General features: G+C 36.7%; 2 protein-coding genes across 9 annotated transcripts; one reads left to right on the top strand and one right to left on the bottom strand.

Annotated features, from left to right (window-relative positions):
- Nucleotides 1-326: 326 nt before the first annotated feature.
- On the bottom strand, nt 327-84,204 carry SLC38A9 (solute carrier family 38 member 9). Of its 4 annotated transcripts, XM_080804143.1 has the most exons (16): nt 84,090-84,181; nt 83,191-83,311; nt 64,583-64,732; nt 47,890-48,022; nt 43,035-43,156; nt 42,837-42,900; nt 42,507-42,600; nt 40,803-40,973; nt 35,939-35,998; nt 32,538-32,732; nt 30,424-30,531; nt 18,402-18,508; nt 8,367-8,480; nt 6,572-6,720; nt 2,555-2,644; nt 327-1,124 (listed from the first exon to the last, which is right to left on the bottom strand). In XM_080804143.1, exons 3-16 carry the CDS (start codon nt 64,687-64,689, stop codon nt 959-961), a joined length of 1,680 nt encoding a protein of 559 aa, XP_080660269.1. In that variant the 5' UTR covers nt 64,690-64,732; nt 83,191-83,311; nt 84,090-84,181; the 3' UTR covers nt 327-958. The 4 variants fall into 4 exon arrangements, with proteins under 4 accessions (XP_080660269.1, XP_080660270.1, XP_080660272.1 ...); XM_080804144.1 differs by lacking the exon at nt 83,191-83,311 and having other exon boundaries at nt 84,090-84,204; XM_080804146.1 differs by lacking the exon at nt 83,191-83,311 and having other exon boundaries at nt 47,890-48,150; nt 84,090-84,175.
- A 13,817-nt stretch (nt 84,205-98,021) lies between these two features.
- Nucleotides 98,022-170,335, top strand: DDX4 (DEAD-box helicase 4; the record flags this gene model as incomplete). 5 transcript variants are annotated; one of them, XM_080804596.1, is made up of 21 exons in its annotated part: nt 98,022-98,093; nt 106,963-107,023; nt 126,469-126,546; nt 130,019-130,096; nt 131,480-131,530; nt 135,597-135,656; nt 145,279-145,384; nt 146,374-146,450; nt 148,031-148,078; nt 150,038-150,085; nt 150,192-150,239; nt 150,460-150,602; nt 151,234-151,386; nt 152,899-153,053; nt 157,024-157,153; nt 158,632-158,798; nt 163,432-163,577; nt 168,149-168,248; nt 169,025-169,295; nt 169,448-169,561; nt 170,258-170,335. In XM_080804596.1, 21 exons carry the CDS (start codon nt 98,022-98,024, stop codon nt 170,333-170,335), a joined length of 2,184 nt encoding a protein of 727 aa, XP_080660722.1. The 5 variants fall into 5 exon arrangements, with proteins under 5 accessions (XP_080660722.1, XP_080660721.1, XP_080660724.1 ...); XM_080804595.1 differs by having other exon boundaries at nt 170,249-170,335; XM_080804598.1 differs by lacking the exon at nt 126,469-126,546 and having other exon boundaries at nt 170,249-170,335.
- Between the last annotated feature and the right edge of the window lie 33,153 nt (nt 170,336-203,488).

Raw genomic sequence — 203,488 nt, 5'->3', positions numbered from 1 at the left:
AAAATGATTAGTCCTTTCTCGTGGTAAAGAGATACTTCAACCCCTCACATATGCTGGGAAGGAAGCCTCACTCTTCTGCCCCCTTCTCCATTTCTTTCTTCTCTGTAGGGACTCATGTACCCAACATTCTCTTCCATGCTTCCTACATGCTTCCCCATTGGTCCTGTCATGACATCTTATGCAATGCTCAGGGATTCAAAAAGCAAAAGAGCTCTTGGGCCTATGGGGATAATTATACTGGTTCCTATGCAAAATATGGCTGGGGGAGCTAGAATTTTGACCTAAGTTACTAGTACTAGATTAGAAAAAAGAAGTCAGACGCAAAAAACTCTCCCAGTTCATTTATTTTGTGTAAGGTTCATGACCAAAGAGCCTGTACCGACATTCTTTCTTTCTCTCCTTTATATAGAGATTAAGGATGCAGTTAAGAGTTCACTCTATTAACACTGATGCCATGGAGATTTCTTTTTACAAATGAGGTATTCAGTTTACTGACCCAAACAGTACACGTATGGATAAACTGCGGAAATTGTCTAGCAAGTAATAAAATGAAAGTGAATACATTGAAACATAAAACAGAAATCGCATCTGGCAATAGTTGCTGTGATACCCTGAGAATCTTTACTCTAGTCAAAATAAACCCACCCACCTTATATCTGTAAAAAGCAAAAACCAGTATGATTTTTCCTAAGGGCATACACTTCTGCTCAGAAAAGACAATGAGAATGAAGGGGTGGTGCATATGAAGAGAGACAAAGATCATTCTTCTTGCCCCTTTCTCCTCTCTAGTCAAAATTACTTATTAATGGACCACTATTTCCTTCCCCCCCACTTTTTCAAATTATCTTAGGAAAAACACTTAGAATTACAGCAACAACAGCATTTACAAGTCAATTTATGTGGAACTGTTGTCAAAGTTCAAAATGCCATGAAAGATCTTAAGAAGACATTGAGTATTTCACATAAAAAACTGAACAATCAGGTTAGCCAGGCCCAAAATGATGATGAAAGTGTGAAAGATTAACTTCGGCCAGGTCAGACGGTCTTCTTGGCGGAGGGAAATCATATAGATGAGAGACGGATATATGAATACAAAGGCCAGGCCGCATGCTGCTCCTGAATACCTGCAAAATACAAACTTTTTGGGTTAATTATTCATCTTGCATTTTCTTTTTCTGATTTACAGTTAAGGTTAATACACTACAATTTAAAACCTCTTCAGTCTGCTATTGCAACAAAGTTATTTGTGATTCAACTGTTGTTGCATAAAGCGTTTGAGTTGAAAACATTTTACTTCCTAAGTTAATATAAAATATTATTTCCTGTTCGTCTTTATAGCATCTGCCTGACAGAGTTTTTGATTCATCTCTCCAATCTCCATAGTTCTTCTGTGTCTCCATGTTTGTGGCTGCTTCCTCAGAAACATCTGGAGATAGGCTTCCTATCTTTGATCTTTTATAAACTAATTATGCATTCTGAGTTTCTGAAGGACTGCTAGCATCTGTTTAAGAATGAGAACAGATGAGTACCTCTGTGGTGTGCAGCATAATTATCAAAGATAGTAACAAAAATAACTCAACACAAGACTGACAGAGGAACCTGAACTTCCTTGTACCTTAATCTATCTCCAGCTTCACATAAATTTGTAAGTCTGATTATATTCAATAAGCATCAGGCTAATACTCTTTCCTTTTGTTTCTTGCTACATTTTAGGTAAGGGGCTTCAGAAAAGTGACTCAAGCCCTGCTTTCTAGAGGGTAAAGGAAGAGAAATTAGATCACTGGAAACCCATCCTCCTTGAGAATCTGAGTTCACAATTTTATTCCCCATCTACTCAACCTACCACAATATTTTTAAAGAAAGTATATTAAGTAAAGAGCTACCTGGGATCTAAACCCCTACCTAAACACTTACTTTCCGACTGCAACTCACAGTAAAATTATGTTCTTAAGTAGAAATGGGTTAAAAAAGTTAGAATACAGTCACACTGAGATGATCCTTACTGAAAAGAAGCAGACTGTTCCTAAACCAGAAGAAGAAGTTGCACAGGAGAAAAAGATCCCAGGAGAAACCGAAGAAACAAAAACTTACGTCCCATGAGTAAATTTTGCATAAAATAAATGCAAATAAAAGTAAAAACAGCACAGTGGTTGTCTTTATTATTTAACATATTTCAGGTATCCTCAAAAAAAAGTTATAATGCAGTCTTAATAAATGAGAGACCTCCAGGTACTCAAGAAATTATATACTATATATTAAAAAATTTTTTATTTTGGATAAAGAGAAGAAGGTACAAAGGAAAATGATGAAAAAAAGAAAAATAGAAAGGGAAAGATATCTAAGGGATAATGGGGCTTCTAGAATCAAGAAGAAGCAGTGTGATGTAAGAAAATGAGCACCTTAACTGATACCAAGGAACTACATTTGAATGTTACCAGTTTTAAACACAAGAATTTCATACAATTAAATTAACAACACAATGGCAGTATTGACAGGAAAACCATACAAATAAAGGACAATACATGAAGGGGCACAGTTCCCTTATAGGGTGTACCTTATGATTCCTCCTATGTTTGGGTAGAAGCAGGCCATGATCACTCCAGCTCCCACAATAATTAGATTAAGAGTCAGCACGTGAAAAATGCTAGAAGTTGAGGAGAAAATTCGGAGGAAAAATAAAAACAGGCAAATTATAACGATTAATATGAGAATAAAATTCATTATTAACATCTTTCAAAAGAGAATGTTCTTAAACTTGACAATAAAATCACAGAAAAAATAGAAGACAACAATAGTACTCAATGCTGGTGATGGCACAGTGACCCTGGACCTTTTGTGCATATATATGAATAGATTAAGATTCACAGATCAAACTGGTAGTATGTATCAGACTTCACGCTCTTTATTCTTTAATTCCATTTGGAATACCTTAAGACAATAAACAAAAATAAGAAAAGAGCTATTAACATAAAGATATTTGTGGCAAAACCGAAGTATCCTATATATACAGCAAGGTAACAACTTCCTTGATGGAATATATTAAAGATTACTCAAAATAACTTATCATTGTTACCTAGATGGTAAAAATTCATCTGGGCAACCTGGAAAAAAGCTAGCTAGATTTTTACTACAAGAATATCTGAAAACATTAGAAAAAATATCAGAAAGAAATACACTGAAAAGGCAGTAGTGATTATGTTATGATTTGGAATTTGGAGCAATTTTTCCTCTTTTCTGTATTGAATAAACTTTCTATATCTTATAATATTTTTTGTATATTTTTATAATTAGGAAAATAAATTATATTAAAGGAAAGGCAAAATGGGCAGGTTTTCATTTTTCAGATTCAGCCACTTAAAGATACTCAGTGTTTATCATGAATAGAAAAATAACGTAGATAAAATTTGATGCTCAAGAAACAACTCCATTTTCCAAAAAGATGATTCTTAAAAGCCAAATTTATGCATCAAAGCAACTTTGTGAGCTCATGTTATCAGAGGGTAATTAATCCCAGATAAAGATTACAGAGAGAATTAAAATGAGGAAAATTATTTCCACAAATAAATAGTTAGTCATACATCCTGATGAATTACAAAGATATTCAGGCTTCCAGATCTTGCTATTTATCCATAAACTCCAACTTTAAAATTGTTCCAGAGCTTTGAGACAATGGCTGGGCCTCTGTTATTTCTATATTGTAAAAGGAAATAATTCTGTGTATTTTCCAAAGAAGTGGTTCTCATAGTGTAACCACGAACCCCAGGGAAGTTCCCACTGCCCTTTCAGGAAGTCACTGAGATAAATATTAATTTCAAATCATAAAAGACATTTGCAAAAGCAATTGTGGGTAAAACTGCTGGCCCCTTAGCACAGGGAGAGGCAGTTGCACCAATGTGTATTTTATACTGTGTGCCTTACTGCCAAATGCTGCCAAAAAACAGAACTTCATAAAAAAGTAAAAATTATTAGTTTTATTAAATCTCATGCTTTGAACACACATCATTTTTACTATTCTGTGTGATCAATTAGGAAGTACATAATACAGAGTATCTGCTACACAGTGAAGTACAATGGTTGTCTTGAGGAAAAGTGCTTGGGCAACTGAGCTGGAGAGCAACCTAGCCCTTTTTTTCCAAGGAATGCTATTTTTACTTGAAAGGCAGACAAAAACTGTGGTTCTTCAGACTTGGGTGTTTGACAGACCTTTTTTTTTTTTAAATGAGTGATTATGAGCTTGTCACTTCAAGGAAAACAACTAGTGATATGTGTGGACAATGATAAAATTTCAGCTTTCGAGTAAAAATTAGAATTTTGGACAGCTTGTATTTGCCACCCTAGCTTGACAGTTTTCCAGTACTTAAGGACTTTAGAATGAAACTGGGGGCAATGTTATGAATGTGGGTTTTAATATTATATAATGAAGTGTGGAAGATCTGCAGAACTCAGTGAAATGATATTTTCCAAATGCTTAAACATGGTACAAAAACATGCATAGGTGAAAGGATCCAAAGTGTACAACAGACCAATGGGTTTTAATATTAGTGAGTTTCTGATTCAATTAACTTATTAGAAACTACCACTTGTTAAGGTTTGGCATAGTATCAAAGAATAATATCCACAATAATCTGAAGAGGCTATTAAAAGTACTCCTTTTTCTAACATGTCTATGTGAGAGTAGATTTTCTTCACATATTTAAAGGAAAACAACATATTGCAATAGACTGAATGCAGAAGATAAGGGAATCCAATTACCTACTAGCAAAGTAGGTCACTTGGCTTGCTTAGTTGGAAGGACAGACAGCTCTTGATCTCAGGGTCGTGAGTTTGAGCCCCACACGGAGTACAGAAATTACTTAAATAAATGTAACTTTAAAAAAAAGTTTTGAAAATATGAAACAAAAATTTTTTTGGAGACAATTATTTTTTATAAGTATGCTATTTTTAAACAATTAATGGCTTTATTATTGATTTTTAAATAAATTAATTCATATTTTAAAATTCTCAGTTTTGATTTTTCGTATGTTAAATATTAATAGATATAACCCAGATAAGCTAAAGTGCAGGGGGTCCTCAATAAACTTTAAGAATGTAAAGCAGGTGCCAAACCCAAAAAAAGTATGCTCCAAAATATGCAGTCTGTAGAAGATTTGTAACTGTAGGATAATGATAGTGTGTTGTTGGTGGTAGAGAAAGAAATGTAATGTGAACACGAAAGAGAACTTCCAGATTATTTCCAAGAGGAAAAAGCATCCTAACAGCCACCACTATGCAAAATAATGGCAGAAAACAGAAATAATGCATTTACCTAGTATTTTTTTAATCTATGACTTCACTGTATTTATTTTACTTTGGTGAATGTAAATACAACACAGGGCATAATATACACAACAGGAATCTTGTATGTACTAAAATCCAATCTTCCAGATGAGCAATGTTACAACTGTAACTATTGATACTGTCAATGCTAGAGAGGCGGTAGCTCTTGACTTTTGCTTTTATGAGTTTTTTGTTTTTAAACAAACATATTTATGCTAATTATTTACTTAATGAGGGAACAGAGTGCATCAATTCTCTTCAAGGAAAAACTGATGAAGACGTCTTGTTTAATTGGTTACTATAAATGTTAATTTAAGAAGTTTTTATCTGAAAGCTTTCTTCATTTAAGACCACTTATTTCGGGGTGCCTGGGTGGATCAGTGGGTTAAGACTCTGCCTTCGGCTCGGGTCATGGTCTCGGGGTTCTGGGATTGAGTCCCTGTCAGCCTCTCTGCTCAGCGGGGTGCCTGCTTCTTCTCTCTCTCTGCCTGTCTCTGCCTACTTGTGATCTCTCTCTGACAAATAAATAAATAAAATCTTAAAAAAAAAAGATCATTTATTTCAAGTAAAATAGGTTAGGACTGGGTATTTTTTACTAGGGTGAATCTCTGTTAAAACTTCATGTTAGAGCAGGAGTTAACCAGGAATCCAAAATGAAGTTCCAGGGGAACCCTGAAGCAGTATATGGAAATTTCTCCAGGATGAGAGTAAGCAGCTTTGAACAGATTTTCAAAAGGACTCAAACCAGTCCATCACCAGTAAGAGATTAAAAATTATAGCAGTAATTACAGAAGCAAATAGGAATTTAACCTTGTTGTATATGTTACCTTCAATTCTAAACAACTACGATTTAGGTAAAAATGCAAGAATGTTAATAAATATACAAGAACATATCAATAACCAATAATTAAAAGCTTTGCTTCTCATTAGCCATACATTGCTAATATAGGTACTAGGTACTATTAACTTCTTGGCAATGTGTAGATTAATGGCAAATAAATCATAAGATAAATATAGTTGGTATCAGAGCTGACATAACTACACTAGAAGGAACAAACTTGAAATCATTCTGGACAAGGAAGTGGCTTCTAATTTTATAGCTCTTCAGGGAAAAGAACACCTGTGATCTATCCTTAGTAACCATTTTGATTAGGCAAATTTTTATAGCAAAAGGATCAGTCACATTTTAAACTGACCTGTTTGCACAGTCATTTGTTGCTTGGCACACCTTGCTGGTCAAGAGAAGAGCCCTTACCTAGGATAAACGTCACCGAAGACATGGCCCAATAGTTGAACACGAGCCAAATAGCCTAGGAGTGGGTATACAGTCATCATCTGGAACAGCAGGAATATCCTTGCAATGAAGGACAGGATGTCACTGCTAGGGAAGTTGTCTAAAAAATTCTAATCCAAGAAAGATAATGAAGTAATGTTAAAAATCAACTTAGTACATACAAATTTATAAAACTGAATGTCTTTTGCTTATTTGGAACACAGGTGCCACTCAAGTTTTGGTTTGTGGACCAGCGCTCATCCACAAACTCTATGTGAACTATTATTTTTCAGTAAACTAAGTACAAAAATTGAAATGTTTAGAAATTTTTACAGAAATTTGACATTGCTACATTATTATTTTATTTTATGAAAGTATCAGTCTGCAATTGATCTGACATTAAAACAATAACAAAGAAAACCTTGCCCTTCACAAAGTCACAGAAGCAATGTTCTATAAGGTACAAGCATAAATCTGTTTTAGTAGATTAAAATGGCTATTTATTAATATTAATTATGAATTATATATTAATTCATATAATTATGAATTACATATTAATTATGAATTAATATTAATTCAATGCTATTTGATCCTCACTAGTTCTCTTGCTTTTCCTTCCCTGAAACATCATAGCACTTCCAAAGTAAAGATTATAGAATGTGAGAGTATACATATCACCTAGTATCATTATTATCTATAGCCTATAACTAAAAAGAAAGGATTTATTTCTATTTCTTTTCATGATTTTCTGCATTTTAGTTTGGCATCTAAAAAGAAAGTTAATTACTCAGAATTTTTTGTTTCCTTTCACATACGAATACCATAGATATTCCTATTCTCAAGAGAGTGGGCTTTATATGGGATTGTTCACATCAGGGGAATTTTCAGCGAACACTTGGCTGCCAAAGAACTTCTGGAATCATGGAAATCAAGAGAAGAACATTTCAAGCTATCCTAACAGTAATAATTCAAACATTTCTCTTATAAAGATGAGAACATTATTAACACTACTATGTGGAAATAACTCTTTTAATTCATCCATAATAAATCACACTGTATATTCCATTATACTCTTATTAGAGGAATTTCTTCTGGCTAGAAAGAAATTCATCTGTAAAATGCTATTTTTGTGAGAAATTTGTCAGTCACATTAAATTAGAAACTACACTGTTCCTAAGTTTATAATGGGTCAAATCAAAGAAAGTATTACTTATGGCAACTTTTTTGGTAAAATCTTTTCTTCTAGTCTTTCTATCCTTCTCTCTTTTTAACAGCCAAACCTTTGTTTTACTGCCCGCCATGCTGTACAAAAATGTGTGTCAGACCTATCATTGGGGACTGATAAGCAAAGACACCAGATTATCCAGGACATTCCAGATCTGGGCTTTGGAAAATAAGGAGGTTGCATGTATTCTCAGCAGAGGTTTTATAAATCATGAATAGCACCAGTAACTGTTTTCCAAACAAGGAGAAATACTATGTACATCATAATAGTAATTACCTATTCCGAGTACCACAAGGGTCCAGCATGCAGTATACCTTCTCAAGAATCTCTTTAAAAAATCTATGGTGTGTGTATTATACTACTTAATGGAATAGGAAACTGAAGTATAGAAAGGATGGGGAAGGTGCCTAAAATCTCATATGCAGATTAAACAGTAGAGAAGGTATTCAAACCCTGGTCTGTCTGGTATTGTAACTTGCTACTGTATCACCCCACCTGCTCTGCAGATAGGAAAGTATAAAAATCACAAAGAGGGTATACCCGGTGCCTTACCTGCTCTATGCAATCCTTGGTTAATGGCGGTGAAGGAAATGAAGCAAAAACCAGGACTCCAATATAGAGGTAAGTTAATGTCACCAGCATATAAGCAATGGACAAGTCCCTCACCTGTAAAAAGAGAACAAAATTCCCATAACACTGAATAAACCTGCAGTTAAGTCTGCCTGAATAGACTAAAAAAGAAAACTGACCAAAATTCAAGATTTATCTTTTGGCTGTGTGTGTTTTTATGTATATGCCTTCTAGGTATCCAATCTGTTCACAGAAATTAGATAAAACAAAATCCACATACTTCACAATTAGTCTGACAATTTTTTTTTTGGTAGTGTTTTGGAGCATGTAGATTAAGCTACCCTATCTTTTGACAGATTTAGTAAATTAACATAAATGGTGGCTTAACCAAAAATTATGACTAATTTCTAAGGTAATTTATTTTTTATTTTAAAATAAAGATTTTATTTATTTATTTGACAGAGATCACAAGTAGGCAGAGAGGCAGGCAGAGAAAGAGCGGGAAGCAGGCTCCCCGCCGAGCAGAGAGCCTGACGTGGGGCTCGATCCCAGGACCCTAAGACCATGACCCTAGCTGAAGGCAGAGGCCTTATCCCACTGTGCCACCCAGGCGCCCCTCTAAGGTAATTTATTTACCACATTACAAAACATTTGATTACAAATAATAAAGCTAAGGGACAAGAAAGCAAAAACAAGCCACCTTCAGTATGACCTACACAATTAAAAAAGTTTTCTTTTAGTAAATTGACTTTGTTAAACCATCAAAGCATGCCTGGGCTGAAAGAAACTGGTACAGTATTAAAACATATTTAATAAAGAAGAAAAGCTAGTTAAAGGGCAGATAGTAAGCAGGTATCACAAACAAGCTTAACAAACCTAAACAGTAAACAAAAGGAAATCAAAAGGCAACTGTTCCAACAGCTGTACAATGTTATTATTAGAATCAGTAAACAAATGCAGCATATTAAATAAAGTGGGTTGCTTTCTTTCACTGTTGTTCCCACCCTCCTGACCTCCTACCCCCATGCGAAGGAAAAAGCTCCAAGATATTTAATGCAGCCAGCTGTCAGATCCAAACAGAACATATCCCATGGCTCACAAATCTGGTCTCCATCATCGTTAAAGTTACAGCCAAACAATTTAGCACAACTAAATTATGGCAATAAGCCTATTCATTTTTCATTTTAAACACAAATTATTTTGAAAGTTAAGAAAACAGATAAGAAAAAAATTATATACAATTTTACTTTAGTTTGATAACACAATTAGGAAAGTGGATATTTGGCATTAGGGAGCATTTGTGATTTTTTGGACAACTCTTCTTAAATGGGCTGAGCAAGAATAGAAAGTTATAGACTTGAATGTTGATAAATTCACTTAAAACGCAAGTAACAAGCTATGAGAGATCCTAAGGTTAGGTTTAAATGGACAATCAGCTTGAAAACAAACCAGGGATTCCAGACCCTGAATTAGATGCTGGACATACCTATGAAGAAGCCACAGGAACTTGGGGTTATGCAGGTTGGTTCTAGCATTCTCAAAGAGCTTCTAATTGTTTAGGGTTGAGGAAGGAAGCTTCAGGGGCTTTCCAAGTCTTTACTCTTTTTTTATTTTTTAAGATTTTGTTTATTTATTCTACAGGGAGTGGAGACAGAGAAGCAGGCTCCCTGCTGAGCAGGGAGCCTGATGTGGGGCTCCATCCCAGTACCCTGGGATCATAGCCTGAGCTAAAAGCAGCCACTTAACCAGCTGAGCCACCCAGGTGCCCCAAGTCTTTCCTCTTTAGTTCATGAAGCCTAAGGGCCCATTTCAGGCTAGACTTTAGTCACTCCTAAGGTTGTCTCACAGTCCTGTAGAGAATGAACAGAAATGAACAAGGCAACTCTACCTTTCATATCAAAGGGTAATAGTCTCTCATCATGATGTTTAAAAGTCATTCTACTTTCAACCTACTCAATGAACTCAAGAACAGGTAGTCTCATAAAATGCAAAATCATGGGAGTCCAAAACAGCTGTGTCAGAGACAGCTATACATAAAGTGGGACAGCTACCATTTCACGGACAGTCTTTAGCCTCTCTAGGATCACCCATTTCTGGTCAGGCTTTCCGCAAAGACGTGTATCTTAGTAGCCTTTGGGGGAAAGTCTGATGAAGATGATAAGGCTAAGGTGCAAGGGCTTCCTGATAATAAGTCAGTTTTCCCTTCTGCTTTCCTGTTCTTATAGCACTGTACACATACCTGAAATACAACATCTACTAGAGTGTACTGTGGCTATTGTTAGTTTTTATTATTAATCTATGTTCATGAATGAAAGCTCACAAGCGGAAAAAAAACTGTTCCTCAACACCCAAAAAGTAGCCAAGGTTAATAGTTTTTGTATCATGTTGGTATTTTAATTTTTCTATGTCTAAGCTCGTTCATACCACTAGACTATGAGATCCTTGAGAGCAAGGGCTGTGTCTTTTTCATCTTTATATCCTCAATACCAACAATAATACCTGGGACAGAGGTGGAAACTGGTAAATAAATGCACAGAAAAAATAATAACCATGCTGGTTACAGTTAGTAGCCGGTTATTAAACTGGCTAGGTGCTAGGCTATGCACTAAGCACTTTACATGTATAATCTCATTAAATGCAGTTGCATTTATTTTCTTCATTTTATAAATGAATAAACTAGTACAGCAAGGTTATAAAACTTGTTCATGGTTATAAGTAGCTGGTGAAGTCAGTGTTCAAAATAAAGATGTTATGGCTCCAAATTGCATGCCCTTAGCTATTACAGTGGAGAAATGATCAGTCTGGAATGCATCTGTGTCACAGTTAATAAACAATAATAAAGAAAACAAAAATGGGGCGCCTGGGTGGCTCAGTCAGTTAAGTGTCTGCCTTCAGCTCAGGTCATGATCTCAGGGTCCTGGGATGGAGTCTCACATTGGGCTTCCTGTTCAGCAGAGAGCCTGCCTCTCCCTCTCCAACTCCCCCTGCTTGTGTGTACATGCTCTATTTTCAAATGAATAAACAAAATCTTAAAAAAGAAAACAAAGATAAAGAGGTAACAAGTTACAAGTAACAGAGGATACAGCAGAGTGCACACACAGATGCAAGAGAAATACTAAAATCAGAAAAGTTCTTTTTTGTAGTAGTCTAAATGTACATTCAATGCAACTAGGTCAAGAGTTGCATATCTATTTTCATCTGAAACTACTCTAATGAACAGAAAAGATGTTTTAATATGAAAGCAGCTGAGGTTTAGCATGTTCCTGGGAAACGTGCCACCTACGAATACCATGAACACATGTGGGTTTTGCTATTCTCTGGCTTGAGCACAAGCTATCACTGTACTAGGCCTGGAGATTTAGCCTCTTAATAGTCCATTTAGTGGAAAAGGGAGAAAAAAAGCCATCTTTTAGACGAGTCTCAAAGTAAAAATATACTTAAAAAGAGGCACAAGTGACAATATGAATCCTACATATTAGGTTAGGTAATCTACTCTGCCTTATGAATAAGCAGCCGCTGGCAGGGTGATGGGAAAAATGCCACGTCAGAATGAGGACTAGCTTTACAAGGGGGCACAAGTGGTGCTGGAAGCACATTCTGCTTCTCGAATATGGTTTATAATTTGTTCCACATACCGTTCATGGTGAAAATACTATGCAGTAGAGGATTTACTAACAAAAATGACAGAAACTGACCACATAAACCTACCCTAGACATTTACATAAAACTTCTAATAATGTATAGTTAAGTAAACTACACAGATTCATATGAAGAAGCAAAAAGTAAATAACAAATTGAGATATAAGGCACTGCAAATTGTTTTTAAAGAACTAGCACGGTGTGAAACTAGACAAAGACAGGCAAAACAAAACAAAAAAAGCACTGTATAGGTTCTAATTCAAACATGATGAGGAAATACCAAGAGGTTAGTCCACATATCCAGGATCATTTCCTAGATGGTTATAGAGACTATATATCTGATGATAAAGAATGAGTTAGACTCTACAACATTTTTTTTTTCTTTTGGTAAGGTATGCCTTACTAAGGAATAGAAATTATATCCCATTTCGTGACACATGAAAAAAACTGTTTAGTGAAAAAAAAAAAAAACACCATGAAATTAAGCTGAACTAAACAAAGCTGAAAAATCTGATCGTTATACCTGTTTAGAAGCCACATTATTTTCCTCCTTCACAAATTTCTTTAGATCCAAGTCCTACTGTTGTTTATATAGAAGCAAATGAGGCCTTTTTATTCTTTTGTCTTCTGCACTTTTAAGCCGTTATTTACTGGCTCTGAATGACTAACACAACATTAACAATTCAGAGTCCCTGACAAGCTTCACATTTTAAAATATTTTTATTTATTTATTTATTTGATAGAGAGAGAGATCACAAGTAGGCAGAGAGGCAATCAGAGAGAGAAGAGGAAGCAGGCTCCCTGCTGAGCAGAAAGCCTGATGCGGGGCACCATCCCAGGACCCTGGGACCTGAGCCAAAGGCAGAGGCTTTAACCCACTGAGCCACCCAGGCGCCCCCAAGCTTCACATTTTTTAAAAAAATTTTTACTTATATATTTGTCAGAGAGAGTTAGAGAGCGAGTGGCAGGCAGAAGGAGAAGCACCCTCCCAGGTGAGCAAGGAATCCAACATGGAACTAGATCCCAGGACCTGCAGATCATGATCTGAGCTGAAGGCAGACGTTTAACCAACTGAGCCACCCAAGCATTCCAGCTTCATATTTTCTGACTTAAATCTCAAGAAAATATATATTAACAGAACTTCTATGAGTAAAATTACTTACTGAAACCTGCTGAAAAGTATAATCATTAAATAAACCAAATGACAATTTTTTTTCTCAGAATATTTTTTTCTCAATCTTTTTTTCTCAGCTACCCATTTAGCTTAATTTATGCAAATATCTAGCCAATTAGAGTGCAATCAAAGAGTATGTATTTACATGTATTTAAAGTGTTTAGAATTTTGTTGGCACAAAGTGTTAGCTTTATATTACAGAATGTTAGCTTTATCATTAGTAGTTACTAATATTTTAAGAAGTTAACATGAAGTCCAATTTTTTTTTTAAGATTTTATTTATTTATTTGACAGACAGAGATCACAAGTAGGCAAAGAGGCAGGTGCGGGGGGGTGGGAGGGCGGTGGGGGGGAGCAGGCTCCCCACCGAGCAGAGAGCCCAATGCAGGGTTCCATCCCAGATCCCAGGACCCTGGGACCATGACCCGAGCCGAAGGCAGAGGCTTTAACCCACTGAGCCACCCAGGTGCCCCAAAGTCTGATTTTTTTGAAAGCTAGACTATACCTCATACCCTAGTTTCAATTAAGACAATAAGAAACCATCATCCATTTAAACTTTTAAGCTTCTTTTTAAAAAATATCTCCCACAAAAGACAAAAGTTGAGTCAAATTTTATCAGCTGAACCTAACATACTAGTTCTACAAAGTGCTAGTCCCAAAAGGGAGCAGAAACAGGAACCCATTCTATGGTATTTCCATATAAAAAACAGATTTCAAGGCCCATTGAGTGTTCTAGTAAGAAAGGCAGAGAATCTTCCTGCAATCCTTGGCAGACCATGAACTGAAATGGCTCTATTTCCATGCAGTCCTGAGCCTCTCCCACTGGGGAATGCATATCTCCAGATACACTGGTGTAATTTTCCAGAAAAGTGATTCTACTTTGCAGTTTTAGGAAGCACAAATAGAGGCCGTCCTCTTTTTTAATAGCAGTATGACACTAAAACTGCCTGGATACCTCTTTGAGGAAGATGTGGGGGCAGATGTAGCACAGCTGAGGTCCACCTGCTCCTGCCTCACTGCTCTTCGCTCTCACCCAGGAACAAGCTGGTCAGAAAGCTGTGCACTGCAGCCATGGCTTACAGATACCAGAAAGACTCCCGTAAAACCTGATGTAGGGATCCACTGAATGTACATATGCCCTGGAGAATCTGTGCTGACTTGATCGGAGGCAAAAAAGGAAAAGAATACCAAAGTAAAAGAACGAGTCTGGATGCCCACCAAGACTCTGAGAATCACTATGAGAAAACTCCTTGGGCTGAAGCTACTAAGATTCCCAAGATTTTCCAAAGTCAGTTCTAGACAAGGATCCACAAGCCACTCATTAATTCGCACCGTCCTTCAGAGGTTATTAAACAGATTACTTCCATCAGTATTAAATGGTTAAAGTCACTACTGTAGATACTTATACCAACTATTTCAATAAATTATCAGTTGTTAAAAAAATGTGTGATGCGATCATAATAATCCATGAGAAAAAATCAATTGTTCCATGACTTAACAATTTTTGTTGAAACATTAAAAACCTTCACTGTATAGGAAATGAAAAAAAAAGCAAAAGTACTATTTATTTAATAAATTATTTTATTTTTTTAAAAGATTTTTTATTTATTCATTTGAAAGATCGAGCAAGAACATGAGCTAGGGGAAGGGTAAGAGGGAGAGGGAGAAATAGATCTCCCTGCTGAGCAGGGAGCCGATGTGAGACTCAGTCTCAGGACCCTCGGATCATAACTTGAGCCGAAGGCAGACACTTAACTAACTAAGCCATCCAGGAGCCCTAATATACTATTTTAAAATATCAAAAACATCAAGAATTAAAGTGTGTTTTTTTTTTTAATATTTGTAAAAATTTACCAAGAGCACTTTGAATTGTTTCCTCCTTCTCATGGTATAATTACAATACAAAGCAAGCATCTTTTCCATGTTTTAGTGAACTGTCATATTCCTTTCTTCTAAGTTTGTATCAGCTTCCATCACTTCATCCACTGTGCCTTCAAAGTTGTGAAGTATCTCTCAGAATTCTTTCAATGTGAAGTTTTCTGACAGTGCTACTTCCTTGGGGACAACTTCATTCTTCTTATCACAACCACTTTCCTCATTCATGTTGGTAAGTTTACTTTCCCCAGGTCCCCAGGTTCCTCTGGCTGCACACTGAATGTCTCTTGAACGTCTATATTTCCACAAGTGGGTTTCTTTTATGATTCTATTAATGTTTCATTCAAATTTCATTTCCAGCATTTTCACTTTTTATTTCATTATTGCATTTTCACCTTTGTCAATTTTCCTCTCTTGATTTTCCATTTTTGTAAAATATTATGTGGATTTACCATAGGGTAAGAAGGAGGTGACTCAACTATCCGCTTGGCAGTCTGTGTGTAAAGTGAATGACAGATGTGCAGTGACCAATCAATAACAGACTTTGAAAGAAGTGATGTGATTGGTAACAGACCATGATATAGGTCTGTTATTTATGTGGTGATTTGTGAATTGAAGGGCTGGTAGCTAATGCTTCATGTAAGTACTCAAATTTCAAATCCTGTGGTAATTGGAATTTGAGCCACAGTGTTCAGGGGACTGAGGTAATTTAACTAAACCACAGTAACTGAAAGTCATGCATGTAGGAACTGTGTAAAGTGAGGTTTGCCTGTTATTTAACTCATTAAGACTTTTCTACTAAGACAAACTAATTTAGAGTACAGTAAAAATGTGCATGCATGTTTAAGGTGAAATATGAGACTTCAATGAAACTGTGCTCTCCACCTGCAGATTCCCAGATATATGAGGCATTTTCTGTCATTAGGAGACTTTAGTGGTAAAGTCTGAGAAGTAGAGCCTTATGAATAGAATGATCCAATATATTACTTGGTCTAAGTTGGGCTAAGAAAAGAATTGATTAGTGTGGACAGGAGACTTTGATGACACCAAGAAATACATTAATGAGATTTACATTATTTCCCGTGAAGATGAAACAGGTATTTTCCACATAGCTTTCTAAACTTCCTAAAACTTGGAGTAGGTAGCTTTGTTCAAGTGACAATGAGTCAGGGAATCTGCGAAGGAGGAGGAAGAGATTTAAAAGTACAGAGCTTTAAAAGTACATGCTCATTTTTCCCTTACATTGCAAAGCTCCAAATGCTTAGTTAGGATAAACAAGACTTTCCTCCTATTCCCTCAGAAGATTTTAAAACTGTTTTTGACAAAAGTATAAGTATAATAAAACTAAAAATTTCCAAGATAAAAACTAAATATAGGGGCACCTGAATAGCTCAGTCTGTTAAGCGTCTGGCTTCAGCTCAGGTCATGATCTCAAGGTCCTGGGATCAAGCCCTCTGTCCTGTCCTAGGGCTCCTTGCTCAGTGAGAGCCTACTTCTCTGTCTGCCTCTGTCCCTGACCCTGCTCTTGTTCTCTCTCTCAAATAAATAAAATCTATAAAAAAAAATTGAAAAATTAAATTAAAATCTAGTACACTTATGAGAAAAAAGGTAAGGAAGAATTGACACGGTTCATTATGTATTTTTCTGGGGATCTACTTTAGCATTATAGGAAGAAATCCTGGAGAAGAACTGATAACATTCTCATTGCAAAACAAGTTTTAAGGCACTGAAAAGAATCTGAAAGGGAAAATATTTTCGCCTGTTAGGTGAGAGATCCACAGTCCAAATGTAAGGAAAGAAGGTAAGAGGGATATAGAAACAAAAAATTTCTAGCTGTTACTATACACCACAGCATGTTAAATATTTTTCCTATTTTATAATGTTTAATTGTGATTAAAACCCTGAGAGATAGGTATAAAATAATGCTATGAAAAGGTCACTAGGTTTGGAAAACCCAGATTAACTGAATTCTAACCCCATTCACAGGTAATATGCCAGATGTGTTAACATGTAAGAGTAAACATGAAAATGTTAGAATTTGATTTATATTCTTGGCCTAATTTGAGAGCTAACTTCCTTCTCCTTAGAAGGATTTTTGCCTTCATAATAACTCTACCAAACATTACTTGAAGTCTTCTCAGAAACCCCAGGCTCAGCGAACCCTTCTTCCTTTGTATTTCAGTAACAATTGTACATAGCTCTATTACAGCTTCACCATGATTTTCATTTACATGGTTAGAAGCCATCAAACTGATTTCAAAATCTGCAGACAAGGCCACAAGTAACTAGTTAACTTCTGCCTGCTTTAGGTTCAGTTCACTCTTCTTTCTCTAGTGTCATAAGGGAGAAGGTTAGGCTATTGATTTGAGATCTTTCTTCTTTTTTAGTGTAGTTATTTATAGCTATAAAATCTCCCTTCAAGCACTGCTTTTGCTGCATCCCATAAGTTTTGCTATGGTGTGTCTTCATTTTTAGTTATCTCAAAGTATTTTCCAATTTTTCTTGTGATTTCTTCTTTGACACATTGCTTATATACGAGGCTGCTAATTAAATAAGGTCCATGTATTTGTCAATTTTCCCAATTTCTTTGTTAGTGATTTTTAAATTCACTTCACTGTGGTCAAAGAACATACTTGGCATGATTTCAATCCTTTTGAATTTATTGAGATTTATTCAATTTCCTAGCATATGGTTATCTTGGTATATGTTCCGAGGATTTGAAAAGAATGTGCATTCTTTCAAAAAAAACCAAAAAGCCATTTTGTTCAAGGGTCAACTGTAGTCAGGTTTTTTTTTTTTTTTTAATCAGTCTGATATCTTTTAATTAGCATTTAGACCATTTATACATAAAGTTATTATCAACATGATTGGGTTTAAATCCATTATCTTGCTACTTGTTTTCAGTTTTCCCATCTATTCTTTGTTTCTTTACTTCTTCTTCTTTTTTTAATCTTTTAGATAACCTGGATATTTTAAAAAGACTGTATGACCACTGTTGGCTATTAGCAATGCCTCTTCATTTTTTTTAGTGATTATTCTACAGCAGGGGTTGACAAGCTACAGTCCATGATGAAATCTGGCCCACTGTCTGTCTTTGTAAATAAAGTTTCTTGAAACATAGCCACGATCCAGTTGTTCAAATATGATATATAGTTACTTAGGACACAGAGGCAGAGTTAGGCAGTTATAACAAAGACCGTAAGGCCCACAGGCCTAAAATATTTACTATCTAAATCTTTACAGAAAAAGTTTGCTGACTACTGTTCCATGGTTTAAATTTAAGAATTAAGATCCAATAACAAAATTCAATTCCTCTGACAATTACTCACATTTTTTTCTTGATTCTTGTTGTTCTTCAAGAGTGTAATAATACAATTATGAATAAAGAAAGCAAGGGTAAGCACTCCAGTCAGCTGTGGAAACTGAAATCTTATCTCTAGGAGAAAAAGAGAGTGAAAAAAAAATACAAAACATTAAACTGACAGCTAGAAAACGAATGTTAGTAGCCAAAAGTTGACTGCCAAAAATTAGTTGTCTCTGCTTTATCCAGGGAATAAGAATATTAAAATGTCTTTACAAAGTTCTTCAAGGCTAGCATTATACTTGAGCAAAATACTTGAAAAGGGAAAGAAAAGCAATGAAGAAATGACTACTCTGTGAGGGTACTTCACATCGGTTATTGCTGTTTGAGGTCACAAAACTAGTGTGTGGCAGGCACAGCAGGATTCAAACTTAGAACTCTAAAGGTCTCCCTCTTCTAATACTTGAATTTGCCAGAAAAACACCTTTAGAAAAGGAATCAGAAAAGGGAGAATTGGTCATTTAACATTTTTCAAAGGCTAATCTAAGAAGCACTGCTTATTGGGCTCTCTGCTCAGCAGGAAGCCTGCTTCTCCCTCTCCCATTCCCCCTGCTTGTGTTCCCTCTCTGGTTACGTCTCTCTGTCAAATAAATAAATAAGATCTTAAAAAAATAAAAAAAAGCACTGCTTAAAAATACTCAAAATAACAAACGTCTACACAGAGGGGAATGGTTAACTATGATACAGTTGCTCTGTGGTATATAGTATATTAAAAATTATGTTCTAGAGAAAGATTTTATGCTATGGCAAATGTTATGACTCAAATAGCATGTAGAGTATGATTTTTACATTTATTTTAAAAAGTTTGGGGGTATATATATGTATGTATGCTAAGAAAAAAGACTGGAGGGATAACCACAAAAGTTTAAATAGCGGTTATCTGGCTAGTGGGGTTTCTTTTAAGTTAATTACTTATCTATATTCTCTAAATTTTCTAGAATAAATTCAAAGATAATATGAAATAAGAATAAAATAATAAATATTTCAAAAGCACTGCCAATTTCTGTCTTTGAGGTTTGCTAACACAAAAATGAAAAACTGCTTTTATGTAGAGTAAGACCAAGAGTTACATGAAAACAGTGCTATATCTAGGCGAAGTAGGTGGCAAAAGTGAAGAACAACCTGTCTCAGGGGATTCCTTAGTATAAAAAATACAAACAAGAAAATAAAGTCCACTGACTTTTTGCCATAGATTTAGGAAAGGAAATAAGAATAATTAAGAATCAAGCACTGGCTCTGAAAGAAATCAGGATGTAAGAATTTTAAAATCAATACTATAGTTTTCCATTAAGTTTTTGTTGTTCTGTCAGCTTTTATCTAAATTTTTACTTGCAAAAGCAATTCAAAGTCTATTTTTCTGGGGTGCCTAGGTGGCTCAGTCAGTTAAATGTCTGACTCTTGGTTTCGGCTCAGCTCATGATCTCAGGGTTGTGAGACTTAGCCCTGGGGTGGGCTCTGCACTAGGCATGGGGTCTGCTTAAGATTCTATCTGTATCCCTCTCCCACTGCACCCACCTCCCTACCTGTGCACACACAGTTTCTAAATAAATAAATAAATATGGGACACCTGGGTGGCTCAGTTGGTTGAGCCGCTGCCTTCGGCTCAGGTCATGATCCTAGCGTCCTGGGATCGAGTCCCACATTGGGCTCCTTGCTCCGCAGGGAGCCTGCTTCTCCCTCTGCCACTCTGTCTGCCTGTGCTCACTCACTCAGTCTCTCTCTCTCTCTCTCTCTCTGACAAATAAAGAAATAAAATCTTTAAAAAAAAAAATAAAAATAAATAAATAAATAAATTTTTCTCAGGAAAATTCTCCCCTTCTCTGTCTATAATTTTTTAACTTTTTAACATCTGAGCAGTAAAATAAAATGTGGGGGCAACTCCCACTTCTGTTTAAAAAAAAATTTCATTTTTTAAAAGATTTCATTTATTTATTTGACAGAGAGAGATAGTGAGAGAGGGAACATAAGCACAGGGGAGCTCGAGAGGGAGAAGCAGGATTCCTGCTGAGTAGGAAGCCCAGCGTGGGGCTCGATCCCAGGACACTGGAATCATGATCTGGGCTGAAGGCAGCTGCTTAACCGACTGGTGGGAGAAATAGACAGCAATATAATAATAGTAGAAGGCTTCAATGTACCACTTTTAACAATTATAGATCACTCAGACAGAAGTATACCAGATGTACCTGATAGACATTTACAGAACATTCCATCCAATAACAGAATACACATTCTTCTCAAGTGCACATGGAACATTTCCAGGATACATCACATGTTAGCCCACAAAATATGTCTCAACAAATTTAAGAAAACTGATATCATACCGAGCATCTTTTCCAACCACGATGGTATGAAACTAGAAATCAATTACAAAAAAACCCCAAAAAACAAAAACCAAAAAACTGGAAAAATTCACAAATATGTGGAGATTAAGTAACATGTTACTGAACAACCAATGAGCCAAAGATGGAATCAAAAGATAAATCAGGATATTGAGATAAATGAAAATGGAAATACAACTTACCAAAACTTAAAGGATGAAGCAAAAATAGTTCTAAGAGGTCATTTTACGGTGATAAACATTCACATTAACAAACAAGAAAGATCTCAAACCTAACTAAATGCCTGGGTGACTCAGGTGGTTGGGCATCTGACTCTCGATTTTGGTTCACGTCATGATTTCATGGTTCTGGTATTGAGCCCCAGGTCAGGTTCTGCACTCAGTGAGTCTGCTTGAGGATTCTCCCTCCTCCCCTGTCCCTTCCCCAGCTTGAGCACATGCTCACTCACTTGCTCTCTCTAAAATACATAAATAAATCTTTAAAAAAATCCAAACAACTTTATACCTCAAGTAATAATGAGAAAAATAAAGAACAAATTAACCTAAAGTAGAAGAAAGGAAGCAACAAAGATGAGAGCAGAAATAGAGACTAAAAAGATAATAGAAAAGATTAATAAAACTAAGCTGGCTTTTTGAAAAGATAAACAAAATAGATAAATCAGTAGCTAGATTAAATAAGAAAAAAGAGAGGACTCAAATAAAAAAATTATAAATGAAAGAGGAGACATCACAACTGATACCATTATAAGAGATTACTGTAAACACTTATACACCAATAAAGTGGACAACCTAGAAGAAATAGATACATTGCTAGAAACATACAAACTACCAAGACTGAATCATAAATGGAAAATATGAACAGATCAATTTCGAGTGAAGAGATCGAATCAGTAATAAAAAATCTCCCAATAAAGAAAAGTCCAGGCAGGACCAGATGTTTTCACTGGTGATTTCTAGCAAACATTTGAAGATGAATTAATAATAATCCTTTAAAACTCTTCCAAAAAATAAAAGAGGAGGGAACACTTCCAAACTCACTTTATGAGGCCAATATTATCTTGATCTTGGTATTAAATTCAGACAAGGACACTACAAAAAAAGAAATGTATAGGCCAATATCCCTAATGAGCATAAACGCAAAAATCCTCAACAAAACATTAGCAAACTTAATTCTATACCATGATTAAGTAGGATTTATTTCAGGGATGCAAGGATAGTTCAACATCCACAAATCAATCAACGTGATACACCACATTAATAAAACAAGGGATAAAAATCATATGATCAGCTCAATGGATGTAGAAAAAGCATTTCACAAACTTCAACATCCATTTATGATAAAAATTCTCAACAAACTGGATATGGAGGGAATGTATATCAACATAATAAAGGTCATGGCCAACATCATACTCAACAGTAAAAAGCTGAAAGCTTTTCCTCCAAGATCCGGAATGAGACAGGACGCCCCCTCACCAGTGTTGTTTCTAACTTGTCAAATTAGAATGAGTAAATATCCAGCTTTTTCCAATTAACCAATAAAAACTCTTTTTGAGTAACTTTCTTAAAAACCTGAGATTCTTTTCAACAGTTTCAGTGAGATATAATTCATATGCACTTCATCCATTTAAAGTATACGACCATTTTGGAAAGCTATTTGGAAATTATCAACCAAAGGAGAATATACACATACCCTTTAACCTTGCAAATCCACTCTGAGGTTTATACTCAAGAGAAAGGTATCATATTTTTACCTTAAGATATGTGTAAGAATAGAGTACAACAATAAACATAATACTAAACAACTGGAGACAGATGCCCCTGAACAGTAAAAGATAAACAAATTATGGGTATAGTTACACAATGAAATACTAATGAGAATGAACTACAAACAGACACAACTACATGGATCAATGTCACAACTTAATGTTGATTGGAAGAAGCCAGACACTAAAGAATTCATGTTCTATATTTCTCTTATATGACTTAAAAACAAAACAAAACACAGACAAAACCATCCTTTGGGGTTAGAAGTTAGAACAGTGGTTAACTTTGCAGGGAGATAGCAGCTGGTAGGCAAAATGACAAGGACTTCTAGAGTGCTAGTTTTTGGCCTGTTCTGGGTATCTGATACGTTGTTTGTGAAAAATAATCAAACTATATACTTAAGAGTTGTACACTTTTATATAGGTATGTTATGTCTCAATAAAAAGTTCAAAAGCGAAAACAAAAAATGGTAGGGCCTACGTGTAAAAAAATATGAAAACAGAAATTCCATTATAATTGGAGGCATTATTAAGTATCAATGAGTGCATGGTAGAACGTAGTCTGCTCCTAATGGAAAGTTAATAACAAAACTATTAAAGCATATATGGTTAGAAAATTATTTTTTTCTGGTTGTAGATGAACACAATGCTGCTAACAAACGGCAAATCACTGCATAATCCTTGCAGATCAGTGTCTGAAGTCTTTCTGAAATCAGTTTCAAAGCATTTAACAGTTTTTCATTTTAAAAATATAGTCCTAGGGGCGCCTGGGTGGCTCAGTGGTTTAAGCCTCTGCCTTCGGCTCAGGTCATGATCCCAGCGTCCTGGGATCGAGCCCCGCATCGGGCTCTCTGCTCAGCGGGGAGCCTGCTTCACCCACTCTCTCTCTGCCTGCCTCTGCCTACCTGTGGTCTCTGTCTGTCAAATAAATAAATAAAACCTTTAAAAAAAAATAAAAATATAGTCCTAGATGTGTACTAATTGTTAAAAGTTAAAAGTATTACAGGGCTTCCAACAAAAACCAGCATTCTCTTGCTTCATACTCCCAACCTGAAGCCTGTTTCCCTGAGGTAATTATAGCTCTTATAACTATTCAGCAGACTTCAAATTTATAATCTTATGTTTAATATCCTTATATTCCTTTTCCTTTATTTTTAAAATTTTAGACATAATCCATTGATTTTCCACCAGAAGACTTTAGTCCTACCACCACTCACATTTTCCCATCCTTTATCCCCCCAATATCTTAATTCTAACTTTGATTTTGTAAAAATCAGTATTCAGTGTTTTAATTTTGATGATTATTCTATATTATTCACAGTTAAGCCATGATATGTATTATCATTATATTTTCTTATATAAAAATATTTTTGTTGTCCTGTTTTTATGGAGATTTATGGAGATTTGGAGGTATTTCCTTTTCCATTGCCTGTCTACTTAACACTAATTTTTCCCCAAACTCTACAAAAGAATGGTAAAGCTCCATTCTATACAACACATCAAATAATCTTTTCTTTTTTTTCTTTTTTTTTTCAAATAATCTTTTCCATTTCATTTTCCTTTTGGAAAAAATGCCTAATGGGGCCCTCTGTCTGCTGCTGTGATCCAAGTGGGCTGCTGCACAGCTATTTCCTAAGATTTTGTCATTCACTGCTTTTTGGTGGAACACATTTTGCAGGGTTTTTTTGCTGTTGTGTGTGTGTGTGTGTGTGTGTGTGTGTGTGTGGAAAAAGAGAGCATGGAAGGTAAAATTTTGTGAGACTTTACCTTCTGAAAATATCTATTGTACTACACTTGATTCAGAATTTTAAGTTAAAATAACCTATCCTGAGACCTTCATGACACTTCTCTCTTCTAGTTTTAGGAGTTGTTAAGAAGTCTGAGACTATTCTGACTCCCGACCTTTTGTGTAAACCTCTTCTTCACCCCTAGAAGCTTTCAGGGTCTTCTCTTTATTCATGGTGTTCTGAAATCTTATGATGATATGCTTCGGTGTGGGTTTTATTCACAGTGCTGGGTACCGTTGGACCTGTACCTCTAGAAACCCATGTTCTTTGGTTAGCAGGAAACTTCTTAAATTATTTCTTTGACAATTTCCTCCCCCTTCATTTTCTCTGTGTTCCTTGGAACTACTTTTAGTTATTAGGCTACCTGGATTAATGCTTTAATTTTCTTATCTTTTCTCTCCTTCCTTCCTTCCCTCCCTCCCTCCCTCTTTTCTTCCATCCACCCAGGATTCCTAAACCACTTTTTGGGAAGTGGGCTTTATCTTCCAAATTTTCTTTGCATTCTTAACTTCTATTATATTTTTGGTTTCTAAGACCAATCTCCCTCCTTCCTTCCTTCCTTGGCACCCAAATACTGTTTCATGGATGTATTACTTTCTTTTGTCACCTTGAGACAGTAATTTTTTGCAAGTTTTCTTATTCTTATTCCCTCTTATTCTCTTTTCCTTTCAAGGTCACCTCCCCAACCCCCCACCCCCCCACCGACTGAGTTTTGTTTTCATGTAAGAGGCTTTCCACAAATATCTAGTGATCTTTGCCTATTTTTTTTTTATATTGAAAAGTGAAGCACACAAAAATGTATACTTAGTAAACATCTAAGTGGTCTGATACAAGCAAGGTACCTGCTATTTCTTTGGTAGAACCCAAATTGCTCAAGACTCTAGGTCTTTCCTCTTGGACTTGTTAGTTTCTCCAGAGGAGAACCCTCTGTTATCCTATGCTGTCAGCATTCTGGGAGCCAAAGAGTAAAGAAAAGAGAATTGGAGGGGTACAGGGAGAGAGGAGAGTCTTACCACTCAATATAACACTTTCACTTAGTTCCTGTTTTCAGACTAAAGCCTTTATCCTACCCTTTGTTGTGTGTGGAGAACCTGAGTCCTGAGGCTAACCATTTCAGTTTCTTCCATCTCCTGCTAAGTTGAGGAGGAAAAGGGATTTATAATCTAACTATCTATCTATTCCTTATGTAAACTTTCAAAGAATACTCCCCTTTTTAAGCTCTTTTCCTTACTCTTGCTTTCAGAATGACCCAAATGCCTCCAAATACTGAGGGTTTTGATGTATAGATGAAAATGTTCTCCTCTGTGATAGAGTCACTCTCTGCAGGTACTTAAATTTCAGCTCTGTCTGCTTTGCTGTCAGTCTAACCATCTACCAGTTTTCTAGTATCTAACAATCTGTTGCCATCTCTTGCCTGCTATTGTCTCTGCTATAGTCTCTTTGTGTCTTTTTTTACATTTCTTGCTTTCTTTTTTTCTTTTTTTAAGATTTATTTATTTATTTATTTATTTGACACAGAGAGACACAGTGAGAGAGGGAACACAAGCAGGGGGAGTGGGAGAGGGAGAAGCAGGTTTCCCACTGAGCAGGGAGCCTGATGCGGGGCTTGATCCCAGGACTCTGGGATTATGACCTGAGCCGAAGGAAGATGCTTAATGACTAAGCCACCCAGGTGCCCATTTTTACATTTATTTCTTAACTATTGTTTTAATGAGATTCAGGACGGAGTAGGGATAAACACCTTTATTCATTCAACATTGTTTATACACTACTTGCAATGCCCTCAGAATTATTATAGGCCTTGGGGATATAACAGTAATAGAGAATTACAGAAAACAAAAACAAAGAACATCCCTTTTCTCAGGAGCTAGCATTTTTTTTAAATATTTTATTTATTTATTTGACAGACAGAGATCACAAGTATGCAGAGAGGCAGGCAGAGACAGAGAGGAGGAAACAGGTTCCCTGCTGAGCAGAGAACCCAATGTGGGGCTCGATCCCAGGACCCTGAGATCATTACCTGAGCCGAAGGCAGAGGCTTAACCCACTGAGCCACCCAGGCGCCCCAGGAGCTAGCATTCTTATTAAGGACAACAGATACACAAGTTAAAAAAAATAGAGGTATTCCTTACCAACTGAACTTTCATTCTCTGAATTTAAGAAACAAATAGATTAAGAAACATTTTTAGAAAGTCCTTTGTTATCTTAACTTCTGCTACTTTCTATCTGAAACTCAGGAACCAAGTAGATTAGAATAATAGATATCCCTTAATATCTCAATTAATATCTCAATTTATTATTAGAATTAGGAACTTAATAGATTTAGATAACCAGGGATACCTGCATATAAGATTTGGTAGTGATGAGAGCACTGAAGAAAAATAAGCCATAAGAACTGGGAGTGGGCAGGAAGCCCAGGAAGGCCTCTCTAATGATAGTAACCATGTGGCTTCCTAATAAAAGACAAGTCATTTCATCTGCAGGTAAAACTTAGTGCAAGGGGGCACCTGGGTGGCACAGTCAGTTAGGCGTCTGCCTTTGGCTCAGGTCATGATCCCAGGGTCCTGGGATCGAGCCCCATATCGGGCTCTCTGCTCGGCAGGGTGCCTGCTTCCCCCCCTCTCTCTCTGCCTGCTTCTCTTCCTACTTGTGATCTCTCTCTGTCAAATAAATAAAATCTTAAAAAAAAAAAAGTTAGTGCAAGGATTCTGAGCTAGGAGTATGCTGTGGAACAGCAGGGAAACACTGTGGCTTGAGTGGACTGAATAAGTAGAAAGGTAGTAGGGAATGACAGCAGACAGGAAGCCAGGAGTCAGATCACGTAGGATTTGTGGACTATGACAGAAGCTTGCTTTCTTCTTCTTCTTCTTTTTTTTTTTTTTTTAAGATTTTTATTTATTTATTTGAGAGAGAAAGAGCGAGCATGAGCAAGGGGGAGTAGCAGGCAGAAGGAGAAGCTGACTCCCGGCTCAGCAGGGAGCCCAACACTGGGCTCCATGCCAGGACTCTGAGTTTAGGACCTGAGCCAAAGGCAGAGGCTTAACCAACTGAGCCACCCAGGCACCCAGAGGCTTGTTTTATTCTGAATGAGATGAATGAAATGGGAAACCAGGCTTTTGAAGGTTGTGTTTTAAAAACCTCACTCTGGGGCGTCTGGGTGGCTCAGTGGGTTAAGCTTCTGCCTTTGGCTTGGGTCATGATGTCAGGGTCCTTGGATCGAGCCCCACATCGGGCTCTCTGCTCAGCGAGGAGCCTGCTTCCCCCTCTCTCTCCGCCTGCCTCTCTGTCTACTTGTGATATCTCTCTGTCAAATAAATAGTAATAAAAGTCTTTTAAAACCTCACTCTGGCTGCTAGGTATAGAACAGACTACAGAGGGGAGGCAGACTGGCAAAGGTGAGATTAGTTAAGAGGCTATTATAATCATTCAGGTGAGAGATTAGCAGCTTGACTAATTCTTTCTGGTGCAAAAAAAAAAAAATAGATTCTCAATTTACTTTGAAAGTACAGCTGACAGGCTTTGCAGAAATGGAAGGTGGGGAAAAAACCAATCAAGTATGATTCTAAAGTCTGGGGCCTGAGCAAGCAGAAAATTGGAGCTACTACTTTTTGAGATAGAGAAACCTGGGAGAAGAGCAGATAAAGTAGTTTGGTGGGATGGGGAAACAAATATTTGGTTTTCATAAATGTAAGTTTGAAATACCTAGTGGATGTCCAAGTGGAGATGTAGAAGGGGCAAGGAGATATATAAGGGTGGATGATAGTGGAAAGATCTGGCCTAGAGGTATAAAATTGGGACTGGTCACCGTACAGACAATATATAAAGCTAGGTGACTACAAGATATTACTTAGGGAATAAAGGTAGAGAGAAAAGATGTTTGAATAAAACCCTGGATAGCTCCATAACTAACTGGTCAGGAATGTGAGAAAGGAGTCATGCAGAAGAATCAAGAGAAAATGGGATTTTGGAAGTTCAGAAAATGTTTCAAGATGGAAAGAGCGACCAAATGTTATGCTGCTGATAAGCTGAGCAGGAAGAGATGTGAGAACTGGACTTGGCTAAGATGGAGTTACTGGATACAGTGGAGTGACTGGGGCAAAAGCCTAGCAAACATGAGTTTAAGGCAAAATGGAAGGAGAAGTAGAAAGAGTGAGAACAGACAACTCTTTCACAGAGTATTTCTTTAAAGGGAAGTAACAGCTAGAGGGGAATGTGAAATTATCTGAGTTTTTGTTTTTAGACTGAGAGATTTTTATCTGGTAGAAATGGAGTAAAGGAAATATTTGATGGTACATGATTAAGGAGAAGGAAGGGATAACTACAGAAATAAAGTCCTAAAGTCAGGAAAGGATAAGATAAAACACCCATGAGTAGTTTTTCCTACTTTTCCAATTACCTGGGAAGAAGGGCAATAGGATCCACTGCATTGAGTTACCAAAAGAGAATTTTGGTAACAAAAGTATATAAATAAAGATTTAATCAGAACTACAAGTTTATGTGAATTCTTCATCAGGATAGTAAAAGTTCTCTGCTTCTTAATTAGCTTTTACTGAAAAAGATTTATGACATATTTTGATTCCTAAAAAATTCTTCACTTATAATAACGTAACTAATTTCAGAACCATAAATATAAACACAAGACTCCTTAATCCTCATGATTCTCCCTTTGTATCATTTAGAAATGAAATAAAGTAAAATAAATGGCTTAATATGTATTTAAATATGCTTTCTTTTGCATCTTCTAAATATTTACACTCTCTTTTTTTTCATATTTCTCTCATGTCCTATTATCAGCAGAAATGTTTATCACTAAGACTCTTAATATAAATCAGTATGGACCTAATTTTAGAAAAAGCATCCCAGACTATTTTTATCGATGAATGGAAACACTAGCCTTAAGTGGTCATTTTCATTCATATCCAATTTTAAATACAATACGGAAGAGAAGGATGCCTTTCAGTCTCTAGTATTTCCTTTATCCTGAATTTACACTGACTTTTTAGTCTTTATGGGCTTCTTACAGAAATTAAAAAAAAAAAAAAAATCAAAGCTAATGCACCCAGATGATCTAAGTAAACATAGTAACAACTTCCAACAAACAACTCCATATACTCGGAAAACCTAGGCATGTTGTAACAAAAGCAACAGAAGGAATGGTAGACAATTATAATTGCTTCAGAGAGTAGACAGTTATAATTGCTCAGAATAATACCAGATACTAAATAGACTTGAATTCTAGACTACCTGAATTAACAGGTGAAGAATGGAAAGAAAGTTGTCTTTCTAAACAAATAAGAGAATTTTGTACTGCTTTCTCTTTACGAGTTTTCAGGATACTAGTGTAATATTCACTTCCAATTTCTAAGGTCTTCTCACTTAGCATCGTCCATTCATTGCTTCACGGTGCCTTTATCATACCCCAAATCCACTAAATTTGGGTGAAACTTAAGATAATTGCCAAGTTATAACCATGAGAGAAAAAAGGAGGGAGGGAACACTTAATAACCACCATCTTAATTAAAAGCAATTAATAAAACCATAAGGGAACAATGATGTTAATGAATAGTATTATCCACATATGTTAATCAGTGACTAGGTTCTAAGCTTCTGAAACTCTAGGGGTATGCTTCTCCAGAAAAGTCTAGGAAATGAGTTTGATTTTTTAATTGCATTATAACTTCAAGAACTTCAGTTCTCAAGCAGAAATGACAAAGGGCCCTAGTTACTCCTGAGAGAAAAGTGGAATAAATTTAATTGCACTCCCGTTTTTAGCTTAATAGGATTAATAAAAAGTGCTCATCCAAAAAATGCCATTTTTTTTTTAAGATTTTATTTTTACTTTTTTTGACAGAGATCACAAGTAGGCAGAGAGGCAGGCAGAGAGAGAGAGAGGAGGAAGCAGGCTCCCTGCTGAGCAGAGAGCCCGATGCGGGGCTCGATCCCAGGACCCTGAGATCATGACCTGAGCCGAAGGCAGAGGCTTAACCCACTGAGCCACCCAGGCGCCCCCCATTATTTGTTTTATAATAACAATACTTAACAATAGTTAACTAACAGGTCACATTTTTGTAATTTATTGATTATTTGGCCAAAACAGCTTACCTGGTACAAAATAGTCTGTTTGCATAAACCAGTGAAATTCCAAATGAAATCCCAAGTGTATGGCCTTAAACGTGACAAGGAAAATCAAATAAAGAACGGACACTGTGCCTGTGAGACAAAATTCAGAAACCATTTATCATCTTTGTGTGTTTTACAGATTATTTTAAAGTTAAGCTTTGTTTCTAAATTTCAGTGAAGTGTGGAAAATTATTACTCTCATTGATTATTCCCACTAAAACCCAGGTGGGATCTAAAGAATAGAAAGAAGCTACATGAGTTTTCAGAAAGCAAAACACTATGTAGTAGGCCTAAGAACTAAATGAAGGTAGCTCATATACTGAAGAATGCAAAACTGTTTAATTTATTTAAGAGCTGAGTTAAGTGGAGGATACATGCAAAAAATTTCATTACAAAATTGTAAGATTACACGGAGGAAAAAAGCAACATGCAACTACTCTTATTCTTTGTGTTGGAAATATTAGAGATGGTCAAAATGCTGGAAAAGTCTGTCAGCATTTACTATAAGATGGTAAGAAAGTAAAGAAAGAAAAGAAAAGTAAGAAAGAAGAGAAAGAAAAGATGTGGCTCATAAGACTATTTGAGAAAGGTGATAAGCCAAATAATCCATGAATAATCTGAACTAGTACCTAGAGAAGGGTTTGACTGGGTAGTACTACCTGCTAGATGATAAGATTATAGATTCCATTCATAGCTATTCATACACAGGGTGAAGTGGGTATTCAGAATTTTTAGTAATCTAGAAGTTAGAGAGTTTTCCTTTTAAGGAATTAAGTCCAGTCATTATGGAATAGAGTCAGGAGATTCAAGTGGGTTTCGTTCTATAGGAATTACATACTAATTTCTGTAAAGAGACTATAGTTTTAAAACAAAGGGAAAGTACCAAAAAAAAAAAAAGGCAAAAGCAAAATATTCTTAAGGAGGTAGAGAATAATCAACCTGGTTATAAGTCTAGTGATTGTTTGAGCAAATACTTTTCCCAGTTTATACGCTAACGTTAAAAGATCTGTTCCATAGGAAAGTCGGCAAGCAAATCAGGAAACCACAAATGAGATATATAAGCTCTACTGTGGGTTTGCAGAGCAGCTGATACAGAAACGATAAAAAAAAGAGGCCAAAGCTTATATCCCAATGCTTGATTTTCTGTGTATGTCTGTGGCAGTCTTGCAGAGAATCCTATTGTGAGGCAGAGAGGTATAAAGAAACTTACCTCCTCCTTTGGTTTTCTGAAAACCCCAAAAGCTAACTCTTTGATGTGATGAATAATCTAATTATTTTATATTCTACACTGCCTACCAGGAGATCAGATCTATAGGGAGGAGGTGAAACCCTATGGATTATTTGGGGTTATCAATTTTTTATGAATATTATCCTTATCTTTAGTTAACCAGATCTAAGTTTTCATTGGGGATTTCTTTTGCCATTTTAAAGTTCAGTATTGCAAATGAAGATGGGATAAAAAAACATTTCTTTAATGATGCAGAAATTTGCAAAATTTCTTCAGTGATTTCGGAAATTTCTGAAAAACTGGACTCATGGTAAGAAGTCTGTACTTTTAAGGAGGCAACAGTGTTCCAGTAAAGAAAAAGCAATGAGGAGGACAGCAAAAGCAGAATAAACCTCATTAGGGTCAGTTAGAGAATGATATCCCAGGTTGAAAGCTAGGTGATAATTCTGTGCTATACTCTTAAGTAGAAACTGTAGGAAAAAATATTCCAGTAAATTCTTATGTTTCCAATCCTTAATATTGAGAATCCCTGTATTATCCAGTTTGGATCTCTCTCCTGAAATCTTAATCTGTTTCCTCTCGTTGTACCCACCAAGGAAATGAGGAACAGTGGTTCAGTCAGGCTAGAATGGGACAGCTAATAATTCATCTTTTAAAAAAAAAGAAACTGGACTTGAAATGGTCATCTACATTTTTCTCTGTGTCAAACTCCAAAAGAAAACCACAAAGCAGGGTAACATATAAGTGAACAAATTAAACATAGGTGAACAGGCCTGGTAGGTAACTCTCCCCAGCCAGATCATACTTCCACAGAATCCAGTGTGAACTCTATTACACAGAAGCTCCATAACACAGTGTCTCAGCTTACCTAGAATATTAAATTTTGAAAAAAATGAAGGAGATTTGAAATTGAGCAGTGGCAGGAGGAGTCCTATGAGGTAAAAGGGCACTGTCTTGGACTTATTCCACCACTTTTCAAACTGTTCGAGTCCTGTGTCATTGGCATAGAAAATCATAGAGCCATTGTTGGGATGGTCGCCACTCCCAGCACTTGGACAAATCACTGCAACAGAAAAGCATCAGGTTAGAGAAGACCATGAAGAATACAAAATGGCTACCCCAGAGACTGACACTTGCTCTACCAACCTCAACTTGTATCATGAATAAGTTTCTGCTTTCTGGAAAAAAAATAGAGGGTTATATTTGAACACATTAGGAAACTTTTACTTACAAATAATTAAAGGTGGGAGAATCTTAGAAAGTTCTGAGGCATATCCTTAATTTCTATGAGAAGCTACAAAATCATCCTACCAACTATCTTTTTGTTCCATTGCCAGAGAGAAAATATTGAACTGAACGGTATTTGATCTTATTTATACAATAATGTAAGAAATATTCAGGGTGACTGTTTGCTACCTTTGTGCTAATAACCCACACAAAGTCCAAAGAACAGGTTTGTTTGTTTCCTTCTTTCTTTTTAGAGGTGGGAGGGGCAAAAGGAGAGGGGGATAAAGACAATCTCAAACAGGTTCCATACCCAGTGCAGAGTCCAACATGGGACTCAATCTCACAACCCCGAGATTATGACCTGAGTCAAAGTCAACAGTCAGATGCACAACTGACTGAGACACCCACCCGCCTCAGAACAGATTTCCTTAACAATATACAAAATATATGGGTTTGGAATAAAAAGTGGACATCATTGAAACAGATGACATGTTAGTGCCAAAACCCAACTTGCTTATAGCTTACAAATCTTGAATTCCAGCAATATGGAATAATTCTCGTGTGAGTTTATCACACAGCCAGAGAACTGCTGAGTAAAATACATTTTTCCTAACACTGATCTTCAAGTGGCTGGCAATTTCTTCTGTTAGGAGAGATGATAAAAATCATCCTGTGTTTCTAATTTCATAATACTACTTTCCTTAATAATCAGCACTTTAAAAACAACTCTTAATGCTGGTGAAAAATACTCCTAATAAGTAACAAGCATTCTCATCATTAGCTAAAGAGAAAATGATATATTCATTTTAAGTTCTGTTTTTAATTTTATTCTCTATCCATTATATATTTGGCATGCCACAAAGGCAAACACTTACTTTTCTTGTTTAGTCTGCATTTTAACGTGTATTTTTTTTTTCTATGTCTGGACAGAAGTAAATTAACTTGAATTTTTTTTGTGCTAGTAATTACAGTGGTAAACAGCACAGGCTATGGAACTAAACTGACTAAATAATGAATCTTGCCTTGTCCCTTAGTAGTTGTATAACTTTGGGCAAGTCATTAACTTCTCTGTGCTTTGGTTTTTCCACCTAGGAAGTGAAGTTAACATAATCTACCTTACAGAAGTGCTATAAAACATTTAGGATAATGCCTGCACACAGTAAGTATCCAATAAAGGTCAACTATAATTTTACATTAACTGAAATGGATTGTTTCATAGTATTTAACACATCATTCAAAGAGAAGAACGCAAAGTAAACTGACTTTGCTGATGGTACTCTCCAAATCATCAGTGTAATCGGGAAACTTATGAACATATTTTAAAGTTATACCAAAATATGTTAGTGTAAGTATTCAAAAGTGTGTGTGTGTGTGTGTGTGTGTGTGTGTCCACAGAGATGCTGGTAATGCACCCACTCATTTGCTAGTGTTAATAAAACACAGGTTAATGAGTTTAATTAAGGAACAAAGACACTGAACAGTAAACACTGAAACATTTGCTTTAAGAGAGGAGAGACTTCCATCTGTTCATTATATCCTCAGAGCCTAGAATAGTTCCTGACACATAATAAGCTTAATAAATATATGTTGAGGGGCGCCTGGGTGGCAGAGCTGGTTGAGCTGTTGACTCCTGGTTTCGGAGTAGATCGTGTTCTCAGGGTGGTGGGATGGAGGCCCTCATCGGGCTCGTGCTCAACATAGAGTCTGCTTAAGACTCTCTGCCCTTCTCCCTGGCAGTCTGCTCTCTCTCTCTTAAATAAATAAATACATCTTAAAAAAAAAAAACATATATATATATATAGAATGAATTTTCTTCTCATTGATCAATGTGTTCCTCCATCGGAATGATATCAATTTAGTATCTCTGAAATCTAAATATATAAATCTAACATAAAGATACATTAGAAATCATAACATAAAGATAAATTAGCGTTTCTGAAATCTAATACTCTGACATCTAAATCATTAATACATAAAGCTTTGGGTGATGTTAAAGATTAACAGTAAAACTGTTAAGAAGGTTACATTAGCTTTTACCTTTTTTTGTTTCGTAAAGGTTTTACCTATTTATTTGAGAAAGAGAGAACTGGTGAGAGGGAGAGGCAAAGGGAGAAGCAGACGACCCACTGAGCAGGGAGCCCTACTTGGGGCTCTATCACAGGACCCTGAAATCATGACCCGAGCCAAAGGCAGATGCTTAACTGACTGAGCCACCCAGGCACCCCTACATTAGCTTTTAACATTCACTTTCCTCATGACTGCCACAGTAGATAAATCCACAAACCACAAAGATTTATTTTTAACAAATTAATTAAAGGAAACCTTTCTAAGAAATTAAGATTTTTTTTTAAGTCATGCCTTCAGTTTATTTGTCTGTATTTACTAACTTTTGTTCATTATTAGGAAATTATTTTCCAGGATACAGATTTGTGTATTTTTTTTTTTAAGATTTTATTTATTTATTTGACAGACAGAGATCACAAGTAGGCAGAGAGGCAGGCAGAGACAGACGGGGGGAAGCAGGCTCACTGCTGAGCAGAGAGCCCGATGTGGGGCTCGATCCCAGGACCCTGGGATCATGACCTGAGCCAAAGGCAGAGGCTTTAACCCACTGAGCCACCCAGGCGCCCCTAGATTTGTGATTCTTAAGCATTAGTAAATAATACAGCAAATGTCTAAAGAAGTTAACAACTTGAGAACTATGCTTCTAGACTTCCAAAAATATTAGCAAAGATACAAGCTCTTAAAAATATGTATTGACTATTTATAGGCAAACATGGATTCTATAGATGTGAGCTACCATTGTGAACTGTATAATACGAACTCAGTCTTGTTTAGCTCACATTAATACAACCTTTCATGGAGTTTCTTTTTTTGAAACACATTGGTTGCCATCAATTTAATACTGGCTCAGTTAATAATGGTAATAATGTTGCACTAATTATTTACCTAAAATAAAGCAATATGTTCCACCTTAAATTCCTTCTGAAGCAAAGTGGAAAATAAAAAAACAAGCTAAACTTTAAATTTCAAACTACTTACCAGGGTTGCTATCGTTGGTACTCAGTACAGCATCCGTGTCATTAATGTGATGAATAAAATCTAAAAATTACAGAAAAAACACAGTTTAATATCAAATGAAAGATGCTAAATCAATCACTCCCTAAAATCTTTGATCTACAAAAATCTTTTAGAACTACTGTGTGGTAGTATTACCTAGAACACTGAACCAGGCCTGCTTCATTATTAACACAGCTTAACCACTCTCAGCTTTCTTCTCTACTTACAGGAATGATGTCATGGGCTTCAGTTCCCACTATGGAAAATTTTTACACGATTGCAGATTTAAAAAAAGAAAAAAGATCTACCTACACAGCAGAATTTAGTTAAAGCCCTAGAATCAAGAAAAAGTATACAATTTTTTTCTTCTACTCATTCTAGTTGATATAAGTATAGTTACTTCTTACATAAAATTCTGAAGCCTGCAGAAGGTGAAAACCAACACTTAAAACAGCAAAACTTATTTGGAGAATCACTTAAAGCTTTTATAAAGTATTATATATGTTTTAATAAACTGAAGATTATGTAGTAATTATTGCTCACATGTACCACTAAGTTATACTAAAGGAAGTAGCAAAGTAGAAAGCATATGCAGAATGGGAGAAGATATGTTCAAGTGACATATCTGATAACGGGTTAGTATCCAAAATCTATAAAGAACTCATCAAACTCGGGGCACCTGAGTGGCTCAGTGGGTTAAAGCCTCTGCCTTCGGCTCAGGTCATGGTCCCAGGATCCTGGGATCGAGCCCTGCATCAGGCTCTCTGCTCGGCAGGGAGCCTGCTTCCCTTCTTCTCTCTCTGCCTGCCTCTCTGCCTACTTGTGATCTCTGTCTGTCAAATAAATAAATAAAATCTTAAAAAAAAAAAACCTCATCAAACTCAATACCTAAAAAACAAATAATCCAATCAAGAAATAAATGGGCACAAGACATGAACAGACATTTTTTTCAAAGAAGGCATCCAGATGGCCAACAGACACATGAAAAGATGTTCCACATAACTCATCATCAGGGAAATACAAATCAAAACCACAATGGGATACCACCTTACACTGGTCAGAATGGCTAAAAATAACAACACAGGAAACAACAGATATTGGCCAGGATGTGGAGAAAGGGGAAAACTTTTATACTGTTGGTGGGAATGCAAAGTGGTGCAGCCATTCTGAACAGTATGGAGGTTCCTCAAAAAGTTAAAAATATGGACACCCGGGTGTCTCAGTCTATTAAGCGGCTGCCTTCGGCTCGGGTCATGATCCCAGGGTCCTGGGACCGAGCCCCACATTGGGCTCCCTGCTCAGCAGACAGCCTGCTTCTCCCTCTCCCTCTGCCTGCTGCTCTGCCTACTTGTGCTCTCTCTCTCTCCCTCTCTGTCAAATAAATAAATAAAATCTTTTAAAAAAAAAGTTAAAAATAAGACTACCCCATGACCCAGCAAATGAATTATTAGGTATTTACCCAAAGGATACAAAAATACAAATTCTAAGGGGTACGTGCACCCTAATGTTTACAGTAGCATTATCAACAACAGCCAAATTATGGAACAGCCCAAATGTCCATTAACTGATTAATGGATAAAGAAGATGTGGGGGGCGCCTGGGTGGCTCAGTGGGTTAAAGCCGCTGCCTTCGGCTCAGGTCATGGTCCCGGCGTCCTGGGATCGAACCCCGCATCAGGCTCTCTGCTCAGCGGGGAGCCTGCTTCCTCCCTTATCTCTCTGCCTGCCTCTCTGCCTACTTGTGATCTGTCTGTCAAATAAATAAATAAAATCTTAAAAAAAAAAGAAAAAAGAAGATGTGGTGAATACATATGTATGTGTGTGTGTGTTTGTATACATATTACCGGAATATTACCCAGCCATTAGAAAGAATGAAATCTTGCCATTTGCAATGATGAAGATGGAGCCAGAGTGTATTACGCTAAGCAAATTAAGTTAGTCAGAGAAAGACAAATGCCATATAATTTCATTCATATGTGGAATTAAAAAACAAAAAAGATGAACTAAGGGGAAGGAAAAAAAGAGGGAAGCACTGATAAGAGGCTCTTAACAATAGAGAACAAACTGAGGGTTGATAGAGGGATGGGCCAAATGGGTGATGGGTATTAAGGAGGGCACTTGTTATGATGATCACTGGGTGTTACATGTAAGTGATGAATCACTAAATTCTAACCTGAAATCAATATTACACTATATGTTGACTAGAATTTAAATAAAATTTTGAAAAGAAAAACAAAGTATCTGACTGCTTGAAATCTCAAAAAAAAAAAAGCATATGCAGATATCTAAGCATTCAAATCACTCTATAGTTAATGAGAGAATGGATAAAGAATGTGTTTTCTTGTTAGACTGAAGTTACTTTATTCTGTTTGATGTTAATCTTTTATAACCTTAGTAAGCCTTAAGTGTTTAATGTGAAAGTTAAATGAGATGATAAAAAATGTTGGATTAGATTTTCAGGTCATAAGTAGGTTAAGTATGTGTGAATTATTCACCTCCACTGTATGCTTGTCAAGATAAAAGCAGGAGAATAGTGCTCTAGGCTTTTGTACTATCTTTAAGGGTTATTAGTGATAAGATTAGAGGTGATCAATTTTTATCTATTTCCTGATGCCAAAGACTCAAATAAGGCTTGTAAAACCTTAACACCAAGTATGGTAGGGTGAATATTCTACCCTCAAATCCACATCCATAGGAACCTTAGAATGTGACCTTATTTGGAAATAGGATTATTAAGTTACATAATTAAGATGAGGTCATACAAGTTAGGGTAGGCCCTAAATTCAATGACTGGTATCTTTAATAAGGAGAGAAAAATTTGCACTAAGACACACTGAGGGAAGATGGCCATGTGAAGACAGGCAGAAATTGGGTGATGCAGCCACAAGCTGAGGAATGCCAAGGATTGCAAACAGTCAATCACCAGAAGCTAGGACGAGATAAGGAAGAAGTATTCTTCCCTAAAGGCTTCAGAAGGAGTGAAGCCCTAGTGACACTTCAATTTTGGATTCCAGTCACCAGGATTGCGAGAGAATAAATTTCTCTTGTTTTAAGCTGAACAGTTTATGGTAATTTGTTACAGTAGCCTAACACATCAAGGCTCAACAAGGACAGTATGAGAAAACAAAACAAAACAAAACAAAAAACCAAACTACAGGCTAATATCTCTTTTGAAAAGACACAAAAGTAGGGGCCCCTGGGTGGCTCAGAGGGTTAAGGCCTCTGCCTTTGGCTCAGGTCATGACCCCAGGGTCCAGGGATCAAGCCCCGCATCGGGCTCTCTCCTTGGCGGGGAGCCTGCTTCCTCCTCTCTCTCTCTCTCTGTCTTCCTCTCTGCCTACTTGTGATCTCTCTCTGTTGAAAAAATAAATAAAATCTTTAAAAAAAAAAAAGAAAGAAAAGACACAAAAGTTCTAAATAAAATAGTAACTCTATTCCCCTTGAAAGTAAACTGAATCCAGTAAAAAATTAAAAAATAAACATCATGACCGCTAAACTAAGTTTATCTAAGAATATAAGAATGATTTAAATAATACAAAATGTATTCATTTAACTTATCATATTAACAATTTTAAGGAGAAAAGATTGGGGTGCCTTGGGTGGCTCAGTTGGTTAAGTGTCTGACTCTTGGTTTCAGCTCAGGTCATAATCTCAGGGTTGTGAGACAGAGCCCATGTCTGGCTCTGGGCTGGGCATGAAGCCTGCTTAACATTCTCTCTCTCTCCCTGTCCCTCTGCCCTGCCCCACCCTGCTCACACTCTCTCTTTCCTCTCTCTAACAAAATAAATAAATAAATAAATATTTTTTTTAAAAAAAAGGAGAAAAGATTTATGATCATCTCAAGGGATATAGAGTATTAAATGTCTGATAAAATCCAGTATACGTTAATAAAAATTCTTAAGAGAATAATAGGCAGGAACATCTTTAAATTGCTAAAGGATATAACCAATATCCCACAACAAACTTAATATTTAATGGGGAACGATATCCACAGGAACAATATAAGGATGTCTACCAGAGACATTATCTAGATAACTTTATACTTTAAAAAAGATAAACATGTATAAATATGTGTACATATAAACATATATGTTGTGTGTGTTTGTGTATATATATATATATAAATATAAGGATATATGTATATAAATATAAATGTATGTATATAATGTATGAATCATTTAAAGTAATAACTGGATGGGAAGTTTTCATTACTCATGAATGACATAACTGTCTAAACATAAAATCCAGAGTGAATCTATAAAATTAGAATCGATATGAGTTTAACACATTTGCTAGATTCAAGACAAAGTTTCCAAAATTAATTAGGTTATTTTATAATAGCAACAAATAACTTGAATTTTTATAGTTAAAAAATATATCACTACTTTCTGGGACGATGGAATGGTTTCATGAAGGCGGTATGGTTACATGGATATATTCATCAAAATTGTATGACTAGGACTTATGTGTTTTTATGAATGTAAATTCTATCTAAAAAAGAGAACTATATCTATAACAACTGAGGTGGGGAGTGGATATAAACATAGACCTTTTTTTTTTTCAGTGGATAAGATAATGACACCAAGTGGGGGGGGATCTGTTCCTAGGCAGTAAAAACTTCTTTTTACATATAAAGCACAAATACACAAATACACAAAGAGTTTATAAATGGATAAAAGTATGTCTATGATATTAAAACAAACTGAATCAACTATATCTTCCAGAATTACAAATGACTTTTTACTTTATTTATCCCAAGTCCAGAATTTAAGGCTGAAACTAAAACACTGCAGTAGTTACTGTATCTGAAAGTAACTACTGTTAAAGCATATGATGTGGATACTTACTAAAAATAAACCTTCCAGTATTAAAAAGAAAATTAGACATAAGCACCCAATAAACTATCATTGCTCCAATGAGAGATACCAAGGAGAAAAGGAGACTTGACCACTGTCCAAAGGAGCCAAAATAGTATCTGCAGACATCTGGATATTCCCAGGTACTGGTATCCACTGATGCTAGATAAAACAAGAGAAAGAATAAAATCAGATGTTACTAATATATCCATTAATCATAATCTGTGTTCTCCCAATTAACTCAAAATATTTAGCAAAATATTAAGAATATTCCATCACCAGATATTAGAACACAGAATGATGTAACAGAAATTAAAATATTACAGAACAAACACATAAGAAGATATATAGGTCAACAAAACAGTACAGATAATATAAGAAACAGATTATAGTATCATAATATTTTGTAATTAATAAAAAAAATGAAAAATCAAGGCTAAGCAAAATCATGAGTAAGAGTCAAGATATTATTCAATAATATTTGGCATACTTAAATGACATATGGAGGAAAGTTTTCCTGAGTCCTAATTAATTCAAAAATTAAATAAGTTAGAAGACAAAATAAAAATAGACCTTGAAGGGTTATCCTTTTCTATCAAATAAAGAAATAGAAATACAATGGAAAAGATCAGTAGATATAAACTCATATAATACAAAAGCCATTCAAATGTTGAATGGAAAAGAAAATTGACAAGAAATAATGGATAAAGGGCTAATGCCTACTTCATACAAAAAACTTAGCAGATCTATAAGAGCATCAAGGTATTTGAGGATAAATAGGAAAGGGATAAGAATAAATAATAAAATTAAGACAAAATATACCCCCCCCCAAAAAGACCAAATATACATTGCTTAATAGAGCCCTCCCCCTCAAAGACAAAGCCTGGTCTCTTGATTCAAAATTGCTAAGATTCACTGAAATAATGTAGGTATATTTAGGTCCTAAACTACTTTAAAACAATCTAAAAAGGTAATTCCCTGATCCAGAATTTACAGAGATGAGTAGAGGCAATGTATTACTAAGCTTTGTGAGTTCACTAAAATGGACACATTCATATTTTCATATTTTTCTAGTTACATTTTCTACTTTAGGGAGATTCCAACATTTAGATCTCTTGGTGGGGGATAGATCGAAAGTCACCATTAACTGCTAAGAATCACAGAATGTTGTTTTCTTTTCTTTCTTTCTTTTTTTTTTTTTTTAAGATTTATTCATTTGAGAGAGAGAGCGTGCAGGGGTGAGGGTTAGAGGGAGAGGGAGAGAGACCATCATCAAGCTGACTCCCTGCTGAACAAGGAGCCTGTTGTAGGGTTGGATCCCAGGATGATGAGACCATGACCTGGGCCAAAATCAAGAGTCAGACACTTAACTGACAGAGCTACCCAGGCAACCCAGAATCACAGAATTTTCAACTTAGTTCTGAAAAAGACTATTTTTAAAATAAGACCTTATCATATTTTTTTAATCAGGAAATTAGCACCAAAGTAAAGAAACTACAAACCTCTGAATTTCAAAGGCAGTCACTAATTCATTGACATATCAGTTCAGCTGAATGCTATGAGTTAGAGAAGTAAATCTTTAGACACAAAATAGTTAACACACATGTGGAATGTTCACATTAGTGATCTCCTTCACCAGGAAATACTTATGAATACCCAAATGGTTACTCTATTTTCACCATGGCAAACTCTTACATATCATAGATCGTGATTTCACTACTCTGTAGCAGCAATAAAGTGTTAAAATGCCCATCAGCATGATGACACACATTCCAGTAGTAAAGCCAGCCTGTTTAAAAACACAAATATAGAACAACATATATCATCATGTTAGAATAAATTCATATGCAACCACATTATGTTACCCTACCCTAAACAATTATGATAAAAACCTGACAATGTAAAGTTAAATATAATTATCTATTTTCTTCAATAACTGTCTAGATTTATTAAAACCTTGATTGTAAATCTTACAATATAAAGAGAAAAAAATTCAGGCAAAAATGTACTGAAAAATTTTATTACCTGTTTTATGCCCCAAGGAATACTTAATATAGATGTTCCCATCATGGTATTCCAAATCATAAAACTGAAAACACAGAATAATAGTAGTAAAAATATGGAGTTTGACTCTTTAAACATTTTAATTAAGACAAAAATGAAAATAACCAGGAATTTTCATTTATATAAAGTTTAAGTTATGATCCAAAAAGTTTTACTCACATGGTTACTAAACTGGTGTTTTTGCCATATCCTTCAGTGTAACTTTGAAGTTTATAAGCAGAACCCAATGGACTATATACATAGCACTCTTCTGGAGCTGGAACTACATGATCTGGGGCAATCTAGTAAAAGAAGAAATGTTATAAGAGAAATGTTACAACCAGAAAATGTGCAGGATAAGATATTTTCTAAACATCAGAGGACCTGACTCTAGACACAATTCTTAATATCATGAACAAACAAATAGCATGTATCCCTGATTAATGAATATAAAAAACCTTTTCCAAATGTAGTAGATCTAAAGGACTAAGAGTTTGGAGAATAAGAGCAATAAAATGTTCATGTGAAATGACAATGAATTCTTAAAATATGCAACTATAAAAATATTTTTCCTTTCATTTTCATGAAAAAGAAAGAAGAGTCAGCAAAGAGTGAGATTAAGGAATTCTAGATGGAGGAGATCTGAGGCTTAAGTGAGAGGAATTTCAAAAATCAAGTGGCCATTGAACTCCTCCTCTAGGAATAGGTTTTAGCAAAGAGGTAGGGAACTCAAACTATAAAGAAATGACACATCAATACAAGATAAAGAAAGGAAATATATGTGAAAAGCATTTAAAAAGCAGAAGTAAGGGGCGCCTGGGTGGCTCAGTGGGTTGGGCCTCTGCCTTCGGCTCGGGTCGTGGTCCCAGGGTCCTGGGATCGAGCCCCGCGTCGGGCTCGCTGCTCAGCGGGGAGCCTGCTTCCTCCTCTCTCTCTGCCTGCCTCTCTGCCTACTTGTGATCTCTGTCAAATAAATAAATAAAATCTTTAAAAAAAAAAAAGCAGAAGTAAAAAGTGAGCTAACATAGCCTAAAGGAAAGGCAAAGCAAGGATTCTTAAAGATGGAATATGCAAACAAAACACAAGGAGCTAATAGAGAGGCTGAAGACACACAGAATGACTGAATAGATACATTTTCTTATACACATAGTTTTCACCTTACCTCCCATACATATCTCCTGAATTCTACCTCCTTAGAGAGGAAAAAAAATTAGTCTCCCGGTGGAATTTTGCCCATCTCCCTGAGAACAGTCCTTTGAGAACATGAAGTTCCATATAGTAGTTAAAAATACAGGAGCTGACAGGTAAAAAATCAATGATCTTTTCTCTTTTTTAAAGATTTTAATTAATTAATGAATTTATAGCACATGCAAGTTGGGGGAGAGGCAGAGGGAGGAGGAGAGTGAGACTCTCAAGCAGACTCCAGGCTGAGAACACAGCCCCACTCAGGGCTCCATCTCATGACTCTGAGTTCACGACCTGAGCCAAAAGCAAGAGTTAGATGTTTAACTGACTCAGCCACCCAGGTGCCCCTCTCCCTTTTATTCTAAGTAGGCTCCACACCCAGCATGGAGCCCAACGCAGAGCTTGAACTCATGACCCTGAGATCAAGACCTGAGCTGAGATAGAGTCAGAGACTTAACAGACTGAACCACTCAGGCATCCCTCAACAATCTTTTATATTTAGTATTCACTATATAAATCTACAACTCTGTGCTAGGTTTAGTGTTCAAGAAAAAAAAATACAGTCCACAACTTTAAGAAGCTTAAATTCCAGTTGGAAGACTGGAAGCAATTAGATAAGGGTAGAAGAGAGAAAAAAAGTAAGGGTGGGATACTGTATTGCAGGAATGACAAAAGATTAACAGGGACCAGAATAGTTAGGGAAGACGTCAAGGAAGTGATAGAACATTGGACCTTAGTAGGTAGACAGGATATGGACTGGTACAAAAGGAAAAAGTGCTGAGACTTTATGTATACAATTGCTGGTACCTTGCGGGTAAAACATGTCTTGAATGCTACGCCTCCTGTGGCTTTGGAAACAATTATTTCTGAGAGATATAAAGGCATATATGGAAATGGGTCTGCTGTTTTCTCTTTTACCTTAATCATCTGGGTCTGAGTTATATTATCTTCTTCAAGGGTGTAAAAAGAAAAAAGGGGAAGGATCATGTCTGCATCAGGCAGGAGATAAACTATGATGGCTTGCAAAGTTCAGAAAAAGTGAAAATTTAAAGTTAAAGGAGGCAGGATTAGAAGCTAAAGGTTAAGAAGTTATAAATTTTTGAGAGTTACAGACAAAATGGAGAATTGGATTCCATACTCCGGCAGTAATGTAGGGCAGTGCTTTCCTTCCTTCCTTCCTTCCTTTTCTTTCTTTCTTCCTCCCTTTCTTTCCTTCCTCCTTTCCTTTCTTTCTTCCCTTCTTCCTTCCCTCCTTCCTTTCTCCCTCTCTCTCTTTCTTCTCTTTCTCTCCCTCCCTTCCTCTCTTAATTTCCTTCTTCTTTCCTTTCTTTCTTCCCTCCTTCCTTTCTTTCTTCCTTCCTTTTTTTTTTTTTTTTAAGATTTCATTTATTTATTTATTTGTCAGAGAGAGAGAGGGGGAGAGAGCACAAGCAGAAGGAGCAGAAGACAGAGGGAGAAGCAGGCTCTCTGCTGAGCAAGGAGCCTGATGTGGGACTCAACCCCAGGACCCTGGGATCATGACCTGAGCTGAAGGCAGCCCAGGTATCCCCCTTCCTTTCTTCCTTCCTTTCTCCCTCTTTCTTGCTCCCTTCTTTCCCTTCTTTCTCTTTCTCTCTCTCCCTCCCTCCCCTCCTCTCTTCCTTCCTTCCTTTCTTTCTGTCTCTCTTAAGATTTTATCTATTTACTTGAGATAGAGAAAGCAAGAGAGAGCGAGCACAAACTGGGGGGCAGGGGGCATGCAGAGGGAAAGGGAGAAGCTAAGCAGAGAGCCCGATGTGTGGGTTCTACCCCAGGACCCCAGGATCATGACCTGAGCTGAAGGCAGACGATCAACCAACTGAGCCACCCAGCACCCAGGCATAGGGCAGTGCTTTTCAAACTTAAATTTTCCTGTGACAGACACAGGGATGTTGTTAAATACAGATTATGATCCAGTAGGTCTGGAGTAAGGACTGAGATTCTGTATTTTTAATAAGTTCTCAGTGATGCCAGTACTGCTGGCTTGTGCAGGACACACTTTTATTAATCAGGATCTAGGAGATGTTGGCAGTCAAATAATTTTCTTCTCTTCCCCATTCTAGAATTAAAATAGTTAAGATAAATAAGGAAAATTTCAGAAATAAAAAGGCACAACTCCGTAAAATCCTGAGACATGTGGTTTCACACTGTTCTTCCCTTAAACATCTCTTAATAAAGTAACTTTGGAATTCTCAGGAAATGAGCCTGTATGTATACATACATTCATTAAAAATGGTCATGTCTTACTGCTAATTCTAGATCACTATTTATTACTGTTTATACACTTTGATTTACTTCAGTCATCTCAGTGTCAGTTAACAAAAGGTATTCAACTTGGCGTACACTGTTGACTTAATTTCCAGCCAAACAATGTCCATTCAGGACTAGACTGGCCCAGCCAGTATCTTTGAAGCCTGCTTCCACAAGAAGAGCTTCTAGGTCTGGATTAGACCCAGAGACACTGGATTACTTCTACTCCGCAGAGGGCTTAAATAATCCCGTTGGAACTAAGTCTTTATGACAAGTACTGATATAAAGGTCTAGGGGAGGAAAAATGAAAAAATTGGGGAAAAAAATGACCAGAATATTTTGGAAATCACTACTTCAGCTATACAAAAGGAGATGTTAATACCTCACATGGCTTTACTTGAGATATCTCAAGCCTTGTCCCTCAGTAAACACCTAAAGAATATTGGTTTCATTCTCCTTTTTTTATTATTATCTATAAAAATATCACTTTTCCTCCCAGAATGTTTCCACTTTTTTAAGCTTTTAAGTTTCTGCATATCTCATATGTGATGATTCTTATAAGCAACCAGATTACTTCACGTATATATATTTAAAGATTTTATGTATTTATTTGATAGAGAGAGACAGTGAGAGCAGGAACACAGCAGGGGGAGTGGGAAAGGGAGAAGCAGGCTTCCTGCCAAGCAGGGAGCCTGATGTGGGGCTCGATACCAGAAGCCCGGGATCATGACCTGAGCCAAAGCAGGTGTCCAATGATTGAGCCGCCCAGGTGCCCCCCTATATATATTTTTGATCCTAAAATAATAATACAAATTTTAGAAGACCAAAAATCAACAACTATTGCCCATGGTCAAATCCGGCCTTCAACCTATTATTTTACAGCCTCTTTGCAAAGAATGGTTTACATTATTTGTAATGATCATAACAGATAAGTGGAGGTGCCCCTCACTTGCGCTTGCTCTCTCTCTAGTGCTCTCTCTCTCAAATAAACAAATGAAATCTTAAACAAAAACAAAACAAAACCAAAAGTGAAGAAGAATATGCAATAATATATGGCCCACAAAGCCTAAAACGTTTAGAATCTGCTCTTTGACCCTTGTTTTCTATCTATACAAGGACATTGCTAAATAGTAAAAGAATATATTTGTTTATATGTATTTCAGTTTCCCACTCTAGTAGAAAAATTCTAAAAAATTTTTTCCCTTGTAGCTTCAAACTTAATAACTGAATGGACTAACTAGATCTATTATTATTTATGTTACTTATCAATGACCTAAAGTACTTTAGAAGTAGTTTATTCTCCTCAGAGCTCTTAGGATTGGAGACTAGCAGAATTTAATCTAACAAATCTCAGGCTATTGTCAACACAGAGAGATTATTTCAAACCTCTTTGTCATGCTAGATAAGAATAAACTAGTATGGGATGTTAAGATGTGTACTAATTACTATCTTGATTTTCCATGATGCCATCCTTGGAATATGGCCAGCAAAAAAAGATCAATCACTGGGTGTTTCCCTGGCTTATGCTGTTCACTGTTCATTTCAACTTAACTTTAGACAATTAGCAATGCTTGTCCCTTACCAGTGCCTTGTCTGCAGGAGCGGTGAGCCGGCTGTAGTAATGAATCCTCTTGTTCATGGCAGAGGCATGGTCGCTAACCCTCTGAATGACATTATTCACATTGACGATGTTTGTGGGCTCTATATAGAAAGGCCTAGAGAAGGGAATATACACTTGACAAAGAACATTCAGCCAGAAATTCTGGAAGTCAGCCATTGAGGAAAATAACTTCTTGTCCTCCATTAGAAATGGGATGTACCAAGGCAAGGCATTCAGTTCTCACTTTGGGTGGGAAAAGAAAATGTCACAAAAGAAGTATTATCCAATCCAAAGACTAACGCTTTTGTCTCGTAATACTATTATAAATATACTTTTTTAATTTTTAGGAATTTAGCAATAGAGGAGAAGTAACAGAAAGAGCTTCAGTCAGATATGAAAAAGAAGTATATAGCAGCTGTCAGTTTTCAACAATGAAATTTAAACCTACACAACTTTTAATATTCTCTCAAAAAGTTTCTGGCACTAAATCAAAGAAATTATTGTCATAAATGTTCCTATACTAAAGAGGAACTACTCTCTTCTGCTCAGAAGTTTCCACTCCTTTATGGGCCAAAGTTATTTCCTATGACAAATAAAATATCTATTGCTTGGTTCATGTACTAAAGATTAGTGATCTCAACCACCTCCCTTGTGAAACTTGTCACAAGTATTATCAAATACTTGAAGACACTACAGATATTTTGCCTCATTTTACTTTATTTGGATTTCAGTAACAAATCCTATTATGCTATTATTTATGTATATGCTTCTTTCCCTTAACTATGTCCCAATCAACTGCAGATTCTAGTTTTCAATTATTACTAGTCATTAACGCTGCCAGTTCCTTACCAAAACTCCCTCCATTTGCTTCTAAGCTTCTAGTAATATACTCCAAAACAGAAAGACCAGGCAGAGTAGCATGACTCTCAAATCCTTCTAAGTCACAAATGATACTGTGCCCTGAACTGCATTGGCACAAAAACAGACACATAGATCAAGGGAACAGACTAGATAACCCAGAAATGGACTTTCAACTCTATGGTCAACTAATAATCTTCCACAAAGCAGGAAAGAATAACCAATGGAAAAAAGTATCTTCAACAGATGGTGTGGGGAAAATAGGACAGCCACCTGTAGAAGAATGAAAACGGACAACTTCCTTTTTTTTTTTTTTAAGATTTTATTTATTCATTTGACAGGGAGAGAGATCACAAGTAGGCAGAGAGGGAGGCAGAGAGAGAGAGGGAGAAGCAGGCTTCCCACTGAGCAGAGAGCCTGACTCAGGGCTCAATCCCAGGACCCTGAGATCATGACCGGAGCCGAAAGCAGAGGCTTAACCCACTGAGCCACCCAGGTGCCCCGAAACTGGACAACTTTCTTACACCATACACACACAAAAACATTCAAAATGGATGGAAGACCTAAATGTGAGACAGGAATCCATCAAAATCCTAGAGTACATAGGCAGCAACCTCTTTGACCTAGGCCATGGCAAATTCTTGCTAGACATGTCTCCAAAGGCAAGGGAAACAAAGGCAAAAATGAACTACCGGGACCTCATCAAGATAAAAAGCTTTTGCACAGCAAAGCAACAGTCAGCCAAACTAAAAGGCAACCTACAGAATGGGAGAAGATATTTGCAAATGTCTTACCAGATAAAGGGCTAATATCCAAAATCTATAAAGAACTGATTAAACTTAACACCCAGAAAACAAAAAATTCAGTCAAGAAATGGGCAGAAGACATGAACAGACATTTCTCCAAAAGAAGACATACAAATGGCCAACAGACACACAAAAAAATGCTCAACATCCCTTGGCCTCAGGGAAATACAAATCAAAATCATAATGAGATAATACCTCACACCAGTCAGAATGGTTAAAATTAACACCTGAAGAAACAACAGATGTTGGTGAGGACGTGGAGAAAGTGAGCCCTCTTACACTGCTGATGGGAATGCAAAGTGGTGCAGTCACTCTGGAAGACAGTATGGAGGTTCCTCAAAAAGTTAAAAACAGAACTACACTATGACCCAGCAATTGCACTATTAGGTACTTATCCAAAGGATACAAACATAGAGATTTGAAGGGGAATATGCACCTCAATGTTTAAAGTAGCAATGTCCGTAATAGCCAAACTCTGGAAAGACCCCAGGTATCCATTGAAAGATAAATAGATAAAGAAATATTTGAAATATTACTCAGTCATCAAAAGAATGAAATCTTGCCATTTGCAAGGAAGTGGATGGAACTAGAGGGTATTATGCTAAGCAAAATAAGTCAGTCAGAGAAAGACAAATATGATTTTACTTATATGTTGAATTTAAGAAACAGAAGAGATGAACAGAAGGGAAGGGAAGGAAAAATAAGACAAAAACAGAGACAGAGACAAAGCATAGAGACTCTTAACTACAGGAAACAAACTGAGGGTTGCTGGAGGGGAGATGGGGAGGGAGATGGGCTAAATGGGTGATGGGCATTAAGGAGGGCACTTGATGGAATTAGCACTGGGTGTTATCTACAACTGATGAATCACTAAATTCTACCTCTGGAACTAATAATATACTATGTATTAATTAAATTGAATTTAAATTTAAAAATGTGTTAAGTCATTTCTGGAGACAGTTAATCTAATCTTGTGGAAATACTTGAAAAACAAGTGACTGAAATTTTAGTTTGTTATTTTTCCAACTATTAGATATCAGAGAAATGATAGTACAGATGTTAAATTTAATCCTGTCTCTCTAGTTAGTATACAGAATCTCTGAATCTTTCTTTTTCTATTTATTCTCCACCACAGCACCTAAATAGAATGGGTACTCTCCAGTTCAACCCAACATATATCTTAAAGTTAAGCACTTACTAGAGCAAATATGTGGATATATAGATCACCATGACAGTCTATCTCTACTAAGCATATCATTACTAAGTGAAGTAAGGGATGTCAATAAATCTGAAGGTGATATAAAGAAAACATGAGGGCTGGAAGCTGGGTAAACTATCCCTACTTATAAATTTGGTAGCCTTAGATAACTACTAACCCTTCCAAAGCATTACAGTATTCTGTATAATTTGTATATCTACTGTGACAGCAGTACTAAAAAGCAGTGTAAAAATATTACATCCAAGAGACAGTTCAATCATACCTGGGGTCACAATCTACACAGCATTCATTTCTTTTTTTGCAAGAACAATACCCCACAAAATTCAAGAAAGAATTACAGGTTTAATGCCAACAAAAAAGACATTGCAACCGATCAAAGATTATGAAAGAGAGTAACAACTAGGATATTAATAGAGAGGTGTAGATGTTCTACTTGTAGCTTTTTACTCTGAAAATCCAATGGTATTAATATCAACCACTAAATTGGCTTGAAGGCTTGCAGAAAAGCAGTCCAAGAAGTGCTACATTTTTTTGGCTCCTGGCCTCTAATAGAAGTGTTAACTATACCAGTTTAGTTGGCTTGGGTACTCTGAGAGCAGAATGACTCTGAAAGTTTTTCTTTTCCAACAGTTTTCATCAAGATGCTGAATGCCTTTTCAAACAAATATTTTGGAATTTTTCAAAACAGATTCTCCTAAAAAAACATCCAACTCAGCATATTTTAACTAAATTATTAGAAACATATGCTTAAGGCTTCATCTGAGAGGAAAAATATAAATTACATTTCTAAATTGAACTTCAGTTGGCTCTGAAAATACTTTTAAAATTGATAGTATACAGAAAACAGTATTAAGAGTAAAATACTTTTGAAACTTGGGCTTTTTCTTTTGAACATGGTTTCCCATGATTGCTCCCTATCAGGGTTACCTCCCAAATCAAATGTGGCTCAACTGTGCCAAAATAAAAATAAATTATGATGTTTCATGTAGAAGTTATATTTGTTTTACCTTATAAATATGTATGGTCATGCTACAGAAGAAAATGCTTTTAACATTTAGTAGAAATTTTAAGATATTTAAAAATGTGACTCAAAATCTCATATTTTCATTCAATATCCTCATAAACAGAGAAACGTTATTTCTACCTAACACCTTTTCTAGGTTCCACTCCTTAAATTCCTTAAAAATTTTTGGCTTTTAAATTTGTCTCCACCCTTCTACTGACCAGTTATATTTCCCTAGAGTTTAACAACAAACCCCATGACTCTTTAGGTTTATACTCAATATGAAGACCTATGACTTAAAGCTGTTCCTTTATTCACATCTCTATGACGCTGAAGCACTCCACACCTGTCAGATTGGGGTAGGTTGCTAAAAAATGAAAAGGAAATCAACTATTCAAAAATCTCAAGCAAAACAGACATTCAAAATAATGAATCCACTGTACGTGTTTCTTCCTGCTTGGTAAAATGCTATGTCTGACAAGAAGCATTTCAATAAAGACAGAAAAGAAGTTAATCAAGCCATTGCACCTAGAAATTCCTTGCTGCTACAATAAAAAAAAAAAATGGTGACCTGAAGCTTGCTAATATGTTTCTCACTTCCTCTGATGCTTATACAACATCCTTTTTCACAAAAATCCTGTTCCACACTCCAATTTCACTCACTATTATCAAAGGCTGAGCCCACAAATTTTCTCTGTGGTGGTTAATTAATTTGTACTGGTTCTCAAATTGATTAAATATTATCTAAGTGCCAAGCAAGTATTAAGCATAGTTCTTAACATTTAATAATGAATAAGACACAGAACCTGAAGGTTCATAATCTGCTGGAGAAGACAGGTAGGTAAGCAATTCCAATCCAAAGGGAAAAATACAGAAAGAGAGTGACTACTTATGAACAACAGTGGGAGCAAGAAAGAGTGAACAGAGTTGTGTGGTACTAGGTAGATGCAGTGTACTATGCAATCAAAAAGCAGGAGAAGCTAAACCATGTCTGGCAGACCACTGAGGAAGTTACAGCTGAGGTGGATCCTGGAAGATAAAGAGTTAGTCAGAAATATATACAAGCATGTAGGAAAAAAACAGGAGAGTATGATGTATTTTTGGAAAACTCTAAATAGCAGGAAGAAAAGGGGTAAGACACGAGGTAAACCGGGGCAAGAACATGGAGGACTTCACATGCCAACAAAAGCTATGATCCTATATGTTAGAACACCCAGCTGATTCCTTCTCCAATCTCAACCCTCAAATAATCAGTTATTCCGAGTTTAATCCACTGACATTTTTATTCTCTATCTAGATTCAATCTCTTGGTGGACTCATCTAGTCACGTAAATTTAAATATCATGTATATGCTGATGGCACTCAAACTATTATCTCTAGCCTGAACTCCTTATTCATATATATCAGACTGATCTTGCCACCCCCTCTCTCCAACCCCATCTCTTGGACTTCATTACTTACCACCACATCACACTAGCCTCCTCACAATTCCTTAAACACTACAAGCATGCACCTATACTTCTGGACCTTTGTTACCAATTTCAGGTAAAACACAAAGCCTCCGAAGGCCTTTCCACTAAGTAAGTATCTGCATGGCTTGCTTTTTTACTTCTTTCAATTCTTTCCTCACTTGAGGAATAAGGTATTTAGCTATCCTTGACAGCATGCTAAATTTCAACCCATCTTCTCTACACTTGTCATTTCACATATCTTCTCTGCTTTACAATATCTCCTTAGCATTTATACTATCTAACACAAAACATATTTATATATTATTGGTTGCTTCCAGTAAATACAAGTTCTGTAACAGCAAGGATTTTTGTCAATTTGGTCACTCCTATATTCTCAGGGGCTAGGATAGTACTTAGCATATCATAAAAGCTCATTAGAATATGGTGAATAAAATATCATATATCACTTTAAGAAAAAGTCCACTTTGAAATAATTTTTTAAAAATAAACTCCATGCCCAACGTGGGGCTCGAACTCATAGTCCAAAGATCAAGAGCTGCATGCCCTATCAACTGAGCCAGCCAGATGCCCCAATATTTTGAAATTATTTATAGTCACAAAGAAGTCAGAAAAACAGTAGAGAGTTCCTGTAAACACTCCACTCAGGTTCCCCAATGACGATATCTTATATAACCATAGTACAATCATCAAAACTTGCATTACTTTTATTTATTTATTTACTTTTTAAAAGATTTTATTTATTTATTTTGAGAGACTGAGCAAGCATGAGAGGCGGAAGGTCGGAGGGAGAAGTAGACCCCCAGCTGAGCAGGAAGCTAGCTTCAAGACTAGATCCTGGGACTCCAAGATCATGACCTGAGCTGAAGCCAGTAACTCAACCAACTGAGCCACCTAGGCTCCCGTATTACTTTAAGAATCAGGAAAAACATTAATGAAAAGTTATGGGGATAATTCTTTCAACTTTTCTGTAGGTTTAAAATGTTTAAAATAAAGTGGGGGAGAAATGATGGAGGAAGTAATCAAAGTGTTAAACACTGTACAAAAGAAGGAGCAACTTGCACAAAAATCAATTTACTGTGTTAGTTTAGTGTGTTATCTTCAAACCAATTAACCATTTTTTCTAGAGGACAGAATGATTAACTGTGTGAAGTGTTACTACTAAGTCAAATGAGATGAGAACTGATCCATGAAATGACCACTGGTGACTGTGATGTGAGTACTTTCAGTGGATGTAATGGCAAAGGCCTGTCTGAATTGGGTTCAAGAGAAAAATTGGATATGGTGAGTATAAATAATCCTTGCAAAGAGTTTTTTGTAAAAAGGAGCCAAAGAAATGGAGTGGTAGCTAACAAGTTAAGTATAAATACTTCAGAAAGCATAAAAAAAGCATAACAAATATAAAAATCACCCATAACCCCACAATGAGTAATCATTAATAACACTTTCCCAACCTCATTTTTTTGGGGCAGGAAACATGAGATTCCATTATATGTTCACCAGAATTGCTAAGATTTTAAAATCTGACAATACCAAGCACTAGCAGGAGGTAGAGTAATGGAAACTCTTACACACTATAGTGGGAATGTAAACTGGTTTAACTCTTGTGGAAAAGAGTTTGGCATTATCTAGTTAAGTTGAATATTCACATACATATGTCCTAGAAAAGTTCTTGCACATGTATGCTAAGGCACACATACAATAATATTTATAAGAACATTAATAGTAAGATATTCACATTGGAGACAACCCAAATGTCTAACTAGAGTAGAATGTAAGTATACATAAACTTCAGATAGTCATAGAATAAAATAGCAGAAAGCATGGGAAAGAAATACTGTTACATACAACTTGGATGGAAATTACATTGCTGAACAAAAATTCTAAAATAATATATATAGAATGATCTCATTTACATGAAGCGCACAAAAAGGTAAAACTGAATTCAGTATTTAGGGATACAGAGACAATAAATAAATAAAAGTAGGGAAACGGTCACACAAATATCTGGAGAGTGGTGAACCTATAGGGAGGAAGGAGGATGTGTTTGGTAAAGGACATATGAGGAACTTCTCGGGTGCTGCTCTTTTTATACATTGGTGTTGGCTGCATAGGTGTTGGCTTTACAATTATTTTTTAAAATTGTCCATATGGGGTGCCTGGGTGGCTTACTCAGTTAAGCGTCTGCCTTCAGCTCAGGTTATGATCTCAGGGTCCTGGGACTGAGCCCCTGGTTCTTGCTCCTTGCTCAGCAGCAAGGCTACTTCTCCCTCTACCTCTGCCCCTCCCCTTGCTTGTGGTCTCTCTCTCAAATAAATAAAATCTTAAAAAACAATAAAAATGTACATACATGCTATATAGTCTTCTGTACATATATCACGTGATAAAAGACTTTAAAAATATAACTTGAATTAACCCATTCTTTCAAAATTTAGTAAGGAGATGAAAAGGGACCAAAAAAATCTTGTGTATCATACATAAGTTTACGGGTTATCTTTTGGCAAACTATTAATAAAGATGTATAAAACTCAAACACAAGTTACCTACTTTTCTATGAAAAGACAACTGTTTAAAATATGTTAACTCCTCCTGCAATGGCAAGCTGCTATCAAAAGTATGCTATATAGGGGCACCTGGGTGGCTCAGTGGGTTAAAGCCTCTGCCTTCGGCTCAGGTCGTGATCCCAGGGTCCTGGGATCGAGTCCCACATCGGGCTCTCTGCTCAGCAGGGAGCCTGCTTCCTCCTCTCTCTCTGCCTGCTTCTCTGCCTACTTGTGAACTGTCTGTCAAATAAATAAATAAAATCTTTAAAAAAAAAAAGTATGCTATATAGGTACACAGCATGCATTAAAAACCTAAAAGCCTCCACATACTTAACTAGGCTCCACACTGGGCGGGGCTTGAACTCATCATCTGAGATTGAGACCCAAGATGAAATCAAGAGTCAGACACTGAATGACTGAGTCACCCAGGTGCCCCAAGAAAGTAGCTGCTTTTTAAAAATTCACACTGAGTAGAGAATATTCTGATAATGGATGTTTAGAAATGTTTCCACTGGGGTGCCTGGGTGGCTCAATTGTTAAGCGTCTGCCTTTGGCTCAGGTCATGATCCCACAGTCCTGGGATGGAGCCCCACATCAAGCTCCACACAGAATCGAGCCCTGCATCGGGCTCTCTGCTTGGTGGAAGCCTGCTTCTCCCTCTCCCACTTCCCCTGCATGTGTTCCCTCTCCCGCTGTGTCTCTCTTTGTCAAATAAATAAAATCTTTAAAAAAAAAAAAAAAGGAGAAATGTTTCCATTGTACATAATATTATTGCTGAAAATGATGTTTGTCACCAATAAAAACTTCTATCTGCAATTTTACATACTTGGATGAAACTTTCTAACATGTAAAAACTTCCAAAGCTAAAAAAAAAAAAAAAAAAAAAAAAAAAAAAACTTCCAAAGCTGTAAATGGCCTTTGAATCTGTTATTAAACATAAAAATAGTCAAAATAACAATTGTAATAATGAGGCAAATGACAACACTAGTATCTTGGTATTTATTCCATGTAATACAAGTATCAATCAGTATTTTCACTTTCTCTAGGTTGATATAAAATAATACCACCACCATCACTGCATCCTATCTTCCACCTAGAAAAAGCAGATCCAAACGGAACATGATGAGTGACCTCAAAAAAGGAAGATTAGGAATGTGGGAAAAATTTCCAAGATAGTATAGTTCTCCAACAACTCTTCCTTTTAACCGCCCTATGAAAATGCCAAAATAAATCACGAATTGTTTCAAAAAACTTAAGTGCAATAAATTAAGAATATCATTAACAATATTTTGAAATAAAGGGTATGTCTTAATTAGAAATAAAGGGTAGGCTTCAGCCTGCAATGTCATGCCAATTACTACTCTCCCTCTTACACAAATCTACCAAAAGAATTTCTGGAAAAGAGGGGTGCCTGGGTGGCTCAGATAGTTAAGCGTCTGCCCTCAGCTCAGGCCCTGATCCCAGGATCCTGGGATCGAGCCGCATCTGGCTCCCTGCTGAGCAGGGAGCCTGCTTCTCCCTCTCCCACTCCCCCTGCTTGTATTCCATCTCTCCCTGTCTCTCTCTCTCTCTGTCAAATAAATAAAAAATCTTAAAAAAAAAAAATTTCTGGAAAAGAAATAAAATTTCCTGTTTTGTAACCTAAATATTCTCCATTAAAAAAAAAAAAAGAAGAAGAAAAATGCAGGTCAGCAATTTAACTAAAATTTTCTTTCCTTTTAACTTCATGCCCCTGATGCAGGCCTAAATCCTCTGGCAAGGTCATCCAAGGATTTTAACTGCTATAAACTCTAGGGATAGAGACTGAAGCCAGAATGATATACAAGGGGAAAGTACCAGGTTTCAAGGAGAAGTAAAAAGTTTTACAGTAAAAATTGTGCTTAAGGATCACTGAAATGCCCCCCCCCCAAATATATATTGTCAGCATTTTCTCATATTAAGAATTCCTTTTTAAAAAATATTTTATTTATTCATTTTTAGAGAAAGCGAGAGAGTGAGGGGAGGGACAGAGGGGGAGGGAAAGGGACAGGCAGACTCTGTGCTGAGCTCAGAGCCTGATGCAGGGTTTGATTTCACTATTCTAAGATCATGACCTGAGTTCAGGGAAAGGCTAGAGACTGTTTATTGTCCAAAGGACCATTTTGATTGGAACAATTATTATGAGAACAGTTTTATTAGAAGCAGTTGTGGGAGTAGAGTGAAATTAAGGTGAGTAGGCTTTACTTTCTAGCTTTTCCAGAAACAAGGCAAAAGGTATCCCTAGGAGTCACAGTGGTAGGAAGCACAGTGGTAGGAACCATAGGAAGTCCCTATGGTTGCTTATACCTGAGTCCCTAAAACTCATTTTTAAAGATTAAGGATGTTAGATTATGGCAGGATAGGACAAATCCAGTCTATGGCATGTTTTATTGGATCATGTCCATGTCCATGTAATTTTGTATTCTATGGCTATTCTCACCACAAAATGGTGAAGTTTAATTCATAGGACCACAAAGCCTAAAATATTTACTATCTGGCCCTTTACAGAAAAAAATTTGCTAACTCCTGCCAGACATTGAAAGTCTACTTAGTGACTTAGAAGTGGAGATAAGGACTTCTATTCCCCTTCCCAGTGGGCAGAGGGGATAAGCAGGAAAGAGGCCTCCTGCCTTTGTCACATCTATGTCAGGGAGCATCTGAATAGGTCTTTCCTTTAGAAATGCTGGTAACCAGATGTTAGTAAACTTCACCCAGCTTAATCCTTTAGAAGATCTACCACATATTTGTAAGACTACATATTACAAATAAAACAAAAATCAAAGGAAAGAACTTCAACTTCAGTCCAAAAAAACTACCACAACAAATATCCTTACTCAGAGCAGTGCCTGCACTGAAAGCCCCCCAAACACCTAGCCATCAGTACTACAAATGGCTTCATTGTATTTCTGGCTGGGCTCAGCCAGACCCTACAGCATAGTTACTCACAGGAAGATAATTCCACAGGATTCTTGGTAATGCTAGCTCAGGATGGGATAAACCAGTATTTTTCCTAGTGAAAAATGAGTACTGAGTTAAAAAAAATAAAATCAAAATATTTATAACTGTTCATCATAGTGCTCCCTTTTTCTCAGTGTGTGTCTATCTCCTTCCCTGGAGGTAAGGGCTGTGTTTGAGCACTTCTTGCACACTACAAATGCTTAGTGAATGTTTGCTGACAAAAGTAAAAATATAAGAAAAAAGGAGAGGAGGCGGCAAGTGGAGAGGGAGTGAAAGAGGCAGAGAGAGGAGGCAGGCAGGGAGATAGCTAGGGAGTAACAGGGAGAAGTAATGAATTTACACTGAGCAGTACCTTAAATTGTATATACTATGTGACCTCACAAAAAAAAAAAAAAATCACAGAAAAGAGGGACAAGATGAAATGTACCAAAATATTTCAACAATGTTTGCCTCTATGTGATGGAATTTATTTCCTTATGCTTCTGTTGTCAGAAACTTCCTTATACCCACCTACTAAAAAAGCTCCACCAAGTACAGAAAAAAACACAATTTGTAACATTCCACAGAAGCACAGGTGATTTAAACAATGCTTTTAAGAAAATGAGTTTTTATTTTGCATATACTACTTTTACCCTAAATTATAAGACTACTATATTTTCTTTTTTTTTTTTTAAGATTTTATTTATTTGAGAGAGAGAGAACGAATGCACACGAGCAGGGGAGGGGCAGAGGGAAAAGTAGAGTCCCCACAGAGTAGAAAGCCCAATGTGGGGCTCAATCCCAGGACCCTGGGACCATGACATAAGCAGAAGGTAGGTGCTTAACTGACTAAACCACCCAGGTGTTCCTGAATGCTATATTTTCTGAATAACTTGGTTCTCATTATAAAAGTAGTAGACTGTTTATACTGAAGATAATATGTAAGTTATAGAGGAAAATGAAAATAATCCATTAGAAAAAAATCATTTCAGATTTTGATGCATTACCAAATGCACACAGACGCACACATATGCATGTAAGCATTTAGCAAAAAAGGTTCCACTGTGGAAAAGTAACATGGGGATGGAAATGGGGAGAAGAATGAGAAAAGTAGGAGAGGGAAGAGAATAGAAGAAAAATAAGGAAGAGATGGAGGGTATAGAAGTAGCACTGCATCAGCAAGTGCGCCATCCTTGTCACTGATATATTGTCAAGACCCTAGTCCCATCTACTTAACATGGATGGCACATTCTCAAAATGTAATTTATACAGCTCCGTAAATCAGCAGTCCTGGGAAAACTACTTTTCTCTCTCTCCTTATACATCTCCATAATCCCTAACTATGGAACTACCAAGCTTCAGTAACTGCTTCCAATTATTACTATTGGGCCCAGATCTACCCTTACAAATTAATAAACTCCTCACTTTGCTTTGTTATTCCTTCTCTCTCCCAGGACCACAAGTATCCAAAAGAGTCAATTCAGGCTGCTATTCAAGGGTAGTATTATTGCCAAACGAAACAGAAAGAGGCCAGCTGACATATGTGCAGACTAGTAGACATTCTAAAAAAACCAGGGGCCTTGACACAGTGTGTTTGAAGGCACCAGGAATGCTGCTTATTTTCAGTATCTACCTCTGTCCCACTGACTTACCAAAGTTCTTGCAATGTTGTCAATTACCAAAACAAAACAAAACAAAAAAACCCTAACTTTTAGGTTAGGCTTTTATATTTCTAGGATTCTCCGTATTAAAATGCAAATAGCTATGGAAAGGTAATAGACTAGGTCTCTGACACCTAAGACTGTTTTCCATCAAAACACCAAACAGACAACAGATCTCTACAAGAATAAGACAGATAAGAACTAGTGAAAAACGGGTGACAAAAAGTATGATTTACAAGCATTGCCTAAGAGGAAACTGCTGGGTCAATTATTGCCCTGGGGGAACACTGGGATACAAAAGGAGCATGAAAGCCCTATATCCTAGGAAAAATGGAAAAGGAAATGTTGATAGAAGAAAACTGAAAAGGGGGAGCTCAAAAACAAAATAACCACTTCATAATCTGGTTTTAGACTGGCTGGAATGTTCAACTCCCAAGGGGCATAAGCCCAGAGCAGCATCACCGTATGAAGCAATTCTGAATACCAGCTATATCTTTGGTTACCAGAAAGTCTGGGAAAAGCAGGAAGACAATCTCTTGGATCAGTAATTGCCAATGGAATATATCACATACAACATAAGAGATTTCTAAACCTCTCTGTTCCTCCACCCACATTCCTAACTCCACCCCAAGCCAGGTGAAAAACTGAGAGGGAGAAGAGGTGTGTAGAGAGAAGTATACACATATACTTTGCAGAAGTTCCTCAAAAGAAAATGGTTATGACATGTATTCCTATTCTACAGTGACAAGCTTCATCCTCCACGAGTCTAACTGGACCCCAGTTCCACCAATGTCATAAGCAGATCCAACACACTATCAGCTCAAAGGAGTTCTTGAAATTATTACATTTGAACTGATAGATGATTTTGATTGCCACCTAGTGGAAGAGAGAAAATTAATCACAAGCTAACTGAGGAAAAGCAAATTAAAAGTATCAAATGTTGTTTTCTATTCTCTGATGGCCAAACACAGTTTCCCAAAGTGTGGTTACATGTAAGATGATTTTTAGGTAGCACAAAGACCAATGCTATTTTAACTACTTATATTTATCATAAGGCATATTAGAATAATGATGAAACTCATCACTTCATAAACCTATGAAGATGAGGCTAAAAGCCTAATTTTAAGATGTAAATAGATTTTAAAATATATCCACATAATAATATTACTTCTGTAATATTATTATGTAATATTATCTTACATATAATATGTATATTACATACATATGTAATATTATAATAATATATTATTATATATTATATTATTATGTAATGTGTATATTATTATGTAATATAATATTATATAAGTAATACATAATATTACTTATGTAATATTATTACATAAGTAATATTATAATGGGATATCACCAAAGTTATATGGTAAGTCCAAAATGATCAGTGTTAGAAATAGTTGTTTAAGCTGGTTCTTCTTTTTTTTTCCTTTTTTTTAAAAAAGATTATTTATTTATTTATTTATTTGACACAGAGAGAGAGAGAGATCACAAGTAGGCAGAGAGCTAGGCAGAGAGAGAGAGGGAAGCAGGCTCCCTGTTGAACAGAGAGCCTGATGCAGGGCTCGATCCCAGGACCCTGAGATCATGACCTGGGCCAAAGGCAGAGGCTTAACCCACTGAGCCACCCAGGTGCCCCTAAGCTGGTTCTTCTAATGGAAAATAACTTCCCTCACTGTGTCTGAGGGTTTTTTTATGCATATAAAGTGAGTAAAGGCAGAAGCTTAACCCACTGGGCCACCCAGGCACCCCAATATTTGCCTTCCTTAAAACATGCTTACCCAGGTAGTGATCTCATGATTGTCAATAGTTGATCCCTTCTCATTTTGACGAGTTTCATTATAGAAAATATATTTCCATTTAATCTACATGGTTAAACAGATTCTCAGGGAACTGTCTGAACTCCTGCCAATTGGAATGCACTTTAATGACCTATATTCTATTGTCACAGTGGTCAATTATTTATCATAGAATTTAGATGTTTCAAGAAAATCCTGAGTATTCAATCAGCATTCATAAGTTTTTGTATTCACTTGATGTTGGAATACACAAGTGAAAATTTTAAGATTCATTTCATTATTTTCTGTGGTGGCCACTATGTAAATGACGATACATTTCTTTACGACAAATTTCACATTGCCATCTTTAGCTTCAAGAAGGACTAAAAAATTAAGTATCTGGAAAACGGAAATAGGATTATGAAGACTAGCTTAAATCAATCCTCCTTTATCTCTTGGATTGGAACCAACTGCCTCTGTTAACAAGATTAAGATTCTGTGGCCAAGGAACTCTTAGGGTAGTTGAATCGTTGGGTATTTACCCAACAGCATCTGTACTCAAGCACTGTTTCTCTCTGAGGAGGCAACCACTCTTAAAATTTACTACTTATTCTTCCAGAATCATTTATACATATTATAGCATACACAGTTTTAGAATTTATTTTTACCCAAATGATGGTACACTACACTGTTCTGTACTTTTTCTGATTTAACAAAACAAGTTGAAGACTTGTTTCTTTTTGATATGTAATAAAGCCACTTCCTTCATTTTAATGGGTGAAAAATATTCCATTATATCAATGTGCCAAAATTTATTTATCTAGTCCTTTAAGAAAAGACATTCTGGTTTTTTTAAACTTTTACTATTTTTAAAAAATACTGCATTAAATAACCTTGTACATATATTATTTGATATTGTGAGTTAATGCTTAGAAACTGCTGGGCCATATAAACTTTGGAATTGGCTGCTGGCATTTTTGGGGGTTGAGGGAGACATTAAATTTATGGACTAAAATTCAAAGAGCATTAAGACTGTATTTTAGAGTCCTTCCACTGACCACAAAATATGCCTTTTCATTATATGTCATATTTTACCAATTCTAATATATACATTTTTAAAATATGGACATATCTCATAATCCAGAACATCTTTTAATCACTATCAGCCAGGTGGTTGTCATAAAGGTAATTATTCCTGGTGGTATGACAGGTAATTGTAAATGACAGGTACATTGTAAATTACAGGTAATTTATAAATGACTGGTCATTTCAGTCATCAAACCATTTAAGGACCATTTGAGAAGAAATATGAGCCATATTATTGTCAGAAAACCTGTGACACCTTCTGGTAAGATCAGGAAAGTGCAAGCATCCAAACTAAAGAAAGTGCCAGTGATTTGAAAGAAAATTCTCTTAACAAGTACTACATTATTATATTCTTAATGATACAAAGGACAACAGGGTGTTGGAGGGGAAACAAAAAACAATTTTGATGACACCACGTTAGAAAACTGATTGCAAAGGATCATATTCTAAATGTGAAGTATCAGTAGGTAATATCTTAACTGAAATATTTTGTTTTCATTTTTATAATTGCATAAGAGATATACGATAAAATACCAAATAAGCTCAAGGGTTCTTTCAGTAAATTAAAAAAAAAATCTCTAAGTCCTAAGAGAGTACTTTATAGGTGTACTGGTAGCAGTTTATCTTTGTGTTATACTACAAAAAGAAAGAACAGTTCAACTCAGTCAGCATCTCATATATGGAAAAACACTCTAAATCTTATTTTGAAGTTTCTCTCATGTAGATTTTGCACATTAGGCTACTCTCACTTTTTCTTTTCTCCCATTACACCTTATTACTGGAATACTAATTATTTTTGTTTATTTTATGAACAGCCACTTTACTGAATTCTCTATTTATAATTTCTTAGTGGATTCTTTCGGGTTTTCTAGGTATGCAATGAAACAAATTTTAAACTCAAATTATCTTAAACTATTTGCTGGAATTTAAGCTCTGTGAAGGTTAGGATTATGCATTAATTTTACTGTTTTATCCCCCGTACCTAGTATATTACCTTGCAGAAAGCAGGTAATCAATATATATTTGTTAAATGAATTACATAAATGCATCTTACTTTGTAAAATTTAATTCAACCCCTTCTACAACACAAATGGTGAGTTTAGTCAAAAAAGTCAAATATAAAAGATTAAAGTGTATTCATATTTTTTCCCTTCCACATACAAACATATAGATGCTGTTAAGTAACTGGATATTTTATATTCAAAGCTATATATATTTGGCTACATAGTTCTAGTCTAATAACTAAAAACTCTAGTTATGAAATCAATGTTTTATTTTAATTACTTACCTTTTGGATCTTAGATCTGATGAATCAAACTGGATATTCATAGGTCCAGGATTTATTATTTCATGATTGACCTCCGGGATGAGAAGATGCCTAGAATCACTATCCATATCTGTCACTTTTCTTAGCCTCTAAACACTGATGAAGTCAGTCCTATATAAATAAGAAAGGATAAAAACTATAAAACTTAATTAAAATTATTTTACTACTAACAAGTAATACATTTGCATGCATAAGATATTGGAAAAGTACAGGAGTTTGCTAATGATATCTTAATGAGGTATATGCCTGAAATCTTTTATCAGAAATTAGCTAAGCTGAATTGGAGTTACTGTTTATTTTTCAGCTTACTAAAAAATAAGTGGGGCAATTGCCCCAATCTGTTTCTAGTAGTAAAACAGATTAGGCTATTTGGACCCATTTTCCTATAGAAAACAACTATAAAAATATTGGGTAAAATACAGAAAACATCTTTTGAAAAGCATCAAAAATAATGACGGTTATCAGGCGATTAGTAGGTACAGTTAAGGAACCTAGTGAGGTAAACAGCTCGAGAAACTGCTTCTGCCCACAGAGTATTTGTTGTACCAGGAGAAAATGGGACTGAGATTTTCAAGGCCTTGTGAAGTACTAGGAAAATAGGAGATAAAACCTGGGATTCACCCAAAGTAAGGAGTGATATAATAAGAAATCATGCCCTTTCCCTTCTCCCAGTAACACAGTGGGGAGTACAAAGATCTTTACCATTGCACTGGGGATTAACAAGCAGTAGAAGTGCCTCACTCCCTCACAAGGGAACTACAAACAAGATGTCTTGACTATGCCCATAGGCAGCATGTATGTGCACACATGTGCACGCAGGCATGCATCTGTGGAGGAGGAAGTATTCCATACCACAAACTGTGCTTCATGTGGATTTGCAGGAGGTCAAAGAACACTTAAAGCCATGAAAATAACTTAAGGTTAATTTGCTTGGTAGGACTTCTAGGTAACTGCTAGAAACAAATATAAATCTTTTCTGTGAGGACACACCTTGATCCTATGCCTCAAAGAAGATCTGCTAACAATCTTTCAAGGACGCTGAATAGTACACAGTAAAAAATAATCTAGCTTGCAAAGAAATAAAATGCTTTTAGTGAGAACCAGGAGAAACATGAGCAGAAATAGATTCATAAAGACTTCAACTATAGGAATTATCAAAATAGTACTAAAAACAATTATGCTTCCCATCTTTATTTTTATTTTTTTTTTTTTTGAAGGTCAAGCAAAGCTTTATTTCGCGCCAAGCATCAAGAATCTAACCGAACGTTCAGGGCCGCACCTCTTACAAGAGAGGGCGACCCTTCTCTGTTTCACAGTCTAGCTTTTAAGGGCAAAGGCCATGCGGTTGGGCCTGGCCACGCACAGGTGGCCAATGAGATTGTAACACACCCAGGAAACTCCACAGTGATGTTAGGTGACCAATTGAATTATAATTTACCCTAGTAGACATTTGAATCAGCCTATTACACCTTGATTAGGATTGGCGCCAAAAGGGTACCCAAAGGGCGGGGGGCCCATACTCCTTGGTAGCTAGGGAGACAGTATGCAACCCCCTACTGATCGGATGTCTCCACCTGGCCTGACCCACCTTTGTATCTGGGCATTGTTACCTGGAGCTGGTTTCCGGGACCCGCCTTTAAGTGAATCCCCTGGGGGAAGGGGAGCGAGGACAGTTCAAGGGCTAAACAAGGTTTTGTTTAACCTCAATGAAAGCCTCTTGACAAAATATAAACATAAAATAGGTCCTTACATTCCCCCCTTTTCTTTGGAGACTAGTCAAATCTTTGACTTTTTAGCCAGTTTTATATTTCCCCCATCCCCATATAACGGGGGCAACAATAAATTTAATGAACTTATTGTTTTTTGAGTCTTAGTTTTAGTCCACGATCGGCGGGGTCCATTGGCAGCAGCATCCACCTCTGGGGGGCGTTCTCATCCTCGGCTCGTTTGACGTGACCCGCGTGAATCCAGGCCCTGATGCCTTCTACTTCTATTGCCGTGGGGGTGGTCAGGATGACAGTAAACTGTCCCTTCCAGCGAGGCTCCAGGTTTCCCACTTGGTGGCGGCGTACTCAAACCAAGTCCCCGGGTTGGTAGGCATGAGGCTTCATAGGTCTCCATCCCAGTGTGTGCAGTCCGGATCCCTGCATGGGCTCTTTTTAAAACAGACTGTAGCGCCTGCAGTGACTTGAGTACAGACTGGTCAGTCATTTCTGCTATAGCAACCTCTTGTAATCCGGGGGGGGGGGGTGGGAATCCCGAACATTATTTCAAATGGGGTCACCTTATTTAAGTAGGGTGTACATCGCACCCCGAGAAGGGTGAAGGGAAGGAGATCTACCCACCCATCGCCAGTCTCCAGAATTAACTTTGTCAAGGTCTCTTCAAGAGTCCGATTCATTCTTTCTATTTGCCCCGAGCTCTGGGGCCCCGGGGCCAGTAGGCACAATGTAGTTTCCAATTAGTGCCTACGGCTTTGGCCAATGCCTGTGAGACTGAACTCACAAATGCAGGGCTTTTGTCTAACCCGATGACAAGAGGTGACCCAAACCTCTAGTAGCTTCTTGACTACCACTCCTGCCATCTCATGTTTGGCAGAGAAAGCTTCCGCCCAACCTGAAAAAGTATCTACAAAAACTAACATATACTTGTGCCCATATTTTCCCGGTTTCATCTCTGTAAAATCTATTTCCCAATAAATTCCTGGTTCTTTACCTCTTTCTCTTTTCTCTCTTCCCATTCTAGTTCCTCCTGCATTTACCGCCTGACATTGAGCACATGTATCAACCACATCCTGAGCCATACACCCTAATTTAGAAACCTGGAACTGCTTGCCCATAAATTCCTTAAGCTTGCGCGTCCCCAGATGAGTGCCCTGATATATTCGGCTTACTAATTTTCTCCCTAGTCTTAGCCCAATCCCCTTTATAGTCTAATTTAGTCCACTTCTGTAAATATACCTGTATCCTTGACCAGGAGGGCCGTGGCAGCAATTACGCGGAGGCAAGGGGGAACCCAGCCACTACTGGATCTAGTTTCTTGCTAAGATAGGTTACTGGCCTTTGCCAAGGCCTCAGTCTGAGTAAAAACTCCTTCAGTCATCCCTGCCTTTCCACCCACATACAAGTGGAAGGGCTTGGTAACGTCTGGGATGGCCAGTGCTGGGGCACTCAGTAAGGCTCTTTGTAATTCCCAAAATGTTCCTTCTGCCTCAGCTCTCCACTCTATACCATAATGAGTCCTCCCTTACCTAGTTCGTAGAGAGGCCGGGCAATCTCCACAAACCGCGGTATCCATAGCCTGCAGTAGCCCACCGTCCCAAGGAACTCCCTCATGGAGACCAAAGTCTAAATAAGTGGCATGGCTCTTACAAAGCTGTGTTTTCACTGCTGACACCCGATACCCTTTTCCCTGCAGAGTCTAAGAGAGCTTTTGTCCCCCGCAAGCATGACCCATAGTCCTCAGCGGCTATTTTTACTATTCCCATTAACTCAGTCAGATTCTCCCTTTCAAATCCTTCAATTTTCTGAAGTTTCCTCCTTGTATCTGGGGCTAACTGGCAAAAGCAAGATCGTCTACACGAGTTACCGTGCAACTTCTCTGAAGTTTATCTTAAGTCGTCTAGCTTAGGTAAACAAACATTTAATAACAATCTAATCTAGAATTTGACACCCATAAAGGCATGTTACTAAAAACAACTTTTCTCTCTAAAATAACCATTTTCAGAGATATCCAAATCAAGACCAATTCATTCGAAAAACAAGTCCAGTTTTAACAAACTTGACCTATTATTTACATAAGCTCAGCAAGAACAGTGTGATCATATAGATCTTTTAGAATCTGCTTTGCTGGAACTTCTTATAAGGAATCTCTAGGTTGAACTTTTAGTAGCCTCTCCGGGCCAGAAGCCAAGCCACGTACTTGCCATCAGACATGCCTGCAATACCTGTTGATTTGGGCAAATGCCTCTTCTGAGCTTCCCGAAGTATCCTACCAGGGAGTGACATTCTTTACTCACCTGGTGAGGCTGCTGGGAACTCTGTAAGCAAGGTGTCAGGCCAACAGTTCCAAAGGGCTTTACGGCTCCAAGTTTCATGAAGTCAACCTTAGTTCCTTTAAACTGTCTGGTCATATCTGAGGCTTTTCAAATATGACATTCCAGTCAAAGCCTTGGTAAAATAACCAGTTTCCAATGCTGTCCTGTTACAAGGAGAACAGATTCTTATTGAACTTATGCAAATGACTGATTGCCAAGGAAGAAAGAATACTTACTGAGACTTTTTGGTTTCAGAGGGTTCAGATAGAGAAAAGTTGAATGCCTTGATTAGTTTACAAATGAGTACTTTTACATCTCTGTAAGTTACAGGTAACTTAAGAGTTTCCCTAGTCTGGAGGAGCAAACATTACAGAATCTGTCATGTTTAAAACAAGACAAAACATTAAGAAACACAGCATTACAACCTTCCAGTTCATCTAGTCCCATGTTACTAATTCTGGTTGAGTCCGAACGCAGCCCTTACTTCTGTAAATTCTTACCCATTTCAGTTCCCAGGATTTTAACATATCAAAGACCTGTATTTGTCCTGAAAGCCTACCCATATGAATTTCTTTTGGAATTCATCTTACAAGAGAATTAAAACAATTACAAGTGACAAAAACTCAGAACAGATATAGTTAAATATCAAGTGATGACCCTTATCAAACCATTAAAATTTTAGGAAATGTACAGAACCTCTAGAATAATTACAGCATTTACCCAAATGCAACCCAAGGTTTATCATTGGTTTAGCAGTACTCCCTCAGTAACTTAGCATATCAAGGAAAAACCTTATGAGTCAAAAAGAGATCTCAATTACAACTCTGGGCAGGCAAAGAGAAAACCATTTACATTCCAATTAACCAAAGAAAACTTTGCCCTTTTAAGCAGAGAGAAAACCAGCTTTTCTATACCAGTGTCTTTCCTTTTTTTTCTTTATTTTTAAGCATGCAGTCTAAGATATGAGTTTTCTGGGTTTCCCTCCCATCATGAATGATGTCACAGACAAAGGGAGGGGGATCTTTCAGATGCTGTCCTGCTCGCGTCCCTCGCGGGAACTTAGGAGCGTCTTAGCTAAGGTCTGTCCGTATAAACCCCGGACCAGGCTACTCCGTGGAGCAGATGACCGTTATGCCATATGACGCCCCGCGAGACTCAGGGTGCAGCCCACTCAGACTCCGTAGCCAAAGCTGTGGAGCCATACAGACACATTCACACAGTCAGGCACTCTTCAGATTCAAACAGGTTGGATACCTCCCCCCAACAGGTCCCCCTTCCATTCTTTAGGAATGAATCTAGCTCAGACAGTGGCCCCAGGCCTGTTTTTCTCTTTTACATACCTCCTACTTTTTACAAACAGTTGCTTTTTCCATTTCCATCACTCTTAATTACACTGAACAGAATTTTGCATTCTTAGAAATACCTTAACCTGTACTGAAGATTAAATATAAACCAATTGTGAGCTGTTACAACAGAATTCTTTAGATAGCAAAATTATCAATCAGTTAAGCACAAAACATGTTTACCAACAGATTCCAAAAGCACAAACCTAGTTCCAGCAATCAGCGCTCTAGCATTTTATCCCATTCCTTCAAACACAACAAACAGCACAGCAGACAACAAAAAGACAAGACAAAGACAACCATAGGCCCAGATGTTCTCACCCAGATCTTGCTGCTGGTGGGAATTTTTTCCCGTTCCTTGCAAACAGAATGAACAACAGAACAGACAACGAAAAGACAAAACAAAGACAACCGTAGGCCCAGTTGTTCAGAACCTGAGGAGATCTCCCAGGGGGACTCGAACCCCCTGACCACCTAGGGGGACTCGAACCCCCTTACCGCATAGGTGATCGCCTAGGGGGACTCGAACCCCCCGACCGCCTAGGGGGACTCGAACCCCCTGACTGTCTAGGGGGACTCGAACCCCCTGGCAATCTACCAATGGAGGGAAGGGGCGTCCCCGCATCCTCTCCAGCCCTGGGGAGCATGGCCGCGTCCGGCTTCACCCCGGTGGGCTATACCTGGAGCTCCACCCAGACAGACCAACCGATCTCACAGAGCACCTGGAGATCGGCGGATCCCACAGAGTAAAATCTGTGAGATCTTACCTCGAGGCTTTTCCCAGAAATTCTGATGCTGGCTCAGTTCTCGTCGTTTAATACCGGAGAGCCCCCATATGTTATGCCCCAATAACGGGTCCGTGATTAAAGGAGCGAGACTGATACAAAGCGAAGGTCAAGCAAAGCTTTATTTCGCGCCAAGCATCAAGAATCTAACCGAACGTTCGGGGCCGCAACTCTTACAAGAGAGGGCGACCGCTTCCCATCTTTAAATAAAAAATAAAGCGGATATATACACAATGGAATACTATTCAGCCAAAAAATTATGAAATCTTGCCATCTGCAGCAACATGGTTGGATCTAGAGAGGGTAATGCTAAGCAAAATAAGCCAGCCAGAGAAAGACAAATCTACATGGTATCATTCATAGGTGCAATTTGGGAACAAAACAGCAAACAAAAGAGACAAACCAAACAATAACTTCTTAACTATAGAAAACAAACAGATGGTTACTAGAGGGGAGGTTTGTGGGGTGGATAGGTGAAATAGGTGATGGGGATTAAGCAGTGTGTTTATCTCAATGGGCACTGAGTAATATATGGAACTGCTGAATCACTATATTGTACATTGAAACTAATACAACACTGTATGTTAACTATACTGAAATTAAAACAAAAAAATAAAACAAATAAAAAAAGAAAATTTTAAGCACAATGTACTTGAAGAAGCTAAATTCATAGAAGCTAAATTCAAGCGGGTTTCGGGGCTCAGTTGGTTAAGTGTCTGTCTTTGGCTCAGGTCGTGATCTGGGGGTCGTCTAGGATTAAGCCCTGCATCAGGCTCCCTGCTCAGCGGGAAACCTGCTTCTCCCTCTCCTTCTGCTTTTGCCCCCCAACTTGTGCTCGTTCTCTCTCTCTCTCTCAAATAAATAAATAAATAAAATCTTAAACAAAAAAGAGGGTTTTTTCCTTCTATTGTCAACTTGTTATTAAGAATTTTTGATTTGGGGAGGCTGGGTGGCTCAGTCAGTTAGGCATCTGCCTTTAGCTCAGGCCATGATTCTGGGATCCTGGGATTGAGCCCTACGTCAGGCTCCCTGCTCAGCAAGGACTCTGTCCCTCTCCCTCTGCCCCTCCCCACTGTTCAGGCTCTCTTTCTCTCTCTCATTCTCAAATAAATAAATCTTTAAAAAAAAAAAAAAAGAATTTTTGACTTAATGGTGTGCTGGGTAGTTCAGTTGATTAAGTGACCAACTCTTGATTTGGACCCAGGTCATGACCTCAGGGTCCTGGGATTGAGCCCTGCATCAGGGCTCTCAGCAGGGAGTCTGCTTGAGGATTCTCTCTCCCTCTGCCCCTCCCACAGCTCACATGTTCTCTTACTCTCTCTCAAAAATAAATAAATAAATCTTTTAAAAGATTTAAAAAGATTAATTACATTAGTATCTCACTTTGCATTAAAAAAGCTCATTCCAGGGTGCCTGGGTGGCTCAGTGGGTTAAAGCCTCTGCCTTCAGCTCAGGTCAGGATCTCAGAGTCCTGGGATCGAGCCCCACATCAGGCTCTCTGCTCGGCAGGGAGCCTGCTTCCACCTCTCTCTCTGCCTGCCTCTCTGCCTGCTTGTGATCTTTGCCTGTCAAATAAATAAAATCTTAAAAAAAAAAAAAAGCTCATTCCACCAGCTTAGCTTACAACCTCAAATCTAATTCCCAGTACACATTGCAATAAATGTATTCTGTAAAACAAAGTGGATTACCAAAAAGTAACTCAGCATGTTTGACAAGAACCAGAATGAATTTTAACCTCCTCCAATAATAAAATAGCCAAAATTTAAAACGTGATGGATGGGTTTTAAAGTTCAAAACTAATGAACTAGAATGTATAATTATATTCTAAAATATATAGAATATATAAAATACATAATAAATATATATTTAGTTATATTATAAAATATATATATATAAAATACTAGAAACTATCTAGAACAGCAGAAAAAGAGAAAAAAAGTAAATGTGGAAGACAAGTTAAGAGACATGGGAGATAGAAAAAGAAGGCTTAACATGCATGTAATTGGAGAACCATAGAGAGGAGATAGCAGAGGTAACATCTGGAAAGAGTGGCTGAGAATTTTCCATAATTCATAAAAGATAACAATCTACAAATTCAAGAAGTTTAATTAATTCCAAACAGAATTAGTAATATTATCATAGAGTAGAAAAAAGAAATTAAAATTTCAGACCAAAGGGGAAAAAAGTCAAGTGAAGCTCTTGGAATTAGTGTTCTAAGGTCCTTATATTGTCCAGATTAACATTGTATTTGAAACAATGCATGTTATAATTTTAAAGGTAACTATTAACATAACAGAAAATAGTATGTAACTTAAAATCACTATAGTAGAGTAGGAAAAGGAGAAAAACATTAAAAAGGGAGGAAAAATAGAAAGCATAAAATAGTAAGGTAAGATCCTTCCATTCTTTCTTGAAACCATGTTATCTTTCTCATCACTACACAGAAAGTGCTCGTTAGATTACTAATGACCAAGAGCCAATCATTGTTATTTTTCAGTATTTAATTTACTCACTCCATCAGAAGTAAGTGTCATATATATATTTCTTTCTTAATAAACTAGATTCACTAGGGCTCCAAGTTTTCTCTATACCTCACTGGTCTCTCCTCTTTTGTCTCTAAAATTTACTGTTTACTTCTCGTGTACCAGAATTCTTAAAATTGTAGTCTCAAGGTTCAGTGTTGGTTCCCTTCTCTATCTACCCTCAATTTGTGGATAATATTATCTAATCTCATGGTTTTAGTAACACACCTGCATTGTATAATACAGCAGCCACCAGTCACCCATACCTATATATATATTAATTAAAATTAAATTTTAAAAAAATTCAGCACCTGGGTCACACTAACCACATTTGAAGTGCTCAGTAGCCATATGCACCTAGTGGTTACCATATTGCACAGTGTAAAAATAAAACATTTCCATCATAACAGAAAGTTCTATTGATCTAGACAATGACAACTTCCACAGTAACAATTCTAGCCAATATTTCTCTCCTGGATTTAACATTTGCATATCCAACTGCCTACTTAACATCTTTTTTTTTAAAAAAGATTTGTTTTTTTATTTAGAGACAGTGTGCAAGCAGGGGGAGGGGGAGAGGGAGAGAGAGTGAGAGAATCCTAGGCAAAGTCCCTGCTGAGCTCAGAGCCCAATGTGGAGCTTGATCTCATGACCCTGAGATCATGACCTGAGGCAAAATCAAGAGTTGGATGCTCAACCGACTAAGCTACCCAGGTGCTCCCATCTTTTTTTTATTAATACAACTGACATATAACATTGCATTAGTTTTAGATGAACAATATAATTAATTGATACACATATATATTCTTCTTAACATTTTTATTTGGATATAACAGACAACCAACATATCAAAACTGAACTTTTAATTTTTTCCCAAAAAAAGTATCCTACTGATTGTTTTCCTGATTTCAGTTGCTGGCATCACCATCCTTCTAGTTATTCTAGTTATGAATACCTCAGAGGTATTCATGACTTCTTTTTCTCAGTGTACATTCAATCCATTAGGAAAATAGTCTTGGCTTTCTCTTCAAGTATATCCTAGGTTCTGGAAACCATCATTTGTTATCAAGAGTTCTACAACAGTTTTCTGATGGAGTTCCCTGCTTCTACCCTTATGCCCTTACTGTCTACTCTGTACACAGCAGGTAGCATTGTAGAGAAGTATAGAGAAGCATTTGATCTCACCCAATTGGTTTTTATCACCGGGGGAAGTGCTATTAGACCCAATAGGTAGAGACTAGGGATGTTACTAAATATCCTACAATGAACAAAACAGCCTCCTACAACAAAGAATTATTCAGTCCAAAATGTCAATAGTTCTGAGGTTGAGAAACCCTGCTCTACACAGGTAAAGTAAGAGGTTGTGAAAGGAACGGACAGGAGAGGATCTTAAATGGTGATGGCAATATTGCATTTTTCAACTTGATTCTGCTTATATGGCCATTTACTTTATAATTATATATTTGTTTTATATACTTCTTCTAAAAAAAGATTTTATTTATTTATTTGACAGAGAGAGAGCACAAGTAGAGTGGCAGGCAGAGGGAGAGGGAGAAGCAGACTCTCTGCTGAGCAGGGAGACCGATGCGGGACTTGATCCCAGGATGACCCAAGCAGAAGGTAGCCGCTTAACCGATTGACCCATCCGGGTGCCCCTTTATGCACTTTTCTAAATGGATGTTGTATTTCAGAAATAAGCAAACACACACACAAAAAGCAAACTCCATAAAGTGAAATAAATAGGTTTTAACATTTAAGACAAGTGCTTTACCTTTATTCTTCAACTCTAAGTTACTATGACTATCCTCATTTTATAAATAAGGATACAAGGCACAGAGAAGTTAACTGATTACAAAGTTAGTAAGTGGGAGAGTTAGAATTCAAAGCCAGGCAGTCTAAGCTCAGAGCCTGTATTCTTTGCCATTATGCTGTGCTTCTTTCCTGTTCTTTGCCCTATGTCTCTCTTATTTTCCACCTTCTGTTTCTTATTGCCAGACTACTTAAAACAAGTATAGTTTTATTGGTGCTGTATTTGTTTAACGGAGTCTTATGTCTGCCGTTGGTATTTTTCTAAAAATAGCATTTAGAACACAGTAGAAAGAAAACACTTTGAGTCAGCAATGCTTACCTGCCACTCACTACTTATGTAATTGAAGATTAACCACTTAACCTTCATGAATCTATTTTCCCAACTGTGAAATTGAAACAATAGCATCCACCCCACTGGTGTGGTTGAAAATTAAATGAAATGATGCATGTTATACTTAGTACTTTGTAACAGGAAAATAAATGTTCAAATCCACTATTATTCCTCTCAGAAAACAAATGAAAAGACTTGTTGTTGGTTTGTTTTTTTTTAAACATATGCAGCCTCTTGAGGTTAACCTCTTCAAGTGAAAAATCCTGCAGTAATGAGGTGAGAGGTAGGCAAAAGTCAAAATGCCACTATTAAGTGACATAGACGTTGGTAACATATTCTATCCCCAAAATATGTGCGTTTTCTTTCCTCTGTCATTCCTTTCCATCTCCCTCTTCTGTTTTCCCTCCCAGCATTTAAGCCAAAGGTCTCATTAACTTATTAGTCTCACTAGAGACAAATAATGTTAAAGAAGTACCTTATGTAATAGTGATTTTTCAAAAAAAGTGAAATCAAAATCCTACCATCTCCAGTCCTGAAGGGCTTTATTTCTGTGTCATTCTATAGAGCACACAAGCAAAAATGATTGTCTATTTTAAGATGAGACAACTAAAATACTGAGTAATGGCAAACCCTGAACAATATATTCATTCAACAACTTCTCACCGAGCCTCTACAATGCACTGAAGTACTGAGAAAAAAATATTTTTTTAACTTATGGTTCCCAACCTTAATAAACTTAAAAAATATTATTATTTAAGAAGACTAGAAGTCAGGTAACTTGTTCTAAATCACATAAATAATAAAAACTAGTAGGATGTTAATTACCAATTTTGATTTTCAGTTCATCATTTTACTTTTAATTAAAGCCTACACCAATTGCTGGTCCTAGCTCCTAAATTAACTTTCTAATAGAGCAGTGCAAAATTTATTTTTTTATGGTAAAAAGTTTACTTGACTGTTTAAAACACAGATTCACAAAATGTACGTATTTAGATGTGAAGCATCAGAAATGATCCTGAATATAAAGGGTACATTATTCAAAGGTAATTGTTATTAGTCTTCCATTAAGATGGAAGAAACTGAGGCAAGGTTAAGTAATTTCACAAAAATAGAGTTAGCTGAGAAGCAGAAACACAAACGTGATCTTTCAGTTCCTTCCTCCCTCTACATAATAAAACTAATTAATAATTCAGTTGACTTGTTTGGTCTTAAATTTTAAAACTGAAAAGCAGTATTTTTCAAGATTACTTTGAACCACTAATTATAAAACTAGTATTGATAGTCCTATTAAACTTCCTTAATTTAAAACTGTCAATGACTACTTAACCTGAAAAAATTGCTTCCTGGGTATAAAGAGTGAAAATATTCTATATAAAATACCAACAAAAAATACATTTTAAATTAAGGTGGACATAGCACAGGAATTAAAAACTTAGAAAATAAAGATATTGTAGAGAAGTTATTCTGTGTATTGGTTGATATGATTTCAAATCTACTTGTTTACAACCTAAGTGAATCATTTTAATCTGATTATGACAAAGCCAAAAAAAAAAAAAAAAAGGTTGTTTTAGAAGTAAAGTTGTTAAAAAAAAAAAAAAAGAAGTTGTTTTGATATAAGAACAAAGTAAGCAGTGCTAGGATGTTATTTCATCTGTTTTCATGGATAAGAACTCAGGAGCTTATTTGCTTATCAATAAAAACATAGGAAGAAGCAACTATGGCAAGGGGATATCTGTACTATAAATAGTGAGTTTGGGAGGACTATCAGAGTGTTGGGTATGGGCAAGGTGACTCTAGTGATCTAAAATAGCTTTCTAAAGACCTGGGGGCAATTAGATCCTGTTGAGGCAAAGGATACTTTTATCTGCAGTGGTAAAAGCCATGCAGCAGCCGGGAAGATCATCTTGCCCATCAACAGGGACAATGACCATCCCTAGCAACATGCTCTAACAACAGGAGACTTCTACTTTTGTGCAGGAAGCTGGACATTCGCTCTGGTTGGCTCAGCAGTCTTTCCCAAGTATCAACTCCAAAAAGGTACACCTTAAATAAATTTGGAATTTATTCCTTTCATCTCCTCTTATCTTCAATGAGAGTATAATTAATTTATCACTGATTTGGAGTATTTCTTTATTGGCTTATCAAGAGGCATCATTCTGTATACTACTGGCTTGTGAAATTCCCACAGTGAACCTCTGTTAAATAAACCATTGGTAAATACAATCTCAGTCTCAGCATTAACTTGCCTTCTGAAAAAAAACCAAGTTACTAGCTTTACCGAATTTTTATTTTTTTTTTTATTTTTTATTTTTTTAGATTTTTTTTTTTTTTTTTTTTTGGACAGACAGAGATCACAAGTAGGCAGAGAGACAGGCAGAGAGATAGGCAGAGAGACAGGCAGAGAGAGAGAGAAGCAGGCTCCCTGCTGAGCAGAGAGCCCGATGTGGGGCTCGATCCCAGGACCCTGAGATCATGACCTGAGCCGAAGGCAGAGGCTTAACCCACTGAGCCACCCAGGTGCCCCTTTACCGAATTTTTAAAACATTCTCTCAGTTTTAAAAATTAAATATTTTAGGAATTGAAAAGATGATTGTCAGCCAGTATCCTTTCATTAAAAAGAATAACATAAGAACTGCAGGGCTATTCATTCAAGAAAATCTAATGCACATAAAAACTTTTCTAAAAACCTATAACTTCATTTGTACAAACATTTAGAAGCATGCCAGGTACTGTTAAATTCTGTATAGAAGTTTGCTATCATTTCTGTACTTAATAAAATTAAACTTAATGAAGTCATAATAGAATTGCTAAGAAATACTAGAGAAAAATTTAAATTTTGACTGGGAGATACAACCTTATTGCTCCTCAATCTCTAAAAACTGATAAAATCATCTTCAGAAAGTATTGCCAGGGTTTTTCTTTATTTGAATTATACACAATGCTTAATTTGGGGCATGGCCTACACTGGTTCATCAAGTAGAGTGTGGTAGTTGAAAGCTCATGTATCAGACTGTCTGGGTTTGAATCCTGGCTCTGCTATTTTCTATGTGACTTTGTTCAACTGATTTAAACTCCCTAAGACTCACTGGTTCGGGAATAATAAAAGTACTAGTCTCATAGGGTTTGAGATTTGAGATAACGTACATAATGTGCCTTCACTCACAGTGAGTGTTCAACAAACACAGCTATCATTTTATTATGAGTTTGGCTCTTTAAAGTAGTTAGCAAAATTATGTGTTGGCTTAACTTAGTGGTATGAATAAAATCAGTTGATGTATCTATATGCCTTTAGTATAAAGTGAGTAAACTCGGTGAGGTAAGAAAGATAAAGAAGTTGAGCTTCACAGTATTACTGAACTGTCACAAAAAGAAAAGACCTAAAGGGAAGAAGTCATTTCTGAAGAAGAAAACTGGATGTCACTTTGGAGAAAAACTCAGGGAAAAAGAAAAATCAATAAATAAGTAGTTGGAGTTGGGACTAACATTTATTTACTGAACACCTATTCCTGGCCTAAGTTTTTACATGTTATTTAATTGCAACTAATCTTAGAATTCGGAAAAAAGGTATTACCTTCAAATTATAAAAAAAGAAACTGAAACTCACAAGTAACTTGTCCTATATCATTTGGCTAATAAAGCCACAGCTGGGATGGAAACCAGGTTACTTAGGTCCCAAATGTTACTTCCAGTTTACTGTGATGTCTGTCCAGACTTCCATTTTTAACCAATACATTCTGCAATATTGGTTCCTATACTAAACTGAGAATGTGACTGAGTTTAGGAAGAGAGGATTCTTTTAACTCCTGGAAATCAATACTTTTGCTAAAATTAATATTAGAAAACCCAGAATAAGGAAAATCTAGAAAGGTCCTGGGATTTCAGTCAACCTTACCAAAAAATGATAATCAAAGTTAGGGAAAATGTGAGGGGTGTTTAGGATTTGACATAAAGTTTCCAGTTTAATCACATATGTGTGTTTGTTCTGAGCAAATCTGAAATGTTGTGGCGTTGTCAGATTAGCTCTTTATTCCAAACAAGCAAGAACAATGATACTATCTCAGTGATCTAAATAAGCCTTAAATGAGTACAAACCCTATATTGCCTTTCCAGGATTTAATAATATTCAAGTAAATACAAAGAATTGTAAGAAAATTGGTAATTTTCAGTTGCCTCAATTAGTCAAATAGCTTGACTTCAAATACCCCAAAAATGCTATTTCAAAGGAAATGTAATGCCTTTTGGAAGTCTTGATGAGTACAACTACAAGATATTCTCAAGTTTGATGAATTTAAGAGGCAAATTAGAGGTCCAGAGCTAATGCTACACAGATAATAACACAAAATAGCACCATCAATAATTAACTAAAATGTTAAATACTCCTATACCATTAATTTGCCACAGACAACACTGATACAGGGATCTAAACATACAAGATGACATAAACAGATAAATTCACTTCTAATGGCTCAAACCTGAGGTTTTTAAAAATTTTTTATATTTTAAAGTTTTTTTTATTTACTTGAGAGAGAATGAGAGAGGGAACACAAGCATGGGGAGTGGGAGAGGGAGAAGCAGACTTCCCCTTGAGCAGGGATCCTAATGCAGGACTCAATCCCAGAACCCTGGGATCATGACCTGAGACAAAGGCAGCCACTTAATGACCGAGCCACCCAGTCACCCCAGTCCTCTGAGTTTTAAACAAAGTCACAGAAGCAAGACTATTAATGTCAAAGCTAAGTCATTTAATAATATATCCCACTTACTTTAAAAGTGGTTCAGTATGGAGTCTCAAAAGGAAAATAACAGTTTACTGAACTGCTTGCTGATATCTGCACTGAAAAATACTTTTCTCCATAAAAAGGACATAGAAAGCCACCAAAGAAAGTTCATTTGACATAAATTCTTAAAAGGTATTGACTGTAAGTTTTACTATTAGGCAAAGAAGACATCCAGATGGCCAACAGACACATGAAAAAGTGCTCCACATCACTTGTCATCAGGGAAATAAAAATTAAAACCACAAAGAGATGCCACCTCACACCAGTCAGAATGGCTAAAATTAACAAGTCAGGAAACAACAGAGGTTAGTGAGGATGCGGAGAAAGGGGAACCCTCCTACACTATTGCTGGGAATGCAAGCTGGTGCAGCCACTCTGGAAAACAGCATGGAGGTTCCTCAAAAAGTTGAAAATAGAGCTACCCTATGACCCAGAAATCGCACTACTAGATATTTACCCTAAAGATACAAATGTAGTGATCCGAAGGGGCACATGCACCTGAATGTTTATATCAGCAATCTCCACAATAGCCAAACTATGGAAAGAACCTAGATGTCCATCAACAGATGAATGAACGAAGAAGATATGGTATATATATACAATGGAATACTAGGTAGCCATTGAAAGAAATGAAATCGTGCCATTTGCAATGACCTGGATGGAACTAGAGGGTATTATGCTGAGCGAAGTAAGTCAATCAGAGAAAGACAATTATCATATGATCTCTCTGATATGAGGAATTTGAGAGGCAGGGCAGGGGGTTGTGGGGAGTAGAGAAGGAAAAAATGAAACAAGATGGGATCGGGATGGAGACAAACCATTAAAAGACTCAATCTCATGAAACAAACTGAGGGTTGCTGGAGGGTGGAGGGGTAGGGATAGGCTGGCTGGGTTATGGACGTTGGGGAGGGTCTGTGCTATGGTGACTGCTGTGAAATGTGTAAGCCTGATGATTCACAGTCCTGTACCTCTGGGGCAAATAATACATTGTATGTTAATAAAAATAATTTTTTAAAAAGGTATTGATGGTAAATATCAGTATATTTCAAAGGATGTCAGCTCTTTTCCACACTAGGCTCAGAAGTGTCCTTTCACAATTCTTTGCAAAAGCCAATCTACAGTGTCTAGCTAAGATGATAGCATCCATCTGCAATAGGACCCATCAATTTTAGCCCAAACAAATGTAGAGTTGACCCCTGAACAAAGCAGAGGTTAGGGGCGCCAACCTCAACCTCCCCAACCCCACAGCTGAAAATGCACATGTAACTTTTGACTCTCTCAAAACTTTAGTAATAGCCTACTTTTGACTGAAAGCCTTACTGATAGCATATGTAGTTGATTAACACATATTTTGTATATTGTACGCATTATACACAGTATTCTTACACTAAAAGCTAGAGAAAGCAAAATGTTATTAAGAAAATCATAAGGAAAATACATTTACAGTACTATACTGTAAAAAATTCACATATAACTGGACCTCTGAAGCTCAAACTTGTGTTAAGTCAGTTGTCAGTTGTATTATGTCAGTTGTATTATGGACCCGGCATACAAGTATTTATATGTTCTTTCTCAAAGACTGAAAATTAGTATTACCTAATACCTCTGCATATGGTAGAAGTTCAAATACTATATTTACATTCAGCTTAGCAGAGCAGGGGTTCACAAATTTTTTTCTGTAAAGGGCCAAATAATAAATATTTTCGACTTCGTGAGCCTTATCATCTCTGCAGCTACTCAACTCTGTACTTTATAATTTTTAAAAAAGATTTTATTTATTTATTTGACAGAGATCACAAGTAGGCAGAGAGGCAGGCAGAGAGAGAGGAGGAAGCAGGCTCCCTGACAAGCAGAGAGCCCGATGTGGGGCTCGATCCCAGGACCCCAGGATCATGACCTGAGCCGAAGGCAGAGGCTTTAACCCATCAAGTCACCCAGGCACGCCTCAACTCTGTATTTTAGCACAGAAGACAATATATAAACGAGTGAGCATGGCAGTGTTCCAATAAAACTTCTTAAAACTTTTTTTCAATTTTTAAAAATACTTTCATTTATTTATTTGACAGAGAGCACAAGCAGGGGTTAGAACAGAGTGAGAGGGAGAAGCTGGCTCCCTGCTGAGCAGGAAGCCTGAGGTGGGGCTCCCTGGGATCACGACCTCAGCAGAAGGCAGACACTTAACCGACTGCCCCCCAATAAAACTTTATAAAAAATAAATGCATCTGGGGGCAATGGTCATAGCAAATCTGGTCATAGTTTGGCCACTTCTGTACTATGCCAGTATAAAAGCCAATGGAACCACAGCATAAAAAAGGCAGCTTGGTGAAAGAAGTTATGCTATGTATACATGTTTTCGTTTATAGAAGTCTGCAACTGCTGTATGTCTGGTAACAAACTTATCTCAAACTCTTCCTTATGAATCATTTAATGGTCAACCAATAAGAGTTGTAAAGCTCCAATTCTGAGGAGACTGATAGAACATGCTTCCAAACTGATCAATAAATGCTTCAAAAGCTGTTAAATTTCACCGTGCTGGAGGGCAATGTAGTCTAATAAAGAAATTACCAGCCAAAACAATGCAATGGGAACACTAAATGCTCTCCAGTTATGTTTATGCAGTAAGAAAGAATGCTGATGAAGGACTGAAATTTAAGTGTATTATAAAATGCAGGCCCAGTAGAAGTTTTTAGTCTCCTAATTATTTTTTTAACCTTTATGCTCATATCTCCTTCTTAAAAAATACTATAAATTATTATTTTATTTTATAATTCAGGTGGGTATTCCCAACCTCCTATGCTGTTTACCCTTTACTGTAAATATGTAGGGTACTGTAAAATCACAATTAGCATGCTCTTTTTATATGACTCAGATATACAGCATTTAGGATTGAGAGAAGCAATCTAAGGCTAAGTGTTCCCAGAGGGTAGGTGGGAAATGAAAGATCACATGTTAATTTGCTACCAACCTTTTATATTACTTTGAAGTTTGTAGAGATTTTTCTTTAAGTTAAGGCCGGGGTTTCTTTGACCTTGAGAAATTTAAAAACTTGCCCTTCAGCGGCTGCCTATTATTTTGTATAGGTAAGCCTTAAATAAAAAAAAAAAGAGTAACAGGTTAGAGTTTGCTGCTGTACTGATCTCAGCAATAGATTACGGCAGTGCTTCAGAGTCAAGAAAATTAGGTTTTAGTCAAGTTGGTCATTAACTGGCTGGCTGGTCATGCGCGAGGCAGTTTCTCCAACTTGGTGGACCTTAGTTTCCTCATCAGTAAAGTGAAGAGAATGTGCTTTACTAGCTATTCTCAAAGGCCTCTTCCAGCTCTAGTATTCTAAGACAGCTAAGATATAAAGTCAAGACACCCGCTCTCACTTTTGAGCCAGGAGAAAGAGAGGCGAGGACTTAATTCTTTCGTGCCCCCCACCCCAGACACTAAAGTGGTCCTAGCCCCAGTCACTAAAGTGTTCCCTCCCAGGATCTCCTTTCTCCAGCTCTTCCCTACTCGGGACAGAGAAGGCTCTCCGGTTCTCGCAATAATTCCAGTTCTCCTCCTTCTCACCCGGGTGTTTACCGATCATCACTCTCAGGCTCAAACACGCACCGACTTCCCATAGCCCTTTGAACTCTCTCTGCTCCCGCAGGAGTCACCAGAGCTGAGAGGAGCGCGCGTCGCCCCTCTGGAGTGGTCTCCTCAGTCCCCGACTTTGTCCTCACGGATCCCCTAATAAGCAATTCCGACGCGTTTCACTGAAGAACTTCCCCGGTGACAGCCGGCTCCACAGCAAGCTCAGCGGTTCCCGGCGCTTCCCCTCTATCCCCTCCGCCCGTGCCGAGGGGTCATTTTGTAAGACCAGGGAACATGCCCTACCTGCTTCCGCCAAGCCCTCAGTCTCCTAGAAGTCGGAGACCCTTTCCCAAATCCTCTCAACTTGCTGTAGCAGGGTTTCTCCTCTCCTGAACAGGAAGAGGCTATAGCTTAAGCCGCGGGGGCCGGCGGGGGTTGGAGTTCTGAGCGCGTTAAGTCGGCCGCCGCTGTCAAGCCTCCCGCCCCTGGGGACTACAACTCCCAGAGGTCTCTGCGAGAGCCACCACGCCTCTCGCCGCCGAGCCGCGTTCTCCAGTTTTGGAAGGCGGGGCGGTTCAGGTTCGCAAATTTCATCTCTGCTCCGTGATGTTTGGCGTTGTGTGAGATGCTTGCCTGACGACCAAAGTCACCTAGAAGAAGAAATGTCATCTCCTGCAGTCCTTACACCTCCAGAGGTTACCTAGGAAGGGGTTGACGTGACATTTCCATCTAGAGCTGATCTCCCATTATCAGTCTCTTAGGCTCTTCTGGCTTGTGTTCTGTACTGTCGTCACGTGCCTGAATCCCACGGACAGCGAGAGAAACTGGTTTGAAAAATGTTGAGTTGGCATTCTCACTCTTTTGGCTGGACACTTAATTTGTTGTTGTTGTTCTGTTTTTCTTTCTTTTTTAATTGTTATTCTTTTAATGCGTTGACAAATTCGTCCCTAGGCGAAAAGAGGGGCTTTGGGAGTATTTTAACCCATTCTTCACATCCCTCGTAATTTCAACCAAAGCCCCCCGAGATTAACCTGTAATCTAAGTAAAATTAGTGTGCTTGTTGTAAAAAGTCAGCTCAATCAAAGTCCCTTGGGAAGCATATAGTAACACCTAACTGCTTCTTACATAGGAAGCCAGTAGTTTGTTTGTTTTCCTTAAGAAAAACAACCAGAAGAAAACAAGAAATGCAATGGGATAAGGAAACCAAATTAACGATTCCAAATTTAACAGCTAATATTGAGTGCCAAGCACTTTACATACAATACTTTAAGTCTCTACCATGATTGTAGAAGTGTGTATTATTCCCATTTTACAAACAAGGAAATAGTCCTATAGAATTTAAGTAACTGCCCCAAGGCCAAACAAGAAGCAAGTGGCAGAAGAGTCAGACTTCCAACTGAGGTCTTATTTCAAAGCCTGAGTTCTCAAACACCATCAAACACTCCCTGTATTACTGAGGACTTGACAACAGGTAGATGATACAATGATGGAAATTTTACCTGCCTTTATGACAGGTGAAATTTATTTTGCTAATGGTGTCCTTATTCCAAACTTTTTGCAGTTACTCTTTTACCTACCTTTAAATAAACAAACATTCTTGGGGCACCTGAGTGGCTCAGTGGGTTAAAGCCTCTGCTTTTGGCTCAGGTCATGATCCCAGGGTTCTGGAATCGAGCCCCACATTGGGCTCTCTGCTCGGTGGGGAGCCTGCTTCCCCCCCAACCCTGCCTGCCTCTCTGTCTACTTGTGATCTCTGTCTGTCAAATAAATAAATAAAATCTTTATTTTTTTTTAAATATTTTATTTATTTTATTTGACACAGAGAGAGAGATCACAAGTAGGCAGAGAGGCAGGCAGAGAGAGAGGGAAGCAGGCTCCCCGCTGAGCAGAGAGCCCGATGCGGGGCTTGATCCCAGGACCCTGGGATCATGACCTGAGCTGAAGGCAGAGGCTTAACCCACTGAGCCACCCAGGTGCCCCAAATAAATAAAATCTTTAAAAAAATAAATAAGTGAACATTCTTTTGATGACTTAAGTGATAGCAAAATTTTCTTCTTTCTCTGCATTCCAGGTTGAGAAAATAATTTTAGGCAAGACCGAAAAGCACAGAATTGAATGGTATGGAGCGACATCAGTGAAAATGGTAAAGTAAGGAACTTCAAAACTTCAAAACGTTGTCTCCATAAAAGCAATGAATAAATTGGCAAAACTGCTGGAATCAACTTTTTTTTTTTTTAACTCTAGCATGTAATAATAAGATGTAAAACAACCAGGGAACACTTAAGAAAAGAATGCTGAATTTTGACAAGAGAGCACCATGATCATCTCCTACTCTCCAGGTTGGTAGCGGCCTTAAAGATAGTAGCTTATGTCCCTGATGTAGGTTGCTGGTATCGGAGGGAGCAATATGGACCTTATTCTCAAAAAACTGTAATTAAGCGTTTTCACCTATCTGTTGGTTCCCTGAAGGTTTGGCTCCAGCGCTTGCCTTTATTTTGCCTGCCTTGGAATGTCCCCAGGGCTGAGGCAGCTTCCTAGGACTTAATGTGTTTGTAGAAAGCATTTAAAATGAACGTATTAATCACTAAGTTTACTAAGTAGTTAGGTCCAAACAAATTAATATGCATTTATGTCCTAACAACTTAGTAGCCACTTAAAAATACGTTGAATTGAAATTGAATGAAAAATATTTTATTTCATTCTTAAGTAGCCCCAGTTGTTTACTAATGGGAAGTGTACATCTATTGGGCACTTCTTAACTTCTCAAACCTTGAAGTCGGGTGGGATACCACTGTCCTTGTTTTGGGCTTCACACTGGATTTTGCACACTTGCTTGAGACCATAGCAACCACTGAAAACTCATCCTGGTGGGTATGATGTTATCCAAAAAATTAACTTGATCTGATGTTGAGATTGTTAATTATCTCAGTGTGGTAGTTCACATGATATCTGACAGATGTTGCTGTGTTTTCCCCCAAAATTTAAAATACCCTGGGGTGGTTTAGTAGTCTCTGAAGGATCCAGCTCTTGGTTTCTGCTCAGGTCCTGATCTCATAGCTCGTGAGATCAAGCCCCACAACTGGGCTCCATGCTTAGCAGGAGTCTGCTTGGATGTTCTCTCTGCCCGTCCTCCTGCTCATGTGCACTCTCTCTGTCTAAAATAAAGAAATAAATCTTAAAAAAAATATTATACTCTGGGGGTCCCTAGGAGTTCCCTGTGGTACTCTCACAGTTTGGGGACTGCAGGTCACTAGCCATGATTTCTACAACAAGGATTGTTAAACTTTCTATAAAGGGCCCAATAATAAGTATTTTGGGCTTTGTGGCCATATGGTCTCTGTCATCAGTTACCTGATTATGTCTTTATGGCATAAAAGGAGTCAACATAAACAATATGTGAACAAGTGGAGTGGCTGTATTCTAATTTATTTATAGAAACAGGTACTGGGCTGGATTTATCCCCAGGACATAGTTTTCTGACCCTCAGCTTAGAAGATGCAAAGTGGAGATTTTTGTGTGTTAGTTGCAGTTTTCCTAAGGAGAAGAGTATTTTCTCAATGATTTGGTTACACCAAGATGAAATGCGTTTGAGAAATGTAGTAGAAACACTTGCATCTGGGCACCTGGGTGGCTCAGTCAGTCAAGCATGTGCCTTTGGCTCAGGTTGTGATCTCGGGGCCCTGGGTTGGGCTCCCTGCTCATTGGGGAGCCTGCTTTTCCCTACGCCCTCATGCTCTTTCTCACTATCTCTCTCTCTCTGTCAAATAAATAGTTGCTTTAAAATAAAATAGAACAGAATAATTTCAAGTTTACAAAAAAAGTTGCAAAGGTAGTGCAAAGAAATCCAATATATCCATTACTCAGAGTTATCAATTGTTACCATTTTGTCATATTCATCTATTGTCTCCCTTCCTCCCTCCTTCTGTCTCCTCACTTTCTCTCTCTCTCTCCCTCTCTCTGCATACATATTTTCCCCTAAACCATTTGAGATTAAATTGCACACCATATGCCTCTGCTTCTAAATTCTTTAGTGTATATTTCCCAAGAAAAGGGTTTTCACAGTATAATGGTCAAGACTAGACCTTTTAAAAATTGGTACAATTCTCTTATTTAATTTTTAAGCCTATGGCAAATTTCACCAGTTGTTTCATTAATGTCCTTTATGAGATGTTTTGTTCTGGGTCTTTTTTCCTCACCCAGAACCCAACACAGGATTGGTCATGTATTGCATTTAGTCTTCAAGTCTCCTTAGGCTCCTTTATTTTGGAATGGCTCCTGAAGACTTTCTTTCTTTTTCATGACATAGACATTTTTTTGTTTGGTTTTTAAAGATTTTATTTATTTATCTGAGAGACAGAGTGAGAGAGAGAAAGCATGAGATGGTGGAGGGTCAGAGGGAGAAGCAGACTCCCTGCTGAGTAGGAGCCCAGTGCAGAACTCCATCCTGGTACTTGATCCTGGGACTCTGGAATCATGACCTGACCGAAGATAGACGCTTAACCAACTTAGCCATCCAGACACCCATAACATTGATGTTTTTGAAGCATATAGGCCATTTAGTAAAATGTCCCACAATTTGAATTTACCTAATATTACCTTGTGATTAGATTCATTATGCATTTTATACATAAGTATTATAGAGTCTTTCTCATGCATTTTATCATGAGGCACATGAAACTAAGATTCTAATATTAATTGCAACATGGGAAGAGGGTTTCCCACACCATGAAATAATTCTTGACACCAACTGGCGTTCTACAATTTAACTCAATTCTAATACTATCTACCTGGAGGTAGTTCCAGATCCATAGGTTAAAGGCTCAGTCCTACATGAATTCCACCCCCCACCCACCCACTCAGACACCCCTTGAAAGTCCAGATTGTCCTTGCGCTTCTGACTAACTAGCTGTATACATCCGAGATTTCCATGAACCTCTCCTTGGGTTTGACTAATTAGCTAGAGTGGTTCCCAGTATTTGGAGAAACATTTTACTTAGTAAATTACTAGTTTACTATGAAAAGCTATAACTAAGGAATAGCCAGATGGAAAAAACGCAGAGGGCAAGGTATGGAGAAAGGTATGGAGTTTCCATGCCCTCTCCAAGTGCACCATTCTCCTCATATTGTGAGGAGAACATTCCAGGTTGTGCTCACCAACCCGGAAGTACTCTGAACTCCATCCTTTTGGGTTTTTAAGGAGGTTTCTTATTACACAGATACTATTGATTAAATCATTGGCACTTGGTGATTGAACTCAACCTCTAGCCCCTCTCCTCTTGCCAGAGATGGAGAGTGGGGTAACTGAAAGTTCCAACCCTCTGAATACCTAGTTGGCTCCACTGACAACCAGCTCCGTCCTTAAATATGGTACAAAATATTAACACAGCAAAAGAAAAAAAAATCACAGAGCCAGTAGAGATTCAACGAGAGGGAACTATATGAAGACATGAAAACTAGAGACATAGTTCACTGAAGAATTTGGAAACTAGCTGTCAATGATGACCAATATGCACCTGTGGTACAATGATTTATTCTGAGAAATAGATATTTGGTCTTTGACCCCTTTCTGGCACAGAACTAAAACTCAGAATCTCCTAAGTGATGGGAATGATAAAGATATATAGGAAAGATAAAGATAATGATAAAGATTTCATGTCTTTGTAGTGACTTTTGTACCACTGCCAAGTACTCTGAAGGGGAGCAGAATATGTCATGCTAAAATATGCCACTTTGGCTATTAATTATTTTGAATTCAAGGTACTTGAGAAGCAGCTGATGCAGGAAGGACTCTCTGAGCCTCCTTTGTGTCCCCAAAAGCATGTGACAAGTTACCCCTGTCCTCATACCAGGAGGGTAGAAGGCATCCTTATCACCAGAGATAGGGAATTTAGGGTCAAGAAAGCTGTGTAAACAGAACTTATTATTTCTTCATCAACTTATTGCCTTAAGTCCAAATTGTTTTGTCTTAAGTCCAAATTGTTTTGTCAACTCTTCACAGATTATCACTTGTCTAAAAGGTATAAAAGCCTTCTGCTTTGGTCATTTCTTTGAGTCTTATATTTTTATGGGGCTCCTATACGTATGAAATTAACATGGTTTTTCTCCTGTTTATCAGTCTTATGTCAATTTAATTATAAGGCCAGCCAAAGAACCTAGAAGGGAAGAAGGGAAAATTTTTCCACCCTGCAACTACATGAATGGATGTTTCACTCTGTTAATGAGGGACTTTTGAGTTTTACAGTCTTTACCTTTTAGCTCTACAATTAATAACTTTGTGTATACACCCTTTTATATTTTCTGACAGTGTGTATTTGAGATAAATTCCAGAAATAGGATTACTGGATCAAAGGGCAAGTGCACATGAAATATTGCTAGATACTGACAAATTCCCTTCACTCAGGACTAGGCCACAGTACATAACCAACAGCAATGTGTAAGGGTGCCTGTTACCTTGCAACCTCTCTGATAGAGTACATTATCAAACATTTGTCATTTTAATAGGTGAAAAATTGTATTTTAGTATAGTTTTAATTTGCATTGTTCTTGAAAAAATCAATCATCTCTATATATTTAAGCCATTTTGTTGGTTTTATTTTTTTTTTAAGATTTTATTTGTTTATTTGACAGAGAGAGAGCACAAGCAGGTGGAGCAACAGGCAGAGGAAGAGGGAGAAGTAGACTCCCTGGTGAGCCTGGAGCCACATATTGGGCAGATGCTTAACGGACTGAGCTACTCAGGTGCCCCGCCATCTCTTTGTGTTATACATATTAATCCTTTCTCTGGATTATGTTGGAAATAATTCTTCCCAGTTTGTCATGTGTCTTTTGCCTTTGCTATTTATTTTTTTGTCATATGAAGTTTTTTTATTTTTATATTATTATTTTTTTAAATATTTTTATATTTACTTATTTTTTAATATTTATTTTATTTTTATTTTAATATATTTTTATTTTTATTTTTAATATTTATTTAGTCATACTATATAAAATTATTGCTTCTGGATTTTGAATTATAGGTAGAATGTTTTTCCAAGTATAGAGGAATTCACTAATGTTTTCTTCTAGTATCTGCAAGGTTTTATTGCTTTTACATTTGAATTTCTTTTTTTTTTTACATTTGAATTTCTTATCCTGTTATATGGTGTAAAGAGAAGATCTACTTTTATCTGTTTCCATATAGTTTTGTAAAGAAGAAGTAGTCAATAGTGTCATTGATAAAAAAATCTTTTACATTAAGAATTGAAAACTGTCAGTTGATTTTAGAAACAAGGAGGTCAGTGTTGCTATTGACCTTGTCACTATTGATGGAACAACGGGACAAAAGCCAGATTGCAATGGGTTCAGGAATGAAAGATGGGGAAGTGGAAAAAACAAGTATAGGTAACTCCTTGCGAGTTTGTAAATTAATAAAGTCTTTTTACTAACCACCACATAACAATTTTACAGTACTAGAACATAGATTTCAGAGTATTTTTCAGTAAAATCCCTTTGTTGGTCAGGGACCAAGTAGGAAAATAGAAACCACTATAGGGAATTTAACCTTTGTGTGAATTAGAACATGGTAACTGATGTGCACACATGCTGCTCTGCAGGTGCATGGCTTGGTAGGTGGTGTGTAGGCTGAGTTCAGTTCTTCTTGCCTCTTGGCTTGGTGCCTTTTTGCATAACTCTATCCGGTGGCCGTGGTTATCCCCATTTTAGAGACAGACAGAGTGATTAAATAACTTGCCCAAGTTCATACAGTTAATAAATGGACAGCTAGAGATTATCAGTACTGACTTCTCAGTCAAATGCTAGTAATTTCTTTCTCTCTGTTTGAAAGCTCCAACTCTTTAGTCTTAGTAAGCATAGGGAGAAAGAGGTTTGTTCCTGGTTGAGGTTCATTGATGGGACCTGCTCAGTACTTCTCTTGAGGTGAAATACTTCCGTCTTTCATACCCAGGAAGATTGACAATAATGACTTTCACAAATCATAACACCTTTGCCATTTGGGACACAAAAAAGTCAGCTTTTTTGTTAGGAAGAGCTAACATCTAGTGGGAATGGAAAGAGCTAGACTTTGGTATACTGTGCTTTCCTTTTTACTGTTTACCGTACTCTATATGTAATTCACTGATGAAACACTTTTACAGCGAAGGCCCAACAAGACCCCTTAGTCTTAGGAGGGATTGTTCAACATACCCTGACACAGTATTTGACTTGTATCTTTCACTTATTTTTAGCTCACATTAAATACACTTGTAAAAGTACTTAGGGAGTACTGAATGTATTATGTCCTCTAGGATATCTGTTTGATTATAATCAGGATCTTTCAGGAACACTATTTAAACAAGACTGATATCTTAAACCAGACTCTCAGTGTATTCATTCATAATGGGGAGCTAGCAAGGCTTATATGTCTTATCCACTGCACCTCCTTTCTTAGTATCAGAATATTTGGGGTAAGTTGAATTATTAATTAGGAAGTTGCTAAGTGAGCATAGAATCGGAATATGTGCTGATGAATTATCTTTACCTCATAATAGAGAAAATCTGTCTAGTGACCAGTCCCCATATCCAAAGTCTTTTCCATTTGCACCAATGTTTCCCAAATGTTAGTCGTTTGAATACACCTTCATGGTTTTTGTCATTCCTGTATACCATTAATATTTACTTTTTCTTTAATTGAATACACTTTTAAAAATTTAACTATTTAGCATCATTCTAAGTGATTATATTTCTGATATCCTGGTTTGATGTGATTGTTAGTTTTCTAAAACATTAAAATAAATATTAAGCATAAACACTCAAATAACTATTAAAATGAAAATTATCCATAAATTGCCTGAAGTCAGTGGTATGTGTACCACACTTTGGTAAATATTGCCTTAATCATAACTGGAAAAATAAAGAGTTTCATCTCTCTGAACTCTGCTTGGTATGCTGAAAACTCCTCTTTGGTGACTTTCTTATTTAGATGTGTTACTAGCACCATAGTATCTTGGATGTTCTATAAACCTACCCCCTCTTCCATTTTGTGTTGATTTACAGGGCTCCAAACTGTTTTGTTTGTTTGTTTTAATTTTTTTTTTATTTGAGAGAGAGAGAGAGCACACAAGCAGGGGGAGCAACAGAAGGAGAGGAAGAAGCAGGCTCCCTACTCAGAGGGAGCCTGCTACAGGGCTTGATCCCAGGACCCTGGGATCATGACCTGAGCTGAAGGTAGATACTTAACTAACTGAGCCACCCAGCTGTCCCTGTAATATTTATTTTAAAAAAATCTTTTGTGTGGTTATGTGCATAGTAAGAGATTCTCAGATTTCTTAGTACCTAGAAATGAATATCTATGTTTCCCCATTTGAGGTGACCCATTTTTGGCCTACTGGTGGATTAAAAAAAAATTTAACAACCTTGACATGATACTAGGCAGTTTACACCAATTAAAAAATCGTTATTTGAATAATGTGGAGATAATACTGAAAATGTAAAAAGCCTAAAATACTAGTTTTTTTTTTTTGAGAATTTAATGCTTCTTTCTAAAGTGAAAAGGATATTAATTGCAAACTTTGATTCCTAACTGTGAAACATCTTTGGGGAAAACCTTATTACGTGGGATATACAGAATTTGTATAAACTGTATATAAGCTTTCCAGTGAATCTTCTGATACAGCAATCTTAAGGTTTTATATTCCATTTGCCACTGCCATTCTTTTCTCTAGACTGTTCCCTGAGAAATTGGCTGATTTTACTTATAGCACTTAGCATAGTACCTGGCACACCCTAGGTGTTCATTTAAAGCCTATATAATAACTAAATGAATAACTAATGAATTCCTGCATTTTCCCTGTGTTGCAATTTAATACCATCACTAATTTAAGATCTTTCGGAGGGAACACAGAAAATAGAACATATGTGTGTCCCCCACTATCTGAAAGTAGAGTGTTCTTACAAAAGCTTTCACAGGTCCCAATAGTGTAAAGTGAAGAAGCGAGTACCATGAATTTATATGAAAAAATTTTGACCCTTCTCAGACAAAAAAATGACCTCTCTTAGACTTTTCTGATACCTTAGATCACACCTTGCTAATGGATGCATAAAATAGAGTTAAAGCAAAGATGCTCACAAATACAGTTCAAAGCTACAGTGGCTTGATACTAAGATGCTTAGTTCTTGGGGAAGGAGCTGCCTCTAGGAGGCATCACTACAGAAAAAACACTGAATGCTATTTTTTCTTTTTCTTTTTCTTTTCTTTTCTTTTCTTTTTTTTTAAATTTATTTTTTATTTTTTATTTTTTTTTAAATGATTTTATTTATTTACTTATTTGACAGACAGAGATCACAAGTAGGCAGAGAGAGGGGGAAGCAGGCTCCCCGCCAAGCAGAGAGCCCGATGCAGGGCTCGATCCCAGGACCCTGAGACCATGACCCGAGCTGAAGGCAGAGGCCCAACCCACTGAGCCACCCAGGCGCCCCTGCTTTTGCTTTTTCATAAAAGCAGAAACCCTCTTTGAATTTTTCTGTTAGTGAAAACAGGCCCAAATATAGGTCTTTAATAGAAGCAAAGTGGCAGAATGTGAGTTTTCTAAACACAAGTGATACCCGTACTGGCTTTAACTGTGTTTGTCTTTTTTCACTGTTTATGTTCTATTGTTGAATTATATTATTTTCATCCACCTCTTATATATCCTTTCCTTAATATGGAACTTTAATTCTCTTTAGAATTTACTTTTTCTTAACCAGGGACAGCTCTTAAAAATTACATAGAATGTTTCATAAAGAACTGTTTCATTGCAATACCTGAAAGCAGTAACAATATGTTCTGAGACTGGATAGCTGAAAAAGTTTGCTAACTGTTTTCTTTAATCAAAAGAAATCGAAAACACTAATTTATAAAGATACATTCACTGGGGCGCCTGGGTGGCTCAGGCATTAAGCATCTGCCTTCAGCTCAGGTCATGATCCTGGGCTCCTGGGATCGAGCCCTGCATTGGGCTCCCTGCTCACTGGGAAACCTGCTTCTCCCTCTCCCACTCCCCTGCTTGTGTTCCCTCTCTTGTTGTCTCTCTCTTTTTCAAATAAATAAATAAAATCTTTTTAAAAAAGGTATGTGCACCTTTGTGTTTATTGCAGCATTATTTATAATCATCGAGATATAGAAGCAACCTAAGTGTCTACTGATAGACAAATAGATAAGGAAGATATGGTGTATAAGTATACAATGGAATATTATACAGCTATGAAAAAGGATGAGCCTGGCATTTGAGACAACATGGATGGGCCTAGAGAGTATTATGGTAAGTGAAGTAAGTCAGATTGAGAAAGACAAATATTATATGATTTCACTCATATATAGAGTCTATAAGGGAAAAAAAGATAACAAAAAGCAGAATCAAACCTATAAGTACAGAGAACAAACTGATGGTTGCCAGAAAGGGAGGGGTTGCGGGAATGAGCAAAATGGTTAAAGCGGAATGGGAGATACAGGTTTCCACCTACGGAATGAATAGTCACAGGAATAAAAGGCACAGCATAAGGAATATAGTTAATATTATTATAGCAATGTATGGGATCGCTTCTCGGCCTTTTGGCTAAGATCAAGTGTATTATAGCAATGTATGGTAACAGATATAAGCTATACTTGTGAACATAGCATAATGTATAAACTTGGTGAATCACTGTGTTGTACATCTGAAACTAATTTTACAGTGTGTGTCAACTATACTCAAATTAAAAAAGTTATTATCTTTAGCTCAATTCTGAAAAAAAGCTCATTTTAGAAAATATCTCCCAAGTTTTCTATACCTAAAAAAGAATCTACTTGGTTATCATTCTATCAAAGCAATTTCATATCTTACTCCTTTTGCTTAATTTTTTCCTATGACATAAAAATTTTGGAAAGAGCAACAATCAATTCAAAGTGAGTTAAAATATGTTAGAAGACTCCTTTTTACAAGCTCAGAGCTCCAGGAGTATTGGTGGTTCTCCCATGAACACATAGTGATTTAAGGTACTAGCCTCCTCAAGAGTATGATGTGAAAATTTGGTTTAATAAGAGAAATTATTAAAAATGACAGTTATGTTAAAATATATTCTGGTTTGATCTTTGTTAAATATAATCTTTTGAAAACAATTCACCTTGGAAATAGTGCTAACTAGATAAATATTGACATTCTTGGTGGAAGAGAGAAACAATAATGGTGCCTTTTTTTTTTTTAAGGATTTTATTTATTCATGAGAGAGAGAGAGGCAAAGGAGAAGCAGGCTCCCCAAGAAGTAGGGAGCCCAATGTGGGACTGGATCCCAGAACCCCAGGATCATGATCTGAGTTGAAGGCAGATGCTTAACCATCTGAGCCACCCAGGCGCCCAATAATGGTGGTTCTAAAGATGAAAACCACAAAGCTGAACCCATAAAGTGTGTTGTCCTCTATGTCTGAGTGTCACATTATTTTGGGATTTATATTACTGAATGAAATATTCAGCATTTCTTTAAAGATTTAGAGAACAGAAAATGATTAAAATAAAAAAATGGAAACTGTAGCTTCTAAAACAGCCCTCTGTTAGGCTTTTTGGTGGAATAGAGATATACTGAGAAATTTACTTTTTGTGAGGCAAAACAAGAGTATCTGCTTCGTGAGAGGATTAAGCATGAAATGAGCCTTGGTCACTCTTAAGTTTGGCCAGTATCCCTAGGGATCTAACCCTGTGGCCCACAGTTTCAAGCCTTGATGAACGACATACTCTAGTACAATTTTCGCTTTCCTTCTGCAACGGAGAGCATCCTTCCCAAAGATGTGGACCCTTGACTCTACAGGACAGGCTTTCTTTACAACAGCAAGACAGATCCTCATCCCATCCTTCACTGGGAGGAAAGGAAATCTGCTGGCTCCATGGGCCTATGCTCTATGTTGAAGCAGCAGAAATCTCCAGATGGGAAGTAAGTGCCTCAGAAACGAAGAACCAGAGGGACCAACTGCCACAGACTGCAGTAGGAAAAAGGAAAAGAGAAAGCTCAGCAGGTTGGAGGGAGGGCATTACCCTACTTTTATTTCTGGTGTTAGAAAAAGGGAGGTGGACATTTTTGGCTTGCAGTACTTGCGTAGAGAAAATCTAGGGCATCTCCGGATTGAAGACCCCACTCAAGAATCTGAAGAGAAGTGGCTCATAGCCAGCCACATTGTACCCACAGGCCCAACGGGCCACTATGGAAACAAGATAGTGGGTCTGCCCACAGCGACCTCAAATGCGAGCAAGTAGAAAACGCACGGCGGGGGTGGGGCGGGGTGACGCTGACTGTCTGAGCTCTGATTGGCTGGTGGCTCTCGTCGCCTGGTGCCATTTGTTGTTGAAGCTGCGCACCTGACGCAGTAGACGGCGTCCCGCACGTGCAGCCGTTTAAGCGGCGTCCGCGCCTGCGAGGATCCCGGGAGAGCAAGCCGCGGAGAGGTGAGTGGCCTGGCGTCTCCCTTCTCTGTGTGGGCCTCCGCCTGTCGCCTTGGACTTCCTGGTAGTGGGAGTTTGGACTAGACAAAGAATAGATGGGACAGGTGGGGCTTGGGGCCGTCCTATGGGGCTTTTCCTTCTCTTGCCTGTGTTAGGTCTTAAAGCCCAGGGGACGCCGGAAGGGCTCAAGGCCTACAGAGGAGGCACAGGTTTTTTTGTTTGTTTGTTTTTGTTTTTTGCCCAGTGCCTGTGCGGCTTTTCTCTTAACGAGATTGTCAGTGGTAACTTCTGTGTACGCACGCTCCTCAGAGTACTGGTTGACCACTGTTGGAAGGATTTGGGCCACCTAACCCATGTCTCCTACCCCGCCAAACTTAAAGGCGTTGGCCCCAGCTCCTTCTCTTCCATTAAACTATCAAAGATTCCAAACTTTACGGGATGTGTGAAAAGGGAAACTTTGAGGAGTAGTTGAAAATTTTCCCTTTCCTTAATATCCAATAAGCTGTTTAGGGAAGGCGAAGGTGAGCAGGTTTGGGGGAAAACCCTAAGCTAGATTGCTAGAATGATTAAGTTCAACTCATTTTTAAAGGAAAAAAAATGGGTATAAGGTAAGAAACAAAACTTCCCTCTTTTTGGAAACACTTTTGGGGAAAGTCAGCAGCTAGTTAAGTAGTTTCAGGAGGTGTATGTGAAATTATGATAGTTTATGGTTTTAGATATATGATTCTGATCTAACAGGCCAAATATGCGTGTGTTGTTGGTTTGTTTTTTGTTTTTGTTTTTTTTAAAGATAAAAATAGAACTGGAAGCCACCATGGGAGATGAAGATTGGGAAGCAGAAATAATCAAACCTCATATGTCTTCCTATGTTCCTGTTTTCGAGAAGGTAGTAACATTGAAAGTTTGTGATTATTAAATGCTACAGATTTTATCCAAGTTGAAAAATCACTGTGGTGGGAAAGTTATAAATCACAGTCTGTTTCAGTATGCTGTGCTTATCTCCATCTGATAGTTACTAACTGTCTTAGGGACTGTGAGGAAGAGGCACTCTAACCCTCAAATGAAGTAAAATATGTAACTTGATAATTAAAATAAATGTAATATTATTTACAGTTTAAATGTCAGTGATTTAGGATGTACTGTGGGTGGAAGCAGGCTGGTACAACTGTGGTTGAGTATGTCTGAGAGACACTTGAATTGAAAATTGAAAAATATAATTTGGTGTTGGGTGATACTTTGAATTTTGAAAACTGGTTCCATACATTATCTCTCAAGATGAATATGTTAGGCTGATTGAGATGGCATCAGCCCCTTGCTCTTCAAATGTGTAAATCTTCAAATCTTTTTCCTCAGTGGCTTTTGGAGAGTTACATTGTAATTCACAAGAAGAGGCCTTGGAGTAGGTTTTTGGGTTTCAGTTCTGACTTGAAAAATGACTTTAAAAAACTCTATTTTAGAAGTTAATATATATGTATGTATTGTATATTATGTATATATTTAGAAGTTAAAATATTTTAAGGGATTGTTTTTGCATAAGTGTAATCTACTTGAAATGTCTCCAAAAACTGATTTTCTTTTCTTTCTTTTAGAGTTTCTAGTTTATATTTATGCATTATGTTGATCAATTTTGACACTGTATTTCAAGTGATGTCTTAGTGGAAGTTCTTATATCACACAAAAATATAAAATATATAATATTTTATTTGTTTTACCTGGATTTGATCTGTGTGTAAAGTTTATTTCAAAATACTCAAGATAATAATATGATTTTTAACATGTTTCTTTTTTTGGAACTTACTTAGAAATGACATCTTTTATGTGTTTTTTTTAATGGTCCTCTATCATAAAAATTCTATTACAGTATTGGGGAAAAGAGGAGAAAAATCACTTAACAGTCTTAGCACAGACACACTTATAAATTTTTAGTAAAGTTAATTCTTTTTTCCCCCGGTGATAGTACATAGTAGTATTTTTTTTTTTTTAGATTGTATTCCTTTTTTTTTTTCAAGATTTTATTTATTTATTTGACAGAGATCACAAGTAGGCAGAGAGGCAGACAGAGAGGAAAGGAAGCAGGCTCCCCGCTGAGCAGGGAGCCAGATGGGGGCTCGATCCCAGGACCCTAGGATCATGACCTGAGCTGAAGGCAGAGGCTTTAACCCACTGAGCCACCCAGGCGCCCACATAGTAGTAATTTTGATTCCAGCTTTTTCACTCTTTGGCACCAACTATTCCATATTACTACTAATTTCCTAGAAATAATTTCTTACGGTTGCATAATATTTCATGGAATGGCTCTACCATAATATAATTGATTTTCTGTTGGTGGGAGTTTAAGATGTTAGCTTTCCACTGTAATGTTGTCATGAATATCTACAGCTTATTTTTTGTTTTAATTTAGGAGTACTTTTTTTCAGAAATGGAATTACTCGGTCAAAAGGTATTTTATGGTTCTTTTTACCCCTGGTTCTCAGTAGGTTTGTTATATTACAAAGTTTAATTCACAGATACAGACTTTTTCACTTGAACTTTAATAATCACCTAATAGTTATTTCTTCTTACTCTGAGATTTTTGTCTTCATTATGTATTCTTCAAATAGTACAGTAGACTGTAACATGTTGTGCATGTTTATTGCGTGGGATGTCTGAAATTGGGGATGGTTGGCTGTCAGAGCTTTCAGTTTACCTTTTTGAAATATTTTTGCTGTTTAGTAACCTACCTTGTTTCTTAATGTTAAGAATACTAAATTGAGTGTTAATGCTAATTTAACCTTATAATTCTTAATACATTTGTGTGGGGCCAATTTGTAAATTTTTTGCGTTGTCTGCAAACTTAAATCCTGGTGCTGGTTGTACAGTTAGTTATTTGGCCCAGTTGACTTGAAGGAACATGGTGCAGTCAATGGCTTTGTCTGTCTGCCTTGGTTGGAAAAAAAAAAAGTGCAGAAAGTGAGGATGAATACATGATATGTATGTGTGGGAGAGATCTGAGGTCTTCTGTTCAGCTTGGTTTCATTTAAGGGTACCATTTTGATTGGCTGTTCTGAATATCTATTTTAAGAGACAGCTGAGCTTTTGTTTTTTAAAAAAATTTGTCTTGGCTCCTCAACTGTCTTGGATTGATATCTGATCAGCCTTTCCTGACTACTTTTCAGGATCTTTTTTTTTTTTTTTTTTTTTTTGGAGACTTAGTAGTTACCCATGCTTATGTAATTTTGAACTAATAGGCCACTGTTCTGATAGCTGTTGGAACTTCCCAAATACAGATTTTGAAGATGGCATACCACCTGGGTGTGGAACAGTGAAAAATGTGAGGTTAAAAAATATTTGCTAATCTAGTAATGATGTAGTCCATACATCTCAGTTGTTAGGCAGTTGCACACTGCATGCAAGCTTGTTGGGATGAATGTTGGAGTGGATGAGTATGGTGAATAACAGTATACTGGATTTGCTTTCTAGCTGTGTAATGAATTCTTCTTGATAGATGACCATGAGAGAAAGTCTCCACAGTGATTTCTTCTGTCTCATCTGCCTTTTTGGTGGCACACTTCAGAAGGCAAATACCCTTGCGATTAAAGCAAACATAGCTTGAGATAACTGGTCCATCCACAATTAAAAAAAAATTTTTTTTTCAAGTAGACTCCATGCCCAGCGTGGAGCTCAGTGCAGAGCTTGAACTCACGACCCTGAGATCAAGACCTGAGCTCATATCAAGAATCAGACACTTAACTGACTGAGACACTCAGGTGCCCCCACAATTATAATTGTATTAAGCAGTACTAGCAACGTTTATAATAATTGTCTAGATAAGAAAATAAAGTTCTTTGTTCCCATTCATACTATGGTTCTGAAGTAGCAGGAAAAAATGTGGCTCTTGGACATCACTGAATTGGCAGAACTGAGGAAGCTGAAATGCTAGAGCCTGAGGAAGACTGTAAACAGTTTCTGCTTATAATCATCACTGAGATATGGGAGGATATTGTGTGTCCTATTAGAAAACAGGGAAATTCTTGTTTGTTGCTAAATGCATGTAACTTGTGGACACCAGTCAAAATGGTCATCCAAATAAAAATCCAGGTGTCAAGCTTGAAGGAAAGATCTCTGACTCATCTTTAAAATCTAAATAATGGAGGGCACTTGGGTGGCTCAGTCGTCAAGCGTCTGCCTTTGGCTTAGGTCATGATCCTGGGGACCTGGAATTGAGACCCACACTGGGCTCCCTGCTCAGCAGGAAGCCTGCTTCTCCCTCTTCCACTTCCCCTGCTTGTGTACCCCCTCTCGATGTTTCTCTTTCTGTCAAATAAATAAAATCTTAAAAAAAAATTAAATAATGGACCTGTGGACCTGAGAATAGAGTGATAGAAAGGTATGAGAAGGCTGAGGAGAATGGCAGAGATGTTGGTGAAGTAGGTCTGGAAGATAGAGAAAACTGAATCCTTTTGAAGAAGTTCAACAGCTTATAGCCATTGGTTTCTAGTCAACTGATCGAGATTGATTCCAGAGAAAAGGTGAAACTAGAGAGCCTTTTGTTTTCTGTTTTTCTCTGTCTATACTCTGCCCTCATTTGGTCTAGGTTTCTCTCATAGTATGGGGTAGATGATTTCACTCTGCGCTTTGTTTGTTAAATGTTTTTGTTTGGGGAAATAACTTTTATTTGGAAAATGTTCTCACATACAGAAATTAGGGCCTAAATTGTGAGCTCTTAGAGCAGTCACATTTGTTCCTAGCTTTGGTAGTTACCTCTAAATTTTGAGGTTCTTTGCTCTTTCTTGTGGGACAAGCTAGTTCTCTTGAACTTTGGGTATGTGTGTGATATCTGAGACTCAGGAGTTGGAGTTCTTCAGCCCTGGAAGTGCTGAAGTAGCTGCAGTAATTTTAGAAGTTGTTGTCATATACCAATTGCTGAAGAAAGGGAAAAAAGACCAGACTTCAGCTGGGGTTGGGTATGGGGCTGACCTAGCTAGGACTGATCAGTCAGAAGAAGGTATAGAATAATATTGTCTGTATTTTGGGACTTTAATTTATGTGTCAGACCAAAGAAGGAGACATGCTTTGTCTGAAATTAAAAATTTTTTTCTCCAAGATTTCATTCATCTGTTTGACAGAGAGATCACAAGTAGGCAGAGAAGCAGGCAGAATGAGAGGGAGGAGCAGGCTCCCCGCCAAGCAGAAAGCCCGATGTGGGGCTTGATCCCAGGACCCTGAGATCATGACCTGAGCTGAAGGCAGAGTATTAACCCACTGAGCCATCCAGATGCCCCTGAAATTTAAATTTTAAAATTTTTATGAAGCACACTATTTGACATAACCCTGTCTGATCTGTTTATTTGGACAACCTATGTCAGCTTTATTTGACATGGAACCTAGAATAGGAAATGAAATCTTGGTATTCTGTATAAATTGATAGAGTACTCTGATGCATTTGAGGGGATTCTGGCTATAAAATGAAAGAGATATTTGCTAAGGACTTTAGGGGCCTGGGGGAAGAAAACATGGAGCTAACTGCATTGGACCCCACATTGGACAGGGAAGAGGCATCTTGAGGGTTCACAAACTGTCCAGCTGTGTAAGTTCATTTGGGTATCAGACCTGACAAGTTTTTGAGATCAAAACCTTATTGCATTAAGAAAACAAACAAAATAAAAGCTTACCATGTTGATGGAAGTGTTCATTGGCTTAAATACATAAAAGACCTAAAAAATGTAATATTTTAGAAGTGAAAATACTGAATACATACAAAGTCAAAAGAAATGTGTTCACCAAAATGCAAATGGATTATTTGCAGCTGCATATGAGAACTCTATGTGTAAAACATTTTGAAAATTCTAGATTGGCTTATTTGAATCATTCAGTGAAATTTTATTGAGCCCTATTAGGTGTTGGGGATAGTGATGAACATGATAGATAAATTGCATAACAAGGTATTAGTTTCCTAAGGTCAGAAGTTAGAAATCTCGGTGTCATCAGGGCTGTCTTCCTTCTGTAGGCTCTAGGAGAGAATCCATAGCCTCCTCCAGCATTCTGGTAGTGATAGGCATTTTCTGGTTTGTGGCTACATCTCTTTCTGCTCCATCTTCCATGGCTGCCTGTGTGTATGTCTCTTAACTGTTTTTGTCTCTCGTAAGGACATTTGTGGTGACATTTAGAGCCTACACAGATGATCCAGAGTAATCTCATTTCAAAGTCTAATGTTTAATTACATTTTAATTAATGTTTAATTACCTTTACAACAGCTCTTTTTCCAAATAAAGTAACATTTACAAGCTTCAGGGTTTATTACTTAATGTCTTTAGGTAGCCATTTTTCAGCTCACCTCAGATAGTATGGCTAAAGTACAGTGAGATAAGATAAGAGTGGTAGAAAATGAACTCACAGAGGGAAAGGAGAGGAGACCAAAGGTAATTGTGGACTTAAGAGTTAATAGGATTTGCTTGCCTGGGTATGGGGAGTGAAAGAGCGTAATCAAGGATGATGGCTAGGTTTTTAAATTTTATTTATTTATTTTATGGAAGTATAATTGAAACAATGTTACATTAGTTTCAGGTGTACAATAGTGATTTGACAAGTCTGTGTGTTAGGATGTGCTCATGCTAGAGTAGCTACCATCTGTAACCATATAATAGCATTACAAGACCATTGAGTATATTCCCCGTGCTGTACCATAGTTTTTTTTTAAATTTAAGCAACTAGATGGATCAGGGTGCCATTAGCCAAAATGGAGAACCTATGAAAGATGTACAGCTTTTTTTTTGTGCCCCAGCATCTTATTTTCTTTTATTTATTTATTTATTTTTATTATGTTCCTTTAGCCAACTGATGTACAAGCTTTGGAGGGGTCAAAACAAAGAATGTTGTGATTGTTGTGTTGACTATGAAAGTGTAAGTAAAGATACCAGCCGGTAGGTTATATGAATTTGTTGCCTAGAAGAGGGATCAGAGCTATATATATAAATTTGGTAATTATCTGCATAATAATGGGATTTAAAGCTTTAAGATTGGGTAGAGTTGCATAGTGTAAAACAGACTTAAAGGGATTTACCCTGGGTACTCCCAACTTGAGTGGCTCCGAGGAAAAATGGGATATAAGAAAGTGGAGGGAGCAGCTGTAGACATTTTACTTTAAGAGAGACAGAGAAATGGTACAGTAGCTAAAGGGAATATGAAATTAATTTATTTTTAAGGTTATGAAAAAGGTTAGGAATTTTTTTAATGATGTTTTATTTCAAAATTTGCCTTGGAATTTCTGAATTCTATGTATGTAGAATAGTAAATCACACAACTTGAAGATCATCTAATCCTAATAGTTTTAAGTTATTGAATGCTAAAGTGTCTCAATTACCCTTATTAGCTTTATCACACTTAAACCAGCCCTTGTTTGGATTTTCTTCATCCAATAATACTTTGGGCACTAGAAAATAAAAAAAAATCTTCAGAATATCACGTTAAAGAGGGAAAAGTGGATCACTCTTCTTAATGTTTTATTTATTTAAAAAAATTTTTTTTAAACATGCCGTGTCTTGTGGTCTGACTTTCTAGTTCATCACAGTCAGGTTCTTAAAAACCTAATTATCTCATGGGATATTTGTTTTAATGTCTATGGTAGTTATAAATTGCAACTTTTTACTGTAGTAATTACCAAAAGCCCAAGGCATTTTAACTATGGTGTATTGCCTTTCTGTTCTTAATAACTCAGAAAATAATTGGATGACTCTTGAGCTTTATAATAGTAGTTTTTAAAGTTATTCAGTGTCTTCTGTAAAAGAAATTTTAGAAAATAAGTATGACTAGTGCACTACCTCTAGCTTTTGGTTTATTTAAAGAAACTCATTTGAAGAAATGTGACTATTCTAATATAATCAGTTATCAATTAAGATATCACCTGTAAGTTTTAGGTCACCTTTCATTTTTAAATTATTGAATTCTGCATTTCATTTGCAAGAATTTGAGAATTGGGTTCTGTAAGTTTTGTTGTAAGTAGAAAAAGCTTATGTGAGGTGAAATTAAGGAGTCGGTTAATGATGATAAGGACAACGTAGGCGTTACAAGTGAGAAGAAAGTTACACAAGGTGTTGTTAACACAGAGATACACTGAAAATGTTGAAAGATTCCCGCGTTAATTTGACATTTAGGGGTTGAATTAATAACAAAAGTTGAATTTTCTGAGCCCAACAGAAATGCAAATATAGTACTACAAATGTAATACATATGCATTAATAGCGAATACATTTTTTGGAGACTAAGGTAGGGAAAATGGGACAGCCAGTATTTAAGAGCATCAATAAAAGTCTTTAACTGTTGCTGTGACAAGTTTGATTGAAATTAACTTGAATATTCTGAAGCTGACATGAACCACTTCTTTGTATTTATACTGTACTTGCAATGTATATATACAGGTGTGTTTTTAGTGCCTCAGTGATGTGATGTTTTCTTTATTTTAGAGTGAACGCCTTTTTAAAAACCGTGAACACATAAATTTATTTCCCTTTATATAAACAATGGAAGTTTTTTTTAAAATTTTATTTATTTATTTGAGACGGTGCATGCACAAGTGCAGGGAAGTGTCAGAAGGAGAGGGAGCAGCAGACTCTGCCAAATGGGGAGCCCAATGCGGGACTCGCGGGACCTTGAGATTTTGAGATGATCTGAGCTGAAGGCAGACACTTAACTGAGCCACCTAGGTGCCCCAACACAATTGAAATGGTTTTTGTTTTTAAAGATTTTACTTTTACTTATTTATTTGAGAGAGACACACACATAATGACAGAGATAATGAGAGAGCACAAGCTGAGGGGAGAGGGAGAAGCAGGTTTCTGCTGAGCGGTGAGCGCAATGTGGGGCTTGATCCCAGGACCTTAGGATCATGACCTGAGCCGAAGGTAGACACTTAACTGACTGAGCCACCCAGGTGCCCCACAACTGAGGTTTTAACAATAAAATCCTGTAGTACTGTGCTGTTATCTATTGCTCTCTTTCTCCACTATATTTTATTCTGTGAGGTGTTATTGAGTAAAATGTAAAATACTGAAGTTTAAAAAATATATTGGCAGGCATTGATTTATTCATGTGTTACTTTGGTCAGATTTTATTTATATAATAATAATAATAATTATACTTTCCAAGTATATGGGTGGGTAAACTTTTAAGTCAGATGTTGGCAGACTCTTCCCATAAAGGGCTAGATGGTAGATATTTTAAACTTTGCAGGCTTAATGATCTCTGTTGCAACTTGGCTATTGTGGTGGGAAAGCAGCCATAGACATACCTAGATGAACAAGGGCGACTATGTTCCAATAAAATTTCCCGAAAACTGGTGGCCCACCAGATTTGGCTTATGACTGTAGTTTGCTAATCGCTGTTTTAAGTGACAATATGCTATGCATTCGGGGCACCTGGGTGACTCAGTCGTTAAGCATCTACCTTCTGCTCAGGTCAAGATCCCAGGGTCTTGGGATGGGGCCACACTGGGCTCCCTGCTCAGCGGAAAGCCTGTTTCTCCTTCTGCCACTCCCCCTGCTTGTGTTCCTTTTCTCCCTTTCTCTGTCAAATAAATAAATAAGATATTCAAAAAAATATGCTATGCATTCAGTGTTAAAGTAAAGTCTTGGAATAACTAATAAAGTAATGAGTGACCCGGAAATCTTATACTCTGCTTTGTTTTGTTTGGAACAATGCCCGGTTATTAAAGTTTTCTAGTATTTATGGTGGTGCATTTTTATTTTCAAAATAGAAAATGAGTCTTTTCTTCCTTCTTACAGGATAGGTATTCTTCTGGAGCAAATGGAGACACTTTTAACAGGACTCCAGCTTCATCATCAGGTATGTGTTAAGGCAAAAAGATGGGACCCTTTTTAAGTTAAGGGCTTCATCTAGTGAATAAAGAGCAGATTAGTAGATATCTTGTAAAGAGTGTTAAATTTCTGGGAGAATTTATTGTTTGGATGTTTTAGGATGAGGGCCACATTTAACTGGAGGAAGGGAGAAAAGAGACAGTGTAGTGCTATGGATTATTATTTGATTTGTGGGTGTCCTATAGAACATTGCCCAAACTGGAAGTTGCATATTTGGCTTTCAGACTGCTAGAGAATCCTCCGGATTCCTGAAATAAGGGAGTAGGAGGTGGAACTACTAGGGTTTGTTCCCTTTTTTTCTTTCTTTTTTTCTCCAGTGTAAATATTAAACCACACTACTGTACAAGCAATGGGCTGAATAAGAAATCCACCAGCAAATCAAAGTGTGTCTCAAAACAAAATAAAATGAAAATACAGTATTCCAAAACCTACGGGATGCAGCAAAAGCAGATGTTAGAGTGAAATTTCCACTATAAATGCTGTATTAAGAAAAAAAGTTCGGGGGGCGCTTGGGTGGCTCAGTGGGTTAAGCCGCTGCCTTTGGCTCAGGTCATGATCTCAGGGTCCTGGGATCAAGTCCCACATTGGGCTCTCTGCTCAGCAGAGAGCCTGCTTCCTCTTCTCTCTGCCTGCCTCTCTGCCTGCTTATGATCTCTCTCTGTCAAATAAATAAATAAAATCTTAAAAAAAAAAAAAAAAAAGAAAGAAAAACGTTCGGGACACCTGGATGGCTCAGTCAGTTAAGTGTCTAAGGCTTGGTTTTGGCTCAGGTCATGATCTCAGGGTCATGAGATTGAGCCCCGCTGAGCGTGAAGCCTGGTTGAGACCACCCCCTGCCCCCCGCCCCCAGCTCTCATGAATGTGTTCTTTACCTGAAAAAACTACATCAAAAACTAATGATGTACTATATGTTGGCTAGTTGAATTTAAATTAAAAAATAAATAATGATAAATCCTCAAAAAATAAGTAAATGAATAAAATCTAAAAAAGATAAAAAATTCAAATAACATTACACCACAAAGAACTAGAAAAAGAAGAAAGAAGAATCTTAGCTGAAATTTAGTAGAAGAGGGAAATAACAAAGAAAAATTAGAAATAAATAAAAAGGAGACCAGAATAAACAATAACATAACACTGGAAGTAATGACCAATTAAAAAAAAAAAAAGCCCTGAAATTGGCAAAGTTTTAACTACATTCATTAACTAAGAAAACAGAGAAGACTCTAAAACCAAACTAAGGAATAAAAGAGAATACAATATAACAGATAACCACAGAAATACATAGTATGATAACAGATTACTATAAATAGTTAACTACTAACAAATCAGATAACTTAGGAAAACAAAACAGATAATTCCTAAAAACCACACAAGTTACCAGGATTGAATCATGAATCTTAAATCCAAGAAATAGGATATTTTCTTACACCAATAAGAAGAATGAAAGTTCACCAGGCCAGAAAAGCCCAAGACCACATGGTTTCATTGGTGAATTCTAGCAAACATTGAAAAAAAATGACACTACTTATTGAAATTTTACAAATAATGAAATAGAGGAAACACATTCAGAATCATTCCATGAAGCCAGTACTGCCCTGATGCCAAAGCAGGATAAAAACAATACAAGAACAAAAAAGTGTAGTTTGTCTGATAGAAGTATTGCTACTCTGACTTTCTTTTGACATCCATTTGTGTGATAAATATTCTCCATCCCTTCACTTTCAATCTGTAGGTATCTTTAGGTCTAAAATTGGTCTCATGTAGGCTCTAAGGTTGTTGAAGCGAGTTGCAATAGAGGGAACCTGTCAGGATAATAACTGTTTCAGCTAGTCCTGCGATAACATCAGGATATCGTGAGTTTCTTTGGGATCTGAAAACTAATTTAAAAAAGGTTGGAGAAGAATAAGAGGAACAAGTCGAGATAATGGAGCCACTGTTTTTTTCCCCCACCACTTATTTCTAGCTGGGTTGCCTAAATGTTTTATAGAGTTGATGGGGATGGGAAGGGCACAAGTGGTAGGACTTGAATTAAGAAGTTAAACTCACAGCAGTAGTCTTCATTTTGTTGAAATCCAAAGTTGGTTGAAGTGCTATTTCTTTCTTTTTTTAAAAAAGATTTTATTTATTTATTTAACAGATGAAGATCACAAGTAGGCAGAGAGACAGGCGGCGGGGGTGGGGGGCGGGGAGAGAAACAGGTTCCCCGCTGAGCAGAGAGCCCGATGCTCTCAATCCTAGGACCCTGAGATCATGACCTGAGCCGAAGGCAGAGGCTTAACCCACTGAGCCACCCAGGCGCCCCTGAAGTGCTATTTCTACTGTATCTTTTCCGGTTTTTACTGTGGTAAAATATATGTAACATAAGGTTTACCACTTTCACCATTTTTAAGTCTACATTTCAGTGGCATTGCTGTGCAGCCATCACCACCATCCACTTCTAGAACTTTTTCATCTTCCTAAACTGAAACTTCATTCCCATTAAACAGTAACTCCCCAGTCCCTCCTCTCCTCAGTTCCTGGCAACCACTATTCTACTTTCTGTCGCATCTCAGTTACTATGAACTTACCGAGTCTCTGGATTTGTGTAACTACCACTTTTAATTTTCCTGTAGTGCAAGAGAGAGAGCCCAATGGCACCAGGTAGTTATGTCGTTTCTTTTATCAAAACTTAGTGGAAGAGGTAAAATGTTTTAGAGTCAAGGTAGCTACCAGGTCACTGAAGCCTGTCTTATAGTGAAAAACCCTGTGGAAAGATAGATTATAAAATGTAAAAGAGAATTTGAGAGTGAGAGTTCATCAGGTTAAAGCAAATTTAATTCCCCTGTTCACCTTTAGTTCAAAGTAATTATCTTGATAGCAGTTAAGTTTAGAAGAGATGATTTTGCTATCGTCAAGAAGCTTTTATCTTTTATAAACATTTAAATGTACTGGTTTAATATAGAATATTCAGATTATGGAAAGTTGATGAAATTGCTGCCTGCTGAAACCCCAGCAAAAGGCTAGCTTTGCATGTAGTGAAAAGAATTTCCATGAGTACCTCAATGTTCATAACAGAAATGGCCACAATCGTCAAACTGTGGAAAGAGCCAAGATGCCCTTCAACAGATGAATGGATAAAGAAGATATGGTCCATATATACAATGTAATATTACACCTCCTTCAGAAAGGATGAATACCCAACATCGTGTCCACATGGATGGGACTGGAGGAGATTATGCTGAGTGAAATAAGTCAAGCAGAGAAAATCAGTTATCATACGGTTTCACTTACTTGTGGAGCATAAGGAACAACATGGAGGACATTAGGAGAGAGAAAGGAAAAATGAATTGGGGGAAATCGGAGGTGGAGTTGAAGCACGAGAGGCTGTGGCCTCTGAGAAGCAAAGTGAGGGATTTGGAAGGGAGGTGGGTGAGATGATGGGTAAGCTTAGTGGTGCATATTAAGGAGGGCTCATATTGTATGGAGCACTGTGTGTGGTACATAAACAATGAATCTTGGAACACTGAAAAATAAAAAAAATTTTTAAAAAAGGCTAACTTTGCTTCGGTTCTCTGAACCACATGCATGCATGTATACTTGGAATAGCCAAAAAAGACAAATAGGTAAAAGTAATGTGTCTATTTGCATAGATTATTGTGTAATCAGGAGAAACCTTGTTCTTTGAGGTATTGAAAATCCATTTTTGTAAAGGAAATAAAATTGAGGTCTATAGTATATCAAAGCACACAACATTGTTTTGTGGTGAAATCTTCAAGCAACTAGATTGAAATAGCCACCAACCAAAAGCCAGGACTTGTTTTAGCATTGGATCTCTGAATGTTTAGGCAAATGAAATTAAATTAGGCAATGAAAAATGTCCAGAAGAAGGTAAGAAGGCAATTTGCAGGTACTTTTGTAGCTCTTTTTAAATTAAAAACTTTTTTTTTCATAGAAAATCCTTTGTTTTTTAAATTAGAGAAATGCATATCAGGCTAATGAATGTATCTAAGCCAATACCTAAGTATGCATTTGGAAGAAAAAAACAACTTAAATTGCAGACTTAAAAAGAGAGAAAATGATTTGAGGTTTTGGCCCCTGGATTAAGCCATTATTGGGAGTTTGTTGATTCTGATGATTTAGATTTTTGCATATGTTCCTACATTAATAATTGTATTCCAGTGGCTATCATATACATGTTCTTAAAAGTTTTTTATTGAAATATAGTTGACATTCAGTGTTACATTAGTTTCATGGGTACAATATAGTGATGCCACAAGTTTATACATGATGATACAATGCTATTGCAGTACCATTGACTTCCCTAAGCTGTATTTCTTTTCCTGTGATTTATTCATTCTATAACTGGAAGCCTGTACATACTCCTTTCTATCAGAAATACCTGTCTTGCTTTTCCTTTGCTTACCTATCCTTCAACACCTTTTTCATAATCTTAAATGGAATCTTGTTATACTGCGTCTTGCTTTTACTTATGATAGTCATAAAACCCCTCCTAAGTCATCTGGTACAATCTCATTCTTGCAAAATTCAGTGGAAAAAATTCATGTTACCTGGTTTTAAAATGTCACATCGTAAGTTCACAGCTTACAGTAGAAAATGTTTAGTTCCCTTTCTCATTCTTCATTTGACTTAGTATAGGAGTATTTAGCCTCTTCCCTTCCCCCAGCAACCTCCCTCATACTTCTTCCCTTCCTATTCTCATAGCTACACTTTTTGCTTAAAGATCTGAATTCGTATTCTGCATCAGCATGGCTATATATGTATCATTCACATTTGAGCCATGCAATATATTACGGTTACATTTCTTTTATTATTCACTCTTCTGTTTTGGTTTTATTACACTTACTACCTCATTTTGTTTACTTGTTACTTGGTTTTCATGTATTGCTAATTCACTCACAGAACTCCCTGCCAGAAGCACAGATACCCAGTCATCTAGTTTCTAAAAAATATATTGATCTTTCAGCTTTATTTTTTTAAAAGCCTCATCTTTAATTCCTCTATCCATCCTTCCAATATAGACTTGCTGCTCTTTAGGCTATCATCCTAAAAATTAATAACTTTACCTCTTTTCTGTGTCATGTTCCATTTTGCATGGATCCCATATTTTCTCTGTCCAAATTTTTTTTTTTCATGTCCTCACTTGAGTGGAGTCTATTTTCCTTCATCTTGAGAAAGGACAGTTAGGTAATAAATATGAGATATTACAAATGTCTTTACCTTCATGCTTAATTAATTAAGAGTAAAGTTTTAAGTTGGAAATGATTTCCCCTAAAAACTTCATACTGCTTTATTGTACATGAAATTCTAATGATGCTTGAGAAGTTTGATAATCTGAGTTCTGGTCCTTTGTATATGATTCTTTTTCTAAACTCTTCCAAAGTTCTAGGATCTTCATTTTCTGAATACTGAAAATTTAATGATTATGAACCTGGATGTGGGACTTTCTAATTATCGAGCAAGGCACTTAGTGGGCCTGTTAAGTCTGAAATTCATGTTCTCTACTCCTAAGAAATTTCCTTGTGTTATTTTATTCTCTGAGGATTATTAAATTTTCATTTGAAGGTGTTTTTCTGTTGCCTTTATTATTTCTTAGGGATTTTTCTTTCCTGTGTTTGTCTTAGCCTGTGTCTTTGATCTTTTTCATTGTTTATTGCTTTAATTTTCGGAAGTTGAAGGTAGAGAAAAATTGGAGAACATGATAGCAAGTATCCTAGTATTTGCCACCAATTTAACAAATTTAACATTTCCCTCAGATTTCCTTTTAATGAAATAGAATATGACAGATGAAACTCAAGTGCTATTTGGTCTCTCTTCAATATTGTTCTCATACTCAGTCCTGTTCTCTCTTCCAAGCAGCAAACATTATGACACACGTAGTAACTTTTTAGTTCATGCTTTTAATTCTTAAATTATTTAATTAATTTATTAATCAATCATGATTATTATTATTAATTATTAATTTAAATTATTTAATTTGTAAATACACATAAGTATAAGTAACTACTGCTTTGTCCTTTATGCACAATGCTTTATTATACTATAGCTTGCATTTTTCATTCAACACTGTGAGATCTTTCCATGTTGAAATACACAGAAATGATTTATTTTAATTTTGTGTCATGTTCCATTTTCTAAATATGTCATTTAATCATTCTTTTATCCATCAACCATTTGTTTTCAGTTCTCTGAACTGTCCAGATTCTTTGCTTGTATTTTTACTGGATCACTTGTCTTTCATTTCTAGGATTTCTTTACAGAATTTGTATACTGATTAATTGTTGACTATGTTAGGTTACAAATACCTCCTTCTTGTGTATGTCTTGTCTATTTATGCTCATATTATACATAAATTTTCAGTTTCAATGCAAATATATCAGTATGTCTTTTTTCCATTTTCTAATGTTTATTGCTTTTTTAAAGGTATCATATACAAAATGCATTTGGAGAAAGACTACAAGTTCAAAAGAGTATAAAGAAAAAAATAGAACTTCCCTACAATCCTACCCCTGAGAGCCACTTTTTAAAAAAATTAACATATAATGTATTATTTGCTTAAGGGGTACAGGTCTGTGAATCATCAGTCTTACACAATTCATAGCACTCACCATAGCACATACCTTCCCCAGTGCCCATATTTCTTAAGTCATTTTGCTTACTGTGTTTCAAGAAAATTTTCTAAATCTAGATTACAAAAATAGTCTAAATTTTCTTTCAAAAGGCTTATGTTTTACTTGTCATGTTTAGATTTTTTTTTTTTAAGATTTATTTATTTACTTATTTGACAGACAGAGATCACAAGTAGGCAGAGAGGCAGGCAGAGAGAGAGGAGGAAGCAGGCTCTCAGCGGAGCAGAGAGCCCGACGCGGGGCTCGATCGCAGAACGCCGGGATCATGACCTGAGCCGAAGGCAGAGGCTTTAACCCACTGAGCCACCCTGGCGCCCCTGTCATGTTTAGATTTTAAATTTATCTGGAGTGTAGTTTTGTGGTATATAGTGGTGATCTTCCTTAATGTTTTCTTCCAAATCGAAAAGTCAGTTGTCCCAACACTGCTTTTGAAAGTCTCTATATTAGTTTCCTAATGCCGCTGTAACAGAGTACCACAGCTGGGTGATACTTATTTATTTATTTATTTAAAGATTTTATGTATTTGTTTGACAGAGAGCAGGAGCAGGAACACAAGCAGGGGGAGTGGGAGAGGGAAAGTAGTCTTTTCAGAGAGCAGGGAGCCTGACGTGAGGCTGGATCCCAGGACCCTGGGACCATGACCTGAGAGGAAAGCAGATGCTTAACAACTGAGACACCCAGGCACCCCCACAACTGGGTGATTTAAAAGAATAAAAATTTATTCCCTTAAGTCTGAAATCAAGGTGTCAGCAAAGCCTTGATATCTCTGAAGCCTCTAGGAGAGAATCTGTTCCATGACTTTCTCTTAGCTTCTGGCAATGGCTCTTGATCCCTGGCATTTCTTGACTTAAAGCTGCATGACTCCAGCATTTGTCTTCACTGTAAAAGGTGTTCACCCTTTGTATGTCTAGGTATCAGTGTCTCTTGTTAAAAGATACCAGTTATATTAAGATTAGCCTACTCCAGTATGATGTCGTCTTAACCAATTACATCTGCAGTAAACTTTATCTAAATAAAGTCTCATTCTGAAGTTGCAGAAAGAACATGAATTTTGAGGAGACGCTATTCAACCCAGTACACTTGGCTTCTGGGTTCTCTTTCAGTTTCCAGTGCTCTCTGTGTCTAACCATGCACAAAATAGTACTGCATTAATTCTGTGGGCTTCTAATAAGTTTTATTATCTGCTAGTACAAGTCTCCTTTCATTCTTTTTTCAGAATTATATTTTTGACCTTTATTTTTCCAAATGAAATTGAGAATCTGTTTACTTAAATTCACAAAAATCTTACTCCCATTTTCATAAAACTGCAGTAGATTTGTACATTAACTTGGATATCTTTATAGTATCCTTACTACATTTTGTCTTTACATCTATAAGCCCAGTTATCTCCCAGGCCTATATCACATTTATTTATAATTTCTTCATAAAGCTGTTGCATATCTTTAGACTATTTAATCCTAGGAATTATGTTTTCTTGGTTGAGGCTGTTAATGCTATTTCAAAATTAACAACCTCATCATTTTGTTGAGTAATGAGGAAAAATGCTCAATATGAAAGTTGATAACATATTAAAAAACATAATAGGGGTGCCTGGGTGGCTCAGTGGGTTAAAGCCTCTGCCTTCGGCTCAGGTCATGATCCCAGGGTCCTGGGATCGAGCCCCGCATCGGGCTCTCTGCTCAGTGGGGAGTCTGCTTCCCCTCTCTCTTTGCCTGCCTCTCTGCCTACTTGTGAGCTCTGTCTGTCAAATAAATAAATAAAATCTTTAAAAAAAAAACATAATAAATGGCCATTCCCTCTAAACTTTGATCACAACAAAACATTGGATAATTAAATAATGTGTACTCTGCTTAGGTTTTCATATCCTATTCTGTTCTTTCCGACGTGTCTTCCCTCCTTCTTAAACTCAACCCAAACTGTAATACTTTAGTGGCTCAATTGTCATACTTAAGCCTCTGCCGTACATCATTTCAGTCACTCAGAATCTTAAATCTTTTAAAACACTTTTTCTGGACTCAGTAACTGTGATGTAAAATTGGCTGAGCTATAACACCTATCATAGGCACCAGACCAGTTTCTTTCCTTTCCCTTCTCCACCCCTGCCATGCCTGGGCACCCCGGTCCAGGCTGGGCCCCCAGTGAATCAACCTGGTTCACACTTGGTTTGTTCAAGAGTGCTGTCTCTGGCTCCATCCAGGGTCCATATCTTACACTTGGGGCCTAGCGTGACCGGTAGACACAGCTCCACCCATTCTCTGCCCCCAACAAGGGCCCTGGATGGGTATCTGCCAGAGTGGAGTCCCAAAGATCCTGAATCTGGGCTTCTGCATGGGGAGCCTTTCTTACTGGAGCCAGCTCAGGCATGGCCCTTTGCTGTCCCACCTGGCCTTGGCCTAGTCTGTGTCTTTTATATAGGTGGTTTTTTTCCAAAAGTCTGGTGATACTTGTGTGCCTTTTTGTATTTAGAGTGGAACATTAAAAATGCCAATAAGAAATCAACTTTATGTGCATGGACACGTCTTGTTGGCTGATTGGCTCTACTATGGAGTGTTTGGGCCAGGCAGTTTTCTTGGGCACAGAAGTTTCCCTAGAGAGGAATCAGCTAGTGTTTGTTGAGAGGATTTAAGTTTTTAAAACTGTTTTCTATGTCATTGTGCTGTTATGTTCTTCCCTCTTCCTTACTTCATTGTATTGCACAGACCTTATGCTACCTTTGCTGATTTTTTCATTACACATTTTTGAATGATTTGAATTATTCTAGACCCAGCTATTTATGTGAGGGAGTGTCAGGGATTTCTTACCCTGTTTTTTCCCCAGAGGAACTATTCTTTTTTATGTGTGTGTTTTAAAATGTTTTGTGTGCCTGTTTTTTCTATGCATCTATTTTTAACTTAGAAAAATGTAATAGAGCTAAGGATCTCATTCTTTTCCACCCCCTGCTGCATTTAAAATCTCTTTGTAATTGATAATTGATGTCATTATTTCTTACTACTGCAAGATATTTCATACACGTTATCATCAAGTTTTATTTACCTCCCTATTCCCATGATGGACACTGGGAAGACCTCCTATTACCCTCCGCCACCACAAGGATGAACATTTCTACACTATTCACTTATTAGGCTGTAATGAGAATGTCTTTAGGTAATGGACTCAGGAAAGGAATTACAAGGTCATGGGTGTATGTGTACTTAATTTGACTAAGAATTTAATACTTGCTTTCTGAAATAACTATACCAGTTTATATTCCCATCAGTTGGACATGAAGGTTTTTGTGTCTCCATTGATATTTGGCATTTTAATTTTAGCCATTCTGTTGGCTGTAAAGTAAAATCTCATTTTTAAAATGTATCTAACTTATTATTAAGAGCTTAACTCTCCTTTATGTGCTTGTTATTGTTTTAGGTTTCCATTTCTATAAGTTGCCTCTTCATATTTTTAGTCTATTTTTGTATTATGCATGTTCTGTTTTTCTTGTTGATTGGCAGGCAGTCCTATATTTTATTTTTTTATTATTTTTTTTTCTTTTTTAAAATTTTTTTATTTTAATAAACATATAATGTATTTTTATCCCCAGGGGCACAGGTCTGTGAATCGCCAGGTTTACACATTTCACAGCACTCATCATAGCACATACCCTCCCCAATGTCCATTTCCCCACCACCCTCTCCCGTCCCCCCTCCCCCCAGCAACCCTCAGTCTGTTTTTTGAGATTGAGTCTTTTATGGTTTGTCTCCCTCCCAATCCCATCTTTTCATTTTTTCTTTTCCTACCTCCCCCCAAACCCCCCCCCCGCCTTGCATCTCCACTTCCTCGTATCAAAGAGATCATATGATAGTTGTGTTTCTCCGATTGACTTATTTCGCTAAGCATGATACCCTCTAGTTCCATCCACGTACTCGCAAATGGCAAGATTTCATGTCTTTTGATGGCTGCATAGTATTCCATTGTGTATATATACCACATCTTCTTTATCCATTCATCTGTTGGTGGACATCTAGGCTCTTTCCACAGTTTGGCTATTGTGGACATTGCTGCTATAAACATTCGGGTGCACGTGCCCCTTCGGAGCACCACGTTTGTATCTTTAGGATATATACCCAGTAGTGCAATTGCTGGGTCGTAGGGTAGCTCTATTTTCAACTTTTTGAGGAACCTCCACACTGTTTTCCAGAGTGGTTGCACCAGCTTGCATTCCTACCAGCAGTGTAGGAGGGTTCCCCTCTCTCCACATCCTCGCCAGCATCTGTCATTTCCTGACTTGTTAATTTTAGCCATTCTGACTGGTGTGAGGTGGTATCTCATTGTGGTTTTGATTTGTATTTCCCTGATGCCGAGTGATGTAGAGCATTTTTTCATGTGTCTGTTGGCCATCTGGATGTCTTCTTTGCAGAAATGTCTGTTCATGTCCTCTGCCCATTTCTTGACTGGATTATTTGTTCTTTGGGTATTGAGTTTGCTAAGCTCTTTATAGATTGTGGATACTAGCCCTTTATCTGATATGTCATTTGCAAATATCTTCTCCCATTCTGTCAGTTGTCTTTTGGTTTTGTTAACTGTTTCCTTTGCTGTGCAAAAGCTTTTGATCTTGATGAAATCCCAATAGTTCATTTTTGCCCTTGCTTCTGTTGCCTTTGGCGATGTTCCTAGTAAGAAGTTGCTGCGGTTGAGGTCAAAGAGGTTGCTGCCTGCATTCTCCTCAAGGATTTTGATGGATTCCTTTCTCACATTGAGGTCCTTCATCCATTTTGAGTCTATTTTCGTGTGTGGTGTAAGGAAATAGTCCAATTTCATTTTTCTGCATGTGGCTGTCCAATTTTCCCAACACCATTTGTTGAAGAGGCTGTCTTTTTTCCATTGGATATTCTTTCCTGCTCTGTCGAAGATTACTTGACCATAGAGTTGAGGGTCTATTTCTGGGCTCTCTGTTCTGTTCCATTGGTCTATATGTCTGTTTTTGTGCCAGTACCATACTGTCTTGATGATGACAGCTTTGTAATAGAGCTTGAAGTCTGGAATTGTGATGCCACTGACTTTGGCTTTCTTTTTCAATATTCCTTTGGCTATTCGAGGTCTTTTCTGGTTCCATATAAATTTTAGGATTATTTGTTCTATTTCTTTAAAAAAAATGGATGGGATTTTGATAGGGATTGCATTAAATGTGTAGATTGCTTTAGGTAGCATAGACATTTTCACAATATTTGTTCTTCCAATCCATGAGCATGGAATATTTTTCCATTTCTTTGTGTCTTCCTCAATTTCTTTCATGAGTACTTTATAGTTTTCTGAGTATAGATTCTTTGCCTCTTTGGTTAGATTTATTCCTAGGTATAGTCCTCCTATATTTTAGATATTATGCTTCTGATAGTGAATATCTCCTTCCATTCTGTATCTGTCTTTGTCCATGATGTCCCTTATGATCAAAAATTTTATTATGAAGTACTTGAAAGAATATTTTTTTATTTGCTTTCTGATTTGCTTTTGTAGTTTTATTTAAACTCTTCCTTACCCCTGTGTCAGAAGTAACCATCTATGTTATATTTAGAGTTTTACCTTTCACATTTAGCTTTTAATCATCTAAATCTGTTTTTTTTTTTTTTGGAAAAAGAAAAAAACATGGTAACCATAATTATTTGAGTGCCAAATCAGAACGTAGTCCATGCAATATGAGTGTACATCCAGAGCTCACAAAAAAGAATCTTTGACATTTGGGTTTTTCTGGTCACCCCAGGTCATGAGTCTTTAGGAGTAACAGTGAAGTTTTTGGTTTTTTTTTTTTTAATTGTGGTAAAATAACATAAAATTTACCAATTTAACCATTTTTTTAAATTAAAAAAAATTTTTAAAGATTTTATTTATTTATTTGACAGACAGAGGTCACAGGTAGGCAGAGAGGCAGGCAGAGAGAGAGGAGGAAGCTGGCTCCCTGCTGAGCAGAGAGCCTGATGCAGGGCTCGATCCCAGGACCCTGGAATCATGACCTGAGCCGAAGGCAGAGGCTTTAACCCACTGAGCCACCCAGGCACCCCTAAATTAAAAAAATTTTTAATAAGACTTTTTTAGAGTGGTTTTAGGCTCCTAGCAAAATTGAGAAGACGTAGAGATTTCCCATATGTACTTATCCCACACCTGCATAGCCTCCCCCATTATCAACATTCCCAGCCAGAGTGGTACATTTGTTAGAATTGATGAACCTACAGTGACACATTATAATCACCCGAAGTCCATAGTTAGGGCTCACTCTTGGTGTTGTAAGTTCTGTAGGTTTGGATGAATGTATCCATCATTATGGTACCAAAAAAGAATTTTCACTGCCCTAAAAATCCTCTGTGTTCTGCCTATTCACCTCTCCTCCTCTTCTTTCCCCTGGCAACCAATAATGTTTTTACTGTCTGCATTGTTTTACCTTTTCTAGAATGTTATATGGTTGGAATCATGTAGTATGCAGGCTTTTCAAATTGGGTTCTTTCACTTAGTAATGTGCATTTAAGTTTCCTTCGTGTCTTTCCATAGCTTGATAGCTCAGTTTTGGTTTTTTTTTTTTAAGATTTTATTTATCCATTTGAGAGAGAGAGAGTGAGAGAAAGTATGAGAGGGGAGAAGGTCAGAGGGAGAAGCAGACTGTCCTTGGAGCTGGGAGCGGGATGCGGAACTCGATCCCAGGACTCCGGGATCATGACCTGAGCTGAAGGCAGTTGTTTAACCAACTGAGCCACCCAGGCGCCCAGTTTTTCTTTTTCTTTTTTTTTTTTTTTTTAAGCAGTGAATAATATGCTGTTGTCTGGATGTAACACAGTTTTTAATTCATTTACCTATTGAAAGACATCTTGGCTGCCTCCAAGTTTTGGTGATTAGAAATAAAGCTGCTAGAAACACATCTGTGTGCAGGTTTTTGTGTGAATATGTTTTCATCTCCTTTGGGTAAATACCAAGGAACATGCTTGCTGGATGATATGGTAGGAGTAGGTTTACTTTTGTAAATGTACATGTAAATGTACATTCCCATCAGAAATAAGTAAGGATTTCTGTTGCTATACATTCTTGCTAGTATTTTGTATTGTCAAGTGTTATGAATTTTGGTCATTCAGGAAGGTATGTAGTGGTACCTTACTGTTTTAATTTGCATTTCTCTGTTGTATCTTTTAAAGCTTTGGACCATTTTTTAATTAGGTTTGTTTTCTTATTGTTGAGTTTTAAGAGTTCCTTGTATGTTCAAGTTAATAGTCCTTTATAGGATGTGTCTTATGCAAATATTTTCTCACAAGGTGTGGCTTGTTTTCTCATTCTTTTGACATTGTCTTTTGCAGAGCAGAAGCTTTTTGTTTTGTTTTTCAAGATTCTGTTTATTTATTTATTTGAGAAAGAGAGCATGCAAGAGCAGTGGGAAGAACAGAGGAAGAAGGACAAGCAGACTCCATGCTGAAAGTGGAGCCTGATACTGGGCTGGATAGAACTACCCTGAAATAATGACCTGAGCTGAAATAAAAAATCAGTTGCCTAACTGACTGAGCCACCCATGTGCTCCCCTCAACCCCATTTTTTAAAATTATTATTTTTTAAGATTTCAGCAGAGCAAAAGTTTTTAACTTCAGTGAAGTTTAGCTAATCAAGTATTTATTTAATTGATCATGCGTTTGGTGTTTATCTAAAAAGTTATCTCCATAACCAAAGTCTTCTAGGTTTTCTACTTTGTTATCTTCCAGGAGTTTTATAGTTTTGCATGTGCATTTAGATTTGTGATCCATTTTGAGCTAATTTTTGTGAAGGGTGTAAGGTTGGTTCTAGGCTCTTTTATCCCCCACCTCGTGTGGATGTTTAGTTCTAGCACCATTCATTGAAAAGACTGTGTTTGCTCCATTGTATTGCCTTTGCTACTTTGTCGAAGATCAGTTGACCACATTTATATGGGTATTTCTTGGTTCTTCAGTCTGTTTTATTGATTATTCTTTTGTTAATACTACACTGTCTTGATCACTATAGCTTTGTAATAGTATTGAAGTTGCATAGTGTCAGTCATCCAACTTTGTTCTTCTCCTTCAATATTATGTTGGCTATTCTAGATATAGAATGTAAACTCCACATAAACTTTAGAATCACTTGGTCACTATCTACAAAATAACTTGCTAGGATTTTGATTGGGTTAGCATTGAATCTAGAGATCAATTGGGAAAGAATTGACATCTTGACAATAGAGAGTTTTCCTGTCTATGAATGTGAAATATCTTTCCATTTATTTAATTCTTGGATTTGTTCCTGAGAGTTTTATAGTTATCCTCATATAGATCTTCTATACATTTTATATATTTATATCCACCTGTTTCACTTTTTTGAGTGTTAACGTAAATGGTAATGTGTTTTTATTTTCAGAAAGCAGTTGATTTTATATATTAATCTGGTATCCTGGATCTTTGTTATAACTGCGTATTAGTTCCTGGAGTTTTTTGTCATGATTTTGGATTTTCTACATAGATGATCAAGTCATTTGTGAAAAAAGACAGTTTTATTTCTTCTCTCCCAATATGTGTGCCTTTCATTTTCTTTTCTGGCCTTATTACTTTAGCTATACTTGTAGTATGATATTGAAAAGGGTGATGAAAGGGCACATCTTTGACTTGTACTTGATTTTAGTTGAAAAACTTGGAGTTTCTCACTATTAAATATGATACTAGCTGTGGGTTTTTTGTAGATTATCTTTATCAAGTTGAATACATTTTCCCTGTTTAACCATTTTTTAAAAAGATTTATTTATTTTTAGAGCATACTTGCATGCAAGCAGGGGGGAGGGGCAGAGGGAGAGGGAGAAAAAGAATCTGAAGCAGACGCCCAGTGGAGCTGGATACAGGGCTCGATTTTATGACCCTGAGATCAAGACCTGAGCAGAAATCAAGAGTCAGCTACTCCACTGAGCCACTGAACCATTCTTAAGTGTACATTTGAATCCATTCTTTTGAATCTGATGTAAAACATAGATCCCATTTTTCCCTGCATAAAGTAACCCAGTTTTCCCAGCACCATCTGTTAAATATTCTCTTTTTATTGATGTGTGATGAAAATTTCATCTCACAAAATTTTGTTCTCTTTTTTTTTTTTTTGTCTTAAAGCAATGGATAAAACCTACCATTCACTAAATAGGAAGTTGCTTTCCATTTCTGCTCATATACCAGTTTTGTTTAGAAAAGGCACTTGAGGGGTGCCTGTGTGGCTCAATTGGTTAAGCGTCCCACTCTTGATTTTGGCTAAGGTTATGATCTCAGGGTCATGAGACTGAGTCCCATGTCAGGCTTTGTGCTCAGTGGAGGGCCTGCTTGAGAGTCTCTCTCTCTCCCCCCACTGACTTCTCCCTTTGCCGCTCCTCCCCTTTGTCTCAATTTAAGAAAAAAAAAAAAAAGGGCAGTTGAGTGTTAACAAATGCCTTTTTTTTTTTTTGAAATACTGACTTCTCTTGTCTCCTTTAAATCTTAGTGTAGTGATATAAATAGAATTCTTTAAACTTGAACTAACTTTGTGTTCCTAGGATAAACCCTGAATAGCTGTTTTATTGTAGTATTCAACGAAATGAAATACGTTATTTAGCACTTTTTTTTTAAGGAGACAGATCTTTTTTTCTCCCTGTCTCTTTTTGTTTTTTTTTGTTTTGTTTTGTTTTGTTTTATTTTGAGATTTTTATTATTTATTTATTTGACAGACAGAGATCACAAGTAGGCAGAGAGGCAGGCAGAGAGAGAGAGAGGAGGAAGCAGGCTCCCCGCCAAGCAGAGAGCCCGATGGAGGACTCGATCCCAGGATCCTGGGATCATGACCTGAGCTGAAGGCAGAGGCTTTAACCCACTGAGCCACCCAGGCGCCCTCTCTTTTTGTTTTTTAGAGAGAATGTGTACAAGCAGGGGTGGGTTGATGAGGCGCAGAGGGAGAGGGTGAAAGAAAATCTCAAGCAGGCTCTGCACTCAGTGCCAAGCCCAGTCTCACGACCCTGAAATCATGACCTGAGCTGAAATCAAGAGTGAGACTCTTAAGGAAGCCAACCAGGCTTCCCTATTTAGCACTTTTAAACTGAGAAAGATTGCCCTCTTTTTTTTTTCTTGTGTTGTCCTAATTCAATTTTGGTTTTATGCCTTTCATCTTTTTAAAAAAATAAGCTCTAGAACGTGGAAATTACCTGTTTATTACAAGTTTAGTTGCCTTTGTCCGTATGTGTGTCTAGGCCAGATTCTTCTTTTTTTAAAAAGAAAAAAATTTTTTTGCAGCATAGTGTACACACACACATTCAGTATTTTTAAGTAAGATATAAATCATAAATGTATAGCTCACTGAATTTGAACAAGCTGAATACACCAAATCAAGAAACAAAGCATTAGTGGAACTCTAAAAACCCCTGTATGTCTTCCTTTAAGGCACTATCACTCTGACTAGGAGTAACTGCTCTTCTAATTTCTAGCAATCTAGATCAGTTTTTTCTATAAATAGGAATCATACAAAATGAAACTATACATTATATTCCCTTGTATTCAAGCTTCTCTCCATGTTATTAGAAGTAGTTATAGGCTATTTATGGATATATAGTATTCCAGCTATACCATAAGTTGTATTAATGGGCATGTGGGTAGTTTTCCTATTTTGAACATTTCTGTTATGCATATTTTTCTGGTATGTCTTTTGGTGGATGTAAGAATCTTGTTACTTGGAATGTGGTTGACAGACAAGTAGCATCAATGTCACCTGTGAATTTCTTAGAAATGCAGAGTCTTGGGGTGCCTGGGTGGCTCATTTGGTTGAGCATCTGAGTTTGGCTCAGGTCATGATTTTAGAATCATGGGATAGAGCCCTTTGCCCGCCTTCCTGCTCAGTGGGGAGTCTGCTTCTCCCTCTGCCCCGCCCCCCGCCCACTTGTGTGGGCTTTCCCACTCTCAAATGAAAAAAACAAAAGAACTGCAGACTCTAATGGTCTACCCAGAACTCTGCTGGTTACTAAAAAGTTGCATAGCTTTTGGCACACAGTAAACAGAAAAGCGAAGGTGATATTAAAAGGACAAGGACACAACCAGGAAAATTAGCAATTCTCTAAATTTTAACTTCTAATGTTTGCCAGGCTCTCCCCAAATATACAAGATGAGAACAACCATGTTTCAGTTGGCTCAAATTTTAAAGCTATGCTGTGTAATACTACCATCCTTACCCATATGTGGCCATTTAAATTCAAAATTAAGTTAATTAAAATAATCAAAACTTCAATTCCTCAGTTGTACTCATTAGCCGAAGGCAGAGGCAGAGCCACCTAGGCGCCCCATTATTAGGAAATCATCTATCCTTTTGCCTCCCCCACACTTATTTCTATGGTAATTTTAATTTTTGGCCTTCCATCTTAGTAATTGGGTTTTTGTCATAGAATTTGGGAGAAGTACAGATCTAGATACTGTAGTAACCAAATGGACATGTATCATGTGGATCTTAAGTGCAACATTGGTTAGATGAAGAGTTACTTGAAATTATAGCAGTTGAAGAGGAAGAGAAAAAAATCAGTAGTGGTGAAATAATAGAAATGTCAAAAGATAGAAGAAATCCTGGGAAGCATATATAGGAATTTCAATTAATTGAGTGAAGGATATTTTAGTTTGTTACTTGAGGGTAAAACAATTCCTGTTGACTCTTAAGAGCTTACAGTGTCTTAAATATGTTACTTTCTTATGTATTTGAGTACCACTGTACTGAAGTTGGCTTTGTAAGTTGATTCAAGATGGAAGAATACTCCTTTTCCATTGATGTCTTTGTGCCACAGCTTGGGAACTACCAGTCTAAGACCAGTGCTATTCATTAGAACTCTCTGCAATGACGGAAATATTTTTTAATTGCACTGGCTAATATAGCCACGGGGTGCACTTGAAATGGTCCTCAACCCTGGGATTATGACCTGAGCTAAAGACAGACACTTAACCTATTGAGCCACCCAGGCACCCCTAAGTGTATGTTTTTAAGTCATAAATCGTGTTGGGTTAAAAAGTTGGGTACTTTTTAATCTATGCAGATAGTTTTTTTTCTTTTTGATATGTTAATGTTATAAATTACCTTTTTAAGATGTTGTGATGTTAAAATACCCTTGCATACTGGACTTAACCCCATTGACCATAGTTTTATCTATTTAATTTCTTATTGGGTTTGTTTTGCTAATAATTGTTATGGAGATTTTACATCCACTTTTGATTAAGAGATATTTTCCTCATTCCTTGACATGTTGAAGTCAGGTTGACTTGGTGGAATGAATTTGGGAATAATTCCTCTTTCTGTTTCCTGGGAGGGTTATATGTCATTGGAATGATTCGTTCTTTGAGAGTTTGATAGAACTCATGCATAAAACTATATCTAGGCTTGATGCAGAGATTTAAGTACTGATTTAGTTTCTCTGTGACAATTAATATACTTTCAAATATATTCTTTCAGAGCTAGGATCAAGATCTAGTTTGTAGCTTCACTATAGTATATGATTTGTGCTTGTTTCCCTATGTTCTTAGCTGTTTTTGGTATTAGCAAACTTAAAACTGTTTTGCAGTTAGTCATATGGTTGAAAAAACTATCTCCTTCCTTTGATACACATTTTGTTTTACTGAGTAAGGTTTAGTCACTCTTTATTTTTCTCCTGGAGAACTTCCTTAGGTAGGCCACTAGGCTGTTTGTCTTTCTTACCAATTTATAGAATTCTTCCTTTGTCGTGGGAGGTGGCACATTGAAAAGGTTCAAAGTTGGTGTACCACCAAGGTACTTATTTTGACTTGCTTCAAATTGTTACTTGATTTAGAAATGAATGATGGACCTTCTCGAAGAGATCATTTCATGAGAAGCCGATTTGCCTCTGGGAGGAGTATGGGAAACAGAGGTAAATATCTTTGTCTTTCCTTAATCTTATCAACTTGAATGGTGGAAAGAATAGAGATTATGACTGTTTAGTGCAAAGCTATGTTTGTTATATCACACTGCACAGTAGACTTTGAAATAATGAATATCATTTTTTCAATTAACAGTTCTCTTTTTGCTTTTTCCTTTCCTGGGATAGTAGGAAATAGTTAAATTGATAAAATGGATGGGTTAAATAGATTGGTTAAAAATAGTTGCTTTACAGACCTACTTCTTAATATTGATTATTGATATTCAATAATTGGCATAGAGGGAATGTTTGTAAAAGCTTCAGAGATCTGGGTGAGAAGGATCTCTTTTTGAAGTTTTTACTTCTCAAGAAAAGGCAGTATGGAAGCATTTCTGTTAGTTTATTAATATTACTAGGTTATTTCCCCAAACTTGGAACTTCTTATTTTTAGAACAACCAGTACTTGATTTGACAGATAATGGTATAGCAAAATGCCTTCCTACAGTCCATTTTTAAATTTAATAATAAAATACTGAAAGTATTTTGCTTTATATTTTAGTATAGTGCCATAAAATATTAGAACCACCAATTTATTTAAAAATACATATAATCATTTATTTCTTTAATAGGAAGCGTAAGTTAAGGCTAATTGGTAGTTTTAAGTACATGTAACACTTAATCTTGAATTCATTAGATGTTAATTGAAAGATTTTACTTCTAGGTATTTTTATTCATTGGAGACACTAAAGGTTAATGTGTAGTATTTCCTTTGATACTTGGAAAATTTAATTTCTTGTTTAGATTCAGTTAACACAGACGTGGATCTATAGATGCATGTGTTTTTTAAGATTGTATTTACTTGAGAGAGAAGGAGCAAGAGCAAGTGGGTTCACAGGAGCAGGGGGAGCGGCAGAGAGGGGGAGAAACAGACTCCCTGCTGAGCAAGGAATCTCACATGGGGCTCCATCTCAAAACCCTGAGATCATGACCAGAGCTGAAGTCAAGAGTGGGATATTTAACCTAGTGAGCCACCCAGGTGCCCTGAGAAATGTTTTAAATTAATTAGCAATATTTTAATTTTCAAATTCAGAGCGTATATTCATAGATCTTGTTAAAGTTTTACATGAATTGAAGATGCTTTTTTTCTTTTTTTTTTTTAATGAAGTGTAGTTGACACACAATGTTTTTTTTTTTTTTTAAAGATTTTATTTATTTATTTGACAGAGAGAGATCACAAGTAGGCAGAGAGGCAGACAGAGAGAGAGAGAGGGAAGCAGGCTCCCTGCTGAGCAGAGAGCCCAATGCGGGACTCGGTCCCAGGACCTTGAGATCATGACCTGAGCCAAAGGCAGCGGCTTAACCCACTGAGCCACCCAGGTGCCCCAGTTGACACACAATGTTACATGAGTTTCAGCTATACAGCATAGCTGTTGCACAACTCTATAGATTATGTTGTGCTCACCACAAATGTAGCTACCATCTGTCACCATACAACATTATTAACAACGCTAATGACTATATTTTCTTTACTGTATCTTTTATCTGTGTGATTTATTCATTCTGTAACTGGAAGCCTGTATCTCCGAATAAAAGGTTTTTAAAATGAAAAAATCATCACTGAAATAGATTTTACTACACATTGTTAATTTGATATGTGTTATGTTGACAAACACATTACATTTCTGATCAAAACTCTTGGTTGAATGTTGATACTTTAAACAGTTACCATTGTACTATATATAATCTTGGAAATTCATAGACCCATGAATGTAACTCCTTTCCCTTATTGTTAATGTAATTTTTGGTTTCAATCTCTGATATTTTTTCTCAGAGCTTTCATAGCTAGTAATTTATTTTTGAAATTGACTCTTAATTCTTATAATATAATATTAATCACTTTTCATGTTCTGTGAACTATGACCTGAATAGTTTTAACTTCTTGAATCTCACACACATCTTTAGAATTTGATGAAAATATGAGATAATTGCTCATACATGATTTTGCACATGGCTTTAGGAGTTTTGCAGATCATTTTACTGCCTTGTACTAGGATATTACTCAGTTAGATAAGACACAATTTATGAAGACCACAAAATAATGCTTTAACTTTTTCTAGTGGTAGTTTAGAGTGGCAGTTTATGTCATTTTGGCTGTCTTTTGTTCCATTTTTTTGTTTTAAATGTCCATGCTTTCTGCCATACCAACTCTGCTCTCAAAATTCTTAACTCTAGTGGTAGAGAAACACATGGAAAGAAATAAAGAGAGTGTGTTGTGGGAATGTGGAAGAAGGATTGATTGTGATTGGAGGTCTGAAAGACTTCATAGAGGAAATAGCGTTTGAACTGGGGTTTTGAAGAGTGAAAAAAATTTTAATAGGAAAAATAGGAAAGTAGGGAATGCCATGCTTAAGGAACAATGTGTAGGAATGTAGAAAATATTAGAAGTTCACTATGTGGAGTATGGGAAGTTGTTTGGTGTGAATTAAAGTGTTGGGTGCTCAGTGTTGTGTAGTTGGAGGTAAAGCTCACAAGGATAACATGAGGAAAGACCTTGGAGGGGTGAAGATGTGACTAAGGGAGTGGTAATTGCAGCTTTTATTTCTTTATTATGTAGTTCCATCCTAAATTGAGTTTTAAAAGTGGAAAGATTGAGAGAAGTTTAAATGCTAACAAAGTGAATAAATAATAAGTAAGTAAAAAACAGGACAAGAGTATAAAATTTTCAACAGCAGGACTTTGATACTGGGGCATTAATAGTGGGCTCTATTCAGGGTGAGGTTTCAATATACAGAAAATCACAGAATTAAATTTCCTGATAACAGGTCACTAGTAAAATAAAAACTAGTAGAAAGCTGTATTTCACCAATAGTATGTTTATGTTTTTATGTTGGTATTATAATTCAAGAATTTTTATTTTTAAAATTCAAGAATGTTTAAATAGAAGTTGCAGGAGATTTTATCTTTTTAAGTTCCTGTACTTCTTTCTCCCCCAACCTTGGATGTCCCTTTATGTCAGAGATTCATTCTTTCATTTAAAATTTTTATTTTTAAGTAATCTCTACACTGAGCACAGGGCTTGAATTTACCACCCCGAGATCAAGAGTTGCATGCTCTACCAGCTGAGCCAGTCAGGTGCCCTCCCCCCGACTTTTTATGTATTTATTTATTTTTAAAGATTTTATTTATTTATTCAACAGAGAGAGATCACAAGTAGGCAGAGAGGCAGGCAGACAGAGAGAGAGGAGGAGACAGGCTCCCCGCTGAGCAGAGAGCCCAATGCAGGGCTCAATCCCAGGACCCTGGGATCAGGACCTGAGCTGAAGGCAGAAGCTTAACCCACTGAGCCACCAGGCACCCCATCCCCCCCGACTTTTTAAAAGATTTTATTTTTAAGTAATCCCAAAGATTTGTTTAATTCCTAGTTTTTGATGACACAATCAATTTTATGTTTTAAAGAGTTTTAACTCTATCTGAACATTTTCAGATGCTGGCGAGTCTAATAAAAGAGAGAATACATCCACAATGGGTGGTTTTGGAGTTGGAAAGAGTTTTGGAAACAGAGGTAAACTGCTTATGGTATCTTAGAATCACAGTTTGAGTGAACCCTAGTTTATTTCTGTACTCAAGACTCCCTTGCCCTGTGCTCTGCAACAAAAGATCCATCTTCTGTACTTCCAAAGGTAAATTTGAATCTCCACCTTGTTGAGCAAAGAACCAGTAGAAGCTTTGAAGTTCTTTTTTTCTTTAAAAACTGTGTATCAGAACTGGAACAGAATTTAAGATCAAGACCAGTAGTGTGTGTAGGTTGAAGACTTCCGAAGCATTTTGGAAACCCAGCAGTCAAGAAGGTTAGAAGGGAGGGAAGGGGCAGTTGTGGAGGACAGTGGAGAGAATATAATCCTTTTCTGAACCAACTTGAAAGATTGCAAATTCTGAAATGAAGTAAATAACTCAAAACTTAGGTTTCATGGTATAAAACTCTTTCTGTACAGATTGTGTTTATTTTGAAATGATGTATCTTTTCAAGGAAAATCCTTTTTATCATCTAATCATATGTTGAGGCTATTGAGCACTTACTTTTGTATCATAAGTGTGTGTTAAATTTCTCTGCTAAAAAGGGATGTTATATTTTTTGAACCTGAGATACTAAGTGACTTTATGTATACATTCTGCATATAAATTTAACATTTCAGATACTAATTGATTAGTCTGTATTGCCATGATTTAATATATTTAATATTTTATAATTTAGCTTAAATACTGATTGACAGCCATATTATATTGACCTTTAATGGATATTAATCCCTGAATATCTTTGCACTAAAGACAATTTTATTAAGATTCAATATTTTAAAATTTTGTGAAATATTACTGATGAATGCTTTTAAAATTAATTTTAGTGATGTATCTGTATGCTCCAGAGACACACAAATCTAGGTATAGGTTTTTATTATATGAGAAATTTGAAAGCAAAGCTAAATGAAAGATATAAAAAAATTTTGTAAGCAAAAAATGTTGGAAGAATTTCCTTATTACTGAAATGGGAAAAATTATTGGATATTGGATTAAAATTTAGTTGCATTATCCTCTGGCAGTTGAAGAGATTGAGTTAATTTATAAGGTTTTAAAAACTTGGATCTTTTGAATAGGAAGTATATAGTGTTTATGTTGATATACTGCTGTTCTGACTATCTACATATATGTGATATCTGAGGTAGTATAACACTGACTGGACCTTTTACCTTAGTTAATTGACACAAGGCAGAAGTCATAATGCAACTTGTGTGAGTTTTCATTCAGTATATGTATATATAGCTCTATGTGGTTTATTTTATTTTAAGGGGGTATCAGAACTGGTAATCCCTTTGGTTTTTGTTTGGTTTACCACAGAGGAACAGGTAATTGTTTTCAGGAATTTGCAAGTTTAATTTTCTATTTTGTATAGGTTTTTCAAATAACAAGTTTGAAGATGGTGATAGCTCTGGTTTCTGGAGAGGTAAGTTCAGTGTTTTTTGTAGCGGCCTTTTAAGATTTAATGTTCAGTGTACATGCTAAAGAGAAACTAAGATTAAGTGTCATAGTCTTTTTCAGTTCTAATTTATTTGAACCCAGTTTGATAAAGCACTGTTGCCAGAGTTGTAACTAAGAACTCAGACATCCTAGTTTGACCTTGATCTATGAGGTGCAACTTTTGAATGGTTTGCTACCTTGAGAAAAAGTGGATAATGGAAAGAACATGCCAAGAATCAAAACTCCCATGTCCGTATATACATGCAGTTTGAGACATGCAGGTCCCTATTCAGACCAATATAATTCTTGACACTGGAAAAAGATTCATGAGAATGTGGATGAGCACTGAAATCAAGACATTTCTGTCAGGGGTACTGACAAACTGGTTTGGAGGAATACAGAGGATGATGAGGATAGAGTAATGTTACCAGAATATAGATTACAATAATTCATAGTGATTTCCTAGAAGAAACTGATGAAGTAGATTTGGGTGAGGCCTTGGAACCTGTATTTAAAAAGCATCCCTGGTGACTCTGATGCTTTTTTGTTTCTGTGGAGTCTTTTTTTTTTTTTTTTTTTTTTTTTTTTTTAAGAGAGTAGAGGGTAGGGGCAGAGGGAAAGAGAGAGAATCTTAAGCAGTCTCCATGCCCAGTGCAGAGCCCACTCAGGGCTACATCTCAGAACCCTGAGATCATGACCTAAGCTGAAATCAAGAATCGGATGCTTAACAAACAAAGCCGCTGGGGTGCCCTTATCTGTGGAATCTTTGGAGTTGCAGACTTTGTTTCCTGTCCCTGCTCTGTGACCCCCTAGCTGAATGACTTAGAGCTAGTTGCTTAATTTCTCATAGCCACAGTTCGCTATTCTGCAGAATGGAGGACATCCCTATTATAGGTGGTTAGGCAGACTTAATGAAAATGTGCATGAAATTAAGAAGTTTAATATCAGACACATTCATGGTAAACAGTAAATGCCATCTATCTTCATTAAATATTTGAGTCTTAGTTTCATTGCACTCTTTAACAGTGATTCTAAAAATCAAAACCAAGCCTAGACTGATCACCTTAAAACCCTTTGGACTTGTGGGTACAGGTCTCTGAATTAGATGGAGTTTTAATATATCTAATAAAACTGTTCCCTAAGTTATTATCAGTCTCATTCTCCCTGATTTTCATTTTATTCAAATGAAAATGTATGTAATATAGGACAAATATTTAACAGAAGAAAAAAAGACCATTTTTATTCTTTTCTATTTCTATTTTACCTAATCTTCCTTTTTAAAACCAGTTAAGGGATGCCTGTGTGGCTTAGTCGGTTGGGCCACTGCCCTCGGCTCAGGTCATGATCCCAGGGTCCTAGGATCGAGTCCCGCATCGGGCTTCTTGCTCAGCAGGGAGCCTGCTTCTCTCTCTGCCTCTGCGTGCCACTCTACCTGCTTGTGCGTGCTCTTTCTCTCTGACAAATAAGTAAACAAATAAAATCTTAAAAAAAAAAAAAAAAGAATATTCAGGATCATTTTCACTTAGCCAAGACCTGCTTCCCCAGTTGACTCTTTTTTTTTTTTTTTTAAATTTTTTTTTTAATTAAACATTTTTATTTATTTATTTGACAGAGAGATCACAAGTAGGCAGAGTGGCAGGCAGAGAGAGAGAGAGAGGAGGAGGAAGCAGGCTCCCTGCAGAGCAGAGAGCCTGACGCGGGACTCGATCCCAGGACCCTGAGATCATGACCTGAGCCGAAGGCAGAGGCTTAACCCACTGAGCCACCCAGGCGCCCCCCCCAGTTGACTCTTATCAGTGGTAGATGAGAGCACTTTTGAGCACAAATTCTAGTTTCCATGGCTCCTGAGAGAACTTTCCTCCAAAATGGTTTGCTTTATTGGCAAGCCCAGGAACAGATTTTGATACCACTATAGAAGCTTTTATTCTGTACACAAAGTGCATCTTTTGTGGTTGTTATTTTCCCTGCAGTCTAGTTTCCTCCATCTGGTATAGTTAGTGATAAGGACCATTCATTTTGAATTTGGACACCCTAGATTTGAGACCCAGAGTCTCCTCTTCTCAGTTGTATTATCTTGAAAAAGCTTATTTAACATCTGTATTTCATTTTTTCTATTTATAAAAGAGGATAATGCCCTCTTCACAAGGTTTTTGTGAAAATTTAAGAAGTCAGTACATATTACTCATTTAGAACAGTGCTAGACCATACTGAATTCTATGTGTTATCACTATTCATTATTAATAATTTCATGTAATATATTTATATGAATATATATTAGATATCTAATATATTTATTACGATATGTTTAACATATTCAATTAATGTATCATATTATGTTTATGTTTTTAAATATTTATACTTCATACATGTTATATATATTTTACATACTTTCTGTAATTAATTTTTATGTAATAATATAATATGGTTGTAGCTAATCTTTGGATAATATCTCTTTTTTGTTGGTGCTTGGCTTTATTTCCTAACTCTACAGATTTTTTTTAATAACTATATCTTGAAATAGTATAAGACTCATTACAAGTTAAAAAATGGAAAAATAGTACAGAGGGTTTCCGTCGCCCCTCTCCAAATGTAGCTGTACTTATCACCCAACTTCTCCCAAATATCATTAGGCTATTTTAATTCCCAGTGTGGTCAAAATATAGGTTTGTTTTAGGGGAATAACTGGACAAAGTTAATGGAAGACCTCTTAATTTATAGCTTTTTCTTACATAAAGCAATAAATGTTAATTGTCCTCATTATTCCAGGGCTGGCCAACTTTCTTTTCAAAATTCTTTCCTTCCTATTAAGCTCACTTGTAGTATTAAATCCTGCTTCCCAGAAAGTTTCTTGATATTAAATGAATCTTTAGGAATATTTGGTAGTTGTTGACTTCATTTCAAGTAGGAGCCTGGATTAGAGCTCTGGGTTAGTTGCTAAATAGGTTAGTACTTTTGCACAGGAACTTAACTCATAGCTTTTAAGCAGTCTAGCCACTTGATTTCATTACTATGACTTAAAGTTCTCAAATTTTAAACGTTTAATGACATGTACAAAGGTCTCTTGAAATCATTTCTGTATTTCCCAAATGTGGCTTTGTTGGAATCTTCTAGAAAGCTGGAAGTTATTACTTCAAGTCATATTAGTAACATTTTTAAATTTTGAAAAATTATTCATTTGTTGCTCTCTATACTTTCAAGATAAACATCTCTGGATCTCTGGGGGTGGATTCTAGGGATGGATTGATTGGTTGATGTAATTTTTTTTCTAGGAATTTATTTTTAACAAACCTTCCAGCTAATTCTTAGGCAGGCTTCAGTGTAGTGATTCGCATTCCACCGTTGAGAAACTGATGATGTTACTTGATAATATCCTTAAAAACAGAAAAGCCGGGGCGCCTGGGTGGCTCAGTGGGTTGGAGCCTCTGCCTTCGGCTCGGGTCATGGTCTCGGACCATGGTCTCGGGATCGGCCCCGTGTCAGACTCTCTGCTCGGCGGGGAGCCTGCTTCCTCCTCTCTCTCTCTGCCTACTTGTGATCTCTGTCTGTCAAATAAATAAATAAAAATCTTTGAAAAAAAAAAAAAACAGAAAAGCCAAGATATCCCCCAATTGTTTCATTAGGATGATGGGTGAAAAATTTGCATATGTTTAAAAAACCCACTAATGTTTGAGATACAGTAAGAAAGGCAAATTACAGCAATATTGACAGTATTATAAAAAGAATAGTCATGTATTTCTAGTGGCTGATGGCCTACATTTATTTCTACTTGACTACTTTAATAGTTAACATTGAACATTTAGGTATGTTAAATGATTTGTATAGGGATTTGACTGAACATTTAGGCATGTTAAATGATTTGTATAGGGATTTGACTGAATAATGTCTGTATATTTCTGCTGCTAAAATTATTTGAAGACTTAAAATGTCCATATTTTAACTTAAAAATACTCATTTTTCTCACTATTTTATCCTGTGATAGTGCTATTCTTTAGATATTACAACTTTAAAGTTAATTATTTAGATACTATTCACATGTTAAATTTTTATTCAAGAATCTAATAACGACTGTGAAGAGAATCAAACACGGAGCAGAGGGTTTTCCAAGAGAGGCGGTAAGGACCACATTTTGGAATGCTTTGTACTTACGCTTTCTAATGTCACTGGATTTTTTTTCCCCTGAAGATCTCCAGAATGTGCTATGAAGTACAGAATAGGGACTGTGAGTTCTGGTCAGTCACAATATCTATGAACTGGGATGTCTTTGTCTCTGAATAGAATATTTGGATATGTGGGAGAGTGAAGAAATTGTAGATTACTTTTTGTTCAGGTCTGGCAGTGCTCTAACCATTCTGTGCTAATCCTGCCTCTAATAAAGTTGAGATAAGGTGGTATAAGCATTACCATACTTAATTCTTGATAACGTATGGGTAGACATGTTAAAATAGCGACATTAAAACCCACAAAAAACATAGTGTACTTATAAAATTGTTAACAATGTGCAAATCTGCTTATAAGAGTTTATTCGTAGGAACTATATGATAATCAGATACATCAGTGTTTTTACTGTGACTTGGGAACATCATTTTCTTTGACCCATTAGAAAGTTAGCCCATTGAATACCAGGCGCTTCCTAGTGCAACTAGGACTTGTGGGGACTTCGTTATAACATTGTTAAGGCTGCGAGGTGGGGAGGAATTTGGTGGTGAAGGAGGTTTTGCTATTTGTCTCATAAATTGAAGTTTTTGGTTTTTTTAACGACAATTGCAGGGGGACATGTAATGATGGGGAGGAAATTTAGCTATAAGAAAAAGCCAGACTCATCCTTTAGAATTGCTCCCCATGCTTAATAAGCAATTTTTAGCACTAATGTTCTTAAAACATTGCTCTTAGTTTTAAATTTTTGGTTGTTTTCTGCAGAACAGTGAATATCTTCCTCAGTATTTTCATTAAATTAATCTAATTTGTACTTAAGTGAGGCAGTCAAAAGCCAGTTGCAGCTCTATGTGCTTGATCCTGGCTTATTTACTAATATAGGGTGACTAGCAGGGAAAGAGTCATTTTTGCAGATCCCTAATTGCTATTCTCTTTAGTTGCATACATTTGAAGATAGGAAATTTGCACATGGTGGTCAATAACAGATATATGTGCATAAATATAAGCATATTTAAGTTTATATTGAAATGTAATTTAATATAGCGCCAGACATGTGCATATGTTGTACCTGTATAGCTCAGTGATTTTTCACTAACTGAACACACCTGGGTTTATTGTGTTCACAAGCATTCAGATCAAGAAATAGAAATTATTGGCACCTCTAGAAGCCCCTTTTATGCTCATTTTCTTTTGCTGATAACCCTCCCATCCCATGGTTAACTTCTAATCTGACTTTTAGCAGCATAGGTTAATTTTCTTTTTGTACTCGATATAAATGGAATCATGCAATATACTCTTTTGTGTCCATCTTCTGTTAAATGTGTTTGTGAGATGCATTCATAATGTTGGTTGCAGTTGTAGATTATTACCTTTGCTTGTATAGACTCTCTGGTTCTACTCTTAATGCTAATGATGTTCTTTGGGTGTCTTCCAGCTTTAGGCTATTTTGAAGCTGCTGCTGTGGACATTCTTTGGTGCTATCGATATATATTCTGAAGTAGAATTGATGCCTCATAGATTTTGTATATTTTTTGCTTTAATAGCTCTTGTGAAATGTTTTCAAGATATATATACTAAGGTATAACTCCTATATCCTCACCAACATCTGGTATTTTCTTTTTGAGTTTAAACATTCTGCTGAGTGTGTGGTGGTCTATCTTATTGTGGTTTTAATATGCCTTTCCTTGATGGACTAATGACACGTCCAGTGCTTTATAAGTTTACTGGATATTTGTTCATCATCTTGTATAGTGCTGATTCCATTCCTTTGCCATCTTTTCTATTGGGTGTCTATTTTTACCTTTTCATTGGTGAATGATTTAAAACTTACAGAAAATTTGCAAGAATAGTAAAAGTAACTCCTGGATAAAGTCATGAAGATAAACTCTTATATTTTTCCTTTAAAATTTTATCTTTTTAGTGTGCACTTTCATATTGTAATTCATCTGGGCTTTTTTTTTTTTTTTTTTGTATATGGCGTAAGATAGGGATCATGGTACATTTTTTCCCTATAAGGGTATCCAGTTCATCCCTTACCAATTACTGAAAGAATTTTCCAGTCCTACCAGGCCTTCTTTGTCCTAAACAGGTGACAGTGTGTGTATGGAACTGTCCCGGGACATGGTTCCTTTCCATTGGTCAGTTTCTATACTTTTGCACCTTTGCTATATAGCCTAATTACTGCAATTTCATAATAGATCCTAATATCTGGTAGTGTAAGTCTTCCAAGTTTATTGTTCTTTAGTATTACCTTGGTTGTTCTTAGTTCTTTGCATTTGCATGTGATTTTTAGAATTGGTTGATCGATTTCTTGGAAAAAATCTAATGGCATATTTTGGGGATTCCATTTATTTTGAGGAGAATGACCATTTTTACAATATTGAGCCTTTCAGTCCATGAATATCCCTGTTTAAGTAGGTCTTTAGTTTTTCCTAGCTATGTTTTGCAGTTTTCACTGGAGAGTCATTACACATCTTTATTTACATTAGCATTTGATACTTTGGGGTTTTTTGTATTTGATATTTTGTGATGCATTTTTTAAAAGATTTTATTTACTTATTTGACAGAGAGAGAGATCACAAATAGGCAGAGATGCAGGAAGAGGGAATGGGAGAAGCAGGGTTCCCACTGAGCAGAGAGAGCCCAATGTGGGGCTCGATCCCAGGACTCTGGGATCATGACCTGAGCTGAAGGCAGACACTTAACGACTGAGCCACCCAGGCACCCTTGCATATGTTTTTTTGTTTATCTAATGCTCCATACAACATAGATTTCACCACTTTTGAGTGTGTACTTGAGTAGTTTTAAATATATTCACTGTATTGTGTGCCCATCATCACTATTTAATTCCTGAATATTTTCTTTATCTCTTCCCTGCCAAAACCCATTTCTTTCTTATCTCCATCCTTTGGCAACCATTAATCGACTTTCTGTAGCTATAGATTTGCTGATTCTGGACACCTCATATAAATGGAATTATGTAATATGTGGTCTTTTGTGTGTTCTTTCACTTAGGATGATCTTGCAGTTTGACCATGTTGTAGCATGTGATGGTACTTAATTATTTGTAATGGCTGAGTAATATTTCACTGTGTAACTATATCACATTTTGTTTGTTCATCAGTTGATTATTGGGTTGTTTCTACTTTTGGGATATTATGACTAATACTGCTATCAACCTTTGCATATAAGTTTTAAGTGAACATATGTTTTAATTTTTCTGGTGCATATACCTATGAGTAAAACTGCCAAATTGTTTTCCACAGCAACTGCACCAATTTATCTTCCTTCCAGCAGTGCATGAGTGTTCTGGTTTCTCTGTATCTTTACCAATCTTTGTTATTGTGTGTCGTCTTGGTGGTTGTGACCCTTGTGGGTGTAAAATGGTACCTCATTGTTGTTTTGGGTTTCCTGATGGCTGTTATGTTACGTTATGTGTGTTGGCTATTTGTTTATCTTTTTTTGGAGAAAGATCTATATAAATCATTGGCTTATTTAAAAAACTGCAGTGTCTTTTTATTGTTTAAAGAATTCTCCATGTCTTGGTACATGTGCTATTGGATAGACAATTTGCAGATATATTATCTTTTCTTTGTATTACCTTTTTATTTTCTTGATGGAGTCCTCTGAAGCACAGAATTTTTAAAATTTTGTTGCTGTCTGGTTTATCTGTTTTTTCATTTCTTGATTGTGCTTTTGGTGTCATATCTAGAAAATTTTTGCCTATTAAAAGCCATGCAGATGTTCACCTGTTTCCTTCTAATAATTTTATTCTGCTTTTTGATCCGTTCTGAGTTCATTTTTATATCTGGTGTGAGGGAGGGCCCCAATATAATTCTTTTGCATGTGAATATCTAGTCCTAGCACCATTTGTTCTTGTTTTATTATTGATAGGGTAGAGGTGTAAATCTCTTTAAATTTGTCCTGCTGGGAGTTGGTTAAGATTCTTGGATGTGTGATATTTTTCATCAAATTTGAGAAACTTTCTACTCTTTTTTTGTGACAAAATAACTATGACATAAAATTTGCCATTTTAATTACATTTAAGTATATAATTAAGTGACGTTAAGTACATTTACTGTATTATGCAATTGTCACCACTTTCCATTTCCAAAATTGAAAGCAGAAATCTATATCCATTATATAGTACGTCTCCTTATCTTCTCCCCCTGAGTTCCTGGTAAACTCTGTTCTATATTCTCTTTGAATTTGCCTCTATTCTAGATATTTCAGTCAAGTGGAATCATACAACATTGACCCTTTTGTGTCTGCCTTAATTCACTTACCATAATGGTTTCAGTGTTCATTCATGTTGTAGCGTGTGTCTGAACAAAGTACATTTCTTTTATGGCTGAATCCATTGTATATATAATACCACATTTTATCCATTCATCTATTGATGAACATTTGGGTTTTTACTTACTTTGGCTATTGTGAATAATGCTTCTATGAACATTCATATGTATTTATCTGTTTGAGTCCTTGTCTTTGCATCTTTTGAATATATGCCTAGAAGTGGAATTGCCAGGAGATGGGACTGAAGTAAGTTGAAATATGCCACTGAGTTCACTCTTCTCTGGGTTAAAAAAAAATTCTCTGGGTTACCACAAGTTTGATTAATTTTCATTTTAGAAAATGTTAATTCTGACAATTTTTGTGCATTTTTTTTGGAGTAGCAGAATTTGGAGTTTCTTGCTTTGCCATTTTCGCTGTCAGTGATCCATATCATTTAAAAATTTTCATTTTGTTTGCTAGTATATAGAAATACAATTGATTTTATATATTGAAAGTTGAGTGACCTCGCTAAATTTATGGTAAGTACTTTTTTAAATGAAGAAAAGATGTTCATGTTTCTTTTACACAAAGTTTAAGTGATTTATAAACTTACTCCTTTCTGAAGATTGTTAGCAGACATCTTTAAAAGCTGCAAGAGATTGTCAGCTGTCCCTTATGAAATGCAGAATTCATGGAAGGACTAATGTCACCTTTAAAAATATATTAGTGTTATTTTATGAAAAGTGACACTTAAAGTGGTAAATTCTGAAATATTTCAAGAACTCAGAAAAGCACAGAATATTCTATTACAAACACTTGTATACCACTACCTGAATTGAACAGGAACATTTTTTCATGTATACTTCAAATATAGAAAAAAATTACATAGTAGTTAGAGGACCCATCTTTCTTTTGTGTTTTATATATCCTTTTCCCCCAGAGGTAACTTTTTTAAACATTGGTGTGTTAGCGTTCTTATTCATACTTTTATAAAAGTTTATTATACCTATCTTTTTGTGATTTTTTAAAAAAAGATTTTATTTTTAAGTAATCTCTACACCAATTGGGGGGCTTAGACTTAAAACTCTGAGGTCAAGAGTTGCATGCTCTACTGACTCAGCCAGCCAGGCACATCCCTCTCCCTCCCCTTTTTTGTGACTTTTTTTCCCCATGTTTTTAAGATTTATATATTGAAAGTACAGTTCTAGTTCATTCATTTTAACTTTCATAGTGTTTTACTTAACCTTTTAACCTATTTATTTAAAAACAAATTATTTTTAACACCATGTAGGATATGTAGAGTTTCTGTCCCTACCTTCTAAGAAGAAAATCATTCAGACTTCTATTTCTGTATAACTTCCATGATCTTTTGACTTCCAGTTATTATGCTCCTTATATAACTAGAAATTGGCATGAGCTATGGGAAAAAAAGAGCATGTTCACTTAAATGTTTGTGTTTCTCCTGCGTATGGAATTACTAAGCTGTAGATACCGGAGGTACTGAGTCATTTTGTAGTCATTTGCTCACTAGAGAAGCTAGTTTTGAAAAGGAACCAAATTGAATTTACAGAAAGCAGTAGTGATTAAAAGCATAATGAATCGATTAAACAGATTAAACAAAGATGAGTGGAATTAGTGAATCCAAAGATAGATCTGAGGAAATTCTCTAAATTTGGGAATGGAAAACATGAAACAGTTTGACAGTTATGGAAGATAGAATTAGAAGCTCTGTTATTCCAACATATGTTTAATATCTCCTGAGTCGAGAACAGAGAAAATGGGAGGAGGAGAGGGAGGGAAAAGAAAACTATTCAGAGAATAGTTGAGAAACTTTTCCAGAGTTAAGAGAGCACAAGAACCTTGAGCAGATTAAAAAAATTCAGTCTTATATGGGTATTGACATTGCAGAATTATGAAGATAAAAATATTTAGAGCTAAAAGAGGAAAATCTATAAAAGAACAAAAGATTGACAGCAGAACTTTTTTATTTTTCAATAAAGATAGAGAACATAATAGAGTAGAATATAGAATCCTGATGGAGAATAGTTCTGAATCAAAACTACTATAGGATAATTTAGGTGTCAGAGAAATAACACCATTCAGATAGATATGGTGTTGAGTACTGTCAGGCCACTGAGGAAAGAACTGCTGAATTATGTATATTAAGAAGAAGGAAACTGAATGCAACAAGAAAGATGTAGGAAGCAATGATGAGCATAACTAAATAAATACACATTTTTAAATTGGTAAACATATAGGTAAACCTAAATAAGTATTTTAGAAGATAGTAGTAATGTCATTAATTTAGGGGTTTTAGAAATAAGAAAGAACTAAAATACTAGCAAATGAAAAGACTTAAGTTTTTTGTTAGTTCAGTAGGAAAGAGAACAGATTGAACCTAATTTCAGAATTTCTTAAAAATGGTAACATTGAAGCATAATAAGAAAAAAGATATAATGTATAACTTAGCCAATGGAGGAAATCCAATAGGGTAGAAGGCTGGGTCTTTGAGGAAGGAGACAAGGTTGAAGATAAATATTTCTTAAATATTTCAGCGTGAGCTGAAATTGAAGAATATCAGTAAAAGCACAGAATGCAGTGTTTAGGAAATCAATAGGACAGAAAGGAAAACAAAAAAACATTGAAAAAAATTTGAGGGAAGGTAAAACACAAAATAGGATGACAGAAGTAGGAATTGATACATTAGTAATCATAATATATATTGACAGTAAACTTGTATCAATGTGTAGTTGAAAACAAAGAGAAAAAATGTCAGTCCAATACTAACCCCAGTAGAAGTTTAAGAGACAAAACAGATCCTAAAGTAGATATATTAGGAATAAAAAAAAATTAATGATAAAAGTCATGTTCACTGAGAAGATATTACAGTTTGGAACATGGTTTGAAAATCTAACAATATTCTTAACTATATAAAACAAGAGTAGATATAATTATATGGAAAAATTTGCAAGTTCTAGTTAAACCATTAATCATAAGATTTTTTTTTCAAGATTTTATTTGAGACAGCATGAGCAGGGGCTGGGGCAGAAGGAGAGAGAGAAGCAGGCTCCACGCTGAGCAGGGAGCCCCACATGGGGTGCTGTCTATCTCAGGACCCTGAGGTCATGACCTGAGCTGAAGGCAGGAGCTTAACCACTAAGCTACTTAGGTGCCCCCCCCCCCCCGAATTTCCCCTTAGAACTGATAGAATGAACAGACCAGGGGAGCCTGGGTGGCTCAGTGGGTTAGGCCTCTGCCTTTGGCTCAGGTCATGATCTCAGAGTCCTGGGATCGAGCCCCGCATTGGGCTCTCTGCTCAGAAGGGAGCCTGCTTTCCCACCCCCCCGCCCCGCCTACTTGTGATCTCTCTCTCTCTGTTAAATAAAGAAATAAAATCTTTAGAAAAAAATGAGCAGACCAGAGATGATTAAGAATATGGTAACTATAGAAGTTTTGAATACCAATTACTAAGCTTGATTTGAAATTTGTTGGGAATAATAATGGCCCATATTATAAATTACACATTCTTTTACAGCATATAAAAAATACAATTTTACCATCTATTAAGGCCAAAAGGAAGTCCCAAAATATACCATAGAATTTATTACAAACTCTGTGCTCTTGTTAAAGTTTCATGAAAGTAGAAATCTGTAATGAAGAGCCTAACCCTTGTGATTTGGGAACTGTGAATTTATCAATTTATGAATTAAAATTTATATGGCAATAATAAAGTATTTAGAATTGAATAGACAATAAAAACATGAAAACTTAAGGGATACAGCTAAGGCAGCCAACTTTTTGAGGAAAGTTTACAGTCTTAAATATATAGAGTAGAAAAGAAATTAGTGAGCTCAATGTTCAGCTTAATTAAAAACTCAGTAGAAGGGAGTTAGATAATAGACATAAATGAAACATACAATGGAATGTTATTCATCAGTAAAAGTCAAGTACATTTTCACACATCAACAGAAACAAAGGTGGATTAAAGAAGCAAGACAGAGAATATATTCTATGTGATTGTTATGTAAAGCTCAAGGACAAAACTAAATACATTGCAGAAAGTTATGTACATAGTTGGTAAAATTAAAATAAGAGCAAGGAAATGAAAAACAATTCAGGATATTGGTTGGGAAAGGTGGGGGTGGAATTTACATGGCAAAAGACTATCTAGGGGCTGGGGCTCCAGAGGTTTTGGGAACATTCCTAGTTTTAAGTTGGGTATTGTGGGTCCATATGTTTTCATTTTATTGTATTTTAAACTTGTATATATGTTTTATATATTTTATTTATTCATGTGCATACATCAAAGTAACATACCTTAAAAAGAAACATATCAAAAAGATAAACTGTTTCTTGAAAAGAGAGAAACTCCAACAAGGCTTATTCCAAGATAAAGGGGCACAAATAAATAATTTGTAATTGAAATGTAAGTATAATTATTGGTAGATTATTGCCAGATTGAGGATCTGTAAGTTTTAGGTAGTAGATGTATAACTCTGAATCTACCTTGAATTAAGTCTGTCCTATTTTATAAATAGGTTTTGAAAACACATCTATTCAATATCAAGAAACATATGGAGAATTTTTACCTTTATTGGTCAGTTTCTTTGGTTGTAAATAGTGGCAAGTTCATAAAGTAAATATCACTTTCTTTATTTTCAGCCCAGTTGACATTTTGGTTTTGAACTGTTCTCATTCTGCTCTAGGGGGGTCAAATTTTACTAGTACTGTTAATACTGATTTTTGGTATTCAGTTGAATTAATACACTATTTATAGCAGGAAATCAGACTTTATATATGCCTGTATGTCTGTGCTTTGAGTAAGATGTTCTACTATTTTCTGTAAGGAACAAATATAACCCTAAATTTATCTAATCCTTCTCTGCATTGTAGAAATCTTGCCATTGATGCAGTTGTGGCAACTTTCATTGTTTTACAAGTGACACTTTTTTCTTTTAGTCATTTTTAGTTTTTTGTTTTTTTTTTAAATAAACTGTGCTGCCAACATGGTCTTGAGCTCAAGACCCTGAGACCAAGAGTCATGTATTCTACCAGCTAAGCCAGCCAGCACCTGAAGAGTTTTGATTCTCAAAGCAAGCAGTGTTTTTTTTTAAATTATAGCTATGTTTGTTTATATTAGTAAAGTTGAACATTTATAGGTAAAATGTGGCATTTGTTTTTACTAACTGTTAATGCCTTAAAATATTTGAAGTCATTGAATTATGCAAGACTTAAATTTGGCCATTTCTCCAATTTTTTGTTTTTGTTGTTTTGTATTGTTCTTGTGTGTATGTTTTAATATTATAGGCTATCAAGATGGAAATGATTCAGAATCTTCAGGGTCATCCAGAAGAGGTGGAAGAGGTAGTTTCCGAGGTTGCCGTGGAGGATTTGGTCTAGGAAGTCCAAGTTAGTAGTGAATTGCAAATGGTGTGCTTTATCTGTTAGGTTTTATTTTTCATCATTTCCTTCATATATAACATATAAGGTTGTTGAGAGGATTATATGAGAATAGCTTAGCAGAGTTACTGGTACATAATCATCTACATTGTATATAACATTATTTTTGAGACACATATCTAATTGCATACTTGTTAGTTAGAATATATGATCTTTCTAGAAATTTGTGTGACTCAGCTCTTTAATCTTATTTACTATTTCCAAGTGTTTTAGGGCCTTGATAATGACAGCCAGCCTTAGAAAGAGGTGGCCTTCTCTAAGGTTCTACCACCGCCCCCCCCCCCAATATACCTTCTTTCACTAATGTGGCTTTCTACTTTAAATTACTCCAGCCATCATTTCTCGGAGCTAGGGGTATTGACTTCAGAAGTCACTGTTGGATTGCATTTGCCTCTTAATGGAGGAGGATAGATTAGTGGTTTTGGAAGTTAAAATTAAATTTGTAATAATGATTTAATAGATGTGTAGGAGATCAGTGAATTATTACTTTTTAAAAAGTGTAGGGGCCTAGGGGTTGTTGTTCAGGACTTAGAAGGTTTGATCTGGCAATAGTGGGAGCAAGGGGGTGTCCTATTCTGGAGAATAATTAATGAGATCATGCGATGTGAAGTTTCTGGAGCAGTAACCGTTTAGTTTTTGGAGGTTTTTTAACTTTTGCTTATATGATATTTTAACATAGCATTGGCCCTAACTGCTTTAATGAAATAATTTTAATAAAATAAAGACTTTGAGAAAGTAATTATAATTGAAGGAAATAATTTGTGGAGAAATCTTTTGTATGGTACTTTGAAAAAAGCTCATTGTGATTCCTTTAAAATTTAAACTATTTTGCCTCACATCTTTAACTATTGTCACTGTGACTTTATTTTCTTCTCTGTACTGTATGGTTTTACAACTTCTTCAAAGTAACAATCTCATTTTATTATGTATAAATATAGATAGTGAATATGAACAAGATGAGGGAACACAGTGCACTGGTGGCATTTTTGGTTCTAGAAGACCAGCATTAAGTGGCGCAGGTGAGAAATAGAATTAATTTCTTTTTTTTTTTAAAGATTTTATTTATTTATTTGACAGAGATCACAAGTAGACAGAGAGAGAGGAAGGGAAACAGGCTCCTCGCTGAGCAGAGAGCCCAATGTGGGGCTCGATCCCAGAACCCTGGGATCATGACCTAAGCTGAGGGCAGAGGCTTTAACCCACTGAGCCACCCAGACGCCCCTAGAATTAATTTCTTAATTCCTTCCTTCCTTTCTCTCTCTTTCTTTTCCTCTTTCCCCTTCTGTTTCTCTTTCTTTCCCTCCCTCCCTTCCTTCCCTCTTTCCTTCCAAAGATTTATTTATGTCAGAGAGCAAGAGAGAGAGTGTGAGCATGAGCTGGGGGGAGGGGCACAGGGAGATGCAGACTCCCTACTGAGCCAAGAGCCTGTTGTGGGGCTGGATCCCAGAACCCTAGGATCATGACCTAAGAGGAAGGCAGACACTTAACCAACTAAGCCATCCAGGTGCCCCAGAAATAGAATTTCTTATTGAATGTTAACAATTCATATATGCTTTTAGCTCTACAGTTAGTAACCTAATAGATACATTCGAGTATAGTAGGTTAGCTCGTCATTTTGTCTGCTTCGTAGATCTGCAGACAAAAATACATGTGCAGCTTTGCCTTCCTTAGAAAATTTGTACACTGTGAATTAATTTTTCTCTCTTATCTACCAGTTAATTTGAGGTGTAAATTATACCTTTAATTGGAGGAAGGAAAATGAAGTTCTAGTGATTTCAAAGGGAACCTGAGTTAGGGGATTTGAAGAGAAAATTTTTTAAAAAGCCCAATTTTTGCTAAAAATGTGCAAATGTGGATAAACTGGTACATCCAGACAATAGAATATTATTGAATAACAAAAGGAAATGGCTATCCATCTATGAAAAGATGAGGAACCCCAAATGCATATTACTAAATGAAAGAAGCCAATCTGAATAGGCTACACACTGTATAATTTCCAACTGTATGACATTCTCGAAAAGGAACAATTCTGGAAAAGGGTAAAAAGATAGTGGTTTCCTGTGGTTGGGGGAGGAGGGATGAATAGCATGGAGCATTTTTTTTTTTTTTTAGGACAGTGAAAATACTTTGTGTGATACATTAATGGTGGATACATGTAATTTTGTATTTGTTTAAACCCATAGAATGTACAACACCAAGAGTGAACCCTCATGTAAACTTCGATTATGCCATGTCAGCTTAGGTTCATCAGTTGTAAGAAGAGTGCTACACTGGTGGGGGGGATTGATAATGGGGGAGGCTGTTCAAATGTGGGGCAGGAGGCAGTATATGGGAAATTTCTGTTCCTTCAATTTTTCTGTAAATCTAAAACTCTTTTAAAGAAAGGAAAAGTCTTTAAACAAAATGTTCAAATAAGGAAAAGATTTAAATTAAATGTAGAATTAAGAGATGGATGGATGAAGGGACCAGGAATCCGTAACACTCAATATTTGAATAGAAATAGCTATTTGGTTTATGTGTTCAAAGAGGAGAGCTGTGTTTAAAAAAAAGGTGAACTATGTTTTCTCTAAATAATCTGTTTAAAAAAAATGCATTACAGGTAATGGTGACACTTACCAAAGCAGAAGTGGCAGTGGAAGTGGACGAGGTGAGTTCTTACTTGGTTTACCTATAAATGGTTAACGTTATAGTAAACCTAATTTAATTTTTGAAGTTAAAGATTTGGTGACTGTTACTGCTTTAACACATTTTGAGGAGTGGACATATGCTCAGCCTGTTTTGGAGTATTATTTAATACTCCTCGTGTAACAGTTCCATTATAGGGATTATATACCATAGATGTATTTGCTCAATGTATGCACAAGAGTGTTCACTGAAGCTTCATTTATAATAAATAAAAACTGAAAAGCAACCAAAATTCATCAATAAATAATGGTTTAATAAATCATATCACCGTAAAATAGGAACCTGTGCAGATGTTGAAGATTGAAATATGTTTGTATGTTTGTGTTCTTATATTAAAACAATATGTTTTTTTCTTATGAGATAGTTAATTTGATTTGGTATAAGGCATAAAGAAAGTTCAGTATACATGATTTTGTACTATGAAAAATTTTTTCAGAGTTATAATATTTTTTTTTTAAAGATTTTATTTATTTACTTGACAGAGAGAGATCACAAGTAGGCAGAGAGGCAGGCAGAGAGAGAGAGAGGGAAGCAGGCTCCCTGCTGAGCAGAGAGCCCGATGCGGGACTCGATCCCAGGACCCTGAGATCATGACCTGAGCCGAAGGCAGCGGCTTAACCCACTGAGCCACCCAGGCGCCCCCAGAGTTATAATATTTAAATGTTGTAATATAAAAGTTAAAATGCTTTCTGGACTAGGAAAATAATAAAATTTATTAGATGTCTCTGAAAAATCCAAAGTGATTATTAGTAGTCTGAGAGCATTCAAAGAGACGACTCCCTTGAACTACCTCTGTTTCCCACCTTGATTCTTAGATTCTTCACAAAGAAGTTATTAATGGTCATATCTACAAATGCTCAAATCTTGTTGGGTAAAGGATTTAAAGATCTGTGGATGTTCAGGACAAGAAAGAGTTTACATGTGATAATGTATCTAGTTAGATTTTCAAATCTAATGCAGTCCTTATTCTTTTTTGTGATAATACTGGAAAGTGGCACGATAGAGGACTAGTTATTTAAAACCATGAAGTTAGTGTATGGGAAATAGTTAACATGACAGGCCTGACTTCTACTCTTTGAATGTCCTTCTTACAAGGTTGTTTTTTTCCTGGCATCTGGGAAATTGTATTTGAGGAGGGTTCTCACCACCCTAACTAGTTTAAGAATGGCTTAGTGTGCCTGGAGTATTTTTACAACAATGTAGTTTTAATACCAGCTTTTCTTTCTGGAGACTGGAATATTGGTATGTACCAGGCAGAAAGTGGTGGCTCCATTTTCAGCCTCTAATAAAAACCATGGGTACTGAGTCCCTAAAGAACTTCTCTGGTAGGCAACATTTCCAACATGTTTTCACAACTTGTTGCTAGGTAGTTAAGTGTATTCTTTGTGACACCAATGGGAGAGGACTCTTGGAAGCTCTTATCTGGTTATCTTCGGACTTTGCCCCATGCACCTTTTTCCCTTTGCTGATGCTTCCTGTCCTTTCACTGTAATAAATCCTAGCTGTGAGTATGACTATATTCTGAGTCCTGCTCAATCACACAGCTTGGGAATAGTAGTGGGGATTCCCCCATACAGATGGACTTTTAGTTCATTTTAGAAACTACATTCCTTAAAAAAAAAAAAGAAAGAAAAGAAAATACATTCCTTTGCTCAGAAATATAGGAACTATGAAAGGGACTGAGTAGCTTAAACAAAAACTGATAACATAAGTCAGTATCATCTGCATAAAATGAACATTTTTAATATTAAACTTAAAGTTGTTAAAGATTCTATTTCTCTTAATTGTCTTATTTGTATGAAGGACTTTAAAGATGTCTGTCCATTTTTAGAACTTGTTCTCTTTGAAGACAAGCAGTGAAAATAAAGATGTGCATAACCTTGTATCTTGACTAATTGTCAGTGTGAATTTCTTTTATTAGGTGGTTACAAAGGTTTAAATGAAGAAGTAATAACAGGCTCTGGAAAAAGTAAGTTTTACTTTAGATAAGGTGTTTGATTTTTACAGTGAAAGCTCTTTCACCTCTAAATTAAAAAAAAAGTTTTATCTCTTTTTTGGGTTTGATTCCCTTTAAGATTCTTGGAAGTCAGAAGCTGAAGGAGGAGAAAGTGGTGATACTCAAGGTATAATAATTTTTATGTGAGCCACATGAACATCTGTTGCATTTTAAAAAAATGAAAAGTAAGAGCAGAGTTACATTTTTTTTTTAATTTGAAGTGAATTTTGATGGTAAACAGTGGGAAGTTCTTCAGTATTTAAAATTTGATTTTCAGTTTTTGTTTTCCCTGTTACTCTTCTTTTGGTCCTTGTAATGTAAGCTCTATCTTTTATTTGAATTCTAAGGACCAAAGGTGACCTACATACCACCTCCTCCACCTGAGGATGAGGACTCCATCTTTGCACATTATCAGACAGGCATAAACTTTGACAAATATGATACTATTCTTGTAGAAGTATCTGGACATGATGCACCACCAGCAATTCTGGTTAGTGTAATAATTATTTCTGTATTGACTATATAACATAATTTGTTTGTAACATATATGGTACATTTCTGCAGAATACAAAAGTTTCATTTTTAGCATATAATGTTTTAGGTCAGAAATTGAGAACCTTATCTACTTTATACTACTTGTAGAATTAATGGCTATGTTGAAAGAGTATTAAATTTCATCCCCACATTCCCAAACTAGGATGAGAACTTCATTTAAACTTACTAAAAAGGATATTTTTCCTAGGGATTGAAGATTTCTGCTGCTTAAGTATATGAGAAATCTGTCTTAGGAGAATGATATTCTAAAGAGTAGGGGGGTCCCTGTAGTCCCCTGTTGTTAATGAGCCATTGTTACTGATCAAGATATTTCTGTTTTACAGGTTTTAAGGGACCGGGAAAAAATGTCCTTAGAACTAGTGTCTATAGAGAATACTCTTTAATTCCATCAAGTAATAATATACAGGCTGTAGATAGTATTTTTGAGTGGGGGCATATTGGTAAAGTAATTTTAGTATATAAAGTGGAGTTAACAAAAGCTTGAGACTATACAAATGAAATATGTTTATGGAATGATCTGCATATGATATATGGAATTTAATCATACCCTTTCCCATTTCTTTTAGACTTTTGAGGAAGCTAATCTCTGTCAGACACTGAATAACAACATTGCTAAAGCTGGTTATACTAAGCTTACTCCTGTGCAAAAATACAGTATTCCTATTATATTAGCAGGACGAGATTTGATGGCTTGTGCTCAGACAGGGTCTGGAAAGACTGTAAGTCCTTTTCCCCACATATAGTCTGCCCCATAATCAAATTATTAATAGTTTTTGAACTTTAGTTCTTCTCAAGTAGTTTGAGTCTTTTTTGTTGGATGGAAGGTTGATGATTTCAGTGAACTGTTAAAAAGTACTCATTGTTTTGCTTCTGAATTCTGGTTTTACTGAGGTTCATATACTTCTTTTTTTTTTAAGATTTTATTTATTTATTTATTTGACAGAGAGTGAGAGTGAGAGAACACAAGCAGGGGGAACAGCAGAAGAGAGGGAGAGAGAGAAGCAGGCTCCCCACTGAGCAGGGAGCCCAATGCTAGGCTTGGACCTGAGCCGAAGGCAGCAGCTCAGCTATATGAGCCACCCAGGCCCCCCAAGGGGGGTTTTTGTATACTTTTGAAGAAAGAATTTAGAACTATTTCTAGAGTAGTGTTGCAGTTCATAGATGTTTAATCCACTTTAAGACTGTTCAATTCCTGGAAGATGGTGGTGTCTAAAACAAAATGATTGAGGGGCGCTTGTGTAGCTCAGTTGGTTAAATGTCCAGCTCAGGTCACGATCTCATGGTTGTGAGGTCGAGCCCCTCATCTAGCTCTGTGCTGGGCATGGGGCCTGCTTGGGTTTCTCTCTCCCTCTGTCTTTGCCCTACCCCCTAAAAATATATATATAACAAAATGATTGACGGTCAAAGCACCAGAGGTTATAAAACGCAGAGAAAGAGAGAAAATAAGTTGTATAATAAAGCTGATAAAGTTGTGGAGTCAAAAGAATGAGAAATAGCAATATGCATTGTACCTGGTCTTTACTATGGAGTAACTTCAGGTTATGCTATCTAAAAGAACTCTGATGAGATCAGGTTGGTCTTAGGACTTACCTTTGGGATCTGTCTGTTAAATGGAGTTCCTTGAGATGAGTCTAAAAGCCTATCCTTTCTGAATCAAAGAATTATGGTTCATGCTATTTCAACTTTTATTAGCCTCTGTAGTAGAATTGAAAGGATAATAAAGGAGTTGTATACTATAGCAGCTGATGGATGACCTACACATAGTTTTGGAAGTAGATTTTACTATCTAATTTGCTTAATGAGAAAACCGTAGCACAAAATTTCACTTGCCACATTAATTTTACTAAGGGTGAGTAATCCAAATGAATGATTTCCCAATTTTTGTTGTTTGTATACCACTTTTGTCATGTATTCTGTGATAATTTTAGCTCTACTCCAAAAGGAATTCATTTAAAGTAATTGCTAAATGCACTGATTTACATCAGGTCATGTGTACATTATCCTCAATAAGTTTATGTTAATTATTTAGAATTCATGGGTATGCTTTTTAAATAACTGAAATATATCTATCAAAAACTCACTGAAATAATTGTTTTCCTCTCTCATATTAAATTTACCAGCAAGGTGAAAGGAAGAATCTAGAAGCTGTAAGGGATTAAGGAATAGATTTATTTCTATAGGGAGAAGGGTGGTGTATTATAAATTTGTAAGTTATGTAATTCAACTTCTAGGCAGCTTTTCTCTTGCCAATTTTGGCACATATGATGCGTGATGGAATAACAGCCAGTCGTTTCAAAGAGCTGCAGGAACCAGAGTGCATTATTGTAGCACCAACTCGAGAACTGATCAATCAGATCTATCTGGAAGCCAGAAAGTTTTCTTTTGGGTATGTACATCTGGAATGCCACTCAAAACAAGTTTTTCTTCAGAGATTTTTCTCAATTACTTTGGGAATAAGTCAGTGCAGTCACATAATTAGTGTTACTTGATTGAAGTGTACTTTTTCATCATCTTCCTTATGGAATCCCTGTTAATTTTTATTTTTAAAAGAAACATGCTTATTTTTAAAAAAGAAACATGCATATTAAAATCATAATAATAGAAGTAGAAAGATAAAATAGTGAACATAATGGTGGTATATTTTCTGGTAGTTTTAAATATATGCTTAATGCACTTAGGGTGTTCCTCATAATTGTTCACATGTAACTTTATAGAAAATGCTTATATCATAATCACCCCAATTTTTAATCATTTTTAAATTGTTTATGTGTACGTATTTTATGTCTGTTTTGTGGCATTTAGGTTGTTTCTAGTTTGGGGCTACCACAAATTATAATGAACAGCTTGCTTAAATAAAGATTTTCTATTTTTATGTTTTAAGCATTTCCTCAGAGTAGGTTTTTATAAGTTTAATGTTAAAGGGTATGTACTTAAAGCTTTCACCAATATACAGTTCTATCAGCAGTATATGAGAATGCCAGTTTCACTATACATTTTGATGACATTTGGTACGGATTGCTGCCTAACAAATTACCTAAAACCTAGTTACTCAAAATGTAAATATTACCTAATAGTTACTGGGGATAAGGAATTGGAGAACAGTTTAGCTGAGTGCTTCTGGCTTGAGGTCTGTTATAAGGCTGCAGGCAAGATACCAGCCAACAATTGTAGTCGTCTAAAGGCTTGACTGTACTGGTCCCATAAGGATCCTTGGTTGTCCTTAGGAAGTGACATCTGGCTTGCTTAGAGTGATGAACAAGAAAGAGCAAGGAGGAAGCTACAGCGGCTCTTTTAAAACCGTCTCAGTCACTTCTGCCATATTGTGTTTATCACTCAGCACTCAGTCTGCCCTATACTCAGGACTAGCTATGTCATTTGCTGGAACCAGTGCAAAATGAAGATGCAGGGACCTTTGTTCAAAAATTATTGTGAATTTTAAGACTGTATATAGCATAGCATTAAATCAAGCTAAGGGCTCTTTTTACCTTGGGACCCTGTGTGACTGCACAGGTTGCACACATATGAAGCCAGCCTTACACACATTTAAGGGGAAAGAGATTTAGGATCTCTATTTGAAAAAGGGAAGGAAAATAGAAAAATTTTAATATATTGTAAAACCACTACAGGTATCTTCATTTTTTAAAAATTTATGAAGAGGTTGAACTACTTTTAGAACACTTAATAATTTTTCCTTTGTTAATTAAACATTGTTATTTACCTTTATCTCATAGGATCTTAGTGTTCTTTTTTTTTGCAGGTTTTTAAAAAAGCTTTCTATGTAGAAATTATTAACATTTTATTTTCTGTGAATTATTTTATTTTATTTTTTTTGAAGTAGGCTCCATGCTGGGGGCATAGAGCCCAGAGTGGGGCTGAACTCATGACCTTGAGATCAAGACCTGAGCTGAGATCAAGAGTCAAATGTTCAACCAACTGAGCCACCCAGGCACCACTGAATCAGTTTATTTTAAAAATGAGAAGAAAAAACCAAAGTTATTAAAAAAATCTAATGTCAGGGCGCCTGGGTGGCTCAGTGGTTGAAGCCTCTGCCTTCGGCTCAGGTCATGATCCCAGGGTCCTGGGATCGAGCCCCGCATCAGGCTCTCTGCTTAGCAGGGAGCCTGCCTCCTCCTCTCTCTCTCTGCCTGCCTCTCTGCCTACTTGTGATCTGTCAAATAAAAATAAAAATCTTAAAAAAAAAATCTAATGTCAAGCTTAACAGATTTTTTTTAAAGTGGGTATATATATTACTGAGGCCAGAGTTTTTTTTTTTTAATAGTCTCCATGTACTATGTTGCTTTTAGACTTTTTTTTTTTTTTAAAGATTTTATTTATTTATTTGACAGATAGATCACAAGTAGGCAGAGAGGCAGGCAGAGAGAGAGAAGGGAGGAAGCAGGCTCCCTGCTGAGCAGAGAGCCTGATGCGGGGCTCGATCCCAGGACCCTGGGATCATGACCTGAGCCGAAGGCAGAGGCTTTAACCCACTGAGCCACCCAGGTGCCCCTAGACTTTTAAGTCAAGTAAAAAATAACACATATTTTCTTTGTTAAAAACAAAAACATGTGCATGGTAAATTCAGATAATGTGTATGCACAGAATGAATATTTGTACATGGAAATTTGTTGTAACATTGTGGCAGAAGACTAAAAAGTATCTAAATGTCTGTCATTCAAGGACTGGTTAAATTATGGTACACTTAGAAGAATAATGGTAATAACTAAGTTACTGAATCCTTAGCATTTGGTAAGTTATAAATAAATTTTTTTTATGTATTACCTTATTTAGGCCTAGCAATGGGAGAAAACAAAGAATCTGCTTAAAGTAATGAGTTTATTTAATTAACAAAGTTTTGGGGGTACCTGCCTAGCTCATTCAGTAGAACATGCAACCCCCCCCTTTTTTAAAAGATTTATTTATTTACTTTAGAAAGAGAGAGAATCTCAAGGAGATGTCATGCTCAGTATGAGCCTGATGTAGAGCTTGATTCCACGACCCATGAGATCATGACCTGAGCCAAAGTTATGAATCAGACACCTAACCGACTGAGCCACCCAGGAGACCTGAGCATGTGACTTTTGATCTCAGAGTCATGAATTTGAGTCCCATGTTGGGGGTAGACATTACATAAATAAATAAGCTTTAAAAAAAACACATAAAATTTTCCTGTTGTCTTAACCCCCCCAGTTATTTAATTCTCTTTAGAGTTACCCACTCTGAACAGTTTTGTATGAATTAGAGGAGAAATAGCTGGTGCACATGTATACACTTTAATCCTCCTCTCAGCAAATGGTAGCACACTAAGCTGTTGTCACTCTATTTTTTTAAGGGTAAATTTTGGAGATAATGCCTAATCCTAATCTTTTCTTTTTAAGAATGTACAGTGTCCCTTTGGATGACTAGACTATAAGTTTTCAGCCTTTTGATATTAAAAATAAAGCTGGCAGTGAATATTACTATAAAGTCTTCTTTCCCCATTTGTGGGGACATATCTGAAGGGTAAAGTAATACAAGTGAATTTATTGGGACAAGAGAGAAGTCTTTAAATTTTAAGAGAGAGTTAAAATTGTGAAAGAGATTAAAATTGTGAAATGGCTAACATGGTATTATTAAACTTTGGGAAAAATGTGTTTGTCTTCATTTTTACAGTAATGTTGACCTTAAAAAATGTTTAAAAGCCATTTGTATTTTTTATGAACCACTTGTTCATGTTTTTGGCCATTTTTTAAAAAGATTTTATTTATTTGACAGAGAGATCACAAGTAGGCAGAGAGGCAGGCGGGGTGTCAGGTGCGGGGGGGTAGGCTCCCCACCGAGCAGAGAGCCTTGATCCCAGGACTCTGAGATCATGACCTGAGCCGAAGGCAGAGGCTTAACCCACTGAGCCACCCAGGCACCCAGTTTTTGGCCAATTTTTGAGGTGGTATTGGTGTTTACTATTGTTTTTGAAGAGCCCTTTTTTTTTTTTTTTTTAGATTTTATTTATTTATTTGACAGAGAGAGAGATCACAAGTAGGCAGGCAGAGAGAGAGGGGGAAGCAGGATCCCTGCTGACCAGAGAGCCGGATATGGGGCTTGATCCCAGGACCCTGAGATCATGACCTGAGCTGAAGGTAGAGGCTTAACCCGTTGTGCCACCCTGGTGCCCCCAAGAGCCCTTTATTGGATATATTCCAGGGTTTTTTCCCCATCATTTGTCATTTGTTTTTCAACTTCTTCCTAGGAAGAGTTTAATTTTTTTCAGGTAGTTGAATGTATTAGGTTTTCTCTTTATGGGTTTTTAAAAATATCTTATTAGAAACAAGTATATAATTTTCACATACCTAGAAAATAACATCCATTTTTCTTGTTAATAGGACCTGTGTAAGAGCTGTTGTTATATATGGGGGAACCCAGTTGGGGCATTCAATTCGACAAATAGTACAAGGTTGTAATATATTATGTGCTACTCCTGGGAGACTGATGGATATCATAGGTAAAGAAAAGGTAGGCCCTAGACAGGTAATAAAATTGTGGATTGATATAATTTTTTCTGAATGGGAAAAGGAAAGATGATGCAAAGAGATAAGGGTTTATTAGAGTACTGTTTATGTTAGGCGCCCATCAGATTCTCTGAAGGCATTCTTTTTTTTTTTTTTTTTTTAAGATGTATATTATTTACTTTAGAAAGACAGTGAGCATGGAGTGGGGGAAGGGTAGAGGGAGAGGGAAAGAGTCTTAAGCAGAATCTATGCTGAGCCCGGGGCTCTATCATGACCTGAGCCAAAACCAAGAGTTGGACACTTAACTGTGCCACCCAGGAGCCACTCTTTGAATGAATTCTTACACAATTGTTAAAATAACTCCAACAGTAGATAAATCGTATTTCCTATTTTGTATTTGAGAAGACAGTGAATGAGATTATGTAATTTTTTAAAATCCCTCACTTAGCTCTAGTGATAGGCTAGGGCTAGGAGCTGGATCTGACTCAAGTCTGTATCCCATATTCCACTACACTGGGAGAAATGGAGTAAATGCTTTTATCGAGTTTCATGTAAGTCATGATGACATCTTTTCTTCATAAAAGAAAGCCTGGTTATTAGCATTTGTCTCTTTTTAAGCATAGGATGATGTTAACCAGGATTGTTACAATTTCTGAGCCTTTAAAAACATATTTAAGTTTATGTACTTACTTTAGGTATTCATGTAACACTTTATCACATCTGTAAATCAGTGCTTTAAGCTCACTTTGATGAACCTCCTCTGCTTTTTTTAAGGCTCTTCTCTAAAGGGATTACTCAAAATATGGTCTTTCTTTATAAAGGTAGTTTTCTTTGGATACTTATTTAGACTATCCAGAGAAATCCACCTTGATTTCTCACTAAACAACCTACATGGTTATGCCAAATTCATTTGTTTTCCTTGAAAATGTCTCCCTCTCCTTATAGTAATAAGTATTCATGTGAAGGTGACAGAAGTTTCTCAGTTGTTCCCAAGTGATTAGAGAATGGAGAATTTATTAAGAGTTTAAAGTGTTAGAGCTAAATTTACCCCTTATAAGACATTTGAATATGTCATGCTGTTAGGAAATTTTTCCTTACGTTAAAGACTGATTTTATCAGATAATAAGCTGTACATCTCTACAGTAGTCCAGTCCAGTAGTCAGCAGCCACATGTGGGTTATACAAATTTAAAAATGATATAAAATAAAAAATTCTGTTCTTTACACACAGTAGCCATGGTTTAAGTACTTAATATCTGTAGGTGGCTAGTGGCTAACATGTTAGTGAAGATCAGGAATTGTTCATCAGTATTAAAACAATAACTAGTGTTATCTAAGCATAACAATTCTCATTATTTTATGCATTGATTTCTAATCTTCATGCTTAACAATAAATTAGTAGTCAGAATTGTGAGGAACGTTTTAGTTTAATATGTTGATTTGTATGCATTTTCTGCTCTAACTCTTAAAAATATTCTTAAAGATTGGTCTCAGACAAGTCAAATATTTAGTTCTGGATGAAGCTGATCGCATGCTGGATATGGGTTTTGGACCAGAAATGAAGAAGTTAATTTCTTGCCCTGGAATGCCATCAAAAGAACAGCGTCAAACCCTTATGTTTAGTGCAACTTTTCCAGAAGAAATTCAAAGGTAACATTTTTTTTTTCTTAAAAATAATTGTTTTGTGCATAAATGCTTTTATGAAAGGAAAAGCAATGCAAATATATTATTTTTGAGGTTTTTTAAAGGTTAAGATTTTAACATAGAAATGGATGTGTTCCTAAAAAGTTTACTGTATTTTTCATTGTTTCTTGCTTTTATTACCTGGCTTTGCATTAGTGTCACATTTTGTTAAAATGTGTATATGTGTGTGATTACACAGCAGCTAGCTAGGATTTAATAAGTGTTTACTGAATGAAGTTACTTTTATGTTTGTGTCTTCTTTTCAAATCAAAATTATATAGCTTGGGAACATTGGGCCTTTCTTAGAAAATTCATGTACCAATTATTGACACATACTGAATCTCTTACTCTATATACTATATGGCTTGGTGAATTCTGAGATTAGGATGACACATCCTTTCTAGAATTGTGACTTTTCTTCCTGCTTGCTGCTCCCTTGGCCACAAGGTGCCTGAAATGACCGGAAAGCAACTTTAGCTTGTAATTCATTAAAGACTCCTCCTGTTGACTCTGACAGAATTTCTTGGTTTTTGGGAACCAAGACCTCCATATCTGCAGAATCTATAGCTTGAGGAGGAGTGGGAAGCACAGATTTCCTATGTGGGTCACTGGGGGTGATGGTAAGGGGGCCACTCTTGCTTGTACCCTTTGGCTCTCAGACTGAATGCACTATATAAAGATTTCTGATTGAAAGTTACTGTGCCATGTTGAATGATGTGCTGTCTTTGTAAAGAAACACTTCCAAGCTGGCCTGTGAGCTATTCTTTAAGTGGATGTTCCACTTTCTGTCAGGGTGACAGATTCTGAGTGTTGTAGTGAAGCGAGAGTCAGGTTCTTATCTGACAGAGTTGAAGAATGACTCTCCTGGACAAAGGAGAGTGAGTAAAGCAATAGAATTTTATTAAGTAAGGATACAGAGAAAGCTCTCTAGAGTGGGAGGAGTCCCAAACGGGTTGCCACTGATGGCTTTTAATGGCAGTCTTTCATTGAGAACTGGGAAACTTGTGTCCTTCAGATTCTTTGGTCATCTTGGTTTGAGCAAGGACCATTGTTAATGCCCTTAATGACTTAATTCTTTGAGGCTTGGCCATTTTCTGTGATACCTGATAGCCACTAAAGAAAAATACTCCCTAACATCCAGGGCCAGGTGGTCTGTTTCCTTATACCTTGTTCGCTCTGTCTTAGTGCTTCTGCCTGCCTGGAATAGTCTCAGAGCCTAGCCAGGGGCTCCCTATCTTTCCCTGCCTATATCTTAACCCTTTCCTTACTCAGGGGTCTGATACGACCTATAGACCTAATCATAACCTTATGGTTATGGGCCTGCTCTATTACTTCTTTTGCTGTAAAGTAGGTCTCATTGTCTGATAGAGTGTTACATGGGATCAAACACTTCAAAGTCATCAGATAGTAGGGCTGGCTATTGATTTGGTTTACTTAAGAGATGATTTAAAGTCTCTGTGTAAGGTTGAAAAGCTCTTTACGGGGGAAAATGTCTAAATAAGAAAGCATTTGATCAGGATTTTTTTTCTTAGTAGTATATAAAATAATAGTTTCTTATATTAAATGGTGTCTTAAATTTGAAAAGTGATATCTGCATTTCCATCTTCATTTTTGGCAATTAATAGTAGATAGGTAACTACCTACTTAAATACTTAAATATTCTGTTGCCTTTATTTTATTTTTTAATTTTATTTATTTATTTGAGAGAGGGAGTAAGAGAGACAGCATGAGAGGGGAGAAGGTCAGAGGGAGAAGCAGACTCCCCATGGACCTGGGAGCACAATGTAGGACTCAATCCCAGGACTCCAGGATCATGACCCGAGCCAAAGGCAGTCGCTTAACCATCTGAACCACCCAGCCACCCTGTTGCCTATTTTTTGATTCACCCTGAAATAGGAAGGTATTTGGATATTGGCCAGTCAAAATGACTAATGCGTACTCTCATGACTAACAGTTGTTGAGTGCTTTTTATGAGCCACATTTGATTGTAAGTCCTGGGGGTAAATGGTAAACAAAATAGAGGCCCTGACCTTGAGTTGCTTATAGTCTTAAGTTACTGAAGTCTCCTCACTTGCTTCACTCTCTGCTTTCAAATGTTATAAGCTGCTCATTACTGTGTTGAAAGTACACTTTTATCACTGCGCATGTCACTAAACCATTGCAGCATCCATTTCTGTGGCTTACGTTTTCTTCTGTAACTGTCCCAAATTTATTACCTGTAGCCAGACTTGAGGTTTTAACTTTTTAAGAATATCTTCTTTAGGGCACCTGTGTGGCTCAGTCATTTAAGTGTCTGCCTTCAGATTAGGTCATGATCTCAGGGTCCTGGGATCCAGTCCCACATCGGGCTCCCTGCTCAGCAAGGTATCTGCTTCTCCCTCTCATGCTGCACCCTCTCACCTCCTACTCATGCTCTCTCTCTCTCTCTCTCTCAAATAAATAAATAAAATCTTTGGAAAAAAAAACAAAAGAGTACTTCTTCTTAAAATATTTACTAGTAACTAATGTTCATTATGTCCAAAATGGAAGCTATTCTTCAGTACCCTCTTTCCTATCCAGTTTTCCTTATTGGCAGCATAGTCTTTCTAAACCAAAACCCTTTGAATCCTATTGATTCCTCCCTCATACAATTTTAACTTTCTCCCTTCAAAAATACTCATTTTGGTAGTTATCTCTAGAATATTTCAAATCTGTTAGTTTCTTCTCTGTTTCCCACTTTAAGTCCTTTTCAGTTTCCTTCTTCTCGTTGTTAGTGGCTTTCTAACCTTTCTCCCCAGACTCTAATCTCAATTTTGTGTTAGTAATGATTCCAAAATAAAGTCTGTTTTTTTTTAGACATTTATTCAAAATAAATCCTCCCAATCAGAGAGGGAGATGAACGATGAGAGACTATGGACTTTGAGAAACAAACTGAGGGTTTTAGAGTGGAGGCGAGTGGGGGGATGTGTTAGCCAAGTGATGGGTATTAAGGAGGGCACATATTGCATGGAGCACTGGGTGTTATACATAAACAATGAATCATGGAACACTACATCAAAAACTAATGATGTACTGTATGGTGACTAACATAACATAATAAAAGAAAAAAAAAAAAAACAAAAAAATGTATAAATAAACCCTCCCATGTCTTCCCATCTCCACAGACTGACTAACCATCTTTCAGACTCTACACATGATGTAATCTTTGCTTCACCTGCTACTTTATTGCTTGAAATCATGTATTTCTTGTCTACTAAAACTATTTCCTATTGGCTTCAACTTGAAAGCTCTTCCAAATACACATCATTTCATCTATTTCCTGCCATTGTACTTGTGAAACTGTTTTAGACACTTTGCACATTTTTGGGAATATGGGAAGTATTCAGTAGATGTTAATTATTAAAACTATAATATTATGTTAAATATATTAAATATTAAAATGTTTAATATGTGGTTATACAAATATTAAAATGTTAACTACCTAAAAATATAGTAATTATTTTTTATATAACTATGTTTATCTTACTGATGTGAGCATCTCAGTAGCAGAGAACTTTATATCCATCTTTGTACTCCCAGTACCTTGCACCATGTGTGCCTGACACTCACTAAATGTTTTAGTGAATGAAAAGGATGATGGATAATAAAGAATTTGAGATGGTTTTGAAATTTGTGGTTGAGAGGGGCTTGATTCTGGCAGGAGGGATTCAAAATGAAGCTTTTCTTTTTCTTTTATTGTAAGGGCAGGTGAGGAGAAAGAAACAGCAATGATTTATTAAAATTCTGGAAATGCTAAGTTTGAACTATTTTCATGATATTTTAGGAGGCAGGTAGAAAGTAAGGGACTGCTAAATGGGAGAGAGGAGGACTGGTGATAGATTTGGACCTCCTCCTTAATCCCGGAAAACTCAGCTCTTTGATTGGCAGTTCCCTTTCTCTGCTCCCTATGTTTCTGGATGATCTAAAGCAGACCTTAATTGTGTGCTGTCAGTGAGTTATGTGTGTGTCAACATGCTGATACCCTCAACCTTTGGGGTGAGCATCAGCCCCTAGGCCCTTCACCTCTTGTCTGATTTTTTTTACTCAGTTGTGCTCTATAAGTGTTAACCATTTTTGCTATGTGTTATGACATGAAAAGCACTGACCTAAGATCTGGTTTGCTCATAATTGTTGAAAGTATAGTAATTTAACAAATAATATTATCAGAAAATAACTCCTAGCAATAATATACATAAAAGTATTTGTGAAGAACAGAGTTTTTGCCCTAGGCTTGTATTTCAGCTTTTAACAAAAATTCTGCTTATTGTAGTCTGATATTTTAAACATAATTTTTATTATATAACATACACATTTTACATAGTTTTACATGGCCTCCACATCACTTGAACTTCCTGTATCCATAATTTGACACAAACTTTTTCACTAACAGTTGTTAAGTATTTAATAAAATCTTAACATTTTATACTGATCTTTGGAATTAGTACTTGGATGACATAGTTATTTACCTTACTCATTAGAGTTGTTACAATCCAATATTGAAGTAACACTTGCAGAAATTCAGTGCATATAATGAGTATTAATGGAAGAGGATAAGTTAAGGAATAATCTTTTGTCTTTGAAGGTTGGCTGGGGAGTTTTTAAAGTCGAATTATTTGTTTGTTGCTGTTGGACAAGTGGGTGGAGCATGTAGAGATGTTCAGCAGACCATTCTCCAAGTTGGCCAGTACTCCAAAAGAGAAAAACTTGTTGAAATTCTACGAAACATAGGTACCTTATATTGATATAATTTTTTTTTTCATGATTTTGATATTTTTAAATGATGAATTTTTTTAAATTACTCTAAAAATTGTTTGGCGTAAGTTTTTAAATCTGTGTGTTTTTACCACTTTTTCTTTAAAGCTTTCTTTTATAAAAGGTTTTATGACTCAATTTCCTGTGTCAATTATGTAGCAGTGTAGTCCTTTTTTTCATAAAGATTAAAAATGGGAAGGATTTGAGATTTAAACAGTATTTGACAAAAAACTATTCTAGGAGAAATATATATATATATATATATATATATATATATATATATATATATATATTTTGTTTTAAGAAGTAAAAAGGCCTACCAACATATCTTTACATCAAACTGTGTTTACTCCACCAAAAATGAATTCTTTGTTTTTAGTTCCCAGTTTTTGTTTACTAAGGCTTCCCATAATCACAGATTCAGAGAATTTTAGAGCTGGCAGGGACTTTAAAGATCTAGTTGTGTTTCTTCACAACACTGCTGAGAAATTTCTCGCCTCCCCCCCCACAAACCACCAATTTTTATAGGAGGTTATATTTCTTTGTTTGATTGAATAGACTTAGTTTATGTCTGGAAATAGAACTTTTAAATATCACCATTTTAATACCTTTAATACCTTATTCCCTCATGGGCTAAGTGTACTTACATGCTGTATATTCCCCCTTCCCTCCTTCATTTTAATAATTGTTTCAATTTGAATGTCCCTGTGGGGATGGGGGAATGAGAGGAGAAGGCCAGAAACCATCTAATTTCCAACGAGGGGGGAAAAAAGGAAGTTGAGTTAGAAAGCACCTTTAAAGACTTGTAGTCTTCAGTTTTTGCTGAGCCTTATTAAAAAAACAAAGAACTTTTTAAAAGATTTTGTTTATTTATTGGAGAGAATGAGACAGAGAGAGGGCAGGAGCAGAGAGGAGAGGGAGAAGCAGGCTATCTGCTGAGCAGGGAACCTGATGCAGGACTCATTTCAGTACTCTGGGATCATGATCTGAGCTGAAGGCATTTGCTTAACCAACTGAGCCACCCAGGCACCAAAAAACAACTTTTAAAAACCAAATACTCATCTTGAGTTTGATATTACTGGTTTGCTTCATCTGATATTTCATAATATACTGCAGATGGCATATAAAATTAAAATAATTACTTCTATGGGCCACATACTATTCTCATTGTTTTACATGTGGTAACTCATTGAATTCTCAAAACAACCTTCTGAGGTAGGTTTTGCTACCCACATATGAACATTGAGGACACTGAAATACAGAGAGGTCAAGTAACTTGCCTGGTATAAAACTGAAGTTCCATATGTGGAAGAAATGAGCAATATGTCATTTTGCTGAAGTTAGAGCACATTTCTAGTGTAATAACCTTAAGATTTCTTTATGTGTGTATTTGTGAAATAAAGATTATTTTAAGAATAATCCTAATGAGAATTTTTCAGAAGTGATGTTTTGCCTTTGAGAAACCTTTTGAGGTCAGTGCATGAGCACAATCGATATACTTCTGTATTATTTAAACTGTTAAATGTTTTGTAGCTTAGAATTCATCATTTTTGTAATTTATGTATGTATGTATATATGAGTGTAGGTATGTACTTACATTTTAAAAAATCTGCATGGGATTCAGTATATCCTTAAATTTTACATATTTTTGTTAATATAATTTTTTTCCACTCTTTAACTTAAATCTGCTAGCCTATCCCCTGCACCTTTAAAATGTATAGGTATCATTATTTTATGGTAGTATAACCAACTGTCTTTTTCATAATTTTAATTGAATATCAAAGATTTTATTGAGCTAATTAACAGGAAAACTAGTAAGATGTTACAGCCAGTTTGAAGAATTCAAAGAACACATCTATGTGGAGACTGTTAGGAAGGCTCAAATAAATTTACACGTAAATGTAAACTTGGTCAGTATCCACAAAGCAATAATCAGCTGCTTCTGAGGGGAAAACTTCATTTGTATTTTTACTGATAAGAATCATTTGCACTGTTATCAGTTACAGTAGAGATACAACAGAAAAAAAGAGTAAAAGACGCATAACCACGAAACATGTGCTAGACAGTAATATTTTTTTGCTTATTTCAAAGTCTTTCACAGTTTTTCCTGACAGCCTTTATCCTCTCATGATCACAACAATCTCAGAGATTGTTCTTTGTCACAAGAAAGGTTGATCTCATGTTTGGCTTATCTGCATAGATGCAACAAGATTGTTAATTAACAGTATAGGCCTCTTTGAGTTTGCTTTGCAAATCTAGAGCCAAACAATGCTGCATAATTATTAAGATCACAAAATAAACTTCTTTCTGGAAGTTTGCATAGGAAATCTGACATTGACCTTTTAAAAGCCTCTATTTTTGCTTAGATGGGAAAATAAGTCTGGAAAACTCTCTCAAATTCCATCTGTAATACCTAGAAACCTGAGTGAGCTCCTATCTCCTAAAGGTCCCCATGTCCCCATGGTATTTCATGTAGTTGTTGCATTGCATCTGTTGGCAATATGCCTTGATGATTCTGTCTGCTTCTGAACTAGTCCTGGAAATATTGCTTGTCTATGATACATTCTATAGGTCATTAAAACAGTGTCAACATAGAACCTTCTACCCAAGACTATTCTTTTGAAATATTGGTAGTTTGAAGTGCCTGATACAGTTTTTTTTTCCCCCCACAAGGCTTGGAGTGCTTGGAGTCTGTCCTTTGTTGAAGATACAAACTGTGCTATCTAATAGCTTATAGCACAGCCTTTGGGAAAGCATCAAAAGAAAACAAAAATTATATGTAGTTGATAAAGACTTAATGATCATTGTTAATTTATTACTGGTAATTATTAAATATGGAAGATTTGATGAGGGTTCATAATAAAAATAATGCTACTAATGAGGAAGTGTGGTTGTTTCTGTGGCATGCAAATTAAAGGTAATATGTTATTTTAGAATATTTGGCATGTCAAAGAAATTTTAGGTGAAATGTTTAAGTAAAATGAATTCAAATAAAAATGACCAAGATTTAACTGACTTATTACTGAAGGAATCAGTTGCCATTTTGATTTTTCTGCTTGGTTAGTAGATCTGAGACTTAATGAAATACTTCCTCTGAGCCTTTTTTTCTTGCAGGTCTCTTAGTTAATGTTCCATTTTTCCAGTTGTTCAGATACAAAGTCTTGGAGTTCTTCTTTCTCTAACTGCATATGTCTTGTCTGTTAGCAAAATAATTTTGCTTCTACCATCAAAATATATTGAGCATCTATTAGCTCCTCAGATAAAACAAAGATTAGATCATGTCACTTCTTTGTTCAAAACCAGGGGCTTCCCTTCTCAGAAGAATTTCTTTCAGTGTCCTTCAGTAGACTGGACCACCATTACCTCTCTCTCTTCATGTTCTGCTGCTCTCATGCTCATCCTACTCCAGCCAGACGTTCATTACTATTCCTTACATGCACCAGGCACACTTCTGCTTCAAGGCCTTTGTACCTCTTTTCTGTTTGTTTTTTTTTTTTCTTTTTAGCACATCAGGAACACCCATAACTCAGGAGTGTTTATATTTGTCCTTCCCTTTGCCTTGTACTGTGCTTTCCCAGTTATCTCAGAAGTTCACTATATTGTTTTATTCTTATTTCTACTCAGATGTCATCTAATTAGGGTACATCTGAAGTAACCCTCTTGAGACTATCCTTGTGTTTTTCTTTTTTCCTTTTTAGGACTTAATGCATAATGTTTGCTTATTATTTGCCTCTCCACAATGAAAGCAGGGACTTTATTTTATTGCAGTATTTCCAGCACCTAGAATAGTGACTGGCATCTCTTAGGCACTAAATATTTGTTGAATAAATGAAGCCAACTAATAGGGAAATGGGGGAGAGGAATTATGGACAGTCATACAATCTTCTTTCCATTACTATAAATTATCCTCTTTATAATAGGTGAAAAAATCTCTGTGTTATGCTTGAGTTTCTACCAATTAAGTACTTTCAGCTAACCAATAAATATTTTTGATTCGTAAGACCCTAGGATAAAGTTTATTAATTTTCTTGATATATGAAATTTTGGGAATAAAGGGGTTTGAATTAAGAGAGAATGTTGGAACATGGAATACTGTCGAATATTTCAACCTTGTGTTGGATGCCTTATAAATCCTTAGGGCAATCAAAGCAGAATGAATGAATGAATTACCTTGGGAGGTAGGGAACAAAGGCATTTATTTAACTAGAGAAGGAAATGAAGATCCTGAAATGAACTGCTAGGAGTTGGCACATAGATATCATTTATCTTGCTCTAAGTCTCTACCTTGGTGTTGGCCTGGAAGGACAGTGGGTAAGCTATCTTTTTTTTTTTTTTTTGGTCCCTAAAATAGAAAAAATAGTCCTTAATTCTTTAACTTTGATATTAATTCATTCAGGAAGTATTTGAGTTTCTATTACCTACCAGGCCTGGTCTTGGTCTTGGGGATACAGTGGTAGATGAGACTATTTCCTACTAATAACTCTGCCTTTTTTTCCTTGCCCTAATTTTGTAGTTTGAATGTTAATCACTGTTTCATTGTCTTATAGGTGATGAAAGAACTATGGTTTTTGTTGAGACTAAGAAAAAAGCAGATTTTATTGCTACTTTTCTTTGTCAAGAAAAAATATCAACAACAAGTATTCATGGGTGAGTAGATTAATATGTTTTCATAGTAGAGAGGTGACACTTGTATTTGTCATTTGTTAAGAAACATCAATATATATAACTAACATCATATAATCCTAAGATTAGGATTCAGAATTTTCAAGATCTAAACTGTTATTTTCATTTTAAGTTTTTATAACAACTGGGTGATGGGGTAGGCATTAAAGGTCTTAGACTCCTCATCATGAGGAATGCTAACTCTTCAAGAGAGCTTCCTTCAGGCTCTCTGATCCTTAGATCTAAGTTTTTCTTCAGAATCTAGTCTTTCTCATGTTAGACATCTTTTTATTGACTTGAATAAAAATGTCATATTAATACAACTTTATTGGTGCTTTACTAGTGTATCTTTAGATATTAATCAGTGAATGTACAGAAATCTGAGATTATAATTAAAAAACTTTTTTGATATTCTGAAATAGCTATATATTATTTGTCAAGACTAGAAAGAGATTGTTAATAGGTGAGATTTGATGTTCGTCATACTTAAGTTTGTGTTTTAACTCCATGTACATACTACCCATTACCTTCCATGTGCAAATGAAGATAACTGTTCCACTTCAAAGTATTATTGTGAGAATTAAATGAAATGATGGCTTGAACGGAATTAGTATAATACCTGGTATGTAAGAAGTAGAGAATAATATTAAATGCTGCTTTTTTTACTATTATTACAAATAAATATGTATGTTGAACTTTAATGGTTCACTGTAATAATTTTCTTAAAAACTGTCCTAACACATGCTTGCTTTTATTTTTAGTGACCGAGAACAGAGAGAGAGAGAACAAGCTCTTGGAGATTTTCGCTGTGGAAAGTGTCCAGTTCTTGTTGCTACTTCAGTAGCTGCCAGGGGGCTGGATATTGAAAATGTTCAACATGTTATCAATTTTGATCTTCCTTCTACCATTGATGAATATGTACATCGAATTGGACGTACTGGTCGTTGTGGAAATACTGGCCAAGCTATTTCCTTTTTTGATCCTGAATCAGATAACCATTTGGCACAGCCTTTAGTGAAAGTACTGTCAGATGTAAGTTTTGAATGTTTAAACTGAATGGATAGTAATCATACCTTATCACTGAAAGTAGACATTAAATATATATGTATATTCAGGATAAGTAAACTGCTCCAATCTTTAAGACTTGATGCATGTTGTATATGAAATTAATGTCTTTTTTAAAGGCCCAACAGGATGTTCCTGCATGGTTGGAAGAAATTGCCTTTAGTACATATGTTCCTGGCTTCAGTGGTAGTAGTGCAAGAGGAAATGTGTTTGCATCAGTTGACACTAGAAAGGTTGGTTGAGGGGAAAAATTCTGAACCTGGGTTCCAGTTACTCTTTGTGAATGTTGTGGTTAATAATGTGAAGTAACTATAACATTCAATAATTATCTAAACCATTTTTTCATATCTAGATTAATATTTCTTAAAATTTTATGTATGTATGTATGTATTTTTGATCTTAAAAGTGCAGAATTAACAATATTTATGCTCAAACATCCTCCTTTCCCAAATTTGCTAGCATTTAAAATTCTAATTTGGATTCTTCTAAACCTTCTATAAGAATTCTTTGTTTTTAGAATTCTGATGGTATTATTAAGTAAGACAAAATACTAGAGATAATGAATTGCATGTCCTTTTTTGCATGTCCTTTTTTGACATTTTAAAGGCAGCACCACTTTTAGTCAGAAACATTGAGCGTACTAATCATTAAATATTTATGCTGTTTAAGCATTCAGTTTTTCCACTTGCCAAATACTGGTTTAAGAAAGCTTTTTCTTGAAATATTTTGTGCAATTTAGACTTCCTAAGTTGATGTGGGTCTTTTTTCCCCAAATGGATTAAATTTAGTTAAAATCAAGTCTTTTATTATATATTTGGGGAATAGATGGTAGAAGGCTTGAGTCCCCTTTCTCAGTCTGAGCAATGTAACTTTAGAAATGATATAAAATTAAATGTTTTTTTCTTTCTTTCTTTTTAAAGAATTACCAGGGCAAGAGCACTTTGAACACAGCAGGGTTTTCTTCTTCACAAGCTCCCAATCCAGTAGACGATGAGTCATGGGATTAAAGCTAAAACATCCTTCAAGTTTGTGGTATAGTTTTGATGCAGAGAAGAAAATAGTTTTCATTTTTGAGTTTTTAACAGAAGTGTGAAACCTGACACTCTCGTATCTTCTGTCCTTCTGTTCTTACTCCCACCCTTAAAAAAAAATTCTTACTGACTAGTTATGTGAAATGCTAAAAATTACAACATTGCAGTTACTGATACAAATGGTGTTAACTGGAAAGATTAAAGCATTCTAAATGTCTTGCTTATTTCTAGTGTATTTTTCAGGGGTTTTAGACATGTTTCATGTCTAAATGCTTAATCTGAGTGTGGTGTTTATTGATTATATAATAGGCAGTAGGATTTATGATAAGCTTTTGTTTAGAAATTATTGAGTCTCAATTTTTACTTAAAAGGAGACTTTAAAGCAATAGTATGTCACTGAAACATGGTAACATGATTTTCATGTAGCAGACAGTGAAAGACATAAGCCTTTTAAGATGATTTTGATTTTAGATCATTAGGTATGTGATGAAAATGGTTAAATGCAATGTGAGCTCTGTACTCAATGGCATAACAAATGTTTGTTTTTATTCTATACAGACTTTCCTTGAAAATAAAGGATGAAACACATTTCCCCCTTAGTTTTCCAAGAGCACTTTTAATTTTTCTTTGTTGGCATATCATAGTTCTCCCATATTTTGAAATTTTGAGTCTTGTAAAACCAATGAAGTGAACAAGGTCTTACATAATTTAAATATTTATATATAATAGACATTAATACACAGATGTAATGGTGAAAATCACTCTTCAGCTCAAACTCTGTCAACAAAACACAATACTGTTCACTCTTGCCATAATTAATATTTTGATATTTTAAAACTAATGAGAGAATCCTTTTTTCATTTACCAGTATATATCTTAACATTCTAGACATACTAAGTTTAAGTAATTCTTAATAAATCATTAAATAAATGAGCCAAAATATTGACATGAAACAAGTGAGATGTAAATATTAGATAAAAAATGATCAATTATGAATGTTTGTTATTGTTAACTTAAGAAATGCAAAGTAACCTGTCCCCAACATAAATCTTATTACGTGAATTTGATTAATAAATGAGACATCACTTAGGAAAAGAGAAGGTCTGTTTAACAAATGTTGTTAGGACTAGATGTGTGCCCCATGCCATATTCACAATCTATTCCACATGTATTATTAAAAATTAAAAGCTACAAAAAAATAGTTAAATATGAAACCTTTGAATTGGGGATGAGAGTTGACTTGTAACTCAAAGGTCAGAAATCTTGAAACAATAGATTCGAGCGCAAAAGGATTAGTTGCTTATATAAAGAGTAAACAACAGACAAGGAAAAATATTACTGTGACTACAATGGATTATCAGTGTATAGTTCTTTATATGTGGTTATGTAGGAATACCAGTGGAAGAATGGACAAAGAACAGACAACTCAAAAAAGGGAAATTCAACTAATGAAAATAGGGAAATATTTAACTTGGATTCTGTAATGTCATTTCTGGGAAAGGGTAAATGAAGGAAAGTGTTTGGGTCGTTACTTGCAAAATACCTATGTGTCTTAATTTTCTCCTCCATTTTGTTTTGTTTACAAAGAGCATTTACAGACCATTTGTTCCCTCCCCTCCCCCCATTCCCATTTCTTTTCAAGAGTTTTTCGGTCATAGCTGGCCTAATTGCCTTTAAAAATTTTTTGAATTTACATGATTTGTAAAATTACCATAACAGCATTACTGACTCAAATATAAAAAGGGAAAGAATATTGTACCTAATTCCACTATCATTACAAACCAAACTGGTCCTATGTTCACTTACTTTCTGCATTTCTAAATATACATTTGAATGATTTCTTTAAAAAATATCAAAGTAACAGGTACACGTATGATTAGAAAATGCCACAAAAGAGTTTATAATAGGAAGCAGTATTCTCCTGCGTCTCCTTTTCTTAATTGCTATTTCACATCCCATATTGAACAGCCTTTCACCATTTCTAGTAGTTGGTATTGTGTGTTTTATTTTTGTCTCACCAAATTTAGATTTCTCTTGGTTTTCCCTATAATAGGTAAAGATTTAACTTACATCACTCTCACTTTCTTGGTAACTTTGAGACTAAGACACATACTTTATGAAGTAATGATAAAGGCTCTCTTTCTCTTCTATTTTACGGCTTTTTACACTGTATTATCTGTAAACTGTACATTTACATTTCCAGAGTTAAAATATCCACTCTATTCTATAACCATAAAGTCTATTTTCTCTTATTTATAGGTTGATTCTGAAATTGGACATCAGGCAGGGTTTACATTACATAAATATTGTTTCCTGAATGGACCAATTAACACAGTCTGATTTCCCTTTTTTTTTTTAACTTATTTTTCCAATTATCTGTTTTTCCAGGGAAGATTATAAATGTTCCGGTGAAATGAAAATTGATCAAAACCATTCCACATACCTGTTTTAAACTTGGATCATACTCTTTTTGAGCAATTTGTTTACCCTGTAGTTTGTATTTTTTGCCCCCAGAAGAGGAAGCATGCTCTTGCCACCTTATTATTACCTTTCTAGGTTCAGTGTTATTGTATCGATCCCAAAAGATATTGGTGCTTTTAAATTTTATGAGTGGGCTTTTAAATTCTGACTGGTTACTTGGTATTTTAGCAGACAGTTCTTTTCTGATCCTGGAAGAGTTTCTTTGGTAAATTTTCCTAAGTTTTCTTCATTCTTTCTATATCTCATAGCTTTTTTTTTTTTTTTTTTTATCTTTTTCATCTGTTATGTTCTGGTAGAATTTTTGCTTTTTTTTTTTTTTTTAACTCTGTGATTTTTTTTTAGCAATTATTTCCAAGGGTTATCTTCATTTCTTTCGTTATTCAAAATGTTGCTATTAATAGTGAATTTTTTGCTTCACTTAGGAATTTAACCTAAAAATAATTTTTCTTACATTGAGCATTTGTTTTTCTGCTGTTTGGCATCAGAAATCTTAGGTCCTTATCAATTTATAAGTTGCAGTTTTTTTAAAGAGTTTATTTATTTGACAGAGATCACGAGTAGGCAGAGAGGCAGGCAGAGAGAGAGAGGGAAGCAGGACCCCCACTGAGCAGAGAACCTGATGTGGGGCTCAATCCCAGGACCCTGGGATCATGACTTGAGCCAAAGGCAGAGGCTTAACCCACTGAGCCACCCAGGTGCCCCAGTTGCGTGTCTTTTGAATGCTAGCTTTACTCACTTTTAGCAATCTGTGCCTTTGCCGTGGAGCCTGGGGTCTAAGTGCTCTTTTGTCTCTCTAACTTTATCAAGGCCTGCTCTCAAGAGAAAGCATAGGTTGAAATGTGAGTAATAAAGCTTAGCTTTCCTTTCCTAGAGGCTTATGGATTTTTAATGAGCCAGAGTTTCTGGCCTAAGCCAAAGTAGGAAGCTCAAAATGTGGAATATACAGGATCATGTGAAGGTTTGGAAATAATGACGATGTAGTAGCAAATAAGGGTGAGGAGAGGTCCTGATTCCACTTAGGAATTCCACTAGGTACTCCATCTGTCCCTAGGTTCTTGGAGTACAGGAGGTATGGTTTTTCTGATTTTTTTTTTTTTTTTTTTAAAGCATGGATAACATTTCTGTGTAGAGCAGCAGCACTGGTCAGAAGTTTTCTCTTACCGCCCTTCCCATGACACTTTTGTGTTTGCACAGTTGTGTCATTGTCATTTTGTTTGGTTTCTAAGTGTGTTGAAAATAGAGTACCTCTCTAGTCTTTAATTTCTGAGAGCCCTTTCTCAGTCACTTGCCAGCGTGCAGCTGCTGTCTATAGTTGGCAGACGCTGCTTATGCTCACGGCCAGCTTGATTCCCCCGTCGCGCGCCCCACACCGAACTGCATGCTTACTACCTCTTTGGTAAAAATTAGTCCAGCGTGGAATCGTATTGTGTCCCGAGGCCCTGGCGGTGAGGAAAGGCTCTCTTAACGAAGATCCAGCCAGGAGAAAGCCTTAGCAGTCAGGGGGCTCTGGGACGGCTGTGGCTGCTGTGAAGCCGCCCGCGCTGAAAAGCAGCTTCCGCCTGCGTGCCCCCTTGCTGAGGCTGCTCCCAGGGGCAGCCCCAATCGGTGGTCCTTCCACTCTCCTGCTCACTCCGAGGAGAAGCCGGGAAATGACAGCGAGCAAGGGCGTGGGACAGCGGGAGCCTGCGGGGTGGAGCGGGAGTTTGGGCTGAGGCGACCCAGGGGGCTGAACAGTCGTGGAGGGGTGGGTGCCTGGGCGAAGGGTGTGCTGGTGGGTGGTGGGCTGGGCCTGTGGGGTTTCCTTGGACTCTCATTAGCGTTCCGAAACCTTTTCGATCACATAAATTACAAACCCCACTTGTATATTAGATCTCAGCGATTTTACTAACCTCTCTCAAATCCGGAACAGACCCAGGCAAAGGGTCCGGAACCGCAGTTTAACACTCCCACGATATGGTAGTGCCCTGAGGATTTCATGTCAGGAGAGGACGGGGGGACGACAGGGTGGTGTGCTAGGACGCTACAGACGCTGGAAATTGAAGTGAGTAAATCATTTGTCCCCAAGTTTGGGGGCTGGTGATTCAATTAAATCTGTTAATCTTTTAAATGATTCATTAATTGTTTTCCTGTAATTTAGGGGATGATTGTCAAATTGTCAAAGTAGAGTATTGGAATTTGCTTTTTCTGTGAGGGAATCATCTGTGAGAATCCCCCAAAGGATTTTTTTTTTTTTTTTTTTTGGGTCTTCAGTAGTTAGTGTTTTCTGGATTTGGAGTCTAATGTGTTTATAGGATTCTTTTTCACTATTCAGGAACAAAAACCAATTTTCTTGTTCTGAATGTATGAACTTATTAATTATCCCAAAGTATTGGGTATGTCTATTTTAATTTGATATTTGTTTTAGGAGGGGGGTTAATAATTTAGTTTTAGGAGGAGGGTTAGCATGTGGGGAATAAAACATTCTCAACAGAAATCCAAACACTTTATTAAAAAATTTTTATGTATAGGAGAGGCTCCTATATAACAAGGTCAGCATGGTGCTTTATAATAACTAGTTGGAGTAAACATTGGCTTTATTTGTTGACTTGTCTAGCATAGATCTACTTTAGGCTTTGGTTGGCTTATATATAAAAAGAAGACAGTAACTGCATTTTTCTCCGTGTTCATCTCCAGTCAATGAAGAAGTCACATTTATGTGACTTTATGTGAAAAAGTCACATAATGCTTGCAGTTACAAAAAAAAAATATTTTTTAAGAGAGGCAGCCTTGTATAAGATGCAGAGTATCATAGGTAAATGTTGGTGCACTTGTATTTTAATGTGCAAGTCTTATTCTAGTATTGCATTAGTTGCCTTATCAATGTTAAATGGATAGTTGAGAAACAAGTCAAATCACATCTGCAACTATATAGTTTTTCAATCTCTATTACAAATACTGCATGGGCATGAGTGATGCTTGTTAATTGACCATTTTGGCATCTTACTCTGTACCTCATCTGTTAATTTTTTCAATCATTCTTAAGTTGTTCACCACTGGAGATTTATTAATGGTCATTTGCACATGGTAATCAGCCAGTGTGTTCTTGCCAGGTAAATGCAATGCAGGTTCTGACAGTTTCATCTTAATATGTTTGTTCTGAATTATCTTACTGTGTTAACAGTCATCTGGGGTTGTAGAAAACGTAGCTGAAATAATTTATTTCAGTTCTGTAAACAGGACTGTTGATACAGTGCCACAAAGTTAATACCAGCATTTGACCTAGAATGCAGTGCCAAAATAAGTATAGTTTATCATAGTATGGATATTAAGAGATATTATCGAGAGTGATGCTAATCACTTATTTAGACTAAGTGGTAACAGAGGCTTATAGTTTTCCCCTGTATGTATAATGTGGTAGGAAAATGAACACTACTGTAGTCAAAGACTCAAGTTGACTTAAGTTTGAATCCCAGCTCAACTTCTTACTAATAATTGTGTGCTCTGGGACAAGCTATTTCTTTAATTTGAAATAAAATTTAATAATAAAATGCACAAATCTTAAGTGTATGGCTTTAATTTTTACCTATGTATACTTCTATCTATCACCCAAATCAAGATATATAACACTTGTATCACCTTCTTGCCCCTTTCCAGTCATATGCCTACCCAAAGGTAATTACTTTTCTGATTTTTATTACCACAGTTAGATTTACCTGTTGTTGAACTCTGTATAAATGGGAATCATAGAGTATGTCCCCTTTTGTGTCTGGCTTTTGGCCTACATAAAATCTGTGAAATTTATCCATGTTGTGTTTTGTGTATCAGTAGTTTATCTTTTTATTGCCTAGTATTCTGTCATACAAATTATTACAAATAATTTTTCCAATTTCTTGTTGATGGGCACTTGGGTTTCCAGTTTTTTATGAATAAAGCTCCTTTATTCTTGTACAAGTCTTTTGGTGAACATAGCGTTCAGTTCTCCTAGGGGTGGAATTGCTGTGTCAAAAGTTAGGTTTAGCATAAGTGACTCTTAATCTCACAAAACAAACTGAGGGTTGCTGGGGGGCGGGGGGGAGGGAGAGAGGGGTGGGTTATGGACATTGGGGAGGGTATGTGCTATGGTGAGTGCTGTGAAGTGTGTAAACCTGACAATTCACAGACCTGTACCCCTGGGGATAAAAATACATTATATGTTTATTAAAAATTTTAAAAAATTTAATAAATTATTTTAAAAAAGGTTTAGGTTTAACTTTATTAGAAACAGCCAAAGAGTTTTCCAAAATGGTTGTACCATTTAACATAGCCACCAGTGTTTTGAGAATATTAAATTTGCTCAACATCCGACCCGTTACTTGGTACTTCCAGTATTATTAATTCTAGTCATTTCCTGTGGTTGTAATTTTTATTTACTTGGTGATTGTGATGTTGAATGCCTTTATATATGCCTCTTGGGCATTTTGTCTTTCTACACCTGTTTATGTATTTACCTAGTCAGGTTGTGCAAACTGTACACCTTGAGTGGTAAAAAAGAGTGAGAATGCAACCAAGAGATGGGGTGCTATCTTGCTGCTCACTGGTGACACCAAGAGCTGTGAAAATGGTTTGTCTTAAGCTAAATTACAGTCCTTCGGGTTACTGATTATATCTGTTAGGGTAACACTAGCTGCTGTTAAACCCCTAAGACTTCAGTGACTTAAGATAGAATTACTTTTTTTTTTTTCCCCCACCTTGACTGTCCAAGGAGGGAATTCAAATTCCTGGTAGGTAGGTGGCCTTTCAAATATTTATTTAGGACTCTAGGCTTCTTCCAAAATTTAACTTTGTAATCTTTGATACATGGCTTCCAAAGTCCTTATGTTTCTCTTCATCAAGCCAAAGAAAGGAAGAGTTGGGGCAGGGGAGGGAGGACTTATGCCCATATGTGGAAGATTTTGATGGGTTGGCAAGGAAATGGCATATACATCTCTTTTCATCATATTCCAGTGTTGAGAACTCAGATGAATCTAACTGTAAGGGAGGCTGGAAAAAGTAGCTTGTGTCTGTTTGCCCAAGAATTGCCCAATTGGGAATTGGCCAGCAGTCTCTGCCAATAATGATGAAATCCTATGTTCTCAGGAATAGTCAATAGATTTCTGTATTAAACTGAGTCAGGACAAAGACTAAATTCTTTGTTAGCTTTAAATAGCAATGAATCTATATGAACTGTTAAGCAAGACACTTCCCATTTTCTTTGTGTAGCCTGACAATGCTGTTGGAGTTGGAGAGTGACTATTAGAAGTACAGATAATGATAACTTAATGAGTCCATTCTGTGATGGCTAAAATGCTTTGCTGAAAGCTTTTCTCCATTATAATTTTATTTATTTAATGTCTGATATTTATAAAATTAAAATAAGGTAACTACTTTGTCTTTTATTAATTTTTCAGGACTTTGTGACTTTAAAACTTAAAGTGCATAAGAAGTTTTTAGTGGCTTATTAGAAAATGACTTCTGATACTGTCCATGGGGAAATGCAAAGCTGTTTCTTTGACACCTTTCCCTAAAGTTTCTAAGATACTCCTAATATGTTAGGGTTGCTAAGTCCTTCAAATGTTTTTTAAATTGTTATATTCTGAACCAGTAAGAGATGGATTGCCTTGAATTTTCTAAAACCTGGGTCAGCAATTAAGAGTCCAGTGCACATCATTGTTAGAGGGAGGATGGAGAAGAAAACAGGGAAGAAAGAAGAAAGGGGACAGAAAGAAAATGAGCATGAGCAGAGGTACCTGAAGTAGAGCTTCCTAAGTAGCCATGTGTTTAAGCTTTCTATGGGCAAAGCACTGCTCTAGAATAGTGCTGTACTTTAGAAATGCAATGTGAGCCATATATGAAGTCAATATATCCCAAATATTACAGCATATAATCAATATAAAAATTAAAGAGATATTTTACTTTTTTTGGGTACTAAATCTTTGAGATTGACTGCACATTTTATAATTACCTCACATCTCATTTTGGATGTGGTTTTCATTGGAAATACTTCAACAGTATTTAGTCTTTATAAAATATACATAATACATACTGTGATTCACATATCCAATATAGGTTCACATACCCAAGTTGTTCCAAACCTACTTAAAAGTTTTCCAATAGCTGAAGCAACTCTCAGTTTTAAAATTTAAATTTAGGTTAATAAAATTAAAAAAATTATATTCTTAGTTGCACTAGCCATGTTTGAAGTGTTCCATAGCCACTGGCTTCTGTATACAATGTGCAGCTCTAGAGTCTAGACTGAGTTTGAACTCTAAGCTCTAGGAAAGCATGTACTTCTCTCTGGCATTGAGAAAGTACTCAATATTTGTGGTTTGAAAAATATTATCAACATATTTTTAAGAAAGTGGAGTTGAAAGTGAAGCATAATAAATAAGGTAATTCAAGTGAACAGCTGGAGGGAAGCCAGGCTTCTTTTCCAAAACTTAATTATTCTGAATTAGCTTTCAGAGTGCCGCTATTTAGACCAGAGTGGCTACACCTTATTGGAGGATGCTGCTTTCCAACCCAATGGCTGGTAACTAGCCAAATTGCCTATTAATTGGCACATAGTGGATAAGCTAAACAACTGTGGAGGAATATATTCAAGATGCCCTCTGTTTAATCCACAAGTTTGGATTTGGGGTATACAAATACAATAATAATGTAGTCAAAACAAGTTTGAAAATATGAAAAATGATCATATATCCCATTCCATGTCACTCTGCAGTGGAAAATACTCTGTTGTTAAAGGGGTATACACCTTTAATTTACAAAAAAAAAAAATCTAACCAGGAAAATGTTCCACAGTGTTAGAACTCTTTCTTTTCTTTAAAAATGGGGATATTATACTCTAATATGGACTTGCTTTGTCCACTAATTACCCAAATTGTACTAGTTCAGTGTTAGCAAAGAGGAATTTCTTCCATAAAGCCTTCCTTGACTACCATAAGTTTAGGTGCTACCTTCTTTCCTTGAATTCCCTTCTCATGAGAATCAAATATTTTGTCATCCAAATACATAACTACAATGTTGTGAATTGTTTCCAGTTGATTAATAAATTTTGTCATGTGTTTTAGTAGCAGTTGCTCAATATTTGCTTGAGTCCCCAGAAGGAGAAAAACCCGGAAATTCTGGCTAACAAACTTCTTAGGAACCTCTAACTGTTCCCATGCTTTGTGTTACTGCTTTACTGCATTCTACTCAACTCGACTGATGGCACAAACTCCGCTGAGCCACCATGTGCTGGAGTATTGGATTAAATAAGCCAAAATGAAAGTGGCAGTCAAGCTTCTAATCACTTATTGTAACTGTATAAACAGGAGTCTAAACCAGAGAAAGACTCCTCTGTTCCACCTCTCTTTGTGAAATCGCCCATTGGTTGAAGGTCAGTTGCATTAGCATGAATATGGGATGTTGTCTCCCTGTAGAGTGAGCAGTACACAAAAGCCTTCTGCAGATTTATGGACTAAGGGGGAGAGAAGAGGAAAAAGGGAGGGCTAGGAGTGAAAAAGCATTAAGTCCAAATGAAGGAAATGGTCTTCCAGTTTTCCTCCATAAGGAGACCTCCAAATGGAGTCACCTACGCCTGAGTCCTTCACTGCAGCAACCTTCAGAGATTGCAGTGTTCTGGCTTTACACCAAATCTAGTATGGGGAAGATAGCTTTCTCCTATAAGGCCTGCCAGGTAAAGCCTTTGTAATTGCTTGTGTCCAGTCCTGGAATTTCATAGAAGGTTTTGGTTTTTTGGTTAGAAGCTGGACTCCCCAAGTATGAAATCACTTCTAAAGACTTAAAACTAATTTCATCTGTTGCAGGGTGTACATTTTTCCTGTGTGTGAATATCTTTGATATCAGGTTATATAGTCCAGTTGATGTCAGCCAAGTAACAGTTGTGATCTAATTGTGTGAAACCTTCCACGTCTACACCTTTGGGTAGAATCAAAAGTACCAGATCAAAAAAGTCTTTGGTTTCAGTGTCTTTTCCCCAGTGTATATTCTTGCCTCCTGTATTGGAGAGTAATTGATTATGTAACCCTGGACTTATTTCTGGGCTTTCTGTTCCATTCCATTGGAATGTGTGGGTGTGGGTGTGTGCGCGCGCTAGTACCATCCTGTTTTGATTACCACACCCTTGCAGTATATCTTGAAATGTGGGATTGTGATACCTTCAGCTTAGTTCTTCCTTCTCAAGATTCCTTGGACTATTCGGGGCCTTTTGTGCTTCCTTATGAATTTTAGTATTACTTGTCTTAGTTCCATGAAAAATGCTGTTGGTGTTTTGATAGGGATTGCATTGAATCCGTAGATTGCTTTGCGTGATGTGGGCATTTTAACAATAGTAATCCTTATAATCCATGAGTATGAAGTATCTTTCCATTTGTTCATGTCATCTTCAATTTCTTTGATCGGTGCCTTTTATGTCTCAGAATACAGGTCTTTCACCCCCTTGGTTAAGTTTATTCCTAGGCATTTTACTCTTTTTGGTATAGTTATAAATAGAATTATTTGATAAGATGTAGTATCCTTTTGTATTGTCTCCATAAACTACCTATATCACATCTTCAATGTGGCATTTTATGTTTTTGGCATCTCTATTTTAGACCTTCTTAACATGTTATGATGAGCTAGATTGAAATAATAGGGTATAGAAGAAGAAGGGAATATCATGGGACATTCTTAAGCAGAGAGGTTAATATCTAATTGATTATTCTTTAATGGTTGTTACCACATTTACTTATGAGGACTTTCCATAATTAAATTATTTTCAGCCACCTGAGAAGAGTAAGTTTTCTGTTATTTTTTTCTGATGATAGGCCCTTAACCTAAAAGGTCACCATAGTCTAAAAACACCTATCAAATCTTTGTTAGTTTTTCCCCTCCTCACTGATGTTTGTTTACCTTCTGTAGGGATTGTTTTGAACCTCTAACTATGCCAACCTTTTCTGGAAATGACGTGAAATCTTAGTAACATGGTTAGTGACATGGTTGGTGACATGGCTGAAAATGAAACTTGCCCCATTTGGCTAGCCAGTGATCCTGAGTGAGTTGTAAAGACACTATACACATGAAAGGATGTTTTACTGTGCTCTATGTCAGGAATGCCATGAGCTGTTGCATAAGCTTTGCCAGAGCAGAACAAATGAATTAAACCATGGGATGTTTTATGAGCTTTTGTAGGATCACCTGGAGCCATTTCCTAAAATTTGACTGCTGAAACTGTCCTGGAATAAGTTCTGGGGATAAGTTGTGGTTTTTTTTTTGTTTTGTTTTGGTTTTGGCGGAGTTCGGGGGGTGGATAAGATTCTGATGATACCACAGTACTATTCCCCTTCAGTCTCATTTGTCTTCTGTGCAGTTTGGAAACCAAATCCAAATGGTAGATAAGAGCAGGAAACCAAAGAATCCTGAGAGACCACATAAGGAATGTGGCGAGCCAGGGCTTTTCTGTAACAAGGAGATCAAATCCTGGGACAGTGGCCCTGACAGCCTCACCTGCTATGGACTGAACCAGAGCTCAGGCATTGGAATCCGATTGGAACAAAATGGACTTTGCCTTCCGTCATTTTTATTACCCCCACTTTAATTTTCCTGTATATTTCTCTGTTCTAATACTGCCCTTAGCCCTGGCTTATTCTGATATGCACCTTTGCTTAAGAACTACTGGCTAGACCTACTTAGAAAGAAATATCACATTTAGATAGATGTACATTAATAACTTTCTCCTTTCTCTCTTGAAATCTGTTTTAGTTACAGCTGCATAATAAATCATTCCCAAACTGAATGGCATAAAGCCACATTATTTCACCATTTCTGTGGGTTAGGAATCTGTGTGTGGTTTAACAAAACTGTAGTCAAGGTTTTGGCTGGGATACAGTCATATTAGGGCTTGACTGGGCAAAAATCTGCTACAAAGTTCGCTCAAATTACTGTTCACAAGATTTAGTTCCTCTCAGGTGGTTGGACTGAAGGCCTGTTTCTCACAACCTGTTGATCAAAGACTTCCCTGTGAGTTCTTTGACATGTGTGCATCTCTGTAGCACAGTCCACAGCATGACTGTTGGCTTCATCAGGGCAAGCGAGAGGAAAGAGAATGTAAGAAAGAAGTTAGAATTTAAAAACCTGATCTCAAAAGTGACATCACATCACTTGTGCTGTATTCTGTTAATTAGAAGGAGTTAACTAGTTCAAATCGAACTCAAGAGAGCATTATAGAGAGTGTGAAAAACAAAAGGCAAGATCAGTGGGAGATCTTTTAGAAGCTGTGTACCACAGAATATACATTATTATATAATGATATAAAGTTGAAAACAAGGGTATGGATGTGAACCCTGTTCTGTATTCTTGGATATAATATCACAAATGAAAAATTCATCTTGAATCTTCCATCTGTCCAGTTGGAATAGTAGGAACTTTATCTCAATCATTATTGGGGATCGCTCTCACCCAACACATAAACTTAGAGTTGGCTGAGATTCTAGGTCATGAGCACCACCAAAGTCCTGGGCAGGCCCTTTGCATCAAACTCATGGAGCCTACAAATTCTTAATCTCTCCCCACTCTGAGGTTGGGTGGGTGCTTTTTCACTCTTACTTTCTGCTGCCCTTCTAGGCATTCCCTCACCCTTCCCTGAGGTAAGTTTTCCATTAATCTGGGCTCTCCTTAAAGACTGGAAGAGTCATGGACTTCATGTGGACATTTCTAGTTCATTCAGATTCCCAAGTTAAGGAAATAACAGTGGTCCTGGTTTCTTGCTTATAATGAAGAAGAAAGGAAAAATAGAAGTGGAATATTAACATCCCAAACTATCCTGTTGGACAACATATAAAGAGAAAAACTACTTAGACACCATTTAAATATTTTTCACCAAGTGGTTTATATGGTTATTATCTTAAAATTTCTGTTTGATAGCTCTAATATCTGAGTCATGTCTTAGTTTGGTTCTGCTGACTATATCATGACAAATATTACTCAAATTCTGGTCATGTGTAGAGACTCAGGTAAATAGTTTTTATACCTGGAAATAGATGTACTTGTTCTGGCAGGCCATCAGTGCATGTGGAGTTGATTCAACTTAGCCAAATTTTGAGCTGGGTTTGGGCTTCAGTGTACCATCAGCTGAAAATTCCTTTAATTGTGTGCTACTATTACCTTGTGCTTCGAGTGAGGTCTGGGTTGCTCTGCACAGGTCCCCCACAGAGGGGTTCTCTCTCTCTCTCTCCATGCTCTTCTCTCTCTCCTAGCAGAAGACCGTGGTTGCTGGTTACTTGGTGCTAGGCTTATGGCCGTCTTAGCATGACCTGAGTTGTCCTATACAAGGCTTGTACTCCTAGGTCTTGGATGTGAAGCTTTCTCAGCATTTCTGCCTTTCTAACCTTTGTAGACAAACTCGGCCTTAGATCTGCAGTTGGTCTTGGGCAAGAGATGATTTCCTATTTATTCCAGTGGTAGCAGATTTCTGGAACTTGGTGCCTGGTCCTGGGCCTGAGCTTCTTTCTTGCCCTTCCCTGATAAGTAGAGAGGTTTTGCTTTTACCTCTTCCCCCGTGGCTAATAGATGTTCTCCTGTGTCCTGGGTGAGAGGATTTCCTGCCCTCTTCCAGAGGGAATGGGTTTGTTTTTATTCCTTCTCCAGAGGCAGTGGAGTTTTGTTTGTGCCCGGGTAGTGAGAGGATTCTTTGTCCTATGATACAGGTAACTGATTATATCTTGCCATTTGCTTCACTGAGGAGAGGGTGAGGGTGGGTGAGATCAGTCTCCTGACCCATCTCCAGTCTTTCTGGTGAACACTCAGTGGCACCCTCTCTGATAGAGAGCTTGTTTGTGACTGGCTTCTCCTAACTATTTGGAAAAGACATGCTAGCCCACACTTGGCATTAAGGATTTGTTAAAAGTCTTGCTCACCTCTTACCTGTTGTAGGGCGACCACTTCTTTCTCCTGCTCTTGTTTAACGTGAAACAATTTGTATATTCTATCTCTCCTTGCAGGAACTTGTCCCTCTTTAGAATTCCTTTTATTGGTTGCCTTAGGACCTCATTTCTTTGATGGGCTCAAGAAACATTTTTGTGTAATAAGAGCTGGTTTTGTTGTTGGTAAGGTGGAAGTTACATTTTCTTGCAGTTTTCTACATTTTAAGCGGAAGGCTAAATTCAGTTTTCTGTAACAATGAATCGGCAGTGATACTTTCCACAAACACAAATATAAGTAATCTCAGAGGCAAAGGTTAAATTACAAAAACAGAACACTAAAGTCCCCACTTTAATGTAGAATCTCATAGAGTGCTTGTTCCAAAAACGAAAGAAACAGCAACAACACACAGCGTGTAATAAGATGAGGAGTATACATAAATCTGCCAGGAAAGGAACTTTTATCCCAACATGGTTAATATTTGTTTTTAGTGTCTTCAAGATACCTATTATTTGCATAAATATTTTTCAGTTTTTTAGTTTATCCATCATACACAATGCTATCTGTGTCAACTATTTTTCCATTTTTTTAGAATTCCGTAGTAAATTGTAGTTTGAATCCTGTGCTCTCTGGCTTCAGCTCTAACTTGCCCCAAACTGATTTGCTGACATCGTCCAATAAAATAGGCACACCAGTAATAATACAGGCTGTTTAGATCCTATGCTTCTCTAGTACCTAGACCTTTATTTATTTTTATCTGCTTCTCTGGGCCCTGAAAATAAATGCATAGTGTGTGCATATTGTAAATCAGTTCTCATTCCACATTATAACAGGCTCTTTGGGCAAAAAAATATTCTTTTCTTCCCTTTCCCTTCACATATACTACAGACTTTCAGAACATACATTCCTAGAATTGGAAGAAAAAAAATTCAGAAGTTAATCTAACTTATGATAAGAATGATACTTTGATTCAGGAAATGACAGGTGTTGGGGAGGATGCAGAGAAAGGAGAACCCTCCTACATTGTTGGTGGAAATGCAAGCTGGTGCAGCCTCTCTGGAGAACAGTATGGAAGTTCCTCAGAAAGTTGAAAATAGAGCTATCCTACGACCCAGCAGTCACACTACTGGTAATTTACCCTAAAAATACAAATGTAGTGATCCAAAGGGGCATGTGCACCCGAATGTTTATAGCAGCAGTGTCCACAATAGCCAAACTATGGAAAGAGCCTGGATGTCCATCAACAGATGAATGGATAAAGATGTGGTATATATATCCAAAGGAATACTATGCAGTCATAAAACCCCTGAAATCTTGCCATTTGCAATGACATGGATAGAACTAGAAGGTATTATGCTAAGCAAAATAAGTCAATCAGAGAAAGACAATGATCATATGATCTCTCTGATATGAGGAATTTGAGAGTCAGGGTAGGGGGTCGTGGGGGGAAGGGAGATAAAAATGGAAACAAGGTGGGACCGGGGAGGGAGACAAACCATAAGACTTTTAATCTCAGGAAACAGGGTTGCTGGAGGGCAGCGGGGTAGGATTAGGGTGGCTGAGTGATGGACACTGGGGAGGGTATGTGCTACGGTGAGCGCTGTGAATGGTGCAAGACTGATGATTCACAGACCTATACCCCTGAAACAAATAATACATTATATGTTAATTTTTAAAAAAAGCATGGGTGAATGCAAAGCAAATTCCATACAGAGTAGGTATATAAATACATAAAGATTTAAGTGTGTAATGAATAAAACCTCAAAACTGCTCAATCGATACTGTAAATAAAAAGCTATAAAAGAAAATTTGAAGGGTGAGGGGAATTAAGAGTACACTTATGATGAAAACTTAGTAATGTATAGAATTGGTGAATTATTACTTTGTATACCTGAAATAAATATAACACTATGTTAATTATACTGGAATTAAAAAGAAAAAAATTTAAATATTTAGTAAAGGTTTCAAATAGAAAAATCAAAATGACTTATATGATAAAATAAATATATTGTTATAAATAGCTAATATCCATAGATGGTGATTGAGGCCTCTAAGGAATAGGATGTAGAGAGAGAAGAGAAGGCCCAAGGTAAAACTCCCAAAGGAGTCAATATTTAATGGATGGGCGGAAGGGAGGTCTCCCAAGACTGAGAAACAATTAGAGCTCGGAGTGTTCAATTCCAAATACTATTAGAGACCAAGTAATGCCTCTCACACTTAAAAGCCATTAAGGGGTTTCTTTTATTATTCAAGTAGAACTTATTTAAGGCTACGTGAGTAGTTACGAGGTAGAATTCATACAGAGGACTGTTTCTTAAATATGTATGCTTTAAAGTCCACTTTGTCCAATATAAGAATTGCTGCTACGGGCTTTCTTTTAACATCCATTTGCATGATAAATGTTTCTCCATCCTTTCACTTTCAGTCTGCATGTTTCCTTAGGTGAATGAGTCTCTTGTTGGCAGTATATAGTTGGGTCTTTTTTCCCCCCCTATTATTCATTCTGTCACCCTTTGTCTTTTGATTGGAACTTTTAGTCCATCTACATTCAAAGTAATTATTGATATGTATGTATTTATTGACATTTTGTTACTTGTGTCATGGTATTTTTTTTTTGTTGTTTCTTTCTGTTCCTTTTTTCCCTGCTGTCTTCTCATGAGTAGTTGGTGTCCTTTAGTGAAATACTTGGATTCTTTATTCCCTATTTTTTGCATATCTATTACTTTTTTTTATTTGTGGTTACCATTTGGTTTATATATAACATCTTCTGCATAAAGCAATCTATATTAAGCAGTTGGTTGCATAATCTTTAACTCATTCTTTATTCCTCTCCTCTCCACATTTCAGATATTTGATATCATATTTTATTTCCTTTTACTTTGTGTTTCTCTTGACTGGTTTTTACAGATAGACTTAATTTTTGCTTTTGTGTTTCCTATATTTATTACTTTTACGTGGTTTTTGTTTTCAGCTCATAGACTCTCCCTTAACATATGTTGTAGGGCTGGTTTAGTGTCAAAAACCCCCTTGAAAGTGTCTCAGTCACATCATTGTTCCTATGGAGGTGTGATTGTATGCAATGGTTCTGGAGTTTTACTGTAGCTTTCCTTTGTTAAATCAGTGGAGTTATATCCCATTCCTTCATTAACCTATTCAAATCCCAGGCTTTGGAAGTGGGAGCATTGTTTTTGCAGGTGTAGAGTTAGAGTTAATAACTATAGAGTAGGGGCGCCTGGGTGTACAGTGTTTAAGCATCCATCTCTTGGTTTCAGCTCACATTGTGATCTCAGGGTTGAAAGATTGAGTCCCACTTCAGGCTCTGTGCTCAGTGTGGCAATTACTTGATGTTCTCTTTTCCTCTCCCTCTACCCCTCCTAATTGTGCGCTCTCTCGCTCTAAAATAAAGAAGTAAACCTTTAAAAAAAAATAACTATAAGGGACATAACTATGCAATTTAGAAATTTATGTTTTTGAAAATCAGAATTTATTAATCTAAAGGGGTGTTAATTCCTCAAGAGTGTCAGTTTACAAGATCACCAATATATTTTGATAATATTGTAATTGCTCAAAATTCTGTAGTAATTCTGGCTACTTTTTTGGATATCCACCTCAGTTGGCCTTTCTCAGCCAGAGTTCTGTGAGAAAATTAAGCTTAATGCCCTAAGGCATCCACTGTATTTAATACTATATTGTGCATCTTGTAAATGAACTTCTCTTCTGTGCATCTGGATTGGTACTAATTACTTTCCATTCTTTGTGAAATAGAATAATCATTTAAATTCTGATTTGTAGTTCAGATGAGGAGCTTAGATGAGAAAGGCTGCCAGAGATTCTTATAGTTTTAATAGAGTTAATTTGAAGATTGCTGTGTAATTATCTCCTGTTATAATTATTAAAGCAGGAAGAAGGAGGGAGTCAAGAGTTTAGTTAAGGAAATAGTAATGAAAACAGAAATCTCCCTTTGATCTGTGCCAGGAACATATTGCTTGATTTTATATTATAGTCATTTTCTCTTGAAATAGTAAAGAACAGAAGTCTTCAGATGAGTGTCACAGAAATCTGAGGATGTTTATCACCAGTGCTTTCTTCAACCGTGTAGGATCCTGGGTGTCACTCAGCTATCTTTGTCCTCAGCAGGATCTGGTCCCTATTGTGCTCCTATCATGAGAGAAATGAGATCCTTAGATCCTTTTCTTAGCAGATAGTTGTTTCTCCTATTTTAGAGGGAGAGATTGAGGCTGTCAGGCGGAGAGGACTCCAGTCTTCAAGCCCATTCTTAATTCTGAGATCACACATAGACCCACACTCTTCTACCTTGCATCCCACCAGTGTGTCCTTTTGTCACAGTGTTCATTTCAGAATTAAGCTTCTTTCAGGAGACTTGCTGCTTCCTCCTTCCTATGCACCCCTCCTGTTGCATCTACCTCCTGCTGCCAAAACCTCATTGTAGCTGGCTCAAAGAAGATGCCTCAGGAAGAAAATGGATTTATTTTAACAAAATGTATGATGAAGAATTTGGATGATTTTAGTATTAGATGAAGGTCTAGGCTCTTCATATCAACAAGAAAATAGAAGACAAAAACTTCAGGAAAAATGAAAAGCTCTAGTAGAAAGTCTTTGTCCAAGTAGGAGGAATAAATATGGCATAATTTTGAGGGGGCGCCTGGGTGTCTCGGTTGGGCAACTGCCTTCAGCTCCGGTCATGATCCTGAAGTCCCGGGATCGAGTCCTGCATCGGGCTCCCTGCTCCATGGGGAGTCTGCTTCTCCCTCTGACCTTCTCCCCTCTAGTGCTTTCTCACTCACTCTCTCTCTCAGATAAATAAATAAAATCTTTTTAAAAAATGGCATAATTCTGAGGACTAGAGTTTAGGAAAGATAATCCAGTTGACTTTGATTCTTGAAGTATTCTCAATCTAACAGACAATTTGAGGGGTATAGGATTACATTTCTCTTTCTGTCTGTGCAAAACACTAGTTGATGCTGCTGCAATTATCGATTATATAATCATAATATTGAAAATGCTCTTTAGTAGTGCTTAAATTTTATTTTATTTTTTTTTAAAAGATTTTATTTATTTGACAGACAGAGATTACAAGTAGGCAGAGAAGCAGGCAGAGAGAGAGAGGAGGAAGCAGGCCCCCCGCTGAGCAGATAACCCGACGCGGGGCTCGATTTCAGGACCCTGGGATCATGACCTGAGCCGAAGGCAGAGGCTTTAACCCACTGACACATCCAAGCGCCCCAGTAGTGCTTAAATTTTAGAATCAAGGTATAGGAAAAGCATGCATGACCTAAGGATAATTTACAAACTTTAAGAGTATAAAAGTATAGCTGAAGATTTTCAGAAGAGGAATAAGGGTGGAGAGAGCTAGTAGAGGCAAGGCAGGTCTTGATCTCAAGTTCAAGCCCTGCACTGGGTTCCATGCTGTGGATGGAGCCTACTGAAAAAAAAAAAAAAAAAAAAGTAAAATCGTTATATATTTAACCCAATGTATTTTAAATGCTATTTCAACATGTAATCAATAGAAAAATTATTAATAAGAATATTTTTTGTATTAAGCCTTCAAATCTGGTGTGGATATTACACTTCTAGTACATTACTCCCCACTTCTCATTTTTCAAAAACTTATTGACATCTTTCATTTTATGTGTTACTGTCTCTGCTCCCATTTGTTTTGTTTTGTGGCTCTATACCTTTCCTGTAATTTTTGTGGAGTTTGCTGAGAGAATATAGATAAATGTCTATGCTTAATCAACAAATAACTAGAATTTTATTTCATACCCAACAACTTTAGTCAGGTGTGACGCATATAGTAGGTGTTTACTAAGAACTGGTTGAACAGATTAAAGAAGGCTATCTTTATACGTAAGTTTAGCTCTGATAGATGATACCTTACAATGGGGTTCTTAATATCTTATAATCTACTATTTAAGAGACTACCTCTCTTTCTCCTTATTTCTTTTTACTTTATTAACTTTTTACTTAGTGGAACATTGCCTGAGGAAGTTTGGGGAATGGTTTAAAATGAAACATGAGTTTGGAAAACATACCTTGTTTTAAAACTTGGGTTTCTGAGGTGCCTGGGTGGCTGAGTTGGTTGGGCATCCAGCTCTTGGTTTCATGGTCTCAGGATCTGGGAATCAAGTCCTGGGTTGAGCTCAGAGCTGATTCTCCTCGTCCCTCTTCCTGCCTTTCTACCACTCTCCCCCACTTGCACACATTCTCTCTCAAATAAAATCTTTTAAAAAACCAAAAAACCCTTATGTTTCTTTCCCTTTGCATCATAATCTTTTCCTTTGTCTTTATGTCCTTTATGATTTTGTTCATTGCAAAAGAATGTAGAATGATAGTGTTCATAGAAATCCTAGAAATTATGTAATTTAAACTTCTGATTTTTAGGAAACTGAGGGTCAGGCTGCCTTGGCTTCTTTCTTGGTTCCACCACTAACTTTGGACAAGTTTCTCAATCGTTTTGGCCTCAGTTTCCTCCTCTGTAAAATGGGAATAAAAATACTGTCACTGGGGGGGTATGTGCTAGGTAAGTGCTGTGAATTGTGTAAGACTGATGAATCACAGACCTGTACCCCTGTAACAAATAATACATTATATGTTAATAAAAAAAATACTATCAGTGTTTTAGGGTTGTTTTGAAGATCCAAGGAGGTAATTAAAGTTCTAAGTACTGTGCCTGACATACCATAAGAGCTCCACATGTTATTAATCATCATTATCATAATAAACTGCTAAATAAGAAGCTTAGGGAAATAAATGGCTTAGTTTGGGCTTTACACATAAAGAATTATTATAAACGTCTTTTCTGAGTTAGCTACTATTATTTTCTTCCCTTCCTCCCTTCTTCATTTAAAGCTAATCACATGATTACATATTTCTCTTTTCCAGTTAAAGATATTCTCAGCATTTCACCCATTACCACATTTGCAAGGACTTCCTGAATATAAAATTTAAAATTTGGTTTTTCCTTTAATTGTTTATGACACTTTCAGATGGCATTTTTCCTGTAAAGTTGAGTAGTCTCACAGAAGTAGATTTTTTTCCAGTTACCGTAATGCACCTCACTTCCCAGTGTAAATGGGTTAAGTGCCACCCTGGCTTGGGTTTTGCTTAAAAGCAAAGAGAAAGCTCCGAGACAACCAGAGAGGAAATATTCATACATCTCTATGTAGATGAACTCCAAATTCCCCTCTCTGAGCTGACTTGTGCTGTAGGGGACAGAGCACCTTTGATGGGGAGCTTTTGAACCAGCAGGACATTTGGACACCACAGGAAGGTGAGTGCCACATTCCTTTAGAGGAGTCGGATAAAACTCAAACCCTTGCAAATAGGCCTCTTTTTCTATTATGTGAGGTTCTTTTCCTGCTTTCTTCACTGAAATTATGGGTTGGAGCCCACCACATGAATTATTCCTTAGTTAGACTGATCTTCGCTAATTTGGGGGAAATCTAATCTTTTGGCAGTTAATACTTTAAATTGCTGCAGTAGGGGTAGGGAATTATAGGGATCAAAGTTCAGGGGCTGGTGAAAATATGTGAATATATATATAATGGATATCTTTCTGTGAATCTTCTAGGGCCCAGAGTCTTGCTACACCCCAGAATTGCTCAGATTTCGGGAGGCTGAATTACCTCATTTGGACCTCAAGAGACTGATTTTTTTTTTTTTTTTTGGAACAAGACTTTTCAAAAGATTATTCTTGTGCCTAAATTCAGATAATTGTTGAAAAGGTAGTCTAAAGAAAAAAAAAGCAATACATGAATATGTCTTCACTTAAATACATGCTCTTTAAAAGAAAAGTGGAATTAGGGTCTCCAGAGCTTTAGGAGTCCATCCTCACTATCTTTCTGGCTGGAGAAAATCAGACCTAGGAGCTTCAAAAGATCCTTTTTGTGTACTGGTATTTTGTGGCAGGAGGGCTGAGGGACAGTAAATCACTAAAAACTACTGTTTGATTTTGGTGGAAAGAGTCTGGGCTTTGGAATAAGATAGTCATGAGTTTGAATCCCAGCTATGCCAAAAATGATTTTTGAACTGGTTACATAATATCACTAAGACTCAACTTCCATATCTGTAAGGTGGAGATGATAATATCAAGTCCACAGTGATTTTTTTATTTATTTTTTTAAAAGATTTTATTTATTTATTTGACAGAGATCAAAGTAGGCAGAGAGGCAGGCAGAGAGAGAGAGGAGGAAGCAGGCTCCCCACTGGGCAGAGCCCGATGCAGGCCCGATTCCAGGACCCCAGGACCATAACCCAAGCCGAAGGCAGAGGCTTTAACCCACTGAGCCACCCAGGTGCCCCCACTGTGATTTTTTAAAAGGGTAAGATTCGGGGCATCTGGGTGGCTCAGATGGTTAAGCACCTGCCTGTAGCTCAGGTCAGGATCCCAGGGTCCTGGGTTTGAGCCTGGGGCCCCATATTGGGTTCTATGCTCAGTGGAGAGTCTGCTTCTCCCTCTCCCTCTGCACCCCACCCTCCCTTGCTTGGGCATGTATGCGTGTGCTCTCTCTCTCTCAAATAAAAATCTGTTTTAAAAAGAGGGAAAGATACAATTTTTGTAATGTAATCAGCATTTGGTAGACTCTCACTATCAAATCACGGTTATGTTTTTGTCAGTCTTCCTCCTGACATCTCAGAAAGTTCTTTGTGTGAAGGCATCCTGCACCTCAAGTGGGTTTATAGCCTTTAAAGCTCATTGTGGTCCTTTGCCAGTTTTTAAAATTTATATATAATTACATATAACATATTAGTTTTAGGTGTACCACTTAATGATTTGATATTTGTATATATTGTGAAATAATCACAGTAAGTCTAGTTAACTTTCATTACCATACATACTTAAGGAATATAGAGGGACTGGATGAGGCTGAGCAACTTGGTGCTTGCTTCCTCCCTCCCATCTGTGGAGTTCGCAGGTTCTTGATTAAATTCATGGCCAGAGTGCTGTACCTAGAATTTATTCCTTTTTTGCCCATCCTTTAAAAACCGGATTCCATGCTATGCACAGTTCCTGGCGCAGAATGAGTACCAACATATATTTGTTAGGTGAATGTATGAATAAGTGAATGAATGACTGAAAGTAGGACCAGCCCTGGGAAAAATGACATAGTGATACATTTTCATACAGGTGTAGTCAGATGAAACTTTGCATTCAGGATGCAGCCTTGAGTGGGAATTGTTGAACTGCCAGAGGACAACTTGTGTGTGTTGGGTGTGGGTGGGGGTATAATGGGGGACTGCTACAGAGTAGAACACCCACACTATTGCTTTTGCTTTGGTCATATGAGACAGGATGCAGGAAGGCAGGGATAATTTAACATGCTAACATTTTTTTAAATATAATTTTTTATTTTTTATTAACGTATAATGTATTATTAGTCCCAGGGTTACGAGTCTGTGAATCACTAGGTTTACACATGTCACAGCACTCACCATAACACATACCCTCCCCACTGTCCAGAACCCCACCTCCCTCTCCCTCCCTCCCTCCCCCCAGCAACCCTCAGTTTGTTTTGTGAGATTAAGAGTCTCTCATTGTTTGTCTCCCTCCCGATCCCATCTTGTTATCTCTTCATTCTTTTCCTACCCCCCAAGACCCCCAAGTTGCCTCTCAACTTCCTCAAACCAGGGAGATCATATGATAGTTGTCTTTCTCTGATTGACTTATTTCGCTAAGCATAATACTCTCTATTTCCATCGACGTCGTCACAAATGGCGAGATTTCATTCCTTTTGATGGCTGCATAGTATTCCATCATATGTATATACCACCTCTTCTTGATCCATTCATCTGTGGATGGACATCTAGATTCTTTTCATAGTTTGGCTATTGTGGACATTGCTGCTATAAACGTTCAGGTGTACGTGCCCCTTCGGATGACTGCATTTGTATCTTTAGTGTAAATATCCAGTAGTGCAATTGCTGGGTCATAGGGTAGCTCTATTTTCAACTTTTTGAGGAACCTCCATGCTGTTTTCCAGAGTGGTTGCACCAGCTTGCATTCCCATCAACAGTGTGTAGGAGGGTTCCCCTTTCTCCGCATCCTCGCTAGCATCTGTCATTTCCTGACTTGTTAATTTTAGCCATTCTGACTGGTGTGAGGTGGTATCTCATTGTGGTTTTGATTTGTATTTCCCTGATGCTGAGTGATGTTGAGCATTTTTTCATGTGTCTGTTAGCCATCTGGATGTCTTCTTTGCAGAAATGTCTGTTCATGTCCTCTGCCCATTTCTTGATTGGATTATTTGTTCTTTGGGTGTTGAGTTTGCCAAGCTCTTTATAGAGTTTGGACACTAGCCTTTTATCTGATATGTCATTTGCAAATATCTTCTCCCATTCTGTCAGTTGTCTTTTGGTTTTGTTAACTGTTTCCTTTGCTGTGCAAAAGCTTTTGATCTTGATGAAGTCCCAATAGTTCATTTGGTCTTGCCTCCCTTGCCTTTGGCGATGTTCCTAGGAAGAAGTTGCTGCCGCTGAGATCGAAGAGGTTGCTGCCTGTGTTCTCCTCAAGGATTTTGATGGATTCCTTTCTCACATTGAGGTCCTTCATCCATTTTGAGTCTATTTTCATGTGTGGTGTAAGAAAATGGTCCAGTTTCATTTTTCTGCATGTGGCTGTCCAATTTTCCAAACACCATTCGTTGAAGAGACTATCTTTTTTCCATTGGACATTCTTTCCTGCTTTGTCGAAGATTAGTTGACCATAGAGTTGAGGGTCTATTGCTGAGCTCTCTATTCTGTTCCATTGATCTGTGTGTCTGTTTTTGTGCCAGTACCATACTGTCTTGATGATGACAGCTTTGTAATAGAGCTTGAAGTCTGGAATTGTGATGCCACCGACTTTGGCTTTCTTTTTCAACATTCCTGGCTATTCGAGGTCTTTTCTGGTTCCATATAAATTTTAGGATTATTTGTTCTATTTCTTTGAAAAAAAATGGATGGGATTTTGATAGGGATTGCATTAAATGTGTAGATTGCTTTAGGTAGCATAGACATTTTCACAATATTTGTTCTTCCAATCCAGGAGCATGGAACATTTTTCCATTTCTTTGTGTCTTCCTCAATTTCTTTCATGAGTACTTTATAGTTTTCTGAGTATAGATTCTTTGCCTCTTTGGTTAGGTTTATTCCTAGGTATCTTATGGTTTTGGGTGCAATTGTAAATGGGATTGACTCCTTAATTTCTCTTTCTTCTGTCTTGTTGGTGGTGTAAATAAATGCAACTGATTTCTGTGCATTGATTTCATGTCCTGACACTTTACTGAATTCCTGTACAAGTTCTAGCAGATTTGGAGTGAAGTCTTTTGGGTTTTCCACATATAGTATCATATCCTCTGCAAAGAGTGATAGTTTGACTTCTTCTTTGCCGATTTGGATGCCTTTAATTTCTTTTTGTTGTCTGATTGCTGAAGCTAGGACTTCTAGTAATACGTTGAATAGCAGTGGTGATAATGGACATCCCTGCCGTGTTCCTGACCTCAGCGGAAAAGCTTTCAGTTTTTCTCCATTGAGAATGATATTCACAGTGGGTTTTTCATAGATGGCTTTGATGATACTGAGGTATGTACCCTCTGTCCCTACACTTTGAAGAGTTTTGATCAGGAAAGGATGCTGTACTTTGTCAAACGCTTTTTCAGCATCTTTTGAGAGTATCATATAGTTCTTGTTCTTTCTTTTATTAATGTATTGTGTCACACTGATTGATTTACAGATGTTGAACCAACCTTGCAGCCCTGGAATAAATCCCACTTGGTCGTGGTGAATAATCCTTTTAATATACTGTTGAATCCTATTGGCTAGTATTTTGGTGAGAATTTTCGCATCTGTATTCATCAAGGATATTGGTCTGTAATTCTCTTTTTTATGGGAACCTTGTCTGGGTTTGGGATCAAGGTAATGCTGGCCTCATAAAATGAATTTGGAAGTTGTCCTTCCATTTCTATTTTTTGGAACAGTTTCAGGAGAATAGGAATTAATTCTTCTTTAAATGTTTGGTAGAATTCCCCTTGGAAGCCATCTGGCCCTGGGCTCTTGTTTGTTTGGAGATTTCTTTGTTTCTTTCTTTCTTTCTTTTTTGTAATGATTATCTCTTTTGTGTGTGTTGAGTTTGAGGAGTTCTTAAAGATTTTATTTATTTATTTGACGGAGAGACAGAGATCACAGGGAGGCAGAGCAGCAGGCAGAGAGAGAGAGAGAAGGGGAAGCAGGCTTCCTGGTGAGCAGAGAGCCAGATGCGGGGCTCGATCCCAGGACCCTGAGATCATGACCTGAGCCGAAGGCAGAGGCTTAACCCACCGAGCCACCCAGGTGCCCCTGTTTGGAGATTTCTGATGACTGCTTCAATCTCCTTACTGGCTATGGGTCTGTTCAGCTTTTCTATTTCTTCCTGGCTCAGTTGTGGTAGCTTATATGTCTCTAGGAATGCATCCATTTCTTCCAGATTGTCAAATTGCCTGCGTATAGCTGCTTATAATATGTTCTTATACTTGTATTATAATTATAATTGTATTTCTTTGGTGTTGGTTGTGATCTCTCCTCTTTCATTGATGATTTTATTTATTTGGGTCATTTCTCTTTTGGATAAGTATGGCCAGGGGTTTACCAATGTTATTAATTCTTTCAAAGAACCAGCTCCTACTTTCATTGATTTGTTCTACTGTTTTTTGTTTTTGTTTTTGTCTTTTCTATTTCATTGATTTCTGCTCTGATCTTTATTATTTCTCTTCTCCTGCTGGGTTTAGGCTTTCTTTGTTGTTCTTTCTCCAGCTCCTTTAGGTGTAGGGTTAGGTTATGTATTTGAGCCCTTTCTTGTTTCTTGAGAAAGGCTTGTATCACCATATATTTTCCTCTCAGGACTGCCTTTGCTGTGTCCCACAGATTTTGAACTGTTGTGTTTTCATTATCATTTGTTTCCATGAATTTTTTCAATTCTTCTTTAATTTCCTCGTTGACCCATTCATTCTTTAGAAGGATGCTCATTAGCCTCCATGTATTTGGGTTCTTTCCAAATTTCCTCTGTGATTTAGTTCTAGCTTCAGAGCATTGTGGTCTGAAAATATGCAGGGAATGATCCCAATCTTTTGATACTGGTTGAGACCTGATTTGTGACCCAGGATGTGATCTATTCTGGAGAATGTTCCATGTGCACTAGAGAAGAATGTGTATTCTGTTGCTTTGGGATGGAAAGTTCTGAATATATCTGTGATGTCCATCTGGTCCAGTGTGTCATTTAAGGCTTTATTTCCTTGTTGATCTTTTGCTTGGATGATCTGTCCATTTCAGTGAGGGGAGTGTTAAAGTCCCCTACTATTATTGTATTATTGTTGATGTGTTTCTTTGATTTTGTTATTAATTGGTTTATATAGTTGGCTGCTCCCATGTTCGGGGCATAGATATTTAAGATTGTTAGGTCTTCTTGTTGGACAGACCCCTTGAGTATGATACAGTGTCCTTCCTCATCTCTTATTATAGTCTTTGGCTTAAAATCTGATTTATCTGATATAAGAATTGCCACCCCAGCTTTCTTCTGATGTCTGTTAGCATGGTAAATTGTTTTCCACCCCCTCACTTTAAATCTGGAGGTGTCTTTGGGTCTAAAATGAGTTTCTTATAGACAGTATATTGATGGGTTTTGTTTTTTTATCCAATCTGATACCCTGTGTCTTTTGGTTGGGGCATTTAGCCCATTTACATTCAGGGTAACTAGTGAGAGAATTTATTGCCATTGTATTGCCTGTAAGATGTCTGTTACCATATATTGACCCTGTCCTTTCTGATCTACTACTTTTAGTCTCTCTCTCTGCTTAGAGGACTGCTTTCAATATTTCCTGTAGAGCTGGTTTGGTGTTTACAAATTCTTTTAGTTTTTATTTGTTCTGGAAGCTTTTAATCTCTCCTTCTATTTTCAATGATAGCCTAGCTGGATATAGTATTCTTGGCTGCATGTTTTTCTCATTTAGTGCTCTGAATATATCATGCCAGTTCTTTCTGGCCTGCCAGGTCTCTGTGGATAAGTCTGCTGCAATCTAATATTTTTACCATTGTATGTTACAGACTTCTTGTCCCAGTCTGCTTTCAGGATTTTCTCTTTGTCACTGAGACTTGTAAATTTTACTACTAGATGAAGGGGTGTGGACCTATTCCTGTTGATTTTGAGGGGGGTTCTCTGCACCTCCTGGATTTTGATGCTTGTTCCCTTTGCCATATTAGGGAAATTCTCTACAATAATTCTCTCCAATATACCTTCTGGTCCCTTCTCTCTTTCTTCTTCTTCTGGAATCCCAATTATTCTAATGTTGTTTTGTCTTATGGTGTCACTTATCTCTCAAATTCTCCCTTCGTGGCCCAGTAGTTGTTTGTCTCTCTTTTGCTCAGCTTCCTTATTCTCTGTCGTTTGGTCTTCTATATCACTAATTCTCTCTTCTGCCTCATTTATCCTAGCAGTAAGAGCCTCCATTTTTGATCGCACCTCATTAATAGCTTTTTTTATTTCAACTTGATTAGATTTTAGTTCTTTTATTTCTCCAGAAAGGGCTTTTATTTCTCCAGACAGTGTTTCTCTAATATCTTCCATGCCTTTTCAAGCCCAGCTAGCACCTTGAGAATCATCATTCTGAACTCTAGATCTGACATATTACCAATGTCCATATTGATTAGGTCCCTAGCCTTTGGTACTGCCTCTTGTTCTATTTTTTGTGGTGAGTTTTTCCGCCTTGTCATTTTATCCAGATAAGAATATATGAAGGAGAAAATGAAGTACTAAAAGAATAGCAAAGACCCCAAGAAAATGTGCTTTAACCAAATCAGAAGAGACCCCAAATTGTGGGGGAAAGTGGGCGGGTAAAAAGTTCAGGAAAAAAAATTTTTTTTAAATAAAAAAATAAAAAGACTTTTAGGAGCTTTTGTTCCCTCAACGCTTTCCATAGAGTTCTGGAGGATAGGAATGAAAATGGTGGCCTCCCAATCTCTGGCCTGGAGGAGCTAAGAGCTTGGGGACCCACTCCTCAGTGTGACCTCGGAGAAAAGCGCTCAATCCCTCCTGTCTCCCTGGCCTCTGGCTGCGCTCTGAGCTCACCCAGCCGGTGACCAAGCATCTCTGTCTCTGGCATACAGCCCCGCCTAGAGTCTCCAAACCCAGCAGATCCCTGTGCTCTTCCAGGGGGGTCTCCCCAGATCTTGTGGTATCTCTGCTCACAGAGCAGTGGTCTGACTGTGCCACGGATCACAGTTTAAGGTAACCCCGAGTTGAGAGCTCACTCCTTGGCTCCGTCTCTGTAGCCAGCTTCCCCGCTCTAATACCTGCAAGCTCTGCAACACTCAGACACCCCTGATCCTTCTGTGACCCCACAGAACCTGGGACAACACTGTCCCCACATGGGCTTCACCCCGGCTTAGACTCTGGAGCAATGTCCCTCAGTGGAGCAGACTTTTAAACATTCTGATTTTGTGCTCTGTTGCTCCACTGCTTGCTGGGAGCTGGACCCTCCCCCCATGGTCTATCTTCCTGTCTCTTTGGATTCACTTCTCTGCAGGTCCTACCTTTCAGAAAGTGGTCAATTTTCTGCTTCTATAATTGCTGCTCTTCTTCTCTTCGATCTCCTATTGGATTTGTAGGTGTTCGGAATGGTTTGATAATCTAGCTGATCTCCTGCTACCTGATATCATCTCAGTCTGCTACTTCTCCGCCATCTTCACATGCTAACATTTTTAAGAGAAACTGGAAGATGAAGCATCTCCTTCTTTTTTTTCCTGCTTCTTGCCTTGTCCACAGGCACTGTGCATAGTCAGCAGCAATTGCTTGGATTTGTTTTCAATCCTTCTTCTCATAACAGTAGCTACTACTGGGTTTACACTTTAAAGATAAGATACCACAGGTTACTTAAGTGGCATCACTATGTATTCTAAGAGTCCTTTAGTCCAATGTGGAATATTCATAGTGATATTTGAGAATTCTGGGCATCTCCATTAAATGCTGTATTCAAATGAGGTCTCACTAATGAGAAATTATATTTCTAGGAAGTGACTTTTTACTGAAGACAGTTGTTCAAAGCTGCTACATTTAGAAATTAGGGCTGATGACCTGGGGAATGCAGGAAATGATTTGATTTCCTCCAGAGCATGGCATAATCTTTGTGTATTTTCTAGGGCCCAGAGTCTTTCTATATCCCAGAATTGCTCAGATTTAGGGAGGCTGAATTACCTCATTTGGACTTAAAGACACTGATGGGTTTTTGTTTTTGTTTTTGTTTTTGTTTCTGAACATGAATTTTCAAAAGGTTATTCTTGTGCCTAAATTCAGATAATTGTTGAGAAAAGGTAGCCCTTCCCCCCCCCCAAAAAGCATTACATGAATATGTCTTCAGTTAAATACATGCTCTTTAAAAGAAAAGTGGAATTAGGGTCTCCAGAGCTTTAGGAGTCCATCCTCACTATAGGTAGCAGTAGGTTTGGATGAGGGTGATGTGGGATACCAATCACACCTTTCTCATGAAAGAAAGGTCTCTGCAGTTTGCCAGTGACTGTGCTAACATGGTAGAGCACAAAGTCCTCCCCAACACAGTATATCCATTCACCACAGAGGGCAAGAGCACAGTAAGCAAATTCACCACCACCTCTTTCAAAGAGCTGAAGTTTCTGATGATCTGACCCTGCAAGGTCATGGTGACCACTGTTATTTCATCTGGCGCATGCCACAAAGTGCTCTGGGTTTTAGGAAGCAGGGACAGATAACCTGTAGCGCTGCCCAGGGCTTTAGAGTTATTTGAACATTATGTAGTCTTCATATTCCACATCTTTACAGGGCAATCAGAAGATGCACAAAGTCCATCTTGTGTCAAAGTAGCTTCACTAACGAAGGAGGGATGGACGCAAAATTCCTTCAGAGTTTTCCCAGATTTTAAACTATGAATTCTAATTGTCTCATCAGAAGAGGCACTAAGGATATGACTACTTTCCTGAGAACAGGTGACACCTTTACTGTGCTCAAAGAGAGTGGGGAGGATTCTTTTCTTTAAATATTTATTTTAAAAAGAGAGAGCAAGAGTGAGTATGGGAGTGAGCCTGAGTAGGGGGAGGGGCAGAGGGAGAGAATCCTCAAGCAGATTCCCTGCTGAGCATGGAGCCTGGCTCAGGGCTCTCTCTCACAACCCTGAGATCATTACCAGAGCCGAAACCAAGAGTCAGTTGCTAACTGACTAAGCCACCCAGGCACCCTGAGGGTAGTCTTTCTAATGACTCAATTCTCTTGTTCACGGTCTCCTCCCTTAAATTAATTATCAAAGATAATTGTGATGCTTCACAGCATCACAGTGATGGTGAAGATTTTTGGTTTTGAGTTTTCTTTCATCAAGACTGTGGTTAGGTCTGATGGGTTTCCCTGTTTTGGAATATATCACTCCAGTACCAGGAAATTTCATCATTTCCTCCAGGAGATAGTACTGGATGAACTCTGCCAACTTCTCCTTTTTTAAACCATCAACATTTGAAAGTCTGAGGAGACCTGTCCTTTGGGTTCTCAAAATCTCCTTCCATTTAAGATACAATCAGTCAAGTAGTTTCCTGCAACTAAGTGATGATAATTATTTTCCAGATCCACCTGTCTGAGATTATGCCCAGATTTCCTTGGCCGGAGTTTAGAGTGAACTCAAACTCTACAACTGCATATTTACCCCCTGATTTACTCCCACAGATAACTAGGATGGCCTTTGTGCACTGATTTTGCTAGTTGAACTCCCACTTGAACTTATTTCTAAGTTCCTTAGAGGCACCTTGGATTAGTTCCTGTTTACTACCCACAAGCAGTCACATTGTGATGGTCCTCTGGTGTGTGAAGGGAAGTGGAAGAAGCACTGGAGGGTCAGGGAAGTGGTGGAATGAGGGTCATCATTATTCATCACCAATTGTTAGCTTTCCATAGTCATTGGCTCATTTGCCACAGATGCTCAGCACACTTGTTGCACTTATTGTGATATTGGCTATTAGTATCCATGCTTCTGTCTCTGCAAGTAGATCCATGGTTCTCAACTCTTTTTCCTTCTCAAACCGATTTGGAGGGATAATTGATATGGAGCCATTAGTCACAGTAGCTCACTTTGGTATCCTCTCCATCTTCTGACTCCCTTCTCCTTGTTAAAAACCACTGAACAAGAATGAGGTTGGGGACAGGATCATCTTTTATTCTAAACACCTAATGTGTGGCTGGGACACTGATGAGTGAATAAGAGAATACTTGAGATCACCAGATGAGTCAAGGGGGTGCCAGGACTAGAGCACTTGGGCAGTGTCAACTTCTAGAATGCCCCTCTCTGCAACTACTGCAATTTTTCTAGTTTTGTCTCTGAGTGTGATTTAGTACTGATGATTTTTTGAGAAGGATTTTTAAAATTCACAAATAATAAATGAGTATTCTCATTTTAAAGGAGGCAAGCAGTAATCATTAATTGTAAAATGTTTTATTCAACAGCTAATACTGATAATTTCTTAAAATTAAAACCCCTTGTCAGAATAATAATTTTAGTTTCACATCCATAATTATTCATTTATTGAGAATTTGAGCATCATAGTTTGTTTTTTTTTTTTTTTTTTTTTTTAGATTTTATTCATTTATTTGAGAGAGAGCATGAGAGAGGAGAAGGTCAGAGGGAGAAGCAGACTCCCCATGGAGCAGGGAGCCTGATGTGGGACTCGATCCCAGGACTCTGGAATCATGACCTGAGCTGAAGGCAGTCGCCCAAC

The sequence above is a fragment of the Martes martes genome (assembly GCF_963455335.1).
Source record: "Martes martes genome assembly, chromosome: 5".
NCBI lineage: Eukaryota > Metazoa > Chordata > Mammalia > Carnivora > Mustelidae > Martes > Martes martes.
The sequence above is the reverse complement of the archived record's forward strand: the minus strand, read 5'-3'. Positions and strand labels throughout refer to the sequence as shown.

Bases quoted from the DNA above. Each gene is read 5' to 3' on its own strand.
- SLC38A9 (XM_080804144.1), bottom strand. From the start codon at position 64,689: ATGGATAGTGATTCTAGGCATCTTCTCATCCCGGAGGTCAATCATGAA. The intron at 43,157-47,889 runs GTAAGGGACAAG...TTCTTTTACTAG, and splicing joins CTCCTGCAGACAAGGCACTG to ATTGCCCCAGATCATGTAGT. The intron at 30,532-32,537 runs GTAAGCTGAGAC...TTTGTCTCACAG, and splicing joins TTCAAAATTTAATATTCTAG to GCACAGTGTCCGTTCTTTAT.